A 288,358-nucleotide genomic window follows, 5' to 3' on the forward strand; every position below is an offset into this window, starting at 1 on the left:
AACAACACCAGGTTAAAGTCCAACAGGTTTATTTGGTAGCAAAAGCCACACAAGCTTTCGGAGCTGCAAGCCCCTTCTTCAGGTGAGTGGGAATTCTGTTCACAAACAGAGCATATAAAGACACAAACTCAATTTACATGAATAATGGTTGGAATGCGAATACTTACAACTAATCAAGTCTTTAAGAAACAAAACAGCATGAGTAGAGAGAGCATCAAGACAGGCTAAAAAGATGTGTATTGTCTCCAGACAAGACAGCCAGTGAAACTCTGTGGGGGTTACAAATAGTGGGACATGAACCCAATATCCCGGTTGAGGCCGTCCTCGTGTGTGCGGAACTTGGCTATCAGTTTCTGCTCAGCGACTCTGCGCCGTCGTGTGTCGCGAAGGCCGCCTTGGAGAACGCTTACCCGAATATCAGAGGCCGAATGCCCGTGACCGCTGAAGTGCTCCCCAACAGGAAGAGAACAGTCTTGCCTGGTGATTGTCGAGCGGTGTTCATTCATCCGTTGTCGCAGCGTCTGCATAGTTTCCCCAATGTACCATGCCTCGGGACATCCTTTCCTGCAGTGTATCAGGTGGACAACGTACCAGGTAGATACTCTTGCAACTCGGCCAACGTTGTCTACCTGATACGCTGCAGGAAAGGATGTCCTGAGGCATGGTACATTGGGGAAACTATGCAGACGCTGCGACAACGGATGAATGAACACCGCTCGACAATCACCAGGCAAGACTGTTCTCTTCCTGTTGGGGAGCACTTCAGCGGTCACGGGCATTCGGCCTCTGATATTCGGGTAAGCGTTCTCCAAGGCGGCCTTCGCGACACACGACGGCGCAGAGTCGCTGAGCAGAAACTGATAGCCAAGTTCCGCACACACGAGGACGGCCTCAACCGGGATATTGGGTTCATGTCCCACTATTTGTAACCCCCACAGAGTTTCACTGGCTGTCTTGTCTGGAGACAATACACATCTTTTTAGCCTGTCTTGATGCTCTCTCCACTCATGCTGTTTTGTTTCTTAAAGACTTGATTAGTTGTAAGTATTCGCATTCCAACCATTATTCATGTAAATTGAGTTTGTGTCTTTATATGCCTTGTTTGTGAACATAATTCCCACTCACCTGAAGAAGGGGCTTGCAGCTCCGAAAGCTTGTGTGGCTTTTGCTACCAAATAAACCTGTTGGACTTTAACCTGGTGTTGTTAAACTTCTTACTGTGTTTACCCCAGTCCAACGCCGGCATCTCCACATCATGACTGCAGAGGAGGTCCCAGAGGATTGGAGAATAGCCAATGTTGTTCACTTGTTTAAGAAGAAGGATAATCCAGGTAATTACAGGCCAGTGAACCTTACATCAGTGGTAGGGAAAATATTGGAGAGGATTCTTCAAGACAGGATTTACTCCCACTTGGAAATAAGTGGATGTGTTAGCGAGAGGTATCATGGTTTTGTGAAGGGGAGGTTGTGTCTCACTAAATCATGTTTTTGAGGAAGTGACAAAGATGATTGATGAGAGTAGGGCAGTGGATGTTGTCCACATGGACTTCAGTAAAGCTTTTGACAAGGTCCCTCATGGTAGAGTGGTGCAGAAGGTGAAGTCGCACAGGATCAAAGATGAGCTGGCAAGATGGATACAGAACTGGCTCAGTCATAGAAGACAGAGGGTAGCAGTGGAAGGGTGCATTTCTGAATGGAGGGCTGTGATAAGTGGCATTCCTCAGGGATCAGTGCTGGGACCTTTGCTGTTTGTAATATATATAAATGATTTGGAGGAAAATGTAACTGGTTTGATTAGTAAGTTTGCGGGTGATACAAAGGTTAGTGGAATTGTGGATAGTGATGAAGACTGTCAGAGGATACAACAGGATATAGATTGTTTGGAAACTTGTGCGGAGAGATGGCAGATGGAGTTTAATCCAGACAAATGTGAGGTAGTGGATTTTGGAAGGTTGAATGCAAATGGTAAATGTACAGTAAATGGCAGAACCCTTAAGAATATTGATAGGCAGAGGGATCTGGGTGTACAGGTACACAGGTCACTGAAAGTGGCGATGCAGGTGGAGAAGGTAGTCAAGAAGGCATACAGCATGCTTGCCTTCATCGGCTGGGGCATTGATTTTAAAAATTGGCAAAACATGTTGCAGCTTTATAGAACCTTAGGTAGGCCACACTTGGAATAAAGTGTTCAATTCTGGTTGCCACACTACCAGAAGGATGTGGAGGCTTTGGAGAGGGCACAGAAAAGATTTACCAGGATGTTGCCTGGTATGAAAGGCATTAGCTATGAGGAGAGGCTGGAGAAACTTGGTTTGTTCTCACTGGAAAGACGGAGGTTGAGGCGCGACCTGATAGAAGTCTACAAGATTATGAGCGGCATGGACAGAGTGGATAGTCTGAAGCCTTTTCCCAGGGTGGAAGAGTCAATGACTAAGGAGCAAAGGTTTAAGGTGTGAGGGGCAAGGTTTAAAGGAGATGTACGAGACAAGTTTTTTTACAGAGAGTGTGGGTTCCTGGAACCTGCTGCCGGGGGAGGTAGTGGAAGCAGATACGATAGTGACTTTTAAGGGGCGTCTTGACAAATGCATGAATAGGATTGGACTAGAGGGATATGGTTCCTGGAAGGGTAAGGGGTTTTAGTTCAGACGGGCAGCATGATTGGTGCAGGCTTGAAGGGCCGAACGGCCTGTTCCTGTGCTGTAATGTTCTTTGTTCTTTGTTCTAAATGCATTGACAGTTGAGTGTATCTTGAGATACAAAAGTGACAGCAGTCACACATTGCAGTCTGATTTTTCAGAGTGTGCTTATGATCAGGTCTTTCCATTTACGCTAAATATTCACATTTTTTTATTCACACGCACAAGAAAAATGTATTCTGTGTATACTGTAAATAAGGCAGGCAAACTGTTGTGAACACATGCACTTCACAGTACAGTAAACTTGCATTTTTTCTTTTTTACCAGTTGGTATTTTGTCACACGCAAGAAGATTGAGGCAGCTATGCAATGACTGTGTTTTGACAACAAACTGTAGTGACAGCCAAGGTCGGACATCAGAAAATGGAGCGTTTTGCATTCCAGCAATTTGGTGAATCGAAAGGAAGCATATGTCCCCAAGAAAGAAAAAATACTGATGCAGTTTGTAAACATTTATTTGTCTAAACAGTTCTGTCAATGTATCATTTCAACCTTTCATGTTTCAGCAGAAAATGCAATATATAATTGAGAATGTGTTTCATGACTACAATTCGTTACGCAATGATTGTGTTACTCTTGAATCTTCCTCATTCTGTTTAGGCATTGGTTTACATTTTCTATGAGATTTCTAATTATATAATGATTTGCAGAACATGTTTATAGATAACAAAATTTTGAGAAGTCAAATCAAAATCTTAATCTAGTTCAGATTGATGGGACAGATGTCGTCCTTTTTGTGAGCAATAAGGATACTGTCCTCAATTAGTTTGGGAAACCTTACTATTGTTTCTAGTTGCCACAATATCATAGTGCAAAACTGTGGGCTATGTTGGTAATAAGTTGAGAACGTAGTTCAGAGAGGCCATAAAAATAGGCATAGTGACTGAAATTATCATTAGTGCTATAGAGGTGGTTCCATCATGTGTTGGCGTTGAGGTACATTGGTGACAGAATTTTATCCTGCATAGATCCGGCAGTGATAAACACTGATTTTGGAAAACAAAAGGTATAAAAGTGCTCCATTCCACAGATAGTACAGGTAAAAACACACATTAAAAAATTCAAAATCCCTACTTCTGAATTGGTAGGATATATTTTCTTCGAAACTACCAAAAATATTGATGTATAAACCAATGGTTAATTAAACCATCCTTTTTTTATGTGACATGCACATTTATCTGAATAATCGAAATCATGTAAAGATGTGCATGTGATCCAGTTGTGATATTAAACTTCAAAGGAGTGAAGGCGCGTAATTCAACATTAGCTTTCAATATTTCAGAAAGTTCCAAAACAAATACCTGTTTTGTTTTGAGATTTGTTTCTTTTTTCTTGAAGTCCAGATATAAATAAATATGTCCAACCCTATATAATTCTTGCCAGAACTTCATTGTAGTATCTATAAATGTTCAAACGTTTGTTTTCTTTTATTTCTACTAACTATTCATAACATTAGCTCAATAAAAGTTGCTTTAACTTCTCTGAGGACAATTGAAATACAAAAGTTCCTGCCTTTAAGGTTGTCTTTGAGACACTTACAGAAATATGCGGGGTTGCTTTTGGTCTCTCTAACACTGTTTTCCAGGAGGAAATCTGAAAATCTTTTTCCATTTCAAGTTTAAAGTTATTTTTCAAAATGTTTTGTGAAAAACATGTTTTGTGAAAAATAAAAAGTGCCTTATTGAGTAGCTGAAAACAGTACTTAAATAATTAACGTGTTATATTGAATTGACATTGGATTTTGACTAGCTGGCAGTACCTAATGATTAGTATGTAACTTGTATATGAATGGAATAGCTATACTCAGTTCTTATACTATGTCATCACTGCCAGTTTTAATACTATCGTTACCTGATATTGCATGATATAAAGAATCAAAAATTCCTAGTTCATGTTCTTTTTATTATAAGTGAAACTGATTGAACTGCCATTGAGAATGAAATAACAAGCTGGTTAGATTGGCCCAACAGATTAAAAAAACAAGCATATTTCTAATAGAAAGGACACAGGGAATGTTTGTTGAGAGGAGGGTTGATTTCATGGTAGGGTGGGAGATAGAGGGAATACCGAATAATATGAGTCTCAGGGACACCACTGTTCCATGTTTACATCACAACTTGGAATCAATTCAAATTTGCTAAACTTGCAGATGAGACCAACTGGGAAGGTTCGAAAAGAGGAGGGAATATGAGTAATAGGAACCAGCCAGAGACCTATAGAACAGCAACAACAACATATTTATATAATGACCTTAAGGTAATAAAATCTCTCAAGGCCCTTCACAGAAACATTGCAAAACAAAATATAACACTGGGCCACATCAGAATATATTACATCAGATGGCTAAAAGTTTGGGCAAAGAGTTAGATTTTAAAGGGTATCCTGAAGGATGAAAGCAAGTAGAGAGGCAGGGAGGTGTAAGGAAGGGTAAAATTGGATAACATCTGTCAATTAGCAAAATAATTGTGGATGAAATTTAGGTGCATAGAAGTGCAAGGTACTGCACATTGGAGAAAAATGAGCAACACAGAATATTACATGAGTGGTACAGAACTAGTTAAAAGTGAGAATGAAAGAGATTCTGAGATGTTAGTAGGCTGGATAATTAATATGCCAAGTGACTGGAACAACAATTAGCCATGTGAATAGAATAATTAAACAAGGTAGAAATTGAAATTGTACATATTACGGAGCAAGATTTGGATAAAAGGAAGTAGCATAGATTTGCCATGCGGGTAGATCTGAGAGATGAAGAAGAGGACACTGTGTCCTGCAGTGGTGTGTTTTAAAGTTATGATAGAGTAAAGTTATATTTAGAGTAATGTTAAAACATTGGTGTCGTGTCATCATCGTGTACTTCGAAGGGTTTGTCAAGTGATCTTTTAATTAAATAATCAGGGTATTTTGTATCTTAAATGTAGGTTTGGACTTAATATTTGGATACTTTATCTGGCGATTTTAAATTCAAAAGTAATACAAAAATTCTGTTGTGCCATCCATTTTTCCCAGGGTAGTCATTAATAAATGATCACCTGTGCCAAGTTAACTGATCTGCCCCATGGCTGGGCCATTTCAGATACTCTTAAACTCTCCACCCCTGTTCCCAAAATCCAAAGAATAGAGGAAAAGGTAACATTCAGGGTACTTGTGATTATTTGTGGAATTCTGGTGAAGACATGACAAGATTCGGTCATGATGCCGCTAAAAAAAAAGTCCCTGCTGACAATCACTTGCTAGATTTATGCATAAAGATTGACCATTCGGGTGTGGGGCAATAAGGTACCAAGCACCTCAACAAAATGATGAAGGTGGGGGCGGGGGGGAGTTGCGTGGTGGTGGAGAGGTTACTGAGACTGGGTGGAAACCAACAAATGAATAGTGGGAAAATCTTCTCATTTGCAGCAATCACAAATATTGCTATTATAAGGCTGGAAGGATTTGATGGATATTTCAGGCTGGAAAGCCCCACTCATGTTGGACTATGCATGATATGATAGCACCGGCTGGGAATGGCAACTTACAATGATATTGAAAAGTGAGGAGCTTGTGCCTGCAAATCACTTACCCTCTGAATTGTTAATCTCAGCCTTAGCACTAAATCAATGACAGAAATTTTCCAGAGAGAAATTCAAATGTGAATCATGCTGAGGCTTCCACGACAGCTAGGGGTAGTAGTGTGAACAAAGAAAGTGACAAAGAAATGCTGACAAATAAGGGCCCAGATTGTGCTGTCAGTGGCAAAGCAATCACTCATTGCTGACTTTGAAGAAAGCTGCCCACAAGGATTTAGCAATCTTTGTGACATGGATTTCCCCTTTCCCAACATTAGTTTGAATCTGGCATCAAGTGGATCTCCAGATATCTACCAACAATTATGTTATCAAGCACGCTAAGCCACCAATCACATTCAGGCTATCACACAGAAAAGAAAATACCAAGTAAAATGTATGATACATTTTGCAGAGGGTGAAAAAATAATTTGGACATGCACATTAAAGCTAAATATTATAAACAAACTTTTAGAGTATTGAATTAAACACTTAAAACAATTAAACATTAAAAAATTATGTTGCGTATAAGGGTTTCCAGACCAAGAAAGATTGTTCAGCAGTAGTTGTAACATAAATATTGCTAAAAAAAGGGATATGTTGAAGCTTTTTGTCTTACATGCATCAGGACACTGCAATGGGTGCCTGTTTCAGCAAATCAAAATAAGTGACAGTCATTTACTGATACACGCCCCAGAGCAATGCCATGACCAATCAAGGTCAAGTCGCCTGGTTTAAATTTCAAATAATGCATGGCAGTTATCTGTCAGTCACCATCAACTGGTGCATTCGCCATGGCAACTCCTTTATCAATCATGCATGTCTCTTTTTCCAGCAATACTCATGTTCTTTACTCCCAAATGACTTGATAAAACTTATGCTGTTAAGAACTCAGTTACACTTTATTAACAGGATATGGCTTTTTCGGGAAGTTTTAAAAACAATGTTAGAGTGTAAAAGTGATTGTTTCTGCAGAGGGTTCAATAGACACCCATGGAGAATCATAGAACCATTGACAGTAACTAACGTCTTGATTTCTGCATTTAACTGCACATGTGCATACTTCAGGTGCTGTTGTCTGTTTCAAGGAATAGTGAACACAGTTTCATTGTCATTACTACCGGAATATTGCAAGGGGCAAGGAGACAGCGCAATAATTTTCCTACAAATTGATCATGCAGTATTTCATGATTATAGATTTCTTTTGTTGCATTGAACCTTTGTCACTGTTTTTCTTTGTACTATTTGGAGGTCATGTGCCAGAAAGTTAGGATTTTGAAAATAAAATGTGCTGCGAAATAGAAAATAAACCACAAACTTGCAAAAGCACAAGTTGCCTGAAAAAAATTGCTGCGAAGATATCAGTGGAGACTGGAGATATCACTATATTTGTAAAAAAAAAGTTAATTCTTAATTTAATTTTGTAAAACATGGCAACATCTAACTGAAAACATAAAATACCATTTCCTGTGAAATTAATAATATTGTAAAACAAAATGCTGCACAATAAATCCCTGTTTGCTATGAAGAACTATTTTTCCTCAATGAAATGTTCACATGTTCAAGCCACTTATACATGTAGTATCAATGAAGTAAGAATGTTCAAAATGTACAATTTGCCCACCAATTAGAAAAAAAACATTTGTGCTGTGTGTAACTCTATTTGTGATAGCTATCAGCTGAAAGGTACAAGATATTGGTATTCCTGATGTCATTCGAAACAAACCTCCCTTTATATATGTGCTCAAATCATGACCTAAATGTTTGACAAAACCAGATCTATTTTTTCATTGTAAAGTGGACTCCGTAACATCTAATATGGAATGTGACATGTGCATGCAAATTTTGAGCCAAAAATGCAACATTCACTGTATTGACATAGGTACCAAAACAGGTGTCCAGGACCTGTGCCTGAAACAGGCACAAGGCTGTATGCACATACAAAACTGGCACCTGATGTTGGTATGAAGACTCCTTCACCAAATTGTTTTCCCTTAAACTCAGTTGATGCTGAGTTGTCTGCATTCAAGCAAACCAGGTATATGTTGTCCTTAAAAGGATACTGGAGGTCACCATCAAAAAGTACATTTCAAAGTACTAAATCTGACCGTGGAGCTGTGAGATACACAAGTGTGAGGGTTGGTTAGCTTAGATGGCTAGAGTGGAGTGCCACTCCCATACCGGCTGTGGTCATTTATGGAGTGATGTCTTCATGCCTGGCCCCACACTTGTGGAGTGATGCCCCTCAAGCTACAACCAATTATTTATCTCCAAGAACATAGGGATGCCTTTGGCCCCTTGTGGACAATGATTAATTACCAGTGGTACAGGAATGCTCCTGATAATCTGCCAATGAAAACTATGGGCCACGATGAGCTACCACTTGTCCCCTCTTGAACACTGCCTCAACCTCCTCCTAATCGCTACCTCAACATTCTCCCTTCCAATCTCCCATCTCCTAGATCTCTCCTCCCTCCCTTTGCTCTCTTCTTACATATCAACCCTTCTACAACCCTTCATTTCAAGGCCTAATTGCAATGCCAGCAGCAGCTCACCATTCTTCGCCGACAAGCAGCTTGGGGGTGCTATGTAGGTGTCTGCTGGTTTGATTAACTGAGGCTCAGTTATTGTATCTCAGGCCAACCCGCTCTAGAATCAAACTCTGTTACCAGTTTGTGTTGGCAATTTCCAGATCCATGTGGTTCAACTTGAAATGTAAGAGGTGGTGACCGATGATAGCTGTTTTTTTTTTAAACAGAACAGACCCTTCAGCAAACCAGGCGAGTGCTCTGAATGTAAAATAGTGCAGGTAAATATATCTCCGATGTTGTTGTAAGTAATCTGCTGTTTGGAGATATTTAAATGACTATTCAAATTTCATTTCCATACGCTGCCAGAACCACAAAATGCAACAAAACAAATACATGTTGATATGTCTGGTGACTGGACTGATTCAGACTGGAATATTTAAAATCCTTATCAGTATAGGCTGCAGAAAATGAGGTCCAATGGTTTATAGACAGGTTTCACCAAATGTGCATACGTTAAGGAGTAGTAAATGGGATTACATCCTTTATTCCTTTATTAATAAATGAATGTGTACTATATTCATTTCAATATTTATTTTTGGTGAGAATTATTCTGGTGCAGCACAGACACAACTAATTTCACTTCCTTCGTGTCAACTGGGCTGGAAGTTATCAAGCTGGTGAGACTGTGACAGGATAGTGAGGCTATCAAAGCTATTGAGTGCAGATGGCACATCTGTAATATGCGCAGCCAGGCCACTCCTGGCAGGATGGCAGGAGAGCTTGTTACTGTTCTCCCATCCCGCCCATGGTGGGTTTTATGACAGGTTGGAGCGGAGATTCCAGTGGGAGCCAAAATGTCGGAAAACTCCAGCATAAAAATAATTTGCACTTCTCCCAATGGCGGGTCGGTTTTCACGCTGCCTGGCGGTGTGAACTCAATTTGCATTCATTTGTGTCTCATGAATGCTCATTAAAGCAATTGCTTAGCGAAATCTCATCAGGCTTTCCAATCTTGCACTACACCAGTCGGAAATTATCTCGGCCTCAAATCTGTTTGAAAAAGAGTAGCATGCACAAGTTGGACATCAGTCTGCTCAAAATTTCAAGGTGAGTGCAACATACATAGCCTATCTGACAGAGGGCTGTGCCACACCTGTTGCTCAGAGTACAAGAGCAATGAGGTTATAAGAACATAAGAACATAAGAACTAGGAGCAGGAGTAGGCCATTTGGCCCCTCGAGCCTGCTCCACCATTCAATAAGATCATAGCTGATCTTTTCGTGGACTCAGCTCCACTTACCTGCCCGCTCACCATAACCCTTAATTCCTTTACTGTTCAAAAATTTATCTATCCTTGCGTTAAAAAGATTCAATGAGGTTGCCTCAACTGCTTCACTGGGCAGGGAATTCCACAGGTTCACAACCCTTTGTGTGAAGAAGTTCGTCCTCAACTCAGTCCTACATCCGCGCCCCCTTGTTTTGAGACCATGCCCCCTAGTTTTAGTTTCACCTGCCAGTGGAAACAACTTACCTGCTTCTATCTTATCTATTCCCTTCATAATTTTATATGTTTCTATAAGATCTCCTCTCATTCTTCTGAATTCCAATGAGTATAGTCCCAGTCTACTCAGTCTCTCCTCATAAGCCAACCCTCTCAACTCCGGAATCAACCTCGTGAATCTCCTCTGTACCCCCTCTAGTGCCAGTATATCCTTTCTCAAGTAAGGAAGCCAAAACTGTACACAGTACTCCAGGTATGACCTCACCAGCACCTTATAGAGCTGCAACATAACCTTGCTGTTTTTAAACTCCATCCCTCTAGCAATGAAGGACAAAATTCAATTTGCCTTCGTAATTACCTGCAGCATCTGCAAACCAGCTTTTTGTGATTCATGCTCAAGGACACCGAGGTCCCTCTGCACAGCAGCATGTTGCAATTTGTAACCATTTCAATAATAGTCCATTTTGCTGTTATTCCTATCAAAATGGATGACCTCACATTTACCAACATTGTACTCCATTTGCTAGACCCTTGCCCACTCTCTTAGACTATCTATATCCCTTTGCAGACTTTCAGTGTCCTGTGCACACTTTGCTCTTCCATCCATCTTAGTGTCATCTGTGAATTTTGACACACTACACTTGCTCCCCAACTCCAAATCATCTATGTAAATTGTAAACAATTATGGTCCCAACACTGATCCCTGAGGCACATCATTAGTCACTGATCGCCAACCAGAAAAACATCCATTTACCCCCAGTCTTTGCTTTCTGTTAGTTAACCAATCCTCTATCCATGCTAATACATTAATTGTAACACCATGCATCTTTATCTTATGCAGCAGCCTTTGGTGTGGCACCTTGTCAAATGCTTTCTGGAAATCCAGATACATCACATCCACAGGTTCCATATTGTCTACTGCACATGTGATGTTCTCAAAGAATTCCACCAAATTAGTCAAACATGACCTGCCCTTTATGAACCCATGCTGCGTCTTCCCAATGGGACAATTTATATCCAGATGTCTCACTATTTCTTCCTTGATGATAGATTCAAGCATTTTCCCTACTACAGAAGTTGAGCTAAGCGGCCTATAGTTACCTGCCTTTTGTCCACCTTATTTTTTAAACAGTGGTGCCACATTTGCTGTTTTCCAATCTGCGGGAACCACCCCAGAGATAAGTAGAGTTTGCTGAACTTATACAAAAGACGAGTTGGACCTTAGCTAGAATATTGCGTACAGTTCTGGGCACCACTCTATAGGAAGGATGTGATCACATTGGACAAAGTGCAGGAGAGGTTTACAAGAATGGTTCCATGAATGAGAAACTTTAGTTATGAGGATAGATTGGAGAGGTGGGAACTGTTCTCTTTGGAGAAAGGAAGGCTGAGACGAGATTTGATTGAGATGTTCAAAACCTTAAAGAGGCTGGACAGAGTGGAAAACTGTTTCCCCCTCATAAAAGGATCAAGAATAAAAAGGCACAGATTTAAAATGATTTGCAAAAGAATGTGATGTGAGAATAAACTTTTTCACACAATGAGTGGTTCAGGTCAGGAATGCATTGCCGGAGGTGTGGTGGTTCAATTGAGGCATTCAAGAGGGCGCTAGATATTTACATGAATAGAAACAATATGCAGGGGTCCAGGTCGAAGACAGAGGAATGGCACAAAGCCACACTGCTCGCTTGGAGAGCTGGTGCAGACATGATGGGCCAAATGGCCTCCTTCTGCGCCATAACAATTCTGTGATTCTGTAAACTCTGAGAAAAAGAATCAGAGAGAGTTCTCGGCCGAGGGAGAACAAAGAAAGTGGTGCCCAGAAATCAAGAGTTGTACTGAATCTTGACATGCCGAAACTGCAGAACTAGTGAGGAACAGGAAGCCTTCTCTCTTTCCCAAAGCATACTGACATACTGAATCCACCTGAAAAGACAAACACTGACTAATAGACTACAGAAGTCATCACAGCTGTTGAACACAACTCTTCAGCTTCAACGTTTCACTTTAGACAACCAACATTTCAACTGCAAACTACGGTCTGCATTGATATCTTAAATATCTGAATGAACTGAATTTCATTTTGAGAAGTATCTTTTATCCCTATCTGCATTTAATCTCTGTTGTATTCAGCTAGTAACTTTATTGCTTTTACAAATGGTAGTTGTGTAACAAACAAAGCTTTATCTTGTTTAAGACTGAAAGCTTTGCTGCAGATTATTTTTCAACTGAATTACTTGTAAACTTAAAAATGAGCTACATAACCAGAAACAAACACCCACACACAAATTCCTAACTCACAGACCACTCTGAGGGAACATGGTTGAGAAAATTGCTGTCTCATGTCCCAGAAAGGGTGTGAAGCTGATTTAAATATTAATATTAATTAAATATTAATATTAAGCATATTAATGCTTAACATTCTCACCAGTCGAGGTTCTCCCTGGAGAGAATTGTGGACGGTCTCCACCAGCGGAGACCAGATATGATAGCCTCGCCGGGGGCGGGATCGGGGGCCATTGCAGCCCCATGGGTGGTAGGGGGCAGGGCCAAGATGTTTGCATGAGGCAGTGCCAGCCTAGTAGTGCATGCCTGGCACTCTGGCACTGCCCACCTGTCATTTGGCATTGCCCACTGGGCACCATAGCTGTGTCAGTGGCAGTGCCAAGGGTGTGGAGCTATGCTGGGGGGAGGGAATGGGAGCTCCACAGGGGTGGGAGGGAAGGGGAGAACTCTGTCTGGGGGAGGGAGGGACGATCAGGGAGAGTGGGAGTGAACTCTGCAGGGGGTGGTGATCAGGATGAGAGGGAAGAGGGTACTCTGCCGGCGGGGGGATCAGAGTGGGAGGGAAGGGGGGAACTCTGCCAAAGAGGGCGATTGGAGTGGGAGGGAGGGAAGGGGGGTGATCGGGGAGTGAGGGAGGGAGCTCTGCCAGGGGGGGCAATTAGGATGGGAGGGAAGGAACCCTGCATGCAGTACCGATCTGAGAATAACAAAGAGGGATTGCTTGTCTTTCCCATATTCATATAGGATTCCATTTATGTTTTTGATAAAAACTGTTTTGGTACAGTAGCAGTTTCAAGTTTATTTATTAATGTCACAAGTAGACTTACATTAGCACTGGAATGAAATTACTGTTAAAATCCTCTAGTCACCACACTCCAGCACCTGTTTGGGTACATTGATGGGGAATTTAGCATGGCACCTAACTAGCATGTCTTTCCGACTGTGGGAGGAAACCGGAGCACCTGGAATAAAACACGCAGTCACAGGGGGAACGTTCAGACTCTGCTCAGACAGTGACCCAAGCCGGGAATCGAAACTGGGTCCCTAGTGCTGTGAGGCAGCAGTGCTAACCACTGTACAGCTGTCAGCTTCTGACTGAAATCCGGTATGTTTCCTCAGAGAAACAGTCAGGTATTCTCTGCAGACTTTCAGACACTTTGTCAGAAAAAGCCATTGGGGCATGTTTTGTGCCATCATTCTTGAGGAGGGGCTAATTACTACATTGAAATTGCCATTTCAATATGATTAGAAAGCCTGGGACACTAGTCTCCGGGCACACTAACGTCTCCACCCCCACCGCTGGGAAAGGTTCCCACCAGTGGGGTTTACAACTGGTCCCCATCAACAGGGACCAAGCTTGTTCACCCCGTTGGTGGGGTCAGAGGCCATTGAGGCATCCCGGGAGGTCAGGGCCAGGGTGGTACTCCTTGGGCAGTGCCAGCCTGGCAATGTCAGCATGGCAGCCTGGCACTGCCCACTGTGCACCGGGCTGTGCCATGAGGGCGGGGTCAGATGGGTAAAGGCCTACTGGGGGGAGGGGCCTACTGGGAGGCCAATTGGTGGTGCTTGGGGAGGGAAACCTACTGTGCACTCTGCAGTGGGATTGGTGGGAGAGGGAGGAGGCGATCGGTGCTCCACATTGAGGGGGGGGGAGGGCAAGAGCAGGGCTGGCCATGGGGGCCAAGGGTTACGGGGAGAAGGCAGGAAAACGGGGATGAGAATCATATCAGTCATGATTGGATGGCGGAGAAGATTTGATGGGTCAAATGGCCTAATTCTGCTCCTATTTCTTATGTTCTTATGGGTGTCGGGGCTGGCGATTGGGGCAGGCCCGGGTGGGGGGGAGGGGGTAGTCGAGTAGGCTAGCGATTGGAGGGGGGGTCGGGTAGGCCAGCACTCGGGGATTGGGGGGTAGAGAAACAATCGGTAGGTCAGCAATCGGGAAGCTGGCAATGGGGAGTCCAGTGCGCACACGCCGATCTCCGCACATGCAGTGGCCTGGTCAGCGCATTGATTCTGGCCTTTCCGGCAGAGTGAGGCCCTACCCACTTCTTACCGGCATGAATCACCCTGAGGCACACCGTGGAGCACAGAATGCCAGAGATTCATTCTAGTGCCAAAAAATGGGCACTTAGTAGAATCCCAGATGCGTTACAGTTTGATGTCTCTTGCTCTGACTAAGACCGCAAGAAACTACAAAGGGTGGTGTACATAGCCCAGTCCATCACGCAAACCAGCCTCCCATCCATTGACTCTATCTACACTTCCTGCTGCCTCGGGAAAGCAGCCAGCATCGTCAAGGACTCATGCACCCTGGACGTATTCCCTTAAACCTTCTTCCTTTGGGAAAAATATACAAACGTCTGAAAACACACACCAACTGATTCAAGAACAGCTTCTTCCCTGCTGCCATCAGACTTTTGAATGGCCCTATTACATATTAAGTTGATCTTTCTCTTCACGCTATTGGTAACCGCAACACTATATTCTGCACCCCACCCTTTCCTTCTCCACTGTGTACTCTATGAACAGGGTATGTTTTGTCTGTGTATCTCGCAAGAAACAATACTTTTCACTGTATCTCAATACATGTTACATAATAAATCAATTAAATTCAATTCACGCCCTCTCTTGGCATGAACCTGATTATGTTGTCGGTGGGGTCAAGAAAGATCTCATTCTGAGCCCGCAGCCTTCATTTCAAGCAATTGATGAAAGTTTATTTCAATGCAAGAGGCAAGTGGGGAAACAGATGTCTAAATCTCGGTAGAATCGTGAAGCGCGATTTTGGCATAAACTTGACCAAGGTACAGAAATGCAAAGCATCAACGAACAGTACCAGCGCCACCTAGTTGTGAAACAAAGCATTATACCATCATGGCATTTTCTTGCTTTATTCTCATAGAATCATAGAATTCCGACAGTGCTGAAAGAGGCCATTCGGCCCATCTGGTCTGCACTGACCACAATTCTACCCAAGCCCTATCCCTGTAACTCCATGTATTTATCCTGCTAGTCACCCTGATACTAAGGGCCAATGCACCTAACCTGCACATCTTTGGACTGTGGGAGGAAACCGGAGCACCCGGAGGAAACCCACGCAGACACAGGGAGAATGTGCAAACTCCACACAGACAGAGGCCGGAATTGAACCTGGGTCCCTGGCGCTGTAAGGCAGCAGTGCTAATCACTATGTCACCGTGCCACTCGTATCTAAATCACTCACTCCCTAGTTATTAAATTTAAAAAACCTCTGCCTCTCCATTTCCTTCTTGAGCTGGGGTGGCCAGGACATCAATTTATCATAGAATCATACAGTGCAGAAAGACGCCATTCGGCCCATCGAGTCTGCACCGACCACAATCCCACCCAGGCCCTCACCCCATAACTCCGTGCATTTACTCTAGCTGGTCCCCCTGACACTAAGGGACAACTTAGCATGTCCAATCCACCTAACCCGAACATCTTTGGACTGTGGGAGGAAACCGGAGCACCCGGAGGAAGCCCACGCAGACACGGAGAGAACAAGCAAACTCCACACAGACAGTGACCCGAGCCAGGAATCGAACCTGGGTTCCTGGCGCTGTGAGGCAGCAGTGCTAACCACTGGGCCACCATGCCACCCCATGATGATGACTGTTACAAATTCAGGTCTTCTACAATTTCTTCTCGGGCTCAGTGGCATCAGCCTCCTGTAAGAGGTCTTTGTGATTGATTCTTAAGGGAGGGGATGAGTACTCATTTGACAGTGTGATCTGTCAGGGTGTAATAGTGATTGTGAGCTGAACTGCATATTTGTAGCTTTCATATGTTACTTCTTCAATTCCTCAGAAGTCTGACTGATCAAACACTTACCAAGGGTCTGTGTTTTCTAATCCCTTCATGGGATATGGGCATCACTGGCAAGGCCAGCATTTGTTACCCATCCCTAATTGCCTTTGAGAAGGTGGTGATGAGCCACCTTCTTGAGCTGTTGTAGTCCATGTGGTGATGTCCTTGCTATAGTGGGAGTACAGTGAAGGTTTACCAAGCTGATCCCTGGGATGGCAGGTCTGTCATATGAGGAGAGACTAAATTGGTTAGGATTATATTCATTGGCGTTTATAGGAGTGAGACTGGACCTCATAGAAACTTAGAAAATTCTAACAGGGTTAGACTGGGTAGATTCAGAAAGAATGTTTCCAATGGTGGGGGAGTCCAGAACTAGGGGGTCATAGTTTGAGGATAAAGAGTAAACCTTTTAGAACTGAGGTGAGGAGAAATTTCTTCACCCAGAGGATGGTGAATGTGTGGAATTCACTTCCACCGAAAGTAGCTGAGGCCAAAATGTTGAATGATTTCAAGAAGAAATTAGATATAGCTCTAGGGACTAAAGGGATCAAGGGATATGGGGGGAAGGGGGGATCAGGATATTGAATTCGATGGTCAGCCATGATCAAAATGAATGGCATAGCAGGCTCGAAGGGCCGAATGGTCTACTGCTTCTAATTTCTATGTTTCTATGCGTAGTTATACCAACAGCTGTTAGCTGGAATTCAGACTTTTAACCCACCTTTCAGGTTGGCAAACTTCGGAGTATCACATGGGTCACTGCTGGGATCTCAACTATTTACAATCTAGACATAGACATAGAATCCCTACAGTACAGAAAGAGGCCATTCGGCCCATCGAGTCTGCACCGACCACAATCCCACCCAGGCCCTACCCCCATATCCCTATATATTTACCCACTAATCCCTCTAACCTACGCATCTCAGGACACTAAGGGCAATTTTAGCATGGCCAATCAACCTAACCCACACATCTTTGGACTTTGCACATCTATATTAATGATTTGCGACTAAGGGATCACCTGTATTGTAAGCAGATTTACTGATGTTACAAAATAGGAAAGCAATTGTGAGGATACAAAGAATCTGCAAAGGGATATAGATAAGTTAAGCTCGTGGGCAAAAAATTTGGCAGGTGGCGTACAATGTGGGAAAATATGAGGTGGTCCATTTCAGCAACAAGAATTGAAAAGCAGAGTGTTATTTTGAGGCTACAGAATGTGGCAGTGCAGAGGGATTTGAGTGTCCTTGTACATGAATCACAAAATGTTAGGATGCAGATACAGCAAATGGAAGGCTGGCTTTTATTGCAAGGGGGCTGGAGTATAAAAGTAGGGATGCCTTGCTACAACTTACAAGGCATTGATGAGACCGCACCTGGAATACTGCATACACTCTCCTTCCTTAAGGAGGGATGCATTAGCAGGAAGACACAAAGGCTTGGAAGACGATTCCCGGGAAGAAGGGGTTGTCTTATGAGGAAAGATTGAGCAAATTGAACCAATTTTCTAAAACTCATTGGAGTTTAAAAGAATGAGAGGTAATCTTATTGAAAAATCTAAGATTCTGAGGGGGCATAACAGGGTGGATGCTGAGAGGATGTTTCAGCAAGGAGGCAGAGTTTAAAACTAAGGGATCTCCCATTTAAGATGGAGATGAGGAGGCTTTTTTTCTTTTGGAGGTTCATTAGTGGTTGAATTTTCTTCCCCCGAAAAGAGAAGTGTAAGCTGGGTCATTGAATATACTTAAGGCAGAGTTAGACAGATTTTTGATCTCAGAGGGGGTCAAGGGCTATGGGGGACAGGCAGGAATGTGGATTCAAGGCCACAATCTGATCAGCCATTTTCTTACTGAATGGCAAAGCAGACTTGATGGATGGATCCTATTATGCTCCTATTATGATCTTATAACAGGGAAGGCACAGCAATATCGTTCGAAGCTAGGGTGGTGTATTTCTTGGAGAGGATCTTGCAGGTGGTGGTATTCCCTTGCATCTGCTATCCTTTCCTTCTCAGTGATAGAGGTCGTGAATTTGGAAGGTGCTGTCAAAGGAGCCTTCGTGAGTTACAACAGGGCATGTTGTGAAAGGTACATACTTCTGCCACTGTGTGTCAGTGGTAGCAGGAGTGAATGTTTAATGAGGTGGATGGGATGCCAAACAAGCAGGCTGCTTTGCTCTGGATGGTGTTGAGCTCCTTGAGTGTTGTTGAAGCTGCATCCAGCCAGGAAAATAGAAAAGGTTTCATCACACTCCTGACTTGTGCCTTGTAGATGGTGGACAGGCTCTGGGGAGTTAGTAGGTGAGTTGTTCGCTGCAGTATTCCTAGCCTTTGACCTGCTCTTGTAGCCACAGTATTTTTAAAGTTTATTTATTAGTCACAAGTAAGGCTTACACTAACACAGCAATGAAGTAACAAGGAAGTTAGATAAAGGAGAACCAGTGGACATGATTTATTTGGATTTCCAGAAGGCCTTTGACAAGGTGCTGCGTAGGAGACTGTTAAATAAGTTAAGTGTCCATGGTGTTACGGGTAAGATCCTGGCATGGATAGCGGATTGGCTGACTGGCAGAAGGCAAAGAGTGGGGATAAAGGGGTCTTTTTCGGGATGGCAGCCGGTGACTAGTGGTGTGCCTCAGGGGTCAGTGCTGGGTTCACAACTTTTCACAATATACATTCACGATTTGGAGGAAGGAACTGAAGGCACTATTACTAAGTTTGCAGATGATACAAAGATATGTAAAGGGACAGGTATTATTGAGGAAGCAATGGGGCTGCAGAAGGACTTGGCCAGATTAGGAGAGTGGGTAAAGAAGTAGCAGATGGAATACAGTGTGGAAAAGTGTGAGGTTATGCATTTTGGAAGGAGGAATGGAGGCATAGACTATTTTCTAAATGGGGAAATGCTTAGGAAAACAGAAACACAAAGGGACTTGGGAGTCATTGTTCAAGATTCTCTTAAGATTAACGTGCAGGTTCAGTCGGCAAATGCAATGTTAGCATTCATGTCGAGAGGGCTAGAATACAAGAGCAGGGATGCACTTCTAAGGCTGTATAAGGCTCTGGTCAGACCCATTTGGAGTATTGTGAGCAGTTTTGGGCCCCATTTCTAAGGAAGGATGTGTTGGCCTTGGAAAGGGTCCAGAGGAGGTTCACAAGAATGATCCTTGGAATGAAGAGCTTGTCATATGAGGAACGGTTGAGGACTCTGGGTCTGTACTCATTGGAGTTTAGAAGGATGAGGGGGGATCTTGAAACTTACAGGATACTGCGAGGCCTGGATAGAACGAACATGGAGAGGATGTTTCCACTAGTAGGAAAAACTAGAACCAGAGGGCACAGCCTCAGGCTAAAGCGACGATCCTTTAAAACAGAGATGAGGAGGAACTTCTTCAGCCAGAGAGTGTTGAATCTGTGGAACTCTTTGTCGCAGAAGGCTGTGGAGACCCAGTCATTGAGTGTCTTTAAGACAGAGATAGATAGGTTCTTGATTAATGAGGGGATCAGGGATTATGGAGGAAAGGCAGGAGAATGGGGATGAGAAAAATATCAGCCATGATTGAATGGTGGAGCAGAACCGATGGGCCAAGTGGCTGAATTCTGCTCCTATGTCTTATGGTCTTAAGTTACTGTGAAATTCCCCTAGTCGCTACGGTCCGGCCCTGTTCGGGTCAATGCACCTAACCAGTTTATTTATATGACTGGTTCAGTTCAATTTCTGGTCAATGGTAACTTCCAGGTTGTTGATGCTGAGGGATTCCGCAATGGTAATTCCATTGGATGTCAAGGGAAGGTGCTTAGATTCTCTTTTATTGGAGATGTTCCTTGCTTGGCTTTTATGTGGTTTTCATTTTACTTGCCACTTATCAGCTCAAGCCTGATGATTTTCTGGGTGCGGCTTCAAAGGGCACGGACTGTTTCATTGTCTGAGGAGTCTCAAATGATACTGAACATCATAAAATGATCAGTCAACATCTCCACCTCTGACTTTATGATGAATGGACGGTCATGGATGAAGCAGCTGAAGGTGGTTAGGCCCAAAACACTTCCCTGAGTAATTCCTGCAGTGATAATCCAGGGATGAGATGATTGGCTTCCAACAACCACAACCACTCTTGTGCGAGGTATGACTCCCACCACTGGAAAGTTTACCCTCTTGATTCCCATTGGCTTCAATATTGCTAGAGCTCCTTGATGCCACATTTGGTCTCATGCTGCTTTAATGTCAAGGGCAGCTACTCTCATTTCACCTCTTGTATAACTGTGTAAGTGAATAGGTTTTGAGTAAATTAAATCTCATTTCTGTAAGACCTAAGGATATGAATCATTAATCTGTTTTAATTCATATCAAGGTGAACATACAGTACAGCATTTCCATCTGGGCTCAGTCAATTCATCTGTACCATTTATGTTTCCTGATAGTACAGAATAAAGAGCAACATCAGCTCACAGCAGTGGTCAGCTTACTTAACATAAAGAAAATTCCTAACTATCATTCAGGATTTGTAACATCTTGCATATAAATGGAGATCTTTCATTCTTTTGCTACACCTTGTTTCTCCTGCAGTAAACATCCAGCAGGGAATCCAGGTGAAGCTTCTTTGCCAAAAGAGTGGTGAGAATGTGGAACTTGCCACTACATGGAGTAGATGAATAAACACCATAGATGAATTAAGGGGAAGTTTGATAAACACACGAGAGAAGAAGGAAGAGAAGGATATGCTGATAAGCTGAGCTGAAGGTAGGAACAGGCCCATGTGGACGATAAACACTGACATAGATGAGTAGGGCCAAATGATCTGTTTCTGCAGTGTAAGTTACTTGTGCAAAACTCACAAGCTCTCAGAGCCTTGATGTGTCTAAATCCTCATATCCACCAGCCTGTAGCACAATTCTACCTTTTGTTCACAGATCAAACGATTTTCCAGCACAATTGATGATAAGTATTTTTGATTATCTGGACAAGTTATGAAAGTTCATATTAGTTGTGGAGGTGGGAGGCGGAAATGGTAAAGACTTTCTACTTAGCATATTAACCACGTTTCTTCTTGGTGACTTTGCAAACATGGACTTCACTTAAAAGTTGAACATTCAAAATTACTTTTTTTTCCCCAAATCCTGTTTTGTGGAATAAATGGCCAACAGCTGGTGACTGGTTAGGGAATTTTCTTTACACTTGTGTTGCCCTCCAGAAGGTATGCCTGTCACTTCCCCTTGTCATTTTTTTGATTTAAGTAAATTCCCTCTCACTGTTCAGCATTTGTTCAGTTGAAAAGCTGAGAAAGATGCCTTACTGAGGTTCTCCAATTTTGAACGACATATGAAATTATGATTCAAAACCCATTATCTTGGTGCAATGATCTATATTAGATTTAGGGAACGGCACATTGCAAGATAATATACTTCAGTTCCACAATATTGAAGAAGTTGCATTTCCTTATTTGCCATGGTTGCTGGATGAATCAATTAGAATCATAATTAGTCTATAGTTTTATTAATTTCTGAGATGTTTCTATGCTTTTTCTATGTTTTTCCCAGGGTGGAAATGTCTGCTACAAGAGGACACAGGTTTAGGGTGCTGGGGGGTAGGTACAGGGGAGATGTTAGGGGTAAGTTTTTCACACAGAGGGTGGTGGGCGAGTGGAATCAGTTGCTGTCAGTGGTGGTGGAGGCAAACTCAATAGGGTCTTTTAAGAGACTCCTGGATGAGTACATGGAGCTTAATAGGATGGAGGGTTATAGGTATGTCTAGAAGGTAGGGATGTGTTCGGCACAACTTGTGGGCCGAAGGGCCTGTTTGTGCTGTAGTTTTTCTAAGTTTCTATATAAGTATTGCAGAACCTCCATTATTCACACTCATTGTTCATTTGCAGGGAAAAAAAGCCTTATGCAGGTGTAATGATGGCCATGGGGATCATCAATAGATCTCTTTGTAGGCCTCATTGAACATGAGCTCCCTTATTAGATGAGTGGAAGCTCACCCAAAGGAAAGGAGCAGCGGTGGGTTTAAAACCAGCTGGCTCCACTCAGGCCGGCAGTCGATAGACTCAGGACCGATCTGCATTCTGTATGGGTTGAAAGGTGTTCAGGTATCACTGTAAATAAAAAGGTGATTGGTGATGGAAGACTGGCCTTCGTAAGATTATTACAGTAGGACATTGTTTCAAACCATAGCTGATAGTTCAAAATGTGCTGACATCTTGATTTTTGACAGGGAAGCATGTTAGTTTGCTGAACTACACCTCAATCAAATGTCACCTCAGCCTCCTCTGCTCCAAGGAAAACAACCCTAGCCTAACTAACACTTTCTCATAGCTGCAATTTTCCAGTCCTGGCAACATCCTTTTAAATCTCCTCTGTATCCTCTTGTGCAGTTACAACTGTTCTATTGTTATGGTCATGTAAGGAGGGGTAAAATATACTCCCTGATGCTACCACTCCAAGTCTGACTGGAACAGGGTTTCCTGAAGGAATTAGAAAGATGAAAGCATTTGCTTGCTGTCTTTGTTCAACCATTTGTGTGTTTTATTTTATTAATTCGTGGGACATGGGCGCCACTGGATGGCCAGCATTTATTACCCATTTGCCCGAGGGCAGTTGAGAGTCAACCATATTGCTGTGGCTCTGGAGTCACATGTAGGTCAGACCAGGTAAGGACAGCAAATTTTCTTCCCTCAAGGAAATTAGTGAACCAGGTGGGTTTTTCTGACAATTGACAATGGTTTCACGGTCACTAGTAGATTCTTAATTCTAGATTTAAAAAAATTGAATTCAAATTCCACCATCTGCCATGGTGGGAATTGAACCCAGGTCTACAGACATTAGCCGAGTTTCTGGATTAATAGTCTAGTGATAATGCCATTATTAAAAGGTGAAACACTGTGACTGTCACAGAGATTTTTCCAGGTTCGCCTTCAGATTCCGGGAGTTGAGATGAAGCCCATGTAACTGCCAGAGATAATTTATTTTTATTCCAAAAACCATCTTTTCCAGAAGCCAATGCGTTTTGCACCTAAGGTTCCTTTTGATGGAAATTCATTATCTCCATGCTGGATTTTTTAAACTGTAAGGAGATAGGACCTTAACTTGAGGGAGAGAGAAGGGAACTCCTTACTGGTTCATTGGCACCTTTTCCAGACTACTGTCGGCTCTGTGTTTAGCAGCTGTATTAAAGAAATTTCAAAATGGTTACTTCAGTCACATGATCTTCTCTCTCCCCATAATGATTTCAAGAAGGGTTTGTTTATCTGATGTCTGCATCGACTGTGGCTTTCGTTCCATGGCAAGGAATGATTAGGTTTGATAATGTCCCAGCTATTAACCTCCTAAATGAGTCATTATCCATCTTGATGAGATGGTAAAATATGTTTCCATGTAACCATTGTCCTAACAGTCGCTCTGTCTCAGCTGGAGAGGCAGTCTTATAGAAATGTAAGTGCAATGTCCAGCATTTTTCAGTATTTTCCTTTGAAGTAGTTCTTGACATCCTTAGGTATGAAATTCAATGAGAAGGATGCTGTGCCATACCTGTATTGCAATTCACATTGGAACTTTCCAGAAATCTGGTTAATTTATAACATCAGTTAACTTGTGGCAGCCATCTTCGGTCAGTGCCTTTTCTTATCTATAAAAACATCATTGTTATATAATTCAAGTTTGGTCAACCACTGACATTGGAGATTGATATTATTCATGTACAAGTCCCTTCATCACTATAACTGGGTGATCAGATCTGCACATTCTTATTCTTAACATATTGATAAAACATCATCGGGCTCTCCTTCATTTTACCTGCCTTGATGCCCTCTCTTTGCTTTTCTAATTTCCTTTTTGATTCCACCCCTGCACTTTCTATATTCCCCTTGTCTTTCTGTGGTATTAATTGCACAGCATCTGCCATAAGCTTTATTTTCTGCCTTATTTTACTCCATATGTTCCTTGACATCCAGCAGGCTGTTTCCATGCTGTAAACCTCTATGACTGGAGATTTGGCCATTACATCCATTTTCTGTGGGAACATGCTTACTCTGAACTCCTTGAATCTCTCCCTTTGAATGCCTCCCACTGCTTTAACATTGGTATACTGTCAAGTAGCTGCATCCAGTCCATTTTTGCTAAATCACTCGTCAGCTTAGTAAACTTTGCTTTATTCCAGTTTAGAATGTCTTTCCTTGACTGTTTCCATCATTGTGTTAAAAATAAATGAATGATGATCAGTACCACTAAAACACCCCTTCCACTTGCCCTGCTGCATTTTCTAAAACTAAGTGCAGAACCACAGCCTCCCTTGTTGGACTTTGTACATTGTGGCCAAAATACTTTAACACCTCAAGAATAATGATCCCTCCATTACACACAAAGGAGATGAGAAGAGGTATATATAAGGTGGGGGATGAGAATTGTTTCAGCAAATATCAGAAGGCTGGGACTGAAAGGTAACTAGAAATTAAGGTTCAGCCCTTTGCAATAGTGGGCAATCCCAATGTCAGAGCTGTGAATGATGGTGTCCTGTATTCTTCCGTTGGCTGGGGTGACTAATACATTTTCTCTCCGTAAAAGCAATGCCCCTGCTGCTGATCCCAGAGAAGAGGATAAAGGATCTCCAGGAGCCTGGCACAGCCCTGGTGGCACAGCCCCTAACAACTCTGGGAGTTGTAGTTCTGTTGAAAGCAGAATGCGCCTGCGCGCTGGTTCCGGACTCCAGCTCCCAGCATGCAGCGCGCGAACGGATCACATGACCTGAAGATGGCCGTGCCCGGGGGAAGGAGGCAGGGGAGCGGGGACTGAACCCGGGGAACAGGCAACCGGAGTCCAGGCAGCAGACCGAGACATGCAGAAAATAAAGTCCCTGATGTCCCGCCAGGTAACAGCGCAAGGTTCCTGATGGTGTCTGTCTGTGAAGTGGCGGCGTTATTTCAGGGCCTGAGGTTGAGGCAGGTCCTGCCTGCGGGTTTAAAGGGACTCAACCTGTTGGAGAGGAGCTCGGCCTGTACCTGTCATCCCCACACACACCCAGAGATAGGGTCAGCCTGTACCTGTCATCCCCACACACACCCAGAGATAGGGTCAGCCTGTACCTGTCATCCCCACACACACCCAGAGATAGGGTCAGCCTGTACCTGTCATCCCCACACACACCCAGAGATAGGGTCAGCCTGTACCTGTCATCCCCACACACACCCAGAGATAGGGTCAGCCTGTACCTGTCATCCCCACACACACCCAGAGATAGGGTCAGCCTGTACCTGTCACCCCCACACACCCAGAGATAGGGTCAGCCTGTACCTGTCATCCCCACACACACCCAGAGATAGGGTCAACCTGTACCTGTCATCCCCACACACACCCAGAGATAGGGTCAGCCTGTACCTGTCATCCCCACACACACCCAGAGATAGGGTCAGCCTGTACCTGTCACCCTCACACACCCAGAGATGGGGTCAGCCTGTACCTGTCTCCCAGAGATAGGGTCAGCCTATACCTGTCACCCCCACACACCCAGAGATAGGGTCAGCCTGTACCTGTCACCTCCACACACCCAGAGACAGGGTCAGCCTGTACCTGTCACCCCCACACACCCAGAGATAGGGTCAGCCTGTACCTGTCACCCCCACACACCCAGAGATAGGGTCAGCCTGTACCTGTCACCCTCACACAGTAAGAAGTCTCACAACACCAGGTTAAAGTCCAACAGGTTTATTTGGTAGCAAATACCATAAGCTTTCGGAGTGCTGCCCCTTCGTCAGATGGAGTGAAAATCTGTTCTCCAACAGTGCACAAAGACACAGAAATCAAGTTACAGAATACTAATTAGAATGCAAATCTCTACAGCCAGCCAGGTCTTAAAGGTACAGATAATGTGGGTGGAGGGAACATTAAACACAGGTTAAAGAGATGTGTATTGTCTCCACATATGGAGACAATATGGAGACCCCACATATGGAGACAATACACATCTCTTTAACCTGTGTTTAGTGTTCCATCCACCCACATTATCTGTACCTTTAAGACCTGGCTGGCTGTAGAGATTTGCATTCTAATTAGTATTCTGTAACTTGATTTCTGTGTCTCTGTGCACTGTTGGAGAACAGATTTTCACTCCATCTGACGAAGAGGCAGTGCTCCGAAAGCTTATGGTATTTGCTACCAAATAAACCTGTTGGACTTTAACCTGGTGTGGTGAGACTTCTTACTGTGCTTACCCCAGTCCAACGCCGGCATCTCCACATCATGACCCTCACACACCCAGAGATGGGGTCAGCCTCTACCTGTCACCCCCACACCCAGAGATAGGGTCAGCCTATACCTGTCACCCCAACACACCCAGAGATAGGGTCAGCCTGTACCTGTCACCTCCATACCCAGAGACAGGGTCAGCCTGTACCTGTCACCCCAACACACCCAGAGATAGGGTCAGCCTGTACCTGTCACCCTCACACACCCAGAAATAGGGTCAGCCTGTACCTGTCAGCCCCACACCCAGAGATAGGGTCAGCCTGTACCTGTCACCCACACACCCAGAGATAGGGTCAGCCTGTACCTGTCACCCACGTACCCAGAGATAGGGTCAGCCTGTACCTGTCACCCACACACCCAGAGATGGGGTCAGCCTGTACCTGTCACCCCACACATCCAGTGATAGGGTCAGCCTGTACCTGTCACCCCCACACACCCAGAGATAGGGTCAGCCTGTACCTGTCACCTCCATACCCAGAGACAGGGTCAGCCTGTACCGTCACCCCCACACACCCAGAGATAGGGTCAGCCTGTACCTGTCACCCTGACACACCCAGAGATAGGGTCAGCCTGTACCTGTTAGCCCTACACTCAGAGATAGGGTCAGCCTGTACCTGTCACCCACACACCCAGAGATGGGGTCAGCCTGTACCTGTCAGCCCCACACCCAGAGATAGGGTCAGCCTGTACCTGTCACCCCCACACCCAGAGATAGGGTCAGCCTGTACCTGTCACCCACACACCCAGAGATAGGGTCAGCCTGTACCTGCCACCCACACACCCAGAGATAGGGTCAGCCTGTACCTGTCACCCACGTACCCAGAGATAGGGTCAGCCTGTACCTGTCACCCACACACCCAGAGATGGGGTCAGCCTGTACCTGTCACCCCACACATCCAGAGATAGGGTCAGCCTGTACCTGTCACCTCCATACCCAGAGACAGGGTCAGCCTGTACCTGTCACCCCCACACACCCAGAGATAGGGTCAGCCTGTACCTGTCACCCTCACACACCCAGAGATAGGGTCAGCCTGTACCTGTCACCCACACACACCCAGAGATAGGGTCAGCCTGTACCTGTCAGCCCTACACCCAGAGATAGGCTCAGCCTGTACCTGTCACCCACACACCCAGAGATAGGGTCAGCCTGTACCTGTCACCCACATACCCAGAGATGGTGTCAGCCTGTACCTGTCACTCACACACCCAGAGATGGGGTCAGCCTGTACCTGTCACCCCACACATCCAGAGATAGGATCTGCCTGTACCTGTCACCCACATACCCAGAGATAGGGTCAGCCTGTACCTGTCACCCCCACACCCAGAGATAGGGTCAGCCTGTACCTGTCACCCACACACCCAGAGATAGGGTCAGCCTGTACCTGTCACCCACACACCCAGCGATGGGGTCAGCCTGTACCTGTCAACCCCACACCCAGACATAGGGTCAGCCTGTACCTGTCACCTCCACACCCAGAGATAGGCTTAGCCTATACCTGTCACCCCACACTGTGATAGGGTCAGCCTGTACCTGTCACCCACACAACCAGGGATAGGGTCAGCCTATACCTGTCACCCCACACTGTGATAGGGTCAGCCTGTACCTGTCACCCACACACTGATGGGGTCAGCCTGCACCTGTCGCCCACACACTGATGGGATCAGCCTCTACCTGTCACCCACACCCAGGGATGTGGTCAGCCTGTACCTGTCACCCACTTACCCAGAGATAGGGTCAGCCTGTACCTGTCACCCACACCCAGGGATGGAGTCAGCCTGTACCTGTCACCCATATACCCAGAGATGGGGTCAGCCTGTACCTGTCACCCACATACCCAGCGATAGGGTCAGCCTGTACCTGTCACCCACACCCAGGGATGGAGTCAGCCTGTACCTGTCACCCACATACCCAGAGATGGGGTCAGCCTGTACCTGTCACCCACATGCCCAGAGATAGGGTCAGCCTGTACCTGTCACCCACATACCCAGCGATAGGGTCAGCCTGTACCTGTCACCCACACACCCAGAGATGGGGTCAGCCTGTACCTGTCACCCACACATCCAGAGATAGGGTCAGCCTGTACCTGTCACCCACACACCCAGAGATAGGGTCAGCCTGTACCTGTCACCCACACACCCAGAGATGGGGTCAGCCTGTACCTGTCACCCACACATCCAGAGATAGGGTCAGCCTGTCCCTGTCTCCCACACACCCAGAGATAGGGTCAGCCTGTACCTGTCACCCACACACACCCAGAGATAGGGTTAGCCTGTATCTGTCACCCACACCTGGGGAGCCCAGCCTGTACCTGTCATCCACAACTGGGGAGCCTGTATCTGTCACCCACACACCTGGAGAGGAGCTGATCCAGTTCCTGTTATCCACACACCTGGCTAGGAGCTCAGCCTGTATTTTACTGTCTCACCTGGGGAGTAACTCAGCCTGTACCTGTCACCTACACACCCGGGGAGAAGCTCAGCCAATATCTGTCACCAACATACCCAGGGACAGGCTCGGCCTGTACCTGTTACCCATGCACCTGGGGAGAAGCTCAGTCTGTACCTGTCAGCCACATACTTGGGGAGAGGCTCAGCCTTTACCTGTCACCCACACACCTAGAGATAGGCTCAGACTGTAACTGTCAGCCACACAGCTGGGAGAAGCTCAGCCTGTACCTGTCACCCCCACATCCAGGGAAATGAGCTCAGCCTCTACCTGTTACCCGCACACCTCGGGAAGTGCTCAGCCTGTACCTGTTACTCACACACCTGGGGGAAGATCCAGCCTGTAACTGTTGCCCACAAACCTGGGGGGAATTCAGCCTGTACAAGTTACTCATTTAATTAGGGAGGGGTACAGCCTGTATCTGTCATACACACAATTGGGGAGATGCTCAACCTGTATCTCTTACCCCCCACACCCTGGGGAGATACTCAACTCATATATTCTACCCCTGCACCTGGGAGGGGCACAGTCTGCAGCTGTTATCCACAAACCCAGGCAGGGGCCACAGCTTGCATCTGTTATACACATACCAGTGATTTGGGACAATATCATCCTATGATCTATTTAGTAGTTCTCTTACTTTAGAAAGGATGTGCAGTTTAGTGGGGTCATAAAGATTGGCAAGAAACTTGTAATTAATTCATTGAAACTGAGTATTGAATAATACAACCTTTAGTTGGTGAAATGGTGTTAATGAGGCTATCTGTTTGAGTGTTTCCAAGCAAATCTTGCATTTGAAGTGATGTTGATAAAAATATTTTCCTGTCAGTCTGCTGCATTTTGTGCTTCAGGTTATACAAACTAAATGTTGCCTTTATAAAAGCAGTTACTTTCGAAATGATGTAGCTTTGCCCCAGTTTGTGTAGTTTTTGAATATTGACATTTACTTGTCCTGTAATTACTCAGCTTTTAAATTAAGGTTTTATCAGTGTATTGTTGATATATTTCTTTTTCTGTTTATACAGTGCATTTAATGTTATCTCAAGAGAAACATGTCCAAAGTTTGAGAATTTCAGTTCTATAAGTCATCTACACTCAAATTACTGAAGTGCTTAATGCATTGGAACAGTGTTTCAGCAAATGATTGATAAACTGTCCTCAATTGACCACATCCACGTTTTACAATAAAAGTGTTCTCAGCAAGTGGGCTGTGGTGGAAAGTCTATATTTGTTACCCTGAGAGGGTGGTTGTAGGTCACCACTAGCACCCATGTTGCTTGTCAGGCATCCTTCAGAGAGTCAACAGTGCAGTGTGGGATTCGAGTCATTACAGATCAGATCAGGTAGGGGTGATTGTTACCTTCCCTGAAGAGCATTAATGAACTGCTTGGCATTTTGTAACAATTGCAACACAATTGAGAGCCTTGTATGATTAAATTGTTCATGTTTTCAGCAGTAACTGAAAAACAGAATGACAATTTCCCCCACTTCAATTGTTTTGTGCTCATCAAGTTGAAGCTAGTTTTAGTTAATGGAAGCCAGTCCATTTTGAGTAGCCAATGTTAGCATCCAATATTTACAGATTAGGAACAGCACAACAGAAATGTAGTCCCTCTTGTCGGTCTCAATCTCGAACAATCCTGACTGCATCATATAATATTTTGTCTGTCTCCTACATTGACCATTCTGTGGTCTGAGTGAGGTTGCCTACTGGTGCTGAATTTGGAAGTGTTTATTTGGTGCAGGTTATTATGTGCAAGGAACTGGCTGGATATCCATCAATGGGAGAATAGTCTTTTCTTGTCCTAGTCCCACAAGGTTCTGAATGAACAGACAGAGGAGACTTCATCCTGTCAATGAGCGTTGTATTTTAAATTGGATCTTAGATATAAAGGACACATGTCTAACCCATTGCACTGTCAAGGAATGGACATGTTAATGAAACCATGTTGATGTGAATGATATACGTGTGATATCATGAGTCAGATAGTCCATAGGCTGCAAGAGAGCTAGGCACATAATAGCCTGTGTATTGAATACCATGTGCTTACCCTGAGGTGTTTGTAAATGTTGTTTGAAATTAAACCACACTGGCTATTTCAAGTCTGTTATAGGAGAAGCAAAGCCTCATCAAGGTACAGTAAGACTAGAAGGCATGGTGATACGAAAACCTCTTGAGGCTTGGCAACAACATGTAACATGATCATAGTGCTTGATGCCACAGTCTAGCAAACTGAGGCCACAGACTGGTGACATGCAAGAGATGACCGGTGAAAAAATTGACTTTGCAATGACCAAAGATCAGGATTGGGGAGGGGGCTGTGAGAGACACACCATGTGGAGGACATGCCCCTGTCTACATCAGCGGGGCAAAGTAGAAATGCTCGAGAACTTAAAGTTTTTAGGTGTCCAAATCACCAACAATCTGTCCTGGTCCCCCCATGCCAACACTATAGTTAAGAAAGCTCACCAACGTCTCTACTTCCTCAGAAGACTAAGGAAATCTGGCACGTCAGCTATGACTCACCAACTTTTACAGATGCACCATAGAAAGCATTCTTTTTGGTTGTATCACTGCTTGGTATGGCTCCTGCTCTGCCCAAGACCGCAAGAGACTACAAAAGGTTGTGAATGTAGCCCAATACATCACGCAAACCAGCCTCCCATCCATTGACTCTGTCTACACTTCCTGCTGCCTTGGCAAAGCAGCCAGCATAATTAAGCACCTTGGACATACTCTCTTCTGTCTTCTCCCATCAGGAAAAAGATACAAACATCTGAAGTCACGTACCAACCGACTCAAACACAGCTTGTTCCCTGCTGCCACCAGACTTTTGAATGGACTTATCTTGTATTAAGTTGATCTTTCTCCACACCCTAGCTATGACTGCAACACCACATTCTGCATTCTCTCCTTTCCTTCTCTATGTACGGTATGCTTTGTATAGCACTCAAGGCACAAGACTTTTCACTGTATACTAATACATGTGACAATAATAAATCAAATCAAATGTCAATAGATGTTACTGAACAGCAACTACCCATTCCACAGCATTTCCAACACATTGAGGATCTGCACCAAGGACAAGGATCTGGGAGAGAGAGTTCAAAAGGTACTGAACAGCTTTGGGTTTGCAAGGGAAAACTCAAACACCAGGTTTGTACGCTTCTGTATGTAGTGAGGGTCATAGCTGATGATTTCCTAGTGCGGCAAAGTGTTAAGGAAGCCTCGGCAACATGGTTATGAGGGCCTTGGATAAATACTTTAACCCCAAGGAGAATTTGGTTGCAGAAAGAGCAAATTTCAAACAGGAGTGCCAAAAACTAGGTGAATCCATTGATTCCTTCTTTAATGATTTATATCAGTTGGCTAGTATCTACTATCACTGAGCCTTAAAACAGAAATTGATTAGAAACCACATTACGGCCGGCATGCTCAAGGAAGCACTGTCGGAGCTTTTACAATCTAAAGAGGATCAGCCTTAGAGAAGGCTGAACAGCTTGAGGCAGGTTGAGTTGTGATGCCAGAATCAGGGTATAATTTGGTGCGATGCCGAGGTTCGGGAGGTGATGTGCTCACTGAATAGCACGAGAAAAAGCCTGGCAAAGCCACTGAAGAGACTGGAAGATCTCTTTCATCTATTTTCGGTTGCTCCAGATGTGGTGCCAACAGACAGCACCACAAAGACTGTCCAACATGGGAAGCAGGATGTATTCTCTGTGGCAGGACCAGTCATTTTCAAACATTTTCGCAAATCCAAAAGAGTATCCAGGGAAGAGAGCTAGAAAATAATCCCAGGTCCAAGAAATAGGGGATATACTGTTCCAACCTGATGATTTCATTGGCGAGTTCAACAAAGCCACTAGACAGTTTAGGTCTGTGGAGTTGGGAGTCCAAGGCTACAGGATGGAATTTAAATGGGGCAGAAGTCTGTTGTCTAATCAGGCAGATTGATAAAGCTTCAAAATTGCCTTAAAGCTACAAGGGCCTGGGGACACAAGTGAAAGGTCAGTTCATCACAAACCTTCGACATGAAGAAAAATAAATTAACTAAATCCTTTACATCTTACAGAACCAGCCAATTTCTTTGCTCAGCGTGTTTAAGACTTGGTCTTCTACAGAAGCTCAACGAGTATCAAGAGAACTGCAAAGCAATGCTCGATGGATAATTTCCGACATTGGTTAAAGGACTGTCAGACTTCGATTCAGTAGCAGCACTGAAGTTCACTCATTACGCAGTGAGTCACTTTTTATTCTAGAAACACCAACCACTGGACCACAGGAGGAGATAACGGATCTCTCTTTTTGCAAATGAACTAGAAGACTAGCTCATAGATACAGAAGGTACTGAAAAAGGTGCTGCCCCCTGTCAGAGGAACTTCTAGACCTGGTTGGTTCTTTCCTGTCAAAGTTCATGAGATGGAAGCCTTTGGAGAAACAGATGATCCGTTAGAAGATGAGGTCCTAGATCTTGTTGCACTCTTTGATTCCACTGTCAATGCAAATGAATTGCCTGTTGTCTTTTTGGAGGAGTCAGTGTTATGTGTTGAAGAAGGTACTGAAGAACTGAACTCGTCTACTTGTTACACTGAACTCACTGATGAGAGGCATCGACAATTTCTGGCTGACGGCAATGATTTATCTAGGGAGAAAGCGATGCCTGATTCCACGATGGATCAAACCATTAGCAGAAATGCAGAGCTTATTAGTTTGTACAAAAATATCTTTAATCTCATCAACAAATAATGCTTACACTCAAATCACCATTTAGTGAAGAAGCAGAGGTCCAAACCACAGAGCTTCTATAGCTGAAAAGTCCTATACAGGAAGTTTGTCTCAATCCATGTCTGGAGTTATTCCATTGTTGAAAGTGGTGTAGTCCTACCTTGCTTGACACTGTTATCACATTGCCTACAGTGGAGCAGCTTCATGTTGAAGTAAGTGTGGAAGTGATACCACTACCTACAGAGCATGCACATTTCACCCGGAGAATAGGAGGAAAGTTATCTTTTCTTCCTATTCTGCAATGTCTTCAGAACGTTGTAGTTCTTCTTGTCTGCCAAATTCTTCTTTTGTCATCCATGTAACAGTGAATGAGGCAGTTGTAAAATTATTCATCAAAGTTGAAAATGCTTCGTTGTATCCAGCCTTTCTCCTGTGTGCAAAGAGAATTTTGGTTCTTTTTCTATTTAAAAGACTGTGATTGTAGGTAACAAAACTAAAACATGAAATTTGCACCACCTGGTCGCCCAGCTCAATTTTTTTCCAATTACCGTTGTAATTCATTAAAAAAAACACAGGACTTGAGTGTTCAGGATGCAGTTTGTGCGCTGTTCTCTTTTGTTCTCTAAACAATGACAAAGACAGTTGAATGACAGCTTTGAAACTTTGAATATTTGTACCAGCTCTTCGAACAGATTAAAAGAGTTAGGTCCTGGTATTACAGTAAAGCAGAATAATGAACATATGAAATGTTCCTAATGCATTTTAATTCTGATTTGTATTTGCTACTCATTTATACATTTTTGTCCTTCTAAACTTGAGAGAATATTTAGGATAGTTTCTAAATTGGGATGAGATATCAGGACTTGTAGTATATTTCTGGTGGTGGACATATTTGAGGGGTTAAATTGTGTCCTGCATCCCTTATCAGCTTGTTGCTGTCAATGTTTCTATGCATTATAGTTATTCTCATGGAGTTCTTTCAATGTGAAACATTTGTTTTTGTATTTTTACTTACAGGGCCTGAAAAGCCCCCAAGAAAGTGTGCCAGAGATTAAGTCACCTGTTGAAAATTTTCGGGTACCTAGCAAGGTATTGAATTAAAATTTATGTTGCCTAATATTATGTATGGTATTTAACGAGTTCATGTATAATTACAGTTTCTATATGTGCAGGCAAGTCTTTTTATTAATCCCAATTCTTCACCTGTGAGCTGAAGCCTTTTTTTTGGGAATAGAAATATTCTGGAAATTACTTGAATGTTTCAGAGGAATTATAGCGGAATTTCCACCAACATTCCCTTCAAAAGAAGAGAAAATCATTTGGTTTGATAGCATCAGGATATAGATAAATCTACAATTATATTATTGATTTTAATGTTATTCACAAATGAATAGGATCACTGATTGCTATAGCACAGAAATGTGGCAGTTGTCTTATCAAGTCTGCACCAGTGTTTCAAAGAACAATCCAGTTAGTCCCACTCCTGCTTATTTCCCATATTCGTAGGGTTTTTCTCTTCACATACTTATCCAATCCCTTTTGAAAGCTATTGTTGAATCTGTATGTAATATCCTATCAGGCTTTGCCTCCCAAATCTTAACCACTTGTAGCATAAAGAAATGATTCCTCTGTCATCTCTGGTTCTTTTATCAATTGCTTTAAATTTGTGCACTCTGATTAATGGCCTTCAGCTATTGGAAACAATTTCTCTTCTTTTACTCCATCTAAACACTTCATGATTTTAAACACCTCCGAATCTTTTTATAATGAGGTTCCTGCCATGAAAGGTTGGAAAAGTTAAAGTTTATTTATTAGTCACAAGTTGGCTTACATTAACACTGCAATGAAGTTACTTGAAAATCCCCTAGTCGCCACACTCCGGTGCCTGTTCGGGTACACTGAGGAGAATTTAGCATGGCAATCCACCTAACCAGCACGTCTTTCGGACTGTGGGTGGAAACCGGAGCACCCGGAGGAAACCCACGCAGACACGGGGAGAACGTGCAGACTCCGGACAGACAGTGACCCAAGCTGGGAATTGAACCCGGGTCCCTGGCGCTGTGAGGCAGCAGAGCTAACCACTGTGCCACCGTGCTGCCCCATTACCATGCATTTAAATATCATTAACAGGCTTCTCCAATATATTGACCCCCTCCACCAGCATGATGTCACGTCAGCGGGGTTTACAACAGTTTTTGACAAATGAGGACTTGGCGAATGGTCCCTGCCTGTGGCGCACAGGTAAGTACGGACGGCATCGTGGCACAGTCGTTAGCTCTGCTGCCTCACAGCACCAGGGACCCGGATTCAATTCTGGCCTCGGGTGACTGTCTGTGTAGTTTGCATATTCTACCCATGTCTGCGTGTGTTTCCTCCGGGTGCTCTGGTTTCCTCCCACAGTCCAAAGATGTGTGGGTTAGGGGGATTGGCCATGGTAAATCGCCCGTTAGTATCAGGGGCCAAGCAGGGTAAAATACTTGGGGTCAATGGATAGGGCCTGGGTGGGTTTGTGGTTGGTGCAGACTTGATGGGCCAAACGGCCTCCTTCTGCACTGTAGGGATTCTATGAAGTACAGCTCCTGGAGGAGAGTGTCATGCCTGGGCAGTGCCAAGGGGCTGTGCAAGAGAGGAAGGCTTCTGTTGGGAAGGTCAATGGTAGGTTGGGGGCAGTGGGGGGGCAGGGGGAGGGAGGAGAAAGATGAGGGTGTTTCCTGTGACCATGGGAAAAAATGTGGCAGGAAAAGCTGGCAGTGGAGGTGGCAGGCTACACACCGCCTTTCCTGCCTGTTGACATTTAAATTCTGCCCATTATATTTTTGTCATTAATGTACAGGAGAAATATGAGTTAAAGTTAAATCTTAGTCTCAGTCTTATTTGCCAAGAATTCTAATGCCTATGATGCCAATGTTTCAATCACCCTTTTTATAATTGAAAGATTGTGGTAATCTTCCAAATTCTTTAAAATATTCTGTGTTAGGAAAATTGTGAGAAGATAGTTTGGACATGGATAATGTATTATATTGGTAAACAACTTCTGACTTTGAAAATCTTTTGAATTGCAAATGTTGAACAGATGATGACTTGAACCACACTAACTTGGAAAGTAAGTTTCATATTGCTGCACATTAGTTAAACATCGAATTGCAGTAAATTTGCCAGCTAAACTGTTATTTTGCGGAGTACCTTCATTAGAAAAGGAGCAATTCCACTCTGTATATTCAGACTGGCTTTAATATCGAGTCGGCTTTACAGTTGGAAAAGTGAATGTGGGAACTATTTATTACCTGAGCATTAGATGTAAATATATTGCCCATCTTGCTGCTCTTCATTTGTGCTTCCTTTCTTTTCGATAGTAGTTACCATTAACGTGCTTGAGACTTATCTACCATTAGAATATAAGCAAAATAAGCTTTATTTGAAATGTAAACAGGAAACCCTTTTGTGTATTGTTTCTTATTGCTGTATCTGAAAATGTAAAATAACAATTAAAGAGCAAGATTGATCTGCAACGTAAAATGAAATCTCATTCGAATAGAAGTAAGGCAGCAATGCTAAAATTTTAATTTGCCTTAATTTTCCCAAGATTCTAATAATGAGAGTACCCGAGGAGGTTAAAGATAACTATCCATAGGGATTGGGATTGAACAATCTCATGGAAAAACAAGTGGAAAGGCATTGGACCCTGATATCCTAGAATGTTGAGGAAATTTAGAGAGCAACTAGAATCTTAGAGCTCAATCCCTGGAAATGAAAGTTTTGCCAGAGGATTGACGGTTGTCATTGTAACATCTCTGTCCAAGATGAGATAAACCATCAGGAGGTAGGTAAACATCTACAAGTCATAGACATAGGCTGATGGAGTGGCCGGACACATAGGTGAAATTTAATACAAAGTGTGAAGTGGTGCACTTTGGTAGGCAGAAGCATGAATAAAATAAAGGGTGCAATTCTAAACAGAGTGCAGTCGCAAAGATACCTTGGGTTTTTGTGCTAAAATAATTGAAGATGCCCAGTCAGGTTGAGAAAGTGGTTAACAATGATTTATATTTATATCGCCCCTTCAACATGGTAAACTATCCCAAGGTGTTTCACAGGAGAATTATAAACAAAATATGACACTGAGCCACTTAAGATATTACATCAGCTGGTCAGAAACTTGTTCAAAGAGAGAGATTTTAAGAACTGTCTTAAAGTGCGAAGGCAAAGTCGAAAGGTGGCGAGGTGTAGGCAGGGAATTCCAGAGTTTAGGGGCCAGACAACTGAAAGCGCAGCCACCAATGAGGCAAATAAAATCAGGACTTATCAAAACCTGAATACACAGCAAATGTGTTTTACAGAGGATGAGAAAAGATATATGAGAATGGTTCCAGGCATCAGGTACTTTAATTTGGAGAAGCTGGTGATGTTCTCCTTTACAGCATAGATGGTTGAGGTATTCAAAATCATGAGACGAGACAGAGTAGATGGAGAGAAAATATTTCCCACTGGTGGAAGGTTTGAGAATCAGCGGACACAGATTTGAGATGGTTGGCAAAAGAACCAAAGACAATATAAGGAATAACTTTAACACAAGTGGTTAGAGTCTGGAGTGTGGTGGAGACTGTTTGAATCGTAGCTTTTAAAAGGGAATTGGCTGTGCACATAAAGAGAGGAAATTTAAAGTCCTGCGGGGGATTGAGACTATTTGAGTTGTAGAGAGATTGTGCAGACAAGAAGGGCAGAATGGCTCTTTTCTATGCTGCAATGATTCAAAGTCATAATTTAAGACAGCATTAATATTTAAAAAGACATGGACTAATCCAGCTCCGAGTTGTAAAAGGCTAATTTTCTCAGACAAATTTAAAGCTCTTTGAGGAAACAGCAGAAGAACTTTATAACAAAAAAATAGTGGGTATGCAGATTAAAATATTTTAAAGGTGCTTGATGAAGTTAAGGTTCACTATTTCACAGAAATGTGACTGCAGGAATAGAACAACTTTAAGTTAGTTAAGAAAAGTACAGAACAGGAACAGGCCCTTCGGCCCTCCAAGCCTGCCCATCATGATGCCCTAATTAAAAAAAAAACCTTCTGCCCTTACTCAGTCCATGTTCCTCTATTTCCGACCTATCTGCCTACCCATCCAGATGCCCCTTAAATGTTGCTAATGTGCCTACTCCCACCACATCCTCTGGCAGCGCGTTCCAGGCACCCACCATTCTCTGCGTGAAAAGCTTCTCTTGTACATCTCCCCAAAACTTTCCCCCCCTCAACTTGAACCTGTGTCCCCTTGTAATTAATGCTTCCTCCCTTGGAAAAAGCCTCTGACTATCCATCTTGTCTATGCCTCTCATAATTTTGTAGATCTCTATCAAGGTCTTCCCTCAGCCTCTGTCTTTCCAGTGAAAACAATCCTAGTTTATTCAACCTCTCCTCATAACCAACACCCTCGAGACCAGGCAACATCCTGGTGAACATTTTTTGCACTCTCGCCAAATCTTCCACATCCTTCTGATAATGTGGTGACCAGAACTGTACGCAATACTCCAAATGCGGCCTAACCAAGGTTTTATTTCGCTGCAACATGATTTCCCAACTCCTGTACTCAATGCCGTGGCTGATGAAGGCAAGCATGCCACATGCCTTCTTAATCACCTTGGCCACCTGTGTTGCCACTTTTGGGGAACTGTGGACCTGCACACCCAGATCCCTCTGTATATTAATGTTCCCAAGGGTTCTGCCATTTAAAGTATCATTCATACCTAAATTTGATCCTCCAAAATGCATCACCTTGCATTTGTCTGCATTAAACTCCATCTGTCATTTCTGTGGCAAGTCTCCAATCTATCTACGTCCTGTTATACCCTCAGCACAATCAGCAACTCTGCCAATCTTCGTGTCATCCGCAAACTCACTAATCAGACCACTCACATTTTCCTCCAGATCATTTATATATACTACAAACAGCAGAGGTCCCAGCACTGATCCCTGTGGAGCACCACTAGCTACAGATCTCCATTCTGAAGAACACCCTTCCACCATGACTCTCTGTCTTCTATAATCAAGCCAGTTCTGTATCCATCTAGCCAGTCCACCCCAAACCCCATGTGATTTTAATTTTTGTCCCAGTCTGCCATGTGGGACCTTGCCAAGCGCCTCAGTAAAATCCATAAAAGCGACACGAGGGAAAGCTTTTTTATGCAATGAGTAGTCTGGATTTGGAATGCAGTGCCTGATGAGATTGTGGATACTGATTCATTAATAGCCTTCAAAAGGAAATAGGATAAATATTTGAAGGAGAAAAAATTGCAGGGAAACAGATGAGTGGGTGAATAGGATGAACTGGATTGCCCTTCAAATGAGCCAGCGCACTTAATGTGCTGAGTGTCTTCCTTCTTATTTTATGTTCTGATTCTGTCAATTCTATATCATCATTTACAACATCACCCCTGTTTGTTTTTAAAGGGTTTATTTTACTTTATTTTACACTTGTCCAACATTCTTTGTCCAATGTAATTTATAAACATTATGTTAATCTTGACATCATCACAAGCTTATTTTTATATTCTGTCTCTTAAATCTCCTGCAGTCTTCCATTCAAGCTCAGTACAAGCTTTATCTGTCTCATGGCTCTTGCATCATTCTGTTCTGTTGTCTGACTTTTGTAACCAAAGTCACCTCCCCCATTTCCTTCAAGGGGCGGGTTGCTTTGGACCTTGGAGGAAGCAGTGCAGTTTTGTGTTGAATCAGCATTGTGAGGGCAAGGTAAAGGCAGATGGTGTGGGTAAAAGGGTAGTTCTGAAGTTTTGATGCCTTTCAGCATGTTGGAATGCTGACAGGCACGGTTTATATTTTTAGCAATTTCTGTTTTTATTTCAGATTCTTTCAATTGGCAGATGTTTTTATTTCTGTTTTCTTGCAATTCTGAAGTAATGGAGCTGCCAGCTCTAAGTGGGTTTTGCACAGTTGGTGCTAGCTGCTGGCACAGTTTTTTTTTAATCCCTTGGGCCCTTCCCCTGTCTGGTGTTGTGGATTTGTTATGGGGTTGTTGGCAGCTGCACACTACCTGTATCTATTTTGGCACCAATACAGAAGCAGCTTTTCTGTGTATTTAAATATTTCTAGTTATTTTCACATTCTTTTGTTCGTTAAATGGTTTTCATTGCCTCACTGAGCTATTCTTTGTGTCATCCACTTGTTTTTACCCGTCTCCAACATTTGAAAATGCCCATTTGCTGTGCATTCAGGTTTTGATGAGTTCACATTCAAAACATTAGCTTGTTTTTTCTTATATGCTATGGTATACTTTAAATTTTGATTCAGATCCAACCCAAGATAATGGCATGACATTGTCCTTTTCTGAGGATGCTCCATGTGGCAACAGCTCAAAATTTCCCCACATGTTTTTATTCATTCATGGGGTGTGGATGTCGTAGCTTGAGAAGGTAGTAGCGAGCTACTGCAGTCACGTGATGTAGGTACACTCGCAATGCTGTCAGGAAGGGAGTTCCAGGATTTTTCCCTGGTGATGATGAAAGAATGGTGATATAGTTTCAAGGCAGATTGTTGTGTGTCTTGAATCATAGAATTATCATAGAATCCCTACAGTGCAGAAGGAGGCCATTCGGCCCATTGAGTCTCCACCAACACTCTGACAAGAGTATCTTACCCTTTCCCTCCCTATTCCTATAACCGCACACATTTACCATGGCCAATCCATCTAACTTATACATCTTAGAGTCATAGAAGTTTACAGCATGGAAACAGGCCCTTCGGCCCAACTTGTCCATGCCGCCCTTTTTTTTGAACCCCTAAGCTAGTCCCAATTGCCTGCATTTGGTCCATATCCCTTGATACCCATCTTACCCATGTAACTGTCTAAATGCTTTTTAAAAGACAAAGGCAGCTTGTTCCAGACACTTATCACCCTCTGTGTGAAACAATTGCCCCTCTGGGCCCTTTTGTATCTCTCCCCTCTCACCTTAAACCTATACCCTCTAGTTTTAGACTCCCCTACCTTTGGGAAAATATATTGTCTATCTAGCTGATCTATGCCCCTCATTATTTTATAGACCTCCATAAGGTCACCCCTCAGCCTCCTATGCTCCAGAGAAAAAAGTCCCAGTCTATCCAGCCTCTCCTTATAACTCAAACCATCAAATCCCGGTAGTATCCTAGTAAATCTTTTCTGCACTCTTTCTAGTTTAATAATATTCTTTCTACAATAGGGTGACCAGAACCGTACACAGTATTCCGAGTGTGGCCTTACCAATGTCTTGTACAACTTCAACAAGACATCCTAACTCCTGTATTCAATGTTCTGACCAATGAAACCAAGCATGCTGAATGTCTTCTTTACCACTCTGTCCACCTGTGACTCCACTTGGACACGAAGGAACAATTTATCGTAGCCAGTCCACTTAACCTCCACATCGTTGGACTGTGGGAAGAAACTGGAGCACCTGGAGGAAACCCACGTAGACAAGGGCAGAATGTGCAAAATTCACACATACAGTCAGCCAAAGCCTGAATTGAATGTGAGTCCTTGGCACTGTGAGACAGGAGTGCTAATCATTCTGTCACCCTTAGAGTGGAACTCACAGCTAGGGGTGTTCCACCACTTCAAGGTGGAAGAGGTCATGGATTTGAAAAGTTTACACTTCTGAAATTGGCAATTCTACTTAGCTTGCAAAATGATGGTGTAAGAAGTGGAAAAATGTCTCACTGTGGCACAGTGGTTAGCACTGTTGCCTCACAGCGCCAGATTCCAGCCTTCGGTGACTGTCTGTGTGGAGTTTGCCTTGTATGTTTGCAAGTTCTTCCTGTTTCTGTGTGGGTTTCCTCCGGGTTCTCCGGTTTCCTCCCACAGTCCCAAGATGTATAGATTAGGTGGATTGGCCATGGTAAATGCGTGGGGATGGGGGCAGTGGAGGGGAGGTATTTGGAGGGTGAGCCTTGGTAAGATGTTCTTTCTGAGTCAGTGGAGACTCGATGGGCAGAATGGCCTCCTTCTGCACTGTAGCGTTTCTATGATTCTATATCAAGGCAACTGATGGAACATATTTTAGACTTCTAAAACCTTTTACTTTCAAAATTAACATCCAGTCAAAGTGATTTTGAATAGTGGGAGCAATATATCATAATGCTGTCGATCTGCAGCGAGCCTATCCAAAGAGTGGAACATGACATGAGAAAGTGCTGCATTTCAGCCAGTTTATCGTTATTTTTCTTGAAGTTTTAAAGTTTTTATTTATTTATTAGTCACAAGTAGGCTTACATTAACACTGCAATGAAGTTACTGTGAAAATCCCTGAGTCTCCACACTCCGGCACCTGTTCGGGTACACTGAAGGAGAATTTAGCATGGTCAATGCACCGAACCTGCACGTCTTTGGACTGTGGGAGGAAACTGGAGCACCCGGAGGAAACCCACACAGACACGGGGAGAATGTGCAAACTCCTCATATACAGTGACCCAAGCCGGAATTGAACCCGGGTCTCTGGTGCTGTGAGGCAGCAGTGCTAACCACTGTGCCACCCCTAGATCCAATTAGATCCAATGAGTAGTTTTTACTTTGAGTGCTGCCTGACCTGTGAATTCCTGATTGGGTGTATTTTCACTGTCCCTAGGTGTGCTAAATTGGCGCATGTGAAATTTGTAGATTCATGTTTATTTGTTGCAATCAACACTTAGTTGATCAGTAAATATCTGTCATTCTTCATCCCTTTTTCATTCAAAACATTGCCTGATGTTTTGTTTCCTGATTCAGTACTGTCTGATTAACAAATGTCATATGATTTTTGTATTGAGAAAATCTTCTGTTATCTTTCATGCAAAATATTCATACTTTTCCGATGGTAATTATCAAATTGATCAATTCATTGATTGATGCATGGGTACTCAGTTCATCAATGATGCAGTATTGCTTTTATATTTAAAGTAAAACAGTGATGCTGTTGGGTAAGTGAAGAGCATTGGTATGATTCACCTGCCCTTGTAAACGGTGATTTTAGAACTATCTGCTCTGATATCCATTTAACTAAGAAATGTATCTCAGTTCCTATTTTAAAAAAATGCTGTGATCCTCTGTTCCACCATCCTTGCTGGTAATCTGTAAAACAATTTTGCATTTTGTAATGACCCCCATGGAGACTGATAAACTATAAGAACCAAACTTGTCAAACAACCCCAGTGGAAGAAACCAATGGACAGGATTTCACTTTTTATAACTTGCCCTTTAACAAGCAAACCAAGATCAACATAAATTAAGCATGAGTTAACCAGCAAATTGCATTCAGTAGAAACTATAAATTATGCTTTAAGTGGCCAGCACAACAAAGATAGATGTCATGGATTTATTGGCAGTCCCCATGATATATATGGCACTACGTTAAACCGCATAGTCCGTCACAACTCTGTCTTCCTCAGGTAGACTTCAACTCCTCCTTTTCATGCAGGATTTGGTCATTGCATCACCTCTGACAGAAGCTTTACTTCATCCTGGGATGTGGTCATCACCAAAGTGGCGTACTTCTGCAGAACTTCCTTAGCTTGGTTCACAACAGTTTGATAGCATAGATTGCCCAGAGTCACTTTCATTCAACTACTCAGTAACAACCCAGTGTACTGTATGGCTTGCTGTGGTTAAACTGTGCCTGGAAAACTTAAGGCGTAGCAGTAATTTTATTTCAATATCCCTGTTTTTAAGCTGTCTCACATACAATTCTCCTCAGCATGTCTTCACTGCTTTAATGTTGAAATCTCATCTCTGAGAGCTCTTTAGTTTCAGCCAGCCTCTGTTTCCTTAGCAAATTGAGGTCACAATCTGATTTTTCATAAATCTGATGTCACAGCTAGAAACCTGAAGTCACAACCCCCCTTTCCAGAAACCTAATGTTTTAGTTTCTCTTTCAGTTAGGGACTGTGTCAAAAAAAACAGGCTTTAAAGCAGAAGTTACTACAACAACACCTCACATGCACTTCTCCACAGGTGTTGCATACCGTGGATTTCATCACACTTTCATTTTAAAAGCTGTCTTGGTTTCCTATTGTATTTATACAGTATACTTTAGGCCTTGAATCATGCAGCAATGGGAAAATATTTATGGACCCAAGTTGTTACTTGTTAATCTTAGACCTCAGCAGAAATCTCTTCTCTTCTGCTGGAAGATAAAGCTGCATGGTAAATAATTTAGCCCCCTTAACACAGGAATTGCCCTGGAGCCAATCTTTGGATTAGCGCTGATAACTTGATTCCAGAAGGTTGCAAAGTGCCCAGTTGAAAGATGAAGTGCTGTTTCTTGAGCTTGCACTGGATTCCATTGGAATACTTTAGCAAGCCAAGAATAGAGAAGTTAGGGTGAAAATTAAAATGACAGGCAATTGGAAGTTCAGGGTCGTGCTTTCAGACTGAAGAGGTGTTCCAGAAAGCAATCACCCTGTCTATCTAATTGTTTTCCTCAATTTAGAGGAGACAATATTGTGAGCTGTATGCTAAATTGAAAGTAGTCCAAATAAATCACTGGGCTCAATCTTCCAGTCTCCAGATTGTCGGAGACCAGATGTATGACTGAGGCACTTAGTTAGGTGGTCATCTAGGAAATGTCATGGTCATTAGTGGATTCTTAATTCCAGATATTTTTTTTTTATTGAATTCAAATTTCACCATCTGCCATGGCGGGATTTGAGCCCGGGCCCCCAGACGTTTAGCTGAGTTTCTAGATTAATAATCTAGCGATAATACCACTGGGCCATCATTAATATATATCAGGAAGAGCAAGTGTCCTTACACTGACCTCTGAGGAACTCCACTATTAACCTCCTGCCGGTCTGAAAAACAGCCGTTCGCTACTATTTTGTTTCCTGCCATTCAGCTAATTTTGTATCCGTGATGCTACTGTCCGTTTTATTCTATAAACTCTAACTTTACAAGTTTGATGTGAGTGCACTTTATCAAATGTGTCTTGGAAGTCGATGTACACCACACCAACAGCCTTATCAACCCTCTCTATTACCTAATCAAAAATCATAATCTCACATCTTGATAACTACAAAACTGGCGACCCCAGCACACCCCGTCCCCCTGACTGTATTTTTTTCCTTTTCAGATAATCCAATTCCCCAACAAAAGCATCAATTGACTCTGCCTCCATCACATCTTTAGGCAGTGTATTCAGATCCTGACTACTTGCCATGTGAAAAAGTTTTTCCTCATGTTACCATTGCTTCTTTTGTCAATGACCTTAAACCTGTGCCCTCTGGATCTTGATGCTTCCAATAATGGGAATAGTTTCTCCCTATCTGCCCTGTCCAGATTCCTCATGATTTGGAATATCTCTATCAAATCTCCTCTCAACTTACTCTCCCCCAAGAAAAATAGTCCCAACTTCTCCGATCTAACCACGTAATGGAAGCCCCTCATCCCTGGACCATGTGAATCTTTTTTGCACTCTCTCTAATCACATTCTTCCGAAAGTGTGATACCCAGAACTGGATGCCATTTTATTGAATTCAGATTCCACCATCTGCCATGGCGGGATTCGAGCCCGGGTCCCCAGGGTGAGTTTCTGGATTAATAGCCTGGTGATAATACCACTGTGCCATCATTAATATACATCAGGAAGAGCAAGTGTCCTTACACTGACCTCTGAGGAACTCCACTATAAACTGCCGGTCTGAAAAACAGCCGTTCGCAACGATTTCATTTTCTGCCATTCAGCTAATTTTGTATCCGTGATGATACTGTCCCTTTTATTCTATAAGCTCTAATTTTACAAGTCTGATGTATGTGCACTTTATCAAATGTGTCTTGGGAGTCGATGAACACCACACCAACAGCCTTAACAACCCTCCCTATTACCTCATCAAAAATCATATGCAAGTTTAACATAATTTGCCCTCAATAGATCCATGCTGGCTTTCCTTGACTAAGCAGCGTTTACCCAAGTGATTATTAACTCCATAATTTTTGGACTTCTCTGTAATTTTGCTGCAGTTTTGTTCTTCCACATGTTTCCTACTGATTTATGACCTATAGATTATGCTGAGCAATGTGAGTCCTTATCTTTGGCCAAACAGATGCTGCCCTTGGCCCCTCTGGAACATCCTCTCTCTTCATCACTGAAAGGTTCTCCACCACCAATGGTGCATCTCCTTCTTTTCTGAACACCTTGGAGTTAGGAATATTTAATGTCCAGCCCTGCCTTTCTTCGAACCTGTTCTTTGTTATCGCTGCAATATAATTTTCTATGTGGTTATCTATGTCTGCAACTCATGGACTGTAACCCTAATTTAAACTTATTAAATTCCCTCTTACGCTGAACCCACCTAATATCTTACTGTTTACCACTCTCATACAATCTGTCTTTTCCAATATTCTTTGCACCTCGGTATCCCTTCTTAGTATTACCTCCCACAACTCTGCTAAGTTAGCTTATACCCTCCCCAATAGCACTCGCAATTATCCGCAAGAAGATTTGTCTCAGCTCTGTTAGGTATAATGCACTTGGTCGGTACAGGTCCCAGCTCCAGAACTGATCCCAATGTATAAAGAATCTAAAACCAATCATTTATCCATGCTAATAAATCTCCCCAAATCCCATGAATTCTTATCTTGTGGAACAGCTTTTAATGTGGCACCTTATTGAATGCCTTTTTGAAATCCAAATGCACTATATCTCCTGGCTCCTCTTTACTTACTCTGCTTGTTATCTCCTTAAACTCTAATAAAAGAAATTTGACTCTGCCTGATTGTATTATGATTTTAGAAATGTCCTGCTCCTAGTTCCCTGATATAATGAATTCTGATATGTTCCCAACGATGTTAGACTAATTGGCCTGTAGTTTCTTGCTTTCAGTCTCCCTCCATTCTTGAATGGTGGTATTACATTTGCTGTTTTCCAATCCACTGAAATCTTTCCGGGGGGGGGGGTATCCAGATTGGAGGGGGGTGTTTTATCCTTGGTTGAGGACAAAGAAAGACATATACCAAAAGTGCTTATATGGGAGGTTACATCATCCAAACAGATGTGCGAGAGACTGAGAAACCTGAAGGTTAGAATAAAGTTTTTACAGGGAACTGGGGATATGAGGAAATGTGGTTAAGGTAGTTGTGGGAGTTGGTGGACTTGCAGAGAATATTGAATGATAGCTTATCCCAGGAAATGGAGGCAGAGAAGCCGATGAAGAGAAGAGTCAGATGGGAGCCGTGAAGTTGAGAGAAGCTGGAAATTGGAAGCAAAACTAATAAACCTCTCAAACGAGAGCAGAAAATGGCACTCAGTCTTCAATATGCAAGAAAAAGTGTTGCGGAAGGGAGCCTGAATGGGACTGGAACTAAGAATGTTCCACACATGCCATAAAAAGATAGACATAGATAGGACCCATGCGGGCACCCATAGCAACAATTTACATTTGGAGGAAGTTAATGGTGCTGAAGAAGAAGTTGTTCAACATGAGAGCTAGTTCACCCAGACAGAGGAGGGTAGTGTGGTGGATAGGACTGGTTGGGAGCAAGTGGAGAGCATGAAGGAAGCTCGGGGACCAATCCCTCATTTTTCGACTATTTGAGACTTTACACCCTACTGGACTCGACATTGATTTCAACCATCTCAGCTCTCTGCCCCCATTTTGTTCTGTTTCCTTGCTTTTTTTTCTCTTGTTTCTCTCTTCTTCCCTTCACTTTGCATTTGGACAGTAGCTATCTTGCCATTCAGATCTTCTTTTGATACAGCTTTGTTCCTGTATCTGTCCCAATACCACTCCCTTTTGTTTGACAACACAAAGCCTTCTATTTTCTGAATTCTCATGAAAGGCTATAGGCCTGAAGTGTTAACTTTGTTTCTTTCTCTACAGTTGGTGCCTGACCTGCTGAGTATTTCCAACAATTTCCGTTTTTATTTCAGATTCCCAGTCTCAGTTATTTACCCTTTTCACTTGTATTTTGTGGAACTTTTTTGAATTTTCTCACCCTGCTGTGCTGAACAGCCAGGTAGCTATCTATTATTATAATAGGGTTTCTTCATGATTGAGCCAGCCTCGTTTCTGTTTGTACTCTTGTACAATGTGTATAATGTCCTAGATCTCCCCTACCATTTCATGTTCAAGTTGCTTCACTGCAGTTTCCTCTCTGTCTCTGTTGGCATTAAGCAGGTTCATCTCAATGACATTCTTGTAGCTGAGTGTGAATTAAGATCCTCTTTGTGCTGTTCAGTCTCTGTGGTGTTTACCATAGGAGACTATTTTCCTCTCTCCTGTCGTTCACCTCCAAAGCACTACCTTTATTTGATTGCATTGACCTGCTGTGCGAACAATGTAATTATGAAGCTTACCATGTCTATTTACGAGAAATATTCATCAAAGGGCAACAAAGGAACAACTGGAGATTTATCATCCAGGGTTTATTAGATGACAAAAGTATTCCCAAATTGTGAGGTCAGCGGATCTGAAGCCAAATGTGATGTGAAGTGTGGCTGATGCAAGCTGTTGATGATTGATGCTGCTGGTATTTTAGGTCAGAGGCTGATGAAAAATCCATGTTAAAAGGATTGATTCTGTGCCTCTGGCAAGTATATGGATTGTTTACAACTGTGTTGTTTTGCCTTGGATTGCCTAATTCATGGTAAACTTTGCTGCAGATGCTGGGTTAGTTAGTTCTGCTATGCTCTTTTTATTGTGCTAATGCTGTTTCAACTCTCTAGATGGCAGTACAGTATCATCAATCAAAATTTGACTGCTCCGCAACTTCAAAATTTTGTAACCTGCAATATGGATTCAATTCCATCTATTTTAAATTGCACCACGCTGAACAAATCGGTTGACCACATTGGCAGAAATGCACTGGAGGTGCATCAGTACTTGCAATATTTGAAATTCTCTATTACTGTTTAAGCAGAGGCTAGATTCAGAGAAATTTGCATTTGATTTTCAAAATTTAAAATAGATGGAATTGAATCCATATTGCAGGTTACAAAATGTCTTGCCAGCTTGAAAAGCGGCCTATTTTATTCAGTGGATGTTTTTTTTTTGAGCTGTTGTCTGGGGAGAGTGCTTCTGATTCCCATAAACAATATAAGCAATAGTTAACATTTCAGATCAGTGACTTCTCAACAGGTGAAAGGTCACTAACCTGCAATGTAACTCTGCTTCTCTCTCACAAATGCTGCATTTTCCATGATTTCCAATGTTTTCTTTCAGATTTTTTGTCTTTATTGCTCAAAGTATGGTACTTTGATAATTGAATTTTACCCACGACAGCAGCATATTAATAAGTGAAGAAGGCACTCATAGAGTTCATGCTTCTGTTACGCTGTTAACTCAATGTTGTTAGTTTATTTAAATAAGCCTTTTCCTTGATGCTTTTCCCTGACTGGTTGATATTCTGTAAATACAAAGCTGTGAAAAGAAATGTTTTCATTAAGAGCTTCTATCTCACCAAGGAGGCTTCAGATCAATCCACATCCAAAAACCTGCACTAAAATTCTGCTCATATTTTGACAGCTGTGAAAAATTGTACCATAACAGCTGAGACAATCCACAGCATTCTACAACAATCAACAACATTCTAATGAAAGCAACCTATAATATTCATAGATGTTTATAGCACAGAAGGAGGCCATCCAACCCATCGTGTCCACGCTAGTCAACAAAGATCTGAGTACACTAATCCCATTTTCCAATCCTTGGCCTTGGAGCTTATGGCAGTGCAAGTGAATCTCTAAATACTTCTTAAATGTTACTGATTCAACTCCCTTTCAGGAATTGAGTTCCAGAATCTCTCCACCCTCTGGGTGAAAAAGTTTCTCCTCATAGCCTTTTACATCTTAGCTTAAATCTATGCCCCCTGGTTATTAACTCCTCTCCTAATGGAAAAGTATCCTTCTAGCCAGGCTATCTATGCCCCTCAGAATCTTATACATATCTATCAGGTCCCCTATCAACCATCACTGCTCCTGGGAAAACAGCCTCAACCTATCCCATGTCTCCTCATACCGCAGACCCTCCAGCCCAGGCAATATCCTGGTGAATCTCCTTTGCTCCCTCTCCAGTGCAATCACATCCTTCCTATAATCCTTCCTATAATCCAGCACGGATTTGTGAAGGGCAAATCGTGCCTCACAAATTTGATAGAATTTTTTGAGGAGGTAACTAGGTGTGTTGATGAAGGTAGGGCGGTTGATGTCATATACATGGATTTTAGTAAGGCGTTTGATAAGGTCCCCCATGGTCGGCTTATGATGAAAGTAAGGAGGTGTGGGATAGAGGGAAAGTTGGCCGATTGGATAGGTAACTGGCTGTCTGATCGAAGACAGAGGGTGGTGGTGGATGGAAAATTTTCGGACTGGAGGCAGGTTGCTAGCGGAGTGCCGCAGGGATCGGTGCTTGGTCCTCTGCTCTTTGTGATTTTTATTAATGACTTAGAGGAGGGGGCTGAAGGGTGGATCAGTAAATTTGCTGATGACACCAAGATTGGTGGAGTAGTGGATGAGGTGGAGGGCTGTTGTAGGCTGCAAAGAGACATAGATAGGATGCAAAGCTGGGCTGAAAAATGGCAAATGGAGTTTAACCCTGATAAATGTGAGGTGATTCATTTTGGTAGGACTAATTTAAATGTGGATTACAGGGTCAAAGGTAGGGTTCTGAAGACTGTGGAGGAACAGAGAGATCTTGGGGTCCATATCCACAGATCTCTAAAGGTTGCCACTCAAGTGGATAGAGCTGTGAAGAAGGCATATAGTGTGTTAGCTTTTATTAACAGGGGGTTGGAGTTTAAGAGCCGTGGGGTTATGCTGCAACTGTACAGGACCTTGGTGAGACCGCATTTGGAATATTGCGTGCAGTTCTGGTCACCTCACTATAAGAAGGATGTGGAAGCGCTGGAAAGAGTGCAGAGGAGATTTACCAGGATGCTGCCTGGTTTGGAGTGTCGGTCTTATGAGGAAAGGTTGAGGGAGCTGGGGCTGTTCTCTCTGGAGCGGAGGAGATTGAGGGGAGACTTAATAGAGGTTTATAAAATGATGAAGGGGATAGATCGAGTGAACGTTCAAAGACTATTTCCTCGGGTGGATGGAGCTATTACAAGGGGGCATAACTATAGGGTTCACGGTGGGAGATATAGGAAGGATATCAGAGGTAGGTTCTTCACGCAGAGAGTGGTTGGGGTGTGGAATGGACTGCCTGCAGTGATAGTGGAGTCAGACACTTTAGGAACATTTAAGCGGTTATTGGATAGGCACATGGAGCACACCAGGATGGTAGGGAGGGGGATAGCTTGATCTTGGTTTCAGATGAAGGTCGGCACAACATCGTGGGCCGAAGGGCCTGTTCTGTGCTGTACTGTTCTATGTTCTAATGTGGTGGTCAGAACTGCAGACTGTACTCCAGCTGCAGCCTAACCAGTGTTTTATACAGTTCCAGCATGACATTCCTGCTCTTATATTCTGTGCTTCGGCTAATAAAGGCAAGTATCCCAGATATCTTCTCCACTAGCTTATCCACCTGTCCTTCAGGGATCTGTGGATATGCACTCCAAGTTTCTTCTGATCTTCAGTACTTTCCAGGTCCTACCATTCAAAGTGTAATCCTTTTCCTTGTCCCCCAGTTGTGTTACCTCACATTTTTCTGGGTTAAATTCCATTTGCCACTACTCTGTCCACCTGATCAGTCCATTGATATCCCCCTGCAACCATTTACTATCTTCACTATTTACCACCCAACCAATTTTCATGTAATTTTTAAAAAGTAATTCATTTTGCCCTGTCTTCCAAAATTAGCATATCCTTTAAAATATTCCAGGATCCTGATCTGTATCTTTATCATAAAGGTGTTTGCCAGGGTGTAGACACTGAGAAGTTTTCTCCCTCTGCATGGGGAATCTAAAAAACAGGACACAGTCTCAGGGTAAGGGACCAATCACTTAAGAAATAGACAAGGAGACATTTCTTCACTTGAAGAGCTGTAAATATTTGGAATTTTTCAGAGGCTTGTAGATTGTCCATAGTTGAACATGTTTCAGGCTAAGATGGACAGACTTTTTGGTATCTCAGGTAATCAAGAGATATGGGGTACATGCGGGAAATGGTGTTGAAGCCGATGGTTAGTCATGATTGTATTGGATGGTGGAGAGGCTCAAAGGGCCGTAGGGTCTACTCCCTTCTGCTATTTCTTGTGTTCCTCTGTTTCAAATAAAAAAAAGCCAGCTTTGCAACTTGAGATTGTGGTCCACTAGTGATGACTCTATAGTGATGTTGGATTAATCTAATTTGTTTTAATATCTAATTTGATTTAATCAAATTACTTTCAATTACTGTTTATATTTTTAAAACGATTGCACTTTTTCTCACCAAATTGAAGTTGAATCATGAACTCATTCTTTTTGTCTGTGAAATAATTATAAGCCTAAATTAATTGATCACTGTCATTAATTCAAGTCATGCATTTGACTCTTGGCACGCTTGAGCACTCTTAGTTTATGGGTTTAATACTTTATTGAAGAACAGGAAACATGTTTAAGAAGCTTTGTATTTAAACAAGTATAAGAAATGTAATGCAAGGACGGTATTCATGACTTATAACTTAGACCAATAATCAGCATGATGGTAATATCCTTAATATAGTTGAATAGATGCTCTTTATCTTTATCTACTATTCAAATGCTAATTTTCAGTGTTACTGAAAAAATAGCTGTTGAAGCTATTCATTTTGTGCTCACCAGGGCAGATGCAAGAATGTCAAATTTCACAGGGAACAGCAATTTATACTGCATTAGAAAAGGGGTGCTGATTGGTTGGCAGGTTCGTTCTGTTAAGAAAGCTATACTTACCTCTATGGGAACTTTGGGTCTCCCACATGTGCAGAGCTGACTTGCCAATCAATCAGCGTCCCTTTTGTCATGCAGAAGAAATTGTTGTTCCCTTTGAAATTTGACATTCTTGCATCTGTCCTGCTTCGACAGTATGTCTTTTTTCAGCAATATTCACGTCTCTGCCTGCAAGCAACTATATGTAGACATAGACATAGAACAGTACAGCACAGAACAGGCCCTTCGGCCCACGATGTGGTACCGAGCTTTATCTGAAACCAAGATCAAGCTATCCCACTCCCTATCATCCTGGTGTGCTCCATGTGCCTATCCAATAACCGCTTAAATGTTCCTAAAGTGTCTGACTCCACTATCACTGCAGGCAGTCCATTCCGCACCCCAACCACTCTCTGCGTAAAGAACCTACCTCTGATATCCTTCCTATATCTCCCACCACGAACCCTATAGTTATGCCCCCTTGTAATAGCTCCATCCACCCGAGGAAATAGTCTTTGAACGTTCACTCTATCTATCCCCTTCATCATTTTATAAACCTCTATTAAGTCTCCCCTCAGCCTCCTCCGCTCCAGAGAGAACAGCCCTAGCTCCCTCAACCTTTCCTCATAAGACCTACCCTCCAAACCAGGCAGCATCCTGGTAAATCTCCTCTGCACTCTTTCCAGCACTTCCACATCCTTCTTATAGTGAGGTGACCAGAACTGCACACAATATTCCAAATGTGGTCTCACCAAGGTCCTGTACAGTTGCAGCATAACCCCACGGCTCTTAAACTCCAACCCCCTGTTAATAAAAGCTAACACACTATAGGCCTTCTTCACAGCTCTATCCATTTGAGTGGCAACCTTTAGAGATCTGTGGATATGGACCCCAAGATCTCTCTGTTCCACCACAGTCTTCAGAACCCTACCTTTGACCCTGTAATCCACATTTAAATTAGTCCTACCAAAATGAATCACCTCACATTTATCAGGGTTAAACTCCATTTGCCATTTTTCAGCCCAGCTTTGCATCCTATCTATGTCTCTTTGCAGCCTACAACAGCCCTCCACCTCATCCACTACTCCACCAATCTTGGTGTCATCAGCAAATTTACTGATCCACCCTTCAGCCCCCTCCTCTAAGTCATTAATAAAAATCACAAAGAGCAGAGGACCAAGCACTGATCCCTGCGGCACTCCGCTAGCAACCTGCCTCCAATCCGAAAATTTTCCATCGACCACCAACCTCTGTCTTCGATCAGACAGCCAGTTACCTATCCAATCGGCCAACTTTCCCTCTATCCCACACCTCCTCACTTTCATCATAAGCCGACCATGGGGGACCTTATCAAACGCCTTACTAAAATCCATGTATATGACATCAACTGCCCTACCTTCATCAACACACTTAGTTACCTCCTCAAAAAATTCTATCAAATTTGTGAGGCACGACTTGCCCTTATGTGCTTGTATTTATTCTGTAGCTATGAGATAAAACCACTGTTTCAGTTATACATAAACTGATCAGAAAGGCAGAGAAGCCATCTCTACCAAAGCATTCTTAAACTACAAATTAAACCTCAGTAACAGTGAAATTCATTTTTTGTTTAAACTAGAATAATTTAATGAATACAAAGTTGAACTGAATTAGTTACCTTGATCTGTATATTTACAAGCAACAGAACTTAGTTTTATTCCTTGGTTATAAATGCAGACAACTTAGTGCTGATATACCTGTATCCCCTTACACAATGTATTTTTACTTTTCTTTAAATTCAGGAGGAACTAAGAGAATTAAGAGAAATTCCCAGTGACCCTCAAGAGGAGCAAGAAATAATTAACAGCATTGAAGAAATTTATTTCAGCAATGATTCATTTGATGCTGTAAACCATGAGCTGGAGGTAACAACAACATGTTTACTTTCTCCTTTTTTTAGATTGTGCCTCAGTTGGAGATACACAAGTAGCTTTTTGGTTGCCCAGGGAGTATGCAGTTATAGCCAAACTCTGGAAATTGATGGGATTGAGTGCAAAGCTAGTTTTATACCCTGCCTGATATTTCTCTCGAGTGGAGTAAAGATAGGCCAAAATTATCCACAAAGATTTAAGGGAACGTGGTACTGAGATTCACTTTCAGATTTAGGGTACCACGCTTCTATAAAGGATGTGCCAATTGAAATGCAAAATCTCATTAGATTTAACATATATTTGATACTTGAGCTAGGTAAGAATGTGATGACGGTGAATAGAAAACTTTAAATGCTTCTGCTGATATTTCCAGTGTTTTCCAAGTCTTCCAGACAATTGGAGCAGAAGCAGTGTACATTATTTTGATCAGTAAAGGTGGCAGGGACTCTGGGAAAGCTTGCAGCAGGTTAGGAGAATGGGCAAAGAAGTGGCAGATGGAATACAATGCGGGAAAGTGTGAGGTTATGCACTTTGGTAGGAAGAATGGAGGCATAGACTATTTTCTAAATGGGGAAAGGCTTCGGAAATCTGAAGCACAAAGGGACTTGAAGTCCTGGTTCAGGACTCTCTTAAGGTTAACATGCAGGTTCAGTTGACAGTTTGGAAGGCAAATGCAATGTTAGCATTCATTCCTAGAGGGCTAGAATACAAGACCATTTGGAATATTGTGAGTGGTTTTGGGCCCTATACCTAAGGAAGGATGTGCTGGCCTTGGAGGGGGTTCAGAGGAGGTTCACAAGAATGATCCCAGAAATGAAGGGTTTGTCATATGAGGAGCGGTTGAGGAGTCTGGGTCTATACTCGATGGAGTTCAGAAGGATGAGGGGAGATCTAATTGAAACTTACAGAATACTGAGAGACCTAGATAGAGTGGACATGGAGAGGATGTTCCCTAGTGGGAGAGACTAGAATTCGAGGCCACAACCTCAGAGTAAAGGGGCGCTCCTGTAAAACTGAGATGAGGAGGAATTTCTTCAGGCAGTGGGTGGTTAATCTGTGGAACTCATTGCCACAGAAAGCTGTAGAGGCCAGACATTGAATGTCTTTAAGACAGAGATAGATAGGTTCTTGATCAATAAGGGGATCAAGAATTACGGGGAGAAGGCAGGAGAGTGGGAACGAGAATCATGTCAGCCATGATTGAATGGCGGAGCAGACACGATGGATAGAATGGCTTAATTCTGCTCCCATATCTTATGGCATGCAGGATGTGGGAGGTTTTGGATCCTTCAAGACATCCAGGACAGTAACATCGGCATGAAGTGCCAGAGGGTAGCAGTTCTTGAATAACATGTGGCTGATTTGGAGCAGCGACTGTCTTCACTGCACACCATAGAAGAGGAAACTGGGTTTCTGGAACGGTTGTTCCAGAAGGTAGTAACTCCACATTGTGATAGTCAGGCAGGGAGGAGTGTAGAGATGGCAGGAGAGTAGATGACCATTCACTAAAAGGAAAACAGATAGCAGGTCCAGGAAACCCAAGACTCCTTGGCTGTCTGGCAGGTATGAAATTTTAGATGCCTATGAAGTGAACAACAAAGTGAGTCGGGGTAGATGACTCGAGGGAAAACCACAGTACCATGGTGCCCGAGGCTACACTGGGAAAAGCGAGAGAGGCTGGTAGGCCCATTAGAAAGGTGATAGTGGGTGACTCAGTAATTCGAGGGGTAGACAGTCTAGTTCGCAGCTGGTTTTGTGAGTCCTGTATAGTCTGGTGCAAGATGTAACAAATCAGCTAGACAAACTTCTGGAAAGAGAGGGTGAACAACCAGACATGGTGGTTCAAATGGGAACTATCAATATAGGGAGGGACAACTTTGAGGCCTTGCAGGACCAGTTTCAGGAGTTGGGGTTGAAACCCAGGACCTCCAAGGTAGTAATCTCAAAAATACTACCTGTGCCACAAGCTTCACCATTTATTCTCCTTGGAGCAGAGAAGATCAAGAGGTGACGTTATTGAGGTGTTCAAAATTATGAACAATTTTGACAGGGTAAAGAAGGATATTCTGTTTCCACTAGTTGGTATGTCAGTGACTAGGGGGTCACAATTTTAAGATGTGGATTAAGAGAGCTAGGAGTGAGATGAGGAGAACCTTTTTTGCTCAGAGTTGTTGGGATTTGGACTGTGATGCTGAGGAGAGGTGGAGGCGGATTCTGTGGGAGGTTTCAAAAGAGAGCTGGATGCGTGTTTGAAAGTGATGAATTTAGAGGCTACAGACATAGGATTGGAGAATGAGATGAGTTGGGTACCTCCTTCAGAAGTTGGTGCAGACATGATGGGCTGAATGGCCTTCTGTGCTGTAAAATTCTTTGACTCTATGTCAGTAAATGCTGCACTGAGTCCCCTCAAAATTAATGTTGCTGAGAATTAACTTTTTTTGAAAATAATCTACACCATAAGATTGCTATCGTAAGTGTGCATTGATGATTTTCAAGTACATTATTTTTCTAATGTAACGACCATTCATTAATTTATATGTAGGATATTGATTTGCTGGTTTCTTGTTTGTCCACAGAAACTCCCCTCTGTTCTCAATCTACAAGATCTGGAAGAATACAGGGATAAACTGAAACAACAGCAAGGTGCTGTAAGTATCTTCATTATTAATTATTTTGGAGAAAATTAAGATAAGTAGTCAAAGCACATGCAGGCAACTCCTTGGTCTATGATGCGTTTTCTCTTTAACGATGTATTCCACCAAAATGGAAGTCTGGGAATGATGTGATGCAAGTTTGAAAAATATTCCGACTTGTCTATAGTAAGAAATCTCATGCCACCAGGTTAAAGTCCAACAGGTTTATTTGGAATCACGAGCTTTCGGAGCGCTGCTCCTTCATCAGGTGAGCCCCTGATGAAGGAGCTGCACTCCGAAAGCTCGTGATTCCAAATAAACCTGTTGGACTTTAACCTGGTGTCGTGAGACTTCTTACTGTGTCCACCCCAGTCCAACGCCGGCGTCTTCACATCATGACTTGTCTATAGCTAACCCTACAGAGTCAGTCTATTCGTCTGGCATTACAATATTGTTGACATGGCTAATTTTTCTGTGGTAAATATGATTAAAGGGCCAGAGTGGTCTTTATTACTTGTTGACTAAAGTTTTTTTTGTATATAAGAATTTAATGCTGAAGTTTTGGAAGACAAAGAACAGTACAGCACAGGAAACAGGCCCTTCGGCCCTCCAAGCTTGTGCCGCTCCTTGGTCCAACTAGACCAATCGTTTGTATCCCTCCATTCCCAGGCTGCTCATGTGACTATCCAGGTAAGTCTTAAACGATGTCAGCGTGCCTGCCTCCACCACCCTACTTGGCAGCGCATTCCAGGCCCCCACCACCCTCTGTGTAAAAAACATCCCCCTGATATCTGAGTTATACTTCGCCCCTCTCACCTTGAGCCTGTGACCCCTCGTGATCCTCACCTCCGACCTGGGGAAAAGCTTCCCACTGTTCACCCTATCTATCCCCTTCATATTTGATATATCACAGACAATAATGAAGTTAGAGTTTGACAATAATCTTGTATTAAAAGCAGTAATGTAAATTTTAAGTATTTTACTTCAACAATTTAGGAATTTTGTAAATGAACAAAAGTTTTATACTGACCAACGGAAGGCACTTGCAAGCTTGTGAGTCTTTTTCTAATTATAAAGTTGTGTTCAGCAGAACACTGTACCAAGGAAACTTTGAGAACAGCTGCTCCAGACAAATATGTCACTCATGAATTTGGGTTGAAAAAAAATCAAATGATGGATGGGCGCAAGATGTCAGTCAGCATATCTGGAGAGAAAAGACAGGTTTTGATGTATTGGGTGTATACCCTTCAGAAGTGTGGGATTAAATATTAGTTTCTCTCGGGTTGGACAAAATAAAGAGTAAAATGGAGAGAGAATTAATAAACTGAAAAAAAAATCATTGGCGAGGAAATGGAAACATACCAAAAGGATATTAGAATCCTTAGGTAGTTGTTGGTGGTTGGAGGTGGCAGGGGTAGTGGTGGCGGAAACTGGGTGAAATGGAAAGACATGGAAGACCCCCACTCGCAAGAAGATGTGGAAGTGAGAAATAGTGAGCAGCCTGGGGGGAAAATACCTCACAAAAGATGGTAGTACCATGGATCCTGACCCATTCTCCTTCCGCAGTACTATGTGTTGATGGAAGAACTCCACCCCAAATATTAACTTTGTTACTTTCATTCCCTGGTCCCTGCCTGTTCCATCCTACTTTCAGGAATTTTGTGTTTGTGAAGAAAATAGAGACTATAAATTAAGATCTGAATTTTTTAGTAACAATTGTTTGGATCAGAATGTCCAGGAGAAAGGTGATGACCCTGAACCATACATTGAACTGAATTGGAACAACGTAGGAAATCTGAGACAGGTCAGTTTGGGATTGGAAATAAAAGCTCAAAATCTGACCTATACACGGGCTCCATATGATTGACACTGAACATTGAAAGGAACAGAGGTAGGATGGAGAGGGACAGAAGGAGCATGGAAACTTTGGCTGAGTGAGAGGAAACAGTTGAACAGTTGTTTTTGAGGTGAAGAAAAGTATATAGTGGGGTTCCCCAGGGATCAATACTTGGACCAATGACTTTCTTGATATAAGTGAATGACATAGGTTTGGCCTCGACTGGATTATTGTGTCCAATACTGGACTCCATAATTTCAGAAGGATGTGAAGGCTCTTGAGAGAGCCCAGAAACGATTTCTGAGAATTATTCCAGGGATGCGGGATTTCAGTTAAGTGGATAGATTAGAGAAATTGGGATGTTCTCATTAAGAATGTTGGGACGAGATGGGCAGAGTAGATAGAGATAAATTGTTCTTGTTGAGGAAGGAACCAGAGGATACAGATTTAAAGTGATTGGTGAAGCAACCAAGTGTGACATGAGGGAGATTACTTGTCTGCCGCAAGTGGTTAGAGTTTGGAATACACTGTTTGCGAGTGTGATGGATTCAAGTTCAGTTGTGGCTTTCAAAAAGCAATTGGACAGGCACCCAAAAGGAAAATTTGCAGGGCTCTGGGGCAAAGGCAAGGAAGTGGGATGAGCAATTGATAGCCAAATGAACTCTTTCTGCGTTGTAGGCGTTCTGTGGTTCTATGATCTGCTATTTGGTGCAATATTGCAACTTGAGAATGCTGTAATTTATTGTTTATGGTAGTTATAACCAGAAAATTATACTATAAACCATTTTTTCAAAGATCGTTTCTGGGATGTAGGTGCCATTGACAAGTCATTTATTTATTCTTGGGAAGGAGTTGTTCATCCAACTTCTTGTAATACTACCGATTATGTGAAAATACTCCCAAAGTGCTGTTATGTGGAGGGGAAAGGGGGGATTCCAGGACTTGACCCAATGGTGGTTTTATCATTTATAATATGATCAGCTTATATCACCAACAAATTTTGAAAAAAATTATCAATAAAAATCATTATTATGGCAAAGCATTTTAGATTATTAATGAGATTCTACATATCAGTTCAATGGCTATTGTCTGATGTAATTTTGGAGCATGTTTGCTCGGATGCCCTCAGTTCAGTCTCTAATATCAGCTAAGTAATTAATTTCACTTATGGGTAGGTAGTGGGGATTCTGCAATTAGCCAGGGTTAAAGTTGGGAAATCTGACTTGTCCTCACCTGATTAGCCTCCAGTAATACTTGCTGGAGTTGTATGCCTAGCTGGTAAACTTAGCAGTAATGGTCCTGTGATTGAAATGTCCACAGGCACTCTTTTAGAGTAAAAGCATAAGAATATTGGAAAAAGGAGCAGGCGTAGACTGTTTAGCTCTTCACACCTGCTCTGCCATGCAAAAGGATCATGGCTGATCTACCGCAACCTCCCTTCCTGCACTATTCCTATACTCCTTAGTTCCCCGAATCAATCATTTCAGACTAAAGTGAGGAGAACTTAAAGGATTGTGAATCTTTGATAGTCTTTACCCAATGGTTATGGATGCTCATTCATTGAATATATTAAAGGCAGGGATAGATATATTTTTGGGGCCTCAGGCAATCAAGGGATGTGGAGAGCAGGCAGGCAAGTGAAATTGAAGTCAAGTATTAACCATAATCATAGTGAATAGCAGAGCAGGCTCGAGGGGTAGCAGGAGCTACTCCTGTTCCTACCTCGTGTTGCGTTCTGTCTGAAATATACTCAACAAATGAGCATCCAAAGCTCTCTGGGACTGAGAAAACAAAAGATTCACAACCTTTGAGTGAATATATTCTTCTCCCCTCAATCTTAAGTGGCTGCCCCCCCTATTCTGAGACTTTTACTCCATGTTCTAGATTCCCCAGCCAAGGGAAATATCTTTCCAACATCCACCCTGTCAAACCTCTTAAGGATTTTATGGGTGGAATTTTACTGGCACGTCCACCCAACTTTCGCACGATCCTGCCCGAGGCCAACAGAGAATGCCGTTCTCCGAGCCTCGCCCGCCCCCAGAATCGGGGCTGGCGTGCCGGTAAAATTCCGGCCTATATGTTTCAATTGGATTAACATGCATCCTTTCAACCTTCAGGCCTAGCATACCCAGTCTCTCCTCATAGGAAGGAGTCTAGTGAACTTGTGTTGCACTCCCTCCAAAGTATGTATATCTTTCCTTTGGTGAAGAGATCAAAACTGTGCACTACTTCTGATGTGATCTCATTCAGGCCCTATGCCATTGTAGCATGATTTCCTTAATTCTTGTACTCCAGTCTCTTTGGTAAAGGCTAATGTATCATTTGCCTTTTAAATTGCTTACTGTACTTGTATGCTAACTTGATGACTTACAAGACCACCCCAGCTCTTCCGAATACCAACATTACATACTTTCTCACCATTTTAAAAAAAGCTTTTCTATTCTTCCAATGAAAATGGATATCTTCACACTTCGCCACCTTTTATTCCATCTGCCATGTTCTTTCATACTCACTCATTCTGTTCCGATCCTTTCACAGCCTTGTTGCTTATTTTACCAAACATTGATATATTACATCAGTCCCCTCATCTAAATCATTGTTATGGATTGTGAAAAAAATTAGGTCCGTATTATAATCCGACTGGCTGCTTGGCTGAGTTGTGGAAAGCCACTTGTGCAATTGTATCGTACTCTGAGATGTTGTGTTCAGGAGACAAAAATGGGTATGTGAGCTATTGAGTATATTTTTTCTAGCTTATTTTAAACCACAGGAAAATGTCTAGGAAGAACCGTCCCAATACAAAATACTTATTAAAAATGTTCAAAGCAAGCCAGCTACATTCCCTGTATGATGTAGGCTGCCTATTTGCCTTTGTACAAGACTTGAAGTCCTGATTAAGATTTTGTATGTGGAATTTCTCTGGCATTTAGAAGGTGGCTTGTGTGCATCCTTGAGTGACCTGCAACATATTTAGGAATTAATGCTCTGTAAGAGGGATGATTGTAAAAGGGATATAGTCTGGACTTCATCAGTTTTTTTATGGTGGACAGTTCAGTTAAATGCTTGGACCAAACCTGCTGTCTGCATATACTCTGTGACTCCAATCAGAGTATGTAGAAAATGAAGTAGGTAGTTTCATAGCTTCCAATTTAGTTACCTAAGTGAGTTTTTGACTTGATTACTTGGTTCAGTACCTTCCAAGTCTGTGTTATGATATACTTCTCCAGTTATGAAGCTTATGTTTACGGACAGAAACACCACTGGCACAGGGAGTCTACATTTTAGTAAATATTCTCAGCAAAATTAAAAGCATTTAAGTTGTGCAGTAGGAAAATTCTTAAATCTGCCCAGGCAATATGGATACAAGAATCTCTAATAAACTGTTTGTTTTTCTTCACAGGTATCAAAGAAAGTTGCAGATTTAATCCTTGAAAAACAAGCTGCATATGTGAAGGTAAGAGATCACCATTTTTATTCAATCCAAAACTTGCTTTGAGATGAAAAATAAATGTGTGAACATGATTCCAATCAAAAATGATACCAACCAAATAGTTTGAACAGTAATATCACTTAGAAACCAGGATTTTCACTGACTTTGTCACTATTTTATGGAGTTCAGTATATTTTAGGTAAGTCACATGGGATATACAATTTATTGCACAATAAATTGCACAATAAGGTTCACCAAATCACTTGTACTCCAATATTTATCAATATGAAGAATGGAAAATTAGTTTATTCCTCAACCCAACTGCAATGCAGTGGAAAGCTCCACAACTTTTCAAAAAGGGAAAAGCTGGTATTCTTGGACTGAACTTGAGCCACATTTAGCAGCTGATTCAAGAGACTTATTGAAAATTCTGGGTAACAGATTAAGAACTGAATATAACCTGGAGTGCAAATTCAATGGCAAAATTATTTTCCAAAAAATGAATTTATTATTAATCTAAAATAAAAACCAAAAATGCTGGAAATATTCAGGTCTAGCAGCACCAGTACAGAGAGAAAACAGTTAACATTTCATGTCAATAATCCTTTTGTCAAAAGTTGAGTTGAGTTTGTAAATAACCTCAGCTACACCCAATTGATGAACACAACAGCATTTAGCTTCAAAGAAGAACAGCTGGTTACAGTTGCTATTCTAGGTTGTTGGAGATCCCTTCTCTCAGTTCCAGGACATCACTGCAGGAGTTTCTCACGGTAGCCCAACCATCTTTAGCTGCTTCATCAATGACTTCCTTCATCATAAGATCAGAAGTGAAGATGTTTGCTCATGACTGCACAGTGTTCAGTATGATTCACAATTCTTCATATGTTGAAGTAGTCCAAATGCAGCATGACCTGGACAATATCCAGGCTTGGGCAGTTAAGTGGCAAGTAACACTCATGTTACTGAAGTGTTAGGTAAAGACCATCTCCAACTAGAGAGAATCTAACCATTGCCCCGTAACATACAGTGGCAGTACCATCGCTAGAAACCCCCCCCTAGCAACATCCTGACGTTCATTATTGACGGGAAACTGAACTGGACCAGCCATATAAATACTGTAGCTACAACAGCAGGTCAAAGCTTGGGAATTCTAAAGCTTATTTATTAGTGTCACAAGTAGACTTACATTAACACTGCAATGAAGTTACTGTGAAAATCCCCTCGTCGCCACACTCCGGCGCCTGTTCGGGTGCACTGAGGGAGAATTTAGCATGGTCAATTCACCTAACCTGCACATTTTTGGACTGTGGGGGGAAACCGGAGCACCCGGAGGAAACCCATGCAGACACGGGGAGAATGTGCAAAGTCCACACAGACAGGCAATGACCCAAGCCGGGAATCAAACCCGGGTCTCTGGCGCTGAGAGGCAGCAGTGCTAACCGCTGTGCTACTGTGCTGCCCTTCTGCAGCAAGTAACTGACCTTCCAATGTCTGCCCTCCAGCTAAAGGTTCAAATAAGAAGTGTGATGGAATACTTTCCATTTGCCGGGGTGAGTTCAGCTTCAACAACACTCAAGAAGCTCAATACCATCAACATAAAACAACTTGCTTGATTGGCACCCATTCGCCACCTTAAACATTCACATCCCATCATCAATGCACAGTGGTAGTTGTATGTGCGATCCACAAAGTGCATTCCAGAAATGCACTAAGGCTCCTTTGAAGACACCTTCCAAACTCACAACTTCAACCACTTAGAAGGACCAGGGCAAAAAATGCATGGGAAAGCACCAACAGCAAATTCCCCATCAAGCCACGCAGCACCTTGACTTGGTACTATATCGCCGTTCCTTAATGGTAACTGGGCCAATATTCTGGATCTCCCTTCCTAACAGTGCTGTTGGTGTGGCTACTGGACATGGGCTGCAGTGATTCAAGGGGAAGCAGTGGCATCGTGATATTATGACTGGACGAGTAGTCCAGAGACCCAGGATGATGCTCTGGGGACCCGGGTTCAAATCCCACCATGGCAGATGATGAAATCTGAATTCAGTCTGGAATTAAAAGTCTAATGATGACCATGAAACCATTGTCGACTTTGTAAAAATCCATCTGGTTCACGAGGAAGTGATGATGTGGAGATGCTGGCATGGACTGGGATAAGCACAGTAAGAAGTCTCGCAACACCAAGTTAAAGTCCAACAGTTTTATTTGGCAGCACTAGCTTTCGGAGTCTCAGGCTCCTTCGTCAGGTGAGTGAAGAGCTGTGTTCACAAACAGGGCATATACAGACACAAACTCAATTTACAAGATAATGGTTGGAATGCGAGTCTTTACAGGTAATCAAGTCTTAAAGGTATAGACAATGTGAGTGGAGAGAGGGCCAAGCACAGATTAAAGAGATGTGTATTGTCTCCAGCCAGGACAGTTAGTGAGTTTTGCAAGCACAGGGAAGTCATGGGGGTTACAGATAGTGTGACATGAACCCAAAATCCCGGTTGAGGCTGTCCTCATGTGTGCGGAACTTGGCTATCAGTTTCTGCTCAGCGGTTCTGCGTTGTCGTGTGTCGTGAAGGCCGCCTTGGAGAACGCTTACCTGAAGATCAGAGGCTGAATGCCTGTGACTGCTGAAGTGTTCCCTGACTGGAAGGGAACACTCCTGCTTGGTGATTGTCGAGCGGTGTTCATTCATCCGTTGTCGTAGCGTCTGCATGGACTCCTCAATGTACCACGCCTCGGGACATTCTTTCCTGCAGTAGGAATTTCCTGCACTAGGAAGTGCCATCCTTTCCTTAACTGGTTTGGCCTACATATGACTCCAAATCCACAGCAATGTGGTTGACTCTTAAATGCCCTCTGAAATGGCCTGGCAAGTTAATCAGCTCAAAGGCAATTAGGGATGGGCAATAATTGCTGGCCAAGCCAGCGATGCCCACATGCTATGAATGAATAAACAAAAGGACAATTGGGGACAATAAATGCTGGCCTAGCCACTGATACTCGCATCCCATGGAAGGAAATAAGTATGCACTTATGTGAGTAAGATTTATCCTGCCCTCAATACCATCAGTCTAGATTCACCTGTGAGTTGTATCTCTTAAAACCCGACCTCATAATTGAAACCTTTAGGAGGGGGTACCAGAACATTCTCAGGAGGAAATCAAGTTTTTAACTTGCTTCTTTCAAATTTATTTTTCCTTCCTGCAATTCTTTGTCCTCTCACGAAAGCACTAACTCTTGGCAGTGTTCATTCTCTTGAACTTCTTCAGATGGCCGTTGAAGGAAGTATGCCCGTTTGTGATTTTTCCTATGATTGAATATGTTGCCAATGCTCATCGAGAGTCGTAAGGCATGCTAGTTCTCAGCAGCTTCCTCCAAAAGCATGGTTTTCTTGTGTGCTAATGACACCCAGCTCTCACCGCTATCTCCCAACTCCTCCACTATTGCTTAAATATCAGACTCTATCTGACACCCACTACTGGGCGAGCAAGTATTTCCTCTAATTAAATATTGGAAAGACTGAAGCCATTGTCATTGGTTCTTGCTCCAAACTACCGACTCCATCTCTCTCCCTGGCAAAAGGCAAAACCATTCTGTTTGCAATTTGGTGTCATATTTGACTCCGAGATGAACTTCTGACCTTACATTTGTGCTATCACTAAGTGATCACTATTTTCATCTCTGTCACATCTTTCAACTGTCTCAACTCATCTGCTGCTGAAATCCTTATTCAGACCTTTGTTACCTCCAGCCATGCCTATTTCAATAGGATGGCCTGGTTGGCCTCGCAGATTCTACCTTCGGTAAACTTGAGGTCATCCAAAACTCTGCTGTCTGCTGTTACAGGCAGGAGAGGGGCAAAGCTGAACTTCTTTATCCTCTCTTATAAGCAGTGGGTGTTTTTAAAGGCTATGTCCCACTTTTGCAAGCTACTTTTAAATATTCTACATGTATCTTTTCCACTGTCTGAGAAATCTCATATCCTTCTGAGATTACCTCTTGGATGCCTTCTTTCCCAGACTAGAAACCCCAAATTCAATAATCTTGCTCATAATTCAGACTATTTATAGTGCAGCTGAGTCTTGTGGCTCTTTGCACAGCTTTCAGTGTTTGAATGTCAGTCTTGTGTCTTTGCAACCAGAATTGAATGCAACACTCAAGATGCAATGAAGATCACTTCCCAGTTTGATCATAACTTATTTTCACTTGCATAATATGATTTGGCAATTTAGTTCAATATTGTATTCACTCTATTGATAAGTGTATGGTTCTAATTCCAGTACCTGAAATTATTAAACCAATTGCCTGATGTTTTTGTGCACTGACTGAATTAATCCTTTCTGCACTGCCTCTGGGAAGCTTTGTATAAAAACTTGTTCTATATGCTTTCACAGCCCTATTAATTTCTCTCTTGCCTCCACCATTTCTCTTTCTTTTGACCACTGCCTCCTCCCACTACAATTCTTTTATTTCCCAAATCTCACGCATTCATCTTTCATTATTACTGTCCAGCATGGTGGGTCTACCCTGCTGAGTACAGGTACCAATGTGCTTTTCCCTTGTTGAATATCGGTTAAGATTGCAATTCTACATTGTTCACTATTTCACTCCTACTAATTCCAGCTGTCATTGTGCTTTTGTTTTAGTGGGTTGCAGAGGGAAATAAAGACAGAACAAACTAAAGCTAATCACTAAAATAAAAATCTTAAATAGTTAAATCGAAGGGAAACAAAATAGAGGTGTAAAACTCATTACAATAGGCAAAGGATAAAGAAAATCACAAAAGCAGAGAATTTGGAAGGTAACAGACACGTTAAGAGGCACAAATTGTTGCTGCTCATTGCTTCTTGGAAGTACAGCAGAGAGGGAGAGATTCGCGAGAGGAGTGCTGCGGGTAAGCGCTTTTATTTTTTAACTTACTTTTTCGCGGGTTTTTAAAAAAAATATCTAAACCCGGAAGTGGTCGCGCAGGGAGGTCTGGGAGGGAGAGATTTTTTTTTAAAAGTTACTCACCTCAGTGAATCGGCCTCATTGCTTCTTGGAAGTACAGCAGAGAGGGAGAGATTCGCGAGAGGAGTGCTGCGGGTAAGCGCTTTTATTTTTTAACTTACTTTTTCGCGGGTTTTTTTAAAAATATCTAAACCCGGAAGTGGTCGCGCAGGGAGGTCTGGGAGGGAGAGATTTTTTTTTTTCCCCAATAAATTGGAACAGAGAGGAATCCCGATACTCTACACTTGTAGAGTATCCCACCCTCCCTCCTCCTCTAACCTAAAAAAAAAGACCCAGTGAGAGCAGGGCTTTGGAGAAAACAGGAGGAGGAAAGGTAAGTTTAGAATTTTCATTCACTTTTTTTTTCCCTGTGTGTTTAAAAGGGCAATTATGAGTGTGAGGCCAGTATGTTGTTCCCAATGTAGGATGTGGGAGGTCCTGGAGGCTCCTAGCCTCCCGGACGACCATATCTGTGCTGGGTGTGTTGAGCTGCGGTTCCTAAGGGACCATGTTAGGGAACTGGAATTGCAGCTCGAGGACCTTCGCCGGGTTAGGGATAGTGAGGAGGTCATTGACAGGAGCTATCGGCAGGTGGTCACACCGGGACCACGGGAGGAGGGTAACTGGGTAACAGTGAGGAAGGAGAAAGCTCGGTTGATGGTGAGCACCCCGGTGGATGTGCCCCTTAATAATAAGTACTCCTGTCTGAGTACTACTGGGGAGGACAGCCCACCTGGGGGAAGCAGCGGTGGCAGTGTCTCTGGAGCTGAGCCTGGCCCAGTAGTGCAAAAGGGTAAGGAAAGGAGGGTAGTGCTAATTGGGGACTCTACGGTGAGGGGGTCAGATAGGCGTTTTTGCGTACACAGACGGGACTCTCGGATGGTGGTTTGCCTCCCTGGTGCAGGGGTCCGGGATGTCTCTGGTCGAGTCCCAGAAATCCTGAAGGGGGAGGGAGAGGAGCCGAAGGTCGTGATGCATATAGGTACTGCTGACATAGGTAGGAAGAGGGAAGGGGTCATGAAAAGAGAATATAGGGAGTTAGGTAGACAGCTGAGAAAGAGGAATGCAAAGGTAGTAATCTCGGGATTGCTGCCTGTGCCGCGGGAGAGTGAGAACAGGAATCGGTGGAGAATGAATGCGTGGCTGAGGGACTGGAGCAAGGGACAAGGGTTTGGGTACTTGGATCATTGGGACCTCTTTAGGGGCAGGTGTGACCTGTTTAAAAAAGACGGGTGGCACTTGAATCCCAGGGGGACCAATATCCTGGCGGGAAGGTTGGCTAAGGCTACTGGAGAGACTTTAAACTAGAAAGGTTGGGGGGAGGGAATCGAAATGAGGGGACTGAGAGCAAGGAGGTTAGCTCGCAAATAGATAAGGAATGTAGACAGGGTAAGAGGGAGGTTAGACGAGTGATAGAGAAGGGAAGTGCTCAGGCTGAAGGTCTGAGATGTGTCTATTTTAATGCCAGGAGTGTAGTGAATAAAGTGGATGAGCTTAGAGCGTGGATTGCTGCTTCGAATTGTGATGTGGTGGCCATTACGGAGACTTGGATGTCTCAGGGACAGGACTGGGTGCTTCAGGTGCCGGGTTTTAGATGTTTCAGGAAGGACAGGGAGGGAGGCAAGAGAGGGGGGGGAGTGGCACTGTTGATCAGGGATAGTGTCACGGCTGTAGAGAAGGTGGACGCCGTGGAGGGATTGACTACGGAGTCTCTGTGGGTGGAGGTTAGGAACAGGAAGGGGTCGGTAACGTTGCTGGGTGTTTTCTATAGGCCGCCCAATAGTAACAGAGATGTTGAGGAGCAGATGGGGAAACAGATCCTGGAGAGATGTAGGAATAACAGAGTTGTCGTGATGGGAGATTTTAATTTCCCAAACATAGATTGGAATATCCCTAGGGCTAGGGGTTTGGATGGAGAGGAGTTTGTTAGGTGTGTCCAGGAGAGTTTCCTGACACAGTATGTGGATAAGCCTACTAGAGGAGAGGCTGTACTTGATCTGGTGCTGGCTAATGAACCTGGACAGGTGGAGGATCTCTCGGTGGGTGAGCATCTTGGGGATAGCGATCATAATTCTATCTCCTTCACGATAGCATTGGAAAGAGATAGGATCAGGCAGGCTAGGAAAGTGTTTCTCTGGAGTAAAGGGAAATACAGTGTCATCAGGGAGGAAATTAGACGGGTAAATTGGAAGGAGGCATTCTTGGGGAAAAGTACCGAAGGAAAGTGGAGGATTTTCAAGGAATGTTTGTCTGGAGCTCTGCATGACAACGTTCCGATGAGACAGGGGGGTGTTGGTAGGGTACGGGAACCGTGGTGCACGAAGGTTGTGATGAACCTGGTGAATAAGAAAAGAGAGGCGTACAGAAGGTTCAGAGAGCTAGGAGGTGTTAAGGATTTAGAGGAGTATACGGGATGTAGGAAGGAGCTTAAGAAGGAAATTAGGAGAGCGAGAAGGGGTCATGAGAAGACCTTGGCGGGTAAGATTAAGGAGAATCCCAAGGCTTTCTACAAATATGTCAAGAGTAAAAGGATGAGATGTGAAGGCATAGGACCCTTAAAAGGTGAAGGGGGAAAAGTTTGTGCGGAACCGTTAGAAATGGCGGAGGTGCTTAATGAATACTTTACCTCGGTATTCACGGTGGAAAGGGATCTGGGTGGTTGTACTGCTGGTTTGCGGTGGACAGAAAAGATCGAGCATGTGGACATAAAGAAAGAGGATGTGTTGGAACTATTGAATGGCATCAAGGTTGGTAAGTCGCCGGGACCGGATGGGATGTACCCCAGGTTACTGTGGGAGGCGAGGGAGGAGATTGCGGAGCCTTTGGCGATGATCTTTGCATCGTCGATGGAGACGGGAGAGGTTCCGGAGGATTGGAGGATTGCAGATGTGGTCCCTATATTCAAGAAAGGGAACAGGGACAGCCCGGGAAATTACCGACCGGTGAGTCTAACCTCAGTGGTTGGTAAGTTGATGGAGAGGATCCTGAGAGACAGGATTTATGATCATCTAGAGAAGTTTAGTATGATCAAAAGTAGTCAGCACGGCTTTGTCAAGGGCAGGTCGTGCCTTACGAGCCTGGTTGAGTTCTTTGAAAATGTGACCAAACACATTGACGAAGGAAGAGCGGTGAATGTGGTCTATATGGACTTCAGCAAGGCGTTCGATAAGGTCCCCCATGCAAGACTTCTTGAGAAAGTGAGAGGGCATGGGATCCAAGGGGCTGTTGTCTTGTGGATCCAGAACTGGCTTGCCTGCAGAAGGCAGAGAGTGGCTGTGGAGGGGTCTTTCTCTGCATGGAGGTCAGTGACCAGTGGAGTGCCCCAGGGATCTGTTCTGGGACCCTTGCTGTTTGTCATTTTCATAAATGACCTGGATGAGGAAGTGGAGGGATGGGTTGGTAAGTTTGCTGACGACACCAAGGTAGGTGGTGTTGTGGATAGTTTGGAGGGATGTCAGAAGTTGCAGCGAGACATAGATAGAATGCAAGACTGGGCGGAGAAGTGGCAGATGGACTTCAACCCGGATAAGTGTGTAGTGATCCATTTTGGTAGATCCAATGGGATGAAGCAGCAGTATAATATGAAGGGTACCATTCTTAGCAGTGTAGAGGATCAGAAGGACCTTGGGGTCCGGGTCCATAGGACTCTTAAATCGGCCTCGCAGATGGAGGATGCGGTCAAGAAGGCGTACGGCGTACGGCGTACTAGCCTTCATTAATCGAGGGATTGAGTTTAGGAGTCGGGAGATAATGCTGCAGCTTTATAGGACCCTGGTTAGACCCCACTTGGAGTACTGCGCGCAGTTCTGGTCACCTCATTACAGGAAAGATGTTGAAGCCATTGAAAGGGTGCAGAGGAGATTTACAAGGATGTTGCCTGGATTGGGGGGCATGCCTTATGAGGATAGGTTGAGGGAGCTTGGTCTCTTCTCCCTGGAGAGACGAAGGATGAGAGGTGACCTGATAGAGGTTTACAAGATGTTGAGAGGTCTGGATAGGGTAGACTCTCAGAGGCTACTTCCAAGGGCTGAAATGGTTGCTACGAGAGGACACAGGTTTAAGGTGCTGGGGGGTAGGTACAGAGGAGATGTCAGGGGTAAGTTTTTCACTCAGAGGGTGGTGGGTGAGTGGAATCGGCTGACGTCGGTGGTGGTGGAGGCAAACTCGTTGGGGTCTTTTAAGAGACTTCTGGATGAGTACATGGGATTTAATGGGATTGAGGGCTATAGATAGGCCTAGAGGTAGAGATATGATCAGCGCAACTTGTGGGCCGAAGGGCCTGTTTGTGCTGTGGCTTTCTATGTTCTATGTTCTATGCTTGCATCAAAATCATTTTTTTATAGATTCCTCACTTTTTTCACAGTGCTACAAAAGATCTACTGGTTACAGTCTGGTTTAGTATTCATTTCTCTCTCAACATGTTTGCATGATTTGATATATGAGCAGGTAGTATTTCCTGTTGGTTTATGTCATCATCTTGTGAATTTACTAGTGACAACTGATTTTTTTTTCCTATATAAACAGATTTTGGTCAGTCTTGATAAATGCTTTAACCCAATACCATAAGAGTTACTGAGGGAGAGGATATAAAATTATAATTAAAATTGTGTTCCATTGTCTCAAACAATAAGAACAAAGAACAGTACAGCACAGGAAACAGGCCCTTTGGCCCTCCAAGCCTGTGCCGCTCCTTGGTCCAACTAGACCAATCGTTTGTATCCCTCCATTCCCAGGCTGCTCATGTGACTATCCAGGTAAGTCTTAAACGATGTCAACGTGCCTGCCTCCACCACCCTACTTGGCAGCGCATTCCAGGCCCCCACCACCCTCTGTGTAAAAAAACATCCCTCTAATATCTGAGTTATACTTCGCCCCTCTCACCTTGAGCCCGTGACCCCTCGTGAACGTCACTTCTGATCTGGGAAAAAGCTTCCCACCGTTCACACTATCTATCCCCTTCATAATCTTGTACACCTCTATTAGATCTCCCCTCATTCTCCGTCTTTCCAGGGAGAACAACCCCAGTTTACCCAATCTCTCCTCATAGCTAAGACCCTCCATACCAGGCAACATCCTGGAGAACAAAATATAAATTGTTCAGGAATATCAGCATAATAAGAATATCACATTGTAAGATTTAATTTACTCAGGTAAATATGTTGAATTCTCAGTGGGAATATTAAACTTATTCTAGCTGCTACAAATGTGAAGTTTTAGAAGATGGTTATGTTTTAAACTGTCTCCTTTTATTTAAGTTAAAATGGAGTAATGGAAAGGGGCATGTGGACTCTTTGTAGTTCTGCCCGGCAATAAGTCCATGTGAAATAGTTGTCATGATGGCAGGCCTGGGTCAAGCCAAATTGAAAGCAAGATGTTGATTTTTAAAACTGCTGCCAAACTTATTAATTCTGAGACCCTGATCTGAGTGTGTGTCACAGAGAGGGACAGAAAAGCAGTAGCAATTGTGGACAGCAGAAGAAAGACTGCTTTGTGTTAGCCAACAGGCCAGGTGTGATGGGAGATATTTTCGGGTTGAAGAGATGGGACTATGCTGATTTAAAGACATTGGAAGATTTGTTCTGGAGTGGCCGGGAGAAGGAGTCACCAGACTGGGTCTGCCTGCTGGAAATTGGATTGGGGTTTTTGGTCATGTTTGGAAGTTAAGGAGGGATGTCTTTTCTGTAGTTTAGTATATTAGTTACTTGCTAAATAATGTTCAGTCAATGTTGATTTTAGTTTTTTGTTACAGTAAAAGTCTTAAAACATATATTCCTGTGTGATCATTTGAATCAGTCACTGGGAATTGAAATATCATTAATTAATTCAGAGAACAAATAGTGTGTTTTCCAGAATTGGATAGACTGGATTTTGAATAATTAACAGTTGTGCAAGAGTTGTTGGAAACATGATTTTTTTTGTTAAACTTGTTTTTGTGTTTTTTTCTGATACAAATCAAGAGGCAATTCTAATATTCCATCTTGTCAAGTATTTTTTTTTCTCTCTCAGGTTTTGAAAAACATAACTAATTGTGATTTTAGAATTAAATTCATCTGATCATTTTAGGCTGTGAGACCCACTGATTAGTGAGTTGTTACTGTTATGAATATTAATGTTTGAGTCAATATAAAGAAGCAGTCTTTTCAAATTGTTGTTGATGCGAAAAAGAAAAACCATATTTTCTATTTCAATGTCACACGTGTTTGCGCATTTCTGCTACTGTAAAATTCTTGCATATGGCAGTTATTGCTTTATGTGAAAGTTGTAGTAGATTCATTGCACTGTAATTCATATAGGATCTTATTATAGCAGTGAAATATTATTGGTCTGAAGGTTGGAGAATATTTAAATACCTCATAGAAATCATAGAAACCCTACAGTGCAGAAGGAGGCCATTCGGCCCATCGAGCACCGACCACAATCCCACCCAGGCCCTACCACCACATATTTTACCCGCTAATCCCTCTAACCTACACATCCCAGGACTCTAAGGGGCAATTTTTTAATCTGGCCAATCAACCTAACCCGCACATCTTTGGACTGTGGGAGGAAACCGGAGCACCCGGAGGAAACCCACGCAGACACGAGGAGAATGTGCAAACTCCACACAGACAGTGACCCGAGCCGGGAATCGAACCCGGGACCCTGGAGCTGTGAAGCAGCAGTGCTAACCACTGTGCTGCCGTTAAAACCTGTGTTTTAACTTTAGACACTTAAAATGCTGATTGTGTATGAAATTCCTTAATGTGTTATTTGGCAGAAATGTATTAAAACCTTAATTTTAAGGCATTATGTAAATATAGAATATATTTTATACTTCAAAGCTGATTGAAAGTTCTGCTGTAACATGGGTTAAAAGGTAACACTTGTGCAGAAAGACTTTCATGAGATTGGAGCACAATCTTTTACATTATGCAAAATATTGAGAGAGTAGGCATATCTGCATCTGTCTTCACTTAAAAACAAGGTTACTACACGAAAGGCAAGGTTGCTGCTTTAAAAATATTTGAAGTTTTATTTTTTTGTTTATGTATTGCTTGTAGGAACTTGAAAGAGTCACGTCACTACAGGCCAATCTTCAATTAGCAGCAGTTATATGTACAAATGCCAGAAGGTAAGAGATGTTAATTTTCCAAAAAATAAAATTTGCTAATAATTTTGTAATGGTTCTCTAATAATACATTTTCAATAATACCTTTTCCTATGTATTCACAAACTATCTGTATTGGCTGACCATTGTGAGTATAAGCTTAATTCAATTGTTCACCAAAGGGCAATTTTCACGTGATAGGACATAGGAATGTGCACTAAGCAGAGGGTGAAGTTGAAAATAGATCTAGTGGTTTAACTAGACCTCTGACTCAAAATGGTTGACAAATGCATAACAATAATTAACAGAAATTTTGTAGAAAACAAAAATAGTAGTACACAAGTTGTAATCAAATGATGTTGTGCGCCGTCCAGTTAAATTCTGTGCCCCTTTTTCACTGAGAAGTGAGAAAGGCAGTCGAGGTAATGTAAAGAAAGGTCACAAGGATAATCTCTGTTTTTACATGTCTTAGTTATGAGGAATGACTGGAGAAACATGGGTTTTAAGGCTTGAAAAGAAACAACTTGAGATGTAAACATAAATGACAGAATGAGATAGCTCAGGAGGAGGTAATTCGGCCCATTGTATCTGTGCTAATGTTTTGATAGAGGCATCCAATTAATTATATAGTCCTGTAAACCAAGTATTTACCCAGATTTCTTTTGAATGTTACCATTAAACCTGTGCCCTTCACTCTTTTTCAGCTAGAATAATCATGACATTGGGCTGAAAAAAAATGTTTCCTCAGGTCAACTCTGGTTCTTTTTGCCCATGCCCTTCAAATCTTTATCTTTTGATTGCTGAGCTTTTTGAACTGCAAACAGTTTCTTATTAACGTTACAAAAACTATTTACAATTTTGTATTGCTCTGTAATATTTTCTCTTAACCTTCCTTAGCCCTAAGGAGACAACTCTGGCCTCTCTTCCATAGAACTGAAGTTCATCAGTCTTGGTAGCATTGTAGTAAATCTCTTCTGCACCAACTCCAAAGCCTTAATGCTCTTCCTCAAGTGAGGTGTCCAGAATTAATCTCAGTACTCCACCTGAGGCCCAGCCAGTATTTTATAAAGCTTTAGTGTAACTTCTGTACTTAGTCCAGAAATAGCAAGGGTCAGAAAAGTTCGGTGGGAGTAGCTGATAGGCTGCTAGCAACAATGGTTATACCGTGGCAGGACAATAAGGAAGATATGATTTGAGCTTGTAACAAAGAACATATAATCATTGTAAAGGGTTTTAATTTTCATATAGACTGCCGCCAATCAAATTAGCAAAGCTGATCTGGGAAGTGAGTTTGTAGAATGCTTTTGTGACAGTTTCCTGGAACAATGTGCTGTGGGACCAACTAGAGATAATAGATCAAGTATTGTGCAATGAGGCAAGGTTAACTAATAATCTGCTAGTAGAAGATCCTCTGGGAAGTGTTGATCATAATATATTTAAATTCCAGATTAAGTTTGAATGCAACATATTCCAATCCCAAACAAGAATCTTAAACTAAAGCATAACCAATCATTTAGATATGAAGGGGAGCTGGCTAAGATTGATTGGGTAAATAAACTAAAAGCTATGGCAGTAAATAAGCCATTTAAAGAATTCAAAATGTTCAGCAAAATACATTTCCATACATTTTGAAAAGCAAAAACACAGCAAGAACGATCCGTCCATGACTTACTAAAGAGGTTAAAGGTGGCATTAGATTACAAAATGAGAGGCATTTAATGTTACATAGAATAGTTGTAAGTCTGAGGACCAAAAATATTTTAGAAACCAGGATGGGCCATCAAAAATTTGATAAAAAAGGAAAAAAAATGTAATATGAGGGGAAACTAGCCAAGAATATGTAAACAGATTGTACAGCCTTTTACAAGCATTTATAAAGGGAGTAGTTAAAAGTAAACATTAGATCCTTAGAAGCAGAGACAGGAGAAATTATTATGGAGAATGAGGAAATTGCAGAAGCATTGAACAAGTATTTTGTCTGTCTCCACAATAAAAGACACAAGTTACATACCAGAAATAGAGAGTATCCTGGGACTAATAAAAGTGAGGAAATTAAGGCAATTAATATGAGCAAAGCATAAATATTGGAGAAACTGAAAGGATCAAAATCCGACGATACCTAGGAGCTGATGGCATACCTCCTTGGGTGCTAAAATGATAGCTGCAGGAGAGAGAATATGCTGATGATGATTTTCCAAGATTCCCTAGATTCTAGAATAGTCCCAGCAGATTGGAAGTTGGTAACTGTCCCACTATTCAAGAAGGAAGGAGAGAGTAAACTGGGAACTGCAGGTCAGTCAGCCTGACATCAGTTGTAAGGGAAGTGCTGGAATGTATTATTAAGGAAGTCTTAACACAGTTACAAATGCACAGTGTGATCAAAAGAAGTAAACGTGGTTTAACGAAAGGGCAATGCTTTTCAAAAATTTCTTGAGAGTTGTTTGACGATGTAGGGTAAAGGGAATGAGTAGGTTTAGTATACTTGGATTTCCAAAAGGCGTTCAATAAGATGCCAGAAATACAAGATAAAGACAAAGGAGTTGGAGGTAATATATTAGCATGGATTGAGGATTGGTTAATAGGCAGGAAACAGAATAGGGATAAATGGGGCATTTTCAAGTTAGGCTGTAACCAAGTGGATTAGTGCCTGGCGCACCAGTTATTTACAAGCCACATTAAAGACTTAGCGAGAGGGACAGAGTAATGTTCCTAAGTTAGCTGATAATACAAAGCTAAGTGGGAATGCAAGATCTGAGGAGAATACAGAGGCTGCAAAAATATACTGACTGGTTAAGTTAATGTGCATCAAGTTGTCAGATGGAGTATAATATGGAGGAATGGGTTTATTTACAATGGTGCTAAGATTAGAAAAGCAGAATGTTTTTTTAAAGGTGTGAAACTCTTAAATGTCGTGCACAGAGACTTTGTGTTCCTTGTACGAGTAAACAAAGTTAACATTCTTTTAAAAATTCTTTCATGGGATGTGGACACCATTGTCCAAGCCAGCATTTATTGCCCATCCCTAATTGCTCTTAAGGTGGACGGTGGTGAGCCGCTTGAACTGCTATAGCCCACAGTACTGTTTGGAAGGGAGATCCAGGATTTTGACCCAACAACAGTGAAGGAATGGCGATATAGTTCCAAGTCAGGACGGTGTGTGGGCTTAGAGTGGAATTTGCAGATGGTGGTGTTCCCATGTTTACACTACCCCCCTGTCTATTTTGGTGGTAGAGGTTGCAGCTTTGAAATATGCTGTTGAAGGAGCCATGGTGATTTGCTGCAGTGCATCTTGTAGATGGTACACACTGCTGCGTTGGTGGTGGCAGGAGTGAATATTTGTGGATGGGGTGCCAATCAAGTGGGCTGCTTTGTTCTGGATGGTGTCAAGCTTCTTGAGTGTTGTTGGAACTGCACTCATCCAGGCAAGTAGCGAGTATTCCATCCGGCTTGTGCCTTATAGATGGCGGAAAAGCTTTGGCGGTTTGGGGGGGGCCGGTGGGCATCGGAAGGGGAAGTTATTCTCCACAGAATTCCTAGATTCCAACTTGCTCTCGTAACCATAGCATTTATGTGGCTGGTTCAGTTCAGTTTCTGGACAATGGTAACCCCACAAGATGTTGATAGGTACTGCTCCCATGAACAATTAGAAAGACAAATAATATGTTAAACTTTATTGCAAGAAAATTTGAGTAGAAGAAGAAAGTCTTCCTACAATTATACAGGGCTTTGTTAAAACCACACTTTAGAGTACTGTCAACAGTTTTGGTCTCCATATTTAAGGAGGGTTTATTGCATTTGAGGCAGTGCAGAAAAGATTCCTTAAATTACTGCCTGGGATGAGAGGGTTTTTCTATGATGATAGGCTGTGTAAATTGGGTCAATATTATCTGGAATTTGGAAGAATGGGAGGTGATCTCATTGAAACATACAACATTTGAAAGGGCCTTGACAGGATAGAAATTGAGATTCCCCAGGCAGGGGAATCTATAATACTGGGTGTAGTCTCAGGATAAGAGGTCAATCATTTGACACTGAAAAATGAAGAAATTTCTTCACTCAAAGGATTGTGAATCTTTGGAATTCTCCACCCCAGGAGATTGTGAATGCCCCATCGCCGAATATATTTGAGGTTGAGTTAGACAGACTTTTGATATCTCTGGAACTCAAGGCATGTGGGTGGTGAGTGGAAAAAGTGAAGTTCAAGCCAAAGATCTACCGTGATTGTAATGAATGATGGAGCAAGCTGAAGGGGCTATGTTCTCCTCCTATTTGTTACTCTGTTATGTTCTTGAGTTTCTGCCTGTTTAGAAAATATTGCATCCATAGTTTATGTCATTGTATAAGAGAAATGTCATTATCAAATTGTAGCATATGTGGTCATGGGGTTCCATTATGTAAAACCAAATGGTGCTTCAGGACAAAGCATCTGTGACATCGATTCATTGTAGAGAATGCATTGCACACAGCCTGTTTTTTAAAAATATGTTTGCATTTCTTCCATGATTTTATGCCCGATTGACTTATTTAAAAAAAACATTCATTTTTTTTGTTGGAATAATCCAATATATTATTACCCAATCTTGTTCTGGTAAAGTACTATCATGACCTGGAACATGAAGTCTGTTTTTCCCCACAGATGCTGCCCAACCTGTTCAGCATTTCCATCATTTTTGTTATTTATCTTGTTTTGAACAGTTTTTGTTATTTATCTTGTTTTGAACAGTCTATGTTAAAATTTTGATTCTGCTGAAAAGGAATTTGTGATTAAATCACATGGCTAATGTGGTCCCATTATTTAAGAAGGGTAGGAAGGATAACCCGGGTAATTATAGGCCGGTGAGCTTGACGTCCGTGGTGGGGAAGTTGTTGGAGAAGATTCTTAGAGATAGGATGTATGCGCATTTAGAAAGGAATAAACTCATTAACGATAGTCAGCATGGTTTTGTGAGAGGGAGGTCATGCCTCACTAACCTGGTGGAGTTTTTTGAAGAAGTGACCAGAATGGTTGACGAGGGAAGGACCGTGGATGTCGTCTATATGGACTTTAGTAAAGCTTTTGACAAAGTCCCTCATGGTAGGCTGGTGAAAAAGGTTGGATCTCATGGGATAAAGGGGGTGGAGAACTGGCTTGGTCACAGAAGACAGAGGGTGGTAGTGGAAGGGTCTTTTTCCGGCTGGAGGCCTGTGACTAGTGGTGTTCCGCAAGGCTCTGTATTGGGACCTCTGCTGTTTGTGATTTATATAAACGATCTGGAAGAAGGTGTAACTGGGGTGATCAGTAAGTTTGCAGGACTTGCAGATAGTGAGGAGCATTGTTAGAAGCTACAGAAGAATATAGATAGGCTGGAAATTTGGGCAAAGAAATGGCAGATGGAGTTCAATCCTGATGAATGCGAAGTGATGCATTTTGGTAGAAATAATGTAGGGAGGAGCTATACAATAAATGGCAAAACCATAAAGGGTGTAGATACGCAGAGAGACCTGGGTGTGCAAGTCCACAGATCCTTGAAGGTGACGTCACAGTTGGAGAAGGTGGTGAAGAAGGCATGTGGCATGCTTGCCTTTATAGGACGGGGCATAGAGTATAAAAGTTGGGGTCTGATGTTGCAGATGTATAGAACGTTGGTTCGGCCGCATTTGGAATACTGCATCCAGTTCTGGTCGCCACACTACCAGAAGGACGTGGAGGCTTTGGAGAGAGTACAGAGGAGGTTTACCAGGATGTTGCCTGGTATGGAGGGGCTTAGTTATGAGGAGAGATTGGGTAAACTGGGGTTGTTCTCCCTGGAAAGACGGAGGGATGAGGGGAGACTTAATAGAGGTGTATAAAATTATGAAAGGCATAGATAGGGTGAACGGTGGGAAACTTTTCCCCAGGTCGGTGGTGACGTTCACGAGGGGTCATAGTTTCAAGGTGAAGGGGGGGAGGTTTAACACAGATATCAGAAGGACGTATTTTACACAGAGGGTGGTGGGGGCCTGGAATGCGCTGCCAGGCAAGGTGGTGGAGGCGGACACACTGGGAATGTTTAAGACTTATCCAGATAGCCATATGAACGGAGTGGGAATGGAGGGATACAAAAGAATGGTCTAGTTTGGACCAGGGAGCGGCGCGGGCTTGGAGGGCCAAAGGGCCTGTTCCTGTGCTGTATTGTTCTTTGTTCTTTGTTCTTAAATCGGAGGAAATCAATTGATCGTTTGGATTTTCAGTTAACACCAGCTTAGCATTTTTCAGTTCACATTTACTTAACATAAACATTCACTCATCACTTTCATTTATTGCTTTGATTACACTTTAATAGTCTATGTACAAAGGAGTTTATATTGTGGTGGGAGAGCATTGAGAGGAAATCTATTTTTTTTTAAGTGAAGTGGAAAGTAGAATGCCTAATGAAGAAAGGTGGGAAATATCTTTGTATAGCTGCATAGAGATAACTCTTCGGTATGTGTAGATTAAGTAAAATCTTTGACTGTCATGGTTGGGGGAATGCTGATGAGACATCACTAATGATCAGTGGCAACAGTGCCATCTACATGATGAACTGCTCCTTAGGCAGCACCTTTCAAAACCATGACTGCTACCATCTAGAAGGATAATATCAGCAGACACGTGGAAACACCACACCTGAAAATTCCCCTCCAAGTTGCTCACCGTCCTGACTTGGAAATTCTTTGCCATTCCTTCACTGTCACTTGGTGAAAGTCCTGACACTTGCTGCCTAATTAAACTTTCTAATTTGATTTTATGGATTTCTGCCTTGCCATTTAACTCTGCCCACATGTATAGTTTTCAGATGTAGCTCCCACAGTGTAGAGTATACTTTGCATTTGTCACTTTCTTTTCATTATGCATGCACCCACCATGGAAAAGTGGATGCCTTTTCAGCCACCTCGGGTTATTTGGGGTTCCCTTCCCTAAATTCATCCTCCTTTCCACTTGGATCTTTTCATGGTCAGTCACAAAATCTGCTATTTTGATCAAACCTTTGGTTGCTCTGAATGCCTCCTCCTTTGCTATGGCGTTCCTTTTCCTTATGTCTCTATGAAGCATCTTGGGATATTTTGCTGTGTTAATGATGCTGTTGTATTGAAATTATAAACCTTTTCTTTGCATTTCATTTACATAATTATTTGTCCTGTTTGAAATCAGTATTGTGATTTTTATTTTGGCAGACAGCTGAATATTGCCAAGGAAGGCTTTACACAAGCTAGCCTGGGGCTGCTTGCCAATCAAAGAAAGAGGCAGCTGTTGATTGGACTGCTGAAGTCTTTACGCACAATTAAAACACTGGTATCTACATTTTCCATATTTAAATTAAGCTTAGTTTTATTTTATTTTGCGTTAAGTATTTCCATTGAATCCTTTATCTTGTTCTTTTGCAGCAAAGAACTGATGTACGATTAAGTGAGATGTTGGAGGTAAGTTGTATTATACAAATGCCATATAACACTGTGGGGAAATCTGGTAATAGCATTTCCAAATTCTAAATTTTCTTGTGTGTTAAAGTAGATTTTTTTAAGTTTATTGCCCATCTATCAAAACTGATGTTTGCTTTTGAACTAATGTAATATTTAAAATTTATTCTTTCATGGGATGGGGACACCATTTGTTGATTGCCATTAAACCGAATAGTCTGCTCGGCCATTTCATAGGGCATTAAGAGTCAACCACATTGCTGTGGGTCCGGAGTCACATATAGGCCAGACCAGGTAAGGATAGCCGATTTCCTTCTCTAAAGGACATTAGTGAACCAGATGGGTTTTCTGACAACTGACAACAATTTCATGGTCATTTTTACTGAGACTTGCTTTTAAATTCACATTTTATTATTTGATATTTTATTATTGTCCTGACTTGAAACGCTGCCTCTATTTCTCTCATAAGAACATAAGAATTAGGAGCAGGAGTAGGCCATCTGGCCCCTCGAGCCTGCTCCACCATTCAATAAGATCATGGCTGATCTTTCCGTGGACTCAGCTCCACTTACCTACTCGTTCATCATAGCCCTCAGTTCCTTTACTGTTCAAAAATTTATCTATCCTTGCCTTAAAAACATTCAATGAGGTAGCCTCAACTGCTTCACTGGGCAGAGAATTCCATAGATTCACAACCCTTTGTATGAAGAAGTTCATCCGCAACTCATTCTAAACCTGCTCCCCCTTATTTTGAGGCCATGCCCCCGAGTTCTAGTTTCACCTGCCAGTGGAAGCAACTTCCCTGCTTCTATCTTATCTATCCCCTTCATAATCTGATCTGTTTCTATAAGATTTCCCCTCATTCTTCTGAATTTCAGTGAGTATAGTCCCAGTCTACTCAGTCTCTCCTCATAAGCCAACCCTCTCAACTCCGGAATCAACCTAGTGAATCACCTCTACACTCCTTCCAGTGCCAGTATATCCTTTCACAAGTAAGGAGACCAAAACTGTACATAGTACTCTAGGTGTGGCCTCACCAGCACCTTATACAGCTGTAACATAATCTCACTGTTTTTAAACCCCATCCCTCTAGCAATGAAGGACAAAATTCCATTTGCCTTCTTAATTACCTGCTGCACCTGCAAACCAACTTTCTGTGATTCATACACAAGGGCACCCAGGTCCCTCTGCACAGCAGCATGCTGCAAGTTTTTATCATTTCAATAATAGTCCATTTTGCTGTTATTCCTACCAAAATGGATGACCTCACATTTACCAACATTGTACTCCATCTGCCAGACCCTCACCCACTTGCTTAGACTACCTATATCCCTATGCAGACTTTCAGCATCCTCAGCACACTTTGCTCTGCCACTCATCTTAGTGTCATCTGCGAATTTTGACACACTACACTTGGTCCATAACTCCAAATCATCCATGTAAATCATAAACAATTGCGGTCCCAACACTGACCCCTGAGGCACACCATTAGTCACTGATTGCCAACCAGAAAAACACCCATTTTCACCCCCATTCTTTGCTTTCTGTTAGTTAACCAATCCTCTATCCGTGCTAATACATTACCCCTAACACTGTGCACCTTTATCTTATGCAGCAACGCTTGGTGCGGCACCTTGTCAAATGCCTTGTGGAAATCCAGATACACCACATCCACAGGTTCCCCATTGTCCACTGCGCACGTAATAGTCTCAAAGAATTCCACCAAATTAGTCAAACATGACCTTCCCTTCATGAACCCATGCTGCGTCTTTCCAATGGGACAATTTATATCCAGATGTCTTGCTATTTCTTCCTTGATGATAGATTCAAGCATTTTCCCCACTACAGAAGTTAAGCTAACCAGCCTATAGTTACCCGCCTTTTGTCTACCTCCTTTTTTAAACAGTAGTGTCACATTTGCTGTTTTCCAATCTGTGGGAATTACCCCAGAGTCCAGCGAATTTTGGTAAATTACCACCAGTGCATTTGCTATTTCCCCTGCCATCTCTTTTAGTAAGAAGTTTAACAACACCAGGTTAAAGTCCAACAGGTTTATTTGGTAGCAAAAGCCACACAAGCTTTCGAGGCTCTAAGCCCCTTCTTCAGGTGAGTGGGAATTCTGTTCACAAACAGAACTTATAAAGACACAGACTCAATTTACATGAATAATGGTTGGAATGCGAATACTTACAACTAATCCAGTCTTTCAGAAACAAAACAATGGGAGTGGAGAGAGCATCAAGACAGGCTAAAAAGATGTGTATTGTCTCCAGACAAGACAGCCAGTGAAACTCTGCAGGTCCACGCAACTGTGGGGGTTACAGATAGTGTGACATGAACCCAATATCCCGGTTGAGGCCGTCCTTGTGTGTGCGGAACTTGGCTATCAGTTTCTGCTCAGCGACTCTGCGCTGTCGTGTGTCGCGAAGGCCGCCTTGGAGAACGCTTACCTGAATATCAGAGGCCGAATGCCCGTGACCGCTGAAGTGTTCCCCAACAGGAAGAGAACAGTCTTGCCTGGTGATTGTCGAGCGGTGTTCATTCATCCGTTGTCGCAGCGTCTGCATAGTTTCCCCAATGTACCATGCCTCGGGACATCCTTTCTTGCAGCGTATCAGGTAGACAACGTTGGCCGAGTTGCAAGAGTATGTACCGTGTACCTGGTGGATGGTGTTCTCACGTGAGATGATGGCATCTGTGTCGATGATCCGGCACGTCTTGCAGAGGTTGCTGTGGCAGGGTTGTGTGGTGTCTTGGTCACTGTTCTCCTGAAGGCTGGGTAGTTTGTTGCGGACAATGGTCTGTTTGAGGTTGTGTGGTTGTTTGAAGGCAAAAAGTGGGGGTGTGGGGATGGCCTTGGCGAGATGTTCGTCTTCATCAATGACATGTTGAAGGCTCCGGAGGAGATGCCGTAGCTTCTCCGCTCCGGGGAAGTACTGGACAACGAAGGGTACTCTGTCCACTGTGTCCCGTGTTTGTCTTCTGAGGAGGTCGGTGCGGTTTTTCGCTGTGGCGCGTTGGAACTGTTGATCAATGAGTCTAGCGCCATATCCTGTTCTTATGAGGGCATCTTTCAGCGTCTGGAGGTGTCTGTTGCGATCCTCCTCATCCGAGCAGATCCTGTGTATACGGAGGGCTTGTCCGTAGGGGATGGCTTCTTTAACGTGTTTAGGGTGGAAGCTGTAGAAGTGGAGCATCGTGAGGTTATCCATGGGCTTGCGGTACAGTGAGGTGCTGAGGTGACCGTCCTTAATGGAGATGCGCGTGTCCAAGAATGCAACCAATTCCGGACCTGCAGAGTTTCACTGGCTGTCTTGTCTGGAGACAATACACATCTTTTTAGCCTGTCTTGATGCTCTCTCCACTCCCATTGTTTTGTTTCTTAAAGACTGGATTAGTTGTAAGTATTCGCATTCCAACCATTATTCATGTAAATTGAGTCTGTGTCTTTATAAGTTCTGTTTGTGAACAGAATTCCCACTCACCTGAAGAAGGGGCTTAGAGCCTCGAAAGCTTGTGTGGCTTTTGCTACCAAATAAACCTGTTGGACTTTAACCTGGTGTTGTTAAACTTCTTACTGTGTTTACCCCAGTCCAACGCCGGCATCTCCACATCATCTCTTTTAGTACCCTGGGATGCATTTCATCAGGGCCATGAGACTTGTCGACCTTTAGCCCCATTAGCTTGCCCAACACTACCTCTTTCGTGATAATGATGGTTTCTAGGTCCTCACCTGCCATAGCTTTCTTGTCATATCTCTCCACAGATACTGTCAGACCTGCTGAGTTTTTCCAGCATTTTCTGTTTTTGTGTCAGCCATTCCTGGTATTGGTTTTGTAAAGCTTCTCTGAACTGCTTCTAATGTATTTACATTCCCCACCTACCCCTACTAACCTTTCACCCTCATGCTTTTCAAGAATCTATCCACCTCTGCTTTAAAATATTCAAAGACTCTGCTTCCACCACCTTTTGAGGAAGTGTATTCCAAAAGCTCATAAGTCTCTGCGAGAAAAAATTCTTCTCATCTCTGTTTTAAATTAGTGACCCTCCTATTTGTAAATAGTGGCCCTGAGTTCTGGACTATCCCACAAGAGGAAACATCCTCTCCACATCCACTCTGTCAAGACCCCTCAAGATCTTGTATGTTTCAATCAAGTCACCTCTTAATCTTTTAAATTCCAGCAGATCCAAGCCTAGCCTGTCCAACCTTTCCCCATAAGATAACCTGCCCATTTCTGGTATTAGTCAAGTAAACGTTCTCTAACCTGCTTCTAATGCATTTACATCCTTAAATACTGTACACAGTACTCCAGATGTGGTCTCACCAATGCCTTGTTCAACTGAAGCATACTGCACTACTTTTGTATTCGATTTCCCTCAATAGACAAAAACGTTCTACTAGCTTTCCTAATTACATGCTGTATTTGCATTCTAACCTTTTGTGATTCATGAGCCTGAACACACTCAAAGGTATGCTAGCTCTCATCATTTAGATGATAACTTCTTAATTGCCACAGGCTGCAGACAGCTGGAATCTGGGGAAAAATCATGTAACCTAACAAACCGACAGTGGTAGAATTCCTGTACAAAACTTTAAAATACAGGGATAAACGATGTGAAAGAACGTTGCTGCAAAGATTTCTAAAATAATGTAATTGATTTTTGGGAATTATTTTTAATATAATTGCAATGTGATAAACTTTCAGCAAATAATACGTTGGTAGCTTGAAAGTAATGTAGCCACCAAAAAGGCATCAAATTTATTTTAATTTGGTGGCTTAGTAGCATTGGTCAGTTTGTGCATGATAAGATGTGCTGGTTAGGTGCATTGACCGTGTAAATTCTCCCTCAGTGTACCAGAACAAGCGCCCAAGTGTGGCGACTAGGGGATTTTCACAGTAACTTCATTGCAATGTGAATGTAAGCCTACTTGTGACTAATAAATAAACTTTAAACTTTAACTTGATATATTTGTGGAGATGGGAGAGGAAGAATAGTGGAGATGAGTTGGGAATGAATAATTTGATAGTTGACCTTTTACATTTGTTGGTCACTCAATCCAGCTCAATCTGATTCCGGGACTCGAGCCTTCTGTCTTTTGTAAATCCTTGCACATTTCTATTTCCGATTTAAATGTCCTATTCATGGGCAGCACAGTGGTTAGCACTAGTGCTTCACAGTGCCAGGGACCTAGGTTCAATTCCGGCTCGGGTGACTGTGTGGAGTTTGCACATACTCCCTGTGTCTGCGGGGGTTTCCTCTGGGTGCTCCGGTGTCTTCCCACACTCCAAAGATGTGCAGGTGATGTTGATGGCCATATTGAATTGACTCTTGGTGTCAGGGGGATTAACAGGGTAAATACGTGAGGTAATCGGAAATAGGGCCTGGGTGGGATTGTTATCGGTGCAGGTTCAATGGGCCAAATAGCCTCCTTCTGCTCTGTAGGGAGTCTATGATTAAAATATGTAACCTCTGTGAAGACTGCAGGAAGATTAAAAATTAACTTGACGTTCCAATGTATGATTTGATGAATTATGTAGACTTGATTGCCGTGATCGGTAGAAAAATGTCATGCCTGTATACCACATACTTGAGGCCAAATTACAAACTATTTCTTTGCAAGATGTTCATTTGTGACAAAGTGAAATAAATCCACAGAATAAGAAATGTGCTTTCATTAAAATGAAAAGCACAAAACATTTCAGCATTTGCATCTTGAACATCCTTCATCTAGACTTTGGTAAATCTAACATGGGGACTTATGCAACATGGACCTCTCCTTGTCAAGTTTGATGTAGCCGAGTGCACCAGTAATACAGTGAATGCTCTACAGTCTGCCCCTCAACCTGATAGGCATTTGAATATGGAACTGTTGATCAAGGCCAGTCTCTAACGACAGTGGTGAGAAATGGTTGCGTTCCATGTTATTGACCACTGGTGCCCAATACCTAGAATACCTTGGAGTTCCAAAACTCTGCCTAGCCAGCTTCTGGGAAAAACAAATTAGATATTAGAGATGATAAGGGCATCAACAAGTTGCATCTGTAACACCTAATTGTAAGCTACAAGTAAAATCTGCTGCTCCTATTATGTCCTTCTGAGGATCTATAATTTAGTCAATTGTGGTTCAAAACCTGTTGGGGAATCAAAAGTTTTAAAGCAGGAAGATATTTATTATTCAGTACTGCCAGAGAGAAGATTTCATGTTTGCCAATCACCGGGCTTTTGAGCTGGAGAGCGAAGTGTAACTTTTCAGTAATGGCAACAACAATTTCATTTTAAAAACTCCAATGTCATGACCTAGCTAAACATTCCTATGAAAAAATATAATGTGGAAATATTATAGAGCAAGCTTAGGTTGGGGCCCATGCCTAGCATGTTCAGTTTGTGTCAATTTGTGAGATGTTGCTATGGACAGCAGTTGGGTTGAAATACATTAGTCTCTTTTCTTCCAAGTAATACGGACAGAATAATTTATTTTCTTCAATCTGGACTTGTTTCATAGAGCCATAAATTATTGAGCACAGAAGGAGGCCAATGGCCCATTCTGCGTGTGCCTGCTCTTTAGTGCAACTGTCCCATTAATCCAATTTTCCTGCTCCTTCCTCATAATCCTGTAAGTATTTTCTCTTCAAGTATTTATCCAAGGTGAATGTTACTGTTGAACCTGCTTCCTGCACCCTTTCAGCAGTGTGTTCTAGATCAGAGCATCTATCCCTGTGTTTAAAAAAGAGTTTCCTCATGTCACCGTTGGTTCTTTTGTCAATCATCATAAATCTGTTTCCTCTGGTTGCTGACACTTTTGTCACTGGAAATAGCTCTTCCTTATTTATTCGTCTAAGCCAATACTGACTTTAAACACTTCTATGAAATCTCTGCTTTAACTTTCTCTACTGAAAGGAGACCCTATAACCTAAGACCCTTGTTCCCAGGTACTATTCATGGAGTCATCACAGCTTTGAAGGAGGCCATTTAGTCTTTTGAGTGCAATCTAGCTGCTCTAACCCAATGATCTTGCAAGTTTTTGTCTCTCAGATGTCCATCCAGTTTCTTTTTGAAATCATTGATCATTTCCAGTTTCACCACCCTGGTGTGGAGATGCCAGTGTTGGACTGGGGTGGGCACAGTAAGAAGTCTCATAACACCAGATTAAAGTCCAACAGGTTTATTTGGTAGCACGAGTTTTCACAGCGCTGCTCCTTCATCAGGTGAGCCACTACCTGAGGAAGGAGCAGTGCTCTGAAAGCTCGTGCTACCAAATAAACCTGTTGGACTTTAACCTGGTATTGTGAGACTTCTTATTGTAACCACCCTGGTGAACAGCGAGTTCCACATTGTTACCATAAGATAATTGTCCCTCCCATCTCTGTGCATCTCTTGCCTAACATCTTAATTCTTTGTCCCGTAGTTTTTGTAGTAATCTGTTCTGCACTCTCTCCCAGGCACGGACAACCTTCCTGAAGTTTCAAACCCAGAATTGAAGACACTACTGCAGCTGAGACCTAATTACTATTTTCTCAGATTCCTTTATTAATGAGGCCAAGGATTCCATATAATTTTGTTAACTGCCTTCTCATCTTTGCCTACTGCTTTCAGAGATTTGTGTATGTACACCTTCGGGGGTTTCTCTTCCTGATTTCCCTTTAAAATTGTACATTTTTAAAAATATTCTTCCTACCGAAATGCTTCATGCTTCTTTGAGTTAAATCGCATCTGCCTTTTGTTTGCCCATTTTACCAGTCTATCTGTGTGCTAAAAGTATGTAATCTTATTATTTATCACATTTTTGAGTTTCTTGTCATCTTTAAACTTCAAAATTGTATATCCAAGTCCAGATCATTAATATTTATTTAAGGAGCTTCAGAAAAGCAGCTAACATAATCAAGGACCTCACGCACCCTGGACATACTCTCTTTCACCTTCTTCCATCAGGAAAAAGATACAGAAGTCTGAGAACATGTACCAACCAACTCAAGAACAGCTTCTTCCCTGCTGCCATCCGAATTGACCTATTATATATTAAGCTGATCTTTCTCTTCACTCTATCTGTAACTGCAACACTATAATCTACCCTTTCTTTCTCCCCTGTGTACTCTATGAACGGTATGTTTTTGACTGTAGAGCATGCAAGAAACAATACTTTTGACTGTATCCCAATACATGTGACAACAATTAATCAAATCAATGATCTTATTACTGAGCTCTGGGGAACACCACTATATACTTCCCTCCAGTTAGAAAAATGTTCACCAAGAATCCAGATCAAGAATTCATATACTGTATGACAGAGGGGAACAACAAAAGAAAGTACAAGTGTAGAAGAAAAGGACACTGATTTAAGTGTGTGAAAGACATATTTAGGACTAATGTGAGGAAACCATTCATGTGAGGGGTGCTCAACACACAGTGGGTGTAAAACTCATAGAATTCTTTAAGACACAGTATAATGCTATGTTGGGATTGCTGAATCTTTCTGAAAGAGCTAAAATGGCCTTCAGGATCTAATGAAAAGGAATATTTTGCACCTGCTGGAAATTTATGTTTATATATATTATCATGGTATTGATTTTTTTTAACTCTTTGAACGGAAGTAGACATCATTGCAGGGTCAGCATTTATTACTCATTGCAATTACCCTTAAAGTGGTTGTCAGGTGTCCTCTTGAACCACTGCAGGTCACATGGTAACGAAATTTCTACCCTGGTAGGGAGTTCCAGGATTTTGACCCAGCCACAATAATGGAGCTGCAATGTATTTCCAAGTCAGATTGTGGTGAACCTGGGGATGGTTGTGTGCCCATGTGCCTGCTGCCATTGTTCTTCTCAGTGGTAGAGGTTGTAGGTTTGGGAAGTGCTTTTGAAGAAACCTTAGCGAGTTATTGTAATGTATCTTGTTGATGGTATACACTGCAACCACAATGTCCTAGTGATGGAAGGTTAGAGTGAATGCTTATGATGGTGGATGGGGTGCCAATCAAGAGGCTGCTCTTCCTTGTGCAGGACAAGTAATAGGATTTTACCAAAAAGTGTCAGATAAATGAATGGCCAGTAAATCTATTTATAATGGTATTAGTTTCCGTTTCACCATTCAACTAAATTGTGGCTGATTAGCAGCTCAGCTTACACATTTATTCACCATTGATTCATTTGCCTTGGTTATTGATTTCATCATGAAGAAGGTGATGATGGGAGCAGACTTTGTCATCCTGTGGCAACACCACCGGTTGATGGACCTGAATTTCACAGATAACATCACCTTGCTGGTCGAAGAATTGCACACGGTCCAAGACAGGACTATCAGTCTTGAGAATTTTGATGCCAAGATTGGTCAATGAGAAAATTAAGACAATGACCAGGCAGCCACAAAGCCCGTCCATCACTGTCGGGTAACAGAACATCGAGGATATCAATAATTTCCCCTGCCAGGAAGCAACATCATGTGGAGATGCCGGCGTTGGACTGGGGTAAACACAGTAAGAAGTTTAACAACACCAGGTTAAAGTCCAACAGGTTTATTTGGTAGCAAAAGCCACAAGCTTTCGGAGCCTTAAGCCCCTTCTTCAGGTGAGTGGAGAAGGGGCTTAAGGCTCCGAAAGCTTGTGGCTTTTGTTACCAAATAAACCTGTTGGACTTTAACCTGGTGTTGTTAAGCTTCTTACTGAGGAAGCAACATCTCCAGGGACAGTGATGTGGAGATTGTGTCCACACAAGAATCTGCAATGCAGCAAAGGTCTTCCAATGGCTCCATGGGGTCTGGGCATTCAACACCATCAACATGACAATGATGTTATGACTTTGCATGTTCATGGTAGTAGCACTCTACACCTGCAAGACATGGAAAGAACAGGAAAGATCTCTCATAAGTTAGATGTCTTTCACTAGCATTACCTACATAAGATCCTGGACATTTTGTGGAGAGACAGCATTAAAAGCTACATTAGTCAGAGGTCAGAGGCATCAGTGGGACATCATGATTGAGAGGTGACTGAATCAGGCAGGACAAGTATTTTGCCTCCCGGTTGTACGCCTGGCAGGGTGGTAATTGAATGGACACCATGAGAAAGAAGAAGATGGGGCCAGCCAAAGAAGACTTGGCGAAGTACATTTAAGGACAACCTCCAAGAGTGGGACACCACCTGGACTGGGGCGAAAGAGATTATGATGGGCCGGTGATGGAATCTTGGTGCCCATTGTCCCACATGGGACTGGAGGAACTAAGTCTAACATCTATGTTGATGAATGAATGTTGACCAAGACACAGGGTGAACACCGAATGCCTCTAGGAATAGTCATGATATAGAGATGCGTTGGACTGGGGTAAACACAGTAAGAGTTTTAACAACACCCGGTTAAAGGGACTTTAACCTGGTGTTGTTAAAACTCTTACTCTAGGAATAGTGCTAGTGGGTCTTCAGCATCCATCTGATTAACAAGTAGATGCAGAATAATGTTTGATGTCTTATTAGGAGGACAGCATGACACAGTACACTGTTGCGAAGTTGAGTTTGTGAAGTTGGAATTTGATGTTGATAAAGATGTAAAAATTGTAAAAAAGCTAGAGGGGAAAAAAATTGCATGGTCCCTTTAAAGCTGGTGTTTGTTTCAGTGCTTGGAGGTTTAAAATGCTAAGTGTACACAGAATCCAAACTGAAACATTCAAAGGCCGGCAACAGGGTTGCTTTGGTAACAGACTTCAGGCAGTTGAATGTTATGAATTTTGCCCAATCAATTTAAAGCAGGCACTCCCAACCAGGAACCAATAACATTTGAATTTGATGGTGCTGAAAAAATCAGACCAATCCTATTGTAGGAAAATTGATAGCTCAAGTCATCACAGGTATAAAAGAGAGTGCAAGGGGGAAAAATGGGAGTTAGCAACTGCCACCTCTCAAGCCTCAAGAGGGAGAGAGCAAATGCCAGTTGCCAAGAACTAGGACTTCTCAGATCTCGACTCTGCCAGCTTTATATATATCTTAAGAGAACGCACCATTTAACCAGCGAAATGTACCAACTCAAAAAGAACTTGTAGACAGAGAAATCAACCAAAAAACTCTAGAAGGTTCCGCAAGAGATGCAACCTGGTTGTATATTTCTTTGAGAGTGACTAAATTCTATCATTACTTTCCTTGGTTAATGAATGAGTATTGTATTTATTTGAACAGCATTCCATTAGAATCTTCTTTTATCCGGTGTGTTACTTGTTTAGTTAACGCTTCCTGTTAGTTAAATAAATAAATTGTTAAGTGTTCATTTTAAAGTGAGTGTCAGGCTTTCCTGTTAGTTAACCACTAAACGTTACTGAAGAACAGTTCATACCTTCCCACACACTTTTAATTACGAGGTGAGGTATTCCTCTTTGGGGGATTCGGTGTTGGGTGTCAAGGGGGTCAATCTCCGTGCTGTAACAACACCCTCAATGTATTTATGCCTGAGTTAGGGCAAATGTTCCAATCAGCTAAGATGAAAATGTTTGCATAGAGTTTCTAACCCTTTTCTGATTGCATTTTAGTCTGTACAACCAAAAACCTGTTCCTCTGGCTTTGTGGAGTCCTGAATGTTCTTGCTTTTTTTTTAAGGAGGAAGACTATCCTGGAGCAATACAACTTTGTTTGGAATGTCAGAAAGCAGCTAGCACATTCAAACACTACAGTTGCATAAGGTAAAACTTTGATCTGTAAAATTCTCATTCGACACTTTAGATAATTCCGTTTCTCACATCATACTCTTTTTTTAACAGACTTTGAACAGTTTGCAGCATTATTGACTCTTTTGAATGAAGTGATAAACTGCAAGTAAATCTTGTAAGAACGTTTTGCTGTATCGAACTGTATCCTGAGCATCTAAAAACATTCTGTTTTAGTAGCTTTCAAACGTTTGTGTGGATAAACTGCACGAATATGCTGACATAGTTCTGTTAACTTGTGGGCCTAACTTCCAAAAGGCTGCATCAACTATTCAAAGAAAGCAGTACTGGAGTGCAAAGGGTAAAATCGTTTCCTGAAAGCACAGGACATTGATGTAGAAAATACCAAGTCAGATTGAGCAATATCTGTAGTTGTAGATCTCAGTGCTGTCTTGCTGTTATGGATGGATTTTGCAATTCCTTTCTCTGACATTAATTCTAGATAAGAGCAAGATGTTAAGCAAGATTTCCAAGCTGACATATACTTTCTTTATCTTGTAGTCTGAATAATATCACAGCAGCAAAAATTCTTTCTCATTTTTTTATAAAAAGCTTTGAAATGTCACTCTGGTTTCACACAATATTAATATCTGGTGCAACAGCTTCAGTGTTTGCTTTAAAGAAAGACTTCTTGCTCTTTGTTCAATTTTGCTGACAATACTGAAATTTGCCAATGTATCAATCTCGGATATCGGCAGGGTTAGCGGGTATAAGTCGATTGGGCAAGTGGACTACAATGGGGAGCCAGTCACAGTGTTAGTCTCAACGATGAAATCAAGAACAAAGAAAAACAAGTTGGAGGAAAAAATCTGAGGCAATATAGAGTTATTTACAGACAGGACATATGAGAGTGTAATTAGCAAAACCTATGGGATTGTGGCTAGTCCACAATTAAAGTTTTGTGTTCTGTTCTGGTCACCATACTTTAGAAAGAATGGTGCGGGTCCTTGAAAGGGTGTTTCCAGGAATGGGGGACTTTAGCTACGAGTATCAGCTGGGGTTTTTCTACTTGGAGCAAATAAAAATGAGGAGAAATTTGCCTGAGGTGTATAAGATTCTGACTGGTTTTGATGAAGGTAAACAAAGAAAAATTGTTCCCACAAGCTGATAGTAAAAGGATGAGGGAAGACAGATTTAGGATTTTGGGCAAGAGATGCAGAGAATGTGAGGAAGAACATTTTATGCAACAAGTGATAAAGACCAGGAGCTCGCTGCCCACAAGGAAGGTAGAAGCAGAGACGATCAAAGATTTCAAAAGGAAATTGGATGGGCACTTTAAGGAAATAAATTTGCAGGGATCGAGCAAGTAATGGGATTGACAGGTATGCTCTATAGAGATCTGGCAAAGACTCAATGGCCTGACTTGCCTCTTCCTGAGCATGAAGTGACTCTATGAACTTCGAATGGGAAACAAGTTGTTTGGTAGATGCCGCTGCAATACCACAAGACCAAATTTGCAATATGCTAATTGTTAAAAAGCAGTGGCCAAACAAAGTAGTCATCAAACTATTATGTTAGTGGTTATTTTATAGGTCTGGTCTGATTGTTGAAAGTTGTGGAGGGCTGGCAACAACAAAATGGAAATGGATGAAAACATCATTGGAGGAGAAAAACGTAGCGGTTTAGATTTAAAAGGTAGCTGTTTCCATGTAATGTAATTTGACAACTTTTCTTCGTTTTTCATTTGTCGAGAGAGGAAAAAAAAGGCACAGCTAACCTGTGTATTAATGAATGAATTTAATAAATGATAAAATATTTGCCAAATGGCAGTGGACAAGGATCAAGATAGTCTACTCCAATGTAATTATCAATCATACTTTGAAAATATTAAGCAAAAATCACTAAGTATCAGACAGTGTCTAAGGAGACATATCAGAGCGATGTTCAAAAATGTATCTGTTCATCAGAAATCACAGGAAATGTGACAGGATCAAAAGGATCAAATGATATGTGATCCAGTTACAACAAGCCAGAGGTGCTCAATGAGTATTTTTCCTCGGTTTTCACAGAGGAGAAGGACCTGGGTGGATGTACTGCGGGCGTGCGGTGGACTGAAAGGATTGAGTATGTGGACTTTAAGAAAGAGGTTGTGCTGGAATCTTTGAATGGCATCAAGATAGATAAGTCGCCGGGTCCAGATGGGATGTACCCCAGGTTACTGTGGGAGGCGAGGGAGGAGATTGCAGAGCCTCCGGCGATGATCTTTGCGTCGTCAATGGAGACGGGAGAGGTGCCGGAGGATTGCGGATGTGGTTCCTATTTTCAAGAAGGGGAATAGGGATAACCCAGGTAACTACCGACCGGTGAGTCTAACCTCAGTGGTTGGTAAACTGATGGAGAAGATCCTGAGGGACAGGATATATGAGCATTTAGAGAGGTTTAGTATGCTCAAGAATACGCAGCATGACTTTGTCAAGGGCAGATCGTGCCTTACGAGCCTGGTGGAGTGCTTCGAAAATGTGACTAAACACATTGACGAAGGGAAGGCAGTGGGTGTGGTTTATATGGATTTTAGCAAGGCGTTCGATAAGGTCCCCCATGCAAGGCTTCTAGAAAAAGTGAGAGGGCACGGGATCCAAGGGGCTGCTGCCCGGTGGATCCAGAACTGGCTTGCCCAAAGGAGGCAGAGAGTGGGTATAGATGGGTCTTTTTCTAAATGGAGGTCGGTCACCAGTGGTGTGCCCCAGGGATCTGTTCTGGGACCCTTGCTGTTTGTCATTTTCATAAATGACCTGGATGAGGAAGCGGAGGGATGGGTTGGTAAGTTTGCTGACGACACGAAGGTTGGTGGGGTTGTGGATAGTCTGGAGGGATGTCAGAAGTTACAGAGGGACATAGATAGGATGCAAGACTGGGCGGAGAAGTGGCAGATGGACTTCAACCCAGATAAATGCGTCGTGGTCCATTTTGGTAGGACAAATGGGATGAAGGAGTACAATATAAAGGGAAAGACTCTTAGTACTGTAGAGGATCAGAAGGACCTTGGAGTCCGGGTCCATAGGACTCTAAAATTGGCCCCGCAGGTGGAGGAGGTGGTTAAGAAGGCGTATGGTGTGCTGGCCTTTATCAATCGAGGGATTGAGTTTAGGAGTCCGGGGATAATGATGCAGCTATGTCAGACCCTCGTCAGACCCCACTTGGAGTACTGTGCTCAGTTCTGGTCGCCTCACTATAGGAAGGATGTGGAAAAGATTGAAAGGGTGCAGAGGAGATTTACAAGGATGTTGCCTGGATTGAGTGGCATGCCTTATGAGGATAGGCTGAGGGAGCTCGGTCTTTTCTCCTTGGAGAGACGAAGGATGAGAGGAGACCTAATAGAGGTGTATAAGATGTTAAGAGGCATAGATCAGGTGGACTCTCAGTGGCTTTTTTCCCAGGAAATGTCTGCTAAGAGAGGACACAGGTTTAAGGTGCTGGGGGGGTAGGTACAGGGGAGATGTTAGGGGTAAGTTTTTCACACAGAGGGTGGTGGGCGAGTGGAATCGGCTACCGTCAGTGGTGGTGGAGGCAAACTCAATAGGGTCTTTTAAGAGACTCCTGGATGAGTACATGGGACTTAATAGAATGGAGGGTTATAGGTAGGTCTAGAAGGTAGGGATGTGTTCGGCACAACTTGTGGGCCGAAGGGCCTGTTTGTGCTGTAGTTTTTCTATGTTTCTATGTTTCTAAGCCAATCAAGTGGGCTCGGTGAGCCAAATGGCCTTTTCTGATTATGGCCATGTTTGTATGGTTTCAAAATTGATATCATCTTCTGCGTTATATTGTTAACGAATAACTTGTTCCAAATTGAGCAAAGATTTCAAAGCTATTTCATTTGAAGACACAGGAAATACCAGTTTGTAGGAATGGATCTGAATTTGTGGCAAGGCTAATTTTCTTTGTGGGAACATTTCTTCGAGTTGATAGTGATTAGATTTCTTTCTCCTGTAGGACGTTGAGCTTTGTAACATTCTGTACATTTCAAATTTTATTTTAAGACAGTGCCGTGACATGAAAAATGCTGAACAAGTTAGAAATCATAGAAATCATAGAAACCCTACAGTACAGAAAGAGGCCCTTCGGCCCATCGAGTCTGCACCGACCACAATCCCACCCAGGCCCTACTCCCATATATTTTACCCACTAATCCCTCTAATCTATGCATCCCAGGACACTAAGGGGCAATTTTAGCACAGCCAATCAACCTAACCCGCACATCTTTGGATTGTGGGAGGAAACCGGAGCTCCCGGAGGAAACCCACGCAGACACGAGGAGAATGTGCAAACTCCACACAGACAGTGGCCCAAGCTGGGAATCAAACCCAGGTCCCTGGAGCTGTGAAGCAGCAGTGCTAACCACTGTGCTACTGTGCCGCCCAAGTTGCTATTTTTTTGCCATCTCCCTGCACAGGAAATCTGTTCAACTGTTTTCCTCAATCATATTATGAAGGAGATTGAACATGAAATGAGTCAAACACTTGAGATATGTTTGTATAAATATACCTAAAATACAAAGTTTGATTTGACTGTCAGGATTCGCTTTTACAGTCTCACTTTTATGCTTGTTGAAACAAATTAATTCCTTTCTATGTTTAATCCAGCAGTTAGTCTTATTAAGTTTATCTTGGAATAAACAAACTTATGCTATAAAGAACAAGGGCGGATCATTAACCAAACTACTGGAATCAGGATAGATTCATTAGATTGTAGAAAAATGTTCAAGCCACTTAACTACTTTGCCTCAAGGATCAAATAACACTTAAAATATCATGAAGAACAGTTCCTTTTAGTGGTCCACTGAAGATTTTCTGCTACTCTATTCGATTTATCAGTTTTCCAGATTTTTGGTAGTAATGATGTTGAACCTATCAATGTTTGCCATCCTTTAAAAGTAACAACTCCCGGAGTCTGCAAATCAGCAGCTCAACTGGGTTATCCAGGTGCTGCACTTCCTACAGGGTGTGCAGTTCAAGTGCTATCAGATTGCAATCAACTTGAACTGACGAAGTCTGCTCTTTGTATGTTAATTACATCTGATAAAACCCTTGAAGAAATTGCACCTTCTTGAATGAAGTGTAACTATTTTTTTTCACACTGTACTCCATTCATCATGACCACTGAAAGCCTCACTGTCCGTGAAAAGCAAAGTTTACATTTGTGGAGTGGCAAGTTGCTTTAAGATGAAATTTGTATTTTGAAAGTTTAAAAAAAACATGCTTATTATATTTCATGTGCCACCTTAATCAAATGTATATCTCAATCATTTACTCCATTTGTAAAATTTTACTACGAGTGAAAATGTCGGTGCATTTTTTGTTGTCTGTAACAATGCTTGAATGTGATTTGCTGCTTAGTCTGCTTGATGAAATCCATGCAGATCCCCTTTACTTGGTGCCAGATTGAAAATTATGTTCGGATAGGGGAAATTCATATCAAAGAACTGACTAGATCTTTGTGGGCAGCTTTCTTTGAGGTCAACAGTAGGCATTGTCACTTCATTGCTGACTCTGAAACCCAGGCAAAAGGATTTGAGAAGCTTGAGCTTTTTTATGTCCTTCAATGCTATGGATGAGAGAAGATTAAACATTCAATTATATTTAGGGAAGGGATCTGCAAAAATTGTAAGCAACCTAAAAGAATGAAGGAGAGCATAGCGAAGAATAAAGTAGGGAGGGCATTAAGCCAAGGGAGTAAATAGGTTAATAGAACAGAAGCCTAAAAAGATGATTAACATGAAGTGAGACAAAAATCCTTCTGCAAATTAGTTAAAAATGCCTGTTCACCAATATACGCAGTATCTGTAACAAAACGGGAGGTGGAGGCAATTGTGCCTCGCAGATGTTGAGAAGAAACAGACATCATCATTGCTGAGACCCGGCTGTGGAAACATAAGGACTAGGAATTCACCAATTCAGGGTGTAACATGGCCCGAATTCACCCAAAACAATTCTATGTGTTGAATTCGCATGAAAACTGGAGTAATTCATGCTGGTTTTTTTCAGTGGGAATTCAGAGAAGAATCTCCCACACTCTGTGCACTGCAGAGGTCACCAGTGTGGATATAATTAAAAATCAGTGGGTGGGGCCTATTCCCACTGGAGAGGCCGGCAGCATAGCACTGAACAGACCACTGCGCATGCATTGATCTGTCAGCACCAACAATGGCGCATGCGCAGTGGCCCTGCACTGCCAGCCTCCCAATTGCTGGCCAGCTCAATCGCTGGCCAGCCTTGCAATCTCCACATTGCCAGCTCTCCGAGCCTCGCTGACCCTCCTCCCCCCCCAGCTCCCTCAGCCTGCTCTGATCGGTGGCCTCCTTCCTTCCCCCACCAATCCTGTCTGCAGAGTGACAGCGGGACCCTCCCACTCCCACCAATCACCCCACTGTGCCCCTGGGCATTGGCTCTTTGCCCCTTGGGCAGTACAAGGGGCACCCGCCCTGCTGCTCGACCCTCTGGGAGGCCCCGATTTCCCTACTTCACTCCACCGGGGTGGGCCGCTAGTTCCCCGAAAGTTGGGAACTAGTGTAATCCTCGCTGGAATGAACCACTCTGGCGGTGGGGAGGGGGGAGGGGGGCCCGGAGACCTTAGTCCTGGGCCCGCTAATCACGTTCAAATGATATTAAAATGACTGTTTAAATGGTCTTTGTGCAACCCTGCCAATCTCTGGTGTGGAGCTGACGCCGCCGGAAATCCGCCGCTGGGAGCTGCTAGCAGGACGCAAACGCGAATCCCACGAATTGGCCGACCCGAGAATTAGCGCAGCGGGATGAGAGAATCATGGCTCATATTTAGAACAGATAAAAAGTGAAAATGGGAGGTGGAGTAGCTAGATTTATTTGGGATAGCATAATAGCAGTAGAAATAAAGGATGCCGCCATCAGCAAGACAAAGGTAGACTCCATTTGCGTAGAGATAAAAGATAATAAAGCCGGAATCAAACTGATAAGTATTATCCACAGACCATATCTCAGTGAAACAGGTGGAGGAAGAAATATGCAGACAAATTAGGAAATTGAGTAAAAACGTAGAACAATAATCATGGGTGATTTCAACCACCCTATTGTTGTTTGGATAGATGTGATAGTTTAAGAGGATAAGGGAATGGAGTTCCTACGTGTACAGACTTCTTCCTAATCCAATATGTAAAAATTCCAACAAGGCAAGACATGCTACTGAATCTAATAATGGGCAATGAAACAAAACAGACCAGAGGAATAAAATAAGGGAACATCTATGCAACAATAACCAAAACATAATACACTTGAAGGTAATAGAGAAGGTCATCAACATGATGAAAATCGAATTAATAAATTGAGCAAAAGTTGTTTTGGGGGCTGAGACTAGAACTTGATAAAATAAAATGGGCAACAATATTATAATGGGCACCAATGTAGAGCAACAATGGGAAACATTTAAAATTGTGTTCAGTAGAGTGAGGAAAATATACATTCCGCTAAAAGGATAAAAAGAACTACATTCAAGTGAGATTTTATGGGTGAAAAAAAGATATAATGGTTAGGAGAAAGGCATACATAACAAATAAGTTGAAGATACGAGGGGATACAAAGTAATTGGGAGAGAAGTTAAAAAAAAGTCAGGTAGGCAAAAAGAATGATGAAATTAAATGATCAAAGATCATAAAATAGTAGAATATTTTACAAACCCATCAACAAAAAAAGGAAGGCTATGATTAGGCCACTAAAGGATGGACTCCTTCTGCACTGTAGCTTTTATAATTCTATGACTCTGTGACGGAATAATACCATTGGTAATGATAGTGATGAAATATAACTACTTCTTTACCCAAAGAGTGGTAAGAATGTGAAACTCGCTACCAGCCGCTACAAAAATGAATGGTACAGTTGGCTTTAACCGGAAATTAGTCAAGCATATGAAGGAGAAGGGAATAGAAGATTCGGCTGAGGGAAGAGAGAGGTAGACTTGAGTGAAGCATAAATGCCAGCATGGACTGGTTGGGTTTAATGGCTGTTTTTGTGCAGTATAGCCTAACATAATGGGTTCTGCCGCCATTATCAATAATGGAGTCCTGCTGATTGCCTTGCACGATGCTTGATGAGTAGTGCCCTTCAAGCCAAATAAACAATTGCCTCTTTTCAAATGGGGAGATGTCTATGGCCTCTCAAACTATGGTTAATTACCTACTTATAACCTGTAATTCCAAGTAATCATCTGACTGACTGACATTCATGGCTTAATTAGTACAAAAAGAAAAACTTCACAATTTTTTGTTTTTTTTTCAGTGAACTGAATTCAAAATTACAAGATACATTGGAACAAATTGAGGTTGGATTTTTAATCAAGGCTCATTAAATTACTGAATGTAGAAATAGGAGCTGTTCTCCAAATGTTGCACATATCCATTAATTTATGTTGACCAGTTAAATGTTTAAAATGTTTTAGTGCAGGTGGCTTCAGTAAATTTTAGTAATTTTTAGTTTTTTATTAATGTTATTAAACTCTTCAAGACACTCTTGGAATTTGGCATCACACGATGCCTATATTGGCAAATGGTTCTCCTGCCCTTCTCCCATCCCTCATGCAAAAGAAGCACTGCTTCTTATGAGCCCTTGTTCTGGTACTGCTCAGAATTGGCAATAGTTTGTGATTCTTGTTACTTCACCAGTAATAACTTAGGAATGATCTTTTTCAAAAGCACCAGTTGAGTCTCATGCTTTACTAGATTTCAGGAGCAGAAAGATGTTTTGACCTATTCACATTATCAATATGTTATTCCTGTGACATATCATTGGCCCACTTATTAAAGCATGATGGCCCTAATATATGGCTCACCTTTCAGTGAATTTACTGAACTTGTTTATTCAAATTTTTTGTTAACATGTTGCGAAACAAGCATTTCAAAATAAGCCTTCAAAGATTCACTTGCATCTTAAATCAATGTTTGTTTTGACGTTAGTTGCTGTTATTTACTTACTGAGCTTGGAATTCAGCAGAAATGCTTGTCAGCACAGATCAAATTGTTACAATATTTTTGCACATCCAAATTATTTATTTTATCCAGTTTTTTATTAGAGATTGCAACTGAAATCTGTGGTGCCTTGAACAATTTAATAAATTGTAAACCTTTTAAGGCAATTGAAAACTACAATGTGATCTCTATCCAGCTGTCTTTGAACTACCTAACTGAAAATACAATTATTCACTGATGTAGAAATGTTGCTGTTCTATATGTCATTGTATTTCAATATTACTTTTTTAAATCTAGGAACAATTGGATGTGGCACTGTCAAAAACCTGCAAGCACTTTGAAGTTGGACATTATACTAAGGTTCAACTTGCGTACAGATTGCTGGGAAAAACACAGGTAAATACATTTAAATGTTGTAGTGTTTGTATTTTCTTTTAAAACAAGGTCCTTTATCCTTTGACTTTATGCCATTTACCTTTTATTTTTTCTTTGGATGTGTGTGTTGTTGGCAAGGCTGGTATTTGTTGTCCATCCCATACTACCCTTGACCTGAGGGGCTTTCCAGGTGCTTCAGAGTCAATCACACTGATATGGGTTTGGAGTCACATGGGTAAGATTGGCAAATTCCTTTCCCTAACAGACATCAGCGAACCAATGAAGTTTTACAACTATCTGCTTTGGTGGTCACCTGCTTTCTGCACCTCTACCAGATAAGAGTCTAGAGTTCCATTCACATTTGTACCCAAATAGGTGTTCAATCTTGGCACAAACCAATTATGAGTTAAGTGTATAACCTCAATGCACCCAAGTTCCCATGATCTTTCACATCTCCTCATCAAATACTTTGCTTTGACAAATTTCTACCCGCAAAATTGGCCACACCCCAACTCTCAAAAGTGAAGATTCCTCAGTTACAATTTGGTTGTGGGTTATTCAAAAAAGCAGCAACATTTTCAGGTGCACAGGCATCTGGTCATGTGAAGCAAGCGCACATCTACTGATATGCAGAAAATTGAAGTCTCAAGACATTTTACAGGGTTTTTTAAAGTAAAATAGAGTTTAATAGTTCTACACCTGCTTTATACCATATTGGAGGAAGTGGTAGAGAACCAAAGGCAGAAGGCCACAAGAACAAACTGCACCCCATTTGTTGGAACTTAGTTCTCTGAGGAGCTGACTGTATGATTCCTGAGTTTCCAAAAGCATGTTAATCTGGCTGACTACGAATTTTTCATGATGATTTGAAGCGTGCAACATGCTACAGAGCCTTCACATTGGAAATGGAAGGTGGCCTTGGATCGCAACCTTTGTGTCTGGATCCTTCTCAACATCTATTGGGACCTGTGTAGGATCAATCAAGAGGCAGTGAAGGAGGACAGTCGAGAGTGAATAATGACCGGTTCCAGAGTGCAGGAGAGTTAATTAAATTTGGATTGCCTGCAGTTGAGCAAAGAATGAAGAAGGCACAGAAAACAAAGATTTCAGTCTGCCAGTATTTAGAGTCATAGAGGTTTACAGCATCGAAACAGGCCCTTCGGCCCAACTTGTCCATGCCGCCCTTTTTTTTTAAAACCCCTAAGCTAATCCCAATTGTCCACATTTGGCCCATATCCTTCTATACCCATCGCACCCATGTAACTATCTAAATGCTTTTTAAAAGATAAAATTGTACCCGCCTCTACTATTACCTCTGGCAGCTTGTTCCAGACACTCACCACCCTCTGTGTGAAAAAATTGCCCCTCTGGACACTTTTGTATCTCTCCCCTCTCATCTTAACCCTATGCTCTCTAGTTTTAGACTCCCCTACCTTTGGGAAAAGATATTGACTATCTACCTCATCTATGCCCCTCATTATTTTATAGACCTCTATAAGGTCACCCCTCAGCCTCCTACGCTCCAGAGAGAAAAGTCCCAGTCTATTCAGCCTCTCCTTTATAACTCAATCCATCAAGTCCCGGTAGCATCCTAGTAAATCTTTTCTGCACTCTTTCTAGTTTAATAATATCCTTTCTATAATAGGATGACGAGAATTGCACACAGTATTCCAAGTGTGGCCTTACCAATGTCTTGTACAATTTCAACAAGACGTCCCAACTCCTGTATTCAATGTTCTGACCGATGAAACCAAGCATGCCGAATGCCTTCTTCACCACTCTGTCCACCTGTGACTCCACTTTCAAGGAGCTATGAACATGTACCCCTAGATCTCTTTGTTCTGTAACTCTCCCCAACGCCCTACCATTAACTGAGTAAGTCCTGCCCTGGTTCAATCTACCAAAATGCATCACCTCGCATTTGTCTAACTTAAACTTTATCTGCCATTCGTCAGCCCACTGGCCCAATTGATCAAGATCCCGTTGCAATTGGAGATAACTTTCTTCACTGTCCCCTGTGCCACCAATCTTGGTGTCACCTGCAAACTTACTAATCATGTCCCCTATATTCTCATCCAAATCATTAATTGGAGGAAATGTCTTCTTATCTCGTACTGGATGGTGGGCAAGGAGTCTGCTAGTTTAGCAACATTGGAGGTGCCAAGAAAGGTGCTGGTGAGGTAGAGCTGGGTGTCATCAGTGTATACTTGAAAACTAACTCTGTTTTGGGATAATGTTGCTGGGAGGCAACATGTAGATGAAGAAACGGGAGAGGAACCAATAATCCTTGGGCAACACCGGAGAACTGCAGGAACAGGAAGGGAAACTATTGCAAGTGAATCTTTGACTGGATTGGATAGCTAAGAATGGAACCAGGTGAGAGCAGTCCTACCTAGTGGCATGACAGTCAAGAGTCATTAGAGAAGGATGGTATAGTCAACAGTGTCAAGTTCCTCAATTTGCTGAGAATGGAGCACAATTTTCTGATCTTCTGTTCAAAGTTATACTTCAAATAGTATGTTATATAGGCAAGAATGATGGCAATTAAAAATATCTAAGGACAGGAGGAGAGCAATTTAACTGTATATGAGAGTGAGAGGTGTTTCCCGTAAATCAAACGTTTTGCCAATTGGCAATGCAAGTGTAATATTTTCAAGAACTTCAAGTGCAATGGAAATACAAACAGAGAGAACAATGACCATTTCCATTTCTCATATCAGTCTTCCTATGGCCTTATTAACATGACTTCCTTTTAATAATGAATTATGGCTGATTTTGTGCTTGCTTGGAACTTGAGTGAATTCAATTATTTCTCTTGAAAGCCTTTGAGTCAATACAATGACTGAACAGTCATTACAGACTTAACAGCCTAGTGTGAATTTATTCAGGCCTGGGATCACGAACAGTAACCTGCCTGCCATCCCTCAGATCCAATAATATTACTTTTGTTGATTTGTATCCAGAGCAATCTCCCAACAAAGCTTCCCTTGCATCTCTGATCATGGATATAAAATATGTAGCCAAATGTTTTTGGGTCTTAACATTGTTATTAGGAATGTGGTTGCATGGCAATTTTGATTAGCTGTGTGCCTGACATACTTGGAAAACCAAGCTTCATGCTCAAGACCTCCAAAGTAAGATTAAATAGAAACAAATGGAAAGGATCCCAATCCACCTGATAGGTCCACTGTAGCTTGTGGGATGGACAAGTTATTTGTTGGAATCCAGCTCTAATGGTCTAATAGCCTGCACATGAGAGCAGCTTAGGACAAAAATTCACACCTTGTGAAGTGTCTTGCTTTTGTTTTTGAACTGGATTTCTTTTTAATAGGAGATGGTTTTGTTTCTCAATTTGCTGGTTTGCTCAAATTGCTGATTCTGCTACTAATTTAGAATTCGCGGGACAACCTTCTGTCATCAGAATACTATCCGATTGACTTGAAAGAAAAGATTTTCTCATTGAGTTGAAAAGATTAAATAAAACTTTCCTCAGAAGTTAATTCCTATTCAAATGGTTAATTTGTTGCTATTGCAATATGCATTTCAAAACCTTTTTTTAAAAAAAATGTTCCATAGACTGCAATGGACCAGCTACACATGCACTTCACTCAGGCGATCCACAACACAGTGTTCCAGGTTGTCCTTGGATACGTGGAGTTGTGTGCAGGAAATTCGGACACCAAGTTTCAGAAGCTCCAATATAAAGATCTTTGCACGGTATGTATTTTCTTAACTTATTCAGTGTGACTATCCTTCGAGAACCACAGTGTTATTTATATGTATTATATGCTTTTAAGCACAAATTTAAGCATAGAACAACAGAATTAATACTGAATATATTTCTAACACAAGTAATGGTTAGACTGTGCTCATTTCACATTTACAGATTTTAATATTTTTAATAGCTTTTTGACAAATCCATCTTTTAATATCTTTTAACGCTAAAAGGAATATACTTATTCAATCAAGACCTGAGGAAAGTTTGTGATTTAGTTCCATTGTATAATTTGAAGTTTCCTCCATTCTCTCTTTATGATATCCTGAAATGGTAAGATGACAATTTATTCATTAACCAGTTTTGCTGTGTAAGTGGTTGAATGAATTGGGTTTCTTGTGTCTTTTCCAGTTTTTTTTGTTGTCAGTTGAAGTTGGGCATGAGAGACAAATCGAGTGAGAATTCATGTTGTGCTATTCTGTTCATCAGATTGCACCTTACTTCCATTTATATTTCCTGTGCAAAATGGTTTTATTTCTTATCCCAGCCGAATGGGACTGCACTCACATGTTCCAGTGTTTTGAATGTAGTTGAAGTCAGAGAATCATGTACAATGATTTATCTTCCTATCCCACTGTTATCTCTGTTGTCTCCCTTGAATCTATCCCCCCTCTTCTTTCTCATCTACATGCAGTTGGGAAGACAAACATTGTAAAGGAGTAAACAATAAATAGTAGGATACTAATAATTGTAGAGAAACAGGGTCTTTGAAGTGCATAGCCACAGGTCTTTGAAGGACAAGTAGAAGTTATATGGGATATTTTACTGGCTGAGGCATTGAATAGGGAGGTTATGCTGGAACAGTGTATAAAAGAAACTAATGAGGCTCCAACTAGGGTACAGCATACAGTTCTTGTCACAGCATTACAGGCAAGATGTAACATTCAGGAGTCTACAGAAAAGACCGATAGGAATGGGGGGAGCTTCAGCTATGAGGAAAGATTGGATAGGTTAGGTTTGTTTTCTTTGGAACAGGAGTGGTAAAGAGGAGGTTTAATTTTGGGGTATAAAATTATGAGTGGCCTAGATAGGGTGGATTGGAAGCACCTACTGCCCTTGGCATCAAGTGGTATAAATTTTAAAGCAATTGATAGAACGGTTAGAAGGGTGTGAGTAATTTTTTTTTGCCCAATGAGTTGTGGGAGTCTGGACCAGGTGGCCTGAAAGGGTAGTTGGGGCAGTAATTCGAGGAAACCTAATCATTTTTTAAAAAGTATGTGGTCATTACAATACTTCAAGTGCACATCCAAGACTATAGTTCAAGAACTGTAAAGTAAGATGAGGCTGGATAAATCTTTTTTGGTTGACACCAGCAAGATGGGTTATATGGCCTCCTTTTGTGCCTTAGATTTTTATACGTTTTTCTATGTTTTAAATGCAAGTTTTGCCAATTTGTATCTTGTTGCATTGGAAAATTGTACAGCTGAACAGCCAGATTACCAACTTCATGCTGGGTACCTAGAAGTAGTGCATCTTTTCCCCAGAATAATTTCAACGGGCTCTGAGTTCCTATCCTCATTGAACTGGCCATTCAATACTGTTTAGAATAAAAATATTACTAATTAAGGTATTGTTTTTTTAAATTTTCTGAAGCACGATTAAATTGAAGACCCATGTCAGAAAGATTGTTCCTTTTTCCCTTTAAATCTGTGTTCAGTTGCAATACTGGAAATGCCAAGGGTTGCAGCATGAAAAAATGTCAAATGCCAGTTATGTTGTTGTGTTCATTTTTCACTCCCCAGATACTTGTAGTAGGTAATGATTGGTATAGGCAGAAAGTTGGTTTAAATTGGCAGATAGTGAAAGTATGTGCAGTCAGATTACACAACTATTAATAACCGTTAGTAACAACACAATATCTGAGTTAAAAGCAATTACTGGAGATTCTGGAATCTGAAACAAAAATGGAAAATGCTGGAAAATCTCAGCAGGTCTGACAGCATTTGTGGAGAGAGAACCGAGCTAATGTTTTGAGTCTGGATGACCTGATGAAGGATCATCCAGACTCGAGCGTTAGCTCTGTTCTCTCCCCACAGATGCTGTCAGACTACCTGAGATTTTTCAGCATTTTCTGTTGTGATACATTATCTGAGTTAATAGTTTTAAGAGTTTGATTTAAAATGACCTTTTCACTGTAATGCCAATTCATATTTTTGGCATCATACCATGATGACATTGAGACCTGCAAGGACTTAATTATGTTGTGCTTCTGTCTAATGTATTTATGTAATATGTGGCTAACCAGCACAAATAGAATCCCTACAGGTCTTTCAGTTGTATGAAATCAGGAAGTTTTTAAATGTAAATCGAGAGTCCAGTGTTTTGGTATTGAGTTTAATATTAACTAAACCGTATGAATTTTACAAAAAATCAGATGAATTTTATATTCTGTGGCATTGTCCATGAAGAAAGGCATGAGGCAGTGGAGAGAGAAAGTATTGTTAGAAAACCCTGTTGAAATGGAGGGATGTGAAACAGTTTTGACTTGGCAGAAAGGTGAGAGAGAGAAATTGGTGGAGGAGATTTTTTAAAAATTCTCTTATGGGATATGAGTATTGCTCGAAGTAGATGGTGCCCTAAGTCCTTTGCTCGGAACATAAGGGTTGCTTGCTATTGGGTCTTAGGAAGTCCCTGTTGTAAAATAAAAAATGGTTTGACTTGCTTTCTGTCTTGCATTGTTGTCATCGCACTGATCATATTGTGTAAATTATTCCTCATCTATTTTATCACAAATTTTCTATTTCTTTTACTCAACGATACTGAAATGAAAATATTTGTTAGAGATTGAGTCACCATAATAGTTCCTAAACCACTCCATTGTGTGCCTCTAAGAATTATAATTTTTACTGTAAACACAAAATATTAACATCCAGAAAAAAATCATTCCATCTTATATCAACCGAGTGGGAAAGGAGAGAGAGAGAGAGAGATGGTCGTAGTGAGAGAGGAGAGAGAGAGAGAGAGAGAGACAGACGGAGTGGGAGTGGAGAGAGAGAGAGAGACGGAATGGGAGAGGAGAGAGAGAGATGGAATAGCAGAGGAAAGAGACAGACAGACGGAGTGAGAGAGGAGAGAGGGAGAGACAGACGGAATGAGAGAGGGAGAGACAGGCGGAGTGGGAGAGGAGAGAGGGAGAGACAGGCGGAGTGGAAGAGGAGAGAGAGAGAACTGGGCAGAGTGGGAGAGGAGAGGTCGACGGAGTGGGAAAGAAGAGAGAGAGAGATGGAGTGGGAGAGGAGAGAGAGAGGAAAACAGAGACCGATCAGGAGAGGAGTGAGATTTTCAGACAAGCAGGCCCTAGTGGCTAGCACAGTAGAAAATCTAAAATATTGATGGATAGAATTAATGAAGTGGTGAATGAATAAAGTTATGAAAATTGGAAGAAGTAATGGTGGAAGGGCAGAGGTGAAGATAAATGGGGAACAGCTGGGTATCACAATTTAATTAACTGGGAAGCATAGAATCATAGAATCACTACAGTGCAATGCAGAAGGAGGCTCTTCAGGCCATTGAGCCTGTCCCAACAACAATCCCGCCCAAGCCCTATTCCCGTATCCCAACTATTTACCCTGCTAATTCCCCTGATACTAAAGGGCAATTTAGCATGGCCAATCCTCCTAACCCACACATCTTTGGAGTGTGGAGGAAACCCACGCAGACACGGGAGAATGTGCAAACTCCACAGAGTCAATTCCAGTCGGGGCTGGAATTGAACCCAGGTCCCTAGCGCAGTGAGGCAGCACTGCTAACCACTGTGCTGCTCAGCAGCATCTGATCAGAAAATGGTTACTGCCATAAAGAAATCAGCTAGAACAGCAATGACAAAGCATGCATTCATCAAACATAAAAAAATACACAACATAGGAGTAAGTAGAGATCTTAAGAAGAAAAAGTGCCGTGACTATACTTTTGAGTGTCTTTTTGTACACGGCTGAAATGTGGAGTTTGAAAAAAACAGACATCTGAAAACTAGAAAGTTGTGAAATGTTTTTATGGAGAAGAATGGAGTGAGTCAGTTGGAGAGAATACAAGAAGAATGAGAAAGCTGTCAGGTCATGGAGGATGAAAGATTTTATGGCAGAAAAGGTGACAAAGTTAGATTGACCATATTCTAGAGAACTTGCTGAAGAAGAAGCTGATTGAAGGAAGATTAGAGGAATATAGACCAAGAGGGAAATGAGGATGGTTGCATTAGGCAACTTGGAATTGGGAGTGGGAGGCTCCTATGACCAACTGAAGAGGAAAGCGCAAGACCATGAGATGGATCACTACTACTATTACATCATCACTCATGCAAAGTGCATGTGTATATATATATACGTAATAATTTTGTGTCAAGCAGATATTTCTTGATTGTCGCAATTTCTGTGGTTTTTGTCCTGTTTGGGTTTGTTATGCTTGGGTTTACGTTTAACTATAAGGTATCTGCATTATACTTGTATTCCAGGCTTCAAAGACTAAACTGTGCTGTGGTACTTCCAAACAATCTCAAATGATACTTAAAATAAATTGATCGCACAATCACTGCTAACACATATGTAGCATCAAAGACAGACCCACAGTTCTCCCAGCTCTTAGCAGAGTTTCACTATTCCTTGCCATGCCATGTCAAAAGGTCCAAAGGCATTCATTATCTGCTCCACTCCGTCCGAAATTTCTAGATACGGTTATCGGCAACAAGGCATGCTTGGAACTCTCTCCCTCCAGTCATCTCAATCCTGATACTTTTATCCAACCTGTTAACAGTTTTGCTGGCTCTGATAAAACTATCTTTTCCACAGCGCAATTCGCTGCTTCTCCTCATCCACTTTTCCAGTGAAGGTCTTTCCTTGGGAGCAATTTGTATCTCCTGCCATAGCAATGTTTGAGAGTATCTTTGTTTTCTGCCCAGCTGCAGCAGAGCACCAGCTGTGGTTCAAAATCCTAATTAGTTGTCTGCTTGCTTTTTACTTAGATAACTCTAATTTCCATAGCAACCTGAGTCACATGAGCACTTCTCATGAGTCGAAAGGGCAACATGGACAGGAACCACGAACAACTTCTCGCAGAAGGCCCTTTAGTTTCACTTTAGCTTTATCCTCTCAACGCTTCAATAGGGCTCAGAAACTTGAACAACGTACAGATACCTTCTCAATACTCTGGAGGGTGACCATCAATGCTGTCTGAGATGGATTCTCCACATCAGCTGGGAGGACTGGCATCTTGAAGGAGCCAAGAGTACCAGCATCAAGGCCATGATCATCAGAAACTAACTCTGCTGGGCTGGCCATGTACTTAGGATGTCAGAGTCCTAATTGCCAAAACAAATCTTCTATACTCAGCTCAAGGAATGCTCCTGCACAAGAGGAGAACAAAGGAAGTGCTTCAAATGCACCCTGAAGGCTTACTTCAAGAAATGCAACATTGGCATTAACGCCTGGGAGACTCTTGCTCAGAAGAGACCAATTTGGAGGAACCTCCTGGTTGAAGGAACATCATTCTTCAAGGACACCTGATGACAAGCGGAGGCCCGGAAAAGGAGCCTGAGAAAGGAATTCCAATGATTTAGAGTCCAAGGACCGAATCCACCTGGAAACGCCCGCCAAGTGTGCAGTTTGTGACTCTAGGATCAGGCTCATCAACCGTGCAAGGACTCACAGAACCCATGTCCAATAACGTGAGTTTCTTAGGTGGATAATCATACTCATTAGTGAGTGATCGCCAAAGAAGAAGACTTCCTGTCCTTAAACTTTCCTGTTGTCATAATTTTGGGTTTATGTTTTTCTGTTAGCGTGAATTGCAGTATCCGTGCTTCCCATTCCATTTTTCTTGGAAGCTGTAGATGCTGAGTGCTGTTTGAAGCAACTTTCTGGATTCGCCAAACATAGTTCATTGCACACCTGTGAGATATCTAATTTTTTCATTTGTTTAGTGATGTTTCATGTTTGATTGAATAGACTATTTAAATGGATCAGAATGGCTATCTTCAAGAGTCATGCAATTACCAGTCATTTTTTAGTCTCTGGACAAGTGATATCTTGACAAAATGATTATTTTGAAATATTGATACTACCGTCACATGCAAGATCCTTAATTATAGACAGTCAGCTGATTATTTAAAGTCAGATTTTGTGCTGGCAACATTTTGAATAATCCAATAACATCCAGTCACACTGCAAAGTGGGACTTCGGTTATTTTGAAACAAATTGGAATTCAGCTAATTTGATGGCTGGGAATGGACCCTTGGGAATGGAGACCTTCCATTTAGATGGTGTCCATCTGTTAGTTCAGCTATATCATTTTAATGAAGTGGATTTTGTATTTTTGTTATTAGACCCAATCTTAACATGGAAACTAAATAGCTAAAAGTGTTTAATACAGTGCTCTTAATTCTTGAGGAGTTGTGGTTGAGTCCAATTGTGAATGCTGGTGTAAACGTTCCCACAAGTCAGAATTTTATGCTTCCCCCACAGCCTTTTAGGCTGTGGGGGCTTTTTAGGCAGCTGGGCAAGTGGTAAATTGCAGTGACAAGATTCCCTCTGAGTTGCCTCCCATCCTGACCCCTCGATTTTATGGTGGGGTGGGCAAGGCCTTGGACAGGATGCCACACTGTGTTGCTTCGTGAAAGCTTTTGCATTTATTGATATGCAAATGAGCTTGAACAGAAACTCTGGGCAGAAAAGCACTTTTTAAAACTAGCAATCACTTCTTGGCCTTTTGGCTAAGATCAAGTGTCAGATCAAGCCCAAGATGGGGTGCAATGCCTCATCTTGTCAGCTTGAGTCTTGTTTGTCTCCCTTGTGGGGACCTTGAATTGGATTCAATTGCAATTTGAAATTGGGTTTTGAAGCAAGCAAGGAATGGATTTGGGTTTGTCCTGTCCATTCTGAGCATTGGCTTTGTAACTTTAAGACTGGAGTAAAAAAATAGAATTTAAAAAAGTGCCTAAATTGCTGATTGCACCCAAAGTGTAAATTCTATCCGTTACCTTTTATTATGTATTTAAAGTATGTTATATCCTTGTGTTAAACAGAAATTGAGTATACTCAACAGTTATCTTTCATATCTATTAACTCATTGTTGTTATTTTCCGTGTGTAGTTTTTGATCGTGACAAGAAACGATTGTCTCTGGGTTCAGATGACAATATACTGCTTGAACTTCATTTTTTCAAATCATGCAAGGATTTCTTCTGTACCCAGTTGCATGTGGTTCACTGCAGTTAATTTACATTTCCTATATATTTTTTTGTTTAAATGTCATTCTCATTAAGTGACTTTGAATTAACATGAGTAAATGTCCTGTAAGCATATTTCATGAAATGAAAGGGTAATATTACTGTGATGTGGGATAGGACTTACAGAATCCCTTTTAGCTTACTAAGTAAATATATATATATTATATATATATACAGTAGGCCATATCTTATAAACAAAGTCTCCAAATTAACTAGCTCTGTTAGAAGTTTCACAACTTTATTTTTTCTGACAGCACATTACTCCAGACAGTTACATTCCATGCCTGTCTGACCTTTGCAAAGCTCTGTGGGAAGTCATGCTGAGTTACTATCGGACCATGTCATGGCATGAAGAGCATGACAATGAAGAATCTGCTCCAGCTTCTGGTAGGGAACAAAACAGAAATGCACAATTTAAGTACACAGTTTAAGCTTATAATACGGCATATGGAACCAGCTTTTCCTTTAGATCACTTGGCTCTTCAGTTTTGAATGATTACATCAACAAATCTTTGTGAATAATGTATAGAGGCGATGCATCACAAAATAATCTGTTAAATTCATGAGATTTCTGAAGGTTCAAATATAGATAGCTTTGTTAATATTCAAGCTGTCACATTCAGCATGCAAAGTGATTTCTAATTATGCAGTGGAAAAAGCAAAGTAAAAACATTAGAAGAGAGCATTGAACAATTTTTTAAAAATCTCTTTTAAAATATTTCATAGAAACCCTACAGCACAGAAAGAGGCCATTCGGCCCATCGAGTCTGCACCGACCACAATCCCACCCAGGCCCTACTCCCATACCCCTACATATTTTACCCACTAATCCCTCTAACCTATGCATCTCAGGACACTAAGGGCAATTTTAGCATGGCCAATCAACCTAACCCGCACATCTTTGGACTGTGGGAGGAAACCGGAGCACCCGGAGGAAACCCACGCAGACACGAGGAGAATGTGCAAACTCCACACAGACAGTGACCCAAGCCGGGAATCGAACCCAGGTCTCTGGAGCTGTGAAGCAGCAGTGCTAACCACTGTGCTACCGTGCTGCCCACATTTCACCTCTTTTGGGTACCTAGCTCCATGCAAATCAGTAGCATCAAGAAAATACAGGCAGATAACTTGCAGCCAGGTACTTGAATGGTTGTATTCAGTTGCCAGGATGTACAAAAGTTTTAATCCATTTTAATCAGCAGCCCCTTTTCACTATTCAGTAAACAGATGTCCAATGTGACTTTTAGCATAAAATGTCTGTGCTCAGTATGCAGAAAGCACAAGACCTTTTTTTTCCCTTTGAATAACTCTCGGGTTTAGTTTATATGGTTTAGTTAAAGTCACGTGGTTACGTGGAAAAAGATTGCAAAGACGATTGCCATCTTTTGACCACCAATAATACTTAAACATATCATTAAAATTAACTCAGAGGCAAGCAATGAATGATTCTTACTTACACAATAGTGTATTTTTAATTCTGTATAACAACGCAAGACAGTGGAGGCAAAAAATCTAAAACGAAGTTCATATTAACATTTTACTACTTTAGTGATGGCCAGAAATGACACATTCACCCCATTCTTGTGTTGTAGGGAAATATCCCTTACCAGTGCAGAATAGAAGTTGAGTCGCAAATCAAGGTTCAAAGCGTGTCTTTATTGTACAATTACTGGGATCCCAGGGAGACCCCCGTAGCCAGCTCAGAAACAGTGGCTTGGCCACGTTGATCTCAATTAAATCACATCAGCTCTGGATCTTTATAGGGATCCAAAATTCGCGCGGGAACATTTGATTATGCCTTTTTTTACACAATGTATAAAGTGGTCTGTCAGTTTCAAAAGTCCCTAGGAAGTTTCATGGATTAGCATTTGTATGGTGTGTGTTCGTGTTAATGGGATTACTTGGTCCTGCCCCGGTGTCTAAATGCGTTTCCCATTACCATCTCTATGTGTCCTCTTATTTGAATTGATCCTATTGTTCCGTGTCTGTGTTTCCTGCTTGTGAGATTGAGTGTTAATGTCATCCTGTCCTGTTGGGTGTCTGGGGTATTTCATTCTTAACCTTTTATCCTTATCTCTTAGTTTATCAGATTTTTATGTCTGCCTTGGCCAGTTTAAAATGCAGCTGCGCTGTTGCTAGGCAGATTAGGGATCTTCCGTAGTTTCTGAAATTCGTGAGTCTCTCAGCTGTGCAGGGGGGGACCCGATCGAATATCCATCCGGGGGTGCCCCTCTGCATTGTTGGCCCGTTATGAGTGGTGCCAATTAGTCCAATATGTAAATATGTTTGATGATGCAAATATGGTTTTCTGGAAAATTTCCTCCTTCACTTGCATGCTTGCCTATGTTTCATGATTTTGTTCAAATCCAATTTAATCCAATCAAAGTACAATTCCAAGTCTCAGCAAATGAGACATTCAAGATCTAAGCTGACAAGACAGGCTTCCCACTTCCTGTTTTGGGCTTGATCTACATGATCCAAGCTGATTGGAGCAGGCATTGCACCTCCTCCAAGCTTGATCTCATTTGCATCTTGCCAAAAGGCCTAGATGCCACTTGAAAACATTGCTTCAAATGAAGCCTCAGTGTAACCTCATGACTTCAACCAAGTGCAGGATGCCAAAATTACACTTAATCTTAGCCAAAAGGCCGAGAAGTGATGATGTCTTACTTGATCTCACATCTGACACTGTTGGAAGTATTGGCATTTAGATGAAACATTAAGCTGAGCCTGCCTGTTCAAATATATCTAAAAGATCTCATTGCATCATTTAAAGATGAGCAGAGAATTTCTACTATTAATTGGACAACATTTATCCTTTGATCAGCATTGTTAAAACAAATTACAGTGGAGCCCCGTTGTAACGTGCCCCGATTTAGCACGAAATCGGATATGACGCGATGAATCATTGGACCCTTTTTTTTTACTTTTTCCGGTTTAGTGATTTAGCGCGACCCCGATAACATTCGCAATAACATTTTATGGACCCCAACCATCGTGTTACAACGGGGCTCCACTGTATCTAACCATTTATGTCATTGCTGTTTTATGTGAACTTAATCTACACTTCTTTGCTGGCATGTTTTCCTACATTGCAATAGTGACGACATTTCCCAACCAGTTAAGTATTTAAGAAGCTTTTTGTGGACATGCTGAAGTTATGCAAGGCATCATATAAAAGCAAGTTATTTCTTTTATGATAACAGGCTTTATTGTGGTTAGACAAATGAATGTTGTGCAATCCAACTGTAAAATAAGTGGGTTCCAGTAAAATGTCAGTCACTAACCTTTTCCCTTTGAATATTGCAAAATAATGCTTCAAATTTAATTTGGTTGATTTTAGATCTCCTCACTATTCATTGTTGAGATCATTGGATACTTAGGGATTTTCATTGGTACTATATCTATTTGAGTTATTTGGAGCAATACATTATTGTCACTTTTGTATGTAGGCTGCCTGTTTCCAACTCATAGCAAATTAAGAATAAGAAAGACTTGTATTTAAGTGCTAATCATGACCACGGGATGCGTCCAAGTGCTTTACAGCAAGTAATATATTTTTGAAGTGCAGACATAGTTGTAATGTAGGAAACAGCTAACTGATGCACAGCAAACTCCCACAAACAGCAATGTGATATTGACCAGATTTATTTTTACTTACGTTAGTTGAAGGATAAATATTCGCTCTGACACCGGGGCTGATTCATCTTCTTGACTAGTGCACTGGGACCTTTTCCAATCAGGTAAACAGGCAGATAGGCCCAGGTTTAACATCTCTTCTGAAAGACAGCATCTCCGACAGTGCTGTTCTTCCTCCGTGCTGTACTGGAGTGTCAACCTTGAGTTTTGTATTCATGCTGTAAAGTGTAACTGGAACTCCGAGTCTTCTGAGTCAGAAGTGCGAATGCTAACAACTCCTACTGTACATGTAATTCAGATTTCTTCACGCATGATCAGGAAATATGAGCCTCTGACTTGACATGGACTGTGTGGTGCTTGAAAAGGCCTAGGGAATGAAAATGTTGCGTTGGGGAATGTAGCTTTGTTTTGGGAACACTGTAGCACTGTGTTGAATATGTGGATTGAATAAGATTATACTACACAATAAAAGCATCCAGTGTCACTGATGGTGGGTAGGCGGAATCCAGTGGCAGAAGTATTTGCGTTCTTCCAAAATACAGAATGAAGGCATAGAAATAAAAACAAATAACTTCTCGAAATACACAGTAACTCACTCAGCATCTGTAAAGAGAAAAGACAGCACATAGCATTTCAGATTTGTAAACCCTCAACAAAACTGAAGACTGAACTCTGAACAGATAAGTTGATAAGGTTGGAAATCATTGAGATGAATAGGAAGGAAGGGGGAAAGAATCAATATATTAGTTGGAGATGGAGCAATGGATGATTGGCAAACTGCTTAATTTGCTTTTTGATTTGTTCTTGGGGTGTGCATAATGTTGGCATGGTCTTATTGTTTGAATTAAAAACTGGTGGCAGATCTCCATTTCCACTGCTGCATTCCCTGACTCAATGGTGCACCTCTACTTGACTTGTGGAGGTAGTGAGAGCTGATTTGTTGGTAGTAGAACCACTTAACTGTCTGTGCCTGTGGCTTTTTCCACAGGGTCACTGGTCGCTGAGGCATAAGCAATTGGCTTTTTTGTTTCCCCACTCAATTGGAAGGATATGCGGGCCATTTGAGATATCCTCACAACAAAATTATACCCTTTTAATTGTTCGAGACTGACATTATGTCACCTTTCCTTACCACGTACCAAATATAGAATATCTTATTAGACTGCTACCTCTGGGACCAATGTGACTTTTAAAATCTCTTTGTAAACATTTGGATGGATAGATAACTGCTGTAAATTATAGTTGCTAATCTTTTGCCATCTGTTTGCTACCCATTTAACCAAAGATACTTATGTGCTTTTATGGGATGTTTATTGGGTATTTTCACAACTCGGTGAAAATTGTGTGCATGCGGTAGGCTTCCAAGTGTTGTAAGTACAGAAAACATTAGCATAGCACTGAGAAAATCAATGGTTGGCTGAATAAACAGCCACATGGCAACAGCAATATCCTTTGAAAAGGATGAAGAAATTAAGAACTATATAATTAGTATATTAATAAAATCCAGTTTCACAAAGCTATTATGTTTTTCAATGCAGATGGCCGAAATGTGATTTCCTCGGATGATGCCAACTTTAATCGAAGCTATGTGAAAAAGAAACTGGAACATGGCCTTTCTCGCATCTGGCAGGTTTGTGCCCGACTTGGTGAATGGCATTTAAAAACAAAGTAGAATGCTTTGTTATAGGATTCTTCTTGACTGCATCTTCTAATGAAGCACAAATTGCTTTATGGATTTAACAACATAAGTTTTCATGTGTATTCCCTTTGCTACAAAATTGCTTTTTATATAGATCTTAAATGTAGGATTGCAGAGAAATATAATACTATTACTAAATATTACAAGTAAATGTGCATTTGCTCTGCATAATTATGACTGTATTTGGATCTTTGTCTACAGGCCATCTGATTTACTTGTAGATCTCCATATCAACTTAAGCATAATTTTTCCAGGAATGGTCATTTGACATGATTGGACCTAGAGAGTGCCCATGTACCTTTGTTATTTTTCATTCATTCATGTGAGGGACAAATACAAAAAATTAGAAAGGCGTTTCTCCTGTTTTCTAAGCATTCAAGTTCATGAAGCCTTTAACATATAATTAGCTATTTTGAAACGTAGTGACTCGTGGACACATTAGCACTATTTTTACATGCATAAAATACCAAGAATAGTAATTGAGTAAATCTGTTTTTGGTACATTGTTGGAGAAGGGAACACGCAGCATGGATTCATGAGGGGAAAGTCGTGCTTGACGAACATGTTGGATTTTTATGAAGATGTGACTAGGGCGGTTGATGGAGGAGAACCGGTGGATGCGGTGTTTTTGGATTTCCAAAAGGCGTTTGATAAGGTGCCCCATAAAAGGCTGCTGAAGAAGATTAGGGCACACGGAGTTGGGGGTAGTGTGTTAAAGTGGATTGGGGACTGGCTATCCGGCAGGAAGCAAAGAGTCGGAATAAATGTGTGTCTTTCCGGTTGGAGGAAGGTAACTAGTGGCGTGCCGCAGGGATCGGTACTCGGGCCGCAACTATTTACCATTTATATAGATGATCTGGAGGAGGGGACGGAGTGTAGGGTAACGAAGTTTGCAGACGACACAAAGATAAGTGGAAAAGTGAATCGTGTGGAGGACGGAGAAGATCTGCAGAGAGATTTGGACAGGCTGAGTGAGTGGGCGAGGATATGGCAAATGGAGTATAACGTTGATAAATGCGAGGTTATACACTTTGGAGGAAATAATAACAAATGGGATTACTATCTCAATGGAAACAAATTAAAACATGCTACCGTGCAAAGGGACCTGGGGGTCCTTGTGCATGAGACGCAAAAGCCCAGTCTGCAGGTACAACAGGCGATCAAGAAGGCAAATGGGATGTTGGCCTATATCGCGAGGGGGATAGAATATAAAAGCAGGGATGTCTTGATGCACCTGTACAGGGCATTGGTGAGGTCGCAGCTGGTATACTGTGTGCAGTATTGGTCCCCTTATATGAGGAAGGATATATTGGCATTGGAGGGAGTGCAGAGGAGGTTCACCAGGTTGATACCGGAGATGAGGGGTTTGGATTATGAGGAGAGGCTGAGGAGATTGGGTTTGTACTCGTTGGAGTTTAGAAGGATGAGGGGGGGATCTTATGGAGACTTATAAGATAATGCGGGGGCTGGATAGGGTGGAGGCGGAGAGATTCTTTCCACTTAGTAAGGAAGTTAAAACTAGAGGACACAGCCTCAAAATAAAGGGGGGTCGATTTAAGACAGAGTTGAGGAGGAACTTCTTCTCCCAGAGGGTGGTGAATCTCTGGAATTCTCTGCCCACTGAGGTGGTGGAGGCTACCTCGCTGAATATGTTTAAAGCGCGGATGGATGGATTCCTGATCGGTAAGGGAATTAAGGGTTATGGGGATCAGGCGGGTAAGTGGTACTGATCCACGTCAGATCAGCCATGATCTTATTGAATGGCGGGGCAGGCTCAAGGGGCTAGATGGCCTACTCCTGCTCCTATTTCTTATGTTCTTATGAGCGAGGAAATGTTCAGCCAGCACCAATCCATATAGCCGCAACAATAAGCTTGAGTGCAAAAACATGGTGACTTTTAAGACAAGAACTGCAGAGGCTCAAGAAAAGTTAGCTTGAGATGACCTTTGTTATTAGCGCTCATGTCTGTGGTCAGTGGACCTGAAACTTGGTCTCTGTGAACCACTTTTGGTTAATTTACATGAATCATGAACATGCACAGCTGGCATGAATGGTAGGTGTGTGCAGGTGAGGTGTAGTTATAAGGATGTTAGGTGAGTTCTGAATGTCTGGGAGTGGTGCTGGATAACTGATGGTGCAATGGTGCATTGAGTACTGTGAGAGGTATGTAGTGAAGTGGATGAGGGATATGATGTACTGATGCATTCACTTACCTTGACCATCTTAGTAAGGTCATTACATTTTTTTCAACACTTGCTGCCGGTGTTGTGGTGCCTGGCTCAGGGTATTCATGATTTTTGCCACAGAGAATAAATTAGCAAGAAATATAAAAACCTATATTAAGAGCTTCCCCAAGTATGGAGGGAGGAAGAGATTAGCGAAAGTTGGTTCCTCAGAAGATGAGACTGGGGAATTACCAATAGAAAGCAAGGCAATGGCAAAGATCTTGAACAAATATTTTGTATCAGTCGTCACAGTAAAATACACTAAGATAGTCCCAATGATAGTAGAAAATCAAACTGTAAAAGCAAGGGAGGAACTTTAAACAATCATGATCGCTAGAGAAAAAGTATGAGGAAATCTATAAAACGAATGGCTGACAAACCCTTAAACTTGATGATCTGCATCCTAGGGTCTTAAAAGATAGTGGATGCATAGGTTGCATCTTGCAAAATTCCCTGGATTTTGGAAAGGTCCCAGCAGATTAGTAAACCACAAATGGCCATTTTCAAGATAGGAAGCAAGAAAATATAGGCCAGGTAGCGTAACATGTGTCATTAGAAAAATGCTGGAATCCATTATTAAGGAAGTAGTAGCTGGACCTTTGGAAAATCATAATGCAATCAAGCAGAGCCGAGATAGATTTTTGGAAGGAAAATCATGTTTGACAAATTTATTAGAGTTCTATGAGGACATAACAGGCAGCGTGGATAAAGGGGAACCAGTAGTTTTAGAGTATTTGGATTTCCAAAAAGGTTACTACTCAATAGCTCATGGTGTTGGGAATGATACATTAGTATGGATAGAGGAATGACAAGCGAAAAGGAAGAGAGAGTTGGGACAAATGGATTATTTTCAGATTGGAAAGCTGTAACTAGTGGGGTGCTACAGAGATCAGTGCTGAGGCCTCTACTATTTACAATCTATGTTAGTGACTTGGAACGGACAGTGTAGAGTGTATTGTAGCCAAGTTTGCGAATGATACAAAGATGGGCAGGAAAGCAAGTTCTGAGGAGGACACCCAGAATCTGCAAAGGATGCAGAGGTTAAGTGAGTGACAAAAATTTAGCAGATAAAATATATTGTGGGAAAATGTGAGATTGCCCACTTTGGTAGGAAGAATAAAAGAGAAGAATGTTTCATTGAGTTTGTTTATTTATTAGTGTCACAAGTAGGCTTACATTAACACTGCAGTGAAGTTACTGTGAAAATCCCCTAGTCGCCACACTTCGGCACCTGTTCGGGTTCACTGAGAGAGAATTTAGCATGGTCAATGCACCTAAACAGCACATCTTTTGGACTGTGGGAGGGAACCGGAGCACCTGGAGGAAATCCATGCAGACATGGGGAGAATGTGCAGACTCCGCACAGACAGTGACCCAAGCCGAGAATCGAACCCAGGCCCCTGGCACTGTGAAGCAACAGTGCTAACCATTGTGTCACCGTGCTGCCCCTTGTGGGCGAAGGACTTCTGAATGCTGTGGTATATAGGGTTCTGGGAATCCTCGTACATTAATTTGGAAGCAAATACAACATTGACTTTTATTGCAGAAGTATTGGAGTGTAAAATCAAGGAAGTCTTGATATACTTCAAAATGAAGTCTTCAAAATGAAGTCTTACTATAACTGTATACACCGAGAGTACTGCATGTACTTTTGGTCGTTTCAATAAAGAATGGATATGTTTGTCTTGGAGGCAGTTCACTAGGTTGATTCCACGGTTGAAGGGATTGTTTTGTGAGGAAAGGTTGAGCAGATTAGATATTTACTGATTGGAGTTTAGAAGAATAAGTGGTGATCTTATTGAAACATAAAAGATTCTGGAGAGTTTGACGAGATAGATTCTGAAAGGATGTTTCCCCTTGTGGGGAAATCTAAAACTAGTTTCAGAGTAAGGAATCTCCCAGTTAAGAGATTAGGAATTTCTTTGCTTGGGGTTGTTAATCTACGGGAATTCTCTACCCAGATCACCTAAGAGGCTGAATCATTGAACGTATTCAAAGCAAAGATAGACACATTCTTGATCCACAATAGAGGCTTTGCTGTAATAGCTAAATAAAGTTCCTGAAACACAATCTCTTGTGGAGATCTGAATATGAGTGTAATGCTGGTACCATGCAGTTGTTTTTGGTCCTAGCTGTAGGATTTGTAAAACACGTATGTCTAATCAATGTTGCTATGACCACCAACCTAACTCAAAATCTCATGTCCTTCTACAAGTAATGAAATTTAATTGAGTTCTACAGCTTTGACTTTAATCTCAGAATTATAAGCCTAATATTTAATGAGTTTAATATGAGTTCATGGGTGGTACAGTGGCACAGTGGTTAGCACTACTGCCTCACAATGCCAGGGACCCAGGTTCAATTCCAGGCTTGGGTCACTGTTTGTGCGGAGTCTGCACGTTCTCCCCATGTCTTCTTGGGTTTCCTCCGCGTGTTCCAGTTTCCTCCCACAGTCCAAAAGATGTGCTGGTTAGGTGCATTGGCCATGCTAGATTCTCCCTCAGTGTACCTGAACAGGTGCCGGAGTGTGGCGACTAGGGGACTTTCACAGTAACTTCAGTGTAGTGTTGATGTAAGCCAACTTGCGACTAATAAATAAACTACTTTCTTACATTGTTACTGACTGTTATATTCTTGGTTAATAGGATGTTCAGTTGAAAGCAAAAACATATTTGCTTGGAACAGATTTATCCAGCTTCAAGTATGATGACTTTATTTTTGTACTGGACATTATTAGCAGGTATGTTGAGGCAATACTCAAACAGAAGTGGCACTACATTTTAATTCAACATTTTGTGTGTACAAAATTTATTTCAAACATCAATGTTATTTATTTGCAAACCAGACTAATGCAAGTTGGTGAAGAATTTTGTGGCAGTAAATCAGAGGTGTTGCAAGAGTCTATTCGGAAACAAAGTGTGAATTATTTCAAAAGCTATCACAGGTAAAGGTTTTCCATTTTTATTAGAATGCATTAACATTTTATGCACTTCATCCCTCAAATAGCGTCTTGCCAGTATAAACATGCATAATTTTATTATAGGCTCTGAAATATAGATTCATGGTTACTTATGCCGATGGGAGCTTCTTATTTCCAGATTTGTTAAACTGAATTCAAATGTTTGTCATTCTCCACAACTTCTTTGCTCCATGACTTTGCTGCCGAGAGTGGGGAAGAAATCTGATCAAAAATGTCAACAATATAACAAAAAACTTCCAGTGAGTTGGTGTGGGATAGATTCAGAACAGATTTCTCAGCTCAAAACTGGGCATCCACAAGGCAGTGAGGGCCATCAGCAGCAGCATAATTGTATTCAACCACAGTCTTGTGGCCCACCATACCTCTTATCATTGCCACCAAGCCAAGGGACCAATCTTTGTTCAAGAGTATAGGAGAGCATGCCAGAAGCAGCACCGGGCTTATGTATAACGTGATGAAGCTAAAACACAATTGTAAATAAAGGTTGTTTTCTGGGGTCTCACATCCAAAGATCCCTGAAAATTTGATGTCATGCATAGGAAAAATGAATACTATCCTCGGTAAAGTTGCCAATGTCCCAAATGGCCATAGACTGCTCTCCCCTTTACATCACAAACCAGCCATCCAGCCAACTGAGCTAACCGACTTTTATACTCTCCTATTTGGTGCTTGAATAGCACAATAATTATATTTCCCATATTGCTTTTTAGATGGCCATGCTTGAAGTGTCTGAACGGACACATGAAACTAAATTGCACGCAGCTGAATGTCAGAGACTGCTGCACTTCGATTTGATCTTTTAGTATTGGGTACAGTTTAGGTACAAACTGCTACTGGAACAAACCTGTGGCTATGGCTTTCGGAGCTGTATTTCTTTTCTGTTGGTTTTTAGTGACAAGCTTATTGGTCAAAAGGATTTTTATTATTGTCATTTTGAATAGAAAACTATTTTGTCTACTCTGTACTTGTTCTGTACACCTTCCCTGCTTCGCCCCCACCCGCTGTCGCCCTCTGCATTTGGGCTTGGCCAAAAGAAGCACCTTATGCTACATTCATAATTGTTCCCGTTCCCTTGAAAACAAATGAACTTTTGTATAGTTTCAAAATACCTAATGCTAGTAGATTTTGAAGAAATGAATCTTGATGATCTCATGGAAGGAAAGTTTAAGTTTACTGTAACAACCACTTCAGGATGTTCTATAGCTTGAGTACTGAGATGCGTGAAGAAATCCACTTACTTACCGTAAATGTACTGATGTAAAGTAAGTAGATCGAGGGAAGAGAAATAAATTTATAAACCCAAGTGAGTTTACCATCCTAAAACATGTTCATGTAAAATACGACTATTATAATTAACATATTAATGAACTATTTTATCTCTTTTTATAGAATACGCCTTGAAGAACTACGAATGTTTTTGGAAAATGAAACTTGGGAATTATGTCCTGTGAAATCAAACTTTAGTATTTTACAATTGCATGTAAGTGATTAGTCTTGGGAATGGAGTTTGCCAAACCAGCTGTAAATGTCAAAGGAATGGAACAGGAATTTTATTATTTTGGTTTCTCCCATTTTACTTGGGATTGCCGCAATGCTGGTTGATCATCATCTCTATCACCTCTTGTCAGTCACCCATTCCTCTTCCAGTCCTGCCATGTTCAAGCCTCACCCCACTGCATGGTTTTTGGCCTTCCTCTTCTCCTTCCTGGCAGTCCCATCTCCATCACTCACTTCACCACATTTTCCCCCTCTCTCTGTAGCAGATGATCATGTCAAATCTATCTCTTCTCAGCTACTTTCTTTGATGTTCCCACAGTTTTCACTGACCCCCTGATGTGCTGCTTCCTAATTTTGTTCTTTCTTGTTACTCCACACATCCATCTCAGCGTCCACATCTCATTATTACCCAGTCACTTTATGCCACAGTAGATGCCATCTTTATAGATGAACTTCCAGGACCAGGTTGAAGTTTTGAGAGGGCAATATAGGATTACGTATTTGTTTACATAACTTCATTCTATCATAATTACTATTACTTCCAGGACAGAGTCAGTTCCATTTTCTGTGAATAATGTGATCAGATATCTGATACCATTGCACCATTGAAGTCCTACTGCTATGCTTTTTGAATGTAGCTATGATTTCAAGTTCATTGCAATCCCTTCCCTCAGTGTTTATTTTTGATTGACAATCTACTTTGTAAACAATCATCTAAACCACCTGGTTCACTAATGTCCTTACACTGCAGACCCACATCAATTTGGTTGACTCTCAGATGCCTTCTGAAATGGAGGGCTGTTGAGGGTGGGCAATAAATGCTGGCCCAGCCAGTGACACCCACATCCCATAAAAAAAATTTTAAATCTCATTTTAAGGGACATTCTTATTTCATGTTTAACTCTCTTGTTATCAAATAGGTTTCTTAATGTTCTTTTTGTTATTTATATCTAGTAATTCCAGAATTGTGCATTTAAAAATATGCCACTACTCTAATCTTTGCCCTCAAACCATTTAGTCCAGCTCGATTAGTTGCTTCCTCATTCTTCCCATTCTTTTCAAGTCCATCTTTCTAACGTTACAATTCTGCATTGTATCCTTCCTTATCCCATGGACAGCCTAATGTGAAACAGTCTCATGTAATGGTCACAGTTCTCTGATCTCTGGTTTGTTAGGCAGAAGTAGATTCAGAGTTTTCCTTCACCTACATCAAAAAGCAGTCACGCACAAGCCTCTCAGTATGAATGTTTCTGTTCTGATGTAGTTGTACAAAATATGGTCCTAGAGATTTTGAACTCCTTTATAGATGAATTGCAGTGTTCATTTTTAAGTCTGTGGATGATTTTGGTTACTATGTTCAGCAATCCATTTAATGATTATAGTTGTCTTAGCAACGTCACACATGGCTGTCAGCTCTTGCCATTTTTGAGGAATATCTAATGGTACAGTCAGTCCTTCAAAGTAAAGAAAATGACAGATTAGCATCCAAGGGCTGTAATGTACTGATCATTGCACCTTGTTGCCAATGAAATAAAGTACTATAACTTTTGCTTCATTGATCATATGTTCAATAGAATTGTATCCTGACTTGTTTGCTTGAATTGAGATATGATGCTTCACTATCGTTAGTCCTAAATTCTAATCTATTTAAATCATTTTAATGGAAATCTATTGCTTTTAGGAGTTTAAATTTATGCAGCAGTCACGTTCCCCTTCAGTATCACCTAGCAAGCAATATACAGCAACAGCAGGATCTCTATTTGACCAGTACCAAAATGGTGGAAATCCATTTGAACACCAGACAGATGTCAAAGATGATGAAACAGAAGATGTTCTTGCTGCTAATGGGGTATGAGCGTTGCTATTTGCAACAGTTTAAAGAATGATAATTTTAGCATGGCTTTTATTTTTGGTGGCAAGAGAGCAATGTTAACTATCTGAAATTAAACTGTAATGTCAGAAGTATCTGCAATACTTTTGAAAGGGGAATAAAGGGTTAAGTATTTGTATGCAAAACTTCAATCTGTTGTAAAGACCATTTTCCTAATGTTGATATGAGTGAAGTGTGCAGAAAGTAGATCTTGACATTAATGACGAGTCGTTTTTACAATTGTCTTCAAAGCTAATAGTCACAGATAGGATTGAAATACTGATATGGAGATTAGAATGTTGGTGTTTATGTAATTTTAAATGTTTTAAATTTTCTATAACAGTAAAACCTAAGTTCCTTGTTGATGCCATATATCATGATGATCTATTTCTTAGCTACTTTACAGAAACATATGCATTGGCTATCTGCTACCTCTGATTTGGCTGTGAATACTGACAGAACACTCACAATGTTTATCCTTTGTCATATTGCCAGAAGTATATTAGTTCATAGTTACTTTTTTAACTTAGCAAGTTTACCAAAATGAACAAAAATAGATCAAGAAGGCAGCTGGATCCAGCTATGACGTTAGTTGGACAGTAAGAAGTCTCACAACAGGTTAAAGTCCAACAGGTTTATAAAGCTTGTGCTGCCAAATAAACCTGTTGGACTTTAACCTGGTGTTGTGAGACTTCTTACTGTGCTTACCCCCGTCCAATGCCGGCATCTCCACATCTTAGTTGGACCCTACAGTTGTCCTCAGTGCCTGGGTTTGGAACGAAAATCATCAGTCAAAGTCTCTGCTCTTGGTCCATTGTTCAGCAAAGTAGTGTATGCAAATCAAAGAGACATGATTTAAGTTCAAAAGTAATTTGAGTATCCTATGAATATTAACCAGTTGGTTAAGGTGTGAAGAAGTGACTGTTGCCTGTGGTGTCATAACCCTAATAAAACCTAAAGCCTTCGGTAGAGTGGAGAAAACAAAATCAACCTGGTCAGAGATCTGGGAGCTTATCTTTATCCTGTTACGTTAGTCAACGGATGCACATAAAAAATTGGGACAACAAAATAAGGCTGAGGGGTGATCTTATAGAGGTCTATAAAATAATGAGGGGCACAGATCAGGTAGATAGTCAATATCTTTTCCCAAACGTAGGGGAGTTTAAAACCAGAGGGCATAGGTTTAAGGTGAGAGGGGAGAGATACAAAAGTGTGCCGAGGGGCAATTTTTTCACACAGTAGGGGGTGAGTGTCTGGAACAAGTTGCCAGAGGTAGTAGTAGAGGCGGGTACAATTTTGCCTTTTAAAAAGCATTTAGACTGTTACATGGGTAAGATGGGTATAGAGGGATATGGGCCAAATGCGGGTAATTGGGATTAGTTTAGGGGTTTAAACAAAAGGGCAGCATGGACAAGTTGGGCCAAAGGACCTGTTTCCATGCTGTAAACCTCTATGACTCTATGGCTTTGTATCCAGGTAGAAATGTTGATTTACTATCCTTGAGACCCCAACTCTCTTTTATCTTTGTAGTAAATGGGAAATTTAAAGCACAGTTGTTTACCACCTAACACCCTCGTTGCGTTTCTGGGACTTCAGAGACCCTTAGTCTATCCACATAGCACACAGGCCACTGTCATTGTCTCCAAGTGTAAACACCTTGCACGTTCTTCCCAGGAAAACAACCTAGGCCCTCTTTAATCTCTAATAATCAAACCTCCCAGGTTTGTTGTCTATGAGACTTCAGAACAGGGCACATGACCTCCTTTATTTTACCTTGCGTTAAAGACACAGTTCCAAATCACGACAATCTTCTAAATCTAGGCCGCTTACTAGCACCTTCTCAGGCAATTATCAATGGGCAATAAAGCCTAGTCTGGGATGCTCATGTCCCATGAAAGAACAATATAAGAAGAACAATAACCTCATGATTGTAACAATTTGCAAGCACAGCATGTGTATTCAACTAAAGTAATCTTAATTTAGCCTGCATATTCTTGGTGATATTTGGCTAGCTGAATTACTAATTCCAGGTAATTGGACTGAGGATTGTTTCTGTCTACAGTATGAATCTGATGAGTTGGAGAAGAGTGCTTATCAAGATGACGATAGTGATAGTGATGTTCCAGAAGAGCTTAAAAGAGACTATGTGGACGAGCAGACTGGCGACGTTCCTGTGAAAAGGTAGTTTATTATAAATATTTTACCAAAACAATGTAATTGAATGTTCAGAAATTGTGTGCGTTATCTGAGGGCTATAGACGTTCCTGTATAATTGGCTAACATGCCTTAATCAATGCTTGTATTGTTTTCATCACTGTACTTTCACTTTTATGTTGCAGTACAGGTAATCTCTGAATACTTCGTTCAACCAAAAATGTGATAATTAGTCTAATCCATTGAAACCACTTGGTAACCAAACACAGCAACATATGTGTGCTGCAAGTCAGATAACAGTACTTGGGACTACCAATTCCCCGATGGGAATAAGTTATGATATAATACACTGGAGATCACCGGACATGCTCACCACATTCTCGGGTGTGCTTCAAAACCACACTGTCAAATCATATTGCTGAGGATATCATTAAGTCAGGTTTAGTTAGAATTAAAATATCATGCAAACAAAAAATCCTAATAGTATAAATGCATGTCATTCCATAAGGGTTGAAGTCAGCAGTAATATTTTTAAAATATATTTCTTACTCGGCTGTAATAGTTCATAGAATCGTAGAAACCCTACAGTGCAGAAAGAGGCCATTCGGCTCATCGAGTCTGCTCCGACCACAATCCCACCCAGGCTCCACCCCCATATCCCGATATATTACCCGCTAATCCCTCTAACCTACGCATCCCGGGACACTATGGGGCAATTTAGCATGGTCAATTAACCTAACCCGCACATCTTTGGACTGTGGGAGGAAACCGGAGCACCCGGAGGAAACCCACGCAGACACAGGAAGAATGTGCAAACTCCACACAGACAGTGACCCAAGCCTGGAATCGAACCCAGGTCCCCTGGAGCTGTGAAGCAGCAGTGCTAACCACTGTGCTACCGTGCCGCCCAGTTCTCCAACTGGGGGTCTGCAGAAATCTTCCCGGGGTTTACAACCCAAGGCCAGCTAACAAATGGGAAAGGTGGGCAACTTAGGGCCCCCCCCCCCCTCATTTTACTGATATTAGTAAAGAAATACCTGTTGTCTTACAAGTATTAGTGAAACACTTTTTACCTGAAGTGCTTTTGTATTATGACTATCATGTAGTATTACCATTTTAGATGGGTGTCTATCGTTACAAATCTATTTGAAAAGAGTTCCATTATAAAAGAACCTCACTGGAGTCATCTCCTAAGAGGCCTTCAGCAGCAAGTCTCTATATACCAGACCAGCGTTGGGTTGTAATGTGCTGCAAGGCAAAGACTTGAGTTGGGAACTTGCAACGGTGGGGATGTGGGGTGAAGTGGGGAGACAAGATGTGGGCAAGGGAGGGGCTGCAGGGCAAGGGATCAACTTGGGATTGTGAGGGTAGACTGGGAAAGGTTGCACTCAGACATGCGACTTGGGGGGTGCAGAGGGGAAGTGCCCTCTAGGCCATTTGGAGAGAGAGCCTGTTACGGAAGGACATAAGCTTTTTGGAGCCAAAATGGGAGGATCATGGAGTGAAGAATTGTTTGTTTACACTGCTGAGCTTGCGAAAGCTATTCTTTTCCCAGGCCAGGGAAGGGAGGGCATGTCAGTCCAATGTCAGTTGTGCCCAGCATGTTGTACACAGTTTGTGGTCACAACATCACACGTGATATTTGGGAGTGTCTCTGGCATGATACTGAGCTGCAGATGGCACATTCACAGTCAGAGGAGGGATCTGCAGCCTTTGGATGAGGGAAATGTTGTTGGGGCACTCAAAAGTCCCTTAGAGGGGGCTGGTCTCTATATTTCACTGAGCAATTGCCCTGAAGATGGAGAGGGGTGAGAGCTACATTGGGCATAGCACATGCACCTGAAATGATTCAGGGATCATACAAGAGGTATCTACCATGATCGCAGTGGGATTAACGATTACAAGGGGAGGACCAAAAGTTATTGGAGGCAGGGTCATTTGGACATTATACTTTTCCAGGATGATGGGAGAAGCTGCACATCTCTTCCGATGAGAAGGACACTGAAGGGAATGAGGGTGTTGACTTTAAGGAAGCAGAGGCTGCAGGGAAGAGGCCAAAGCACATGAATAGAATAGTTAAGAAGGCATATGGGACATTTGATTTTATCAGTGGTGGCATTGAGTAGAAGAGCAACGAGGTAATGTGGAGTTGTACAGAGCATTGGTTAGGCCACAACTAGAGTAGTGTGTGTAGTTCTGGTCACCTCACAGTAGGAAGGATGTGATAGCACTCATCAGGGTAGGTACAGAGGAGGTTCACCAGGATGTTGCCGGGGATGGAGCATTTGAGCCATAAGGAGAGACTAGATAGGTTTGGATTGTTTTCTTTAAAGCAGATAAGGCTGAGGGGGGACATGATTGAGGTGTATAAGATTATGAGGGCTATGGACAGGGTGAGTAGGGAGCAGCTGTACCCCTTGGTTAAGGGGTCTATCACGAGGGAACATAGTTTTGGGGTAAGGGGCAGGAGATTCAGAGGGGATTTCTGAAAACATTTTTCGCTCAGAGGATGGTGGGAATCTGGAATGCATTGCCTGGGAAGTGGTAGAGGCCGGAAATCTTAACCTTTAAAATAATATTTGAATGAGCACTTGAAGTATCATAACGTTCAAGAATATGGAACAAGTGCAGGAAAATGAGATTAGTGCGCCTTTAGTGGTAGTTATTGTCGGTGCAGACTCAATGGGCCGAAGGGCCTTTTCTGTGCTGTATTACTCCATGACCTCCAGCCATCAGTAGGGTAGAGCACCAGCCGGCGGGCCTCCATGGTAACCAGAAGGTGGCATGGCAAGGCATCACTGAATCACTCAACTTGGGGACTGAACGCTTCTTGCCATATGTTTAATGAGGCGGGAAATGGGTAATATGGCATGAAAACCTGTCTTTGCAACTGGTGGGGAAAAAACACCACTTTTCCTGCCTGTCACCACGCTTAATATGCAGAGGGGAAAATTCCATCCTTACTGCCTGCTTCAGGTCATGTGGCTTGGTTTTGAATCAAATAAACTCCTATAGACTTTGAAAGATCCTCCAACAATCCAATTGGCACCTGAAGCCAAGTCTCTGCATGTTGGCTAAACTGTGGAGCAAAGAATCTAACAATTTGCAGACACTTTTGTTTCGGTCACTATTTTTAATGTTAAGAGGGAAATATCGTTGCAAACTTAATTTGTAAAGATCCATTTCTGTTACAGTAACATAAGAAATATTAGACAGAAATCTTCAAAAACATTAATGATTATTTTAATATAAATAAATTGCATTTGCAATGCTTTATTGTTTACTTGATCAACAAGTGGGCGGCACAGTGGTTTGCCCTGCTGCCTCATAGTGCCAAGAACCAGGGTTCAATTCCAGCCGCGGGTGACTGTCTGTGTGGAGTTTGCACGTTCTCCCTGTGTCTACATGGGTTTCCTCCGGGTGCTCTGGTTTCCTCCCACAGTCCAAAGATGTGCGGGTTAGGTGGATTGACCATGCTAAATTGCTCCTTAGTGTCAGGAGGACCAGCAGGATAAATACGGGGGATTATGGGGGTAGGGCCTGGGTGGAATTGTTGTTGGTGCAAACTCCATGGGCCAAATGACCTCCTTCTGCGCTGTAGGGATTCTATAATTCAAAATTTCTTCTCAATAGATCTTTTGATATTGACTGACAATTGCAAATACTGTAAGAGATAATTGTCAGAATAAATACCGATGTACTCTAATGCCACACTATGTAACAGCTGCTTACTCAACCAGCTCATGAAATCACATTTTGCCTTGAACTTCTCATTAGACCTGTGGTAATTAAATTTCTGTTTTTAATTAGTGTTTCCAAAGAAACCATGAAAAGTAGGAAGAAGTCCGACTACTATCTGAACAAGGGCAATACACTCATTTTAACAAACACTACTTTGAATGTAATAAGGCTTGTTGGTGAGTATGAAAGCTTTGAGTTGAGGTTAATCGAACACCTTGCATAGATAATGAATGTCACTGGCTTAAAATTGTGTCCTGTCTCCTCAACCAGCTGATCCATAACTCTCTCCATGACCTTGTCCAGCCTACCTCTGCAGCTTGCTTTCACCTTGCATCCTCATCTGTGCCCTCCAGTCCTCTTTTTAGCTTTCTGTGCCTCTCCTTCCCACAGCCCACTTCACTTCTATGGCAGAGCCTTAAGTGATTTTGGTTTTGTATGGATTAGAATTTATAAATCTTGACTGGTAAATAAAGTAGGTCAGTGAACATGTGAGTGAAATGGGAGTGGGGGACACTGTGAGTTAAGGTATGGACAGCAAAGTTTTGGATGATCTCAAGTTTACCGAGGATAAAATGTGAGAAACCAGCCAGGAGTACAGTGGAATAGCGGAGTCCAGAGATAAAGAAGGCATGAATGAGGGTTTCAGCAGCGAAGGAGCTGAGCTGGACAAAGTTAAGTAGTGTTATGGAAAAAAATCAAGTCTGAGTAAGAGCTCGGAAGTTTATCTTGGGTCAAATGTGGTGTGAAAGTTGCGAATGGACTTGATCTCCAGAAGAGGGATGAAGTCAGTAGCCAGGACATGGAGTTTGAACAAGAACAGAAAGCAATGGCTTCAGTCATGCTGATATTTAATTGGAAGAAATTTTTACCTATCCTATTAACTTTAAAACTTCTGCATACACCATTTGCTCCAAACATGGATGCACTGAATAGGCATTCAACTTGGAATAGAGCTTGACTTGGAGAATGAACATTTCTTGTCCATCCTTATTTGCCCTAATTGACAAGTGGTGGTGAGCTGTCTTCTTGAACTGCTGCAGTCCATGTCGCATAGATATACCCACAATGCTTTTAGGAAGTGAATTCCAGGAATTTGACTCAGCGATATTGAAGGAAAGGTGATTATATTCCCAAGTCAGCATTTCCCATACGCTTTCTGTTCTTACCACCACCCTTTCTTTTCACCTCTTCCATTTCAACCCCCCCCTTTCACAATCCACTCCCTCCCCTTTCTGCCTGCCCCTTCCTCCCCATTCCACCACCACCCCTCTTCCTTTCCTTCCCTTTTATCTCCCACTATGTTTTAAGGCATTTTTATTTTTTTGTGTCTCCTTCTTGGATACTCTCTTGAGAGCTTTACAAGCATGACTAGATTTGAGTTCTAACTTCATGACTACTAGTTACTTTGCCTCTTGTGTCCATTAGCTGAGGTACATCAATGCTTGTCTTGGAAACGTTTAAAATGCTAATCCATCATATAATTATGATTGTACATTAATTATTTTAAAATCTCATGTTTAGAGTTGCAACTTGCAATATTTACTTGGAGTTTGTTTTCTCGTTGCTATCCTTAATATCACAAAGGAATCCCTGAAATCAAGTCATGGTCTTTTGCTGATGTATGTCTGATTATCCAGAGATCTGCACCTACCTTATGCTTTGTATATGCATTAACAATCTGCCAGAAATGGAAACTTGCCAAATGGAGAAATTAGAGTACTACACCCATGTGTTATCTCTCAACAGTCTACCACCTAGAGTTTGACTATGCTCATGTAGAAATTGGCAAAGTGTGCTAAAGTGTGCTGTTGGAACTGGTAATTCCAGAAATTTGCCTTTTAAAGACTTAGCTTTACTATTGAATGAAATGTGGTTCATCATTGTGAACTTGTTACCACTGAATTTGACTTCTTAGATCAGAATGCATAGATTTAGAGGGCGTTCCTCCCATCCTGCTGCGCTAATTTTCTAGTGCAGCAGGCTAGGAGAATTGCGCGGGGGTGCTTTGTGGGGTTCCGGTGAGCATTCGCACCCCACTAGCGTCTCCCAGCCCCGAATTTCCGGCACGGTCTACTCCGCGCTGGAAATCGGTGGGGATGCAGGGCTCGCATTTAAATAATTTAAATATCATTTAAATGTTACTAGTGGGCCTGGGACTGAATTCTCTGGCCTCTACAGTGCACAGAGTGTGGTAGATTCTATTCTGAACTCCCACTGAAAATAACAGCATGAATTGCTCCAACTTTCCCACAAATTCAACATTTAGAATTTTTTGGGGAGAATTCCACCCTTATGCTTTACTTATTCTGTTTGGAGGCTTGTGAATGTTCTGCTCAATCAATTTTAAGGAAGGAACATTTGCTTTCCTAATGTATACAACACTCTTTCCAAAGTTGGTTTTCTACTTGTTAAATTAAAAATCATCCACATTAACTTAACCTCAAGGATCCTTTACCACATTTCTAATTTAGATATTGGCTATCATTGAGATATACCAATACAAACTGGTCTGAGATTGTCCAGACTTATTTTACTTAGCCCCTGCAGAGAGGAACCATAGGTCTTGTATTGAGATTTAATTGAGCATAGAATTAATGACAGAACTATGCTCTTTATTCTGCACCATCAGGCTTTCTATTATTAAACAGTTGTGAAATGAGCTTTAACTAACTACTCTCTCTTCATTATTATCATTATTTAGTATCTGATTAGTACAAAACCAAACTTCAATTACAGAATAATTATCCAATTGTTTAGGCAATGACTTGATAAATGTGTTAATTAGTGTGTTATTACATTGAATTGTCTCAAACATGCTTCACAAATGATCACTTCAGAAGCCATGACTATTCTATCAGCAATACCAATCCATGAATACCAGTGACTTGAATGATAAATTAATCACTGTTTGGTACTTGTTGAATGAAAAATTTGACTGGGCTCTAGTTGAACTTTCTCCTTTTCAACAAATGCTCTGGGATATTTTAATGTCCCCGTAAACTTCCTAAACATTTGGGCAAATGTGGAGATGCTTTACTATTTATCTGAAAGAAGACTTATGTAACAATGCAGCTTTTCCTGCACTGAGATTTCTACTTTATTTTGGGGCTTGAGTCAAGATGATTCTTGCACACCACAGCATGCTGCCAACTGGGCCAAGTTGATATCTGAATCACCCCACTCTCATGCACTTCAATTTTGCACAATAACATCTTGTGTGGGACTTTATCAAAAGCTTTCTGAAAATCCAGACACACCACACCTGATCTATTCTATTAGTTACATCCTCAAAAAAACTCCAGTAGGTTTGTCAAACATGATTTCCCTTTCATAAATCCATGTTGACTTTGCCTAATTCCATTGATATTTCTAAGTGTCGCGTTATTGCATTGTTTACAATAGACTGCAGTATTTTCCCTACGACTGATGTTAGGCTAACCGGTTTGTAATTTCCCTTTTTCTCCTTCCTTTTTTAAATAGTGGGGTTACATTTGTCACCCTCCAATCTGCCGTAACTGTTCCGGGGGGGGGATCTACAGAATTTTGGAAAGTGACAACCAATGCATCACCTATTTCCATGGCCACCACCTTTCGTATCCTAGGGTGTAGATTGTGAGGGCCTGGAGATTTATCAGCTTTCAATCCCATTCATTTCTCCAGAACAGTTTTTCTAGTAATGCTAATTTGCTTCAAATCCTCCTCCTCACCAGACCCATGATTCCTTAGCATTTTTGAGAAGTGACTTGCGACTTCCTCTGTGAAGACAACTAAAATAGTTATTTAATTGCTCTGCCTTTTCCTTGTTCTCCATTATAAATTCTGCTGTTTCAGGTTGTAAGGAACCGACCTACATTTGTCTTCACCAGTATTTTTATTTTTCTATATGTCTGGAAACTTTTACAGTTCGCTTTCATATTACTTGCAAGTTCACTCTTGTACTCTGTTTTCCCCTCTTAATCAGTCTATTTGTCCTCCTTTGCTGAATATTGAACTGCTCCCAATCCTCAAGCTTGCTACTTTTTCTAGCAACCATATGTGATTCCTCTTTGGATCTAATACTATCTTTAATTTTTGGATCTAATACTATCTTTAATTTTTTAAACCATGATTGGACAGCTTTTCTTGTGTTTTTGCACCCCAGAAAGGATTGTATTACTGTTGCGATGCAAACATTAATTTCTTAAATATTAATCATTGCCAATCCACCATCATGTTTTTAATGAAATTCTCCAATCTATCTTAGCCAACTCATGTCTCAAACCTTTGTAGGTTCCTTTGTTTAGATTTAGGATCCTAGTTTCAGATCGGATTTCTTCACTGCTCACCCTAGCGAGGAATTCTATCATATTATGGTCACTGTTTTCTAAACGACCCCACGCAACAAAATTATTGATTTTAGAAATCATAGAATCCCTACAGTGCAGAAGGAGGCCATTTGGTCCATCGAGTTTATACTGGCTCTCTGACAGAGCATCTTTCCCAGGCCCACCCCTTGCCCTATCCAATCCACCTAACCTGCACATCTTTGGACTGTGGGAAGAAACTAGAGCACCCAGAGGAAACCCAATCAGTCACGGGGAAACTCCACACAGTCACCCAAGGCTGGAATTGAACCTGGGTGCCTGGTGCAAGTGGGGAGCTGTTATAAACCCCGCTGGAGTGAAACACTCCTGGCCCCCACCTCAGGAGAGAGGCTAGCGGGCTCGGAGATTTCAGTCCCGGGCCCGTCAATAGGATTCAAATTGTATTTAAATGAGAATTTGAATAATTTATACAGCTCTGCGCCAGAAGTCGGCGCGGAGCTGATGGCGCCAGAAATCTGGTGCACACAGAGGCCATGTTGCCCAGCGGGAAGCCTGCTAAGCGGCCTCCGCTTGGGTCTCCCGGCCTGCTGCGCTGCAAAAGCTGTCAATAACCCTGGTACACAATCGGGGAGTATTGTGTACAGTATTGGTCTCCTTATTTAAAGCAATATGTGTTGGAGACTCAAAGGATGTTATAGCAGGGCACTTGGAAAAATGCAAGGCAATCAGGCAGAGTCAACAGAGAAGGTTTACTAGACTAATAACAGGAATGGGTGGATTTAGGAGGAAAGTTTAGAGAAATTGGGTTTGCAACCACTAGAGTTTAGAGTGAGAGATGACTTGATCAAAACCTTTAAGATCCTGAGGGATATTGATAGGGTGGATGTAAAGAGGATGCTTCCCCTTGTCGGAGAATCTATAACTAGGGGCCACTGTTTAAAAATAAGGGGTTACTCATTTAAGACAGATATGCGGAGAATTTTCTTCGCTCAGACGGTTGAAAGTCTCTGAAACTCTTGTCCTCAAAAGGCAGTGGAAGCAGAGTTTTGGAATTTTTTAAGGCAGAGCTGGATAGATTCTTGATTAACGAGGAGGGTGAAAGGTTATCAGGATAGGCAGGAATGTGGGATTGGAGTTGCAATCAGATCAGCCATGATCTCATTGGATGATAGAGCAGGCTCGTGGGGTCATGTGGCCTGCTCCTAATTTGTATGTGGACAACATGTTCCAATTTAAGAGTTTTATTCCACCACTGCTAGGATTTAACAAGCAGCAAGAGAGGTTGATGCCAGGTATCCAGCCTGGCAGGTTTCCCTGTGTCGGGTGGCGATGAGTGGGTGGGGGAGTGAGTCTCTCCTTAATGGGCAGATATCCGGGAGCTTGTTAATTCCATTAACATGCACTCTTTGTTAAGGCAATGACATGAGCACTGGCTTGGCTGCATTCATCAGATGGATGACCAGCTGGACATCCATATCTCGACTACAAAGATACCTGCAAAGCTGGCAGACATTGACATTGATAGCTGGGAGACCGTTGTTGACATCTGCGACCTTTGGAGACTGACTGTTTGGAAGAGGCGAACAGAAATGAAGAAGTTAGATGCCTGAGAAGAGGGGCCAGAGTCAACAGAGGCCAGTGAATTGTGCACCTTCTCAGCTCAATGGCTTCCTCAGCAGCAATTGTGGCAGAGACTGCAGTGCCCGAGTGGGGCCCCTGAGCCACACCAGATGATGCTTCACACATGGAGCAAACCATTATCTTCTGAGATGGAAGACCGCTACATTAAGCATTCACTGCATTAGAAAAAACTTTTGTCTCACATCACTTCTGGTTCTGCCAATAACCTTAAACCTGTGCCCTCTGGTTCTTTACCTTTCTGCTACTCGCAGCAGATATTCTTTATTTGGTCTATCCAAACCCCTCATGATTTTTAAGCATCTCTGCCAAATCACCCCTTAATCTTCTCTGTAGTGTGGGAAAACAACTCAATTTCTCCCATCTATTCATATGGACCTGAAGGTATGGAAGCAGAATTAGGCCATTCAGCACATCGACTCTGCTCCGCGATTCAATCATGGCTGATAAGTTTCTCAACCCCATTCGCTGACTTTTTCCCCGTAGCCCTTGATCCCCCTTACCCATCAAGAATCGTAGGACTGTAGGTCAATGACCATAATGCCTCATTCCTGGTACCATTCTGGTATTTATTTTGTTTCTCATAGATTTCATGCTGTTAAATCAATGTTGCTGTGTAAATGTGAGAGAAACAATTAAGGAAAAAAATTATTTTTGGACCCTGTTGTTTTTTTAAATATCATTTTCTTTTCATTTTGTCTCCAGGAAAATACATGCAAATGATGAATATCCTTAAACCAATTGCTTTTGATGTTATCCACTGTATGTCACAACTATTTGATTACTACCTGTATGCTGTATATACATTTTTTGGACGGGAGGACATGGTAAGTTCTGAAGTCAATAGTAGTTCTAAAAATATATTAATATCTGAAGTAGATTGTAATCTAGCAACAGATACTTGTGTTTGTATAATGCATTTAACATAATAAAAAGTCCTAAAGCACATAATAGGAGCATTCTAAAGCAAAATACTATGATTGCTGGAAATCTGAAATTTTAAAGAGAAAATGCTGGAAATTCTCAGCAGGTTGGGCAGCATTGTACTTTGGAAGATGAGCTGGCGGCACGCTTACAAGTCCCAATGCAAGGACTCTGCAGAATTATCAAAGTGTCTGCAATCTTCCGTAAAAGTCTCCAACTTGAATTTAAAATTTAGAGGGTTTTAACTCACTTACCAGAATAGTTATCCAGGAAATGTTAGATAGGCAAAAAACATATACTAATTCCTGGGTAGCTATACAACTGACACCCCCGATTCCTCACTGACCTTCCCATGTTGTTTTCCCCGCTGACACCCCCGACTTCCCGTGACGCCCTGACTTCCCGCTGACGCTCCAACCTATCAGCGTCCGCCTCCGATGCCCCCATCCCCAATTCGATCTTACATCCTCATATCCTACCCACCCTAATACCTTGCTACCTACTGTCCTACCCACTCTGCCACCTTACCCTGTAAGTACAACAGAGGTTCTGTCTTTTGAAAAGAGATTGAGGAAACTGTGTCTATGTCATGCAGTTTCGAAGAATGAGAGATGATCTCATTGAAACTTAATAAATTCTTACAGATGTGACAGAGTAGACGAAGCTAGGATGTTTCCCCTGTCTGGTGAGTCTAGCACCAGGGGACAATAGAATAAGGGGCAAGTCATTTAAGACTGAGATGAGGGGGAATTTCTTCACTCGAAGGATGGTAATCTTTGGAATTCTCTGCCCCAGAGGGCTGTGGAAGTTCAGTCATTGAGCATGTTCAAGACAGAAACTGATAAGGCTTCTGGATACTAATTACATTAAGAGATATGAGGGTAGTGTGGGAAAATAGCATTGAGGTAGGCATGATAACATTGAATAACGGAGCAGACTTGACTGGCAGAATGGCCCAATCCTGCTCCGATGTTCCTAGACAGCTTGTCTGACATCCAGTATTGAATGAGTAGAAATTTCGTTCAACTAAATAGTTGAAAACTCCTACCACCAACTGATTTCCCTAGCAACTGACTAGGTCCTTCTTGGCAACTGAAACTAATACTAAATCACACTGTAACCTCAGTATCTTACTTTTTAAACTTCTGACCATGTGTCTGTACCATCATTAAAACCACTTATTTCCACCTATCCGTGATCCTATCCCTGCTCAATTCACTGCTGCTGAAACCCTCATCGATTCCTTTGTTACCTTTGACTTCACTATTCCAACACACTTCTGGCTAGCCACCCACATTCCACTCTCTGGAAACTCTGCGGCTCATGTTCTAATTCGCACCAAGTTTGGTTCATCTATCAACCCGTGCTCATTAATCTACATTGGTTCACAGTTAAGCAACACCTTGATTTTACGACTTTTATCCTTGTTTCATATTTGTCCATGGCCATGCCCCCCTCCATCTCTCTATGTCTGTAGCCCTACCATGCCCTAAGATGGCCATGCTGCTCCAATCCTGGGTTCTTGAGCATGTCTGATTTTAATTATTCAACATTGGCGGACTCGCCTGCATGTCCAATTACTATTTGCGATTTCTTTTAAGAAAATATTTATTTGCAAGCCAATTCTGCAGTGTTCCAACTGTTGTTTTCTGGTTTGTAATGCAGGAAATCTTTATAACAATTTTTTTCACTGCTTTCGATGCACTGTCAACCACATGTATCAGTAAAATATTAAACCAACAGACCATACAGATTTTGGCAGATGAGAATCCAAATACTTATTCTTATTTTTTATTTAGTATACAAATGTGTAGCAAAGTGCAATGCATAACAAAAATGACATGAGGCAGAACTAAATAAACATGGAAAAGATAGAGAAGGTGCAAATGTTTGTTTTGGTTTCTTTCTTACTTCTGAATCTGTAGCTCAAGTCAGTAGTTACCAGGACTGACAAGAATTCACACAACAATGCTAAAATAGCAACCTGACAAATGTGCATTCATGTGACCAACTGCAGAGTAGTCCTGTTATTATAACTCGGACAAAGTCCTGTTCTTAGATAAAAGCAAAATATTCCTGATGCAGGAATTTGAAACAAAAACAGAAAATGCTGGAAAATCTCAGCTGGTCTGACAGCATCTATGGATAGAGAATAGAACCAACGTTTTGAGTCTAGATGATCCTTCGTCAGAGCTTCATCAGCTCTGACGAAGGGTCATCGAGACTTGAAACGTTGGCTCTATTCTGTCCCCACAGACAAACACGGGACACAGTGGACAGAGTACCCTTCGTTGTCCAGTACTTCCCCGGAGCGGAGAAGCTACGGCATCTCCTCCGGAGCCTTCAACATGTCATTGATGAAGACGAACATCTCGCCAAGGCCATCCCCACACCCCCACTTCTTGCCTTCAAACAACCGCACAACCTCAAACAGACCATTGTCCGCAGCAAACTACCCAGCCTTCAGGAGAACAGTGACCAAGACACCACACAACCCTGCCACAGCAACCTCTGCAAGACGTGCCGGATCATCGACACAGATGCCATCATCTCACGTGAGAACACCATCCACCAGGTACACGGTACATACTCTTGCAACTCGGCCAACGTTGTCTACCTGATACGCTGCAAGAAAGGATGTCCCGAGGCATGGTACATTGGGGAAACTATGCAGACGCTGCGACAACGGATGAATGAACACCGCTCGACAATCACCAGGCAAGACTGTTCTCTTCCTGTTGGGGAGCACTTCAGCGGTCACGGGCATTCGGCCTCTGATATTCGGGTAAGCGTTCTCCAAGGCGGCCTTCGCGACACACAACAGCGCAGAGTCGCGGAGCAGAAACTGATAGCCAGGTTCCGCACACACAAGGACGGCCTCAACCGGGATATTGGGTTTATGTCACACTATTTCACATAAATATTTCTGCTTTTTTCCTCCTGAGTCTTTATCATGCGATCCTAGAATCAGAATTTATGTCACACTATTTGTAACTCCCACAGTTGCGTGGACCTGCAGAGTTTCACTGGCTGTCTTGTCTGGAGACAATACACATCTTTTTAGCCTGTCTTGATGCTCTCCCCACTCCCATTGTTTTGTTTCTTAAAGACTGGATTAGTTGTAAGTATTCGCATTCCAACCATTATTCATGTAAATTGAGTCTGTGTCTTATAAGTTCTGTTTGTGAACAGAATTCCCACTCACCTGAAGAAGGGGCTCAGAGCCTCGAAAGCTTGTGTGGCTTTTGCTACCAAATAAACCTGTTGGACTTTAACCTGGTGTTGTTAAACTTCCCACAGATGCTGTCAGACCTGCTGAGATTTTCCAGCATTTTCAGATTTTAGTCCTGTTCTTAGATCTCTGGTTGGTTCAGATTATTTCTGAATGATCAGAAATTGTGTAAGTTTTTATATGCTTATTGACTTTTGGTGGACTTTGATATTAATTGGGTATAATATTTAATTAGTTGATTCTGATAACAGCATTCAGAGAAACCAGGTAGTCGCTGTGGGGCTGGGGCAACTCACCCCTATGAGATGGAGACTGAGTCCAGTAGCTTATTTGACTGTGTTTCAGTTTGCTGCAATGATTCTTTGCTATTTTCCTGTTTATAAAGTCAAAAGCCATTTCAATTTTTGTACATAAACAGAAAATGCTGGCAGCATCTGTGACAAGAGAAACATTTACTGTGTTTCTCTTGCCGCAGACGCTGTCAGATCTGCTTTTCCATTTCTATATGTTGATTACCGATATTTTCAAAAATTAAATAATTGAAGAGCACAAAGAAACATTTACTGCAATGATAAAATGATAACTGCAATGATGTGATACATCAAATTTTGGCTGTTTTTCAGATTTCAAGTTTTAAACTAGTAGGTATAGTCTGGCCAATTTAAACTGTTTGTTATTTGTACAAGACTTCTTGGATTTTATGGATGGTCTCAGTTAGGTCATTGACTTGTGCTATTTTCTTTCAGTATGAATCTACAGGACTGGGACTCATCAGCAGCAGACTACGAACCACATTGAATAGAATACAAGAGAGTCTTATTGATCTGGTAAGGAAGCAGTCTCTGCTTCTTGTTTTAGTTGGAGCGCCCCTGCTTACAAATCAGATCTCTTCGAAGATCATCTCATTTGTGATTGGACTTCAAGACTGATTTCTAACAATGTTGTAGGAAATTTTAATATTTAGCCTCGGATTGTATTTGGCAGGTAGAGTGCAGTCAAACTGGCAGAGAAGCTCTTGGACTGTATGCAAAGTGCTGGAAAGTGCAAATCCTTCCATTTTTAAAACAAAAGTTACTTGAAAGCAATACTTCAATGAGAATCATGTTTTTGACCTTTCATAAGTCTGGCAGAAATGAATTTTAGATTTCCAGCAGGTATTCTGTTTTCTGCTTAACAGACAGACAATGCCTGTAATCATTTTAAATCCCACGTGTGATGCGATGAAAGGCAAAAGAGAGAGGCTTGCAGTTATATAGACCCTTTTAAAAGCCTTAGGACAAACCAAAATGCTTCTCCACAATTCAGTATTTGTCAATGGTCAGAACTATTGGAATATGAATTTGTGCACAACCAAGGTGGCATGATCAGAAAAAAGAAAGGCTTGCCTTTATGTAGCGCTTTACAGCCAATGAAGTACTTTTGAAGTATATCACTGTTGTAGTTTAGGTAGGCAATTTGCAAACGATAATCCTTCATGAACCATAATGTAATAATGACCAGTAATTTGTTTTGTAATGTTGATTGAAAGATAATTTTGGCCAGGACACTGGGGTAACTCCCCTGCTGCTCCTCAAAATGTTGCCATGGAGTCTTTTACATTCTCAAGAGCAGGCATACGTGGACTCGATTTGACATCTCATCTGAAAGATGGCACCCCCTACAGTGTAGCACTTTCCTGGTACTGCACTGGAATGCCAAATCCCTGGAAAGGGACTTGAACCCAGAAACCTGGGGTTAAGAGGTGAGTGTGCTACCAGCTTAGATCCAGCTGACATACAATGTGATAACCTGGCAGTATTTTTTTTCGTAATATTGAAAGATAAATATTGGCCAGGACACAAGGGAAACTCTGCAATAGTTCCATGGGATCATTTATCCCCTTCAGGGGGCCTCCTTTAACATTTCAGCTAAAAGGCAGCACTTCCAACAATGCAGCACCTCTTCAGTAAAGTACTGATATCAACCTAGAATTTGTGCTGAGATCTCTAGAATGGGATTGAAAACCACAATCTTCTGGTTCGGCGACAAGTGTACACCCACCTGAGGTATGGCTGCCAATATGACAGTACTGCATGCCTATGTTTTCTGGATTAACTATTAATTCATGCAACAAATACATTTTGGTTTAAATTATTCACTTTAACTGAAGTAGGGTTTAATTAGTTCACTTCTGATGAATCATTTTTGATAGGCTGATTGGTTTTATTTGTTTTAAATCTTTGTGCAGTATCATTTTGCAATGGGCTTCAATAGCAAGGTCAGAAATTCTGAATTCTATTTAGAATCATAATTTGATCTTTCAAAGGTTTTTAAGTTCCTGATAAATGACTAAATCAAACTTGAAAGGGTTTAAGCTTTACACCATATCTGAATGAATATTTTAAACTGATTAAAATTTAAGGTGCTTGCAGTTTAAAAGGAGTTATTTGGGACTTGACATTTTACTTTCACAAATGCTTCATATTTGTTTAATGTTCTATTTGGGGAGAAAAGAGTGGCACTCGTGAAGAAGTAAGAAATATTGAACATACGCAAGACACTTAGCTTTGAATTAAAATCTTGAATTTTGTCCATGAGGTTCCATGGGCAGCACAGTGGCTAGCACTGTTGCCTCACAGCGCCAGGAACCCGGGTTCATTTCTGGCCTGTGACTGTGTGTGTGGTTTGCATGTTCTCCCCATGTTTCCTCCATGTGCTTCAGTTTCTGCCCACAGTCCAAAGGTTAGGTTAGGGGTATTAGCGGGATAAATGTGTGGGGTTACAGGTATTGGGCAGGGGATGGGCTTGGGCAAGATGCTCTATCAGAGAGTCGGTGCAGACTTGGTGGGCCGAGTGCCCTCCTTCTGCAGTATAGGGATTTTATGATTCTTTCAAACATTTCTTAATGCTAGCTACTTGTTACAATCAAGTCCGAGGAGTAAATAAATTTCTCTCTTTCCCACTCCTGAGTTTGATTTTTAAGAAGCTGGGATTTTTCGTTCCCCTATGTACTTGACCGTATCTAAAGCTATGTGAAGTAATAAGCCATCCAGATCTTTTCGGTTAGCAAGTAAGGAGTTTGTTTTATTGTTTAAAAGCTCACTCAGATAAAAGTATAAGATTTATTTAAAAGGTAAAAAGAAGTCCTGACTCATGTGACATGGGCACAAACACTAGCTTGCAAAACAGAACAAGTTACATGGTCAAGAAGATGGAATTGATAAGAGTTAAAGTCCATGCGAAGAAAGAAATATACATTCCGACATTTCTTTGGTCTTGAAATTTCAGAATTGTAGTGACTGATGTAAGCTGGTTATTTTTCTGCAGACAGTCTCTTTTAAACTATAATTTTTTTCCAAGTGATGCTATTATGCTTGAAGTTTCTTTTCATTAAAATTCTCTATCGCTGTCAGAGATAGGGTCCCGAAATTGAGAATAGCAGGGAAAGGGAGATGATACATTCTGCAAGTCTTCTTCTGTATGTTACCTGAGTTTTCAATAGACTCTCCCATTATCAAAACTATCGAAATGCCATTGAAACCAATAGAGGATTTTTTTCTTTATTTCTCAGCAATGTGGGTGTGGGGACGTGGGTGTTGCTGGCTGGACCAACATTTATTGCCCATCCCCAATTGTCCTTGAACTGAGTAGTTTGCTAGGCCATTTTCAAAGAGCATTTAAGAGTTGACCACATTGCACCCTCCTTGCAAAATGAATTTTGTTAGTCCTCATAGAGTCATAGAGGTTTACAGCATGGAAACAGGCCCTTCGGCCAAACTTGTCCATGCTGCTCTTTTTTTTTATAAACCCCTAAGCTAGTCCCAATTGCCCGCTATTGGCCCATATCCCTCTATACCCATTTTACCCATGTAACTGTCTAAACTCTTTTTAAAAGACAAAATTGTACCCACCTCTACTACTACCTCTGGCAGTTTGTTCCAGACACTCACCACCCTCTGTGAAAAAATTGCCCCTCTGGATTCTTTTATATCACTCCCCTCTCACCGTAAACCTATGCCCTCTAGTTTTAGAGACCCCTACCTTTGGGGAAAAATATTGACTATCTAGCTGATCTAAGCCTCTCATTATTTTATAGACCTCTAATAGATCAGCCCTCAGCCTTCTACGCTCCAGAGAAAAAAGTGCCAGTCTATCCAGCCTCTCCTTATAACTCAAACCATCAAAACTCAAACCTGGTAGCATCCTAGTAAATCTCTTCTGCACTCTTTCGAGTTTAATAATATCCTTTCTATAATAGGGTGACCAGAACTGTACAAAATCCTCCTTTGTTCCTGGTAGTTTCTGGATCCAAGAAGTCTGGTGGCCTATTGTCCTTGTGTTTGGTAGAGAGTTCAGAAAATGACAGGTGAGAAGTCCAATGGGGAACTGTCTTGGATAGTCAGATGCTCTTTCCTAGGATAGAAAAATGAAGTACTAGGGGACATAGGTTTAAGGTGCGTGGGGAAAAGTGTAGAAGAGATGTGCGAGGCTAGTTTCTTTTACACATAGAGTGGTGAATGTCTGGAATGCGCTGCCTGGGGAGGTGGTGGGAGCAGGTACGATAGTGGCATTTAAGGGGCAACTAGACGAATACATGAGTAGGATGGGAATGGAAGGATACAGACTTTGTAAATACATGCAGTTTTAGTTTAGGCTGGCATCATGATTGGCACAGGCTTGGTGAGTCGAAGGACCTGTTCCTGTGCTGTACTTTTCTTTGTATCTTTGTTCTTTGGACATGTCCCTTGGTAATCCAATTTCAGAGCAGGCTCGAAATTTGGCCAATTTTCAGGTCACATGATTTATGCAGCCATTTTAAAACTATGCCTTTGCCCCTCCAGTTGTTTCTTTCCTTTTTAAAAACAATTCAAAGCATTACACTAGCCGCTGAAACTAACAATATTTCCACGATGCGCACAACACGTTGTTGTGATGTACTGTAAATGGTTATGAAAATAATTTGTTTCTTTTCAGGTTTGTTATGATACACTGTAAATGGTTGTGGAAATAATTTATGTTTCCTTTCGGGTTTATTGATGTGAATTTACAGTTTTGTGAAGTCCTGCCATTTAGCATTGGCATAGTATTGCAGTTTACACTCCTGATGTCAATTACCAATAGTAGTGTTTAAAGAGCAATATGGTATGTTGCGTGTCTGTGTTCACTGTCGTGAGAATAGAGACAGGTTCAGTGAATGTGATTGATATCTGGCAAGAAAGCATGCATATTCACCATGTGCTCATGGCTGCTTGCTTGAACATTCCTTGCATAGTCTGTTCCATGATCAGATGCAGTTCTTCCAATAGTTTGCCCATCCAGTACATAAGGTTTTTCTGTTTAGTACATTCCATTTCCGATTTTTTGGATACCCATCTTGGGTAAAGCAAAACTTGGCATTTATATCCAGCCCATTATTTTGGTCTGAAATTCTCCACAATGTTTTCTTTCAAACAGGCAATGCCTTATCTTATTTTTTGCTTCTGATGTGATTGCAAGGCCTACTCCCAATATCAAGACCTTATTCAACTGAGATAAAACTAGAAGTCCTCTTTGACCTAATGTCTATGGGGTTTAAAATGGGAGGAAACACTCTAGTGGCTAGCATCCTATTTGACACAAAAGATTATAGTTATTGATGTTGGAGGCTGATCATTGCAGCATGAGGACATCATTGTAATATTTCCTCAAAGAAACGTCTTTTGCCCAACTGTCATCAATTGCTTCATTACTGACGTACCCCTGCCAAAAGCTCAGAAGTTTGCTGTTGACTTCAGTGTTCAGTTATATTCACAATTCCCGACAGTTGAGTAGCCCAGGCCAGTCTACAGCAGAACTTGGATAAAATCCTGTTTGCTCATTGTGCAAGCTTGATGCCAAAATAGAGTGCATAAGCAATCCTGCAGGATGACCGCTGCCCCGATCAGGTCATTGCTCATTGTGCATCATGCTTACACATGGACCTAAGGCCACCATTTTCAGAGCTGCAAAGTGCCCAATTTTCTTAAAATTATTGTAGAAGGGTAAAATATCTCAAAAATTTGAGCAATTGGTAAAGCTGTCACTATGCAGTGGCATCATGAATGGTGTTTTCCACTAACAGGATGCTGCCTGCCATTAAGGAAAAAATTCAGCGTGCCTACAAATGTGTAATATGGTATATGAATTATCATGCTTCCCAAAAACTGGCAGATCATAAAAGACAGTACATCCCTTCACACCAAATTAATATTAAATATTGACCACTGAACAAGAGAAAGTCCAACCCCTTCAGGACTATCAACAACTGCTTCTTTTCCACCAACAACCTCTTGGCAATTAACAATGACAAGAAGTTTAACTGGATTAGTCATATGAGCACTGTTGGCAAGAGTTTTTTTTATTTGTTCATGGGATGTGGGCATCGCTGGCTGGGCCAGGATTCATTGCCCATCCCCGAGGGCATTTTAAGAGTCAACCATGTTGCTATGGATCTGGAGTCACATGTAGGCAGAATAGGCAAGGACGACAGATTTGATTCCCTGAAGGACCACATAGGTTTTTACAACATTCGACAATAGCTTCATGGTCACCATTCAATTATTAATTCCAGATTTTTATTGAATTCAAGTTTCACCATTTGCTGTGGTGGATTACAAACCCAGGACCTCATTACTCTGATTACTAGTCCAGCAACAATGCCACTATGCCACTGCCTCCCCTAAGAGTGGGGAAGAGATGGGTATTCTTCAATGAATGGTAAATTTCCAGACTCGTTAAAGAATCTCCATCAGCTACAAAACTCAAGCCACGTGTATGACTGAATACTTTATATTCATTCAAGGAATGTAAACTTCTTTGGCTAGGCCAGCATTTATTGCCCATCCCTAATTGTCCTTGAGAAGGTGGTGGTGAGCTGCCTTCTTGAACCACGACAGTCCATGTGATCAGATTACACCCACTATGCGGTTAGTAAAGGAGTTCCAGGATTTTAACCCAGTGACATTGAAGGAACAGTGATATATTTCCAAGTCAGAATGATGAGTGGCCTGAATGTTTGTGGGGCACCAATCGAGTGGGCTGCTCTGTCCGATGGTGTCAAGCTCCTTGAGTGTTTTTGGAGCTGCACTTATCCAGGCAAGTGGAAAGTATTCCATCACACTGCTGACTTGTGCCTTGTAGATTGTGGGTAGGCTTTGTGGAGTCAGGAGATGAGTTACTCACCGCAACATTCCTAGCCTCTGATCTGCTCTTGTAGCCACAGTATTTAAATGGCGAGTTCTGTTTAGTTTCTGGCCAATGGTAACCCCTGTGATGTTGACAGTGGGGCATTCAGCAATGGTGATACCATTGAATGTTAAGGAGTGATGGTTAGGTTCTCCCTTATTGAAGATGGTCATTGTTTAGCACTTCTGTGGTGTAAATGTTGCTTGCCGCTTATCAGCCCAAGTCTGGATAATGTTTACGTCTTGCAGCATTTGAGCATGGACTGCTCCAGTGTGCAGTCTTCAACAAACATCCCCACTTCTGACTTTATGATGGAAGGAAGGTGATTGATGAAGCATCTAAAGATGATTGGACCTCGGACACTTAGAAATACTTAAATAAAAGCAAATTACTGTGGATGTTGGAATCTGAAACAAGAACAGGAAATGCTGGAAAATCTTAGCAGGCGTGACAGCATCTATGGAAAGAGAACAGAGCTAATGTTTTGAGTCTTGATGACCTTTGTCAGATCACCCAGACTCTAAACATTAGCTCTGTTCTCTCTCCACAGATGCTGTCAGACCTGCTGAGATTTTCCAGCGATTTCTTTGTTTGTTGCATTATAAATACTTGTTGCCTAGCCAAATTGATGCAGCTGTAACAACGCTCAAAGCTCATATATCAAAGACCAATCAGCTTACTTGATCAGGCTCCTGCCAATGACTAAATATTCACTTCCTCCTTCCACTTATTTATCTGCAGTATATATAATCCAAAGCATGCACTGCAATGACTCATGGTCCAGCTATAGTGAGAATTGAAACCTGGCAAGGCCAGTAAATAAACATAAGCCACATGACTAAACTACTATAGTAATTCCCTATTGTTATGTCAGACTTGGATAGGAAGAGTTGTTTCATTGGGTTCTTTTTGTTTCAGGTAATTGGGGATCTTGTGCTTCATTGATTAAAGTTTTTGTTGCAATCAGATTGGAAATTAGTGCTTGATAAATATAAATAATCATTGTTCTTATGAGGAATTATTTCAGAAGCCATGGCAAGTAATGTGGTTCAAGAAAAAAAAGCCATTACCCAGCAATTGGTGGCTATTGTATTGTCCCCTGTTAGGCACATTGAAGAGGGGGATGAGGTCGGATCTTTCTTTTTTTACAGCTAGCAGTGCCTACTATCCTTGAATGTGCATGGCTAAAGACCGAGGAATGTGCTGTCAGCTTTATGCGTCCCATTCTGAAATTTGGCTTTGATCAGAGTCAGAGGATTTTCAGACTAGACAAAACATTTGGAAAGTGTGAATTATGGTTTCCCGTGTTGTTTGATTTAGATTCTAAGCAAACTGACAATGCACCTCTTTGAATTCGTGATTTCTTTATTACTGACACGATGACATGGATCTCAAAATACAGTAAAAAGAGGAGATTGATTAATGTGTTGTGAAAGCTGGAATAATGGGAAACATCCAAAGAGCATAAACAACTGGGTGACAATGTTGCTCAATCTAAAAAATAATTTGTTTTTTTTTCTGGTACAGGATTTCACTCAACCCATTGCTAAACAGAAATCAGCAAACCGGGTAATGAAAATGGTGCTTCGTATGTTATGTTACTTAGGTGGGCAGTTGAGTGAAAATTTGAAGTTTGTTCAGCTTATGCAGTGGCCAAATTTTGAACCATCCTCAGAGTCAATTTTAAAAACATTTGCAATTAATATTAAAGCTTTCTTATGTGCCTATATTTTTTCACACGGAGGATGTTGAAGTTTGGAATGCTTCACCAGAGGGAGTAGTTGAGGCAGAGACCATTGTTTAAGGAAAAAATGGGTAATTACTTGAGGCAGAGAAAGATATGGGACCATAGGGAGAGAACAGAACAATAAAATTAGTTTTGTATCGCCCTAGTGAAAAGCCAGCACATAGTTGGGGGGTTGGCAGTCTCTTACTGTAAACTTGTATACTCCGATATATGGGTAAGTTTTTTTTTGTTACGTGCTGTCTTATCAGATGAAGATAATTAAAGCGTAGTGTCATTTAACAATCATTTTCTTAAGTTTTATTTGTTCAAGCTGCAAGCAAAATTTTACTCAGAGCAATCTGCGTGCTGAGTATCTGTCATCCATTGTGAGGCTGGACTTCCCCTGCAATGTGAGCAAAATCAGGGGGTTACAACTACTGCCTCAAGATTGATTTGCCTTCATCTGGGGCATCTTAACGGTCCTGACATTTATGCACACACATCTTATAAAAAATTCTCTTTTCAAGACTTCACATATTGCCTATTTGTGGGTCTCCTCTTCGTGAATGTTTCTCTGGGTTTCTGTTAATACTAATTTGTGAAACTATGATCTGCCTTCTATCGGAACCTATTTCTTCCATATCCTTTTCTATCCCACTCTACCTTTCATTCTTAATTATTCACACTTGCTGCCTCAATGTTCTTCAAGTCTCTTTCTTGAGGTTTGATTTAGGCGAGGCTCTTCTCTCCTGTGCCAGTTCCAATTGTTCTTTATGTTTCCTATTTTTGAAGGTAGCATTGCTATCAGATGTTGATATGCTCGTTTTTATGACTCCCCTTCCTTTCCTAAATAGTGGCTAGACCAGAAAGCATAATTATTTTTATCTTGTATCATATATGAGAGCTTTAAAGTACTTTTTTTAGTCATTTACCCCTATATGGAATATCACTGCTATGCTCTTCACTATCTCTTATAATTTTTCCTTAGAAGTATTTCTCTAACTCCAAGAACTCACCATCCATGAACTATTGTCTTTCAAATATGTATGGATATCCACTTTTCCTAAACAGCTTACAAGTCGCAGTGTAATTCTGGACTTCCATTACCATCACCTTTATCTGCGCCAAGCCATCCACTCTGTTTTATGGCTACCTCTTCTGAAATCTGATCTGCTTTCTCGGTGTATTCTCAGGGTCCAGTCAAATCTGGACCTTTCACTGACATGTGATGACTCACTTAATGAGTTTAGTACCACATACTTGGTCTCAAAATCTCCTTACTTGCGTGTGTCCCTAGATATTACTTTCTTTTCTAAGCCTTAAGTCAATCTTTAGACTTTTTGATCAGTAGACAATTTTCACAAATTTTAGTTCATTTATAAAATGTGGCCTTTTCTCTCACAAGAATCTCACAGCAAACTTATCTCATGGTGTCAATTTTTACTTTTTTGTTCACTTTTAAATTTTGATCTTATTCTATTCTTCTATTTTTGCATACGTGTCCTTATTTCTTGGTCTTTCCCATTTATCCCCATTTTAGAGAACCTTCAGTCAATGTGCACTCTGAGTTAACCTAGTTCCTTTGTTCATTTTGGCAATTCATTTATTTTAAATCAAACTCTAAATCTCAGAATCATTGCTATTACTCCTCTTTAAAGCTACCTCCCAACACATAACTGTCATTTTCAAATTAGGGCTTTCCAAGCTCCACACATTAACCTAAGTATGACTCCACTAGTAATCTACAAAGTTAAAATAAACTGTGGCAACTTATTGTCAAATTGCCTTGTGCTTTGCTGATTTAAAAATTGAGTCCCTTCATTCTGCACATCTAAAGTTCAGTTATAAACTAGCTTGCCCTTAATATGAAAAATCCATCTGCAATACCTTATAATGAGGGGTTCGCGACCTTTTTGCTCTGAGCCCCCCCTCTTTCTGTGTTCAGTTTCATGTAACTTGAGTATTTTTTCTGTATAAAATTTGATTTCACAGTTAAACATATTTATTTTTGCTTTACTTAACATGGAATTTGTTCCTGGTGCTGAGTAACATTGCTCAATTCCTTCTCACTTCCAATGCTGCAAACATTCAGCAGGTCAGACAGAATCTGTACGGAGGGAGAGAAACAAAGGGCCTTCAAACAGAACTGGTCATTGACTTGGAGCATTAACTCTATTTCTCTCTTCACATGCTGAGTGTTTTCCAATAATTTTTCTTTTAATTTCACATTTGCAGCATCTGCTGTATTTTGCTTGTAGATAGTGATAATCTTAAATAGTCGATAATCTCTCCACTCTGCAAGAAAGATTATATGTGAGAACTCGAGTGATGGAAATCCAAAACGCAACATCTACACTGTGGAAGGGGGATAAAGTCATAAAATGATTAAACTAATAGACATGTGAACCTCATGCATAGCAAGTGGGTCATTCCTGTTGGTTTAAACATTTGATTTATTGTGGTTGCCACTGATAATGAAACACCATTTCATGCATTACAAAGGGCTTCATTGATGGAAAACCTGGTGCCCACTCATTCCATGTCATGAGCATGGCCCAATCGCTAGTAGATCAAAGCGCTGGAAACTAGGCACTGAGGAACAAGACCTCCTGTCCTTAAACATAACGCCATATCTTTCTGCTAGTGCCCCACTAATGCCTGTTGCATTTGCCTTACCGACTCCTTCAAAGACTGCTATCAGCACTGCTGACATGCCATTGTGTGGTGTATACTGGCCGCAGTAGCATTCAATCATCAGCGCTGCTGCCGTGTTCACCACTGCATCTGTGTGACCAGGCAGAGGAGATAGTGGACAACAGAAGGCAAAATGAAAACCTTATGATAAAGAGTTGAATTTTCCAGTGATAGCAGCGATACTGGAGTACAAATTGCCATTTGAATGGTGAAAGTGGCACTGTGCAAGTATGGAACGCGATATTGTTGGTTAGTTTTGGCAAACTACATGAAATCTGCCCAGATTGCAAGGTTCCTTTAGACAATAGCAAACATTTATGTGGTGCCTTTAATGTAGCCATATATCCAAAGTGCTTCACAGGAGCATAATCAGACAAAATCCGAGAGTTAATAAGACATATAGCCACATAAACAGCTATTGGGACCAAAACTTGGATAAAGAGATGTGTTTAAAGGAAAGAGAGATTGTGATATGAAGAGATTTAGGGAAGGAAGTCCAGAGCTTAGAACATAGACAACTGAAGACATAGCTGCTAATGGTGGGACAGAGAGATGGAAAATGCGCAAGAGACTCGGTTGAAAGAGGGTTGCCAGGTTGTAGGGCTGCAGGACATTACAGATATAGGGAAGGGCTGTTGTTCATGGATTTTTCATCTGTCAGTGTGGCTGTACAGCAGTAAATACTGTATTGCTAAAAGTACATTTCCCTGAACTATTGGTGAATTGTGTGAACTTGGAATTGTAGAATTCCATTAATCATTGCCTCCCAGCCCCTGCCTTTGTTCATTTTTCATTGCCCTAGCTTTCCGTTGCTATGGCTCTTTCCAATCGAGCCGGTTAATTTGCCATCAAGCCCATTAGTCTTAAATTCTTTCAAAAGGCTTTCGTGAAGGATATCATCATAAGCTTGAAATTGAAGTAAATTATATACACTGGATAACCATCATGAAATGACTTTGTTAACTCCTTAAAGAATTCCAGTGAATTAATGAAATGCAATCTATTGCTTTGAAATGCATGTTTATCCACTGCCTATTATCTCTTTAGATGAACAATACAGCATCCTGTTAAAAAGCTCTTGTGAAGTTTCCCTTTAGGCAAATTGATGTATGATTTCTAGGTTTGTGCCTCATCCCTTTTTTGATGCGAAGATGTTATTTGCTATTTTATTTGCTTTTCGTGTGTGCTCTTACTCAAAATTGAGTTTCTCAAATTATGTATATTTGAAATCTATAGAGCAATAGTGTCAAAGAAGAGTTAGAGGGGTGCCTGATGATGTGGTTTTCAGATATGAATTAAACCTTTGAATTTAAAAAAAATTAATTTTTACTCTATCCTTAAGGTTACAAAGCCAATGCTCGGAGTGGACCGAGCATTGACAGACCTGAATCCATTCCTTGTTTGTTCCACAAACCAAATTCAAATTCCAATTGAATCCAATTCATGATCCCCACAAGAGAGAAAAACAAGATCCAAGCTGACAATATAAGGCATTGCACCTCATCTTCAGCTTGAGGTGGGACCATGGCACAGTGGTTAGCACTGCTGCCTCACAGCACCAGGGACCCAAGTTCAATTCCAGCCTCAGGTGACTGTGTGGAGTTTTCACATTCTCCCTGTATCTGCATGGGTTTCCTCCGGGTGCTCCGGTTTCCTACCACAGTCCAAAGATGTACAGGGTTAGAGGGATTAGCATGATTACATGGGGATTATAGGAAAGGGCCTGCGTGGGATTCCCTGTTGAAGAGTCAGTGCGGACTCGATGGGCTGAAAGGCCTCTTTCTGCATTGTCGGGATTCTATGATCCGACGACGCTTGATCTTAGCCAAAAGGTCAAATTTGAATTAATTTCTTTAATGGATGGGGAGGTTTCATGGCACAGTGGCAGCCTCCCTACCTCTCGGCCAGAAGCTCCAGGCTCAAGTCCCACTTCAGACTTGATGGCCATGGAAGTTACATTCATAACGTGGCCAACAGGCTGATCATCAGCCTGTAAATGCTTCCAATATGCCTCATGTCAGGCAGTAACAGCGGGAGGGTTTCCTGGTCAGCCTTATTACAGAAGGCAATGGCAAACCACTGCAGTACTTTGCCAAACATAATCATGGATCAATCCAATGAGGAGGCATTGGTAATATCACCAATAAAGAGGTACAGGCTGATGCTCAGGGTACATGTTTCCAACCCCAATGAAATTTAAATTCAGTTAATAAACCTGGAATGAAGCTAATGAAACCATGAGTCCATCTGATTCACTGCTATCCTTTAGGGAAAGAAATCTGCTGTTCTTACTTGGTCTGGCCTTCGTGTGACTCCAGATCCACAGCAATGTGGTTGGCCTAGCAATCAACACAGTTGTATCAAACCACCACAATGTCTATAAAAATAAATGACAGACCACCCCGCATCAACCTAGGCACCGGAAATGCAAACCCAGTCGTGTCGACCCACAAAGATTCCTTACTGACAACAGGGGGCTTGTGCCAAAATTGGGAGAGTTGTCCCACAGACTAGCCAAGCAACAATAGTCCTCCTCACAGAATCATACCTTATAGACAATGTTCCACCCCCTCTTCCCCCAATGTTCCACCCCCTCTTCCCCCAATCTTCCATCCCCTCTTTCCACCCCACCACCCCCACACCTGACCTCCAGCTGATGAATCGTCAATCCTGCACATTGAACACCACTTGGAGGAAACAAGGTATTCTGGGTGGGGAACTTCAATGTTCATCGCCAAGAGTACCTCATTAGCACCACTACTGACCAAGCTAGCTCAGGCCTAAAGGACGTAACTGCTAGATTAGGTCAATCTGTCGCAGATGCATCAGCCCATGACAGCATTGGCAGGAGTGACCACTGCACAGTCTTGTGGAGACAATGCTGGTCTTCACATTGAGGATGCCTTCCATTGTGTTGTGTGGCACTACACCATGCTAAATGGGATAGATTTCAAACATCTTGCAACTCAAAACACGGCATCCATGAGGTGCTGTGGGCCATCAGCAGCATAATTATATGCAACACAATCTGTAACCTCTTGGTCAGGCATATCCTCCACTTTACAATCAAACCAGGGGATCAACCTTTGCTCAATGCAGATTTCAGGAGGGCATGCTAGGAATAGCACCAGACATACCAAAAACTGAAATGTCAGCCTGGTGAAGCTACAGCACAGGACTGCTTTCATGTCAAACGATGAAAGTAGCATGTGACAGTGAAATTATTCCACAACCAACAGATCAGATCTAAGCCCTGCAGTCCTTCCACATCCAGTTGGGAGTGGTGGTGGACAATTAAACAACCACCTGGAGGAAGAGGCTCCACAAATATCCCACCCCTCAATGATGGCGGAGCCCAGCACATCAGTACAAAAGAAAAGACTGAGCATTTGCACCTATCTTCGATCTTAAGTGCAGAATAGATGATCAGCATCGTAGATGCCAATCTTCAGCCAATTTAATTCACTCCTCATGACATCAAGAAACGGTTGAAGGCACTGGATACTACAAAGGCAATGGACCCTGACAACATTCCTGCAATAGTACTGAAGACACATGTTCCAGAACTAGCTGTGCCCTTGGCCAAACTGTCCCAGTGCAGGTACAACACTGCTTTCTATCCAGCAATATGGATAAGGGCCCGGGTATGTCCAGTCTCAAAAGCGGGACAAAACCAAACCTGCCACTTACTGCCCATCAGTCTTAGTCATCTGCAGAGTGATGGAAGGGATTGTCAACTGTGCTATCAAGCGGCATTTACTGAGCAATAACCTACTCACTGATCAATTTGGATTCTACCAGATAAAACAGAGCAAGTAAGTAAAGTCTGCACTTTTTACTCTATAACATTTTCGCAGTATGACAACCACAGCATTAATAAAAGTTGCATGTAATCATATGATAGTGAATGGAGATAATCTTGGAATTCTAATGCTAAATGTAGATTGTTTTCTATTGACCAAAAATATATGTAGAAACCTTTACTTAATTTTAAATAGCTGTGTCAATCAGCATGTAATTTTTCAGTGCCACTATGTATATTAAGGTTTTGAAATACTCGCATAATGAAATGTATACCGTACAAAATCAAATTTAACAATTTATATAAATATGGCTCATGTTAAGTTTTGTTTTTCACTTTAATCCATAATCCACCACTTTGTTCACATGTAATGAATAGTCCTCAAGGGAGAGGGAAATTGGAAGTTTAAGAGAAATATAAGTCTCTACATCCAGGATGTTAGTACATTGTGAATAACAAGACTATTTAAATTGATTAGTGATGTAATGTATCGGGTCATTCGCACAATGGATAAAGGAGGGGAGGTGAATTTGAATAAAATGTGCAAAGTGATATGCTGCTTTAATTTTCTGTTTGCCCTTGTGACTGTAATTATCACAGTTGAAGCAGTTACTTTACCATGTATGTTCTGTGGCACAACTTCTTCAGAAGTATACAATTTGGGAGCCAGACATTTCATTTACATATTTATGGAATAGCTCAATTTTTAAAAGTTTGAATATAGTCAAGCATTTATGGCAATTAGTTATAAAACTGAACTTCCATTGAAATCTGTCAATTGCTATCATTTTCGGAAATTCTTAATCTTCCTGATTCTGATACAAGTACCGATCCATTGGGAAAACAGTGACTGATTAATCTGTTGGAGAACAAAGCTAAAGTGTTGCAAAAATGTTGAGTCATTGTGTTCAGTTGAAACATTTATCTATAGTATGTTATGTGTACTCTGTCATACTGACATAATCCTATTAGACACTTGCAGTTGCAAACACTGCCATCAGATGGAGCTTATAGAGAACCTCATGTCCAAACCTATTTAGCATCATGGATGCTTTCTGGGTGTAAATATGTTTTTGTTGTGACTTTTCATGGGCATAGACACATTAATACAATAATTAAATAAGGAAAAAAAATACAGTACAAGGTGTCGTACTTTGTTATAATGGTGAGGACTTGATCTTTGTAAAGACTGGATGAATCAAATTGGCAAAGGTGGTCTAGAAAATGAGTTTGTGGAATGTTTTCATGACAGTTTCCTGGAACAATATGTTGTGAAACCAATTTAGGATGAAGCGATTTTGGATATAGAGTTGTGTAATAATGAAGGTTAGTGGGAGGCAATGGGTAGCAGTAATGTTTTCAGACTGGTAATCCAGAGGATATGGTTTCAAATCCCGACACAGCAGAGAATCCTACCACGAAAGGAAAACTGCAGTCATTACCTGATCTGCCATCATTACTTAGTCTACATGTGACTCCAGTAGTAACTCCAGATGGTGAGGGAACCAACAAGAAGGAAAAAAACTACATTACCTCATGCCCGTAAACCTCCCTGTTACAGCTGCATCCGTCCATGATAGTATTGTTAGAAGATACCACAACACAGTTCTTTTGGAGGTGAAGATCCATCTCCACATTGATAACTTCCATCATGCTGTATGGCACTATCACCGTGCTAAATAGGATAGATTTTGAATACATCCAACTACTCAAAATTGGGTTCCCATGAGGCATTGTGCATCATCAGCAGCAGTAGAATTATTTACAATCACAATCTGAAACCTCATGGCCTGGTATTTCCCCAACTCTACCATTGATATCAAACTGGTGGACCCTGATTCAACGAATAGTGAAGGAGGAGATGCCAGCAGCAACACCAGACATACCTAAAAATGAGGTGTCAACCTGTTGAAGCTACAACACAGGACTACTGCATGCCAAATGGTGAAAACAGAACGTGATAGACAGAGCTAAGCCACAACCAATGGATCAGATTTAAACCCTGCAGTCGTGAATGGTAGTGGCCAATTAAACAACTTACTGGAGAGAGAGTCCACAAATCATAGAAATCATAGAAACCCTACAGTGCAGAAGGAGGCCATTCGGCCCATCGAGTCTGCACCGACCACAATCCCACCCAGGCCCTACCCCCACATATTTACCTGCTAATCCCTCTAACCTACGCATCTCAGGACACTAAGGGGCAATTTTTAACCTGACCAATCAACCTAACCTGCACATCTTTGGACTGTGGGAGGAAACCGGAGCACCCGGAGGAAACCCACGCAGACACGAGGAGAATGTGCAAACTCCACACAGACAGTGACCCGAGCCGGGAATCGAACCCTGGACCCTGGAGCTGTGAAGCAGCAGTGCTAACCACTGTGCTACCGTGCCGCCCTATATTTCCATATATTCCAAATATTTCCATCCTCAGTGAAGGAGGAGCCCAAAACGTCAGTGCAAAATTCATTTGCAAGAATCTAAAGCCAGAAGTGCCAATGATACCTCTCTGCCTCATCCAGAGGTTCCCAACATCACAGATTCCAGTCTTCAGCCATTTCAGTTCACACCGTGTGATATCACGAAATAGCTGAAGGTACTGGATACTGCAAAGGCTAATGGGCCCTGACAGCATACCAGCAATAGTACTGAAGACCTGTTCTCCACAACTAGCTGTGCCCATAGACGAGCTGTTCCAATACCTGTCAATGTGGATAACTGCCCAGACATGTCCTCGCCACAAAAAGCAACACCTGTCCTTTACTTCCTCCCTGCTCCCATCCCAGGGCCCCAACACTCTTTTCAGGTGAAGTAGCACTTCACGTGCACCTCTTTTAATCTGGTCTATTGCATTCACTGTCCCAATGCGGGCTACTCTATATCGAAGAGACCAAACACAGACTGGGTGATCACTTACTTTCAGTCTGTCTGCAAGCAGGACCCAGACCTCGTTGCTTGCCATTTCAACACACCATCCTGCTCGCTTGTCCACATGTTCATCCTTGGCCTGTTGCAATGTTCCAGTGAAGCCCAATGCAAACTGGAGGAATAGCACTTCACCTTCCGATTAGGCACTTTACAAGCTTCCGGATTGGACATTGAGTTCAACAACCTCGGAGCATGAACTCTCCCCTCCACCTTCACCCCATTTCCATTTATTTTTTTTTCATATTAATCCATTTTTATTTATATTATTATTTTTCATTTTCATTTCTTCCATTGTTTCGTTCCTCCACTTCTAAAATCTCGCTTTCCATCTTAGTTCCCCTCCCCTCTGCCCCCCACCCCACTAGGGCCATCTGCCCCATGCCTCAGGCTGTTCTTTGTGTCATTTGACACACTGCACCTTTGTTCTGCTATTTACACATTCCGACCTCTTAATGGACGCTATTAGCAAAATTCTCAGCCTTTTACATTCCCTTTGTCTATGACATCTTCGTCAATTACAGACTCAGAACATTGGCTCTATTTCTCTCACCACAGATGCTGTCAGACCTGCTGAGATTTTCCAGGATTTTTCGATTTTGTTTCTTCCTCAACACTCATGCTCAGTCGTGGTTCGCCAGTGCCACTCCGCTCCAAACCTCATTCCAACCTCGATCCAAACATGGACAAACAAGCTGAATTTCAGAGGTGGGGTGAGAGAAAGGCAGCATTTGGGCAGCATTTGGGCAGCACAGTAGCACAGTGGTTAGCACTGCTGTTTCACAGCTCCAGGGTCCCAGGTTCGATTCCCGGCTCGGGTCACTGTCTGTGTGGAGTTTGCACATTCTCCTCGTGTCTGCATGGGTTTCCTCCGGGTGCTCCGGTTTCCTCCCACAGTCCAAAGATGTGCGGGTTAGGTTGATTGGCCAGGTTAAAAAAAAAATTGTCCCTTAGAGTCCTGGGATGTGTAGGTTAGAGGGATTAGCGGGTAAAATATGTGGGGTAGGGCCTGGGTGGAATTGTGGTCGGTGCAGACTCGATGGGCCGAATGGCCTCCTTCTGCACTGTAGGGTTTCTATGATTTCATTTGACTGAGTGCGACATCAAAAGGACCTAGCAAAATTGAAATCAGTGAGAGGTGGAGTGGGACAGGAATCCTGCAGTGGTTGTAGTCATAACTAGCACAAAGTAAGATGGTTGTGGTCATTGGAAACCAATCATGTCAGTCCCAAGACATCATGGTGGAAGAGATTGTGTAACTATCAGGAGAATAAATGGTGAACTAGATTAACCTGGCAGGCATTTTCTGTGTTCGATCAATCAACAGCAGTTCAAAGAACTAAGAACTTGTGCTTTATTTGCTGATTCCACGCTCAGCATAGGTCTGGCAGTGCTTCTGTATTTGGCAAAAATCTCACAATGATACCCATGATCTTCAGTATTTCCATCTCACAGTTCCAACCACTACCTTTGTCTATAATTTCTCAATTCATTTGCTTTCTTGCACTGGTGTTATGACAGTTCTAGCATCTGAAAAAAAACAGAACATGAGGGAGGAAGGAGTAGTGGGTTATATTAGGTTTTTTAAAATTTGATTTATTGTTGTCACATATGTTAGCATACAGTGAAAAGTATTGCTTCTTGCACACTATACAGACAAGGCACACTTCATAGAGGAGAGGGTGTAGAATGTAGTGTTATAGTCATAGCTAAGGTGTAGAGAAAGCTCAACTTAGTGCGTCCATTCAAAAGTCTGATGGAGGTCATTTGGAGCATATACACTGATATGGACCAGTTGAACTGAATGTCCTCTTTCTGTGCTGTATTTCTTTTGTAATTCTTCTAAACCAATGCTTTCCTTTTATCTTTACAGTATGTCATTAATCTTTTTATTTGTTTGTGTTCTTCCTCCTTACTGCATATTGAGGATGCCTTAATTCCAGGGGCAGGAGGGAACTAAGTAAAGGTCTGGTGAGACTGGGCTCTCAACAGAGTAAGAAGTTTAACAACACCAGGTTAAAGTCCAACAGGTTTATTTGGTAGCAAAAGCCACACAAGCTTTCGGAGCACCAAGCCCTTTCTTCAGGTGAGTGGGAATTCTGTTCACAAACAGGGCATATAAAAACACAGACTCAATTTACATGAATAATGGTTGGAATGCAAATTCTTACAGCTAATCAAGTCTGGCTGTCCTGTCTGGAGACAATACACATCTTTTTAGCCTGTCTTGATGCTCTCTCCACTCACATTGTTCGTATCTTAAAGACTTGATTAGCTGTAAGTATTCGCATTCCAACCATTATTTATGTAAATTGAGTCTGTGTCTTTTTATGCCCTGTTTGTGAACAGAATTCCCACTCGCCTGTAGAAGGGGCTTGGCGCTCCGAAAGCTTGTGTGGCTTTTGCTACCAAATAAACCTGTTGGACTTTAACCTGGTGTTTTTAAACTTCTTACTGTGTTTACCCCAGTCCAACGTTGGCATCTCCACATCATGACTCTCAACATAGAACAGTGACTGTCAATTTAGCACTAATACATGGGTATCTGGCTGTTCATTTTTCTAATGCATTTTCATAGCTCACTATTCTCCTTTTAAAACTATTAATGAGAATAAGAACAAATCAATCTTACTGATATTATCTACATAAATGCTTTATGATTTTAAAAAAAAACTAACTAATGTAATTAAAGGAACTGAACTCTGTATACAAATGAATGCCTGCAACTGTTTATTTAATAGGGTACCACATTGGCGCAGCAGGAAAATGAAAGACAAGGAACCCGTTATTCAACTAACAAGCAAATCACTGCATCTATGTGTAATTGAGCTCAAATAGACAATCAAATTATTGTTTGCTTCATAATTGCTACCATGATTGCTCTCTGTTGAGTTAAACTACACAAGATAAGTTTGTTGTGCAGATTTGCATCAACCACTTTTCTTGTGCACTCAAAATTAACAATGGTCAGAGATTAATTATTTAGTTACATTTATAGAACAAATGTGAAACATAAAAATTTCAGTGAAGAGAAAAGTTTGAACTGCCTTAAACATCATTAGAATGACATTCAGCTTTTTGCTGCAAGCGAAGTCAGTTTCCATGTGTGGTGGTGATACCCAGTTCTACCTTGCCTCTATCCCTCTTGATTCTTCTACTGTCTCTAAACTGTGAAGCTGCTTGACTGAAATCCAGTATTGGAAGAGTATCGATTTCCTCCAACTAAATATGAGGAAGACTGTCCTCATTATAAGCTTTTTCCCTCTCCACCGACTCCACTTCTTTCCCTGGCAACTGGCTGCAACCTTTATGTTTTGTTTGACTCCAGGTTGAGCTTCATGCCACATCCTCACCAACACTATCTATTTCCTTCTCTGTGACATCACTTGATTCAGCCCTTGCCTCATTCTATCTGCTGCTGAAATCCTCATCAATGCCTTGTTACTTCTAGATTTGACTATTTCAGTGCAATCCTGGCTGGCCTCACTCATTCTGCCCTCCTTAAATTTAAGATTATTCAAAATGATATGGCCTGGGTCCTAGTTCTCACTAAATCACGCTACTCAATTAAAAAATCTTTATCCTTGTTTTCACATTGTTAAGGCACAACTGATAGTAACCGCTGAGCTGCTTAAATCCCAAAGGGAAACTTGAAACAACGACTCCATGTTTGATTTTTGTAATTTGGGCAGTATGTTGAGAAGTTTTGAAATCCAGAAATGATGACCTGCCTACTTGCATAATTTTGTAATGTTTATTAAGAGGTAATAAAAATAATTGCACTTGAACACAACAATGGCTTCACACAGTACCAATACTCCCAAACAGTTCCAAACAATCTTAATTCAACTACCTCCAGAGCTAACCTGCCTCATATCTGTTCAGATGTCTTTATTGATTTCAAAATCTATAAAACTCCAGCAATTTTTACCACACAATGCCTTTAATTTTTCTTGGAGGTGTTATCTCAGCTTAACAGCAGCTGGCTTTTCAGGTCTAGATTCATTCACACTGCTTGCTGGGAGCTTAACCAGTGATTCGTGCTGTCTGCTGAGATCAAAAACAGCTACCTGCATAGATTTCAGTATCTCCTTAATATGTTCTTTCCCTTTGATCTCTCCATTGCCTCCCAGACTCTTTCGAAATGCTCTCTCCCAGAATTGATTAACTTCATTTCTTTATAGAAAAAATAAATTCACTTTATTTATACTTTACCTTTCACACCTTTCTTTTACACCTGGCATATCTTATCAGAACCACAACAACCCATTCAAATCTACTCTTGTTCAGTTATCATCCTTACTAAATTACCTGATGTAAACTTATGTTTGAAATGTTTCTAGGCTCATTACCATATCAAACCCACAGTTTAGATTCTAACCATCACTCTGTCTCTGGCTTTAATTATCACTATGTGGAGATGCCGGCGTTGGACTGGGGTGAACACAGTAAGAGTTTTAACAACACCAGGTTAAAGTCCAACAGGTTTATCTACCAAATAAACCTGTTGGACTTTAACCTGGTGTTGTTAAAACTCTTACTTTAATTATCACTCGCATATCCCTAACGGTTTAAAAATAAATGATAAGAATATTACCAACAGAAAAATATTACAAAATATTGGGTTTTCCTGACAAAATCCCTCCATGGCCTCACCCCTCCCTATCTCTGTATCTCTGATTGCCAGCTGCATACACCAGTTTTAGACTCTTGAGCATCCCACTTTTTGTCTTGGTGACTCTGCTTTCAGCTGCCAAGACCCTAAGCTCTGGATTTCCCTTCCTCACCTTTCTTTCTCTCTGCCTCTCTTTCCTCTTGTAAAATGCTCCTTAAAATCTACCTAGCCTCGTATCTCTTTGGGTTGAATTTAATGTCCCTTTGGCGGTGAGTTTGTGGGTGGGATGGAGGTGGCATTTAATTGGGTGGGGAAGTGGTGGGTACTGACTCCTGCATTTTTCCATCTCTTGCTGTTTACATCTGAGGCAGGAATACTTCTGGACAGCCTAGCTGCTTGGATGCTAACTGAGGCAATTAAGTGGCCAATTAAGGGCCTCATCAGCTGGGGGGAAACATCACGCAGCAAGCCTGAAAAGCAAATTGTTGTTGGTTTTGCTAAAGGGCTCCCAAGCCTCATCGAGGGACGGCATTGGGAAGGGTGGGACAGGTTGAAGAAAGCCACCCCTTGTTCTGGCCTGAGGCCTCTCTCCTGCACCCCCATCCTGGCCTTACACACCTCTGGTCTTAGGTCCTTCAATGATCCTGTGCCTCTGATGGATACATTACTGGCAGCTTCCACAGTAAGAAGTCTCACAACACCAGGTTAAAGTCCAACAGGTTTATTTGGTAGCACAAGCCACTAGCTTTCGGAGCGCTGCTCCTTCGTCAGGTGAGTGGGATTTCCAGCTCCCAGTGGTGCTGTCTGCCATGGAAAGTACAAGCTTTTGATTGGCTGACAGCTCAGGGGTAGGATCTCTATCCCAGAGTCATTAATCTCAGAAAAGACCCAACAATGCCCCCCTAAATGCCTGATTGGCACTTAATGTGGTGGACTATCTCCAATGGAGGCAACATGGAGGTTCACCCAGCTTTTCTCCCCTTATCTGGCCATACCCTGTGCTGTTTTACAATGTTAAATGCTGTGTGTGTGTGTAATTTACATCAGTTTTATTTTGAATAACGTAGAGTCCTTGCGGTATAGAAAGAGGCTATTCTAGATCTCTGTAGAGCAATCCTGGTAAATTACGTTTCCTCGCTCTATCTCCGTAGCCCTGCAAGTCTATTTCCTGCTCACTTTTTAATATTCTTGAATTTGCCTGGAGCATATCCCATTTAAATCATTCAGCAATTGTGTTTGACAGGCTTGCACCAATAAATGAACATTGATGTCAAAGAAGAGGGCTTCCGTTGAAGAGTTTTCCCTTTTGTTTAGACTAGAAATAGATGCAGCTGACAGGTGGCATTTGTTCACCATTAAATCGCTATCAGTACTTGAATAACCACAGAAAGGAAACAATCAGACATTTTTAGGATAGTACAGTTGTATAGCATGACTTGTATTTACAAAAACTAAGGTTCTGGTTAGTTTGGAAAAGAGTTTCAAAAATACCTTCATACTATTTTGCAAGATGTTTCTAGCGCACAATAGGAAGTAATAGCATTTAATTTTCAACTTTTTTTTAAGAGAACGAATATAGTCTTCTGTGTGGCCACCACCAAATGCAAGATAATTCTTTGTGTACAGACTGCATTATATCAGTGTTCATTCCATATAAATTCCAGTCTTTAGCTTTAAGTAGAGAACAGTGTGCTCTGATCATACATGTAAACAAGTAAAGGCAACGCAAGCTATTCTGGAATGAGTGAAGAACAATTATGCCTGATAAACCCAATTTCCACTCATCATGTTCTTGCTACTCATTTATCTGAAGGTGTGTTTTCGAGTAGGATTGGATTTATTTTTTGCATGCGGTGTCAAGAATTATTTAATGCCTGGAATTCCAATTCAGCTTTATACAAAAGTGTTCAGTGTACGTTGATAGCTTTTGGAAACTGATTGTGGCGAACCAGGGAGACGGTGGTAATTATAGGGGTCTTGAACCAGAAATGTTCTCCTTTGAGTTTCATGCAAGGGTGATTAATAAAAGTGGTGAGTGGGTTGAGACAAAAAACAAATCTATGAAAAGTTTTGAATAAGGATGTTGCAGCAAATGCTTTCAGTAAATGGTTAACCATCTTTACTGTTGGTTGCACAAAATAGCACCATTTCATCTTGTACAATGTTACAGATTTCCTATTTTTGGCAGTATAGTTGGACAGCATGGTTTGTATTTTAAAATGATATACACCTGTTTCTGTTTATTTTGGAGTGGAGAGTTTCAAAAATGTCTTCATAGCATTTTGCAAGATATTTCAAGCACGCAATTGGAAATAATAGCATTTGACTTTCTTTGGTTATTATAATCTAATTCTAACTGCTGTCACTTTCTTATTCAACTAATTTGTATGCCTTTAATATATGGCCACGTAACTTGACAACAAATTTTGTAATGCAAGAAAAATACTCTCTCTCTCCATGCTGTTATTTTAAACTGAGAGACCTGCAGAGGAGCCAGAAAAACAGTTCAGTATTACCATCGTTGCAGCAGCATCCATTATTTTCTTGGAGGAAAATTTGAATAAATACAGGAAGCAAGTGAACTTCATTGGGTCTTCGCTAAACATTCCTATCTTTGAAAGTGAGGAATATAGAAGTAATCACAGAAATATGTGATAATAATAACTTCCTGCTCAGATAGTTTGTCAAAATTCCCTTTTACTTTGGCTGTGGTCCTAAAAGTCATTACAACAAAAATTATTTTTTCCCCCTACAGCATCTTTTCAGCTATCTGAAAGTATTACTAATAAACCTTGCAGTTTATATTTAAACTTGGGCTGTCCAACTGTAGCAGCTCAAAAATGGATTAGCACCCAATTTACTTTGGTACTCTGGTTACCACCATCCTCAAAGAGATTGTCCACTGAGCAGCTGGAACATCCACCTGAATCAAGTAATAGACCCTTATCTAATGAAATTTGGGTCCTTAAACGTACATAGGAAAGACCAAAGCCATTCTCTTCAGTCCCCATCACAAATTCCATTCTCTAGCCTCCCACTCCATCCCTCATTGTAGAAACTAACTGAGGTTAGATCAGACCAATCGCAATCTTGGACAAAGACTATCATAACAATCATAATCATAACAATCATAACAAAGACTATTTCTAATCTGGTAATGTTGCCTGACGCTGTCTCAACTCATCTGCTGAAACCCTCTTCCATGTTCATAGAATAGAATCCCTGCAATACAGAAGAAAGCCATTTGGCCCATCGAGTCTGTACCGACCACAATCCCACCCAGGCCCTATTCCCGTAACCCCATACATCTACCTTATTAATCCCCCTAGGGCCAATTTAGCATAGCCAATCTACCTAATCCGCACATCTTTGGACTGTGGGAGGAAACCGGAGCAACCAGAGGAAACTCATGTAGACACAGGGAGAACGTGCAAACTCCGCACAGTGACCGGAGGCCTGAATTGAACCCAGGTCCCTGGCGCTGTGAGGCAGCAGTGCTAGCCACTGTGCTGCCCCAAATTACCCAAATTATCTGGAACTCTGCTGCCTGTGATATAATTCTCACCAAGTTTTGTTCACCCATCATTCCTGTGCATGCTAATCTACATTGGCTCCTGGTTAAACAATGCTCTGATTTTAAAATTCTCATCCAAAATTTTTCCAGAAGTTTTCAAATCCCTCCATGGCCTTGCCCTTTCCTATTGCTGTAATCTCCCCAAGCCCCATAACACTCTGAAATATCAACACTCCAATTCTGGTGAATTGAGCATTACTAATTTTAATTATTTCACGATTTACAGTTTCCTTGGCGCTAATCTCTGGAATTCCCTCCCTAAACTTTTCTTCCTCCGTCCCTCCCTCTAAGATGCCTCTTAAGTCTCATCTGCCCCAATGTTACCTTATCTGTCTTGTCATGTTTTGTTTGATGATGTTCCTATAGTGCCTTAGAATATAGTGCCTTATGTTTCTATAGTGCCTTCGAGGTGGGGTAGAGCTACTTCAGATGATTAGCTCTACCTTGCCTCGTCCCCTTTGTTTTCATTTTATTTATTTTTTAACTATTCTCTACCTTTTTATTTCTTTATTGTCTTTCTTAATTTTTCTTTCCCTTCCCCACTTTTTCTCCCGACTTTATCCTCCCTTGCCTTACCTTTTCTCCCCCTTTGCTTCCCCTTCCCCCTTTTTCTAAATTTTACCTTTCTCCCATCCATTCTTCCCCCCCCCCCCCCACCACACACACACACACACACACACACACACACACACACACACACACAGCTTCATCTGTCACAGTTTACCCTCTGATTTCAGCTTCTCTGCCATTTGGCCATTCACACCCTTTATTCTCTCTGTGAACAGCCATTAGCAGCCTTTTCCCCTGGTTTCTGTGGCTATGACTCATCTTTCATTCCCTCAACCTGCAGTATAAATATCTCCCATTTTCTATGTCTTTTAGCTTTGACAAAGGGTCATTTGGACTCAAAACATCAGCTCTTTTCTCTCCTTACAGATGCTGCCAGACCTGCTGAGATTTTCCAACATTTTCTCTTTTGGCTATGGTAAAGTGGACAGGCTTTCCACAGAAGGATGAACAAGCAGTTGGTGCACTTTGCCGATTGGCTGCCCACTTGCTCGCAATCTGCCACTATTGTTTTTAAAATTTGTATTTTATGTGATAAACTACATGAAAAGTTTGGTTATATAAGTTGGCGAACCATGCAAAAACCTTGGAGAGGGAATTTCTTTTTAATATCAACCCATTGCAGCAATTCCAACCAAATATATTTGAAATGATGTAGATACATATTGCATACAAAATCTAAAAGATTCTCCAGTTATTGATACATTATTCCAGTTTTGATGCCAAAAGTACTAGTCAACTTAGCTAGCTAGAATGGAAGACACCTACCATCATCTGGTCTCATGAATCCCTTCTCACACCAAATGTCACTTTATCTACAATGCATCCTTCACTTTTCCTTGTTGATGCTTGAACTTAGTTGTGATAACCAGGGATTTCTGAATATTACAGATTTCTTTCAGGATCACTGACTCCCATGTTAGTGCGGTGCTGCACAATTGATATGCCATCTCCAATTATTTCCTGTATATCCTACTTTCCTTGCTTTCCTTGAATTTTCCTGTTAATTTGAAGGTTGTGACTCTTCCCGATATTGGCAAAGGCTGGCAATGGCAAACTGTCTCTGCCACATAATGTAGGACTTTGGGGGGGGAGGGGAGGAATTTCAAGTCACAGGTCCCACAACATATTGCTGGCAAGGGTGGAGGGATTCTGATTTGCCAGCCTCACCACCAACTTGGCCACTGTGATCCAGGGTGCCATTTTTAAAGGCTGCCCCCAGTACACAGCGAGTAAACCAGTTCACCCAGCTACCCCCTGCCAATGCCTGGACATCAAGCAGGCACTACACGTGGTGCCATTATAGTGCCTGGGCAGTACCTGAGCATGACCCTCCCCCAGAGCATTGGCACTCACCTGAGCATCCCTGGGAGGTCTGCTCGCCAGCTGCATGCCATCGGAGATCAGTCAACTTCACGTCATTCTACCATCATGCCACCATGGATGGGTTTTTTTGATGAAGGCGGATGATTCCGGCATACAAGCTTGATAATGTGTATTTTCAGTGTAATGATGTTCCTGACTTTCAACATGGGGAAATGTGGCCCATCACTGACAGGGGGAGAGGAATTCATGTTTTGCTTTCATGCCAATGTAATAAGCAATTTTGCACTTCTCATATTTTCTGCTCCCATGACTGAACACGCCTGAAAGGAATGGCAGGGGAAAAATCACGGCCAAAATATTCTAACCTGATACCACAATGATATAAGGACAGCAAATGCCCTCTTCTAAACACTTCTTCACGTTATTCATGACTTTCCAAAAAAAATGTATAATTTTATACTAAAGCTGATCACATCATTACATTTCTCCTGTTACACTGCATAATACTTAGGAACGAGAATGAGAAAAGAAAGGCCTGGTTGTTCCAACCTTATAATTTAAAAGATTATTATGAAACCACTGGACCATGCTGCCACTTGTAGTTTTAGATCTATGGCAAATGCATGTCACTGTTTAGCTGTTGAATTGGATTGCCTTATGATTGGAGGAATATCTAGTTGAGAAAAAGAGCAATGTACATCCGCAATTAAGCAAAATAATGTGGGAAATCTGAAATTGAAACATAAAATATTAGAAATACTCTCTGCAAGTCCGACAGTATCTTTGAAGACACAAAGAGAATTAACATTTCAAGTCCATGACCCTCCATGAGAATTTGGAAAACTTAGAACGATAACAGGTTTGAGCAAATGCAAAGGGACAGGGTGGGAAGAACAAGTGAGAAAGTCTGTGATACGGTGGAAGGCAGGAGAGATTAAATAATAAAATGCAAGGCACTGGAAATGCAATAAGCAAAGAAACAAAAAATGTGTCCAAAGATGTAAATGGCAGGATTTTGAGTAGCTTGTCCTTCAAAAGCAAAGGAAATAAGGAAAGACAACGAGAGAGAAAGAAACTCTCAAATAAAAGCCAAACAAATGGGGAAGAGATTCCAATCTAAAATTATTGAACTCCGTGATGAGTCCAATAGCTTGTTAGGGGCCCAGCTGAAAGACTCTTAAGTATATTATCCCCTGTGTATCTAAGTTCTAAACATTACTCTGAACCAAAAAGAGCAGTAATCCCAATATTATTCTCTCATCTGAAAACATAACTACTCTCTGCTTCCTGCCCTTAGCCAATTTCATATTTGTGTAGCCACTGCTTTACTCATTCCATGGGCCTCAAGTCCAGTAACTTTAAAATGGGGTGTAAAGTTTCAGTTGAAAGGTGCTGTTCCTCAAGCTTGCGCAAGCTTCATTGGAATATTGCAAAAGACCAAGAACAGAAGGGTCAGAATGCACACAAGTTGGAGAATTAAAATTAGATGGTTGGAAGTTCGGAATTCATGATTGTGGACTGAACCGGGGGTTCCGCAAAGTGGACACTCATTCTTTGTTGGGTTGATGAGGGCGATTGAGTGAAGCACAGTATCACCAAGGAAACAGTCCTTCGGAATGCTGAAAGGGAAGATGATGTTTTGGTGGTGGTATCAGGCTAGAAATGGTGGAAATGGTGAAGGATGGTCCATTGAATGCTGAGGCTGTTGTAGGGGACAAAGGGCACCCTGTTGTAGTTTTGGGTGGAAGAGAGAGGGATGAGAACGGAAGTCATGAACAGACATGGTCAAGGGTCCTGTCCACCATGTGGTGGAAAAAATACATGTCAGAACTGCTAGTATGGAAGGTTGCATCATTCAAACATGCGACAGAGACCAATAAACTCAAAATGGCATAAAGTCCTTATAAGAAGTGGGATAGGAAGATGTGTGGTCAAGTATTTTGATAATTTTAGTAAGTATTTCAATAAACTGAGTATTACATTTATTAGAATATATTAAGAACAAAGGAGCATAGGAACAAGTATAGGCCATTCCACCCATTGAATCTGCAACATCATTCAATATGATCCTGGTTGATCATCCACTTCAGTGCCTTTTCCCTACACTACCTCATATCCCTTTGTCATTGGTATTTAGTAGTCTGTCAATCTACTTTAAACAAACTCAATGACTTGAGTTTCCCCAGAGTAGTTAAGATAATTTACAGATGTCTCCAAGAGTATGGGAAAAGCTTTAGCTAGGAAATACCTTCCTATAAAATGAATAGCAAGTGGAATTCAATTACACAAATTAAAGAATATGGGACAGTAGTACAGATGCAACATCAAACATCGACATCTTGTACCACAGCTTACGAGGACATTTGCTTTTGGTTTGTTCTCATTCTCTCTCACACTCTCACATGCACATGCATGCATACCCCCTCCTATTCTCAACATTGTTACCATTGTGAGATGCTGAGCATTAGTAAAGCTATTCCCACCCAACCCTCTCCCTGCCCCAGGTTTTTATGTTTCACAGCCATCTGCAACCACATATTTCATAGACCTTCTAGAATTTTTAAACAAAGATTAGTCTGGATACTTTATGTGTTATGGGAAAGGTTGCAAAATGAGTCAAAAAAGCCTCATCCTCAAAAGATGCATACAAATATCGTAAACTCTTCATTTTCACATTGAATCTGAGGCTATCCTCATGTCCCCCATCTCTAACAAACTTCAATTAATCTAGAATGTTATACATGAGGCCCTTTTCCATAAACCTATCACCCTATCATTACTGGGTTGTGCTTCTGCTATCTTACCCAGTAAATCATCTTCCAAATCCTAGTCGTCTCTTCATCAAATTTTTCTAACACCTTGCTTTATTGCATAGGTGAGATATAGCCATAGACCTCTGGACTTTCCATCTAATTCGGCATTGGGGAAGTATAGATTGTTGTTGCTCTACTACTGGATTGGACCATTTTACTTTCTGGAAGTTGCTGCATCTTGCTGGCAGCGTTTCGATATCAGAAGTGCACAAAAGTTGTTCTCTTCAATCTTGCTTTGGGTCAACTGTCCTCTCCTTGGCACTGATGCGCGATTAATCCACTCGGGAGGCTAGATCGTACCCGGGAATAAAGGCTTTTATTCGCAACAAGAATAGAGCATACTGCTTAACAATACAATCCCAGACTAAAGGGTCACTAGGAAGTGCAGTGACCTTTATACTCCTATAGGAAGGCGGAGCCAACCAGAGTGTACCACAGAACAATGCTAACAAGTGGAACACCCCAACCCTAACCCCAACAGTAACAAGAGTAACATATGTACAAGTACCCATAGTGATAACCATCTATGGTTCAGTACCCATAGTGGTAACCATCTATGGTTCACCACAGGCACTGCCCCCAAATTTTTCTCAGTTTTTTCATTGTCCAGCTTGTTTGTTTGTCCAGAGTTTTTGATCCTTTATTTTCATGCTTTAAACCACCATATAAATGAATGTAGATGTATTCATAATTATGCAACTTGATCTTTCTGTAGGAAGCACCGCCTGAAACCACTGGTCCCTTGACAGCAACAGAAGAAAGGAAAGAAAAGGTTCCAAGCCCACATTTGAGTCATCTCGTTGTTTTAAATTCTACTGAAACATTATACGGTCTTGCAGAGAGGGTAGTGGCTACAGAATCTTTGTAAGTTGCTCCATAAATTTTGACCAACATTTAAATAGTTTAGATTATTTTTATTTTCTTTCTTTGTAGAGAAGTCCTGAAGTCCAAATAATATACCAGTTATTTACAATTAAATGATATATTGTTCTTACAGAATTATTGGATATCTATCATTGAAACAGATCAAGAAACGATATCAAGTCTGCCTGTGATTTGCCCTGAATGAATGGCATAACTTAATTTCTTTCTTGCTCATTCCCTACATGCTTCAGTATATTCCACTTCCTTTACATGCAGCTGTCCTTAAAAAAAACTTCATGACACTGATTCATCAACATTTTGTGGCAGAAATGTATCCATTGAGGAAGATATTTTTGGGATTATTTTTAATACTGCTCTGGTTTAATCTTTTTAATGAGTTTTTGACAATACAATTGTGTATATCGGCACTTTGAAGATAAGCACTAAATGAAATCATCTTAACTGGAGACCTAGTGTTCATAGAAACCCTACAGTGCAGAAGGAGGCCATTCGGCCCATCGAGTCTGCACCGACCACAATCCCACCCAGGCCCTACCCCCACATATTTACCCGCTAATCCCTCTAACCTACACATCTCAGGGGCAATTTTTTTAACCTGGCCAATCAACCTAACCCGCCCATCTTTGGACTGTGGGAGGAAACCGGAGCACCCGGAGGAAACCCACGCAAACACGAGGAGAATGTGCAAACTCCACACAGACAGTGACCCGAGCCGGGAATCGAACCCGGGACCCTGGAGCTGTGAAGCAGCAGTGCTAACCACTGTGTTGAAGTAGTAATGAACACCTGATGGTTAAGCTTTTATATTAACTGGGTAAAGTGACTACTTTCTGAAATTCTCTGCTTAATCCTCTCTTTCTAATTTCTTCATTTATCTTTTGGTTACCTCCTAATCTCTCCTCCTTTCATGGATTGGCCAGTTTTCTGCAAATAATGCACAAAGTGCCTTAAGACCTTATTTTACACTCAAGATACTATATTGTTAATAAGTTATTTTACATTTGATAAATTATGTGTGTGTGTGTATATATATATATTGCTGAAAAAAGAGACATCAAAGCTTTTTGTCTTGCACTCAGCAGGACACTTCACAAGAAAACCATTAAAAGGGAAAAGCAACAATTTATATTGTATGAGAAGAGAGTGCTGGTTGGTTGGCAAGTGGACTCAGATTGGTAGAGATGTTGCCATGGAAAATGCATAATTTATAATTGTTCCAAGTTCTCAAGACTTGCTGGTAGCCTAATGGATTGTTGTGGGGAAAATCTATTAGAGTCAAATTTAGAGAGGGTCACTACTTGCCGAATTGAGACTGGCTTAGAGAAACAAAGAACCCACAATGAGGCCCTGACTGGATGCAGAATTACGGCATAGAGTCATAGAGGTTTACAGCATGGAAACAGGCCCTTCGGCCCAACTTGCCCATGTTGCTCCTTTTTTTTTAAACCCTAAGCTAATCCCAATTGCCCACATTTGGCCCATATCCTTCTATATCCATCGCACCCATGTAACTATCTAAATGCTTTTTAAAAGACAAAATTGTACCCGCCTCTACTACTACCTCTGGCAGCTTGTTCCAGACACTCACCACCCTCTTTGTGAAAAAATTGCCTCTCTGGACACTTTTGTATCTCTCCCCTCTCACCTTAAACCTATGCCCTCTAGTTTTAGACTCCCCTACCTTTGGGAAAAGATATTGACTATCGAGCTGATCCCTCATTATTTTATAGACCTCTGTAAGATCACTCCTCAGCCTCCTACGCTCCAGAGAAAAAAGTCCCAGTCTATCCAGCCTCTCGTAGACTACAGCTGGACGACTCCTGAGCTCTCAGATGGCAACGCCTCTTTAACCACTTCATTGGTTCCTTAGTGTATTGTTCCAGTTGACATTTGGTGAGGTATATTTGCAATGCGTATAAAAATTACTTCATGATAAATGCTCTCCAATGTCTTTTACAGGGTGTTTCTGGCTGATCAGTTTGAATGTCTGCAGCCACATCTCGATGCCATGATGCCTTCAGCCAAGAAGCCTTTTTTGCAACAGTTTTATTCGCAGGTAGGGACTGAATTATTCAACATAGTGCTAACATGGCAGTTGTGATGTAGGGGAAAAAATTGGGTTAATTTTAAAATAAAATTTGCTTAGTTGGTTTGTTTGTTGTGGTTGACATCTTATTCTTTTCTCTTTTTTTCTCTTCTGGTCTGACATCAAATAGACTGTGTCAACTGCTAGTGAGCTGCGCAAGCCAATTTACTGGATTGTGGCTGCCAAAGCCATTGATTATGAACAGATGCTGCATCTTATGGCTAATGTTAAATGGGATATCAAAGAAATTATGTCACAACACAACGTGTACATCGATTCTCTTCTTAAGGTAACTGAAAGAATGGAAATAGTTACTATGGCAAAGTATTATCCATTAAATAGTTAGAAAATTCTTTAAATTATTATATAGCACAGAATAAAGGAATATAAAAGCAAATAATGCAGATACTGGAGATGTAAAATGAAAACAAAGTGCTGAAAAGGCTCCTAAGGAGAAAGAAGCAGAGTTAATGTTTCGAGACCAAATGACTCTTCTTCAGAATATAGGAATTTGTTTTTGGAATTGCTATTTTTCCTCTCCAGTATTTGCAGTATAACTGAATAGCTTTTAACCCACTTTACAATTGGGATTATAGACATGGTATTCCTAGCAGGATTATAGACATGGTATTTACTTGCTTTGACCTCATAAAGAAAGGGAGCTTTTCCCCTTATCCAGTATAAAGTATTTATTAATTAGAATGACCAGAAATATCACAAGAATTAAATTCAAGTGCAGTTCAGTCAAATAATTAACCATACAAACAGGTTAATGAATGTCACTTCATTAAGTTTTTCAGCACTGGATAACTCAATATTCTGTGTTTTTTTTTAAACATGAGTGCCCAGATAATCTACTTTACCTCTCACTGTAGGTTGGAGCATATAATTATATCAATTTCCACAGTCTATGGGAATTGTTTAATGTGGTTGCTGAAATTAGATAGCAATTTAAATGAGTTCTTCTTTAAATTACTTCAATGTTTATTCTTTATCCCAAATATTCAGAGGAGGATTAATTTTCTGTTGACCTCTTTAACCCTGTAATCCCTGTGGAATAGTTTATTTCATTTTTTTTTAATCTAATGCAGCATTTTTGTTGCATGTCCAAACTTATAATATTTCTGAAGCAGAATGCTTTAATGAAACCAAGGATGAAAGCTGTAGTGATTTGATTGCAAAAAAGATACTATATACAGATGATTCATTAAATATTAAACAAAACGCACAAAACCAAGGACTGTACCTCCGGTGAGGGTACATCAGAAGGTCTGAAAATTAAGCCAGGGCCTGAATAGCCTATTCAAAAAGAGAGGGAGGCAAAAAGACAAATAGGACAATTATGCTATCATCTATTGTTGCAAAAATGCTGGAATCACTTATTAAGGAAGTATTGGCAACACATTTGGAAAATCGTAATCTATTCAAGTGGAGTCGGCACAGCTTCATGAAAAGGATATCATGTTTGGCTAATTTATTACAGTTTTTCGAGGAAGTCTCAACCTGAGAGGAAAGAAGGGAATCAGTAGATGTGTTGTATTTGGACTTCCAAAAGGGGTTTGACAAGGTACCTCATGAAAAATTATGTCATAAGAGCCCATAGTGTTGGGGGGAATATATTGGCCTGGATAGAGAATTGGCAGGAAATAGTAGGTGGAGATAATGGCTTCTTTTTCAGTTTGGCCGCCTGCAACCAGTGAGATCCACAGGGATTAGTGCTGGGACTGCAACTGGTTGCAATATATATTAATGAGTTGGAGGAAGGAAGTGAATGTACTGTAGCCAAATTTGCAGATGACACAAAAATAGGTGGAAAGGCAAGTTGTGAAAGGGATACAAACAGTTTACAAAGAGATATTGATAAGTTAAGTGAGTGGGCAAAAAGTTTGCAAATGGAGTATAATGTGGAAAAATGTGAAGTTGTTCATTTTGGAAGGGAGAACAAAAGAGAGTGTTATATAAATGGAGAAAAACTGCAGACACCTGCAACATACAGGGACTTGGCGATACTGGTGCATAAAACACAGAAAACTAGCACACACGTGCAGCAGGTAATCAGGAAGGCTAATGGAATGTTAGCCCTTATTTCAAGGGAGTTGGAGTATATGAGTCGGGATTTCTTGCAGCAACTGTACAAGGTGCTGGTGAGACCACATCTGGAGTACTGTGAGCAGTTTGGTCCTCTTATTTAAGGAAAGATAATATTTCATTGGAAGCAGCTTAGAGGAGGTTCACTGGGATGATGGAGGGATTGTCTTATGAGGAAAGATAAAACAGGTTGTGACTTTACTTATTGGAATTAGAAGAATGAGAGATGATCTCATTCAAACATATAGGATTCTAAAAGAGTTTGACAGGGCAAATACTGAGAAGATGGGCAAAATTCTGCCCAAATAAAGCTAAATCTCATAATGGTATAAATAATGGAGTGATCTGCATCGGTCTCTCAGGTGTGCTCCGCACCGCAATCCTCCCACACTCAGTCATTCTTTTCAGAGAGTTAGGCGAATTACACTGGCACTGGCGGGGGGTAGGGAGGTGCAATGTTGGGGGGTGCCTAAACATGCCAGTGACCCCAGCACAGAGTGCTTGGACACAACAAGGGTACCCCGATCTCTCAGTGCAGTTGGAGACCCCCTCTCTGGCATGGGTTGCTGGCATTGGGACCCTCCCGTTGGGTCCGCCTGCCTGATCCCTGACATGCCCTCCTCATCATGACCCCTGACTTGATCCACCCCTGCATAGCACCCCTCTGCATATTCCTCATCTGTTGTGGCCCCACTCCTTGGCATCGCTCGCGGCACGCTGGTGATGCCCAGGTGGCCACAGCTTGGCTGTCTGGTAAGCACTGCTAGTGTGCCAGGTGGGCCCTGCCAGTGTGTCATTTTGAGTATCTATTTTGCCAAGAGACACCCCTGGTGCTATAGCTCCATGATCATGTAATTTAGATGGCCCAATCATGACCAACATTGAGAGCAATCAGTGGGAATTATATTTGTTTGAGTTTTGTTAACCAAATTCTGTGTTTAAATTATTAAAATTGAATAATCTGTTTTTGCTATATTTATACCTGCTTTTGAATTTTTTCTAGAGTGTCAATTTTAGAATAGCTTGCATTACCATAAAGTACTTTTTATTTCTCTTGTAGCGATCTTAATTTAAAAGTTGTTCTGAAAGTTCAACTTGGGGTCAAGTAAAAACACAAAAAACAAAAATGTTAGTAACTTCTTGCGAAAGTAGTATAATTTTTTAACTTGTGTTTGCCTTGAGGGTGAATATCTTCCTTAAGACATTTTTTTCCATATACCATTCCCAACCAGGGGAGCAGATGAGAGTTGTGGCAACTCCCCAAGCACTATGAATTAGATTGGGAAATTATCGTGTGAAAGATTACAAGAGAAAAGACAAAGGCCTGTCACCTCTTGTCACTTGGTGTTTTTCAAGACTACAAGGATAAGAATACAAGAGAATAACAGTTGATTAAAATGGAAAGGGAATTGATTTGGAACTCATTCAGTTAAGAGGGAGTATTGCTTTTTAAAAAGGGAATGATCATGTTGCTTCACCCATCAAATTCAAGCAAATGGACGGAGTGGCATTGGAAGATAATACTAAATGATCTAGGTCCCAGTCACAGGATGACTGTTGTGGAGATGAGGACACTGGGATAACAAGCGGACCAGTTCTCGAGCATATTGCTGCTTCCCTGATCTGTGGCCATTTCTACCACAACTCCTTATTTGAAATCCTTCAATCAGAATTCAAACACCCCGCAGCCCAAAAATAGCACCAACCAAAGTCATAAACAATATTATTTTTAAATGTGATCAAGGCACATTATCTATCCTTGACATTTCTGCCTTTGATAAGATTGACCAATTCATCCAATACCGATCCTCCATTGTCTGACTTGGTGGGACTGCTTGCATTTAATTCTACTCTTAACTTTCTGATTGTAGCCACAGCATCTCTGCCAATATTTTTCCACTCTTGAACTGTCACTGGTTAAGTCTTTCAAGGTTTGTAATGGGGCCCCCTCTTCAACTGCACACTGCTCCTTGCTGAAATCATCCACTGACATGGGACCAGTTTACATTTGTTCCACACAAGTGACACCTAGCTCTATATCTGTCATCTATTTAAATCCTTTCGCTGCCTCTGTGCTGACGAACTATTTGCCCTGCATCCATTCTTGGATGATACAGCATTTCTTCCAGCTGTACACTTGGAAGATGTCTGCATTGGTAATTTCCTATTCATCCCCAAGAAGAACTTCCAAATCCACACCCTTTCGATTGCAAAGATCACATCTCTACCTTTTGTCCATCTGCAACCAAAACCTTCATCCCTCCATTCTTTCCTTATTTTTCGGGACCTCAAGTTGAAAACTTTTATCATTGTTTCCTTCAAGGTGGGCCTCCTCTGTAACCACTTTCAGCCCCATGGCTGTTTCCCCACTCACATCCTCACTTTCCAAGCTCTTGCTTCCTTTGAGTCTGAACCCTATGCACCTTTAATAGAGATTTCTTCAGCCACTTACACTCCACACTTCTCCACCTGTTAACTTTCTGCTCAAAATATATTTAATTGACAAATCATTCCTAATATTTCTATATATGTATTGTTTTCAACCTTGGACCTCCTAAAAGTGCCTTGCGACTTCTTTATGCATTGAAAGTGGTATTAAAATACAAGTGGATATGTTGAGCTAGGATGTGTTTATATATAATTCTGGCATCTGTTACTGCAGGAATTTGAACAGTTCAATAAGAAGTTATCGGAGGTTTCCAAACGAGTGCGCATACCACTGCAAGTCTCTAATGTTCTTTGGGAGCATTGTATTCGGCTGGCTAACAGAACCATTGTCGAAGGGTAAGTTGTATTTTGGCAGTTGTTTCTGAAATTCAAAATGGTACTCAATTTCTGCAAAGTTACCCATAATCTCCTGATGCAGTTTTAGAAAATCAGCAGAATCCTCAAATAAATTCCATGCCTGGCTATTATCGACCGTTTCTGTGCCATGGTTTCGCAGGTGATCAGACCCTTCGCAGAATTCAGGATCAATATGTTTAAGCCTATAAACTGCAAATTTTATTTGAATTTTGTAGTGCTGACAGAAGTTTTTTTTATAGACTACAAATTGGTAATAATTAATTGCACCACCAGAATAATATCTTTGATCCGTTGCAATTCATTAGTTTTGAGGATAATTTTCTGAGCCTATACTACCAGTGACAGCAAAGTTTAGAAATTTGTTTGTACACTTCCTGCGATATCCCAACCATTAAAGTGAAAAATCTGGGGGGGGGGATTCTCCCAGCAACAGGCTGGGAGACTCAAGCGGAGGCCATTTAGCGAGCTTCCCGTTGGGCACCATGACCTCCACAAGTCTCAACGCTGACAGATCAGTGCATGCTCAGTGGCCCACTCAGCACTATGCTGCCGGCCTCTCCAGCGGAAATAGGCCCCGCCCACAGATTTTCCGCAAGATCCACACTAGTGCACTCTGCAGTGTACAGAGTGTGGGAGATTCATTTCGAAAATCCCGCTGAAAAAACCAGCCGGATTTACTCCAGTTTTTACACAAATTCGACACTTATAATTTTTTTGGGAGAATCCCACCCCTGTTCTGCCTGAACTTCTCTCCTGATGACATGACGTTTCCTGCCAGCTGCACAATTACACTTCAACTTAACTTTTATGTCAGTGTACGTAAACATTTTATTACCCTGTATGGCTATATTAATAAATTAAGTCCTAACTACCCTACCCCAATCCAGATTTGAAATTATATTTTGCCCAGTATCCATTCAGCTCTGGGACATTGGTTTGATCCAGTCCAGATTTAGTAAATGAGAGAGTCCTACGTGTAAATCAAAGTTGAGCAATATTTGACTCGATTAGAGAAAATATAATCAACCACATTGAATAGTCCTTAATTTAAGAAAAAAGAACTTGAATTTTAAATGTCAGGTTATCCCGAACGGTCTCTGAAATGCAATCACTCTTGTCATGAAGAAAATGTGGAACCAATTTTTTTGCACGGCAAGATCCAACAAACAGCATTGAGATAGGACAAATTAAACAGTTTTATCAATGGTAGTTGAGGAATAAATGCTTTTCACAAAATGTCATGGGATCTTTACACCAACCCAAAAGGGCAGGAAGAAACTCAATTTACAAACGCATCCTTGTGACCCCTCCCTCAGTAGTGCTCTGTTTGAGATTATGTATCCATGTCATGGAGTGTGCCTTGAATTCAACCTCTGACTCGTGCAAGACTGCCACCACTGATCCCAATGTTAGCATTAATTTGATAAGCAATTGGGTGTATAATTTTCAATTTATCAGTTTGTGTGTAGGAAATATTTAGCACCAACTGACTGCAATATTTTAGTTTAATCAAGAGGTTCAGAACGTATCTGAAACTGCAAGTCAATCTGTTTATAATTAGCTGTTGAATTTCAAAGTAGTATTGTGCATTTAAGACTAATAGCAAGGGATTTATAATCCAAACGTAATTGCAAATTCATTAAAAATACAGGTAATTTGTAATTGTTTTGAGGCAATCATTATAAACAATTTATAAAAAACTAAGTAATTGGATGGATTTCATTATGGTTTCAACATCTATAATGTGTGGTGCCAGCTGATCAAGGTGTCAGCAATTTAAATGTCCACCAGCTTGTGGAAAGTCACCATTAAATCCTTTCTTCTGGGAGGTGAAAATCCATCCCTTTGCCTGCTTCTGTGCCTTTTCATTGCCTTCAGTGCAGTATCAACCCTTCTTCCTATCTCTTCAGACATTGTAGTCTACACATCCATATGCTTACACCTCAGTACCTACTGATTTGGTCATGTTGTAGAAGAGCTGAACCTATCTTTATTGAACTTGTTGATGCATCCTGCCATTGGTCAACCTAAGTAGAAACAATATTCAAATTATTATTCCTATTTCATTTCCTTACAAGTTGCAAGCTGCTAATAACAAAATGTATCAATGCAAAATAGGTAATTATCCCTGCAGTATCTGTCTGATACTGCAGAGATAATTAGCTTTATAATAGAGTAGTTATGATTCCTGTGAAATGAGTCCTCCATAATAGCTTTCTTTGCGTTAGATCAAATTGCCACTTGCCAGTGAAAGTACCTTCAGACAAGAAAAATTCTTGATGAAGGTGATTTGTACTAAATAAGTTCCTGAAAAAGTCAGACTGTAATAATACTTAACAATGTTTTAATATTTAGCACTGCACATCCATCAATTTGAGAATTTTTAGAAGGGTTCCACAGAACTCGCTTTTGGTCTGTCTAATTAAACTTTCTAAAATAATGCTGGAAGATTGCCTCTACTTGGCACGAGAGATCATTTTCAGATAATTGGTTCTGATAGAGGCTGAGGTACAAGCAGCATGTAGACTTTACTGCAAGAAATACTGAATGTAATCATTTTGTAGGAGTATCTTTAATTTGTTACATTTACAGAGGTATCTGTTTTCTTCCCTTTTCACTACAGCTATGCAAATGTGAAAAAATGCAGCAATGAAGGACGTGCCTTGATGCAGCTGGACTTTCAGCAGTTTTTAATGAAGCTGGAGAAACTGACTGACATCAGACCAATTCCTGATAAGGAATTTGTGGAAACCTACATTAAAGCCTATTATTTGACTGAAAATGACATGGAGAGGTGGATTAAAGAACACCGGGTAAGGAGGAATAAAAGGCAAAAAGTATTTTCATTTTGATGCCCGTAAAAATATTTTTACAGCTGCAAAGTTTTAAATATAGTGTAAATGTTCAAAACAAATGGGTTCACATCCTGTAAAATGGTTATGCTTCTGTTAGAATTTTAAACATTAACAAACTGAACTTTTATGTCAGCATATTATCTTTTCAATTTCTATGAATTTGTTTTGCTAAGTTTGGTGATTTATTTTCTATCTGTAATCCAACCTGTTTTCTTTCCGCAGGAATATTCAACCAAGCAACTGACCAACCTTGTGAATGTTTGCTTGGGCTCCCATATAAATAAAAAAGCTCGACAGAAGCTGATAGCAGCCATTGATGAATCTGACAGGCCAAAAAGATAGCCCTTACCAAGAGTCGTGCATTAGAATTGTTCCAGCTGGCAGATAAGTATTTCCACTCCAAATGAGCAAATAATGGCTCTCCTGTGTTACACGCATTTATGATGCATGTTACTTGTTTTCTGATCAAAAAAAGCAATGTTACGTGATGATCTGGGAAATGCTGCTTTGGTGACTAACGTGTGTTACAGTTTAGCTTATTTTTCTGTCTTGTTTGGTAGGCCTAATCTTCCCAGTGATGCTGTTTTTAGAACCTATATGAAAACTATTTACAATGTTTGCTTATTTTTGGTGGGGCAAGTTATACATTTTTATCTGTTAAAATATGGGCCATAAGGATTCTATATTATAACTGAAAGAAACTGTAAATTGAATAGTGTTATTGTGTGGACTACTGTATGTACGGAAGCAAATGTCCTGAACTAAAATTGATTTTACAATCACTTTTCCATATGTAAAAGGGTAATTATTAATAAATGAAGGATGCTTATCCCTCATTAGAACTACTGTAAGTAAAACAACAGGTTGAATTCTGTACATCCTCAAATAATTTGTTCTGGTTCTAGAATTTGGAAAACTAATTTGTTCCTGTTAAAATGGAAAATGTATCATGAATTTGTGACTCAATAATAAACAACACAAACTTAGAATTTTTATACCCTGCATCGGCTCATGTTATATCAGTCATAATGTTGTACGGAGATTTTGTTCCTCAACTGCTAAATGTTATTTCACGGAAGAGTTTTAAATGAATATTACTAGTTCCATTAAAATAAAATAATTGTGAAATGCACCATCATCCTGACACTTCAAACAAGTAAGAAGCACTTGTACTGTGATAATCACATTGAATTTAGATCAGGATGAGAGCACAATATATTTTCACAAATGCTACTCTCGTCTATGATCCAGATAAAGCACCGATATACTTAATTTGCTGAATGTTCCCATTACCACAGAAATTGCAACAAAGATGCGTGTTAAAACTTTACACTGGTAGCCTGAATGTGGTTAGTTTAAAATCTGAGAGTCCAAGGTAGAATTTTCTTTACATATGTTATAAAATAAATCAAAGTAAAGTTTGAAGTTTATTTATCAGTGTCAGAAGTAAGCTTACATTAACACTGAAATGAAATTACTGTGAAAATCCACTAGTCGCCACACTCCGGTACCAGTTTGGGTATACTGAGGAGGAATTTAGCATGGCCAATGCACCGAATCAGCATGTCTTTCGGACTGTGGGAGGAAATCAGAACACTTGGAGGAAACCCATGCAGACACAGGGAAAACGTGCAGACTCCGCACAGTCACCCAAGGCTGGAATTGAACCCGGGTCCCTGGCGCTGTGAGGCAGCAGTGTGAACCACTGTAAGTAAGTAACTGTACTGTTCTTATAAATTTGAGGTCATATTCCAAATTGGCTTTAGTTTCAATTGAAATGTTGAGTTATGTCTTCAGCCATCCTAAGCTCTGGAATTCCTCCTCAAAACTTCTCTATCTCCCTACCTTTCAGGCCTGTTTAACAATGCTGTTTGACTAATCTTTTGGTTATCTGCCCCAGTATTTCCTTCTGTGTCTCTGTGTCAAATTTTGTTTAACAATAACACTTGTGAAGTATCTTGGGAGTTTTGCCATATTAAAAGTGCTATATAATTGCAAGTTGTGAAATAGATCATTTATGATGCATGAGAAATGCCAAGTAGTCAAAATTGTATATCAGACAATCCCACATTTGGCAGGTCTGTGCTGGGATAATCCCTTGTGGGTTTCTTATCGATTGCACAAGTACTGTGCCATGGCTGTACTCTCTGTCAGTAAAGTAAATCTGTTTGTGTGCTTGCTGCATATTATTTAATGATGTAAGAGGAAACCCTAACTTCTTCTTGTTTGTCTCCCCTTTCCATGAACACTAAAATATGCATTCCTTATATAGGTGAAGTTATAAATACATTTTATATTTCCTTTAGTGTGTGTTATATATTTTCAATAAAAATTTTCTCCTCAAACGCTCTCTAATTCTCCTGCCCCTTACCTTAAATTTATGCCCCTTGGTTATTGACCCCTCTACTAAGGGGAAACATTTATTCCTATCTATCTTACCTACATCCCTCATAACTTTGTACACTTCAATCAGATTTCCCCCTCAACTTTCTCTGATCTAAGGAAAATAACCCAACTGAAATACCCCAACCCAGGTAACATCCTGATGAATCTCCTTCACATCCTTGTGCAATCATATTCTTCCTATGGTGTGGCAACCAGAACTGCACATTGCCCTCACACTGTGAAGTTTACACAGTTGTTCTGCGAAATGACAATGTGAATGTTTTGCTACCTTCCAAATCAGCGTTTGATTCTGTTCAGCAGAGATCACTTGGATAGCTGTCCAGGGAAATGTGAGCTCAATTATTTTGACAGATTTATGAGCTTCTGAAGAAAATTGTTTAAAGTAACTAATCAAGTAATGATTTTAACAGGATCATTAGCTTTTCAAATATTTTTATAGAACTCATGAGTTCTGTTTATGGTGGCTACTAGGTGAGGAGGTTAGGTAGGGGGTGAGGGGTAAAAAGAGAGGGGCTTGGAGTTATTGATGGGGTTTGTGATGAGAGGAGGTGCCGAGGGTGACATGGGTTGAGGGGGTAGGAATGAGGGTTAGAGGGAGTCTTCACACTGATCTGTACAACTGGGTCAATGTCTCAGCAAATGGGGATGAGCCTTTTATTCAGGCAGCCTCAGCATTAGCCCACCTTCAGGTCATCCATCCTTTGCTGGATGAAAATTCCACCAACAGACACTCACAGGTAGAAGACAAGATCGCAACTTTGGGAAATTTACCAACTCCTGATCCCTACCTCAAAGATGCAAATCCAGTTCAAGGTATCCATTATCAATGCTTTTAATACAATTATTTCTTCAATCTCTCTTGGTGGAGTAAGTCAACACAAACGGAGGAGGGTTTCAAATTGTTCAGCTGCTTTATTGTGTCATAGGTTGAATGTATAGAATAATATCCAAGATTCACTTTTTTAGTCAATGCAGTGCAATTTCAATAGATCACCTTGCTTGGTTTAATCAGACCAAGTTTCCTGGAATAAAAACAGAAGGTGCTGTAAAAATTAAGGAAGTTTGACAGTATCAGAGGAAAGAGAAAAACAGAGGATGGGATTTTCCGCCAGGAAGCCCGTGGCAGTGGTGCGCCATCAACCGGACAAGAAGATCCCACCGGCGTAAACACTTGGAAAATTATTAGAGTCCAATATGTCTTCAATTCTGTTCTGTAACCTAGGGCAGTACCTTGCAAGTTTCCTGTCCTAAACAGACTTTTACAACAGTAACAACAGTCAAAAATATTTCATTGGCCGAAAATGTTTTGAGCTGCCCAATGGTCAGAAAAGGCACTATATAAATGAAAGACTTTCTTTTCTTTAATTGTCTAACCATCTACAATAGCACCTTTCTCTCCACAAGTCAGTTTGCCAAGTTAACATTTGTGTGTCACTTCTTGATTCCAGACAAACAGAAATAAAATGGTTTTACCAACACAATGGGTGAGAAGTATTTTCTGATGGCACAAATAAGCTAATTTATTGTTTAGTTTCTCAGAAAAACAACTTCTGTCAGGAATGTTAATCACGTTTCATTTTGGTGTCCTATTATTAAACTTGTGAATATACTTCATAAGAATACATTAAAAGTAACTCCCTTTCTAAAGTCTTTCCGTGAACTGTCACCAGACATTTGAAATATGATACCGATAATAGAACTTTCTTTGGAATTGAAGGTTTGAATAGAATTTTAGTCATGATAGCACATTTGGAGTTATATGGATTGTTGGAAAATAATTAATGCAATGGGCATTTCTCCAAAGCTGGAAAGAATAATTATGCAGAAGCATAATATACAAAATAATTTTTTTAAGTAAAATTATATTTAAAATTTCTATTTTCCCAGTGACATGATTACATTTGGCAATCAATTGTTCTTGTTTACCAGATTCATGAATGTTTTGCGGCTACTCAAAGCCTATCCTTGGACTTCATAAGCAGAGGGCAGGTCCTGCAATCCGACAATATGCAATATAAATATATATAATTTCTCAGAATGGATCAATCGTACATAAGTTAGCCAAATGATAGAAAGTGCTTCTCAGTCTCTTCATCGAAGCTGGCACCCGATATCAGGGATTAAGATACAAGGATAAATAAAATGATCTTTTTGATAAGTTTATTAGTATCACAAGTAGGCTTACATTAACACTTCAGTGAAGTTACTGTGAAAATCACCTAGTCGTCACACTCCAACACCTGTTCGGGTACATCGAGGGAGAATTTAGCATGGCCAGTGCACCTAACTAGCACGTCTTTCGGACTGTGGGAGGAAACCGGAGCACCCGGAGGCAACCCATGCAGATGTGGGGGAGAACATGCAAACTCCACACAGACAGTGACCCAAGCTGGGAATCGAACCGGGATCCCTGGTGCTGTGAGGCACCACCGTGCTGAATAAAAGGCAAATTGTTCACTATAGTAAAGAGGGTCAAATATCCAGGGACAGTTTAAAATGATCAGACTTTGTAGTTGAAAGGAAGATCACATATAAATATTAATCTAAAGGATAATATAATTGTATGCAAGAAACCATAGGAGATTAAATTAGAAAACCCAATGCTTGGACGAAGAAACAAATGGCTTTGTTGGACCAAATGACAACGTGCAACCCTTAAAAGTGCTTAGATTGATCAATTGGTAGCAACAATGGGATGAATGGTCATAGTCCATTGAAGGTGGACTGGGAGACAGGAAGGCTAGCAATATGGTGGGGGAAGCAGTTGGGAAAGGAGTTCAACATCTTTCTGCTGCTTTAGCATATTGTCAGTTGCGGACACTTCATTAATGCAGTCAGTAGCCGCATGTCTAATTAAATCAGTTAAGTGGCCAACTTAAGGGCCAAAAAGGAAAAGGAGGTGGGACAGTGAGGTTAGTACATTTGTGACAGAAGATCTTGGATCACAGGACCAAACAGTAGAATGTTTGTCTGGAGGTAAGAAACAGCAAGGCGCAGCAAATATTGTTGCAGGTTGTTGTTTGGCTATAAAACTGTGATGGTAACATTGGGCACAGGCTGAGGAGAAGGCAGTTGGTTTGTTCACTACATTTATTTATTTATTTTAAGTTAAATTTGTGTAAAAAATCGGAGGTTTTTTTTAAAACAGGAAGTGGGCCCAGCAGGAGTCTGGGAAGGTTTTTGGAGGGTTTAAAAGTAGGCCGCACTTTTGAGCGGGCAGCGTCGTTAGCGGGCAGCAGAGTGAGCAGGAGGCAGAGTGAAAGCTGTAGGGCTTTGGCTCACAGGGCTTAGGCAGAAAGGGCGAGCAGGGGTGAGTTAATTCATTTTTTGCTGTTTCTACCTGGTACTGGCAAGGTATCTAGAGAGGATGGGTGTGAAGGCAGTGCAATGTTCCTCTTGCACTATGTTCGAGGTGAGGGACGATGTCAGTGTCCCTGCTGATTATACCTGTGAGAAGTGCATCCATCTGCAGCTCCTCCAAAACCGTGTAAGGGAACTGGAGCTGGAGTTGGAGGAACTTAGGATCATTAGGGATGCAGAGATGGCCATAGACAGAAGCTTCAGGGATACAGTTACTCCGCGGAATGAAAATAGATGGGTGACGGTGAGAGGGGCTGGGAAGAAGCAGTCGGTGCAGGGATCCCTTGTGGTCGTTCCCCTTAGCAATAAGTATTCCGCTTTGGATACGGTTGAGGGGGACGACATACCAGTGGTGAGCCGCAGTGAGAGGATCTCCGGCACTGAGTCCGTCCCTGTGGCTCAGGAGGGTAAGGAGGAGAGCGGGAGGGCAATAGTTATTGGGGACTCGTTAGTTAGAGGGATAGATAGGAGGTTCTGTGGCAGCAAAAGAGACTCGAGGATGGTTTGTTGCCTACCAGATGCCAGGGTCCGTGACGTCTCGGACCGTGTTTTCCGGATTCTTAAGGGGGAGGGGAAACGGTCACAAGTCGTGGTACACATTGGTACCAACGACATAGGTAAGAGAAGGGACGGGGATTTAAAACAGGAATTTCGGGAGCTGGGCTGGAAGCTGAGAGCAAAGACAAAACATGTGGTCATCTCTGGTACGCTACCGGTGCCACGTGATAGCGAGTTGAGGAACAGGGAGAGAGTGCACTTAAACATGTGGTTGCAGGGATGGTGCAGGAGGGAGGGTTTCAGATACGTGGATAATTGGAACACGTTCTGGGGAAGGTGGGACCTCTACAAACAGGACGGGGTGCACCTGAACCAGAGGGGCACCAATATCCTGGGAGGGAAATTTGCTACGGCTCTTCAGGGGGATTTAAACTAATTTGTCAGGGGAGTGGGAAAAGGAGTTGTAGTCCAGAAGTCAGTGTTGAGGGTGGTGAGATATTGGGGAAGGTATCAAGGTCAAGGGTGGGTACCGGTAGACAGGAAGATGGGTTGAAGTGTGTCTACTTCAATGCAAGGAGCATCCGGAACAAGGTGGATGAACTTGGGGCGTGGATTGCTACTTGGGACTACGATGTTGTGGCCATTACGGAGACGTGGGTAGAACAAGGACAGGAATGGTTGTTGGACGTTCCGGGGTATAGATGTTTCAGTAAGTGTAGGGAAGCTGGTAAAAGAGGTGGAGGAGTAGCATTGTTAATCAAGGATAGTTTAACGGCTGCGGAAAAGCACTTTGAGGGGGATATGCACACTGAGGTAATATGGGCTGCAGTTAGAAACAGGAAAGGAGCGGTCACGTTGCTAGGAGTTTACTATAGGCCCCCAAATAGTAATAGAGATGTGGAGGAAGAAATTGCTAAGCAGATTATGGATACGTGTGGGGGTCACAGGGTAGTTGTCATGGGGGACTTTAACTTTCCAAATATTGATTGGAACCTTTGTAGGTCAAATAGTTTGGATGGGGCACTTTTTGTGCAGTGTGTGCAGGAGGGTTTCCTGACACAATATGTGGATAGGCCGACTAGGGGTGAGGCCACATTGGATTTGGTACTGGGAAATGAACCGGGCCAAGTGTTAGATTTGGTTGTGGGAGAGAACTTTGGAGATAGTGACCACAATTCGGTGTCTTTTGTTATTGCAATGGAGAGGGATAGGGCCGGACGGCAGGGCAAGGCTTACAATTGGGGGAGAGATAATTATGATGCGATTAGGCAAGAATTAGGGGGCATAAGATGGGAACAGAAACTGTCAGGGAAAGGCACTGATGAAAAGTGGAACTTTTTCAAGGAACAAATACTGGGTGTCCTTGATAGGTATGTCCCTGTCAGGCAGGGAGGAAATGGCCGAGTGAGGGAACCGTGGTTCACAAAAGAGGTGGAATGTCTTGTGAAAAGGAAGAGGGAAGCTTATGTAGGGATGAGGAAACAAGGTTCAGATGGCTCGATTGAGGGTTACAAGTTAGCAAGGAACGAGCTGAAAAAGGGGCTGAGGAGAGCTAGGAGGGGACATGAGAAGTCCTTGGCGGGTCGGATCAAGGAAAACCCCAAGGCTTTTTACTCTTACGTGAGGAATAAAAGAATGACCAGGGTGAGGTTAGGGCCGGTCAAGGACAGTGGTGGGAACTTGTGTATGGAATCAGTAGAGATAGGCGAGGTGATGAATGAATACTTTTCTTCAGTGTTCACCAAGGAGAGGGGCCATGTTTTTCAGGAAGAGAAGGTGTTACAGGCTAATAGGCTGGAGGAAATAGATGTTCGGAGGGAGGATGTATTGGCAGTTTTGAATAAACTGAAGGTCGATAAGTCCCCTGGGCCTGATGAAATGTATCCTAGGATTCTTTGGGAGGCGAGGGATGAGATTGCAGAGCCTTTGGCTTTGATCTTTGGGTCCTCGCTGTCCACGGGGATGGTGCCGGAGGACTGGAGAGTGGCAAATGTTGTTCCTCTGTTTAAGAAAGGGAATAGAAATGACCCTGGTAATTATAGACCGGTTAGTCTGACTTCGGTGGTTGGTAAATTGATGGAAAAGGTCCTTAGGGATGGGATTTACGACCATTTAGAAAGATGCGGATTAATCCGGGATAGTCAGCACGGATTTGTGAAGGGCAAATCGTGCCTCACAAATTTGATAGAATTTTTTGAGGAGGTAACTAGGTGTGTTGATGAAGGTAGGGCGGTTGATGTCATATTCATGGATTTTAGTAAGGCGTTTGATAAGGTCCCCCATGGTCGGCTTATGATGAAAGTAAGGAGGTGTGGGATAGAGGGAAAGTTGGCCGATTGGATAGGTAACTGGCTGTCTGATCGAAGACAGAGGGTGGTGGTGGATGGAAAATTTTCGAACTGGAGGCAGGTTGCTAGCGGAGTGCCGCAGGGATCGGTGCTTGGTCCTCTGCTCTTTGTGATTTTTATTAATGACTTAGAGGAGGGGGCTGAAGGGTGGATCAGTAAATTTGCTGATGACACCAAGATTGGTGGAGTAGTGGATGAGGTGGAGGGCTGTTGTAGGCTGCAAAGAGACATAGATAGGATGCAAAATTGGGCTGAAAAATGGCAAATGGAGTTTAACCCTGATAAATGTGAGGTGATTCATTTTGGTAGGACAAATTTAAATGTGGATTACAGGGTCAAAGGTAGGGTTCTGAAGACTGTGGAGGAACAGAGAGATCTTGGGGTCCATATCCACAGATCTCTAAAGGTTGCCACTCAAGTGGATAGAGCTGTGAAGAAGGCATATAGTGTGTTAGCTTTTATTAACAGGGGGTTGGAGTTTAAGAGCCGTGGGGTTATGCTGCAACTGTACAGGACCTTGGTGAGACCGCATTTGGAATATTGCGTGCAGTTCTGGTCACCTCACTATAAGAAGGATGTGGAAGCGCTGGAAAGAGTGCAGAGGAGATTTACCAGGATGCTGCCTGGTTTGGAGTGTCGGTCTTATGAGGAAAGGTTGAGGGAGCTGGGGCTGTTCTCTCTGGAGCGGAGGAGATTGAGGGGAGACTTAATAGAGGTTTATAAAATGATGAAGGGAATAGATCGAGTGAACGTTCAAAGACTATTTCCTCGGGTGGATGGAGCTATTACAAGGGGGCATAACTATAGGGTTCATGGTGGGAGATATAGGAAGGATATCAGAGGTAGGTTCTTCACGCAGAGAGTGGTTGAGGTGTGGAATGGACTGCCTGCAGTGATAGTGGAGTCAGACACTTTAGGAACATTTAAGCGGTTATTGGATAGGCACATGGAGCACACCAGGATGGTAGGGAGGGGGATAGCTTGATCTTGGTTTCAGATGAAGGTCGGCACAACATCATGGGCCGAAGGGCCTGTTCTGTGCTGTACTGTTCTATGTATGTTCTATGTCACAGTGTACATTAAGAAATTAGAGCTGCATGTAATATGGGTAGTACAATAATGTAGACTTCAATTTACTTATAGATAGGGTAAACTTATCTCACCACCTGAGGCAATGGAGGATGAATTGTTGAAATGGGTTTGATTTGATTTATTATTGTCACGTATTAGCATACAGTGAAAAGTATTGTTTCTTGCATGCTATACAGACAAAACATACTGTTTATAGAGAAGGAAACGAGAGAGTGCAGAATGTAGTGTTACAGTCATATCTAGGGTGCAGAGAAAGATCGACTTAATGCAATGTCAGTCCATTCAAAAGTCTGACAGCAGCTGGGAAGAAGCTGTTCGTGAGTCAGTTGGTCCATGACCTCAGACTTTTGTATCTTTTTCCCGACGGAAGAAGGTGGAAGAGAGAATGTCTGGGGTGCGTGGGGTCCTTAATTATGCTGGCTGTTTTGCCGAGGCAGCGGGAAGTGTAGACAGAGTCAATGGATGGGAGGCTGATTTGTGTGATGGAATGGACTACATTCACAACCTTTTGGAGTTCCCTGCGGTCTTGGGCAGAGCAGGAGCCACACCAAGCTGTAATACAACCAGAAAGAATGCTTTCTATATGCATCTGTAAAGGTTGGTGAGAGTCGTAGCTGACATGCCAAATTTCCTTAGTCTTCTGAGAAAGTAGAGGCGTTGGTGGGCTTTCTTAACTATAGTGTCGGCATGGGAGGACCAAGACAGGTTGTTGGTGATCTGGACACTTAAAAACATGAAGCTCTCGACCCTTTCTACTTCGTCCCCATTGATGTAGACAGGGGCATGTTCTCCTTTACGCTTCCTGAAGTCAATGACAATCTCCTTTGTTTTGTTGACATTGAGGTAGAGATTATCATTGCCGCACCAGTTCACCAGATTCTCTATCTCATTCCTGTACTCTGTCTCATCATTGTTTGAGATCCAACCCACTATGGTGGTGTCATCAGCAAACTTGAAAATCAAATTGGAGGGGAATTTGGCCACACAGTCATAGGTGTATAAGGAGTATAGTAAGGGGCTGAGAACACAGCCTTGTGGGGCACCTGTGTTGAGGATGATCGTGGAGGAGATGTTGTTGCCTATCCTTACTGATAGTGGTCTGAGAGTTCGGATCCAGTCACAGAGGGAGCTGCCAAGGCCAGGCCACAGAGTTTGGAGATGGGTTTCGTGGGAATAATAGTGTTGGAGGCTGAGCTATAGTCAATAAATAGGAGTCTGACATAGGTGTCCTTGTTATCTCGGTGTTCCAGGGTTGAGTGCAGGGCCAGGGAGATGGCGACTGCTGTGGACCTGTTGTGGCGGTAGGCAAACTGGTGGATCTAGGTAGTCCGGGAGGCTGGAATTGATTCGTGCTATGACGAACCTTTCGAAGCACTTCCTAATGATGGATGTCGGAGCCACCGGCCAATAGTCATTAAGGCACGCTGCTTGGTTTTTCTTAGGTACCGGGATGATGGTCATCTTCTTGAAGCAGATAGGGACCTCGGATTGTTGTACAGAGAGATTGAAGATGTCTGTGAATACCCCCGCCAGCTGGTTGGCGCAGGATCTGAGTGCTCGTCCAGGTACTCCATCCAGGCCAGCTGCTTTCCATGGGTTGACCTTTGAGAAAGCTGCTCTGACATCTGAGATGGGTTTCTAGAGTAGTACGATGAAGAACCAAATTGGGCTATTTTAGATTTAGTATTGCAGAATGAGAAAGGACTAATTAATAACTTGCTGTAAAAGCGCTTTTAGGAAATAGTGACAATAATATGTAAGACTTTTACATTGTTTGAAAATGATATAGGCCAGAATTCTCTGGCCATTCATGCCCTGCTGCTGCTGCAACCGAGAATGGAGAATTTGGCACTCAGCCAGATCTCCATTCACTGCAGCAGGGCCAGTGAATCGTACTGGTGTGAACGGCTGGAGAATCCCGTCCATAGTTCTTAAATCTGAATAAAGGCAATGCTGAATATATGAGGGGCAAGTTGGCTATGATGGGTTGTGAAAATACACTTAAATTTTGACATTAGATATGCTATTATTTAAAGGAGTATTAAATGGCCTGCAACAAATATACATCCCTCTAGAACAAAAAACCCCATTTTTACAAAGCCAATGGTAATGAAGTGGAAGTTTTTGTCAATTCAACATTGCAGTGAAATCTGTGGAGACCTCTAGTGTGTCTCTATGGAGGAGGCTAAACTCACCGAGAGCTATTTCGGAATTTCCATACTATTCTGTGCATATCGGGACTCAAGTTGCTGTCAGTTTTAGCGGAGTATGATGGCAAATGCCGGCAGCTCTACCATCATGCCCGCAGCGTGATGTGTGCGATTAATTTCCATGAGGCAGGTAGCGGGAAAATCATTCCCCTCGTCTCAATTACCCACCTCTGCCTTTTAATGAGGTACCTTGCTGACTTTGGGTGGCCGTACTTACTACTTCTTTCGGGAGAGCAAGTTAAAATCGTGGATGGTGGGACTCTGACAGCTTTCTGGGGAGTAAGTAGCCTAGGTGATTCTTGCTCTGGTTGTGAGTTATGGAATTGATATGCACTCATTTAACTGTGAATAAAGCAGGAAGGAAGGACTTGTGGTATAATGGGTAATGCCCCTGTTTCTGAGCAATTAGCATCGGGTTTGAGATTTGCTCCAGGGCTTGATAGCCATTGAAGTTGTGTTCGTAATGTGTCCAAACAGGTTGATTATCAAGCTGTACATCTTCCAATATACCCATGACAGGGAGTAAGAGTAGAAGAGTCTCCTAGTCAGCCCTACTTATTTCTGGAGCAGTGCCCCTCGAGCTATAGCCTCTGGTGACAGGTTGGGTTCCTCTGGAAACAGTCATAAAAATATGCTCTGTCTGCCTCATGCATCATTAGATAAGGAAAGCTTCTATATCAAAAGCAGGAAACTCCTCATCTAAGCTATATGACAATAAATAGACTCCTATTATTGACTACAGCTCAGTCTTCAACACTATTGTTCCCACAAAACTCATCTCGAAACTCCATGGCCTGGGCCTCGGCACCTCCCTCTGCAACTGGATCCTGAACTTCCTAACTCACAGACCACAATCAGTAAGGATAGGCAACAACACCTCCTCCACGATCATCCTCAACACAGGTGCCCCACAAGGCTGCGTTCTCAGCCCCCTACTGTACTCCTTATAAACCTATGACTGTGTGGCCAAATTCCCCTCCAGTTCGATTTTCAAATTTGCTGACGACACCACTGTAGTGGGTCGGATCTCAAACAATGATGAGACAGAGTACAGGAATGAGATAGAGAATCTGGTGAACTGGTGCAGCAACAATAATCTCTCTCCCTCAATGTCAACAAAACAAAGGAGATTGCCACCGACCTCAGGAAGCGTAAAGGAGAACATGCCCCTGTCTACATCAATGGGGATGAAATAGAAAGGGTCGAGAGCTTCAAGTTTTTAGGTGTTCAGATCACCAATAACCTGTCCTGGTCCCCCCATGCCAACACGATAGTTAAGAAAGCCCACCAATGCCTCTACTTTCTCAGAAGACTAAGGAAATTTGGCATGTCAGCTACAATTGTCTCCAACTTTTACAGATGCACCATAGAAAGCATTCTTTTTGATGGTATCAGCTTGATATGGCTCCTGCTCTGCCCAAGACTATAAGGAACTACAAAAGGTCATGAATGTAGCCCAATCCATCACGCAAACCAGCCTCCCATCCATTGACTCTGTCTACACTTCCCGCTGCCTCGGCAAAACAGCCAGCATAATTAAGGACCCCACGCACCCCAGACATTCTCTCTTCCACCTTCTTCCGTCGGGAAAAAGATACAAAAGTCTGAGGTCACGTATCAATCGACTCAAGAACAGCTTCTTCCCTGCTGTTATCAGACTTTTGAATGGACTTACCTTGCATTAAGTTGATCTTTCTCTACACCCTAGCTATGACTATAACACTACATTCTGCACTCTCTCGTTTCCTTCTCTATGAACAGTATGTTTTGTCTGTATAGCGTGCAAGAAACAATACTTTTCATTGTATGATAATACATGTGACAATAATAAATCAAATCAAACCAAATATGAAGGATTCCAACTGCATGAGATTATGCACTTTGCAGACTAAGGTTAATGTGGAATAGAAGTTTCATAATTATCTCACTGGATTTTAAAATTCTGCAACACAAGTCTGTGTTTATTTTGTTTTGAGGGGTCTTCTGAATTGCATTATCTCAATGACTCAACAATCACTCCTGTTCTATGGGCTATCTTCTATGTGCTTTTTTAAATCATATGTTGAGGGACACTATTAAATTTAGACTTTGATCCTCATTATAATTATGTTCTTCCTTGCCTTATCAAGGACTTTATTAAAGTTACATCATGGTTCCTTAAAGTTGTGGAGGCTATTAAATGATGTAATTATTCCTCACTGCATCAGTTAACTATATTCCTTAGTTACGATTTCAGGTAAAATAAGTTAGTCACAATCAGCCATGCTATTTGCTTTTCTCTTGCTGCTAAAAAGATTTTGTAGCAGCTTAAACTGATCAGAATCGAGTGTAGGGATCAAACGAGTTTGCAATCTTTCTGTGACAAATTAATCAGCTGCATGAATGACTCGTATTTGCATCTAATCAGGATTTATTTTCAGGGATTAATTTGAAACAACTGTTTCTAAAGCCCAAATTATGTTAAGACTGTATTTGTTAAAATATTATATTACGACGAAGTAGAGATAGGATTGATTTGAAATAAAAGCATTGGGTGGAATCTTACTGGAAAATGGCAGAATGTTGGTTCCAGCAAGAAAAGTTACCTGTTTCTCACAGAACATAAGAACGAGGAGCAGGAGTAGGCATCTGGCCCCTCGAGCCTGCTCCGCCATTCAGTAAGATCATGGCTGATCTTTTTGTGGACTCGGCTCCACTTACCCACCCTCTCACCATAACCCTTAATTCCTTTACTGTTCAAAAATTTATCTATCCTTGCCTTAAAAACGTCCAATGAGGTAGCCTCAACTGCTTCACTGGGCAGGGATTTCCACAGATTCACAACCCTTTGTGTGAAGGAGTTCCTCCTCAACTCAGTCCTAAATCTGCTTCCCCTTATTTTGAGGCTATGCCCCCTAGTTCTAGTTTCACCCCCTCAGTGGAAACAACTTCCCTGCTCCTATCTTATCTATTCCCTTCATAATCTTACATGTTTCTATAAGATCTCCCCTCATTCTTCTGAATTCCAATGAGTATAGCCCCAGTCTACTCAGTCTCTCCTCATAAGCCAACCCTCTCAACTCCGGAATCAACCTGGTGAATCTCCTCTGCACCCCCTCCAGTGCCAGTATATCCTTTCTCAAAGAGACCAAAACTGTACACAGTACTCCAGGTGTGGCCTCACCAGCACCATATACAGCTGCAATATTATCTCGCTGTTTTTAAACTCCATCCCTCTCGCAATGAAGAACAAAATTCCATTTGCCTTCTTAAGTACCTGCTGCACCTGCAAACCAACTCCTTGAGATTTCTGCACAAGGACACCCAGGTCCCTCTGCACAGCAGCATGCTGCAATTTTTTACCATTTAAATAATAGTCCATTTTGCTGTTATTCCTACCAAAATGGATGACCTCACATTTACCAACATTGTACTCCATCTGCCAGATCCTCGCCCACTCACTTAGATTATCCATATCTCTTTGCAGACTTTCAGCGTCTTCTGCACACTTTCCTCTTCCATCCATCTTAGTATCATCTGCGAATTTTGACACACTACACTTGGTCCCCAACTCCAAATCATCTATGTAAATTGTAAACAATTGCGGTCCCAACACTGATCCCTGAGGCACACCACTAGTCACTGATCGCCAACCAGAGAAAAACACCCATTTACCCCCACTCTTTGCTTTCTGTTAGTTAACCAATCCTCTATCCATGCTAATTACCCGTAACACTGTGTACCTTTATCTTATGTAGCAGTCCCAGGCCAGTTTTCTCTCCAGATCATACCTCACTCTGTCACAAAAAACAGGTGGGCATGTTTCATGCCATCATGTAAGGGGTGGAGCCTTAACACGCTGGCTGAGATCTTGGCACATGTTTAAAGGGTGCCCCAATCAGACCAAAGAGTAACCCCTCCTCTCCTCACCACACCCCTCCAACTCCACCCCACCACGGAGATCTCAGTTTCCCCTCTCCCTATCAGCTCAGTTTGTAGAATTTTAAAATAATACTGTTGTAAAGTCAATTAAATTATTAGTATAGTACTGAATCTGCACACGCATAATTGGCTTATTTCACTTTGATATAAAATGCCAATTAATCAAAAGGAAACATTATTCTTTCATTATCAACTTTTTTCTCATTTTGTACCCAGCTTTTCACCCATTCCTCAAAGTGTAACTCTCTGGGGCACAGTTTTATGGGTTTTCAAACATAAGCTTAGACAGTGACTGTAAGTTAGTAATTAATCATGGGACTTCAAGACTTTTCTCATTCATTCCTACCTGTAGTACTCAGACACTATTAGGAGTGGGGATTCGAGCAGAGACACCTTGATATGGAAAAAGGGGTGAGTAGTGCTGATAAAAGATGGGATGGGATAAACGACATAGAGAAAAATAATCGTAGCTGAGAAAATCATGATGTGGAATCAATGTGGTTGCAGCTAAATAACAAGGGGCAGTAAACGGTTGAGTATTTTGTTTAGGAGCCTAAATAATCATAGGGTCAAGCTGGGTATAAATCAGGAAATTAGAGCTGAATGTAACAAGGCGAATACAGTAATCAAGGGAATTTAATCTCCTTACAGACTGGACTAACCAAATTTGCAGTAATAGTGTAGAAGTTGATTTCCTAGATTGCACTCAAGATACATTTAATATGCTGAGGAACAAACTAAGGAACAGGATATTTCAAATCGCTTATTGTGTGGTATACTATGGTGGAATGTTATATGGAAGGAGTGATTTAGTTAAGTCCGAAACTAGAGACTTAACTGGATGGTGATGAACTTCTTTAGTATTGTTGGAGCTGCAGTAATCCAGATAAGTGAGTGTATTCCATCATACTGCTGACTTCTGCATTGCAGATGGTGGACACGCTTTGGGGAATTAGGAAGTGAGTTACTTGCCACAGAATTCCCAGCCTCTGACCTGCTGTTGTCATCACAGTATTTATATGGCTGATCACAGTATGTTTCTGGTCAATGGCAATGCTCCAAGATGTTAATAGTGGAGTATTCAGTGATGGTATTACCATTAAATGTTAAGGGTATTCTCTTGTTGAATTCTCTCCTTGTTGAAGATAGCCGTGGCCTGGCATTTGTGTTGTGTGAATGTTACTTGCCACTCATCATGCTAGGCCTGAATATCATCAAGATATTAATGCATATGGGCACAAATTGCTTCAAATTCTCAGGAGTTGCGAATGAACCAAATAATGCACAATCCCAATAATAGTGCTGATTTTTATCAAAGTCTTCAGTAAAGTAGTTAGATTCTCTCTTGCTGCTTTTTACATACAATGCCTCTCATAATGATTCCAGTTATCAGCATAGTATACATTTTAAATTTTATTTCATACAAAATTGACAATAATGCAAACATTTTAAATTTTACAATTCAAGCTTTATATTGAACAGCACTCTGGTTTGTTGTCATGTTCTATTCATCCCTTTCACTCCTTTCCTTTCATGAAATCCTTCCCTCCATTCCACTCGTATTCACACATGAACCTTGCTCTCTCAAAGCACCTCTTTGCCAACAGTTACTTTGGTTGCCTTGTACTTTATTGTCCCTCTCTCTGACCTTCACTCTCAGTAACAAGGAGGACCATGCTACCATTTTGAGTGTCAGTTAGGAAATTTAATCTGTCACACTGAGAATGCTTGCTTGGCCTTGTGAGAAGGGGAGCAAGATAGGAGCAGCTGAAGTGAGATGAAAGCTGCACAATGGAGGATTAGGGAGATTTGAAACATACATTGGAATAGACAATGTAGAAATTGTAAAAAATATAGAAATATTCAAAGCTATTTTTAGGACGAGCACAATTTCTCCATGAGCAAACTACCATGCTCAATAGTTGTAGATAATTCAATGAAAATAACTTTGACAATAGTTATGAACTCCTCTTGACACTTCAATTTTCCTGAAATTGAAGACACCAATTGTTAACCAAGAGCTTAATCTAAGAATTTTAATGTGATTTTTTTTTAAGCAATTTGTTTGCAGCTTCAGAAAATAACATTCTTCATCAATATCTTTGGGCTAATGTCCCTCGGTAATGTGAATATTTCATTGTTTTACCTTGGTCATTGGTAAAGATGAGTGCATCTACTGACAAACAAAAATGACATTGTGATTTTATTTCCATGAGGGTAACATGTGTATGGAAGTGGAAGACATTGGTAAGATTCTTAATGAGTACTTTGTATCTGTTTTCACAAAAGAGAGGGGCAATACAGACAAGAAATTCAGGGTGGAGAATTATGAAATGTTGTATAAAAGTTAACATAGTCAATGTCTTTGGAAGTGGATACATTTTCAGGATTAAATGGTTCCTCAGCTCTCAAGACACTGACCATCATTTTCCAATTCTCTTTGGCTATAGGTGTACACTAGAGACCTGGAGGACAGCTAAAATTTTATTATTATTTAGTAAGAGAAAAGTGGATAGACCAAGTCATTACAGAGCAGTCAGCTAAGCTTCAGTAGTGGGGAAATTATTGGAAAAATTCTGAGGGAATGGATAAATTTCTTTTAAGGAAGAAACTGATTAATCAAATACAATTAACAGAGATTTGTCAAGCAAGGGTCATGTCTGAATAACATGATTGATTTTTTTTTGAGGAGGTAACAAGATGAGGTTAATGCATTTGATGTAGTCCAATGGATTTTAGTAAGACTTTTTATAAGGTGTCACAGACCAGACTGGTTACGAAAGTTGCTAATGAGTGTCAATGAGTGTTTTTGTGACTGAGAAGCTATTTTTAGCGGGGTTCCACAGGATTCAGTCCCAGGTACTATGCTTCTTTTTCAACATTCTATCATGGGATGAGGACGTCTCTGGCTAGGCCAGCGGTTATTGTCCATCCCTTATTGTCCATCCCTAATTGTCCTCGAAAAGTTGGTGGTAAGCCACCTTCATTAAATACTGCAGTTCATAAAATGTAGGTACACCCACAGTGCGTTAGGAAGGATAATGAAATGATTTTGACCCAGTGACAGTGAAGGAATGGTGATATAGTTCCAAGTCAGTCTGGTATATGACTTAGAGGGGAACTTGCGGGTAACGTTTCTTACACACTTGCTGCCTTTGTTCTTCGTGGTGGTAGATCAACAAAGGATTACTAAAAAAGTAATAAAAAGAGAAAATGTAAATTATGAAAGAAAACTAGCACAAAATATAAAAAAGAATAGTAAACATTTTTGGAAGTATATAAAAAGGAAGCGAGTAACTAAAGTGAATGTTGGTCCCTTGGAGGATGAGATTGGGAGTTGACAGTGGGGAACACAGAAATGGTGATGATGCTAAATCAGTATTTTGCCTGAGTTTTCACAGTGGAGGATATTAGTACCATCCCATTAGTGACAGGTAATGCAAAGGTTATAGAAAGGGAAGAACTTAGAACAATCATCATCATTAGAGAAAAAGTACTGTGCAAACCATTGGGACAAAAGGCAGACAAGGCCTCCGGACCTGATGGCCTGCATCTTAGGGTTTTAAAGGAAGTGGCAGTGGAGATAGTAGATCCATTGGTTATAATATTCCCAAATTCCCTGGATACGGGAAAGGTTCCAGCAGATTGGAAAAATGCTAATATAATTCCCCTATTGAAAAAGGGAGGGAGGCAGAAAATAGGAAACTGAAAACCAGTTAGTTTAACATCTATTGTTGGGAAATGGTTAGAATCCATTATTAAGTAAATAACAGGACATTTGGAAAATCATCAGAGTCAGCATGGTTTTGTGAAGGGTAAATCAAGGAGCTGAATTGCCAGAAAATAGGATTAGACTGGATGACTACTTGTTGGATAGTGCCAACCCAATCCATACTGTAAATTACTTTACTCTGATTCCAGAGGTAAGAGGTAAGGGGTCATTCATGTCAAAAAGGTAGCACTACATTTTTTTTACAAAATGGGCAAGATAAAGTTGAAGTACAACTTTATGGTAACATTGCAAATTAATAAATCCTGCAAGTACAACACTGGTACAGAATAGTTGAAATTAATGGAATCTACTCAGATGCTGCCAGAAAAGCCTCTTGATAAAAAATCCTTCGGCTCATTTCAAAAGCAAACATTTATGGATGCTGGAAATCTGAAAAAATTGGAAATGCTGGAAATAATTCCTCCTGTATCCCATCCTAGTGCAGACCTTCCTTTACGTTCTTTCCTCTGTGACCCTGTCTCCTACCTTTGCCCCTGTTTAAAACCTGTTGTACCCAATTCTGATGAAAGGTCACTGACCTGGAATGTTGGGTCGGATTTTCTGACCCTGCCCACTGGTGGGATCTTCCAGTCCACCAAAGTGGCGGCACGGTGGCACAGTGGTTAGCACTGCTCCCGCACAGTGCCAGGGACCCAGGTTCGATTCCCGGCTTGGGTCACAGTGTGGAGTCTGCACATTCTCCCTGTGGGTTTCCTCCAGGTGCTCCAGTTTCCTCTCACCGTCCGAAAGACGTGCAGGTTAGGTGCATTGGCCATGCTAAGTTCTCCCTCAGTGTACCCGAACTGGCGCCGGAGTGTGACGACTGGGAGATTTTCACAGTAACTTCATTGCAGTGTCAATGTAAGCCTACTTGCGACACCAATAAATAAACTAAAAAAAAACCTCAATGGACTGTTGGCTGGCTCACTGAATCTGCCTCGCCAGGACTCACCACGCCTGGACTGGAAAATCCCAAGCGTTAATTCTGTTTCTCTCTCCACAGAAGCTCCCTGAACCACTGAGCATTTCCAGTATTTTCTGCTTTTATTCCTTTGGCTCACTTCCACTGTTTTTAGTGATGTTAATGAGAAGTTAAAAATCAATTCACATTCTCCCTTACTATTGATTTTCTTAATTCTTATGTTCAGTTCCTAGAGTCATTGCTAGTCTTACACGAACAAATGTATAAGCACCCTTCACAAGGAATTACTGTGAATAAAGTTTGATTAAGAACAAAAGCTGTATGTATCCTCGAAAATTCAACTGGAGATTTGTCGTTTTTCCTTATGGTAGGATTATTGACCTGTTTAATTTTGAATATTGCTGCCAAGTACTCTAATAATGACTAACTTTTGAGATTGGAACTACGTTTGGAAAATTACAGGAAGGTTAAGTTTACTAGAGCAGTAATGATCTCTGTCAGGCTGATTTGTTTTAAAATGCATTGAATGCTTCTCTAGCACCTTGATGTTTTAGCAAGGTAAGCATTTTTAACAAGTAAAAATGTGTTAGGTTATTCAGTGAAAGCATTAAGAGATATTCCCAATATGGCTTCTGGAAAACAAAGACATGTTATTCCGACTCAGTTAAATTTTAGGTTGCTAAATGAAGTGACTCACAAAACAATGGGTAGGATTTTGGGGCTGCGCACGCCCCAAGACCGGAAATACCCGCCTGAGGTCAACAGACTTTTAAATGGTCCGCTGAATTTTCTGTCTCACCCGCTACGATTCCCACAGCGGGCAGGATGGGAAATTCTCAGACATTATTTATTTGGACGTTTGGCAAGATATCACACAAAAGGTTGAATAGTGTGGAATCCATGGGATAGGTAGGTAAATCCTGGCTTGGATAAGGAATTGGTTGGATTTTGTAGATGGAGGGATGTTACTAAAATGGAAGTGATTCTGCAAAGAAACAAGTTCCTCCATTCACACTCACTTTCCAATGATGCCAGCTTCACCTCCAGCTCCTGCTATTTCCACAAACTACCAGCTATTCAATTGTGGCACATTATCCAAGCACAGTGCAGACAATCACTGGCATCCTGACCCCTCTTGCACTAACAGTTGGCAGTGACACTGTGGAGCAAGAGCTTCAGGACGACAGCATTATTACTCCCATCATTGCTAATTTTCTTGCTGCTGACTCTCAGGTAGTCGTGATGTGGAGATGCCGGCGTTGGACTGGGGTAAGCACAGTAAGAGTTTTAAACCTGGTATTGTTAAAACTCTTACTGACTCTCAGGTAGCCAGCCCTGAGTACTGCTGCCCGTGTTGAGATGGTACATCTGAAACTGAGACCTCAAGGCTCAGAGCTAGTCAACAGTTTTCTGCAAGACTACCTGCAGTCTCCCCCAGTGAGTGGACAAAGTCACCTACATGACTGGCACAAGGGGTATGCACATGTCCACAGAATTGAATGTGGTGGTTGTTAAAGGCATTTTGGCAAAGTTTTTGTTGGTAGCTTTTCTTGCAGGACCCCCTCCAACTCCTGCCCCAAACCCCCCATCCTACCCCCCATGTCCCCACCTCTCCACCGCCTCCACACACAAACACCTTGTCCTTGGGGTAACAGCTAGGATCGAATATTCCTTTCTTAGAATTTCAGTCAATGACTTGAAGATTGTTTAGCTAGAAGACTGATCTTTCTTTTCGTTTTTATTTGAAAACAACAGCTGTGTCTAGATTTTATGGAGTCTAATTTTGGAAATTGCTATTTTCAATCATTTTTGTGGAATGCACTGCAATAGTGAAATTCTCTGACTTCCTGAGAACATTAGCTAATCTGGATTAAAGCCTGCTACAAGTTTAGAAAGAGAGAATTGTTAGATCAAGCCAAATCTAGGCTCTATCTTTCAATAATTTACAACCCATCTGTGAGGCAATAGAAAAGAACCAATGCATACGACAGCCAGGAAACTGAAAGATTTTCTTAACCATCTATATCACATGGCGATCCTGGAATGCAGCAGAAAATAGAACTTGATTTTATTATTTTAGTCTTTTTTATGTCTCTCTTAATTTTATATGACTTAGATGAAATTTTCTCTGTCTTTTCGATTTAGTAATTAACCATAAAAAAGTCTGGCCAGCATTTGAAGTTAAACTAGGACACTTAGGAAATGGAACATGCCCAATAACTGTGACTTTCAGCTGCAGGATCTAGTGTTGTTTCTCCTACTGAAGATCCATATGAGCGTTTGTAGGAATCCCACGTGTCAAGCAGGGTGGGAGGTGAATTGTTCACTCATCTTCCAGTTAAACTCAGATTTTCATTCTGTCAGATTTAAAAATGGAATGTTGTACGGTTATTTTGACTAAAATGGATTTTATAATTGGTTCTCAACCTTAGGGTGAGATTTTCCCAGAAAGTGGCTAAAAGCCGATGGGGGTATGAAGAGTAGCGATGAAGCTGCCGACAGCAATAGTGGCTTTCTTCACCGTATGATCCAGGGCTTTGGGAATAAAAAAACATCAGGTGATAGAACCAAAAGAGAAAACACTGGAAAATCTCAGCAGGTCTGGCAGCATCTGTAAGGTGAGAAAAGAGCTGACGTTTCGAGTCCAGATGACCCTTTGTCAAAGTTAAAAGGCACAGAAAGTGGGAGATATTTATACTGCAGGGTGAGGGAATGAAGGCATAGCCATAGGAACCAGGGAAAAAGACTGCTAATAACTGTCCACAGAGGGAATAAAAGGTGTGAATGGGGGAGGATGTTCCCCCAACATCTTCATCTGTCACAGTTTACAGCTTCTCTGCCGTTTGGCTATTCACACCCTTTATTCTCTCTGTAGACAGCTGTGAATAGCCGAACGGCAGAGAAGCTGTAAGCTGTGACAGATGAAGATGTTGGGGGAACATCCTCCCCCATTCACACCCATTATTCCCTCTGTGGACAGTTATTAGCAGTCTTTTCTCCTGGTTTCTGTGGCTATGACTCATCTTTCATTCCCTCACCCTGCAGTATAAATATCTCCCACTTTCTTTGCCTTTTAGCTTTGACAAAGGGTCATCGGGACTCAAAACATCGGCTCTTTTTTCTCCTTACAGATGCTGCCAGGGCTGCTGAGATTTTCCAGTGTTTTCTCTTTTGGTTTCAGATTCCAGCATCCGCAGTAATTTGTTTTTATCAGGTGATGGACTCCATGACGTATCCCTGGCGGCGTGGCCTCTGATTTTCCTTCCCCGCCAGCAACATAGATACTCGAGGATCGGGGCACCATTTTTAAAGGCTTCTCCAGCACAGAGAAAACAAAGGAGTTCACCCTGGCATCACCGTGGCACCACTCTGACACTGTTAGTGCCAGGGAACAGCACTTGGACATGACCCTCTCCTCTCTGAGTGCTTTACACACCTGAACTCCCCTGAGGAGGTCTGGCCGCTGGGTGTCACGAAATTTGGCTGTCACACCAATGTTATGGGTTCTCTGGCTCGGTGGGGAGGTGATTCAGGCGTAGGGATCTGATAATGAGATGTTAATATATTCAAATAATGTTCCTGACATTGAACAGCGGGAAACATGCCCCGTCACTGACAGGGGGTGGGGACAATCACGCCATGTGTTTACAATAAAGCAAAACATGACTTTTCAGTTCTCACAATAGTTTCTGCCCGTCACCGAACCAGCCCAGTATGATTGGGAATGGAAAATCCCGGCATTAATCTCTAACAGCGCCATCAGGCATTCTGAATATTTATTCTGCTGCCTTAGTTATAAACAATCAGGCTCACACTGCTGCCATTATGTAATTGGACTGGACACAGCTGGCAGAGCAGGTTGGCTGCATTGTTAACTTGTTCACTATATAGATGGCTCCATCATGTTTCAGCATATTGCTGTTCAGTGCGCCAAGAGTCCTCCCAAAGCTTTTCTATGAAGAATCCTGGACCATCATCCAGGTCTCCAATGTTTGATGCGGCCCCTGATGCAAGATGCTATTTTATAGAGGATTTTTCCAGGAGCGAAACTTGTGAATCTAGAAATACGACATACTATAAATACTTCATTTTAGTGTGGTGGTCAGACTCAAATAGCATGATTCATAAAATTACATTCTTTTCCATGACACTTTTACAGTTGAACATGCTGTTCTAGTTATAAAAATATTACTGAGTCATTGGCGTACCTTGCTCAGGAAGACTTGTATTTTATATTTATTTACAAGGGTAAATTCAATGATCTAATGTTGGAGGGAACCATGAGCCTGATAATCAGCACCACATTGTTGGTACGCCCCACTGCAGTGCAAGATTTGCTGAAGTTTCTCCGCAGTTACTGCTTGCAGTTGTGTTAAGCGAAATTATGGGGAAGAAATATTTGTGAAGGACCACTTCTAGCAATGCCACACATACTTTGATTCCTGATGGCAGGCAGTATCGTGGGCCCCGATGTGTGGAAAAGGTGATATTTATATATCTGAGAAATCCAAGACCATTAGGGTTGGTTTTCAGCTTCTGACTAACGTGAGCATCTAGTAAGTAGATCAGCCCTATTCAGGAGCCAAACTTGGTGTATGGAGGACCAGTCTGTTTTCAGATTGGGGCTTTATTTCAATGCAGCAGACAAGCTGCAGCCATTGCTCATGGACATCTTGCCAATTGTGGAATGGTGGGCATCGGTTGAGTTCTATATTTACTTGGCCGGCAAGTTAGCTCTGTGGGGGTGCTGCGGAGGAGTGTGGAGATGTGGGGAGGGTAGGGTGTATGAGATAGCATTGTACTAACGTAGGGGGGAGCTATACGATAAATGGCAGAACCATAAAGGGTGTAGATACGCAGAGGGACCTGGGTGTGCAAGTCCACAGATCCTTGAAGGTGGCGTCACAGGTGGAGAAGGTAGTGAATAAGGCATATGGCATGCTTGCCTTTATAGGACGGGGCATAGAGTATAAAAGTTGGGGTCTGATGTTGCAGTTGTATAGAACGTTGATTCGGCCGCATTTGGAATACTGCGTCCAGTTCTGGTTGCCACGCTACCAGAAGGACGTGGAGGCTTTAGAGAGAGTGCAGAGGAGGTTTACCAGGATGTTGCCTGGTATGGAAGGGGTTAGTTATGAGGAGAAATTGGATAAACTGGGGTTGTTCTCACTGGAAAGACGGAGGATGAGGGGTGACCTAATAGAGGTGTATAAAATTATGAAAGGCATAGATAGGGTGAATGGTGGGAAGCTTTTTCCCAGATCAGTGGTGACGTTCACGAGGGGTCATAGGTTCAAGGTGAGGGGGGGGAGGTTTAACACGGATATCAGAAGGACGTATTTTACACAGAGGGTGGTGGGGGCCTGGAATGCGCTGCCGGGCAAGGTGGTGGAGGCGGACACACTGGGAACGTTTAAGACTTATCTGGATAGCCACATGAACGGAGTGGGAATGGAGGGATACAAAAGAATGGTCTCGTTTGGACCAGGGAGCGGCACGGGCTTGGAGGGTCAAAGGGCCTGTTCCTGTGCTGTATTGATCGTTGTTGTTCTTGTTCTTTGTACCAAAGCACTTTTTGGAAAACATGAGAAACACTCTCTTGTTCCTCATGACCAGTCAAACATAATGGAGGAAAAATGAGCGTTGGGCCTTTTTAAAAAAAAATAAAGGTCCCTTTTGAAAAAATGTTCTTTCTAAAGGTGTGAATTTGGCTTCTCACCATCTGGTGCATACGGGGATTTGGGTTGGGGGGGGGGGGGGGGGGGGCGGGGGCAGGCGTGAACTGCATGCTCTGCTGATTTAAAGCTGAGCACTTTAACTGAAATCTCCCAATGGTGCACAACCTAAATCTGCATATTTAATTGTTCTCGTGCCCAAAATATATTAGCATTTCTCTTTGTCCATTTGCAGACCTGGCCGTTATAAACAACTCCCGCCCCCTTCACACCCCTCGTTCCTCAACTGAAAATAACTCTTGTATAGAAATGTGAAATATTTTAACACGTTATCTATTCATGTTCCCAGCTGTAACTATAACTGAAGTAGCTCCCAGAAAGTTCAGTCACAGATGGCATTCTTTTTTTCGGTTGGTACATAATTCATTGCAGGGCTGCCTTGATTTGTATCAGTGGCAAAAAATGTTAATTTCCCTGTCTGAATACATTTCTAACAGGTACACACAAAAAATATATTCGGAAGACGTCTTTAGTTGCAGAAGGCAGGTGGGATAGCTGAGAATCAGCTCATTGGAGATTACAGGAGATTGTGTGAAAATAATGTAAACGAACATGAGTTGTGGAGGCAAAGGTTACAACTTTTTAACTCATTTACAGGATGAAGGTGTCACTGGATAAGCCAGCATTTATTAACCATCCCTAATTGCCCGTGAGAAGGTAGTGTTGAGTTGCCTTCCTGAACTGCTGCATTCCCTGAGATGTAGATACACCATAAGAAGTTTAACAACACCAGGTTAAAGTCCAACAGGTTTATTTGGGAGCAAAAGCCACACAAGCTTTCGGAGCTCTTAGGAAAAGGGGCTAAGAGCTCCGAAAGCTTGTGTGGCTTTTGCTACCAAATAAACCTGTTGGACTTTAACCTGGTGTTGTTAAACTTCTAACTGTGTTTACCCCAGTCCAACACCGGCATCTCCACATCATGTAGATACACCTACAGTGTTGTGAGGGAGGGTATTCGGGATTTTGTCTGAATAACAGTGAAGGAACAGTGACATACTTCAAAGTCAGGATGGTGAGCGACATGGAGGAGAACTTCCAGGTGGTGCAGTTCCTTGGTTTCTGCTGCCCTTGTCCTTCTAGATGGTAGTGGCCATAGGTTTGGAAAGTGCTGTCTAAGGAGCCTTGGTGAGTTTCTGCAGTGTATTATACAGATGGACACATTGCTATCACTGGTCATCAGTGGAGGAAGGAGTGAATATTTGTTGACAGGGTGCTTTGTCCTTGATGGTGTTAAGCAACTCAAGTGTTGTTGGATCTGCACTCATACAGGCATGGGGAGAATATTCCATCACACTCCTGACTTGTGCTTTGCAGATGGTGAACAGGCTTTTGGGAATCAGGAGGTGAATTACTCACCACAGGATTCCTAGCTTTTGACCTGTTATTGTAGCCAGAATATTTGTATGGCTGGTCCAGTTGTGTTTCTGGCCCATGGGAACTCCCAGGATGTTGATGGTGGGGTATTCAGCGATGGTAATCCCAATGAATTTCAAGGATCCATGGTTAAATTCTCTCTCGTTGGAGAATGTCATTGCCTGGTACTTACGTGGTATGAATGATCTTGCCATTTGTAAGCCCAAGCCTCAATATTGTCCAGGTCTTGCTGCATTTAGACTATTTAAAACAAGCTGTCAATTCATTATGATCCATTTTACACTACTGCCTAAATTAAGTTAAGATCTCCTCCGCTAAATGCATCAATAGATATTACAGTCAAGTCATAGCCAATCAGGATTATCCTGTGTTTCCTATATTTTATTTTTTTTCAAAAAAGTTGATTTAATTCTTATATTGGTTAATCTCTCCAAAAGCTTAAAATTTCCAAATCCATAATAATGTAATGTCATCAAATAAACTTTCAGAAGTTTAACATAGTGGGGATTGAACAAAATTTTAAATTAACTGCCTGCAGTGTAGCATAGTTTAGACTATTTTATTAATTGGAATGAAGCATCCCATACTTAGGGTGTCCTATACTAAAGTCCATTCTCCGCTGTCCTTCTTGTGTTACTGAGAAGCACTGGATTTCTAAATCCTGATTTGCCAAAGTTGGAACTGGAATGGATTTCCCAAATGGAAAACTAGAAATGGGGAAAAACCCAGCTCTATTTCAGCTCATTCTGTCATTTTCCAGTTTCAAGTGTTCACGAATAACCTTCAGCCACCTTTACATGTCAAGAGCGTATTCTTGGCGTCCATCCTCTGGGAGGCGACAGATTACCTTCTCCAAAAGACACCTTTCCCTCATTGGAAATAGAATGATGAAAGAGGACACTCTTCTTTGGTGCTTTGTTGGACCTCTGATCCAATGTTGAAATGGCATGATCATTTATAAATCGAGTGCTATTGTCACTCTTACAGACACATACCAATAATGGAAAAAGTTTGTAAATTTAAAACTTTTCTATTCAATATATTTTCAGATGCAGCAAGTATCTTCATACATCCTGGTTCTAGGTGGGGTTCTTCAGTTTGTCTATTCTCTCAAAGTAAGCTGCTTGAGACTGTTAAAACCATTATTCTTCATGAATAGCCTCTATGGCTATTCTTGGCTATGACTTGACTGTAATATCTATTGATGCATTTAGCGGAGGAGATCTTAACTTACTTTAGGCAGTAGTGTAAAATGGATGATAATAGTGTAGTGTAGTGGCACTACACTAATTTGATGCCAATGGTTTGGGGTTGGCATGACTGATATATTCTTGTAAATCCCATGCCTGGGATTTGGGATTTGGGATTGGGTCTCTCTGATTTAGGGATAGAGCTGATTAAGGTTCTGTTCCTTGTTAAAAGCACTGGAGGTTGGATTCCCAAGAATTCTGTGTTCAGTGAGTTCAATCTATCATCTATGTCATTCTACTCATTACTGTTTATCAAATCAAAGCAAAAGAAGTAGAATCAATCAGCATCTGCAAAAAATCCAATCTTCTATGAATTTCTATGTAATTCCTTTAAGAAATGAAAATGGATGCAAGCTGTGTAAAGGGTTGGCATCAGAAGCATGTGGTGCTGATGTAATGATGATGTAACAGCACATGATGGAGTGACCGAGATTTGGAGGGATCTTATGCAGAGGTCCCAATGTGTATATAGTGGCTATTCATGAAGAATAATGGTTTTAACAATCTCAAGCAGCTTACTTTGAGAGAATAGACAAGCCGAAGAACCCCACCTAGAACAAGGACACATGAAGATACTTGCTGCACCTGAAATTATATTGGATAGAAGAGTTTTAAATTTACAAACTTTTTCCATTATTGGTATGTGTCTGTAAGAGTGACAATAGCACTCAATTTATATATGATTAGCTCATTTCAAATGGCCAGTGAGGATCTCACCAAAAGTTTTGCCTAGGTATGCATTGATCAGGACATGGAAGAATTCATTTAGTCCGACATGACAAGGCAGCTCATGGTTGTCCAAAGTTCAGGGTATTTTAAATGACATAGTCGTAACGTGAGCTTAACTTAACCCTTGAACTTTGTTAGTATAAACATAGAAACATAGAAAAACTACAGCACAAACAGGCCCTTCGGCCCACAAGTTGTGCCGAACACATCCCTACCTTCTAGACCTACCTATAACCCTCCATCCTATTAAGCTCCATGTACTCATCCAGGAGTCTCTTAAAAGACCCTATTGAGTTCGCCTCCACCACCACTGACGGCAGCCGATTCCACTCGCCCACCACCCTCTGTGTGAAAAACTTACCCCTACCATCTCCCCTGTACCTACCCCCCAGCACCTTAAACCTGTGTCCTCTCGTAGCAGACATTTCCACCCTGGGAAAAAGCCTCTGAGAGTCCACCCAATCTATGCCTCTCAACATCTTATACACCTCTATTAGGTCTCCTCTCATCCTTCGTCTCTCCAAGGAGAAAAGACCTAAAGGGTGACCAGTCAGTGAATATGTAAACTGTATGTGTGCAGATGCATAAAAACCTCCTCATTAATGCCAGGTTTACAGGGCATTTCAATAATACCTTCATGTTTAGGAATTTTGATTTGATTTGATTTGATTTATTGTCACATGTATTAACATACAGTGAAAAGTATTGTTTCTTGCGCGCTATACAGACAAAACATACCGTTCATAGAGAAGGCAACGAGAGAGTGCAGAATGTAGTGTTACAGTCATAGCTAGGGTATAGAGAAAGATCAACTTAATGCAAGGTAAGTCCATTCAAAAGTCTGACAGCAGCAGGGAAGAAGCTGTTCTTAAGTCGATTGGTATGTGACCTCAGACTTTTGTATTTTTTTCCTGAAGGAAGAAGGTGGAAGAGAGAATGTCCAGGGTGCGTGGAGTCCTTAATTATGCTGGCTGCTTTGCCGAGGCAGTGGGAAGTGTAGACAGAGTCAATGGATGGGAGGCTGGTTTGCGTGATGGATTGGGCTACATTCACGACCTTTTGTAGTTCCTTGCAGTCTTGGGCAGAGCAGGAGCCATAAGAAATTGCATTAAAGCATTGTTAGAGAGTTCTTGCCCTTCCTAAACTCTTCAAAGAAGTTAGACAAGTCCTTGGAGAACTTCTGTCAAACCACTCATATCCCTTATGGATAATTACATCTTTCTGTTTGTTAAGGGCTTGAAAAAAATGAAAATGGTTGAAGAGGGAGAGGGAATCAGTTTTAAGCCTACCAAAGATGTTCTGTTTCAAATATCAGTGGAATGTTTGCCACCTTTCATTCTAGGCCTTTGACCTTCCCTCCCAGAGCACCACATAGAAGCACATAATAGGTAAAGAAGAGGCCCTTATTTCAAGGGGATTGGAGTAGAAGAGTAGGGAAGTCTTGCTGCAACTGTACAAGGTACTGGTGAGACCACATCTGCCTTGGGTTACTTTCCTAGAGAAAAAAGATTTTACGTTGAATGAACCTTGAAAATTACATAAAACATCATTTTAGTTCTAACTTGTAAAATGATTCATTAGAACCTCTCGTGCTTTGCTATAATCATCTGTCTTTTGGGGAAAAAAGTATTTCATGCCCTCATTGTAATCAATTCCTTGTAGACCATGTTTATGAATTCATTGCAGAGAGGAAATAATTTCTTTGGCATGTTAATTTGGAAATCGCACACCATTTATTCCATTGTTCCATTTATTCATTTTTTCATACTTTTTGTATAAACTCATTACCCATGAACCAGCAGATGTCTATTTTGGCAAAAGGAACTCAACAAATATTGAAAAGAACGTTGACTGTTGGGTTGGGAGGAATTGGTAAGTCAGCTATTGGATCTTTGCAGGGGTTCTGTTGCAGAAGCACCTGCTAACAATTCCACTGAGTCTCAGCTTGCACTGTGGAAGTTCTGCCTGCTCAGTGACGGAGTTAAGGTGGATGGAATCACCCATTGTAAATTCCATGACTTTTGCCTTCCAATCTTCTCATGAGAGCTTGAACCACTAGTTAAAAGATATGGCTTGTCAGGATTCATTTATCAAATCAGTGCACTGTTAAAGAAATGAGACTGAACTAAGATTGCTAGTGGAGAATTTTGGGTTTATCTTGAGCCTTATTGCAGCCAAATTTCCATGACCCTTTGTGTGAAACAATGCTTCCTGATTTGACTCTGAATGCCTGTCTAGAATTTTAAGATTTTGCACAGTTAAGGCTCGGGGGTAGGCTGACTCTTTGGACAAAAAGGTCCACCTGGCAAATTGTGCTGGCTGATTAAGTGCTTCCTCAATTTATAATGATTGTAATGCCCCAGAGGATGTCAGAGACCCTGATGATGACAATATAAAGACTGAAGACTGAGCCACTGAAGAGCAAGGTGATGAAATGCTAATAACTGCTAGACAGTTGAATCAGACTCACATGACACACTCAAATAGAGTACTGTTATTTGTACTGTCTCAGCTCATCAAAGATCTGCCTTCTCTCACTAACCGCCCTCTGCTCTAAGTGAAGCCCTTGCTCTTCACAGATGAGTTTCAACATCAACACATTATCTGATTCCCATGGCTATGCAGGGAAACCAAGCATCAGGCAGTCTATCAATTAAACATTTCAGTGCTACTTTTTCAAATTGTTTATAACCTAATCACAGAAACATTGCTTCTTTCCATCAATGTGCACACACACTGTGAGCTAAGTGCTCTAGAAACAGAGATATTGATGGCTGCTCCAAACTATTTTCAGCTTCTAGTGAGAGGATGTGCCCCTCTTCTTTCAGCTCTCAAGTCCTGGGAATGAGCACAGGGCAGACTGACTCTGTTTTAGGCACCTTTGGCAACCTGTGAAAGTGACCATTTCTGCTGAGCAGTTGATGGACTTAGGACGGTATGGTGGCACAGTGGTTAGCATTGCTGCCTCTCAGTGCCAGGGACACAGGTTTAATTCTGGCCTTCTGTGATTGTATGGAGTTTGCACATTCTCCCCATGTCTGGGTGCTCTGGTTTCCTTCCAAAATTGTGCAGATTAGGTGGATTGGCCATGCTAAATTGCCCCTTAGTGTCCACAAAGATCTGTGGGTTAGATGGATTAGCCATGGTAAATGTGCAGGGTTACAGGGATGAGGTGAGTGTGAAGCGGGCCAGTGGGGGGGGGGGAAATGTGGGGGGGAGGGGAATGTGGGGTGGGGGGGGGAGGAATGTGAGGGGGGGGGGTGAGTACAGGGATGGACCTGGGTAAAATGTTCTTTTGGAGAGCCGGTGCAGATTAAATGGGCCAAATGGCTTCCTTCTGCACTGCAGGGATTTTATAGGATTCTATAGTTTTCCTTCAGAGAAACCACACTCTGAGGCACACATTTGTTTCTCTACTGGGAATAGTATTCAGTGGGACAACAAACCTTACAGAATCAGAAAGCTCTTTAAATATCAGGGAATTTAATTATTTGAATTTTTCCTTAATATGACACTGACACAAGAGAATACACAGTCAGGAACGTGTGGGCAGAATGACTCATCATGACTTTATAATAACAGGAATACTTTATTCAGCAGATGAAACATTGAGGTAAATGTTGTCTTTACTTCCTGGACAATAATCCCGTTGTTGGATCTATCTGATTTTCAACCCGATTAAAATTAATATATGTAAAACATACCACAGTAGACAACATGAGGTGGGGACTATGTTTTGTTTAGTGCTAGTGAGTAATGATCTCACTATATAAAGATTGGCCTCACTACTCAAAAAAGGACTGCAGACAACTTTTTAGATTAAATGCCTCGCTTTTAATCAGAGTGCCTGACTTGACCCATAGATTATTTTTGGTACTAATCTGATCTAAGTGTTTAAATAATCAGCAAATATTCTCCACAAAGAAAAAGGACACAAATAAAAGGAGAAGTTGACCAATGAGCATCTTATGGTAAGTTTATGTGTCACAAATACTTACCCAACAATTGCTCAGAAGGTCACAGTTATTTTTATCAATCGTTCTCACCATCCCTCTGCTCTAAGTGAATTCACTTAAATAGCCAAAGGGTCATTACAATGTATCCATTGCAAACTTGTGCGGGTGGTGACCTATGCTAGTTATCAACATTACTTGGAGAGTCATGTGATTACTTGGGATTGTTTGTCAACCTGCATAGCTTTCTTTAAGTAAGAGACTGACATGGTGAACAGCTTCTGTTTTATTCACCGTGAAGATGTTGACAGGTAGGTTTAGGAGAGCCTTATCAGAACTTAGATACAACTGCTGCAGTCGCTACAATATTCACAGCACTGCTCACACAGATGATACATCTGGCACAGTTGACCAAAATGGCACAGTTGGCCCTTCAAGCGTATAAAGTTTTAATAAGATCCAACAATGTTGAAATTCAGATTTCAAACAATTTAGTCTTATGTCAGGTGAAGTTTTATATGTACTCCTCTGATCTAAATGTTTTTAACTTTAATTAAATGCTGGTTAACCCTTTTATTAGGTTTTGAAAACTAGCTTATTTTTATTTTGGGAATGTTAAACTTATTCACCGAGACGTCTAAAATATTTTACATTCATTACAGCAAAACCTAAGTAGAAACCTTAAGATATAATGGGGATTGGTGTATTTGCTACTATCTGATGATGAATCATTTTTGACATCAAGTCTTTTGGTGATCTCTGAGTGATCTTGGTCTTCTGCTTCCAAGCTAGATATTTTCATTCCATATCGTGGCCACACCTACTCTGTTGCTCTGAAATCTTTGCTTGACTCAGGGTTTAATTTGACCCACTTAAGTCCGTTTATACACATTACTCTTCTGATGATGGTCTAAGCATTCTGATGATTATCGAGTTGCTATTCTGCTTCTCAAGATCAGGCCAGTGACTGGCCCCTGTTCCAAAGGCATGTTTGGTCTTGGGCATCTTCTTCAGGACAGGTTCCTTCTTCTTCCATTCTTGCACTAGTTTTTCACTAGTGTTGAATTCCTTCACTGGAGCATAAAATTAGCAAATGTTATGAATTTTATCTTGAAACAAGCTTTATACTTCATTCTATTTTTATTAGTTTTTCACAGGTATTGTTGACTATGCCAGTATTTGTTGCCCATCCCTAATTGCCCTTCAGAAGGCGGTGAGTTGGCTTCTTTAACCACTGCAGTCCATGTGGTGGCGATACACCCACAGTGCTGTAAGGGAAGGTTTCCGAACATTTGACTCTGCGACCATCGGTGCGAAAAATAGCCATATCTTTGAGAGCTTCATGCCGCCCTCATGTCGGCCCGCCTCTGATTTGCTTGCCAGGAATGACCTAATCTCAGTAATTAGTGAGGAACTGCTCTTAAACATTTACCCAGCACTCTCCTGCACTTGTTCCAAGTCCAGTCAGATGGCAGCCGGGAAGACAGCCCCATGTTTCGCTGAGGGAGCCTCACCAAAATGCTAGCTGGAGTGGAGCAGCAGTGTAACATCCTCTGTCCTCGAACAGGCGGGCAACCTGCCCACAAGGTGACCCATCCTGCCTGGGAAGCAATTGCTGCGATAGTAAACGCTAGCTCGCACTATAAGAGGATGGGGTTGCAGTGCCAAAAGAAGATGATTGATCTTCTTCATGCAGCCAGGTTAGGTCAGCCTTCTTGTGTCTCCCGCAGCACACCCCTAACACAGCGATTACACTTCCACTGAGATCTCACTCCTAGCCACCTCATGGGGTCTCAACACTTGAAACTCTCTAGCCCCTTCACCCCTCAATCAATACCTCCACCCAGAGCAATGCTCAGGCCCCTCATTTCTCCCAGCATTTTTCATCATGAGGAAGCCATCAGCTGAAAGCCAGTGAGAGTCTGTCCACCTCCTCAATAGGTGCAAACACACACCAGGACCCCTGGCCTTGGAGGAGACAGCAGCAGCTGAGATGGGTCATTCAGCCCCTTTGGGCCCCTCATTCACCCCATTTAGTTGCAGGTCACAGTCAGCTCTCTGTCAGGCAGGAGTCAGGCATTTCACAGAGGTTAAGAGGAGCATTGCTCTCTCCTCAATGCAAGTTGTCATTGCTTTTTGTAAAAAATATATTTAGACCATAAGACCATAAGACATAGGAGCGGAAGTAAGGCCATTCGGCCCATCGAGTCCACTCCACCATTCAATCATGGTTGATTTCAACTCCATTTACCCGCTCTCTCCCCATAGCCCTTAATTCCTCGAGAAATCAAGAATTTATCAATTTCTGTCTTGAAGACGCTCAACGTCTCGGCCTCCACAGCCCTCTGTGGCAATGAATTCCACAGACCCACCACTCTCTGGCTGAAGAAATTTCTCCTCATCTCTGTTCTAAAGTGACTCCCTTTTATTCTAAGGCTGTGCCCCCGCGTCCTAGTCTCCCCTGTTAATGGAAACAACTTCCCTACGTCCATCCTATCTAAGCCGTTCATTATCTTGTAAGTTTCTATCAGATCTCCCCTCAACCTCCTAAACTCCAATGAATATAATCCCACGATCCTCAGACGTTCATCGTATGTCAGGCCTACCATTCCTGGGATCATCCGTGTGAATCTCCGCTGGACCCGCTCCAGTGCCAGTATGTCCTTCCTGAGGTGTGGGGCCCAAAATTGCTCACAGTACTCCAAATGGGGCCTAACCAGTGCTTTATAAAGCCTCAGAAGTACATCCCTGCTTTTGTATTCCAAGCCTCTTGAGATAAATGACAACATTACATTTGCTTTCTTAATTACGGACTCAACCTGCAAGTTTACCTTTAGAGAATCCTGGACTAGGACTCCCAAGTCCCTTTGCACTTTAGCATTATGAATTTTGTCACCGTTTAGAAAATAGTCCATGCCTCTATTCTTTTTTCCTCAAGAAAAATTCCAAATCTGAGAGTGAAGAAAGTAATTGGATTAATTGGTAATGATAGCCCTTCCCTCTGTAATGTGAAATTCAGAACATTGGAAAGAACTAGTTTGGCTATTGTTAATCCAGATGATAACATTCCCAGTTTTAAATATCACAGCTCAGAAACATTTTTAAGTCTTGAAAACTGGTAGCGTGACAATACTTTTCCAATGTTTTACTCCGATTCGAATAACAGATACCTTTAATACTCTTGGGTCAGATTGCTGAAACTAGCTCCTTAAATTCCTCAGTGTCACACATCCATAATTCATTCAACTGAGGAAAAAGTGATTTCATGTCAAATTGGCACACTTACCAGCCTGATATTTATCTTAATTTTGGAGAATGATTTCAGTTTGTTGGAATACTGCAGCCTTGACTGTTGCCATTGTAGCTGTTAGTCAGAGTCCGGCCAATCTGAGTAGTAAACAGAGAGCGTTGATTTCTCCCTATATGAGAACTGCTATGAAGCACACACAATCATAGAATCCTTACAGTGCAGAAGGAGGCCATTTGGCCCATTGAATCAGCACCAACCATTCAACAGAGCATCCCACCCAGGCCCTATCTCCGTAACCTCACATATTTACCTTGCTAATTCCCCTAACGTACAAATCTCGGACACTAAGGGGCAATTTGCCATGGCCAATCAACCTAACCCACATATCTTTAGAGTGTGGGAGGGAACCGGAACACCCAGAGGAAACCCACGCAGGCACATGCAACTCCTCACAGACGGGAATCAAACTCGGGTGCCTGGCACTGTGAGGCAGCAGTGCTGACCGCTGTGCCACCGTGCCACATTTCATTATAAAATTATGGAACAATGCATGTTTGGTGATGGTCATTGCCTGACACTTACAAATGTTACTTGCCGCTTATCAGCTCAAGTCTGAATGTTGCCTGGGTCTTGATCCTTGTGGGTAAAAAGTGCTTCAGTATCCAAGTTGTTACAAATGCTACTTGATATTGTGCAATCATTAGTGAACATCCTCACTTGTGACAGTATGTTGGAAGAAAGGTCATTGAAAATGCAGGTGCAAGTGGTTTGGTTTAGGACACTACTGCAGTGGAACTCCTGCAGTGATGTCTTGTTGCTGAGATGATTGTCCTCCAACAACCAACAATATCTCTTTGTTCTAGGTATGTCTCTAACTAGTGCAGAGTTTATCCCCTAATTCTCATTGACTTCAAATTTTCCAGGGATCCTTATATGGTGATTGTGACAGTTGTCCTTTTAAGGGCAACACAGCTGAAGAGGGTCACCTGGCTTGAGGGATCAATTGGGACTTAGCGTGGATAATCACCCCAGGGGTGGAATCCTCTCTTAAGCAGAAGACACCAAAAAGGCATGTAGAGGACATGTAGGGACTGGGGCAGCAGCTCGGTTGCTCCAGGACAGTCGGGGGGGAGTGGGGGAGGGCTGTAGTCCTCTGTCTAGTTTTTCCTAATTAATCCTGATGAAGTATGTGAACATGCATCATTACACCTTAAGGCCACACTCAGCCAAATGCTGCTTTGATGCCAAGGCCAGTTGATCTTTGATCTAATTTTTTGCATCATACAAACATACTCACATACGAGTTAGGAGCAGGTGTAGGCTACTTGACCCCTTGAGCCTGCTCTGCCATTCAATACGGTCATGGCTGATCTGATTGCAACCTCAACTCCACATTCCCACCACCCCTGATAACCTTTTGCCCCATTGCCTGTCAAGAATGTATCTACCTTTCCCTTAACAATATTCAAAGACCTTACTTCAACTGCCGTTAGAGAGAGTTGCAAAAATTACAGACCCTTTGTCCACTGGGTGACCCTGTATTTTTAAACAGTGACCCCTTGTTCTAGATTGTCCCACAAGAGGAAACATCCTTTCCACATCCAGCCTGTCAAGATCCCTCAGGAATATGTTTCAATCACATTGCCTCTTCTAAATTCTAGCCAATACAAGCCTAGCCTGTCCAACCTTTCCTTATAAGACAATCAGCCCATCCAGGTTTTAGTTTAGTAAGTCTTCAGAACATAAATAATGTACATTGGCCTTGAGACAATTTGCTCGCAGCTCCAGACCCATACAGAGCCTACAGCCACATACATAGAAACATCGAAACTAGAAGCAGGAGTAGGCCATTCAGCCCTTCGAGCCTGCTCCACCATTCATTTTGATCACGTCTGATCATCGAATTCAATATCCTGATCCTCCCATATCCGTTGATCCCTTTAGCCTCAAGAGCTATATCTAATTTCTTCTTGAAATCAGACAATGTTTTGGCCTCAACTACTTTCTGTGGTAGTGAATTCCACACATTCACTCTCCTCTGGGTGAAGAAATTTCTCCTTACCTCAGTTCTAAAAGGTTTACCCCTTATCCTCAAACTATGACCCCTAGTTCTGGACTCCCCCCACCATTGGGAACATTCTTTCTGCATCTACCCTGTCTAACCCTGATAGAATTTTATACGTTTCTATGAGATCTCCTCTCACTCTTCTAAACTCCAGTAAATATAATCCTAACCGATTTAAGTCTCTGGAGGATTGGAAGTTTGTGGTCATTGCTTTTACAATTTTCACACTTGCGTCCCTCAGCAAACTAGAATTAATTCAATCTGGGTCAGTTTTTCTACCGAGAGCGCTGCCAATATTTTAAATATCTCTTCTTTATGTATTTTCTCTACTACATCCTCCTTTACCATGACAATATACTGAACAATGAACCACCCAGGGAAGAGGAAATGGATGAGGGTCACAGCAGAAACTGGAAGGCTTAATGGAGCCGATCCTTCAGGAGGAAAGGATTATGCCCAGCCTACTTTACATTCACCAAATGATGGGGAAATCTAGGTCAACACATAAATGTACATAGAAAATTCAGACTGGGACTCAGTTGAACTTCTTTGGTTGCTTGAGTAACTTAGGCCTGATTTCAGTAAACCAATTCTTAATATGTATAAAATGGTGATCACTTTTTTGATTTTATGTCGGATGCTTTTAAGATGGAAGCAACATAAGGATTTGCCATAGAAAAGCATTATCTGTAAACAGAATTGATGTGATGCAGCCAGATGACAATGATATAAGAATATGCAAGAACATCAGAAATAGGAGCAGGTGTAGACCATACTGCTTCTTCCCGGCTGTCATCAGACTTTTGAATGCTCCTATTATATATTAAGCTGATCTTTCTCTTCACCCTACCTGTAACTGTAACACTATCGCCGGAATCCTACTGCCTCATCTGCCATGGAATCGGAGCGGGCAAGGGGACGGAAATGTCCGTTGACTTCGGGCGGGAATTTCCGGTCTTGCTCGAGTGAGGCTGTAAATTCCCGCCCTATATACTGCACTCTACCCCTTCCTTCTCCCGTATGTACTCTAAGAATGATGGCCGTGAATCTCCCAACAGCGCTGAATTGGCGGGAAAACTGTTCTAGATCCCGACTGTTTTCTCAGTTCAGCTTCTCACCCGAATCTCCGCACTTTGTGCAATTCAGAAGTCCCAGGTGTGAATCTCATTAAAAACCCGGGGGGGCGGGGCCTATTCACACCAAAGAACCTGAAATCGGTAGGATGAGCAGGAACCCACGTATGCGTACATTGCTAAGAGATCACTGAAAAGACCTCCCAGCATCCAGATCACTGCCCTCAAACCCCCACACACATCGCTGGCCTCATTGCTGGCTCCCACAACCCCCCAACAGAGACATTGCTGGCCCCCGCAACCCCCCTCACACACATCGCTGGCCTCATCGCTGGCCCGTACAACCCCCCTCACACACATCACTGGCCCGCACAACCCCCCCCCCCCTCACACACATCGCTGGCCTCATCGCTGGCCCCCACAACACCCCCCACATAGACATCGCTGGCCTTATTGCTGGCCTGCACAACACTCTCACCCCGCTACCCCCCCCCCCCCCCCCCCACCACCACATCGATGGCCTCATCACTGGCCTGCACAACACCCCCCCCCACACACTTCGCTGGCCTCATCACTGGTCCACCCGTCTCCCCCACAGACAGACATGGCTGCCCGCTCACATCATGCCCCCATGGATCCGGATAATGCGGGTACCCAATCCCTCCATCCCTTGAACAGACTGTCCTCACTGGTGTCCTGCAGAGAACTTGCGCTGTGCTGACATGCACAACCCCAGCTTGTGATCATTCCCTCTCTTGAATGGGAGCCTTGAGTATTGCACCCCCCCCGGACACAGCAGCCTATTGAATGGCAGCTAATCTGCACCCCGAGGGATGAATGACACTCAACTGAAAGCAGCCTTCAAAATCTCTCACAAACATTTGTTGCCAACGGGCCCTTGACTGGCCGCACTCACTGCACCTGCACTCCCCTAATAAGCCAGAGCTGTATATAAGCTGCAGGAAATGGACACACAGCCAGTCACGCCACAAAGATGGCTGCTCGTAAACCGGCTCCCAGATTCACAGAGGCTGACCAGGAACACCTGCTAGATGCCGTGGAGAAGAGGCGTGAGCGGATCTTCCCCGACCAGGGCCCTCACCCAAAGGGTGCATCTGCCACAGCATTGTGGGAGGAGGTGGCAGAAGCGGTGAATGCCAGGAGCCTGACACCACATTCTGGCAGGCAGAGCCGCAAAAAAATGTACAACCTTCTGCGAGCAGCAAGGGTGAGGGAGCATCCCTCTTGGAATCCCACACATGCTTGGCACGGATCTCTAACCCTGCTTAGACACCTGAAAGGCATGCAACAAGTGATCCTTCCCCCAGGAACAGAATCTAACCCCTTCCCCTCACCCCTCAATGAGCACCCTTCAGTGGTGACCGCTTTCCCCGAAACTGTCAGCACAACACCCGAGAGACAGGCACGCATAGCGCACCATGCACTGCAATATGTTAATGCTTGCTATCCACCTTATGTTCCCACAGGAAAAGAACATCCACAACGTACAGGAAGCGACACAGACTGGTGGTGGTGTGCCTGACCTGCGACAGCTGACCAGCATGGAGGAGCGTGCCATGGAGCTGGCAGGGGTGATGGGCCATCCTGAATGGTCACCGACAGCCAGGTCGGCGTCCAACATGCAAGTGAGCAGAAGCTTACCCTCAACCTCGGTCTTCCTTGAACTAAGTGCGATGCTGCATGGAATGTTTTGCCTCCCTCCCACTAATGTGCTTTCTTTTTTACAGCTCTGGACCCAGAGGAATCTGGCCCCATCGGGTGTTGCCGCTGCCCCTGCTGCTCTGGAGCAAACTGCCCACGACCCCCGGATGACACTTCAGAGGGAGGCACTCAGGAATCCTCCGAGTGCAGCACCAAAGCATCACCAGCATGTACCACACAACCCATCAACACAGAGACGATCACCACGGTGGGTACCGTTAGTGTTGAGGCTTCTGGGTCACGAAATGGTGAGCACATCACAGCCGCTGATGCACATCGGGTGGAGGCGGGCATATCCGAGGGCTCGGGCACACGGAGGTCTGCCGGAAGCCAGGATTCAGCTGTCCCCAAGCCAGCTGCCGGGCCTCTGGTTTTGTTCCTCCCAAGGCTGGTGGAGATGCATCAGGAAACCCAGGGAGTTGTGGAAAGGCTGTCAGCAACCATGCTGTGACTGCAAGGCTGTTTAGGGGAAGTCAAACAGAGTTCTGTTGCAGGAGGTGGTGCCGACACAGCGTGAGACCCAGGCCAACACTGCAAGGGTGGCGACCGCAGTGGAAAGTCTGGCTCAGGGGTCGGTCCTCATTGGTGACAGGGTCCAGGCCATCCTGGAGACACAACGGGCCATGGGCGAGAGTATTTCTGGCATCCAGGAGCACAGTGTTCCATGGCCATGGGTATTGGGGGCATGTGGGAGACACTGCTGGCCATGGCTGGGACTCTCGCTGGCATTCTGGAGACACAGCAGGCAGTGGCTGTGATCCTCGACAACTTAGCTCCGGCTCAGAGGGCTACTGCTGAGGGGCTCCAGAGCCTGGCTCGCTCACAGAATGCTGTAGCGGAGGGGCTCCGGAGTCTGGCTCAGTCTCAGAGGGCCAGGGCTGAGGGATCACACATCATGGGGCTGACGCATCTAGGCCTCCAGGACTGGCAGAGCCAGGTGAAGCCAGAGCTTCTGGAGCTTAGTCCAGCTACCTTGGTGTCCCATGGAGCGCCCCCAGTGCCTCTGGGCACCCCAAGGGACAAGGAAGGGCTTGAGCCCATGCCGGGGTCTTCCACCCAGGAGATCCTGGACATCCCGAGACCTTCCGATTCCCCCCTTCCTCACACCGGGGCATCTCAGGGCCAGCGAGATGAACAGGGTGGCACTGAAACAGTGCCATCCACGAGTCAGCCCGCCCACCCAGGGGACGTCCGCCAAGGGCATCACAGGCAACGGGCCGTGCATCACAGCTGGATACCTCCACCTCCGATGTGCATCCTGGGGTAGCACTGAGAAGAAGCAGGAGACAGCACAAAGTTAGAAAGTTGTAGTTCACTAGAGGGCATGGGTGAAGATCAGGGTTTGGTAATCATTTATGTTAAGAGCACAATAAACTGTTAATTGCACATCACGCTGTGACTAATGTGTCTCTGATTCTCTCTCTCTCTCTCTCCCCCTCCCCCACACAGCACAGTGTTCCCGACTCCCAAACATAGAGGTGCTGTCTGTTGAGCCTTGCAGACTCAGCCACATATTACAGAGTGCCTGCCCTACCTTCCCCAACATCCACCAGACCCTTGGCGCAAGTGTCCCCTCCCCTTGGCCAAAAAACATGTGTCCCAACCCTTACAGCTATGTGGGCCAGGGTGGCAATGTGCATTCGGAATACAGGTAGGAGTCAGACTTGAGTTGCACCAGAGGCAGGATCCCAGTGTACACAACAGCGAGTCGTCATCATCCTCCAGCCTTCAACCAAGACTCACAACCATTGCCAGCCCAGGCACATTGACAGGTTTGTATATTTCTGGGGGATTGGGTGGTGGGATGTGAAAGGCTGGGGAAGGATGATGTGGTGGTTTGAGGGCCCAGGTTGCTTTCGAGGGGGAATAGTGACTGCACTTGCTCCTGGGTGTGGTGGATGTGTGTTGGTTGCACAGTACCAGCGAGGTGAAGCAGGCTGCAATCAAGGCCTCCCTCACTGTCCTTCCTTGCCGGACACCTGCCATTGTCACCTGCCATCTTTCCTCCGACTCTTCATATGGTGGGACGCCCACCTCACCGCCTCGCTGCCCCCCCCTCCTCCTCCTCCTCGTCTCCTCCTCCTCCTCCTCCTGCTCCAGCTGGTCTCCCCGCTGCTGGGCGATGTTGTGCAGAGCGCAGCAAACGATGATGATGTGTGAAGCACGCACAGGGTCATACAGGAGGGCTCCCCCAGAGCGGTCCAAGCAGCAGAACCGCATCTTCAGCAGGCCGATGCACCGCTCAACGACGGACCGTGTGGCTGCATTGGCCTCATTGTAGCGGGTCTCTGCCTCGCTCTGGGGCCTCCGCACAAGCGTCATCAGCCATGACCTTAGCAGGTAACCTTTGTCACCCAGTAGCAATCCCGGGAGCCTGTCTGGTCTTTAAAGAGCCAGGGATGTCCGACTGCTGGATCACAAAGCTGTCACGGACACTCCCTGGGTGGCGTGCATCGACCTGCATGATCCTCATGGTCGCAGACAATTTGAATGTTATGGGAATGGAACCCGTTCCGGTTCACAAATTGCTGCGGCCCTGCACGTGGGGCCCGCAAGGCGATGTGTGTCCCGTCCACTGTGCCCTGCACATTCGGGATTCCGGCGATGGAAGCGAAGCTGAGAGCCCGGCCTCCTGCTCTGCACGGCCCACATCGGAATTAATGTACTGCCCAGCCCGGGCACACAGGGCATCTGTGACCTGCTGCACACACCCGTGCACAGAGGCTGGGAGATCCCAGCTAGGTCACCACTGGGAGCCTGGAATGATCCGAAGGCATAGAAATTGAGGGCTGCCGTCACCTTCACCCCCCCAGGGAGCGAGTGGCCGCCACTCCCCTCAGGTGCCAGGTGTGCGAGCACCTCACAAAGGTGTCGCACTGTGGTCTTGAACAGGCAACGGCACATCTCCTCCGAGAGGGCCTCGAATGAATTGTGAGGCTAGTACCTCCTTGGCCTCGGTACCCTCTGCCTTCTGTGCACCCTCTCGGGAGCCTGCTCACCCACCTCCTGGCCCTCAGCGGCAGTCCCCTGCCCTCCTTCCTGAGGGTCTGGTGGTGGCTGCTCTTGCGGTGGTCTCTCCACGCCCGCCACCTCCTGAGCCGTCACCTCCTCCTCCGCTCCCGCTGCCACCAACATGGCCGGCTCCAAACCGAGATCCATCTGCACAGTGGGGTTTGGGAAGAGCATAGAATGACGGATTATTATCATTGGCTGCATAGACCCAGCCCCACCCCAATCCCTCACTTGGGCCAGTTCCCCCACTTGTGGGAGCTGGCAACACCACACAATCCATGGTGCCATGAGTGACCCGATTAGGGTTGTGTGAGATTCCCGTCATGACAAATGCTGGCACAGATTATGCAGGTCGGTGCGCAGCCGTGGGCAATGCGCACCCTTGAGCAATTGCTATGTGTACAACTGCAGCATCTGTTACAGGCATGTGTTGCTGGTCCGTGTCACAGGGCAGGGACAGACTGCAAAGCAACACCGGGTGTGTGTCCAGTGACAGCAGATTCCACGCAGTCCATGTCTGAACCTCCGCACCCGGGCCTGGAGCAGCAGCTGCTTCATCTGGTTAGGCCTCAGTCAGCACATGGTGCACTCCTCCCCCACCCCGGAACACCAGCACTTAGTCGAGTCCCTGACCACACCCCGCGGCAAGGCAATGCCACTGCAAAGTGCCCTGGAGGGGGAGGGTGAGCGGGAGCCCTTGAGGCTGCTTCCCACAGTGCGTGACAGCACTGTCCAGGTGCATAGCGGGAGCCCTCGAGGTTACCTCCCACAGTGAGCGACAACGCTGCCCGGGAGGGGGTCGGTGGGGATGTGAACGGGACTCCCTGACAGAACCTCATCCAAAGAGCTGTGAGGAAATAGAAGCCCCTCCTGATCCCCTCCCCCCCCCCCGACCCCGCGCCGCCCCCCCCCCCCCCCCCCCCCCCCATTCCAGATATCACTGGTCCATGGGCCAACACCTGCAGGAAGAAGGCCACCAGGAACCTCCAGGGCCTGCCTGCAACATTCCCCACGCTCCACTAGCAGCACTTACTTCCTCACGCCAGGTCCAGGCTGCCACGCCAGCTTGAGACTTTTAAATAGCTATTCTGATTCGCGCCAAAGTTACATCACGCCAAAGAGGTGGGAGACGCAAAAGGTGGGTGGAGATTGCCGTGTCGACCCTGATAATGACATGTAAAGGTATGTAAACTCATGCTAAGTAGCGGCCCGCTGATTTTCAGCGGGTTCCCAGCGGCGCCATTTTTCTCCGACTGGGAGATGCGTGCGGGTCGTAAAAGCTGGGGGAACCCACGAAATGGCCGACGCGCATCTCCCGTGATGGGAGAATCGCGGCCGATATTTTTTGTCTGTATTGCGCAAGACACAATACTTTTCACTGCATCCCAATACATGTGACAATAATAAATCAAATCAAAGCCTCCCAAGGCTGTTCTGCCATTCAGTACAACAATTCTATGCTCCTGGCTGCTCGCCCTAACACTATCCCTGAGAGAGAGCAAAAATCCGTCTATCTATCACGAGTATACTCGATGATAGAACATTCACAACCCTCCGGGATAGAGAATGCCAAAGATTCACGATCCTTTGCATGAAGAAATTTGTCCTCATCTTAGCCCGAACCAATCAACTCCTTAACCTGAGACTGTGTTGGATTCTCAGTCAGGGGAAACGGCCTCTTGGCAACATCTAACTGGTCAAAACCTTTCAGAAGCTTAGATGTTTCAATGAGATCCCCAGTCCAGTGTTTTCCCAATCAGAGGCAGACTGGTTGCTGGACCAATGTAGAGTAGAGAATGTGCCTAAGGTTTTCATCCTATTCTTCCGACCAGCAGTAAGCTACAAGAATGAGACTCCGAAGCAGGCATTAATTAGTTGTATCCTCATTGTTCCACAGGACCAGGCTGAGGAGAAGGCAGTTGGTTTGTTCACTACATTTATTTATTTATTTTAAGTTAAATTTGTGTAAAAAATCGGAGGTTTTTTTCAAAACAGGAAGTGGGCCCAGCAGGAGTCTGGGAAGGTTTTTGGAGGGTTTAAAAGTAGGCCGCACTTTTGAGCGGGCAGCAGAGTGAGCAGGAGGCAGAGTGAAAGCTGTAGGGCTTTGGCTCACAGGGCTTGGGCGAACAGGGGTGAGTTAATTCATTTTTTGCTGTTTCTACCTGGTACTGGCAGGGTATCTAGAGGGGATGGGTGTGAAGGCAGTGCAATGTTCCTCTTGCACTATGTTCGAGGTGAGGGACGACGTCAGTGTCCCTGCTGATTATACCTGTGAGAAGTGCATCCATCTGCAGCTCCTCCAAAACCGTGTAAGGGAACTGGAGCTGGAGTTGGAGGAACTTAGGATCATTAGGGATGCAGAGATGGCCATAGACAGAAGCTTCAGGGATACAGTTACTCCGCGGAATGAAAATAGATGGGTGACGGTGAGAGGGGCTGGGAAGAAGCAGTCGGTGCAGGGATCCCCTGTGGTCGTTCCCCTTAGCAATAAGTATTCCGCTTTGGATACGGTTGAGGGGGACGACATACCAGTGGTGAGCCGCAGTGAGAGGATCTCCGGCACTGAGTCCGTCCCTGTGGCTCAGGAGGGTAAGGAGGAGAGCGGGAGGGCAATAGTTATTGGGGACTCGTTAGTTAGAGGGATAGATAGGAGGTTCTGTGGCAGCAAAAGAGACTCGAGGATGGTTTGTTGCCTACCGGATGCCAGGGTCCGTGACGTCTCGGACCGTGTTTTCCGGATTCTTAAGGGGGAGGGGAAACGGTCACAAGTCGTGGTACACATTGGTACCAACGACATAGGTAAGAGAAGGGACGGGGATTTAAAACAGGAATTTCGGGAGCTGGGCTGGAAGCTGAGAGCAAAGACAAAACATGTGGTCATCTCTGGTACGCTACCGGTGCCACGTGATAGCGAGTTGAGGAACAGGGAGAGAGTGCACTTAAACATGTGGTTGCAGGGATGGTGCAGGAGGGAGGGTTTCAGATACGTGGATAATTGGAACACGTTCTGGGGAAGGTGGGACCTCTACAAACAGGACGGGGTGCACCTGAACCAGAGGGGCACCAATATCCTGGGAGGGAAATTTGCTACGGCTCTTCAGGGGGATTTAAACTAATTTGTCAGGGGAGTGGGAAAAGGAGTTGTAGTCCGGAAGTCAGTGTTGAGGGTGGTGAGATATTGGGGAAGGTATCAAGGTCAAGGGTGGGTACCGGTAGACAGGAAGATGGGTTGAAGTGTGTCTACTTCAATGCAAGGAGCATCCGGAACAAGGTGGATGAACTTGGGGCGTGGATTGCTACTTGGGACTACGATGTTGTGGCCATTACGGAGACGTGGGTAGAACAAGGACAGGAATGGTTGTTGGACGTTCCGGGGTATAGATGTTTCAGTAAGTGTAGGGAAGCTGGTAAAAGAGGTGGAGGAGTAGCATTGTTAATCAAGGATAGTTTAACGGCTGCGGAAAAGCACTTTGAGGGGGATATGCACACTGAGGTAATATGGGCTGCAGTTAGAAACAGGAAAGGAGCGGTCACGTTGCTAGGAGTTTACTATAGGCCCCCAAATAGTAATAGAGATGTGGAGGAAGAAATTGCTAAGCAGATTATGGATACGTGTGGGGGTCACAGGGTAGTTGTCATGGGGGACTTTAACTTTCCAAATATTGATTGGAACCTTTGTAGGTCAAAAAGTTTGGATGGGGCACTTTTTGTGCAGTGTGTGCAGGAGGGTTTCCTGACACAATATGTGGATAGGCCGACAAGGGGTGAGGCCACATTGGATTTGGTACTGGGAAATGAACCGGGCCAAGTGTTAGATTTGGTTGTGGGAGAGAACTTTGGAGATAGTGACCACAATTCGGTGTCTTTTGTTATTGCAATGGAGAGGGATAGGGCCGGACGGCAGGGCAAGGCTTACAATTGGGGGAGAGGTAATTATGATGCGATTAGGCAAGAATTAGGGGGCATAAGATGGGAACAGAAACTGTCAGGGAAAGGCACTGATGAAAAGTGGAACTTTTTCAAGGAACAAATACTGTGTGTCCTTGATAGGTATGTCCCTGTCAGGCAGGGAGGAAATGGCCGAGTGAGGGAACCGTGGTTCACAAAAGAGGTGGAATGTCTTGTGAAAAGGAAGAGGGAAGCTTATGTAGGGATGAGGAAACAAGGTTCAGATGGCTCGACTGAGGGTTACAAGTTAGCAAGGAACGAGCTGAAAAAGGGGCTGAGGAGAGCTAGGAGGGGACATGAGAAGTCCTTGGCGGGTCGGATCAAGGAAAACCCCAAGGCTTTTTACTCTTATGTGAGGAATAAAAGAATGACCAGGGTGAGGTTAGGGCCGGTCAAGGACAGTGGTGGGAACTTGTGTATGGAATCAGTAGAGATAGGCGAGGTGATGAATGAATACTTTTCTTCAGTGTTCACCAAGGAGAGGGGCCATGTTTTTCAGGAAGAGAAGGTGTTACAGGCTAATAGGCTGGAGGAAATAGATGTTCGGAGGGAGGATGTATTGGCAGTTTTGAATAAACTGAAGGTCGATAAGTCCCCTGGGCCTGATGAAATGTATCCTAGGATTCTTTGGGAGGCGAGGGATGAGATTGCAGAGCCTTTGGCTTTGATCTTTGGGTCCTCGCTGTCCACGGGGATGGTGCCAGAGGACTGGAGAGTGGCAAATGTTGTTCCTCTGTTTAAGAAAGGGAATAGAAATGACCCTGGTAATTATAGACCGGTTAGTCTGACTTCGGTGGTTGGTAAATTGATGGAAAAGGTCCTTAGGGATGGGATTTACGACCATTTAGAAAGATGCGGATTAATCCGGGATAGTCAGCACGGATTTGTGAAGGGCAAATCGTGCCTCACAAATTTGATAGAATTTTTTGAGGAGGTAACTAGGTGTGTTGATGAAGGTAGGGCGGTTGATGTCATATACATGGATTTTAGTAAGGCGTTTGATAAGGTCCCCCATGGTCGGCTTATGATGAAAGTAAGGAGGTGTGGGATAGAGGGAAAGTTGGCCGATTGGATAGGTAACTGGCTGTCTGATCGAAGACAGAGGGTGGTGGTGGATGGAAAATTTTCGGACTGGAGGCAGGTTGCTAGCGGAGTGCCGCAGGGATCAGTGCTTGGTCCTCTGCTCTTTGTGATTTTTATTAATGACTTAGAGGAGGGGGCTGAAGGGTGGATCAGTAAATTTGCTGATGACACCAAGATTGGTGGAGTAGTGGATGAGGTGGAGGGGTGTTGTAGGCTGCAAAGAGACATAGATAGGATGCAAAGCTGGGCTGAAAAATGGCAAATGGAGTTTAACCCTGATAAATGTGAGGTGATTCATTTTGGTAGGACTAATTTAAATGTGGATTACAGGGTCAAAGGTAGGGTTCTGAAGACTGTGGAAGAACAGAGAGATCTTGGGGTCCATATCCACAGATCTCTAAAGGTTGCCACTCAAGTGGATAGAGCTGTGAAGAAGGCATATAGTGTGTTAGCTTTTATTAACAGGGGGTTGGAGTTTAAGAGCCGTGGGGTTATGCTGCAACTGTACAGGACCTTGGTGAGACCGCATTTGGAATATTGCGTGCAGTTCTGGTCACCTCACTATAAGAAGGATGTGGAAGCGCTGGAAAGAGTGCAGAGGAGATTTACCAGGATGCTGCCTGGTTTGGAGTGTCGGTCTTATGAGGAAAGGTTGAGGGAGCTGGGGCTGTTCTCTCTGGAGCGGAGGAGATTGAGGGGAGACTTAATAGAGGTTTATAAAATGATGAAGGGGATAGATCGAGTGAACGTTCAAAGACTATTTCCTCGGGTGGATGGAGCTATTACGAGGGGGCATAACTATAGGGTTCATGGTGGGAGATATAGGAAGGATATCAGAGGTAGGTTCTTCACGCAGAGAGTGGTTGGGGTGTGGAATGGACTGCCTGCAGTGATAGTGGAGTCAGACACTTTAGGAACATTTAAGCGGTTATTGGATAGGCACATGGAGCACACCAGGATGGTAGGGAGTGGGATAGCTTGATCTTGGTTTCAGATGAAGGTCGGCACAACATCGTGGGCCGAAGGGCCTGTTCTGTGCTGTACTGTTCTATGTTCTATGTTCTATCTGGAACAAACTAAACAGCACAGGAAATAATAGTTTCAAAGGCTGTGATTGGTTAAGTGTTTACATGCGTGCAACACATTTCGTCTTTTTGCAGGAGTCAAAAAGTTCTAGCTTCAAGAAAAATCAATCATTATTAGTCAGTGCACGCATATAGCATAATTTTGCCAAGATTGATGGTGGTGGCAATATTTGGCAATGTGAAGCCTCATTTAGAAGTTCGACTTTCACAGACAAAGGATCAGACAGTTTCCAAATTTAGCTTTTCAAAATCTTTCACGCAGATTCTTTGGGAACAATGCCATTTAATAAAGATCGCCTGGTATGCTGGTTGGAAAGAGGAGAGAAAAACAACAGATACAAAATAACAAAAACAATTCCCCACATTACTTGCTTTTCTTGGTTATATGGTTTTGGAGGAGTATAACTCATTCTGTATGAAACAGATTCACTATTAGTGTCCACTACAAAAATCAGTGGTGTGAGAAACGGAACAGTCACACGGACTCAGTCGAGGCACTCTTTAGATACACTGCACAGTTTGGGCATTGTACCAACACTCATTAGTGGACCTTGCCTCCTATCAATTCAGCTTGTATGGAATGAGTGGATAGCATGCCACAGGACCAACACTTTGCAAAAAAAACATTCAAAATGATCATAAACCAGTAGCATTGACACCAGCACTGCTTGAGTTTCATGTTCAGATATACAAGAGCAGCACGGCCGGTACCAGTCATCTGCAAATGCTACTGCTTTTTCCTTCCAGGAGTGCACCAGACATTACTTGGGTGCCCTTCCAATGTCCTCTGTCGGCTCTGGAAGGTGGAAAATAACCCAATAGTTGACTGGAACTCCCGGCAGGAAGCTGGCAGGGATGGAAGATGCTCCTGTCTGCGAGTTTGAGTTGGGAGCGCATTTGAATGCCTGCAGTTAGCTGTTCACCTGTTTTAGGTAGAAAACAGCTGCTGGCCTGTTGGAGGTATGCCTGCTGGCCCCACTAAGGGAGGTTTCTCTGCATACCTTCAATAGCTTTGCCAACTTCCTCACAGTTTTTACCTACTGGAGCTGTTGCTGTAGGTGATCCATTTAGGAGTGGGTTTAAGTGCAATTGGATATTATGTATGTCATAGATCACTAGTGAGCATTTATTAATGAGATTCTTGCTTCTGAAATCTGCTGTATTAAAATGGAGAACAGAATGGGAAATTACCTTACCCCATTTTAACCACTTCTGTCTTTAATCCAGCCAATTGGGGAGGATCAAAAGTCTCCATTAAGGTCAAGATCTTTGTGAGGAAATTAAGGAAATTAATATTTGCACAGAAACCTAAGGGACTAAAATCCAACAAATCTCTGGGACCTGACAGCCTATACCCTAGTGTTTTAAACAGGTAGTTGCAGAGATAGTGGATGTGCTAGCAATAATTTTCCCAAATTCCATAGATTGGGGAACAGTGCCATCAGATTCAATGTTAGCAAAAGTTACACCACTTTTTAAGAAAAGAGGGAGAGAGAGAACATTGAACAACAGGCCAGTTAGCCTGTTTGAGCAGTGGGAAGCTTGGCTAATTTTTGATTCACATCAGTCAATTCATCACACCCGCCACACCATCGCCTATTTGATTGAAGCCATTTAGCTTTCCCATTACTTTTCATACTCTTTTCTTTTGACCAGTATATTGTACCTCCGTGACATCTCTATTCAACCTAGCACAACCTCATGAAGAATGTTTCAAAATCAATTCACTAACTTTACAGAATAGTTTTTGTGTGAATCCCAGTTGGGAGCTCATTCCTGTTATCACTGAATGTTATCATGCATAATTCACCAATGGAAAGTCATAAACAGAGCAGAGCAATTCCATCGCCTGTCACACATGACATTTTTAACACAGAACAGGTGGCTTGTAAGCCATTAATGTGAGGAGAAAACAACAGGGAAACACATTTAAATTCTCAACAACAGATACTCTTTTGGGATTTGATTAAACAGCAGGACCATCAGGGTTCAATGCACCAAATAAGGTTTACAATATTTCTGGCAATCAGAGCTAAACTCAAAGATAAATCATTCATGACATAGTATTGTAACATTGACATTTCTATAGTGTCTTCTGAGACCTTATTACAAAAAAATACATTTCATCACCAAGGTTAACAGTCATAGTTTCTTTGAATATTATGAGGAAGTTTAATTACTAGTTTTTTAAAAATTGCCTTTTTAGAACCTATTTAAAGGTTGTATTTTTATATATGTTTCTGTAATCTTAACATTAGTCATCTTAACTTGGTTGTCAAGTAAAGGTTCGCTCAAGGATTTGAGCACAAGATATAAGCTGACATTTCAGCAAAGTGTGGAGGAAGGATTGCAATGTCAGAGATGCCAACTTCAGGTAAGGTATTTGAGTGAGATCCTGCCTGATTTATTGAGCTGTACATTAAAACCCCCAACACACTTTCTCAAATAAAAACAGGGTATCCTAGTATCTCGGCTAACACTCTTTCTTCAACCAACAGTAAAAGAAATAGATTAATCAGTCATTCATCACACTGCTGTCTTTGGGACCTTATGCAATAAGTTTGTTTGAATAACAGTCTTTTTTTTTGTGTGACACATTTTGAGATGATGGGCCTGATGTTTACGCTGTTGTGGAGAATTTGTTGTGGATCCTGGATCTGAAAGTTCCGTCTCCATTTCAGAGATGTCCTATTTTCATCGGATGGTTAATTGTGATGGCCTTGACTATCAGATGGGGGCAACCCAAGTTAGCAGAGCCATTTGAGCTCATTGCTGAGTTCAAACTGTCACAAAGCTATGCCCTTTTATTTTTGAAAATATGGGGGGCAATTCTCCCAGCCACGCAGTGGGCCGAGAATCATCAGCAGAAGCCATTTAGCAGGCTCCCCACTGAGTGTCACGGCCTTCTCACATCTCCAGGACCCGGAGTTAATTAATGTGGAGCTGATTTAAATATTATAATTGGCATTTTAATATCATTACAAGCCTGGGACTGAAGTCTCCGGGCCCGCTGGCCTCTCCGCCCCGACCCCCCCCCCCCCCCCCCCCCCTGCCCAGGCCAGGAGTGTTTCACTGCAGCGGCTTTACAACAGCTTCCCACTAACGGGGAGCTGGCAGCCCAAACACGTGGGAGTGAACGGGGCCATGGAGGCCCCCAAAGAGGTCTGGGATAAGCAGGGGTGCTCTCTCGTATTGCCCAAGGGGCACCTTGGCACTGCCCACCAGTGCCAAGGGGGCAGGGGCCAGAGGGGGCGGGGCCTATGAGGGGCAGATCGATGGGGATGGGGGGTCTCACTACCACTCTGCACTTGGGATTGCTGGCAGAGGGAGAGAAGGGGCTGATCGGGGCTGGCCATCGAGGTGGGAGTAGGGTTGGGACTGTCGGGAGAGTGGAGGGGGATCGGGACTGCGGGGTGGCGGGGGGGGAGAGTTTGGGGAGATTGGAGCTGGCAAGGGGAACGGGGGTTCATTGGGGGACATCCTGGAGGCCAGCGATTGTGCGGTGGGGGCATCAGAGGGGCAGCGTTGCAGGATCGTGGGGCTGGCTAGCGATTGAGCTGGCTGGCGATCGGGATGCCGACAGTGCGGGGCTATTGCTCATGCGCCGATCTTCACGCTGACAGATCGGCACATGCGCAGTGGCCCACTCAGTGCTATGCTGCTGACCTCCTGGGCAGGAATAGACCCCGCCCTCAGATTTTCAATGTGAATCTCCCTGAGGCATTCTGTGATGCTCAGAATATGGAGATACATTTAGAAAATCCCACTAAAGAAAACCAGTGGGAGTTACTTCCGTTTTTACATGAATTTGGCGCTTAGAAATCTTTTGGGAGAATCCCGGCTATGATTTTCTCATAGTGAGCGTGGAAAGCTGGGTAATTCTCCAACTCAAACTATTGCTTCAGGAGCCAGATGTTCCAGACAAATTCATAAGAGTAACCTCTATAGGGTAGCTAAAGGATACTGCTAAAGACCCCGATAGGTCAAAGAAAGACCGAGAATAATGGCCGGAATTCTCTGGCAGTTCCTGCAGGTGGGATTCTCTGGTCTCACTGTGGGTTTCCTGGCAGTATGGGATGGCTTCAGTGGGAATTCCACTGATAGGGGCAGGACCAGAGGATACCACCACTAGGAAAGGGCACGTTATTTCCTGCCACCGAGAAAACGCTGAGGGGAGGACAGAGAATCTCACCCAATGCATCCACATTCACTGATGATGCAAAGCTAGGACACAATGAAAGCTGTGAAGAGGGTACATAGAGACTGCAAAGAGATAAAGATAGATTAGGTGAATGGGCAACAAGGTAATAACTGGAGTCATGAGGTGGGGATATGTGAGATTATTCACTTAGCTAGCAAGAATAGAAAAGGAGAAAGCTTTTTTAAAAACTTCAGATTTTCATGTTATCTGACAATTTGAAAATTGCACCATCTACCCCGAGTCCAACTCACCAACGTGCATCAACAACAACACTGGGAGGTTCCATTGTACATCTCCCACTCAGCCTGAAAAACAGCCATTCAGCAAAATTATTTGTCATCCATTCATTTTGAATCCATGCTGCTTTTATTCCATGAGCTTCAATTTTGCTAACAAGCCAGTAATGTGGTACTTTATCAAATGCCTTTTGAAAGTCCATATGCACCACATCAGCTGTATTGCCCTTATCCATCCTCTCAGTATCCTCGTCAAAGAACTCAATCAATTTAGTCAAACTTGATTTGCCCTTAACAAATCTGCATGGCATTCATATTTGTGCAAGTGCAACTATTCATTTTCTCCTGTTTATTGTTTCTAAAAGCTTTCCCAATGCTATCATCACACTGACTGGTCTGTAATTAGCAGGTTTAGCAAACTTCCCACTTAAACATTGTGATGCCATCTTCTGCTATCACTCGTTGTTCATATAGAAGAAGATAAATTGCTTCCTCCAGCAAACAAGGCACTTCTGATTTGCTTGATAAGGTGAGCACACTTCATTCGCCAATGTGATGTCTCCAGGACAACCTCTAATGAGGTTGAACGTAAGAAGAATGTACGAACATAAGAAATTGGAGCAGGAGTAGGTGATACAGCCCCTTGAGTCTGCGCTGACATTCAGTAAGATTGAGCTGAACTTTTACATTAACTCTACATTCCCATCCTATCCCCTAATCCCTTGATTCCCAAAAGTATCTCGATTTGAATATACACAATGGCTGAGCATCCAATGTTTTCTGAAATATTCAGGAGCCTCTGAATGAAGAGATTTCTTCTTGTCTGAGTCCTAAATGACCATCTCTTTATGTTGAGACTATGTTCTAGACTTTCTAGCTAGGAGAAGCAGCCAGTCCCTGCTGAGGCCTGTCAGAATCTAATATATTTCAATGAGATCATCTCTTATTCTTCTAAACAATAGAGTATAGGCGACCATAAGACGTAGGAGCAGAATTAGGCCACTCGGCCCATCGAGTCAGCTCTGCCATTCAATCATGGCTGATATTTTTCTCATTCTCATTCTCCTGCCTTTTCCTCATAACTCCTGATCCCCTCATCAATCAAGAACCTATCTATCTCTGTCTTAAAGACACTCAATGACCTGGCCTCCACACCATTCTGCGGAAAAGAGTTCCACAGATTCACCACTCTCTTGCTGAAGAAATTCCTCCTCATCTCTGTTTTAAAGGATCGTCCCTCTAGCCTGAGGTTGTGCCCTCTGGTTCTAGCTTTTTCCTACTGGTGGAAACATCCTCTCCATGTCCACTCTATCCAGGCCTCGCAGTATCCTGTAAGTTTCAATAAGATCCCCCCTCATCCTTCTAAACTCCAATGAGTACAGACCCAGAGTCCTCAACTGTTCTTCATATGACAAGCTCTTCATTCCAGGGATCATTCTTGTGAACCTCCTCTGGACCCTTTCCAACGCCAGCACATCCTTCCTTAGAAATGGGATCCAAAACTGCTCTCAATACTCCAAATGAGGTCTGACCAGAGCCTTATACAACCTCAGAAGTACATCCCTGCTCTTGTATTCTAGCCCTCTCGACATGAATGCTAACATTGCATTTGCCTTCCTAACTGCTGACTGAACCTGCACATTAACCTTAAGAGAATTTTGAACAATGACTCCCAAGTCTCTTTGTGTTTCTGATTTCCTAAGCATTTTTCCATTTAGAAAATAGTCCATGCCTCCATTCCTCCTTCCAAAGTGCTTAACCTCACACTTTTCCACATTGTATTCCATCTGCCACTTCTTTGCCCACTCTCCTAACCTGTCCAAGTCTATCTGTAGCCTCCTTGCTTCCTCAATACTACCTGCCCCTCTACATGTCTTTGTATCATCTGCAAAATTAGCAACAGTGCCTTCAGTTCCTTCCTCCAAATTGTTAATGTATATTGTGAAAAGTTGTGGTCTCAGCACTGACCCCTGAGGCACACCACTAGTCACCAGCTGCCCTCCTGAGAAAGACCCCTTTATCCCCACTCTCTGCCTTCTGTCAGTCAAACAATCCTCTATCCATGCCAGGATCTTATCCTTAACACCATGGGCTTTTAATTTATTTAACAGTCTCCTATGCGGCACCTTGTCAAAGGCCTTCTGGAAATCTAAATAAATCACATCCACTGGCTCTCCTTTATCTAACTTCCTTGTTACCTCCTCAAAGAACTCTAACAGATTTGTCAGACATGACCTCCCCTTGATGAAGCCGTGCTGACTCAGTCCTACTTTATCATGCACTTCCAAGTACTCTGCGACCTCATCTTTAAAAATGGACTCTAAAATCTTGCCAATGACCAAAGTCAGGCTAACCGGCCTAAAATTTCTCATCTGTTGCCTCCCTCCCTTCTTAAACAGCAGTGTTACATTAGCTACTTTCCAGTCCTCTGGTACCCTCCCTGCCTCCAGTGATTCCTGAAAGATCACCACCAATGCCTCCACAATTTCCTCAGCTATCTCTTTTAGAACCCTAGGGTGTAGTCCATCTGGTCCAGGTGATTTATCCATCTTCAGATCTTTCAGTTTCCCCAGAACTTTCTCCTTTGTGATGGCCACTACACTCACCTGTGCCCCCTGACTCTCCTGGAGCTCTGGCATCCCACTGGTGTCTTCCACCATGAAGACTGATGCAAAGGAACTATTCAGTTCCTCTGCCATTGCTTTGTTTCCTATTATTACTTCTCCAGCCTAATTTTCCACTGGTCCTCTCTCTTACGTTTTATATATTGAAAAAAAACTCTTCCTATCTTCTTTTATATTACTAGCTAGCTTACATTCATATTTCATCTTCTCCCCCCTTATTGCTTTTTTAGTTGCCCTCCACTCACTTTTAAAGGCTTCCCAATCCTCTGGCTTCCCACTAATCCTTGCCACTTTGCATGCTTTTCCTTTTGCTTTTATGCTGTCCTTGACTTCCCTCGTCAGCCATGGATGCCTCGTCCTCCTCTTAGCATGTTTCCTCCTCCTTGGGATGAATTTCTGTTGTGCCTCCTGAATAACTCTCAAAAACTCCTGCCATTGCTGTCTCCCCTACTAGGCTCCCTTTCCAATCAACTCTGGCCAGCTCCTCCCTCATGTCTTTGTAGTTACCTTTATTTAATTGTAATACCGTTACATCTGACTCCAGCTTCTCCCTCTCAAACTGCAAGGTATATTCTATCATATTGTGGTCACTGCTCCCTAAGGGATAATAATCCCTGGATTACTACCTGAGCCACGAGCTAATTGGCAAAGGGTCAATAAGATTAAGGAGGTAAATACGTGACTCAAAGATTGGTGTGGGAGGAATGGGTTTGAATTCATGGGACATTGACATCAGTATTGGGGAAGAGGGGACCTGTTCCGATGGGACGGTCTTCATCTGAATCATGCTGGGATTGTTTACTGAAACCTACAGGATACAGCGAGGCCTGGATAGAGTGGACATGGAGAGGATGTTTCCACCAGTAGGAAAAAGCTAGAACCAGAGGGCACAACCTCAGGCTAAAGGGACGACCCTTTAAAACACTGTTCACCTTAAGTTCCCTAATCAAGTCTGCCTCATTACACATCACCAAATCCAGAATAGCCTGTTCCCTAGTAGGCTCTGTCACAAGCTGCTCCAAAAAACCATCTCTTAGATATTCCACAAATTCCTTTTCTTGGAATCCACTACCTACCTGATTTTCCCAGTCCACCTGCATATTGAAGGCCCCCATGGTTATTGTAATATTGCCCTATATGCTTTTTCAATCTCCTGATTTATTTTCTGCTCCACATCCTGACTACTGCTAGGGCAGCAGGGTAGCACAGTGGTTAGCACTGCTGCTTCACAGCTCCAGTGACCTGGGTTCGATTCCCGGCTTTGGTCACTGTCTGTGTGGACTTTGCACCTTCTCCTCGTGTCTGTGTGGGTTTTCTCCGGGTGCTCTGGTTTCCTCCCACAGTCCAAAGATGTGTGTGTTAGGTTGATTGGCCATGATAAAATTGCCCTTTAGTGTCCTGAGATGCGTAGCTTAGAGGGGTTAGCGGGTAAATATGTAGGGGTAGGGCCTGGGTGGGATTGTGGTCAGTGCAGACTCGATGGGCCAAATGGCCTCTTTCTGCACTGTAGGGTTCCTATGATTCTATTCTATGAGGGGGCCTATATGTAATTCCCATCAGGGTCTTTTTACCTTTGCGATTCCTCAACTCTACCCACAGAGATTCTATGCCTTCTGATCCTTTGTCACTTCTTGCTATCAATTTAACTTCATTCCTTACTAACAATGCAACCCCGCCACCTTTGCTCATCTGCCTGTCCTTCCGGTAGGACACATATCCTTGGATAATAAGGTCCCAGCCCTGATCCCCTTGCAGCCATGTCTCTGTAATGCTCACAACATCGTACCGGCCAATTTCAATGTGCGCAACAGGCTCATTTGCCTTGTTCCGTATACTGCGTGCATTTAGGTACAACACCCTCAGTCTTGCATTGACCACCTCCCTTCTCATACTTGTCATCTTTTTTGCTCTGCCTGAGGTTAGATTCCTGCCACCTACGATACTCTCTGTTCTATTACGTGGTCTGGAAACTTTACTAACCTCTCCTGAGTCCTCAGCTCCATTCATCTGCACTTCTACCTTTAACTTTGATTTTCTAATTCTCCATACAACTGAACCCTCCCTCCCACTATTTAGTTTAAAGCCCTATCTACAGCCCTAGTTATACGATTTGCCAGGACTCTGGTCCCAGCACGATTCAGCTGAAGACCGTCCCATCGGAACAGGTCCCCTCTTCCCCAATACTGGTGCCAATGTCCCATGAATTCAAACCCATTCCTCCCACACCAATCTTTGAGTCATGCATTTACCTCCTTAATCTTATTGACCCTGTGCCAATTAGCTCGTGGCTCAGGTAGTAATCCAGAGATTATTATCTTTTTGGTTCCACTTTTTAATTTAGCTCCTAGCTGTTCATACTCCCTTAGCAGAACCTCTGTTCCTGTTCTACCTATGTCATTGGTGGACCACAACAACTGGATCTTTACCGTCCCACTCCAAGTTCCTCTGCAGCCCAGATGAGATATCCCGAACCCGAGCACCAGGCAGGCAAAGCAACCTTCGGGATTCTCGAACCTGGTCACAGAGAACAGTGTCAATGCCCCTAACTATACTATCCCCAATTACGACTACATTTCTTTTATCTCCCCCCACTCTGTACCACGGTGCCGTGGTCAGTTTGCTCATCCCCTCTGCAGTACCCGTTCCTGTCCACACAGGGAGCAAGAATCTCGAACCTGTTGGACAAGTTCAGGGACTGAGGCTCCTGCAACCCTACCTCCTGGATCCCTCTACCTGCCTGACTCGCAGCCACACCTTCCTGTCCCTGTCTACTGGCCGAATTCAAGGTATTTAGTCTAAGGGGTGTGACTGCCTCCTGGAACACAGTGTCCAGGTATCTCTCCCCCTCCCCTGATGTATCGCAGCTGTATTCTCCCTCCCTGATGTGTCGCAGGTGTATTCTATTCACAGGACCACTAAGCACCCATCCCACTAACGCAACCCCCGTACCTCCCTCATCCCACTCTCACGCCAGGAATAAATCTATTGACCCATTGTTGTACTCCTCCAGGGCAAGTATACCCTTCCTTAGATATAATGAGGTCTAATCTGCACATAGTATTCCTGGTATGGCCTCACCAAAGCCATGAATAATTGCACCAAGAGTTCCTTACTCTTCCACTTCAACCTCCATGTAATAAAGACTTGTAATTGCCTTCCCAATTGCTTGATGTTTCTATTTGTCTAAACTGGTTTCACACTGCCATTTTATTTTAATAGTTGTCACTGTCTGGATCAGCAAATACTTGTGAAATAACCTCCCTGCACAATGCATTACCCATTGCTCAGGATGGGCAGTCGTGTACTCTATGCCCTCACCAAACTTGCAGTATTTAAGACTATTCACAAAATGAGAAAAAAAGCATAATCGTTGAACAGACTGTCATCTGACAAGACGTTATGGGATAAGCTTGTATGAAGGATTTTGATGGGAATACAGCAAAGAGTTGCTAGGCATAGGAAGCTTTTCTGTAGCCTTACCTTAGAAGCTTTTTTCCAAGTCTGTCACCTTTATACTGATTTGGATTCAGATCCCCTGGGTCACACAGCAGCACTGAGCCTGCTTTATCCTGATGAGCTTGCTATATGAGCTATTTTTTCTGAAAGATGCCTTTCTATTCTAAGCACAGCTTTTGTCCTTTCTAGTGTATGTTGATGCATTGACAAGATGCCACATTTTGAGCCACCCTTGCCCTGTTCTTCCAGGCAAAAGTGTGACTGTTTGAATGACCGTTGAAGCTGAAAGTGTGACCAATCCACTGGCCAGACAGCTGTGCATGAACAACACATTCCAGACTTGGGAATCTCCAGAGTCAATAGCCAGGTGACTATATAGCACACGATCTAAATAACAAAGGCAATTTCCACTCTCGCATTGTGATCAGCTCCAGCTCGGTTAATGAAAATACATCTTTGTGAATAATAAACCAAAGGAATACAGTACATTTTCTGATCCTCACCCACTCATAGTGTGTAATGTGAAATTAGAAAAGCGTGTCTATGGATTTCCACTATGAGCTGACTACAAATGAGGACTTGAAAAGTCTACGAATACTTTAAGAAAATGTATTTCTCATATCCCATTTAAATTAATTCAGTAAGATGGTCTGACTCCCTGTGCTGGAGATGGGAACGTGTAATGATTTCAAATCAGATGTAAGGTTGGCTTGTGCTAAATAAAGATGAAGGAACATGTTATTTCTTTGTGTAGTGTTAGGAGCAGTGATATATCTTTCTTCTTAGCCATTACTTAAAAGGCAAATTCTGTACAGCTTCTCCACAGCTATAGTGTTGGTATCTACCTAACAAAGTGAAAAATGTCCCAGATATGTTGCCCACAAAAAGGAAAACATACATTCAAGCCAATTATGGATCCATCAGTCTACTTTGAATCATCAGCAAAGTTGTGGAAGGTGTCATTGACCGTGCTTGTCAAGTGACACTTACTCATCAGTAACTTACTCACTAATGCTCAGTTTGTGTTCTGCCCAGGACCACCCAACTTCAGACCTCAATCATAAGGTCAGAAGTGGAGATATTCCCAAATGATTATACTCTGTTCAAAACTATTCACAACTTCTCAGATACTGAAGCAGTTTGTATCTACATGCAGCAAGACCTGAACAATATTCAGGCTTGGGCTGATAAGTGGCAGGTAAGATTAATGTTACACAAATGTCAGACAATGACCATCTCCACCAAGACAGAAACTACTCATCTCTCCATTGCTTGGGGTCACCATTGATCAAAAACTTAATTGAACCAGCCCATAAATGCTGTAACTACAAGAGCACATCAGAGGCTAGGAATTCTGTGGCACGTAACTATTTATTTATTCCCCAAGCCTATCCACCATCTACAAGGCACAAGTCAGGAGTGTGATGGAATACTCTCCTCTTGTCTGGATGAGTACAGATGTGTTATAGCTCAAAGAATAAAAGGAACAATGTGGTTACAAAATTGACTGAAAATAGGAAGCAGAGAGTAATGGTCAATGGATATTTTTCAGGCTGGAGGTAGGTTCGTAATGGTGTTCTCCAGGGGCTGGTGTTGGGACCTTTGCTTTTCCTGATACATATAAATGTGTGCAGGGAACAATTTCAAAGTTTGCAGATGACACAACACTTGAACATGTTGTAAACTGTGAAGAGGACAGTGTAGAACCTCAAAAGGACAAAGACAAAATGGTGGGGTGGGCAGAGAGGTGGCAGATGAAGTTCAATACGGAGTGTGAGCCAATGCATTTTGGTAGGAAAAACATGGAGAGATTATGTAAAATAAGAGGTAAAATTCTTAAAGGGGTGCAGCAGTAGAGGGAACTGGGTATATATGTGATGCGTGATTAATTCACACGGGAGGCTATGACGTGCCCGGGAATAAAGGCTTTTATTCACAACAAGATTGGAGCACACTCCTTAACAATACTATCCCAGACTAAGGGCTACTAGGAAGTAGCAGTGACCTTTATACTCCTGTAAGAAGGCGGAGCTGAACGGAGTGTACCACATAAACAATAATACCAGGTGGAACACCCAAACCCTAACCCCAACAGTAACAAGAGTAACATATGTACAAGTACCCATAATGGTAACCATCTATGGTTCACCACAATATGTGCACCCAGTTAATAAAGCATATGATGTTCTGGTCTTTATTAAAAGGAGCATAGAGTAAAAGAGCAAGGAGGCTATGCTGAACTTATACAAGACACTAGTTAGGCCTTAGCTAGAATATTGCGTACAGTTCTGGACACCGCTCTATTGGAAGGATGTGAATGCATTGGAAAGAGTGCAGAAGAGGTTTACAAGAATGGTTCCAGGGATAAGAAACTTCAGTTAGATTGGAGAGGTAGGAACTGTTGCCCTTAGAGAGAAGAAGACTTAGAGGAGATTTGATAGAGATATTCAAAATCTTGAGGGGGCTATTCAGAGTGGATAGGGATAAACTGTTCCCACTCATAAAAGGATCAAGAATGAGAGAGCACAGATTTAAAGTAATTTACAAAAGAAGCAAATGTGATGTGAGAAAATAAACTTTTTCATACGAGTGGTTTGGGTATGGAATGCTCAGACTGGAAGTGTGATGGAGGCAGGTTCAATCGAGGCATTCAAGAGGGCATCAGATGATTACTTGAATAGAAACAATGTGCAGGGTATAGGGAAAAGGCAGGGGAATGGCACTAGGTCATAATGCTTTTTTGGAGAGGTGGTGCAGACACGATGGGCCAAATGGTCTCCTTATGTGCCATAACATTTCACTGATCCTGTGATTTACAGGATGTATAGGAACAGCACCTTTCAAACGTGCAACCTCTACCACCAAGAAAGACAAAAGCAGCAGATATCTGGGAATATTATCACCTGCAATTTCCCCTCCAAGCCACACACCAGCCTGACTTGGAAACCTATTGCTGCTCCTTTGCTGTCACTGGGTCAAAATGCTGGAACTCCCTTCCTCACAGCACTGTGGGTGTACCTACAGTGGAGTACAGTACAGTACCTATCCCCGGAGCGGAGAAGCTACAACGTCTTCTCCGGACCCTTCAACATGTCATCGATGAAGATGACCATCTCGCCAAGATCATCCCCACACCCCCACTTCTTGCCTTCAAACAACCGCACAACCTCAAACAGACCATTGTCCGCAGCAAACTACCCAGCCTTCAGGAGAGGCTGGGTACCACAACACCACACAACCCTGCCACAGCAACCTCTGTAAGACGTGCAGATCATCAACATGGATGCCACCATCTCACGTGAGAACACATCCACCAGGTACACGGTACATACTCTTGCAACTTGGCCAACGTTGTCTACCTGATACGCTGCAGGAAAGCATGTCCCGAAGCATGGTACATTGGGGAGACCATGCAGACGCTATGACAACGGATGAATGAACACCACTCGACAATCACCAGGCAAGAGTGTTCTCTTCCTGTTGGGGAACACTTCAGCGGTCACGGGCATTCGGCCTCTGATCTTCGGGTAAGCGTTCTCCAAGGTGGTCTTCACGATACACGACAACACAGAGTCGCTGAGCAGAGACTGATAGCCAAGTTCCGCACACATGAGGATGGCCTCAACCAGGATCTTGGGTTCATGTCACACTATCTGTAACCCCCACAACTTGCCTGGGCTTGCAAAATCTCACTAACTGTCCTGGCTGGAGACAGTACACATCTCTTTAACCTGTGCTTAACCCTCTCTCCATTCACATTGTCTGTACCTTTAAGACTTGATTACCTGTAAAGACTCGCATTCCAACCATTATTTTGTAAATTGAGTTTGTGTCTTTATATGCCCTGTTTGTGAACAGGACTCCCACTTACCTGATGAAGGGGCAGCGCTCCGAAAGCTAGTGGCTTTTGCTACCAAATAAACCTGTTGGACTTTAACCTAGTGTTGTGAGACTTCTTACTGGGTGTACCTACACCACATGGAGTGCTGCAGTATAAGAAGGCAGCTCATCACCACCTCCTCAAGGGCAATTAGAGAATAGCAACAAATAATGACATTGCCAACAATGTTCATGTACCATGAATGAATAAAACAAAAATAGCCCCCTTTATATTGCTAAGACAAAAAAATCTGTTTTATATCAAGAAAAACGGCAAGAAAAACAAACCATGTACGATCATGTATAGATTACTATGAGCTAGGAAATCATTAAGATTCATGAAACTCAGTTGTCAATTAAATATAATTATCATTAAACATTTTTTGATTACTAGTTTATCTATAATTACAACATATAGTTCTGTAATAGACGTTTTGAACTACATGTTTGTAAAATTGTGATTGATGGTGGCGAATTAAAACAATAACTGGAGCGGAGGGCTCCATGAACATCCCGGCCTCAATGATTGGGTAGATCAACACATGATTATAAAAGACCAGGTTGAAGCATTTACAACCATCTCAAACTAAGTGGCAGGTGGAGGATCCATCGCAGCCTCCTCCGAAGCTCCCCACCATTGCACATGGTCAGTGGTCAGCCATTTAACCTATGTGATATAAAAAATATCTGAGTGCATTGGATACAGCAAGACTTTGGGTGGCATTTTCCCATCTGGGAACTAAGTCTGTGGCAGGAGCGGGAATGTGTGTTTTCTGCTGCAGAGATTGGCAGGAAAACAATCCAAAACCCCCACCCTAACCTCATTAATTATTCAACAGGGCATTTTGCATCATATTCTGTGATGGGGCAGGGCTGATGGCACATAGTCCACTGTCCTATCTGGGTGCCATATTGAAAAGCCATCCAGCATCACTGACACACTATTGAAGAAAAGATCAGCCACTACAGGTACAACACTGGAATCTGCCCAACATTTTCAACTCATCAGATAATGAAGCAGCCTCTGCCTGCATGTAACAAAACATGGGCGACACTTAGGCTTGGGCTGATTAATGGTCGTAACATTGTTGTACAAAAATGGTCATGTCCAACAAGAGTGAATCAAATATTCTCCCTTTAACTTTGTACGCCATTACCATTACAGATTGCCCCATCATCAACATTCTGAGAGTCTCAATTGACCAGAAATCTAACTGGACCAGGCAGATAAATGCTGTGGCTATAAGATTAGATTAGAGGCTGAGAATTTTATTGAAGTGACTCACCTCTCACTTATCCAAAGTCTTTCCAACATCTGCAAGGCAGAAGTCAGGAGTGAGATGGAATAGTCTCCACCTGCCTGGGCGAGTGCAGCTCATCGTCACCCAAAACAAAGCAGCCCACTTGATCAACACCCCATCCACCCCCACCACTGGTGCACCTTGTCTGTAGTGAAGAACTAGTCAAGAAGCATTGCAACAACTCACCAAAGTTTCTTAAGTTGCATCTCCCAAACTTCAAAGCTCTAACACTGAAGAGGATAAGGGTAGCCAGCACATGAGAGCACTAGCACCTCTAAGTTCGTTTCCAAGTCATACCATCCTAAATTGGAACATCTATTCCTTCAATGTGGCTGATTCAAAATTCTAGTGCTTTCTCCCTAACAGCACTGTGGATGTATTTTCATCACATTAACTGCAGAAGTTCAAGAACTAGCTCACCACTTCTTTCTCAAGGGCATTTAGGATTTTCGATCAGGGCCACTCAGCTCTTGACCACATTAATCCAAATGTGGACAAAAGAATTGAACCCTAGAGGTGAGGTGAGAGTGACTGCACTTGACACCAAGGCAGTATTTGACTGAATGTGAAATCAAGGAGACCTAGCAAAACTGGAAACAATGAGAATCAAAAGAAAAACTCTCTCCTGATTCATGTCATATCTAACACAAAGACAGATGGTTGTAGTTGTTGAAGGCCAACCCAACTCAGTCTCAGGACATCACTGCAGGAGTCCCTCATGATAGTGTCCTAGGCCCAACTATCTTCAGCTGCTTCAGCAATAGCCTCCCCTCATCCTAAATTCAGAACTGGGGATGTTCGCTGATGATTCAACAATGTTTAGCACTATTAGTGACTCCTCATGCACTGAAACTGTCAATGCTCACATGCAGCAAGACCTAGACAACATTTAGGTTTGGACTGATAAACGGCAAGTAACATTTGCACTACGCAAATGCTAGGCAATGACCATCTTCAACCATCTCCCCTTTCATATTCAATGGCACCTTCCAAACTCACGGCCACTACCATCTAGAAGGACAAGATCAGCAGATACTTGGGAAAACCTGGAGGTTCCCCTACATATCACTCACCATCCTCACTTGGAAATATATCACTATTCCTTCTCAATATGTTGTTGGGTCAAAAGCCTGAAACTCCCTCCATAACAACACTGTGGTGTACCTACACCACATGGAATGCAGAGGTTCAAGAAGGCAACTGACCAGCACCTTCTCAAGGGCAATTATGGCTAGATGTAGCCAGTGAACCCCACATCACTTGAATGGATTAAAAAAATAGTGAGGTTTGATGGATGAAGATCTCAATGTCCAAAGCTTCCAGCAAACCCATATGTGTGGTCTAACACTGAACAGATTAGCAGATTAGACTTTCAAAGAGCTGCATTTCACCTAACATGGATATTTTTTCAATGGATATTTCAGTCTTTGTTAAAGGCGTAAGGTTAGTTGATTAGAAAATTCACCAAAAATTTACTGCAATCTGCCACTTTGAAATCCATTAGTACACCGATTCTGACCCATTGGTTGAATAACATCTTCTGTCATCTTGCTGGAGCAGATAATTATTTGTGAATAATAGCAACGTGAATAACTTAAATTATCAAATGGGCATGGTAACAGTTATAAAACTGCCTGAAGTACACAGTTTTCAAGTTAATGCCTGCTAATCCACAGTGAAGAATGAAAGTGAAGAGTGAAAGGGGAAGTATGCTAATACAATAGTCCTGATCCTTTGATGATGGGAATAGTAATGTGGAGCTGACACAATGTGCAGTGTAGATTCCTGGCCTTAGCTAAGTTGTCAACAGACATATTTCTCTGGTATTTGGATGGACATGATGTGGAGATGCCGGCGTTGGACTGGGGTAAACACAGTAAGAAGTTTAACAACACCAGGTTAAAGTCCAACAGGTTTATTTGGTAGCAAAAAGGCTTTTGCTACCAAATAAACCTGTTGGACTTTAACCTGGTGTTGTTAAACTTCTTAATTTGGATGGACTCCAAGGGCCAGAAATATACTTGGGACCAGACAACATTCGGATCTCACAAGCTGCACACCCAACCCATGTGTGACTTCACATGTCATTTTTGTCTTTTCACACATGGACCAGATTCACAGTTACATTTTGTGAGCCTTGATGGACAGCATGAGGAGTGTGAGTGTAGAGTTGGGCTGATTGATAGCTGTTGGAATCGGTAGCTTATAGTTAATATTGGTTGACAATCAATCCGCAGCAAAGAAGGTCATGAATTTGAGGAAGAATAGGAAAGAGTTAAAGATGGGTCATTTGAAGGTGAAGGAAGGATGAAAATTGAAAGTAAAGCTGATGAAATGTTCTGCTTTGGTGTGAGAACAGGAAGCAACCATAGAAACCCATAGAACCATAGAATTCCTACGATGCAGAAGGAAGCCATTTGGCCCATTGAGTCTGCACCGACTCTCTGAATGGACATTTTACCCAGGCCCACTCTTCTATCCCTGTAACGCTGCCCATTTACCATGGCTAATCCATCCAACCTACACACCCCTGGACACTAACAGGCAATTTAGCATGACCAATCCACCTAACCTGCACATCTTTTGGACTGTGGGAGGAAATCAGAGCACCCGGAGCAAACCCATGCAGACACGGGGAGAATGTGCAAACTCCACACAGACAGTCACCCAAGGCTGGAATCGAACCCAGGTTCCTGGCGCTGTGAGGCAGCAGTGCTTACCACTGTGCCACCGCACCACCAATATAGTAATTATTGCACTATTTAAAGAGGTGAGGGAGGGAATCTGAGTAGTATTGGGTTCGTGCAATGTTCCACACATGTCCCAAAAGGATAAGCATACACAGAACTCGTATTTTATTAGGAAGAAGTGAATGTGGTTAAAGTAGGAGTGGAAGGTCAGCCATCTTAGTTCCAGGACATCACTACAGGAGTTCTTCAGGGTGGTGTCCTCGGCCCAACCATCTTTAGTTGCCTCATCAATGGTCCACTCATCTGATGAAGGAACAGTGCTTCGAAAGCTTGTGATTCCAAATATACCTGTTGGACTTTAACCTGGATGTTGTGAGACTTCTGACTGTGCCTTATCAAGGGCAATTATGGATGTGCAATAAATGCTGGTCTAGCCAGCAATGCCCACATCCCATAAATGCTTAAGATAAAGGAAAACAAAACTGTTCAATATGAAAACAAGTTCAGACAGGCAGATGAGTGGAGGTGAATGGATACTGGTTGTGCGTCTGTTAGGTTAAGGCCAGGAAACTGGAAACCGTTAAATTTTTGGAGGGCATCAGAAATTATGGTCAACGATGTTCTAAGACCCCTAACACCCACAACTCTTTTGTTGGACTCCTGACATCATTTTAGCAAGAACATCGGAGTTCCTTTTCTCCTTGGCTTCTGTAGGGTATGATGTGCCTAGTAACTCGGTAAACAAGGTGCAGGATCGGAATCCCCTCCAACTGGAAACTTCATGAAATATAAATTACAAATCCGGGAACATGCTTTACAAAAACCAAGCTGCAACCAGTAACAGCTTGCTGCCTCAGACACAGGGTGAGGCAGCAAGCTGTTAATTTGGATATCCAGCAAAAAACAGTGACCCGTCAAAGAGATTTGGACATTGGGTGGGATTTTCCACTTCCCCTGCTTCGCATTGGCAGCCCACCATAAGTGGGTTTCTTGTTGTTTGCACTGTCTGTCACTGGGGAACCTGTGGCAAAATGTTGCCGTTGGCGGGGCTGGACGATCCCACCTGTAAGAATGACTGGAAAACCCCGCCCACTGACTCACTGCGATCGGGTAGCAATGCTACCAGGGGAATGCCATTACCTGCCATCAATTAATACAATCTAGAAATCTGATTACCCAATACAATGGCAAAAAGTTCATATCAAAGCCATATACACTCAGCTCTGACAATAGGACTGGAAATGGAATCCTTTATACTGGATCCAAAGTGATGTTACGGTGTCAACTCAAACAGTAGGAGAATTGCTCGTACAATGAGATCTGATAATACTTGTCTGGATACATCTTCCATGGAAAACCCCATATTGTTTCGCCCAGCAGGAGCTGAAGACATTTGTCTGGACTTTGTGTGGGATCAACAAAATTGGAACAGGAAATATGCTTTGTTGTGTCTGAGTTAAGTTATTATCAAAGTGGAGCACATCAGAGTATCCGTGCTATAGTTGGAAGGAGGGTCAGGGCTGACCGCCTTGACTCAGGCCTACATTCGACACCAGACACACCAGTCATGCTGGCAATTGTAAGTGTTACCAGCCATATTGTGGTGACATTGGCCTAAAGGTTCCAGGCTGCAGTCAGAAGAAGGGTCAAGTTTGGTCACCTTGGCTCAGGCCTACAATTGACACTGTACAAAGCAGTCGTATTAGGAATTGTAAGTTTCAGCCAAATCATAGTGATATTGGTCAGAGGGTTTGTGAAGGTTTGGGGCAATAAATTGGTGTTCTTTGCTGGAAACTTGTAACTTGTTCCAGCCATACCCTGCTGATACTGGCCTGAGGCTTTTTTCTTCAGGCTTCAGGACAAGACGTGGTGTTTTGCCTGTATTTTTGTAAGTTTAAAGCAAGTTATAGGGATTTAATGTAGAGTTAGCATTTTGTAAGTTAAAACCAGGGTCATAGTCATAGAGGTTTACAGCATGGAAACAGGCCCTTCGGCCCAACTTGCCCATGCCGCTTTTTATTAAACCCCTAAGCTAGTCCCAATTGCCCGCATTTGGCCCATATCCCTCTATACCTATCTTAGCCATGTAACTGTCTAAATGCTTTTTAAAAGACAAAATTGTACCCGCCTCTACTACTACCCCTGGCAGCTTGTTTCCAGACACTCACCACCCACTGTGTGAAAGAATTGCCTCTCTGGACATTTTCGTATCTCTTCCCTGTTTTAGACTCCCCTACCTTTGGGAAAAATATATTGACTATCTAGCTGATCTGTGCCCCTCATTATTTTATAGACCTCTATAAGATCAGCCCTCAGCCTTCTACGTTCCAGAGAAAAAGGTCCCAGTCTATCCAGCCTCTCCTTAACTCAAACCATCAAGTCCTGGTAGCATCCTAGTAAATCTTTTCTGCACTCTTTCTAGTTTAATAATATCCTTCCTATAATAGTGACCAGAACTGCACACAGTATTCCAAGTGTGGCCTTCCCAATTCTTGTACAACTTCAACAAACGTTTCAACTCCTGTATTCAATGTTCGAACCAATGAAACCAAGAATGCTGAATGCCTTCTTCACCACTCTGTCCACCTGTGACTCCACTTTCAAGGAGCTATGAACCTGTACCCCTAGATCTCTTTGCTCTGTAATTCTCCCCAATGCCCTACCATTAACTGAGTAAGTCCTGCCCTGGTTCAGTCTACCAAAATGCATCACCTCGCATTTATCTAAATTAAACTCCATCTGCCATTCGTCAGCCCACTGGCCCAATTGATCAAGATCTCGTTGCAATCCGAGATAACCTTCTTCACTGTCCACTATGCCACCAAGCTTGGTGTCATCTGCAAACTTACTAACCATGCCTCCTATATTCTCATCCAAATCATTAATATAAATGACAAATAACAGTGGACCCACCCACCGATCCCTGAGGCGCACCGCTGGTCACAGGCCTCCAGTTTGAAAAACATCCCTCTACAACCACCTTCTGTCATCAAATCAATTTTGTATCCATTTAGCTACCTCACCCTGGATCCCGTGAGATTTAACCTTATGCAACAACCTACCATGCGGTACCTTGTCAAAGGTCTTTCTAAAGTCCATGTAGACAACATCAACTGCACTGCCCTCATCTACCTTCTTGGTTACCCCTTCAAAAACCACAATCAATTTTGAGAGACATGATTGTCCACTTGCTGACTGTCCCTAATCAGTCCTTGCGTCTCTAAATGCCTGTAGATCCTCTCAAAATACCATGGGTCATGGCAACTTGTGTTGAGCACCTTAAATTTTGGAGTTATGTATTGTGGGGTTGTGGGTGATTCAATAAAGCAACTGTGAATTATCAGACAAAACCTGTCTTTCTGTTCAGTCTGTTCAAGCCATAGAGATATGAACTGCTGTCATGAACTTGGGTGTCGCTGATGGAGAAAGGGGAACTCCTGACCAAGAGGTGAATGTGAAATCTAGGAATTGTTGTCAATTGTGACTAAATGTATCCCTGGATGTTTTGTCACATGACCTATCCCCACACTCCAGCCATTAGTCAGCCAACACACCCATCCTTGTGACACTGCCTTCCTTCACCAATTGGAAGGCAAAAAAAAAGACATTACCCAATTGGATTGATGCTTGACTGTCAACCAAACAGCCTTTATTTCCCTCCATTTTCAATATTTTTATCTGTGGTAAAGAGAAATATTCGAAGAAAATTACAAAAGAAGCTCTGTTTTTATGGTCCTGATGATATTTCTCCAGGATTGCACACATCAGTGTCCTCGAGACTGATCTTCAATTTCTGGAGTCTCTAGGCCAATCCTGGAGAGTTGGCAACCCTGAGTCTTGACTGTGATAGGGGCCCAAACTCATAAAGACGTGAGCAGCTGAAAAACGACTTGCTTTGTTCCTGGGATCAATCATATGTTTTTTTCTGGGTGTTGGATAGAGCGCGTAACAGATCGCCCACGCCTCCACCCAGCCCACCCCAATACTCCTCCGAGGCTGAAAACCTCCACTTAAATTTCCAGCTTCTTGGTCGAGTTGGGGGCTGGGGACTACTTGTGGGAAACCCTCCCTGATCCTAGAAACCTTTCTAGGGTTAACAGCATAAGTTCAGGGCAAACATGGCTTATATTTAACCTGTGATGTGACATCCATGCAGCCTCACAGCTCAAACTGCACCAAATTTCTCTGTCTGGTACTTTTAGCAGCTTTGTTTAGTTTAAGGAGCTGAACAGAGGAGGACCTGGTTATGAGTCTGTTAAGGATTCATACAGTAATCGCACTGATAGTAAATTCTACCTTGATACACAATGATCGCATTGATTGCAGGGTTTCATTTTCATATAACATTAGAATTAACAATAAAAAGGTGACAACTGTGGATTCTTGTGAACCATCTGGGTATTTTGAAATCACACTCTTGTATTTTATTAACACACAAATCAATTCTAAAGTTCAAATGCCTAATATTTCAAAGTCGCTCGGCACAGAAACATTCTGCAATAATGGTCTGATACCCAGACTGACCTTGCCTTGTTCTTATTTCATGATTAAGCTCCATTTCAAAGAGAACCGGATTGATTAATCCTGAAATTCAACCAATCACTCGATATTCACCGGTCATAGAATACACTGACAGTTCAGTTTTGTTATTTGTGGATATTTACTAAGGGTTTTTTGTTGTAGCTAATGATATTTCCATGGCACGGCCACATATTAATGGACAAAAAGAAAATGTGATAACTGACTGCAGTTAGGCGTTGCCGAAAGGCCTGGTCTCTGGAGCGTGTTACAGGATACGTTTCACTAAATGCTCATTGAGGAACAGATCACTGCACTGCCGATGATGCATTGCAAATGTTCTCTAATACGAGCCAAGAACTATCGTAAATCATTTATGCTCAGTTGCCCATGACTAGTAGGTCATTCAGATTCATAAATTGAATACATTTCTTTTTAAAGACAACCGGGTTCATTTTATTTCCCTAAGACTGGGATTGTTCAGAGGATAATGGCCTCAAAATGAGATTGGTAGCTTTGCCGTCCTTTTAATGGCAACATTTTGAAAGTGACCTACCACTCGGAACACAAAGCACTTAATGTAAGGTAGCAGACCTTTTTAATTATGCAAATTTGGATTATCTCCATTTGGCATTTTGGGGTTGGACAGTTTGAACGTGCTCAGATCAGCTCCATGTCTGATGGAGCCAAAGAGATTACATAGAACATAGAACAGTACAGCACAGAACAGGCCCTTCGGCCCACGATGTTGTGCCGAGCTTTATCTGAAACCAAGATCAAGCTATCCCACTCCCTATCATCCTGGTGTGCTCCATGTGCCTATCCAATAACTGCTTAAATGTTCCTAAAGTGTCTGACTCCACTATCACTGCAGGCAGTCCATTCCACACCCCAACCACTCTCTGCGTAAAGAACCTACCTCTGATATCCTTCCTGTATCTCCCACCAGATTCTTGAAAGATATGTGAGGACCTCAGCTAAAAAATGCATGCCTCTTCTACTCAGCGCCAGTCATTCCAGGCCTCAACTGTACCCCTACTCTCAGATCCAAGCCAGCCAGCCAACAAACTTGTGGTCAAAGCCAAAGCTGGATTACCAGTTTGGCATATGGCAACTCAATTAAAATACAGCATAGCACAGGTTCCTCCACTGTGTGTGAAAGGTTTTATTAAATAAACTGGCTCAGTTACAATGATACAAATGAGAACTAGAGTGAGTTTTTAGAGAAGCTTATGGCAGATATCGATGCATTCTTATCTTAATAATTAAAGTCACCATGTAAAATTGTCACCACTATCTGAATTAAGCATTTTTTTAAATCACCTCCTCCACAAGAACAAGACAACAATAGGTAAGAAGTGTCCTTCAGGGAAATAATTCAACCGCTTTGTGGATGGCTGTTAATCAACCACTTTAGTTGTAAGTGCTACAATCTTAAACGTCAGTGGAGATTTGAGCAGGTGAAATGATGCTCTTGTGAACTGAAGGTATTTAATGACATTTTGTTCAATTATGAAGTAAGAGTGAATAGAGCTAAATTTGATACAATTCTTAGCAAAGTGAAATCGAAATTCTATTGTTTCCTTAGTATCCTGCTTTGCTTTTATTACATGGATTGTCTTTTCAAAAAAAATGTTTAAAAAGTAAGGCTGCGTTTAGAATATGGCAGTCGTTAGCTGCATGAAGGACAGTGTGCACCCTGCTTCCTGATGCTTTCGAGCTCATCCATCAACACTAGAGATGTGACAGGCTTTTGTTACCTTGTCTTAAACAATTAACTTCAGTTGTAGAGCTGCACGGGGAAATCAAGTGCTTGAGACAGCTTGACAATGGCACTTCCACCTGGCTGGACTTACAATCAGAAGCCATTCAGGTCTCCTTCGCTCCACAATCTGAGCACGTAGGACAGAAAATATTCACATTTTTCATAACTCATGGGCTGAATATCACAAAACATCTAGTTCCAGTAATTTTTAAAGTAGTTCAATTGTTCCTGCCTTTCTGGTTGAAGTGAAGAAACTCTGTTAGGAACTTTAAACTCTATAGAGAAAGCTATTTTTCAATTTTGACTCCATTTTATTTATTCATTTGTGGGACATGGGCGTCACTGGCTGGCCAGCATTTATTGCCCATCCCTAAATGCCCAAGGGCAGTTGCGAGTCAACCAAATTGCTGTGGCTCTGGAGTCAAATGTAGGCCAGACCAGGTAAGGATGGCAGATTTCCTTCCCTGAAGGACATTAGTGAACCAGATGTGTTTTTCTATCAATCGACAGTGGTTTCATGGTCATCAGTAGATTCTTAATTCCAGATATTCTTTATTGAATTCAAATTCCACTCACTGCAGTGGTGGGATTGGAACCTGGGTCCCCAGAACATTATCTGAGTTTTTGGATTAATCGTCTAGTGATAATGCCACTAGGCCATTGCCTCCCCTTCCATGATTTTCTTCCTAAAGATTCCAGGGAGGTTATTAGTTTGCTCTAGAATTGTAGTAACTACTGGCTTGAAAAGGGAAAAAAAGTTAGGTTACTGCAGTTATTGAAGCTACAGCACGATATAAAAGTTAGATGACAATAACACTTTATTTGTAGGTTTCGCTGCAAATGGTTTTTGCTGATGGTCTTTCGAAGAGAGCATATTTGATCAACCTTGACATTCAACCAACCACTCAAATCCTAAAATATTAATTAAATCTATAATAAAATGGAAGTTAGCTTGGCATGATTGCAAATTGTGGATATTTATTAAAAACAATAACTACCTACAGTTAGTCCTGATCCTTGAAGCATGTTGCAGGATATGTTTCAAGTAATGATCATGGAAGAAACAGGTCATCGCACTACTGGTAATGCTTTGTAAATATTCTCTACCCCACACAGAGATAGGTCATAAATCATTCACGCTGCAGGTGCCCATGACTTGTGTGTTATTCACATTCCAGTCCTCCCCCATCCCCGCAGCCCCGACCTCTCCCAGCAGGCCGAACCTCCTCCTCATGCCCACTCCAATGGCCAGCCCGGATCACTGGCCTCCCTCCCCCTGTCACTGATCCCTGTGCAGAGTGGCAGCAGGACCCCCACTTCCACCAATCTCCCCCAATAGGCCCCGCCGCTTCTGGCCCTCTCCCACTACGTGATGCCCGGTGAGCAGTGCCAAGGTGCCCCTTGGGCATTGCCACCTTGCCCCTTTGGCACTGGCAAGCTGACAATGCTCAGGGGGCATCCCCCCTTATCCCCGACCTCCTAGGGGGCCTCCATGGCCCCACTTCACTGCAGTGGGATCAAGCCGACAGCTCCCCATTAGTGGAGTAAACCCCGTTGGAGTGAAACGCTAGTGGGCCCTCTAATCAGATGTAAATTTAAATAATTTATTCAGCTCCGTGCCGATTTCTGGCACAGAGCTGACGATGCCCCTGCTGATGTCTCCTGGCTGGGAGAATTGTCCCCGCTGTTTTCCGTTTGTGTGTTTAGTCACAATTAAAATCCTAATGTTTTGCCCCAGCAATCCCATAGTGACTCATAGTGCACCAGCAAAGACAGGTGTACAGCATGTCTCAACAAGAAGAGACAAAGGATTTCCATTACATGCAGAGTTGTATAATTTATAAGTTATTTAAAATGTTTCATGGGCAATATTTAATCTCAAATATCATTGAAAACCCCTGTTAAGTTTACTCAAATGCATCAGCATTCACCTGCAGCACTCATTATTCCAATAGATTGGACACATATGTGCAATGGGTACTAACACAATGGCTGCTATGTTAGGCTGAGAATTTACGGTTAAAAATAAATGGCTGATTCTGCTTGCAATTGCAGAGTGTGGCCAATGAACATCATGATGAGCAAGCTAAGTCTCTGAACCACACTGGAGTTCAGCAGCAGCAATGCTGGTAAGAATAAGTGAGAAGCCCATTCATTACTTATTTAATTTCCCGATGGAGGCCATTCCACTTAATTTCCCAATAAAATCCTGCTCTTTTATTTATTCCATCCCACAAGGAAGCTGACTGTTTCATTCCTCAGTTTCCCGGAAGATAGACATTGAGCAATCACATCCACATTAACATTTCTGTAATTAACTCAGACAAGCTCAGCTCGGAGTTGCTGAGCTGGAACTTGATTGCAGGGAATCAGGGAGGGAATGAGTTATCTACCATTTTGTTCCAGGAGGCAACCACACCACTTAAATTAAGTAGCGCTTTAGAGTTGGTCAGGGCAGGGACAGGAGGATGTGACTGAGAGTTAGGCAGCTATCTGGATTTAGGGTGTAGTGATGGAAGAGACTAAGCCTGTGACCTTTGACTGAAATGAAGTACTTGCTGCCTGTATGGATGAGACCAAGGACTGCAGCGAGGAGGGGCAAATTGATCATGGTGCCATGGTATACGAGGCCATCTAGGAGGGGCAATGAGAAGGGGTGTGGTAGCAAGGGTCAGCATAGGTAAGAGAGTAGGATGCTATTATCTGTAGTTGCTACTAGGAGTTCTGTACTGCCTGCCCTATGCCAGGGGTGAGAATATCTCATTGTGGCTTGAGATGAACTGGGTTTGGGAGAAGGAGGATCAGGTTTTCTTGGACTGTGCAGAAACAAACAAGACAAATGGAACCAAGAACCAGGTTCTGTGGAGGGGGTTTGAGGTGCGAGTTTCTAAATTAATAAACAGAACCTCAAGGGGAATAATCCCTAGATTACTGCCATGCACAAATTGCCATAGGGTGAAGCAGATCAGAGAGTTAAATATCTACCGCAAAGAGTGGAATGGAAGGTAGGGATTTCACTTTATGAAGATGCACCTTATTGATTTCCCCAGTGCTGGAGAAAGAAGGAGCAGATTGTTTAGGATGATCTCCACTTAAATCAGCATCCTGGTAACACTAAGAGCTATGTCTGTAGATAGGGGCCTCGATCTTCCCATCCTGCTGCACTAATGTTTTAGCGCAGATGACCGGGAGAATCCCATGGCGGCCGATTCACGGGGTTTGCACAAGGGTTCATGCCCCACTTGTGTCTCCCAGCGCTGGATTTCCGGTGATGTTTGCTCTGCACCGGAAGTCGGTGGGGAGACATGGAAATTATTTACATAATAATTTCCCCACAATATAAATGGGATTAGCAGGCCTGGGACTGAGGTCTCCGAGCCCACTCGCCTCTCCCACCCCGCCAGAAAGTTTCACTCCAGCAGGGATTACACGAGCTCCCCACTTTTGGGAAGCTAGCGGTCCGACCTTGCTGGAGTGAAGAGGGGGCAATCGGGGCCCCTAGTGTGTCGGGCAGCGGGGGGGGGGGGGGGGGGGGGAGGTGGTGTCCACTGGGCATGGGCACCCTGGCAGTGCCAGCCTGTGCCCCCGGCACTGCGCACGGAGCAAAGTGCCAATGCACAGGGGACACCATGGCACTGCCCATCAGGCATCAGGCAGTGCGAAGGGGGCAGGGCTTGGTGGGGGCGGGGTCTAGCGGGTGATCGGTGGGTGTGAGGGGTCCCGCTGGCAGTCTACGTGGGATCGGTCAGAGAAGGAGGGAGGCCAGCGTTCGGAGAGGGCTGGAGGGGCGAGTTCAGCCTGCTGGAGGTTCAGAACTTCGAGCAGGGGTCGGGACTGCAGGGGGGGTTAACTTTCGCAGGAGAATCGGGTGGGGGCTAGCTGGAGAGATCGGGGCAGGCCGGGAGCGAAAGGGTGTCGGGGCTGGGCCCCAGGAATGGTCGGGAGGGCCAGTGATTGGGTCATGGCGAGCGGAGGGCCGGTGTTACGGGGGTCGCGGGGCTGGCCATCAATCTAGTAGGCCCGCAAAGAGGCAGACTGTCAGTGCACTGTGCATGCACCAATCTCGGCACTGACAGATCAGTGCATGCGCAGTGGCCCACTCTGCCCAAGGGGCACCTCCCTTTGCCCTCGGCCTCTGCGGGGTGTGGGGGGGGGGGGGGGGTCCTCAATGGCCTCCGTTCCACTGGCAAGGCCAATTCGACTACTCCCCATTCATGAGGAGCATGCCTATTCCTCGCCGGTGAGATTCTTTCCCGGTGAGGTCATAAAGGCGGGGGGCAGGCCTGGATGATTGTGCACTGGGCTCGCTAAGCAGATGTAAAACAGCATTAAAATAAATTTAAATACATTAACCTGCCTCTCGGCCATTTTTGGTGAGAGGGTGACTGCGCCAGTTGCAAAAACCGGCGCCAATCGCACTAATAGCTTTACGCCCACTTTACGACCCTGTCACGCCCAAAAAACGGGTGCAACATGATGGCAAAATCCCCCTCTTAGAATTTTTTGGGGAGAATTCAACCCAGGGTTTTAAATTAAAAAGGGGATGGGGGAAATGTTGGGCAAGGAGAAATTTAGGAAACTATAAAAAAAACCCAAAGTAATGGAGCAGAGTGTGACCTGAAGTTATACGGAGTTTAACATTAATAGTACATCAACAGACAAGGTCAGCACAGGAATAATGGAAACAAATTAAAATCAATGTTCTTTATGTGAATTCAGAAAACATTTATAACAAATTGGATGAATTAGTGGCACTAAGTGGATTCAACATAATTGCCATTACACATACATACTTACAAGGCGACCAAGATCAGTAACTAAATTATTTGAGAGTACTTGACATTTTGAAAAGATAAGCAGAATGGAAAGAGGGAATATGTGTATGAAATCCTAATAATAAAGGATAACATGAGGACCATAGTGAGAAAGGATGTTGGCTTGAATGATCAAGTAGAATAGGTATGGGTAGAGTTAAGGAATAACAAGGGGCAGAAAACACTGATGGGAGTAATCTACAGAGGTCTTAACAGTAGCTAATCTGCTGGACTTTGATTTGATTTGATTTATTATTGTCACACGTATTGGGATAGAGTGAAAAGTATTGTTTCTTGTGCACTGTACAGAAAAAGCATACTGTTCATAGAGAAGGAAACGAGAGAGTGCAGAATGTAGTGTTACAGTCATAGCTAGTATGTAGAGAAAGATCAAATTAATGCAAGGTAGGTCCATTCAAAAGTCTGATGGCAGCAGGGAAGAAGCTGTTCTTGAGTCAGTTGGTACGTGACCTCAGACTTTTGTATCTTTTTCCCGATGGGAGAAGGTGAAAGAGAGAATGTCTGGGGTGCGTGGGGTCCTTAATTATGCTGGCTGCTTTACCGAGGTAGTGGGAAGTATAGACAGAGTCAATGGATGGGAGGCTACATGTGTGATGGATTGGGCTACATTCACGACCTTTTGTAGACAGAGTTTTAATCAGGAAAGATACGAATTTGTAACAGACATAATGCAATCATTTGTGGGGGACCTTAATCTTCATGTAGACTTGGCAATCAAATTGATAATAGTCTGTAGAAGAGTTCATGGAATGTATTCAACTGGTTCCTACAATACATTGTAGAACCAATGAGGGATAAGGCTATTTAAGGCTATGTGTTGTGTAATGATACAAGGCCAATTAGTAATCTCATTGTGATAGTCTCTATGGAGCAGAATGATTAACGTGGTAGAATTTTACATTGTGAATGACACATTTAAGTCTGAAATAAGAGTCTTAAATTTAAAGAAAGCCAGTGGAATAGATATGATGGGTGGAATTTTCAGGCTCTGACTGAAACTTGGTGTAGCTCCCCAGCTGCATAACCGAGTATTTGTGGGGGATCTTAATCTTCCTAGTCCAGATTTTGAACCTCTCTGACAATAGAATTGAGTTTGTGTATTTTTTGCCATCACTGTGGCAGGGAGGGAGCTGATAGAGCTGGCAAGACTGGTTCCAGAGAGATCCAGGCACGCTTTAAATGTGGCATTCAGATCAGCGCAGAAACTAGACCCCCCAGCTCCCCCCACCATGGAAACGGGAGATGCCTCCCTTCAGCATCAAGGCTCTCCTCCACAGCCGCACCCCCTCACCCCCCCCCCCCCCCTCCTCCCACCCCCATCCCCTTCCACCATCATCAGCATCTGGGGCTCTTCACCCCAGCAAGCATAACGTGAACCCAATGGGGCTCCCCAGAGGCTTTGCCCTGGCATTGCCCTCTGCCACATGTCTGCACTGCCAGGTTGATACTGTCAGATTCCTTTCTGGGTATGAATCTCGTTATGTCACTGGCGAAGCACGTGGAAAATTGAAAAACGCAATCTCGCTGGCAGAAAATAGCCCTCAATATTTGAATTATAGGAGCGTATATTAAATAGGAGAAGAATAATCGTCAGCTTGAGATTAGAAATCAGCACAAATTAATGAGTAGGGACAAAATGAGTAAAGTAGTCAGAAATAAAAGAAATCCTATATAAAAGAGTTAGTATTAAAAAATCAAATTGGAATAAATGTTATATAATATTTGACACAAAGAGGCTGCAAAGGGACATAGATCTTGTGGGTGTGCCTGTCCGCCAGCTGCAGTGCCAGTGGCTTCCCTGCTGCTGCCATTCCGAGCTGCCCAACCCGCTGGCAGCGATCTGGCTACCGTCAGATCCCTCATCATGTCCTGTCTATGAGACCCATCAACCAATCAGCAATGCTATCGGAAATGGTGGCCACTGCTGGCACTACAGCAGGCCCAGGTTTTAGGGTCATCGCAAGAACCTAAAATGGAGGCAGCTAAGGCAGGCTTGCTGGGGGGCTAGTTGAGAGGCCCTGACAAGGAAGAGTAGTAGGGCAAGTTTTAAGGGTTGGGAGGGTTCTTCACTCTTGGGCAACCTGTGCATCTGGTGGGTCTCTCCATTGGGAATGGGCTGCCCTAATAGAAGTAACCCGCCTTGTTCCTCCCAGGCTGGAAATATACCTGCCCAGGTTTACCTGGCAGTTTTCCCACCTGTGTGTCCCCCTCCCGCCACTGGTTGAACACCAGCAGAAATGGGATGAGGCCCTTAAGTAGCCACGTAAGGGCCTCAAATGGTTTCTGGTTGGGAAGGCCATCCTTTTACTTTCCTGTCCCAACCTAATTGGTGGAAGATTGAGTTTCCACTCCACATCTTTCAACCTGATTAAAAGGGCTCCTTCATCTTCCAGCTCAACTTCGGGGAGAGAATTAAATTCTGCTGTTAATTGCTTGCACAAACAGGTGGGAGCTGATGTTCCTTCGGCAGCACCTTCCAAACCCATGGCCATGAAAAAGTCAGGAGTAGCAGATAGATGATAACATCACCACTCGGAGGTTCCCCTTCAAGTCACTCACCATTCTGACTTGGAAATATATCACCATTCCTTCACTGTCGTTGGGTCAAAATCCTGAAATTCCCTCCCTAACAGCACTGTGGGTGTACCTACAGTGACTGCAGCAGTTCAAGAAGGCAACTCACCACCACCTTCTCAAGGGCAACTGGGGACGTGCAACAAATGCTGGCCCAGCCAGCGATGCCCACATCCCGTAGGTGAATTTAAAAAACTGTATACTGTGGGGCAATGTGAAGTTATTAAGTTGGATTGGAGGAACGGGAAATCTGAAGTTTTTAATGGTAAGGATTTTTTAAATGTTGGTTTTCAGGGAGACTTAGGTATTCTCATTCAAGTTAGCATGCACGTACAAAGCAACTAAGGTGGCATACGGCATGTTGGTCTCTATTACAAGGGGACTGGATGCAAGAGTAAATAAATAATACGACTATTGTATAGGGACCACACCTAGAGCACTGTGCTCAGTTTTGGTCTCCATATCTAAGAAGGATATTCTTGCTTTAGAGGTGATGAAGCGATGTTTCTAGAGTTTAGGTGAATGAGAGGTAACCTCATACAACATATCAGATTCTGAAGTGGCCTAATAGGGTAGATACTCCATGATGCCAGCAGGAAAACACGCCAGTGTGAAACATATCTGGAACAAGAGGTGTCAGGACTCATCTGGATAAGGCCTGGACTGCTTCCAGAGTTCAAGATGGAGGCCACCAGTAACACTGCAATACCACAGGAGTAAGTTTGAGGGAGCATCTGCAGGTGGACCTTCCAGATTCAGTGTCCTGGACAGGGTCTATCTTCCAGCATCAGAATGTTCCTGGAGATCCATCTTCATTCTGAGGTGGTCCGTCTTCTGGTCTCAGAGTGCTCCCAGAGATATATCTTCATTTTAAGGAGGTCCACCTTTTTTCAATAGTGGGTCAGTGATGATGCGTGCCCTTTCATTATGGCATCTGGACACAATGGCAGACTACACGCCATCCAGGCCACCCCGCCACTGAATTTAGTGTAAAATACCCACATGCGTAATTAATAGGGCTGGAAGATTTGGTGTGGCTTCCAGTCTCTCCAGTGGGAAACACTCCATGGTCCTGTCCTCACCAAGGCATTTAGTCTCAAACTGGGAGAATTCTGCCCAACATTTGAAGTCAAATGTGACTCTTCTTCAGAACTTCAATTCTAAAGAGGGGTTAAATTCGACTCAAAATGTCAACTCTGTTTCTTTCTCCACAGATGCTGCCAGACTAGCTGAGTTTTGTTTAGCACTTTCTATTTTTATCCTCTGATCCCACCTGGTTTGAGTCTGTTTCTCTGATCACACTGCTGCGTAGTTTAATGAACATTGCAATATAATCTGTGGTAGATGAAGATTCACGTAACAGAAACAAAGGGAATGGTGAATTTTAGAACGTGCTGAACTTCTCTATATTTTACCTACAGTTGAGCTGGTGTTTATAGTGATGAATCTGCTGCTGGAGAACATAGCTTTTTGAGTGAAATTTCAGAGACAAAATAATTCCATTAATTAGATCATTTTTATCTCATGAAAGTGACTTCTTGATATGGTACCATCATGCCACACATTGTTGAGCTAGTTTACCTGGTGGGACATTGGATGAACCTGAGGAATCGGTGGCCATGGCGATGCTTGTGGTGTTCTAACCTTTGAAGAGTAACCAAAAATCCAACTACCGCATGCAAATATTGGCAGTTTAACTCTTCCTATCGTGAGGGGAAATAATTTGCTATTAAACTCCTTCCCTCTCCTCCAGGGTATGGACCCGCACTTCATTACTCACCTTTGAAAGTATACATCTTGGTGCCAATGCCCTTGAGTCAACCTTAATGTGAATAATGCCAAGTTGGAATGGTTTTCTCTCCCTTTGTATGAAGACTTGCACTGCACGCACAATGCAGAGATCCAACCTGGGTCCACATATTCTATGGCAGATCAGATACTATCAATCCATAGTGCCAGCATGCCAAAGTACCGACCCTACAGTCCATCTTCTAACACGCACATGAATGCAAAGTAACAATTCTATTTTCAATTCAGCTTTAATGGTGCAATTTATTTACATATATTTTAAATTACAGCTGTTTCACAAGCCAGAACTTTTTTTTTAGTTAGTAATGTGCTTAACACAAAGCTACCAACAAGTTGTGACATCTGAGTAACTTCTCAAACATGAACTGTTGGAGAGTGATTCAAGTTAAAAATCAAACATCAAAAACAAATCCATGGATTAGAGGACAAGTTCACAGAGTGTTGCGTTGGTAAAATCTTACAGCAAGCCTTTTGTAACATTATCTACAGCACACAATGTAACATAACACTACATATTACATGAAGCAATAGACTATACATTGATTCCTTATATATAAAAGTGTTAAACAGCTTTTGAAGTACAAAAAAGTACACAGATAGCGATGAACAGAATATAAGAATACACTCATTCTCATGAAGAATTTGGTTGTCTTGGTTGGTTTTTGCTTATTATTGTTAAAAATTAGCTACTTCTTCAGCTGTAAACTTCAGGAAACAACTCAACTTGCCCACCATTAACTATCTGGAGCTTTTAAATGGTGAAATGTTACACAACTGAGAGATATAGGGGTACAGAATAGTCTGTCCCACTGCTTGCCCTGCTCTCATCGTAAGTTAAAATGGTATATCAGGCCCCAATTATTTAATCTGCTTACTTAAAGAAGAGTCTGCTGGCTTTGGGCAGATTCCTTTGCCACCTGCAATCTAAAATTATTTTTGTTTATATTATTGGAAGAAAGAAATGGATAAGCCCACCACTTCATTGCAACTGCCCCACCAAACTTCCAGCAAAGAGGTGAGAGGCGGAGTTAAAATCAAGCTCATAATTTTGCATTACTGTTAAACTGTTTTAAGCTGTTAACTGTTTCAAATATTAGGAGCTTATCCCTTTCTAAAGGGACAGTAAATAATTTGATTCCTTATTCTCCAGCTGTGGCTAGCATTGAATGCATTCATTATCCTGGAGCCGGTGGTTAAATATTATGTAACTGTTTGCAACAATGGAAATGCAATTAGATAGTGCTGCAAATAGAATTGGTGAGTGTTATAGTGGCCACGAAGGATATGGGGGATCATCAACAGATCTCTCTATGGGCTTCGTGGAGTACGAGTTTCCCTATTGAGGGAAGCTGAGGAAGCAGGGTGTCCCATGTAAGATGAACCCTGAAGAGGAACCTGCATCAGTGACACTTCACCGCTGCTTCCATCACAAAGGTGCCCGATTTGGTTCAGCCAGATCCAGTGCCACTCCCAGCTGACTTTAGACCGGTTGCCAAGTGACGGAAAGAACTGCTTCCCAGTGGGGCTACTGGGGGAGCTGTACATCAGAGTGGGGGTTGTGGAAAAGAGGGGGCGGGATGTTATAGTGGCCATGAAGGACATGGGGGATCATCAATAGGTCTCTCTGTGAGCTTTGTAGAGTATGAATTTTCTTATTAAGCGAGTGGGAGCTTGCCCAATGAGAAATGAGCAGCGGGAGTTTTAAAACTGCACCCCCAGCCTGGACTGGGTATTGTAGATCTGGAGCTTATGACTTGTATTGGTTTAAGCCGTGGGCGTGACCTTCTTTATGTTAAATAAAGCAGTGTGATACTGGAACACTGGCCTTGGTGAGTTTATTACACTGAGGTTAATTTTTACTGTGGCCACCTGCATGCAAACAGCAGTAATGGTCTGGAAATGGTATCAGCTCATGTATGTCCCTTTTCACACAACCATTGTAGCCACTGCCATTTTAGTTGGTTGGCCAGAGTTTCAGGTGGGAGGCCACCTTGATTTCCAAATCAGGGTGTTATGATGTACGCCAGACTTCGATTGGAATTTTGAGGTACAAGTGGGTGGAGAGGGAGCCCTGTTAAACCAGACATTCAGCAGCCTTCCCTTAATGGGATCCCTGGAGACCATCAAAAGATGGCTGAAAACCTTTACCACCCATTTTTGAAGTTTGAGAAGGAGCAGGTTACCTACCCTCCTGAACTGGCAAGATTCATCGGAGTTAGCTCGATGGAAATGAGGGCTGCAGATTTGTGTGGGCCCCACGGCAGCAGAATAAGGCAGCACACTTGCCCACTTAAAGCTTCTGTGGTGTTGCACTTTAATAATTTGTTGCTTATGGTCAAACATTTAAATATGAGCAAGGTAGGGAGCTTAGTGCCCATTTAACTGCATCATGAGAGTGTTCAAATTGTGTGTTCTCATGGTATTAGCAATGCTCATGTCCAGTGAAGTTTTCCAGTTTGGGTCTCATTACTGTACAACAATGCTAAGGTATTTCTATTAGTTAAAAGTGCCTTTCAGATGAATATCTCTTTTATAAAATGAATCTGAAGTCTCGCCAGAGACCGGGATTCGATTCCCAGCTTGGGTCACTGTCTGTGCGGAGTCTGCATGTTCTCCCCACATTTGCATGGGTTTTCTCCATGGGTGCTCCAGTTTCCTCCCTCAGTCCAAAAGACGTGCTGATTACGTGCATTGGCCATGCTAAATTCTCCCTCGGTGCACCCGAATAGGCACTGGAGCATGGCGACTAGGGGATTTTCACAGTTACTTTATTGCAGTGTTAATGTAAGCCTACTTGTGACTAATAAATACATTTTATGTTTATTTATAATAAATTATGCTATAATTCTCAGCTCTTCTTTCATGGGAAGTTGGTTAAACACAATTTTAGTTCGGGGGGGGCACCTGATTCTTTTAGCGAGGCTAGTGAAATACACTGTGACAAGTTTTTGAGTTATTAACTTAGTTGAGATGACTCAGGGCTTACTGAGTTTGCCATAGCTCTGAATAAACCAGTTGTTGCCTGACATTTTCACTTACCTGTGCCTAGTCTTCTACCCTGAATAATCATTAATATCTTTAGTCATCAAATTCATCTGAAGATGTGAGGAAGAATTCCTCTGATGGTTATATGTTATATCATAAATATGTGCGTAAAAGATCATCTTTGTTCAATATTTCTAGACAGATTGTAGAAACATTCTACACGAAGATGTTTACAACCTCATTCGGAATATGAAACAGGAGAAATATTCACAGAAAAACCATTGGTTTGATTATACATAGGCACTAGAGGAGATTTTAACATATGCTTTTGACTTTACCACCACCTTAGCATGGCAAAGCATGACATTATTTTAAAATCAAATGTTAGAAAATTATATTTTAAAAATGAATAATTAGAAAATGCAGGTTTTTAAATAACTTGATATGTACACTGAAATTAATTTCCGCCATTCCAAACTACTCTTGTGAAATCAGCATTCATTCACAGTTCCTCACTAAACAGGCTATTTGGCATCACAACGTGGAATGGCACTTTCTACTATAGTCTTGCTCTCCTGCTTTGCAGGTTATATATGCAAAAAGAAAGCTAATTAAATTAAATCTAGATGCAAGGTCTGAAGAAAGCTGTGACTATCAATGTGAGCCAGTCACTGTGAAACAACCCATCAGGTTCAAGAGAGTGCAATCTATAAGTATTAGTAAATATGGCTTGTTCTGTGCTAATCCTCAAATAGTCCATGCATGGCAAAGGCAGACCACCTCCAGAATTCTGACACTCAGGTATACAATGCTTGTCAATCCTTTGTTAAAAGGCTAACTTAAAAGGAGTTTCTCAGCCTTGCCTTTGTGTCCGGTTTGGTTTTTAACCCTGGAATGCTGAGGTATTGCTTCTTGCTGTCATCCACTGCACACAGACAGCTGCAACAGTGGTGCTACTGGTTGTCCTGCTGGGGTCAAAAACAGTAAGAAGTCTCACAACTTACTGTGCTTACCCCAGTCCAACGCCGGCATCTCCACATTGGGGTCAAAAACATCAGTGGCAATTAAGCCATTTACATGTTTATTGAAGATAATAAAAACTTGCATTTATACAAGTGCCTTAACACTTTCAAACCAATGAAGTACCTCTGGAGCGCAGTCACTGTTGTAGGAAACAGGAGATTGTTTGCACTCAGAAGCTTCGACAAACAGCTTTTGATAATGACCAGATAATCTGTTTTTGTGGTGTTGATTGAGTGATGAATAGTGGCCAGGTCACTCTGGATAACTCCCCTACTTTCTTTGAAATTGTGCCATGGTATCTTCTATGGCCACCTCAGAGAGCAGACAGGGCCTTGGTTTAAGATCTCACCCAAAGGATGGCATCCCTGTTAGTGCAGTGCTACCTCAGTACAGCTTTGAAGTGTCAGCCTTACCTTTTGTGTTCAAGTCCTGGGGAGGGTCTTGGTCCAAACCTGTTGACTCACAGGTTAGACTATTACTAAATGAGTCACAGCTGAGACAAACTGTTGTTAATTGTTAATGGATGGCAAGCCATGACTGGAGAGTGAAACAAAAACCAGAAAGTGCTGGAAAAACTCAGCAGATCTGGCAGCATCTGTGAAGAGAGAAAATAGAGTTAACGTTTCGAGTCTGTATGACTCTTCTTCAGAGTTAAAGAGAGGGAGAAATGTATGGATTATATACTGTATAAGAAGGGGGTGGAGCAGAGTAGAAGTCTGATGGGTAGGAGCTAGGAGAGATTGCAATAAAAATGTGGCGGTCACAAGGCAGAGAAAGCATTAATGGCAGTGTGAAGGTGCTAGTAGTTGAGTAAAGATATTAGAATGTGTTAATAGGGGAATAAAGATCAGTGCTCGGTGAAAGCAAAACTTAAGAATGAGTGACAGATGGCTTGGTGGTGGAAAGGGAGAGATGGGGAGAGGCAGGGGAGGGGCTTTTGCACAGGGACTAAAAGTGTATTGGATATTTTTTTTAAAAAGGTCAAGATGGAGGAGAAAGGTCACAGTCTAAGTTTGTTGAGAGAGTTGTTAAGAGAGTATTGTGTGATACATTTTGATAATATTCCTTTTAGGTTGGCAAATGATTCATTTCACAGCTTATGACCATATTCATTCCAATAGCGCTAGAGGGCTGGATTTTATCAACCCTCTGGACGTGGGCTGAGAGGTAGTAAAATGGCAATGGAAGGCATGGGGAGGGGAGGCCCATGCATTCCTACTGCCACTGGATTTTCTCTGATGAAGGAAACTAGGGGAAAAAATTTGAGGCAATACAACAAATTTACAGTACGCTGATGTACACAGCGCTATTTGTGGAATCTATATAAAATATCATATATCAAATAAAATCTAGAAGTTTAGAATATGGATCGAAATGAACACCAAAGGACAAAAAGAATAGTAGAAGGAATACATTAGAAGAAGCCAGAGTGAAAACTGAAATTTGTCTATTTAAAACAAATGATAACAGATTTGAAGAAGGGCACAGGAAGGGAACAACAAGGGAATGCAATGTTGCAAGGAAAAATCTCAGAAGATGCTCAGTTCTATCCACTTCCCTGTATATCCCAGAAACCTGGATAATAAAGTAAGACCTGTGGAAGAAAATATAGGCTTTGAGATGTTAATGCGAAGATCTATATTAAAAGTTCCAGGTAGATATCATAACACCAATGAAGAGGTGCTTGAAATTGAAAGAACAAAAAGAACTCTAAAAAAAATCTAGAAAAGAAAATGTCAGTATTTTGGCTATTTGACTGGAGTTGAAAAGCTACGGAGATTTCTTCTGGGGGGCAAAGTGCAGGGCAGCAAAAAGAAGGCTCAAGCTAGGCATGGTTGGATGATGGTCATCACAGATGGTTGCACAATCTGCTGCATTGGACTTGAGGACGGAGCAAGGCAGATGAGCGTGATATACCATGACAATAAATCTCCTCGTAGGACTAACTACAAGCAGCAGCATCAGCAGCAGGGAACCTCAGCAAGCCACCTGCCAATTGGATGTGGGTAGCCAATTCAATTAAGTGGCTAACTAAGGGCTACTTCCCATCTCGGTCCTTATTTGGTGTTGGAAGGAGCCACTGCCATGTTGGGAGACCACTAGGTAAATCATGGTTACCTCTGAATAGATTCCCAGGCAGGGGAGACCCTCTTGCATGGCTGCTCCATGGCTCACAGATAGATCCCTTGAGGGTGATGGTGCTGCTACTGGAAGCTGCATCCCCCTCTCTGATTGCTGGTCTCCTTCCCTGGCTCTAGCATAGTAAATAAAAAAAACCTACCTTGTTTTTGAGAGTACCTCAGGATGGAGTTATCCTCTTTTTCTTCTTGCAGCCTCAGCAGCAACTCCCTCTATTTGTGGTGCTGCCAAGGTTGCTGAGCTGTTGGTTCCCTGACTGGCAGCTCTGGAAGGTGGTACAGATGGGAGGGCGGGGGGGGGGGGGGGGGGGGGGCGGTCTCAGCAGTGGCCTCTTATTTGGCTGCTACAGGTAAAATGACACCCAAGGTCCTGCCACCTGAGCGTGTGGGGTCAGCAGCCACTTTCCACCTTGTGGCAAGTGTGCCTTTGTGGCAAACTGTTGTCCAGTGAAGAGCCGCAACACAAAGAAATATTTTGTGAATTAGGAACACCTGTAGGTTTGTAAAGTAATAGCAATTTCAAACTAATAGAAATGCAAGAAAAGGCAAAAAAAAACTTGAATCTTCAAGGCCTCTTAATTTTTACGAGGAACAAAACAAAGCCAACAAATGAAATTCAAAGCTATAAATCAACTGCTTGGGATCAATAACGTGCTTGGCTTAGATTTACTACACACCGCCCCAGCGTGCTAACTTGCACACCAGCTTGGCGTTTGCTTATAGTCTGCGATCCTGGTGCAAGCTCCTTGAATTCTTCTTAGCCGCACTTTAGTGATGGGCCTTGCTTTATTAAATGACTCGCAGCCATAGAAATGCCACACGCATCAACCAACAGCTCCATTTTCCAGTCAGGTTTCTGAAAGTTGTACTGTATGAAATATTGCCACATCTGTCTCGCCTGGCCCCATGCTCGACTGCAGCTACCACAGGAGTGTTTACTTTCTTTTTCCTCTTGCTGGGTTCAGCTGTTGATTTTGGAGACCGATGGTTGATACTGGAGTCTTACGTTTTAATGGGTAAAATGCAAATCACTTGTTTTATTTTGTTGTTGTTTATTTTCAGGCCAAGTCAAGCGTGTGTCTCTTTTGATTTCAGGGTGATAATTTCAGACTCCTCCACATATTTCCCATTTAAATGTTCACTATTGCTGTCCTGGTGATACAGGTAAACAGGAACCTCTGTGATGGATGTCGCTGTATATGAGGTTGAGCGCATGGAGCAGTGTTCGCGACGTCGCTGGCCCAGCTGCATTTTATATTGCATCCACTGTCTCTTCAGTGCTGCCTGCATCTAAAGGGTTGACATGAACGATGAAAATTTATTATTTGTTTGACATTATAAGATCTGGGCTTTATGTACGTTAATGAAAGCAGTCTTAGAAGTATCTAGCCTTAAAGTCCTCTGGCGCTGTTTCAAAAATATCCTGCCCTAACATCTCAGACAGATGAAGTGGCACTGGAGGCTCATGATGTTAGGCATCATGGTATGGCAGCACAGTGGCACAGCGGTTAGCACTGCTGCCTCACAGCGTCAGGGACCCAGGTTCGATTCAGGCCTTGGGCGACTGTTTCTGTGGAGTTTGCACATTCTCCTCATGTCTGTGTGGGTTTCCTCCCACGCACCAAGATGTGCAGGTTAGGTTGATTGGCCATGCTAAATTGCCTCTTAGTGTCCCAAGATTTGTAGATTGGTGGGGATTAGTGGGGTAAATACATCGGGTTATGGGGTAGGGACTGGGTGGGATGTTCTGACGGAGAGTCAATGCAGAATTGATGGGCCAAATGGCCTCCTCTGCACTGTAGGAGTTCTATGAATCTATGATCTGCCCCATTTAGCATTTGTTGCTTGACAACACTTTCTTGGGTGGTCTCTGATGTGGACAGGGAACCTGAAATATGACAACAGCATTTACATTTCGTACATGGCCTCAGATGTGACATCAGAAATGTGGCTTCTATTGTTTTCCTGGGCTTCTGGTTGGCTAACCCAGTAAGAAGTTTAACAACACCAGGTTTTAACCTGGTGTTGTTAAACTTCTTACTGTGTTTACCCCAGTCCAATGCCGGCATCTCCACATCATGGCTAACCCAGCACAGTCCAAGAGAAAACGGGTGTGACAGGTTGTGAGGACACCCCTTTTAGATTACATGAGCTTCGTACTAGCAGCAGGGGTCCACCATAAGTTTGAAAAGGCACCTGGCTTAAGCTCTTTAGGAACAGAGGTTGGAGTATTTGGCCGGAATTTTACCACCCCTCATGCCATGGGAATCGGAGTGGGCAAGGGGTGGAACATGGGAAGGTCCATTGACCTTCGGTGGGATTCTATGGTTTCGGGATGAGCAAGGCCCTTAAAGTCCTGCAGAATGTCTCCTGGTATAGAAGTCAGGAACAAGCTGCCTGCACCCTGCAGCCATTTAACATCCTCCAGGCTGTGATTTGGCTTGAGGTGGGCCGTCATCTCCCCCCCCCCCCCCCACATTGGAGAGGGAGTCCTGTCTCAGAGAGCTGTGAGCTAGTTAAATGAACTTCAGGTCTCTTGTCAAAACAGCACCACTGGAAATGGTGGCCATTACTGGGATTCAGTTAATCACCTGAAGAGAAGCTATGAAACCCAGACAGAGTTAACTCTGGAGACTCACCTGAGACCCCTTGAGGGTGGAGGGGCCTCTGATGGGAACAAGTTGCCTGAACTGCAGGAATTAAGTCCCCTGCTGGGCAAGGCTCACCCAGTTTTACGAAGCGGCCTAGAAACTTGCATCTGGTCTCCCCCACTGTGGCAAAATCCCAATGGTAGCAGGATGGGCCCTTAAGCAGTCAATTAAATAACTTCAAATGGCCTACGAATGAGGGACTGCCCCAAGCTTCCCCTGCCAAGGGTTCATAACAGGGCATTGGGTGAGGGCTGCTGGGAGATGGGTATGGAACTGCTACTATGCACCCCATTTTATGTTCCCTCAACACCCACCTAGCATCCCACTGTTGAGGGATGGTAATATTCCAGCTTTTGTGTTTCTAAAGGCCTGGGTTGGGAGCAGAGGGGTAGGTGAATGGAGAAAGGTATGAGCCAGTACCTTATACATACATTAGTTTTGTTCTTTTTCTCCACATTTGCTACATTGTTAAACTGCTTTACAACATTTTCAATTCTTTCTAAATCGTACATCAATTTCTTGCATTTGAGGAAGGTTTCCCCCAGCCTGTAAAAACCTGGATTATTTACCTTCAAAAAAGCTCAGAGAAAAATAACAGAGTCTGTGAATTTGAGTTGTAACTTACAAGCAGAGTTGCGGAAATTAAATTATCATTTGAGGAAAGATTGAGAAGGTCTTTTAATTACTATAAATACTGATTTAGAACATATGGATTGAAAAGTAATAAAAGTGAAACGAGAGATGAAGGAAATTCTTTTGCTCCGAGTTTGATTCTGTTAATTAAAGTTCAAAACAAGTTCAATAAGTATCTGACTGAAAACCAGGGCCTCAAGTTCTAGACATGGGAGTAGTCTGGAAGCATTAGGTAATGAGATATGGTGGTTGATTTTAGTGTGAGGGTCCAGTGTGGAGAAAGGCTTTCTCTGTACAGCATGGCAGATCAGAGTTGAATAGTGGCGATGAATTAATATTTTGGAGTTTTACCTGAACACCTGGCAACATCTTTGTCAAGAAGTTCCCTCAGGAAATGAAAAGGGAAGGAAGGATTCATGATGAGGTAGATTGTTGATCGTTTCTTGAAGAAGGTTGAGCTTAATTTTCTGTTCTTGAGGCATGCAGCCTAACATTCCTATTTTCACTAATTTTACTGAAAAAGTAGACGTGGTATTTGCAAAGTCAGAAATTTTGGTTTACTTTTTTATTTGCCTGCATAAGGAGCAAGGTGAAAATAATATACTGGTGGAGAAAGATTGCTCATCTAAGGCTGGGTTTATGTGAAAGTACAGTAAGAAGTCTCACAACACCAGGTTAAAGTCCAACAGGTTTATTTGGTCGCAAATACCATAAGCTTTCGGAGCACTGCTCCTTCGTCAGATGGAGTGGTCTCTGTTCTCAAACAGGGCACAGACACAGAAATCAAATGGCATCAGCCGGCATCTCCACTTTATGTGAAAGTGACATTCCTTTTGCTGAGAACTGTCATAAATAAGTTAGTAGGAAATTTCATTAGAACTCAACCCCACTGTTTTTGGTAAAAAGTTTCAATAGGGGGTGGTTCGACCCCAGTAGCTGACACATCGAGCAGAAAGCAATATTCTGCATGCACATTGTGTCATAATGGAGAAGGCAATGCTTGAAGCGGACTGCCAAAGTGTTCCATTCCTTTCCAATGACATTCTCCAGCTTGATGAACATAATATTTCATAATAAAGTGTTTTGTCATTTATTCATTCCCCAAATGCTTCTTGTTCATTACTGAACTGTTTCTTTTTGCTTTTTCCATCTGTTTCTCATTTTCTCTTTTACAGCTAAGCCACTTCAGAAGGCATTAATAATTAATCATACGTTGGGAGATTGGATTCAAATACAGAGGTGGCAGATACCCATTAGTGAACCATTGGGATTTAACAATAATTCTGTAGCTTCCGTAGTCAATTTTTTGTGCTCGCCCACAGGTGAGCAAATTTGTTGAAGTAAATTCTCATAAATTACCATGGTGGGATTTATACTCGCATCTTTCTTTCTTATTACTCTAGTATGATAACCACGAGGCTATCATCCCCTAGTACACCTCATTTACTTTCCAAATGCTTTCCTCTCAATCTTTAAGTACTCTTCCTTCATTTCCAATTGCAGCTCATTCATTCCTCAAACATTCAATTTATTTTCCAAATGTATTTTAATGCCTTAGTGTTTCTTATACATTTGCCAGTTGTTCTTCATTTATTCTTCAAGCTTATTTATTTATCTATTTTTCCACACTCCCTGTGACATATTTCACAGCCACGGGGGCAGCCTGTTATTGGCCAGCAGTGGGATCAGCAAATCCTGCCGCTGTTGACAAGGATTCCCATTCTATTTACCCCTCCCCCGCCTCCCCCCACCCCCACTGCTGGTGTCCTGGAAGATCCCACCAGTGGGAACGGCTGAGAGAAAGGATAGTTTAATCAGGACATCTTGTGGCACAGTGGGTAGCATACCTGTCCCTGAGCGTGAAGCTCAGGTTCCATTACTGTTCCAGGACTTGGTGACCAAGGAAGATGCATTGATTACATGGCTGAGTTGAGTATCAACTTATTTATCCTTCCAGCTCATGCCAAAGGCAGGCGGTAAGAGCAGGACAGACTCCTGGTCAGCCATGTGATGGAAAGAAGATTGGAGCCTCTACCATCAGCATTCATAGTTGTCCGACCAGTGATAGAGGTTGTAGCACTGTAGATTGGATCTGCCCTTGGGCAGAGAACTGAAGAAGTTATATGTAGCATTCTAACAATGCTATATGTTGATATAGCATTATAACAATGAGATCCAACAATACACTTCTTCCCCTTATTTTGTTCCACAAATAACACTGCAAAAGATTTTACTCCCATTCCTACTCTGAGTATAGCTTCCCAAGATAATAGCATGTTATGGTTCATTAATGGGAAGATCATTACAAGAAAATTATCTGATTTGTCACGTAGCAGGGCATTAATGTAGAATTTTTAAAAAAAAACTTTAATATCTCTGAAAGTGCAGAAGGATAGAAGTAGTACCAAATAACTTTGCTTCATTCAAGTTTACTCTTGTGTTTGTCCCACATGGTTGCAAGATTGGGACTTTTGTTAGATGAATGCATAACATATTCATTTAACAATCCTGTAGCCACAACTTTAAAGTTAAAATAGCAGATGGATAAATCACGTAATTAGCTGCTGATTTATCAACAATAATTTCTAGCTTATCATTAAGGGCTAAAAGTATTACATAGTTAGGACAGGTACATAGACTAAGCTTGTATTCCCTCATGTATAGAAGTCAATCCAATGATTTCAATTAGGTGTTTAAGATGATTAAAGGATTTGATAGGGCAGATAGAGAGAAATTATTTCTGGAAAGTCCAGACAAAAGGATGTATCCCTAAAATTAGAGTTGGCTGTTCAGGGGTAATATCATAAGGGACCTCTTAACACAAAAGATAGTGGAAAACTTCTGGAACACCATCAGCCAAAAACTGCTTAAATTGATCAATTGAAAATTTCAGTTTGATAGATTTTGTTAAGTCGGTATATTAAGGTTTACAGAATGATGTGAAGTTCGGTAAAGATCATGTATGACCAGCTAAATGGAAAAACAGACTTGAGGGTTTTACTATTGTTGCTATGTTCTGACTATTTTACAATAACACCTTCTGTTTCTTTATCAACCCTCATGCGGAGACACATCCCAAATCATTTCAGGGGGCAATGGACACTGAGCAACAGGAAGAAAATGATAAACAGGAGTTAGGGGTCAGTGATGGTGCAGAGCACTGTTAATTTCTGTAACGTGCACTGGGGACATCCTGAGCTTGTGGAAGATGCTATATAAATGTAAATCTATTTTCCAGAAAACAACAGAGCATTCATTAGATTAAAAACAGGGTGTGAGAGATTGGGACATGGCACCTAAAGTCAGTCACCAGTGGTGGAACAGATAGTGCAGGAGCAGAGAATAGGTTAAAGATTCAAATGAGCACACAATTAATGTAGTGACAGGCTTTGTTTTATGTTAAGATTATGGTATGATTAATATATATGTACACCTCAATACTTACCTTGCCCGAACATTTCATTTGGACTTCTTCATATGCTATGCAGACTCTTCAGTTTATATTGCAGAATCATGCTTTCAGTTCAGGTTCTGTGTTCTTTATTGTGCAACATTGACCCAGATCTTCCGACCCCTGGATAGTTTGATTCCGAACATGCCCCAATGATAAGCTAAGGGTGGGATTTTCCTCTCCCTCTGTGTTGTGGTTCGCGGTAGCAGGAGATGGCGTGCCGTTCATTGGCAGCGGGGTCTTCTGGTCCCACTATGTCAAAGGGGTTTCCCATTGAACGCACCCCTCACTGCTGGGAAACCAGCAGCAAGAGTGCGCTGTCGGCAGGGCCACAAGATCCTGCCAGTATGAATGGCAGCAAGATTTTGGTGTTGGGGAAGTATCCCATATGCTTCCCTAACCACTTTATCTACCACTATTTATTTATTACTTATTTTTCTGCACTTCATAGAATCCTACCATTTATTGTGCATTCCCTTGCCATATTTGTCCTCCCCAAATGCAACCTCAAAATTATCGAGATTTGATTCTGTTTTGCACTTTTCTGCCCATGTAGCTATTCCAAAGTGCAGAAAAACAGAGAGAATTGTAGAGTACAGGAGTGCATGTGCACAGGTACCTGAAGGTAGTAGGACAGGAAGATAAGGTGGTAAGAAGGCATACAGGATACTTTCCTTTATTGACTGAGGCTAAAAGTCTTATCGACTAAGAGCAGAAAGCTAATGCTAGAACTGTATGAAATAATAAGTAAATTGCAGCTGGAATACAGTGTACAATTCAGGTACAGGAGGCTCTGTTAGCACTAGAGAGGGTACAGAGAAGATTTATGAGATTGTTGCCAGGCACGAAGAATTTTAGTTATGAGGAAGATTAGATAGGCTGGAGTTGTTTTGTTTTGGAATAGAAGAGATTAAGGAGAGATTTAATTGAGGTACATAAAATAATGAGGGCCTGGACACAATCAAGAGGGAGGGCCTATTTCCCTCAGGAAAATAACCAGGGGGTAGGTAATTTGTGGAAGGATTAAAGAAAAGTTAAGTTTTTTTTTCACCCGGGGCTGGTGGGATCTGGAACTCACTGCCAGAAAAGCTGGTAAAAACACTTAGATTGTTGACATGAGGTGTCATCACCTGCGGGGCTACGGAGCAAGAATGTGGGATTCGGCTGGATGGTTCTTGGTTGACATGGACTCACTGGGACAAGTGGTCTCCTGCTGGACCATAAATCTTTCTCTACTTCAATGTTTCTAATAATAATAAGCATCTAGAATTCCAAATCTGGACACCACATTTTAGAAACGATGAGAAGAATTTGGAGAAGGCACAAAAGAGATTTACTAGAATGGTTCCAGGGATGAGATTGCAGCCATGCCTGGATTGGCAAAGCAGTGGTTCTTCTTGGAACAAAGAAAGCTATGAAGAGATGTAATAAAGGTATTTAAACTCATGATAGATTTAGACAGAATGAAAAAAGAGATATTTTGCAGTAACTGAAAGGTGAACACCAGAGTGCAAAGGAACCAGTGGCAATATGAGAAAAACCTCTCTGTGCAATGAGTGGTTAGGATTTGTAATGCCCTGCCTGAGAGGGTATTGGATACAGAATGATAACCTTGAAAAGGGAATTGGATAAATAATTGAAAGGGAAATATTGCAGGGCTATCAGGTAAAAGTGGTGGCTGGCGGTGGGGGGGGGGGGGGGGCGGTGGGGTTGGGGGGGGGGGATGGTGGTAGGGGCTACCTGGATTGTTCCCCAAAAGGGCTGAAATATACTAAGTGGACCAAATGGCCTCCTTCTGTGTTATACTATCCTCTCAACCAAACTGCCAATTCTCATATCATCTGCAAATTTCTTAAACATTCCCCTTATATTTAAGGTTAAATAATTGATATGTATCATTAAAAGCAAGTACTGATCTCTCAGAACCCCACTGAAAACAGCCTTCCAAAAACACACGTCAACACATTCCTTGCTTCCTGTTACTGAGCTAATCTTGGATTCAACTTGTCACTTCTCTTTAATCCTGTGTCTTATAATTTTCTGATCAGCCTGTCATGTGATAACTTGTCAAAAGCCTTGCTAAATTCCACGTAGACAACATGAAACATGCTACTGCCGCTGACCTTCTTTCTTACCTCCTTAAAAATCCAGACGGATCCAGATTTGGGAGTCCTAATTATTTATTTGTGGGAACACATTTCTCCTGAATCCTTTCTCCCTCCTCCTTGAATATCTCAATTTTTACTTTCAAGTATCTTGTTTCCAGTTCACCATTGCCAAAACCACTCCTCAGCATACTAGCATAGGAGCAGGATAGGTCAATTGGCCCTCAAGCCTATTCCACCATTCAATAGGTATATGGCTGATCTGACTCTGGCCTTAACTCAACTTTCCTGCCTGCCGCCCATAACTCTTGATTCTCTTGTAGATCAAAAATTTGGCTGACACAACTCTCTGTGGAAAGAATTCCAAAGACTAACAACACTCTGAGCAAAGACATTCCTCTTCATTCCATCTTACATGGAAGACCGCCATTTAAACTGGTTCTAGATTCCCTACTCGGGGCAACAACCTCTCAGCATCTAAACTATTAAGCACCATCAAAATCTTTTATCTTTCAATTAGGTTTTATTTTTCTGAAGTGAATGGGTATAAGCCCAACAAGTCAACTTCTTCATCTTGGGAATCAACCTGGTGAACCTTCTTTGAACTGCCTTCAATGCAAGTATATACCATAACTATACATGGTACCCGAGCTGTGGTCTCACTAATGTCTTGTGCAGTTGTGGGAAGTTTTCCCTCCTTTTATTTTCCATTCCCCTTGCAATAAAGGACAATATTCCATTTGCCTTCTGAAATACTTGCTATACCTGCAGGCTAACTTCTTGTGATCCATGTACGAGGATACCCAGAACGCTTGTATTGTAGCATTCTGCAGTATCTTTCTATTTAAATAATATCCTGTTTTTCAATTGCCCCCAACAAAGTGGACAACCTCACATTTTGCCACATTATGCTTCATCTTCCAAATTTTTGCCCACTCACCTAACCAACCTACATCTATACACTTAACCAATCTGTATCCCTTTGCAGACTCTTTGTGTCCTCCTCACAACTTGTTTTCCTACATAGTCTTCTGAACTCCAGAGACTAAAGGCCCAATTTACTTAGCCTCACATCATTGGACAACCCTCTCATCCCAAGAATCGATCTACTAAACCTTTGCTGTACTGTCTCCAAGGCAAGTTTATCCTTCATAAGATATGGAGCACAAAGTTGTACACAGAACTTCAGATGTAGTCTCAATAAACCTCTGTACAATTGTAGCAAGACTTCCTTATTCCTTTCAATTTCCTTTCCATAAAGACCAAAATGCCATTTACCTACTTAATTGCTTGCCGTCCCTTTTGTGTTCCTTGTTATGAGTACACCTAAGTCTGTCTCAACAGTAACATTTAAAAGTTTCAGAACTTTTTAAATATACTTTGCTTTTCTATTAGTAGGTAAAGGTAAAGTTGCCATTGTCCCAGATAACCAAAGGTTGCTCTCCCCTTTGAGGGGAGAGCTGACTGGTGGCGATTTAACCTGAGGATCACTACACCTCAGGGGAGGGGCAAGGTTGAGCAGGCAAGGCCCTCATGAATAACCTCAGTCAGTACAGGAATTGAACCCGCACTGTTGGCATTGCTCTGGCACCACTAGCCAGCTTTCCAGCCAATTGAGCTAAACTGACTCCTAGCAAAGTGATTAACCTCACACTTCCCCATATTATGCTCCATCTGTCACCTTGTCCACTAAGTTAGCCTGTCAATATATCCCTTTGCAGTCTCTTTGTGTTCTTCTCATAGCTTACATTTCTCTAACTTTCTATCAACAGAAACCCTAGATACAATACTGTTGATCTCTTTGTTCATGTTGTTAATATAGATTGTAAATAGTTGAGTCTCCAGAACTGATTGTTGCAGCATTCAGCTGGTTACAGCCTGCCAGCTTGATAATGGCCCAACCCATTGCTTTCTGTCTGTAAGCCAATCTTCTATCCATGCTAATATACTACCGTGAACTCCATGAGTCCTTAACTT

General features: G+C 42.4%; 3 protein-coding genes across 3 annotated transcripts in view; 2 read left to right on the forward strand and 1 right to left on the reverse strand.

The window, feature by feature from the left end:
* hepacam2 (HEPACAM family member 2) overlaps positions 1 to 4,396 on the forward strand; it is a 104,744-nt gene extending 100,348 nt beyond the window's left edge. The window contains exon 10 of the mRNA XM_078227876.1: positions 2,964 to 4,396. The gene's annotated coding sequence lies outside the window, so the exon portion shown is untranslated. The remainder of the gene's footprint in view (positions 1 to 2,963) is intronic.
* Positions 4,397 to 25,100: 20,704 nt separating this feature from the next.
* Positions 25,101 to 187,692, forward strand: vps50 (VPS50 EARP/GARPII complex subunit). Its single transcript, XM_078237636.1, has 28 exons — positions 25,101 to 25,254; positions 34,817 to 34,888; positions 55,353 to 55,475; positions 58,058 to 58,129; positions 63,352 to 63,405; positions 75,411 to 75,481; positions 82,631 to 82,748; positions 82,841 to 82,876; positions 94,449 to 94,531; positions 102,799 to 102,841; positions 103,782 to 103,880; positions 107,436 to 107,576; positions 115,105 to 115,237; positions 120,028 to 120,119; positions 125,059 to 125,153; positions 125,259 to 125,357; positions 126,783 to 126,873; positions 128,572 to 128,739; positions 130,823 to 130,941; positions 134,725 to 134,831; positions 141,303 to 141,424; positions 145,500 to 145,580; positions 176,696 to 176,844; positions 178,825 to 178,921; positions 179,082 to 179,240; positions 183,702 to 183,823; positions 186,468 to 186,657; positions 186,922 to 187,692. Exons 1-28 carry the CDS (start codon positions 25,222 to 25,224, stop codon positions 187,039 to 187,041), a joined length of 2,889 nt encoding a protein of 962 aa, XP_078093762.1. The 5' UTR covers positions 25,101 to 25,221; the 3' UTR covers positions 187,042 to 187,692.
* A 90,240-nt stretch (positions 187,693 to 277,932) lies between these two features.
* The window catches only part of calcr (calcitonin receptor), a 304,999-nt gene continuing 294,573 nt past the window's right edge, over positions 277,933 to 288,358 (reverse strand). Inside the window, exon 16 of the mRNA XM_078237649.1 lies at positions 277,933 to 278,831. Within this exon, the coding sequence (XP_078093775.1) occupies positions 278,610 to 278,831 (222 nt within the window). The 3' untranslated portion in view covers positions 277,933 to 278,609. The remainder of the gene's footprint in view (positions 278,832 to 288,358) is intronic.

This window comes from Mustelus asterias, chromosome 2, assembly GCF_964213995.1.
Source record: "Mustelus asterias chromosome 2, sMusAst1.hap1.1, whole genome shotgun sequence".
NCBI classification, from domain to species: Eukaryota; Metazoa; Chordata; class Chondrichthyes; order Carcharhiniformes; family Triakidae; genus Mustelus; species Mustelus asterias.

Coding starts and splice junctions, on each gene's coding strand:
- vps50 (XM_078237636.1), top strand. CDS start 25,222: ATGCAGAAAATAAAGTCCCTGATGTCCCGCCAG. Junction 128,740..130,822: donor ATGTTCTTGCTGCTAATGGG/GTATGAGCGTTG, acceptor TTCTGTCTACAG/TATGAATCTGATGAGTTGGA. Junction 183,824..186,467: donor AACAGAACCATTGTCGAAGG/GTAAGTTGTATT, acceptor TTTTCACTACAG/CTATGCAAATGTGAAAAAAT.